Source organism: Pholcus phalangioides, unplaced genomic scaffold, assembly GCF_987345545.1.
Source record: "Pholcus phalangioides strain wild (caught in Gottingen) unplaced genomic scaffold, Ppha-v1.0 ptg000008l_1, whole genome shotgun sequence".
Lineage (NCBI taxonomy): Eukaryota > Metazoa > Arthropoda > Arachnida > Araneae > Pholcidae > Pholcus > Pholcus phalangioides.
In genome coordinates this window covers 763219-1051576 of record NW_028301601.1, presented here as the reverse complement: position 1 = coordinate 1051576, position 288358 = coordinate 763219, and the positions used below count along the sequence as shown (strand labels likewise).

Sequence of the window (288358 nt, the reverse complement as noted above, 5' to 3'; positions counted from 1 at the left end):
CACCTCCTGTGGTCCAGAGTGCCAGACCCACCTGCTCTCCCATCCAAGGGCCGTAACTAGGGGAAAGAAGGCGGGTCTTGTCCTCCTTACCAGAGAGGACGCAAACTTCCCCCTTTAACCTCTCCCCAGGGCCGCTACTAGAATCTTGGTCAGCCGGGGCAAGCACGCATTTTAGTGTCCTCTTATAATGCTGAATGAGGGTTTAAAAAGTGAAATTTGCTCGCCCTCTAGTCCAGCGCACCATACCCGCCTCACCCCCCTAGTGGCGGCCCCTGCCTCACCCTCAATATTACGAAGGGAAGGAACCTAAATGCGTGCTTTCCCCTGCTGACCAAGGATCTTGTTGTGGCCTTGATGATTGAATGCAACACATGAGAAATTGACCGGAAGTCAGAAGATTGATTTCCTACCCGAACAGAAAATGCATAGGGTATTCAGAACTGAAATATCAATGTCAGCACATAGATGGCGCCATTCGCTTCTCAGAGAGCGAGAGACTAGGGGGGTGGGGAAAAAGCATTATTTCAGCTCAATGCCATCGTCAATCGTGTTGCTTTGATGCGCCGGCGGGTGGTTCGCTCAATTAAATCGCCGCTGTGTTGTGTCTCTGCGTGTGTTGTGCGGTTTCGCTGAGACTGAACGGGCGGTTCTCCATTACTCAATTCGGAAAATAACAGATATCTCAAAGCGGTTCATTTCATATTATTTAACCACAAAGATGTGCGGACAAAACTCCGGCCATTTCGGCAACGTTCACGTGTTTCTCGTCATCGGCACTGCAATTTCTCTAGCGGCATAAAAAGCCTCTTCTGACTACGATGAGTCCTCGGCGGTGGCGTGTTTTCGCCAACAACGGCAGGAAAAGGACCAACGCTTTGGCCGCCTCCGATTTCGGGAAATACATCTAAATAATAATATTAAATAACATAACAAATATATTTTCTTTGCGATTACACTCGTTTCATCAATAGTTGATATGCGATGGTTAATCGCGGAGCTTTCGGATGCCCGGGAGGATCGTCGATTAGTTGTTGTGCGGCCGCCGCTATTTTGTTTGTGTTTTTCGCGGAATTCGCCGGAGCCGAAATTTATGGCGGTGAGTTTGTTATTATTATTATTATTATGATTGAAATTTGGCTTCGAATTTTGTGGAGTACGATAATGTTATCGTAAAATGGCCTAAAATATCTGTGTTGTATTAAAAACCGCTTGATTCTAGGTGGTGGTGAGAGAAAGCCATGATATTGAAAATATGACAAGAATTGCGATTTTGTATGTCGATGAAACATTAAAATGAGCGCGATTTCTGAATTTGTTACTCGATTGAAAATCAATGAACTGAATCCAATGATAACTTCTAGATCAATGCTCAAAGCAAGCAATGCTCAGAGTTACAGATATTGCTCTTTGAGAAGCCCTTTATCGAGTGATCAGAGCAACAAAAGTTTCTCAAGTAATGCTCTAATAATCAATGATGGGCTCTAACAGTGCTTGAATAGACAACGAGCCCTGGCAATGCTGCAATCAACTAGGGGTTCTGCACAATGTGCTCTGACAATGTTCAGATAAACAGTAGACTCCGACAATGCCTGAATAGGTAATGGGCCATGACAATGCTTAAATATGTAATGGGTTCTGGCAATGCTCAAATCAACAGTAAGCTCAGACAATGCTCAAATAAACAATATCTCTCACAATGTTTAAATACGCAATAAGCTCTGACCAAGTTCTAGTCAACAATAGGCTCTGACAATGCTAAAATCAACAGTAGGCTCGGACAATGCTTGAATAGACAACAAGCTCTGACAATGTTCCAATCGACAATGGGCTCTGACAATTCTTAAATAAGTAATGTGTTTTCACAAAGTCAACAGTAGGCTCTGACAATGCTCAGATCAACAATGGGCTCCAAAAATGCTTAAATGGATAACAATCTTTGGCATTGCTCAGATCAACAATGGGCTCTGACAATGCTTAAATAGATAACAAGCTTTTACTATGCTTAAATCAGGGCTCGATCCAGTTGCCATGACGACTAGAAAATCTGTATCAATACCTAGAATTTTCTGTATGTGCTTGTTAAATTAGAGTAAGGATGACATAAATTTTTTTTGTTTTAATGACAGTATGCTTTTAACATGAAAAGAAAATACATTAAATTCTAGAAAGTTATACACAACAAAACTACATAATATATGACTTTTTCTTGAGCAAAAGCCATGCTTGGCTATTAAGAACTTTTGCTGGCGCCTACGTTTTTTCCAATTTGTCAAGCCCTGGCTTTGCCGATGAACATTTATTTAAATAAACGGCTTCTCAAACAATGCTCATTTCAAAAGAGTGCTTCCCAAACAATTATCTTTTTTACAGAACTAGAAATACTGTATGAACTCTTTTACAGAACTATATGCTGCATTAATAATTGAAACAAAAAAATCATTTACTTATCCACGTTCACTGACCCTCTCTGAAGTTCTCCACAAGGACCCCTGGTTAAGAATCACTACTCTAAAATATGGGTTTTGAAAATTTTGCTGTAGTAGCTTTCTGGAACTTCTAAAGTTCATATATGTCTCTCAATAGCGTTGCATAGGAAAAACTTGTCGCTGAGTATGTTTGGAATAGTTTCTCGTGCCTTACCATATGAACTTTCACAGCTTCTCAAGGAGGTGCTCCTCAGTTTGAAAATCCCTGCTCTCTACATTCTACAACAATGAGCTTAACAAAACAATACTGTAGGTAACAATGGTTTCAAAAATGCTTCAGTTTATATAGTGGTTCTTAAACTATACTCATGCAAAAATACAACGATGTATAATACATGCTAGAGATGTGGGGTGAGAATATTCTCCTGTGTGTAAAAATTGAAGATATTCATTTTTCTTTTAAATAATTAAAATTTTTTATTAATTTTGTTTATATTATGAAATATAATTTAATTTCATTGCCAGAAACATTTAAAACAGAACACTTTGGTATAATCACCTCATAATAAAAACTTTTAGTTTGAGAATATTCTCAGAATTTCTGAGAATGTTCTCGGTCATGGTGGAAAGTTCCCAAAGTTTTTGTCATTAAGATTTTGAAAACCTTTAAAGATAAGAAAAATTTCTTTTTAAAATCAGATAAATTTTCAGAAATAAGTTCAAAGCAAAAAATAAAACCAAAGTTGATTGACAAAGGAAGCTATTCAAAAACAAAAATTCACCTTCATTTTAAGAAGATACAGAACTGTTGTTTTCTTCTATGTACATACACTCAAATTTCGTATTTCTTTGCCAGTTGTGCAATTCAGCCAAGTCTTCTTGACAGGTTTTACGTTACTAGAGAATATTCTTATCGAAGAATAATAAGAACTATTCTCAAGTTATATTTATAATAGTCCTTCCGGAGAATGTTCTCGACTATTAATCTTGATGAGAATATTCATCAGAATATAAGTAATTTGTAGATATTTTATTTATTGTAATACACATTATTAGAAATATTCTTGAAAATATTTTCTGGAAGTATTATTATAAACAACTGGAGAATATTCTGATCAAGAATAATGAAAATATTCCCAATTTATTTATAATTAGCTATAATACCCGGCGCTGCCCGAATTTCCTTTAATGAGGCTTTTTGGATCACGTGATATCACCCTCTTTCTTTGAGGGATATGCAAACTGTCTCTGAGTTAACCAATAAGCCGACTTCCTGCGCGACTCATGAAATAAACAAATCTAGATTTAAAGAAACGTAGAAATAAATATATATCATAGGCGGAGATTGACTTGGAAGTCTGGGGGGGGGGGCACGGTCATTATTGCTGGGGGGCACAATGATGATGTCAATTCATATAAACATTAGAGCAGTCGAATCCACCTTTGACACTGTGGGGGGGGGGGGCGTATCTCCGACCATGATTTATATATATATATATTTTTTCCCCTTTTTTAAGGAGCGCTAAGTATTTCGATTCCCCGCAACTTCAAGATCCAGCATGTTAAAATGCTTAATTAAAGCTGTGGAATTCTTTCGATGTACTTTTTACGGGCCCATAATTAATTTTAAAATATCCTAAACTATATGAATTTATGCAGTTGAATAAATCAAAAGACAATACGGAGCCATTAATTTTCATGCTTGAGAAGATGTGGATAAATAGGTGAAATCAATGTTATTGCATGGATATCCAACTCAAAAGTAGGTCCGGGGCTAATTACTTCATATTTAATTTTCTGGACTTCGCGTGTATTCGCGAGAATTCAATACAATTTCTAAAATTATTGGTGACAGAAAACCCCACTAAAAATTTCCGCATTTTTACAGTAAAATCGGCAATTTTAACACTTTCTATGGGATCATCCTTTGCCTTATCCTCAAAGTGGTGCTGATGATGATTATGACGTCTATTCAAAAAGCCTCATTACTGAGTGTATTGAAAATGTGGCAAAACATTATAAAGGCATAAAGTAAACTATTATACATATACTGGTACCGTTAAAGATGTGACAAAACATTGTAAAGGCATATTATATCGCGTGTATATGCATCTAGCTTCGAGCTTATATTATTGGAGGGAGCATGACGTCAGCGGTCTCTGCCTTGGCAATGCTGAGAACGTCCCCCCCCCCCCCCCCCAATCTCCGTCGGAAGATCACGTGACTCGTTGCAAACAAACACGATCCCCATAGAGATCAATGTTAAAACTGCCGATTTTAGCGTAGAAATGCGGAAATTTAGTGGGGTTTTCCGCCACATCAATAATTTTGACGAATTGAATTTTTAATTTTCGAAGTATTGAGTTCGCTTAGAAATACGAAGCCTAGAACATTAAATATAAAATAATGAGTCAGACTTACTTTTGAGGTGGATATTTATGCAATAACATTAATTTCAGCTTTTTATATCTTCTCAAGCACGAAAATGAGAATTAATGTCTCTGTATTGTCTTATATTATCCAATCGCATCAATCCATATAGTTTAGGATGCTTTGAAATTAATTATGGGTGCATATAAATTACATTGAAGAAATTCCGCAACTTTAATCAAGTATTCTTTGAAGCAAAAACAGGCAGATCGATTCATTTCTATGTTTCTTTAATTTATATTTGTTCCTTTCATGAGTCGCATGTGGCATTCCTTTCATGAGAGTAATTAAAGATAATTCCAGAATTAATGAAAGAGGTACTTTCAGCATTGGCGAAATTAATAATTTCAAAATTAATGAAAGTGATAATTCCGGAATTAATGAAAGATAATTCTAGCATTAATGAAAGATAATTCTAGCATTAATGAAAGATAATTCTAGCATTAATGAAAGATAATTCTAGCATTAATGAAAGATGATTCCAGAATAAATGAAAGAAAAATTCTAGTTTTAATGAAAGAAATAATTCGAGAATTAAGAAAAAGGGATAATTCCAAAACTAATGAAAGAAAAATTCTAGAATTCATTAAAGAGAGTTTTCCAAATTAATGAAATAAAAAATTATAGAATTAATGGAAGAGGTAATTCCAAAATCGATGAAAGAGGTAATTTCTGCATTAATGAAGTGATAATTTCAGCATTAATGAAGCGATAATTCCAAAATAATTGAGAGCGATAATTCCGATCCAGCATTAATGAAAGATAATTCCAAAATAATTGAAAGCGGTAATTCCGATCCAGCATTAATGAAAGATAATTCCAAAATAATTGAAAGCGATAATTCCAAAATAATTGAAAGCGATAATTCCGATCCAGCATTAATGAAAGATAATTTCAGATTGATGAAAGTGATAATTCCAAAATTAATGAAAGAAAAAATTCTAGAATTAATGAAAGAAAAAATTCTAGTATTAATGAAAGAAATAATTCCAGCATTAATGAAAGAAATAATTTCAGCATTAATGAAAGAAATAATTTCAGCATTAATGAAAGAAATAATTTCAGCATTAATGAAAGAAATAATAATAAAGGAAATAATTCCAGAATTAATGAGGAAAATTCAAGAATTGATGAAAGAAATTTTTCAGCATTAACGAAAAAATTATTCCAGCATTAATGAAATAAATAATTTAATCATTTTTCATGTTTAGATGAGTTCACAATCCTTTTTTTTTAATCTTTAAAACCCATTATTTAGAGACCGAACTGTACATTTCTATGGGCAAACGAACTTTGTTTTCACCGAGTCACGTGGTTTCCTTGCATTTGATGTAGACGCCGTCGCGGCGGCTGGATGCTCCCTCCGGTAATATAAGCTCCATGACGGTAACCAAAGTAAACGTTTGGAAAGTGATTGTTCAGGCCCAAAAACCATTGTTTCCCGACAGTTTTTTGCCCATTTGGGGCATTTGCCTTGCTTTGACGAAATTTGAAAGTAGCCTATCGTTCAAGTCGGGTTCCATTTGGTATATATGCAAAATTTGGTGACAATCGATCTAAAATTGTAGATTCGTATAGAGAACACACACACAAACATCAATTTTATAGATAGTAGTCCTTCTAGAGAATATTCTACTACTAAAGATTATGCTCGTGAATTTTACATCTCTATGAATATACTCATGCAAAATCACTAACATAACAGCGATTCACCTCAAAAGTCAGGGCTGGACAAATTACAAACATTTTTACCCAAACATAAAAGTCCAGAATAATGCTTATTTTGACTCTTTCAGGGCATAATCAACCTTTTGCATTTTGGCAGATATGCTGCTATAAATTCCAATCATTTTATGCTGCTCTCAACTTGCAATTAAGTAATTACACACAAAAAAAAATTTAGGTGCCCATACCAATTTTTTGGTCACCATGGCAACCTGGCGCATAGGATTTGTCCAGCCCTGCCTTAAGCAATCATATTTTTCACGACGATACATATTAAAAACTCTTTGAAAATTTTCAAACAAATGTATGTTAATATCCATAAAGCAGGATTTATGCCCCGATCCGTGTCCGGAAGCGCTGCTCACTGTTAATTCGAGGAATTTTTGAGTAGCCCACTGTTGCTTTGAATGCTCAGTAACAGAAGTGTATTCACAGGGTAGACTTAAGCGGGTTGTAGTCCAGGTTGGCAAATTTAAGGAATGAGTGGTCAAGAAAAATTGAAGTAGAGTATTAGAGGGGGCGGCAGGCAGCATTACCATAAATATACCTTTACCTAGAGAGCGAGAGATCAAGTCAATGGCGATCTAAAGAGTGACCTACAGAGTGTGCAAGCATGCGAGTGACCGAAAGATGGATCTAGAGTGTGAGGAATCAAGTCGGTGGTTGACCAAAAGAGTGATTTACAGAGTGTTAGCATAGGAATGACCAACAGAGTGATTTACAGAGTGTTAGCAGAGGAGTGACCAACAGAGTGATTTACAGAGTGTTAGCATAGGAATGACCAACAGAGTGATTTACAGAGTGTTAGCATAGGAATGACCAACAGAGTGATTTACAGAGTGTTAGCATAGGAATGACCAACAGAGTGTGTGTGAGCATGGGAGTGACCAACAGAGTGTGTGTAAGCATGGGAGTGGCAAAAAGACGGGCCCAGAGTGTAAGCATGGGAGTGGCAAAAAGACGGGCCCAGAGTGTAAGCATGACAATGGCCAAAAGAGTGATCTAGAGAACTAGTGTAAGCATGTGAGTGATCAAAAGAGTGACCTAGAAAGTGTAAGCATGTGAATGACCAAAAGAATGTGCAAGCATGTAAGTGACCAAAACAGTGACTTAGAGAGAGTGTAGGCATATGAGTGACGAACAGAGTGTCTAAGCATGACAGTGACCAAAATAGTTACCTAGAGGACGTAAAGGTTAGTGGCCAAAGCAGTGACTTGGAGACAGAGGCATGATTTCTGTGGGGCGGGGTATCTAGGTTGAACTATAACCCAGGATGGCAAATTTGAGAAATAAGCGGTTAAAAAATTGGAACAGAATCGATAGAGGGTGGCAAAATTTCGCAAAGGCCACAGTTTTCAAACCCCTAAATCCGACTGCGCTCAGCAACAGTGTCGTCTTAACGCAAGGGGCCCACCCGGACACCTCAAGAGAAGAGGGGGGGGGGGCCTCACAAAAATGAAATTTTCGAGAAAAAAAATTTACCAGGTTTAGTGCCTCGGAAAAATCACTGCCCGGGGGCCCATAATGCTCTTAGGACGGCCCTGGTCACAGCAATGCTCAAAACAACGATTGGCGTCTGTCTTTTGCCGGAAATCGGACAGACGTGACCAACCACCCATGCCCATCCACCACGGTAAAATTTCCAAGAGAGCAAAATATTTGTTTTCCAAAGAAGTGATTGCCACACTGAAAATGCATAGGGACAGGAAACGGAATGCGTCTTTCCACGAGAAGATGGCGTCCCTATCGAGAGACAGACTTTTAAAACAAGAGCTGCTTGTTTATGTCCGCTCATGTTTTTTTTAATACATTTCTGTGGTGGGCTTCAGTGTGTGTGTGTGTCTACTATCAGCAAACTGTTTCCACAGATCTTTTTTTTTCTTATATGATTCATAATCAGATGTGTGTTATCCTTTTCTCCACCACCCTCAGTTCTCATCGTCAATTGCGTCACTAGCGTTGATAGCTTACTAACTAGGGGAGAAGCCGGGGGCAAGTGCCCCCTTTTTTTCCACCATCATTCATTCAGTGTTTAACAACTAAAAAAAGGGTCATGGTGGCGACGAACGCTTCTTCTTATTTTTTTTTTTGGCTGGTGTGGACCGCTCTTTAATTGGTGACACTTGATTCCCCGTGCTGACTGAAATAAATAGCAACGATCTCTTCTCTGATGTCGGACATTTTCAGCTGGACCAGAAATGTGGCATTAAAAAATAATAAGGTCAAGCACAGGGGGAATGCTTTGCCACGAGGGCAGCGTGATGAAAACTCGAAATTTAGTGGTTGGTGGCTCTACCACCACCTTTTATGAGGGCGTCGCAATCTGAGCAGAGTTGGTCGTCTATGAAAGTATTTTTCAACCTGGAGCTACATGGCGTACTTGCGGTACTCTAAAGTAGTGGTTGTCAACCTTTTTGGAAGCACGCGGCCCGGTTGATTTCTTTTTTTGTGAGGGGAAGTTCCGGTCACATACACACGACTAATGGGGAATAAATGAGATTGAGTCATACACGGCCCAGTTTGACTGATGTCAGTCCCCTTGTAAATACGCCACTGGTCGCAGGCGCTCCCGAGATGGATCGTACAAATTTACTTTCGGCCAGTGATTCTTGAGCTATGGTCGCGACCCAAAATTTAGTCTTAGGGACCTCCTAGATCAGAGTTTCTTAATCGCCGGGCCGTGAGTGATGCATCATTTCAGTTTTTTCCACTTATTTCCCATTAGTCGTGACCGGGCTTTCCACTCAACAAAGGACCGGGCCACGGAATTCCAAAGATTGAGAACCACTGTCCTAGATGAGTCTTACAAATCCACGCACAGTCCTGTTGCACTTGTTGCGTCCGTGGTTTTACTAATTTTGAAAAAAAAACAACACGCCCATGGGTCGCGAAGCTTATCTTTTTTGTTGATTTTGGGTCGCGGATGGAAAAGATCGCAAGAACCTCCTGCATTATTTATTTGAATTATGTACATGTAGGGATTAACCTCTTTCATTCATTGATCCTTTTTATTGCACTGGGTCATTTTCTGCACCTATTCCTAGCGGCAGAGTTTGACAATTTGCCCTTTTTTTATGTTCATTGAGGGACTGGTGCACTAACCCCTCGGTGTGGGACTCCCTGCGGTAGTAATCTTTTTCTGTGGCGATGTTCTCGCGCATCAGTTTAACCTCCGCGTCAGGAAAGTTTCTGAATCGGGTATTGAACTCGCTACACTTCGGAACATCCTTTGGTACTTTAGGTGAGTATCTTATCGATCTTATATATACGTATATAAAGGGGTTCTAATCTCACCTATAGCTATTGGATATATCAGGCCGATGCATGCGCCACTTTTACCCTTTTTTGTAGTATATTTAATGGATAAATGGATATAGGTGAGATGTGACCTTTTTCAGTGAAGTCATTAGCTTCTATCTCGTGGAGGCTTTTTGCTATAGATGGTGTTGCCTGTGCTACTGCGCCCTCTTCCATTCATTTCGTCACGGGTTACCTTAGAGGAGGAGGGGGGTAGGTTGTTTTCCGACAAAAAAAAATCACATTGAGTATTAAGAGAAGAAAAATGACTAGTAATCCAATGCCGTGTTTATGAATTCACTCGCAATGACGTCCGGGGGGAGGGAGGAACGTGCGTTACTTGAAACCAAACTTCATTTCCGCGTGTGTGTGTATTATTATCTACTGAACCCCCCTTTAATTCTAGACGGATTTCATTAAAGATTGGCTGACGATTAGGGCTCGGCTGCATAGTTAGTTATTTCGGTTTTTATCTGCATAGTCATAGGTGCTAGTGCGGGGTGAAAATGCGTAACTTCAACACGGAAATGTTTTTATGTATGGGCTTCATTTCTTTCTTTTTTTTTCTCCGTTATTCCTTCGTCAGCCCAATTCACTAAAGGCCCCACGCGTCAAGTAATTTAGTAGTCAGCTGCTGTGTAGTATTTGCCGCTGTGGTGGTCGAGTGGTTATAGTGACGGACTTGCGATGCTAGGATCCGGGTTCGAACCCCACAGTGGTGGTCGGCTGAAGTTGGTTTTCTGTGGTTCCCAACTTCAAGGCGCAAAGGCGAGCCGATCTCCCCGTTAAAAAGTCTCGCCACAGAGAGCAACAGTCCTACAACGATAAATCATCCAATCATAACACTTCACTCATAGTTAGAAAAACTGGTGGCAGATGGCAGCACTACACATAACAAGCATTACAGAGAAACAAAAAAAACTTCGTCAGGTTTCACTACACGTACACGCACATTCCCGCATGAATGACGGTGAGCAACATGAATACGACAATATGAGTACGCACTTGTGTTGTGGACATGAAATGCATGAAGAACTTGAATTGAGGAAAAAGAAATACACATATCTGCCAGGACGAATCGTCTTGCACTAAACCTATTTTGGTGAGCAATGTGGGCTTAGTTTAAATGGGGGATTGTCTGAAGAGAGCCTCAGCTAAGGATCAACTTCGGTCTTGTTGTTTTGGTTTACATACCACCTGCAAGTTTGGTGAAGCTGATGATTGATTTGATCGATATCTTGATTTGTCATGACGAATCAAATTTATAAATTCCGTGTAAACATTTGTCTGTGTGCAGGAGCTTCTAATGTGTTTCGATTTTCGTTTGTGCAGGATCTGTTTTTCGTGATGCGTAATCTGTAATGTTTAGGAATGTGTATGTTCCGGCTTCTTATCATTGAAATTAGTGGCAGCATGTTTAATGGAAGTTTTTTGCATAGGCTTCATTGAAATTAGTGGCTTCTAACACTTTTGAAAAAAAAGAGACAATGTATTAGCAATATAACCATAAGACATTATAGGGCGTCCATTTCAAGAACTTCGAAATTTTTTTTTTTGTTTCATAGGGGAATGAAAACGATTCATCAATTACAGTAGTTAATGACTTATTTTTTTCGTCAGTTATCTTTAAAATGGTAATTAATTAGTTTTATAGCGAATTTATCGATTTTTTAAAGGTCGTCGTTTCTTATGCATTGGTCTCACTTTACCGTGTACGTAAAATTTTCGATTTCTTTTTCTTTCATTCTCCACCATAAACGTGTCATGAACGTATAAAAAAAATCAGTTTACTTTGAAAAAACATCTGAGATTCGTTGTGAATCGCATTCAACACTTTTATTTGATTAATTTTGTGAAAGGTTAATTTTGTTGAACAAAGAGGTGTGATCACTATTGTCGAAAAATTCAATTTTTTGTTTACATGAATAACAAACTTATAATCATTGACGTCGGAGGTGCTTGTGAGTGCTGAGCACCCACGATAATTTGTGGTACTGATCTGAGCACCTCCAGAATTGATTGAAAATCAATATTTCCTGCATGAAAGTCAAGACGAGCCCCATAGGTTAGAAACGCCATTGTTTATAAACTTCAGCCATTCTCTCATTCATCTTTTTTTTTTTTTCGAAAACGCAATTCGTCTTTGTGACCGAGAGGCGACTGACCTCTAATTTTACCTTCAACAATGACCCTAATTTAAATCCCAGTCGGTACAGCCGAAAAAACTGACTCCTTTATACAACATTGTGTCGTCACGAAAAGAGTTTATAACCAACCATACGTGAGAAAACCTATATATCACTGGCAAAGCCCAAAATTGGCCAATTCATGACGGAGCTGCAACTTCGTGAATTGGGCCAGTCCGAATTACCGAAATAATTCGGGCTATGGCCTGCCATTTTTCGCTAATTGGCCTGAGATCCCTGACCAAAGCTTGATGTGCTGATGTAAGACGGCCCAGTAGCAGTCAAGCTCCATGTGACGAGAAAGAAAAAATAGGGAAATTTGAGAAAAATCATAAAAATAATTATATAGAGTTTTTCTTCCAAATTTTAAAGAAAAATGTTTACCGCATCGTTATTGCGGTTTGATGGGTTGCCATAACTAACGCGGTTACGTAATTATCACGAAAAAATACGCAAACTTTGCATGATCCCAAATCACGTCTTTTGTTCATGGACGGAGATACGGGGGGGGGGGCGTGGGAAGGCATTGCTTTCCCCCCCCCCCCCCCCCCCCCCCCAGCGTCAAAGGTGGAGTCGACTGATCTAATGTATATATGGATTGACATCATCATCGTGCCCCCCCCCAGACTTCCAAGTCTATCGCCGCCTATGCTTTTGTTGTACAAAGATCACCGGTGGCTTCGCGAACTGGCCGGTCAATATTTAACTAAATTGATTAAGTGGCTGGCCCCGTTGCGAAGTAACATATATATAAACACACACACTTTTAGGGAAGGTAGAGAAAACAAAAACAAACCAGAATCGCATAGGAATGTGTGACAAACACCAACCGGATCAGCTGGAGGATCAACGAAGATACAGAAATGACAAGCCAATAATGGGTGGGAAAAACTCTTTATTTAGCGATACGTTACACGAGGACAGTACTTAAGTCCTTAAGTTACAGCACGTCAAGTTTCGCAACAAGTGCTCAAAGTTCTTACCATCCACAGATGCACGCTTCCCAACGGCGGCGCATTGATTGTCGAACCCTTTCAAAAATACGCGGCATTTCGCAGACGTTTGTAGCTGCGACGGACATTGTTGCGACGAGGTCCGTCTCGTAGACCATGGCTTTCAGGATCTCCACAAGAAGAAATTCAGGCTAGATAAATCGGGCGATCGTGGTCGGGTCCATCAGAATAACAGCGCCCTCAAGCGTGCATGCCTATGGATGGTAAGAACTTTGAGCACTTGTTGCGAAACTTAACGTGTACACGTGTTGCCTCCTGTAAAGCATCGGTGAATAAGAGTTTTTTCCCACCCATTACTGGCTTTGTCATTTCTGCATCTTTGTTTATCCCCCAGCTGATCAGGTTGGGGTTTCCTGTCTTACATTCCTGTGTGATTCTGTTTTGTTTTTGTGTTTTCCACCTCCTCTAAAAGTTTGTATGTTGAGTTTTGAATCACCCTGTAAGCCTATATGTTTTTTAATTTATTTGATGAATTGGATTTTCTGCCGAAACGAATCTTTGGAAAGAAAAGTGATTTGTCTCCTCCAAGAATCGAACCCGGGTCCCCCTTGCATGCTGGGCAACTGCGCGGACCAATGCACCAGAGAGACACTTTTCATTTCTTTACAACAACGCATCATCGGTGTGTTATAAGGAAATGATTATCATTTTCTTCCCAAAGATTTATTGCTGCATGGCGTCCAGGAAATCCTGTTTCTCTATATTTTCCAGGCCGAAAAAACGTTACTTAGTGTTTTTTATTTTTTTGTTGCCCTTTGTTATAGTGAATATGTGGGGCATAGGAAAATGTTTAATTTTTTGTCACGTAAAACAAAAAAAACTTTTTTTTTTTGTTTGAGGATGCCTATTGGCCAAAGGTGATCACGTGGTTTCAGGGAAATTCGATGAGGCGTCATAGCGAGACAATTATTGTTGTGTCGGCTGCTTCGCCAAGGAAAATGAAACGGTCTCTAGTATGTATTTGGAAACTTCATACTGCTTCTCTACCGAAGGTTGGCAGTGGAAGGGAGGAGGGGGGAATGTGTTCGATTCAATTGATTCATTTGAAAGGATTCAAAGAATATTTCTCACCGGCCATAGGCGGAGATAGGCATCAAGGTTTGGGGAAGGGGGACACGATGTGTCAATACATACCCGTACACATCTTTAGTGCTAGGGAGCATAAGCGGGGAAAGCGACTGTCAAGAAGTAGCCCAGCAGTTGGGCTGGCCAGGCAACATCGACGGGCTCATCAGAACCACTTAACCAAAAAGACTGTGAAAAAGTGACCCAGCACCTGGGCTGGCCACAGAACTGAGGCGCTCACGCGGCCCATCTGTACAAGGGCAGACTGACAAGAAATAGCTGTAATAAGAATATCGGCTCAGAATAATTCGATAGGGTACGTCCATAGTGCACCGCTTCCCGCTTTATCGCTTAAACGCGGCAGTTGTAGAAGGCGAGATGATCCCGCGCAATTCTAGCCGGTGGTGGTTATCCGCTCGCGGGAGCGTCTGCCTGCATGATCAGTTGGCATCATGGAGCTATCACGTGGGGATCTATTATGTTTTTTTGTTGACAACAAAAAATATTTATCATAAAATTAAACATGAAATAATGACGAATGTACATGAAATGAATAGCACTCGCCTTGAAGTTGTAATGGATTTAGTGTAAACGATAATTATAGTTAATTAATTGATGATAAATCATCGATTTCGCTTTTAGTGTCAAATAATTTTCGATTAGAAAAACGACAATCGCCATAAGGTTCCGTTGCATTTAGTTTTATCGTTATTTATCCAACGGTATTTTGATTAATTAACGATATCGCTTTTATTATATCGTAATTAATTAACGATTAGTATTAACAATTAACGATCACAAAAACTCCGTTGGATTCAGTATAATCATTAATCCTTAGAGCCGGAAGAACGTGATTTCTCAAAAAACGTGTCAAAAAGGCTTTTCTTAGCTTGTAATCCAATCGAAGTTTCTTAGTGCTTTCCGTAGCAAGAAATAAAATATTATCGTTAATTAATTATTGAATTAAGATTTCGCTTTTATTATGTCATAATTAATCAACGATTAGTAATAACGATAATTAAAACTCCGTCGATTTTCTATAAAACGAATACTTATAATGAATTAATTTTATAATACTTATAATAATTAATTTTTTAGAGGAAAGTATCCGTTTTAAAGTGCAAGCGGTGAGCCGGTATAATAATTCATTCCGGTTAAAGCGGGTAAAAGCAGGTAGGCGAGCTCGCTATGGCAGCCCCCAATGTTTTCACGACCTTTTTTCAGCCGCGATAAAGCGAGAAGCGGTTCGCTATGGACGCACCCATAGACATATAATTCAGACTAAAAAATTCGTACTTTCCATTACTAATATTGAACAATATTTTTAAAATACCGTGTCTGACGTCTTGTTGCTTATTTGTCATCTGTTTTTTCACTCTAATTCTGAGATGACACTATAACGACTGATATTATATTTTAGTGAAACTGACACTCCTGTTTGCCGCATAATGATACTAATATTCTACACCAAATTCATTTATGTATTTATCTATTTGTATTTCTTTTCAAAAATTGTCATCTTCATAAATCTAATAAATTATAACGGTGTTAATGAAAACCGTGTCATTCATACATGATGAATTGTATTTATATATATTTGTGAATATGTACATAAAACGAGTCGTACATTTTTATCTATGATCACTAGTATGGATCGTATGATCTCTTGGTGATTTTATTTGTTCTTCGAAATGTATATGATGTATGAATAAATAAATAAAAAACCTGTAAAGTGCACATACCCGAATTTCAAACAAAATGCACAAAGGCGCTGTCGCCCATGTTACATTTTATTTTTGGATTAAATAAAACAACCTGGGGACTTCTGGGACCGGGTTGTGGCTGAGGGGCCCCTCCTGGGATGGGGGATGCTGCTGCTACTGAGAGATTGCAACCTAAAAAACAAGGTGTCACGCTTGCAGCTAGGACTTGGAGTGTCGGGGAGGGAGCGCTTACTGGTAGTTCGGCGCCCCGGCGATGTTCTGATTTGACGGAGCATAAGCGAATACAATCGCTTCCAAAGGGGGGGGGGGGATCACGGATTCTCCGGCTCCACCCCCTTCCACCTATGTTGTAATACAAATTGGGGGGGGGCGGTCGCCTCCTCTCCTTGTACCCACCTATGCTGGGGAAGGCTCACCAAACTATATCCATCTCTATGAATTCATATTGCATGCTCAGTGGAGTAATAGTGCGCCCCACGCTGAGGTGGCTCTTGGGCCGTGCTATCGCACGGGGTGCCAAATCTGAGTTGAAAGGGCAAAAGAAAGCTTTGTCGACTAAAAAAAACCTAGTCAGAGCCGCCGAAAATAGATCCAGCACGGGTAAAGATTTTCTGTCGAGCCGCCGTGGGTATCATTTCAAAGCTTAAGGTAAAATAGACAGTCATCATTGTGGGGTGTTCATATTTGAGGGTTAGTTAATCTCAGAGTCTGGTGAACGCACCCGAGTTGTTTGAATCTTAATCGCAGTGAGCTAGTGTAGAGTCAGTCATTTTCATTGGTACCAAAGCTTGTTAAACAGCTAGCCAATTGGAAAATGATTTGTAGCTAGGGTTTTGATTATATTATAATCCTTCGTGCGATGCTAATAATACATACTCTGGCTTGGCGTTTCAAGTTGGTATTTAATCTTTCGTCCGAGGGTGGCATTACAAGAGTCAACGGGTCACATGACCTAAGCACGAAACAGCGGTGCACTTGAGGGTATTGAAAGTCCCCTTCCCCCATGTGTCTACCAGTTTCCTACGATTAGTTATGGCGTGACCGTTGGTAGATATCGCTGACCAACACTGCAGTATCTTTTATTAGGTAGCACGTTAAATCCTCATATTCGCTGTCGTCGGCGAGTTCAGTGGCGTCCGCGATAAATGTCAATGTAGTTCCGTTCCCCTACGAAATCTAATGGAAAATTAGGAGAATGGAATGTAGGAGGGAATAAAGGGACATCCGGGTATTTGATTCTCCTGCTTATTACATCCGACTTGCTCATAATAACCGGCAATATGTTTCGCGACGTTCATCGACTGGTGTCCTTTACTGCAATGGAAGCTGATTGCCTGTGTGTGTGTGTGTGTGTGTGTGGATGGCTTATCACAATGTCATTAAGAAGGTTGCTTCTCCTACCCCTCCCCCACCATTTTATTGCTCACGAATGTTGTTGTCACGCGCCATTTTGATTCCTGCCCTGCAGTGTTGTTGACGGCACTAGAAAAGAAATGAAAATGCATCCTCCTCCTCCTCTTTGAGATGCTGTTGTTGTAGTAGGTAGTGATGTAGATTCCTCCTTTCCAGACATTTACAAGTTGAGAGAGGGGAAAATATGCATCGATTAGACAGACTTGGGGTGGAGAACGCAAATGCACAAGCACTGGTGAAAACTAGCTTGTGTGTGCGGAGTGGAGGTACCGGAAGGAAGGTGTGTGCGCTCAAGTTTTGTGGTAATGGCCTGTTCAACCACGTGTTATGACTCCTTGCCGCGTCGAAGTTTGCGGGGGGAGAGATGAATTTTCAAACTCTGGGAAACATTGAAATGTTGTTCAGGAAGGGGGTGGAAGGATGCTTGCGAACAACCTCGAAATTTCTCGATCCATAAAGGGAGTCCTCACAAGCAGTTGGGCATAGTACATACCACGTCCCTGTTTCTCTGACAAGGCACGCGAATCCGCACACTCTCACCTGACTGACTCCTACCCTCTCAATTCTGAATTTTTCCTGCATTGGTAGTTTATATGATTTCCAATTGGACAAGATAGGAATAATTCTATTTAACAACAGGCACCGAGTTGGCGCCTTGAAATGCACCTGAACCCGTTCATCTTTTTCCTGTTCCTTCCCTGTACTTTCTGAAATCTTTGAAGCCCGTGGTATACCGAAAATGGAAGATGTGAAGCACCATATGATACACTTATATAGATCAGTGGTTTCCGAACTGTGCTCCGCCAAAGATGGGGAACTCCATAAAGATTTTGGTGCTTGAATGGCAGAACTTCAATAAGTTAGAATGAAGCACAAGGCAAAAATACGAAATAGATTTATTCCGTAAAACACTTGTTGGTGCTTTTCCAAGCATAGGCTACCTTCGATTTGTTCTCTTTCAATTTTTGTGTACGTATTCAGAGAAATTTCACCCTGCAAACATTTTGGAGCTCTTCAACTGATATGCTGTTTAAAATTTCATTTGGCCCATGGGCCGCTGCTTTTGCGTTTCCAATTCCCTTGCCATGAAGATCCCTCTTGATTTGGCAAAGAAAAGGAGTAAAGTGTAGGGAATGGAGAGGACTGCTCTTGTCACAATGCAAAAAAAACGTAAGCTTGCCTGGTGCGAGATCCCCCGTACATCATTTATAACTCATGAACGAGTTGCAAAATATCGAGTAATGATCGCACCTGATTTGGGTACACTAATTTTTTTCAATGTTTTCATATACAGGGTAGGAAAAAGTCTGTAAAAACGGACTAAAAAGTGTTGGTTTTTTAAACCACTACTTTTAAACAGTGGTTTAAAAGTAAAATTAACCACTTAATTTAAAAAAAAAAAGGGGTTTTTATTCATTCCTAAAAATTAATAAAAACCGGGAAATTAACCGAAATAAAAAACAGTTTGCAGTGTTAGCATCGCTAGGTCACGGGAATTTTTTTTTAAGACGAAAAAGAACTCGAAATGTGTTCCACATGACCACCACCACAGGGAATAACACATTACAGGCGAGTCACAAATCCAGCAACGGCAGAGTGCAGCAGGTCCACATACACGGTTTACAATGGTGAACTAACTGGTTATGGATTAGGAGCCGAGTTCTTATAACCGTCTCATTTGCATATTTCCACCGAAGTCGCTCGCACCAGCGCCACCTTTCTGGCTGTTCTTTGAGCTTCTCCTGTCTTAAAAAAATTCCCGTGACCTATCGATGCTAACCCTGCAAACCATTTTTCATTTCGGTTATTTTTCCGGTTTTTATTCATTTTTAAAGTTTCTACGGACTTTTTGCCCACCCTGTGCATTATTCATAACCAAGTATATGTTTGTCATTAACTAAATGCCTTTCTAAACCTTGTTGAAATTTTTTGTCTGTCTTGCTTATAGATTTCAAGATAATACAGGAAGTTCCTAAATTTTTCCCCAGGTGGCGTTCTAACCTTCCTTATATTTAGCGCGTACCTCTATTGCTATATCAATGCACTACTTTCATGATTCTATCTGCCATATTTCAGGAGTTAAAGATTGTGTGAAATTTCCAATGTTTTCTCAAGCATTTATCATTTTTTGCTCCCGGGCATCCCAAAATGATTCTTAAAGGCTGAAAATGATTGTAAGAGACTGCTCGTGTGTCACTATAAACGAGATCTTCAAGTGGTCATAACCTTTGAACGGATGAAGATAGCGATGCAAGAAGTGTTTAGGCGTACTAAATCAGACATGCACTACACCAGGCATCCTCAACCCAGAGTGCTCGCGAGCACTTGATCAACCGTTCCAATTAAACATCTTGTAAAAATTGCATTCAAGGATTGAATCATCCTGATTTCAAGCATTCATATGCTAAACTTCCCGTAAGGGTGCTCTTTATTTTATGATGGGTATAAGCAGTGCTCGCGACTGGAAAAAGGTTGAAGACCTCAGCATTACACGATATTAATAACCAAACCGCCACCTGATAGAAAATTCTTGAACTTTTTTACCTTGTCTTCACAAACCAACGGGCTTTAAATAAAATTACAGCTTAAATTTGTGGAATTCTATTTAATAAAATAGCATACGAGGCTTACTCAGAATGATTGCCATAAATTTTAACCCTTACAGTGGCAATCCCGAGATATTTCGTCAAACTTGTTCTGTTTTATTTCGGTCATCCCGAAGTATCTCTGGTTGTTAACACGTTTTTATTTCCAATGTGACAGTTATAATGCTGATCAGGAAAATTTTAAAAACAGCTTAAAAAGGGTTAATACCATCGACCATACTATATTACTACTTTCAACCATCCGTGTGTGTCTCGGAAAATTTTCTTCAAATGTTACTGATGAATTTTTTTCGATATAAAATTGAGTTGCAAATTTAACCAATTTACAGTAATTTACTGCAAATCGCATAAAATCTTCGATTTTCACGTTCTTTCAAATAATTTTAGAGGGTAAGACCATTACTGAGTAGGATCAAGCTAATAATTTTCCATATGTAACTCCAACTCTGAAATGGTTTGTCTATGGGCAGTTCTGCTGGAATTCGTTTGAAATCTCTACGTTTTTATTTTTTTCACAGCTCTTTCTGTGGCCCCCACAAGGGGTGGGCTGGCAAGGCTACAGCCCTGGGGCCCGGGACGATTTTCATTTTTTGTTTTTTCACTCTATAAATCCATCATGAAGGGGGCCCGTAAATGATTCCAGCCTAGGGGCCCTACTCCAGGATGTGGGGGGCCATGCCCCCAGCCACCTGTTATGTTTCCCCTTCTATTTTATTTTCACAAATGCCCCTCCAGAATATCCCAGGACCACTTAGTTGAGAACCACTGATCTAGATAACGTAAAGCCGACCCGATTTATTTTCGCTTCGGTCCCCTCGGTGTCTTATATGGATTGTTATCATCAACATCAGTAGCTGTCTGTCGTCGGTGCTTCCGATTTCACTTCGGCAAATTTTATCTGCGAGGGCCCTTTTCAAGGAAGCATTCCTCAGACTGTGTGGTTTACATTTCATTTTATGCATTCATTTCGGAGATAATTTTTCTTTTTTTTATTTGCACATGTTTTCTAAGCCGCTCCCTTCGATCTTTGATCTCGAGATCATTCCTCGAAGATAAAAAGATTCTCGACCATATTTTGCCTACTCCATGTAATCGATTGTAAACGATGAGAATCTAGAAAAAGGGCAAAAAAGAAATGTGCTAAAACAGCATTGACACACGAGATTGACCCGTCATCTTAATAAGGCTATTAATCCATGGTTAGGCTCGTGTGGTTTTGACCCCAAAAAATGTTTTAAAATGGTTGCGATTGATACTGATGTGATTGCCGACTTCTTTGCCGCCGAAGTTCTGGTGGGATCCCCAGTGATTTTTAGTGCTTGAAATCCAACCCGCTTGAGAGCAAAGTTCATTCTGAATAGTCTTTGATTAGTAGTATGTGTGAAGGTCAGGGTTGCTTAAAAGCTCTATGGAACCCCTGGGGATACCCCCATCTAGCTGAAAGGTATCCGTCTACCAATTTCATAATCTTCAAAATCATAGCGCCTAGTCTTAAGTTAAGACGACCCTGGTGAAGGTCCTGATGAATACTCGTGAACTCCTGCATCAATGTTACTTCATAATTAGAATTTTTTTTCCTATCTTGGCTAGATCTCAATATAGGATAAATAGTTCAACTATTTAACGCAAGAGACGTCGTGACCGTCGTCATTGCTTAGCGACTGTTCGAGGGGGAGAGTAAAAACAGAGACATCAATGACGATTGAGTAACAATTTATTCTTGGATGACACTACTTCACCAAACACCAACTCTGGCCATATCGCTATATTGCAATTTACTGCCATTAGTGAGATGGGCTGGAAGCGAAGGTGCTGTCTATCGGTGGTTGCCTCGAGTTCGTTAGAGAAAATATCTTATCGGTAACCTCCCTTGGGTTCGAACCCGGGACCCTGACAACAACCTTCACGATGGTAGACGAGCATCTTGCCACTCGGGCACTCTTGGATGACGCTGGCATTAACAATAGATGTTGAAATTTTCCCGCCCTCAACAATGGTTATCTCCAACAATGCTCAAGATGAAAGTAATGATGACTATTGAAAACTGCATTGAGAGAAAATCGGATTGTTGATGCTAAAAGGAAGGGGGAACTGTGGGCTAAAAGTTTGAATGAAGTCAAACGATCATGTCCCATCAGGAATGTTATTGTCAGCGCCCTCTAGCAGTGAATCGAGCAAATCTATAGCTTTTTTCTCCGAAGAAAATTTTCCAATCATCTGGGTAGGAAAAGATTCTTTTAATTTTTTGCAAATAATTTTTGTAAGCTTTCTTGATCTGATTTAATCCCGTGAATTCTCTGATCAGAATGAACCGGCGGTTTTTTTTTTCGTACTTAGGTCTCGAGAATAGGATAAATAGTTCATTCATTTCCGCCAGAGGCAGTGACCGTCGTCGTAATTGTTGTCCGTGTTCGTTGCTTTGCGACCGGGGTGGACAGACATGAACGACGATTGGAAAACAATTTTTTTTCGTGGATGACGTTGGCATTAACAATGGTTATTCAAATTTTCCCACGCTCAACAATGATTTTTTTGCCAACAATTATACTGATAACCTTAGACTAGATTGAGGAAAAAAACCTGACTGTTGACTCTTGAAGGAAGGTGGAACGGGGAGATAGAAGTTTATTTCAGGTCAAAAATGCTCGTGCGTCGTTACATAACTACTCCTCTGACTAACGGCAACTTCTTGTAAGCTCCCTCTAGTAGTGAATCGAGCAACTTTCAGGGATTTATTCTAGAAGAAAAAGTCTGTTCTCTCTCTTCCATTTCTGCTAGGGGTTGCTGCATTCGTGCTCTTGATATTGTTGGAATTGTTACTTATCGGCAGTGTTGGAGGGGGGAACCTGACAATAATGACTCTCAGAAAACAAATGTTTTTCGAATGACCTTGGAATCACAATGCCTTTTCTTATTTTCCTGTGCTCAGCAATAGCCTTCGTCCAAAATGATCTGGTTGAAAGTGATGATAACCAAGAATTAACAACTATCATAGACTTCATTGAGAAAAAACCTGATAGTTGACACTTAAATTAAGGTGGATCTGTGATATGAGGTCAAACGGTCATGTGTCATGTAATGTCCATGTCTGCGCTCTCTAGCGGTGAATCGAGCAATCGTATTGGTTCCTTTGAACATGTCAAATCCCACTAATATACAAATCAAGAAATCAATTTTTTTTTTGTCCATTTCACTTGGATCTAGTTCTTCTATTTCCCACTAAGGGCGCTGTGGTCGTTTTGTTATTGTCAGAATCGTTACTTATAGACGGTTGGGGCCGTTCAAGTATTACGTCAGCAACATTTTAACCACTTTTGACCCCCCTCCCCCCCTTGTCATCAAAAGTCAGCAAATCGGAAACCCCCTTCCCCCATCGATGCTAACGTAATACTTGAATGACCCCCTTAGGAGGAACTTGATAACAATGACTATCTGAATTTTTTTTTCTCGAATAACTTTGGAATCAACAATAGTTTTCTTCTTTCCCACTCTCAACGATAGTCTTCATTGACAATGCTCTGGATGAAAATGATAATGACTATCAAAGACTACTGACAAACCTCATTGTTGACTCCTGAAGGAAGGTGGATGTGTGAGGTAAAAAATTTGAGGTCAAACGAGCATGCTTCATCAGATAACTCTGATTTCAGCACCTTCTAGCGATGAATCGAGCAACTTTCAGGGCTTAATCCCCCAGAGAATTTCCAGTTACAGTATGGTAATTTTTTAGATACTTTCGATCTTTTCAATATTGTTGAATTTTCCGCTAGGGGCGCCGCGGTCGTTGTCTTGTTATTGCCGGAATCGTTACTCATCAACGGAAGTTACCTGACAACAATGAATTCCAGAAAAGATTTTTTTTTTTTCTAATGGCCTTGGAATTAACAATGGTATTTCTTATTTTCTCCACGCTCAGTGATGGCTTTTACCCACAATGCTTTGAATTGAAGCTGTAACGACTGTCCAAGACTGCATTTCAAGCAAATCATAGATTCCAGGTGGAACGAAGGTGGATCAACGAGTTAACACAGCTTGTTCAATCTAACTATGACGCTATTGTAAGCGCCCTCTTGCGGTAAATTTAACAATTTTCTGGTGCCTATTTCCAATGGATAATTTTGTATCGGTATTAGGCGTCTTGATTTGATTAGTGTCATGAGTGCAGGATATTCTACATACGATCAAGGACTAATATTCTTGGATCGGTTATTCAGAGACCTCATGAACTCTTATTTTTTTCCCAAGTCAAATATTATCATTGTACATTTTTGTGTGTGTGTGCGTGCGAGCGTAAACTGCTCGAATATTCAGAAGATTTTTTCTTCTACCCTGCCTAGATCTCAAGACAGTGTGTAATGTTTTTACCATTTCCCGCTAGGATCTCTGTGATAGTTTTTTTCTTAACGACCGTATTTAGAGAGCGAAAAAAAAAACTGGCAACAATGGCAGTCGGGAAACAACCTCCGCAACACTGAGCTGTAAGTAAAGTTTACTTATAGCTCAGTACTTAACGCTCCTTTCACACGCTACAGATTCGTCCGTATGGAAACATTTCATTGGTGGCGTGAGCAACTGGGTGGTGGATTTCTTATATGATACGGATGAATCGCCGTACGGTGAAGCCGCTGCCGTGTACTGCCACTACAACAGACTGCTGCCGTGCCGTTTCCAAGAACACAGTGGCTTACGTGACTAAATACATGCTTCCACATGCTACGGACATTCAGCCGTGCGGAGCTACTCTAGTAATTTTAATTTCGCTCCATATTTCACACACAAAACGGCAGACTGAGTGTGGTGACCGTCACGTCTCGTGTGAAAGAGAAAGCAACTATCTCCGTGCGGAGGATCGTCCGCATGGCAGATCCTTAGCGTGTGAAAGGAGCGTATGACAGTAGCTTTTCGTGTTTCCCCACGCTTAACGCGGGATCCGGAAATTTCACCTCCGACATTTCGCCTGCCCTGACAGCATGAGTGACCAAGTGAATAGGTGAGTGAGTGCGAGCAACTGTATGACCATATGAATGATCAAATGAGTGGCAGTCATTTGCTTACACATATGGTCACTCACACGGCCAGGGCAGGTGGAATGTACCAGAGTCGGAACGTGCCGAGGGCGAAATTTCCATAACCGGCCGTGCTGACCATCGAAAAGATTGCGTCGGTAACCCTTTTAAATACTTTTATCCATGGAATAAAGCTTTTGATAAAAGTTGTAAATAACATATGCTATCAGATAAAAGTTTTAAGTGCCCTCTGGCGGCGATTTGACTTTCCGATGTGTTTCCCGAAGAGAAATTTTTAATAGTAAAAATGTGTAGAATCTTTTTGTGTCTGTTCTATCGATATTGGTGGTCTTGATGGGAGAGACACACCCTCCGTCCCGATAATTAATTGCATTTTCATTCACGCTTTTCAAGGTAGGGGTATGGGAAGGGAGGGGTGTGATAAATACCTCTGCTCCATTTGTGAATGATAACCATCATCTCGTTAATGGACGCCAAATCTATTTACATTCGAGTTATTGGCTTTCCCTCCCCCCTTCATATCGATGGAGTCTCTCCTCTTTGTTTAAATCCGTTTGAAATACCTCGAGCGATTTTGAGCGACACCCACCAGTTTAATTGTTCCACCAATCCGGGGAGAGAACGTGAATTCAATGGAGTGTGTACGGATGCGATTCCCGGTATCGACGGATGGATCCATCTTGCGATACTTTCTCAAATTCGCCTGGAGGCCAATCGAAGTCTGAGGCAATTTTTCCTATTTAATGACGCGAATGCTCATTGGATAATAATTCTGTTTCTCGTGGCCACGAGTTGGCGTCTGAAATATATATATTAGCTTTTAATTCAAAGCTTTCAAACTGCTGGTTCGCGCAGATGTTGGAAGGTTGTCACGGGTATTAGGGTCGAGCAGTCGCTATGCGGTCGTGTGGGCATCGTCATGGACTCGCATCGCGAGGACCTAGGTTCGAACCTCAATGACTGCTATTGGTGATCGGCTGAAGTTGGTTTTTCTGTGGTTTTCAAACTTCGAGGCGCGAACTGATCACCCATTAGAGAGAGTTGATTCGCAGGGGCTTAAGTCGTACAAATTCAGTTACGGCCGGGAATTCTATGGGTCACGACCCAAACTCGGTTCGCAGGAGCTTTCGAGATGGGTCGTGCAAATATATTTAGTCCTGTTATAAAGGCACTTATTGTGTCACTGGTTTCACTAATTTCGAAAACAAACACTTTCATGGGTCGCGAAGTTGCTTTTGTTGCTGATTTTGGGTCGCGGCTGAAATAGGTTAAGAACCCCTGGTCTACCCTTACGGAACTTTCAAAACCGACACGTTTACCTCCTCATATCAATGGCTCTTGACGCTACTGTGTTTCCGCTTCAGTTATTTGCAGTGCTGGCTATTTGTCTGGTAACGATATCGTGTTTAGACAACACCTATAGCAGAAAGCCTCTGCGCGAAGCTTTGACGTCACTGAAGTCGTCCATTTTCACTGTAGCCATTGGTTATAGCAGTCCGACGTATGCGAAATCTTTACCTTTTTTTTGCAGTATATCCAATGACTAGGTGAAATGGACGGCTCGAGCGGAGGCTTTTTTGCTATAAAAGGTGTTGGTTTAGATCAGTGGCGTACGCATAGGGGCACTTAACTTGAAAGTCGATTAAAGGATGTTATGCACGATAAAATGTTCGTGCGCTGATTTGGTCAATTTCATTCAATTTAAAGTCCTATTTTTTCACATTTAAAAATTCTTTTAAAAAGGCTCTTCGAACTTCCGCCCTCGGAATCCCTCCAGTGCACCTCCCTCCCCTTCCAGGGTACTCCCTACGTACGCTTCTGATTCAGGTGTCCCTTCTTCCTCATGTCTCGCTTGCATTCTATATAATGGTGTACTTAAGTTCACATGGAGAAAAGATGTATGTAAGTATGCGCACGTCGATGGATCGATCGATCGCGATCCTTTTCTATCCGAGTGGTGGGAGGGTGAGGGGGGGGGGGTCGCTCGCCAGATCCGCATGACACTAATGCTTCTTGATCCTCCGCGGGATTACTTATGCTGTTGCTCGCGTGGTATTTGCTTCTAAAAACGTTTCTCGATGGCCGTCGGTGGCGGTGCTCGCTCGGAAAAGAATTAGGGTCGATGTATATTAGGCTTGTGCTTGCATTCTCTGCGTTTACTTTCAGGAAGGGGGGTGGGCTGGCTACTCACATCCTTCTCCTTTTGCCCTCTTTCCATTAAGCTGAATCCTTCCTGGGAATTGATCCCTCACAACAGGAGCACAAAAAAATAGGACCCTCCTCATACTTTCCGATCCACCACTCTAATGTCGAGAAGTCGAGGTGCCACCAGCACAAAAAAAAGTGTGTGTGCGGGAATTAAGTGTCTCGGTGCCCTTTCTTTGTTGTGGGTTTTTTTCGATTTTTTTTCTTGTTGGGGTATTTCCTATGCGTCCAATTAAAAAGAATTACCCGCTGGTAGATCGAGTCGGGCTGTGGATTGACTTTTTTTCCCGCCTGATGGATAAACTAACTCATTATTCTTAATAGTACCACTACCATTATTCTTCTCTTCGGATTTCTCAAACGTGGGGAGTTTGTCACGTGACCGATCTCCATGATGGAATTTTGCGAGAATTTTCCTTTCTCCCTTGGTATAATATGCAGGAGAAAAGCCCCCCTCCTTCCCCAAGAATTCCAAGTTTTCAACCCATTAATCTGTCTTTTGCTTCACGATGGGCGACGGATCCGTTCATTAAATATTCGTTTGCCTGGAGGAGAGAGAGATAGAATATAAGCGGGATTTTAATTGCTCGTATCGCCTTTCGGGCGTGGGGGGAGATGAGATTCCTATTCCGGGAATTCCGGATACCAACATTCTCTGGATGAAATGGGGCTCCACCCCGAATGCAAATGCTTTACCCCGTAATATTGCGTGTAAAACAAGAAAACGACGCCGACCCTCTTAAATTAGAAGAATTCATTCTTGGGAAAAGTGCTCCGAATGTTCTCTTATTTAGTTTTCGTCGTTTGGGTTTTACGGAGATTGTGTGTCTCCGTTTGAATAATTGCTCTTTGATTGTGCGCGCAATTCCGGTGGCTGCTTCTTCATCGCTGATTCAATCCGGCGCATATTACAGTGGTATGTCCAACATCTCTGTCCTTAATACGCACAACATTGTGCCCGACTTATTGTTGTTGCTTCGGGTTTTGGTGGGAAAATCTGGGGAATTTGTGGCTCCACGTGAATCGATTGAATAGTAAAGCTCGCAAATCAAACGACTCAAATCAGTTCGCATCAAGATTCAACATCGAATCTGTTTCGTGGAAGTGCTCCCGTTTCTTAACTCTGTATGTGAACTCTTTTCTATCACTCATCATTAAAAATGACACGCTCTTTGTGATTCGAGTTATTCAATAAATATTCGGCAATTCTTTTTTTGATTGGTGTTATTATTCCACCACTTCCTTCTGGATTTGAGTTATTATTGAAGAGTATAGTTATTCTTCTTGACTGAAGTTATTATTCGAGAGCTTTTCTTAGTTCAAGTTATCATTTGAGAATTATTCTTTGATTGCAGTTATCATTCGAGAATTATTCTTGATTCAAGCTGTTATTCCAGAATTCTGTGATTCGAGTTATTCGTTAGTTGATTCGGGTTATTATTCCAGAATTATTCTTGATTTTCGAGTTGATATTTGGAGGACTCAGAAGCTAATCAGTATAAGTCAATTTTCTGAAAATGACTTTCTTATTGCAGGATCCCCTTCATTGTTAAAACTTCCAGTTGCCAAAGCATCCAAGTCGTTGTTGCAACACGGATAGCGCCACTTATACCCTCCATGGAACAAAACGATCCTTCAGAAGAATCCTTTATCTCATTTTTAATGTCTATTGGTTTACACTGATTGGCTTCAGAGCCCTTTATTTGAGAGCTCTTCGTGACTCGAGCTATTCTTCAAGAATCGCTCTTTGAGTTGTTATTCAAGAGCTGCTCTTTATTCGATATCAGTAAATGATAACTCTTCTCTCTATAGTGGAGTTGTTATTAAATATTCCTTCTTTATTCGACCGGCTATTGAGTATAACTCAACGAGCATTTTGCATTTAAGTTGTTAAGTAGCTCTTCTTCGTAAGAGTAAAAAATAGTAATTTTTCTAACTATCGGAATAATTAATAATAAATCTGTACTTTCCCAAAATCGGGTTAGAACTCCACCTTTGCCACAGTAGATGTCGGCTGAAGTTGGTTTTCTGTAGTTCCCAACTTCGAGGCACGAATACAATTATTTAATCGTTACACTCACTCATAGTCTTAAAACTTAACGGCAGATGGCAGCACTATACATAACAAGCATCACACAGAAACACTTCGTTATGTTCAAAACACATACACGCACATTTCTACAGCATGGCCCAGGTCTGCTAAAAACTCTTCGTTGAGACTGCGGCGGGCCATGATCTGGTTAGGAGCAGGAGGACTTTACTAAATCATTGTTAAGTAATTTTCTATCCGAGTTATTATTAATAAACTCCTGTGTGTCCGTGTTTTTTTTTTTAGCCCCTGTAATTCAAAAATCTTCAATAAACTTTCTGCTATTCAAGTTATTAATGGGATCTACTTGGTCCAGAATATTTGAGGATTTTTCCTCTCTGATTTAATTGTTATTGATGGCAAAATGTTTTCTCCAAGTTGTTAAGTACTTCTTCACCAAACACCAACTCTGGCTATATCGCTATATTGCAATTTACTGCCAATAATGAGATGTATTGGAAATGAATGCGCTTTCTATCAGCGGTCGCCTCAAGCTCGTTACGGGGAAATATCTTATCTATATCCTCCCTCGGGTTTGAACCTGTGATCGTGACAGCAACTTTCACGGTGGTTGACCAGCATCTTGCCACTCGTGCTCCAAGTTATTAACTCTCTTCTATTAAAGTTATAATTGACAAAATTTCCTCTATTGGAGTTATGATAAACGAAATTTCTTCTTTCATAGAGTTTTTCCATAAATTCTTTATTTTAGTTATTATCACAATGAACTCTTCTCTGACTGAGTTGCTATCGTCGGAGAAAACTCTGATGTGGAACAGTCTTGGAGGGAGTTCTCTCATGCTATCTATCCCTCTTGACTACCAACTTTGGTATTACTGTATTTTTAAATAACAACGAATCGTCATTGATACGTTTTTTATTCTATCCAAATTGCAGTATTATTGATGAATTCTTTTTTATCGTGATTATTAAATAGAAATAAACTTCTCTGTTCTCGAGTTATTATTAAATGTACTCTTCTCTTATCAATCTACTTTTCTCTGGATGTTATTTATTAACTTTTTATCTATTTGAATTATTATTAGGAAAATTCTCTGTGAAACATAATTCATCATTTATTTCATCCAGTTCTGATGTCAGTTAATTCTACAATTATTTCTTTCTTCAAGTCCTTATAATCCTAGTTTTGGAAAAAAATTTCTTTCATTGAATCCTAATTTTCGTTAGATCTAGAATTCTTTCATTTAGCCCCTAATTTCTGTTAGTTCTAGAATTCTTTCATTGTCCTGGTTTCCGTTAGTTCTGGAATTCTTTCATTAAGTCCTGATTTCCGTTAGTTCTGGAATTCTTTCATTAAGTCCTGATTTCCGTTAGTTCTGAAATCATTTCCTTCGTTAACTCTTAACTACCCTTAGTTTTGGAATTATTTCTTTGATCAAGTCCTAATTACTGTTACTTCTGGAATCGTTTCTTTCATTGATTCCCGATTTCCCTTAATTCTGAAGTCACTTCCATCATCAAGTCTTAATTTTCAGTTAGTTTTGGAACTATTCCTTTCATCTAATTTCAGTTCTAGAATCATTTTTCATTAATTCATAATTTTGGTTAGATCTGGGATTGTTTCTTTCATCAAGTCCTAATTTTCGTGTAGGTTCTGGAGTCATTTCTTTTATTAAATCCTACTCTTTTCTATCCGAATTATTTCCTAGTGGTAATGACTCGGGTAGAGGAGAGTTTTGAATCGGACTATGTATCGAGCTTCAATTTTCGATGACGATATTTTGAAATAATTTTCCGATCGACATTGCCAGGAAGAGAGTGGGGGAGAATAAAAATTTCCAACGAAATATTTATTGCGTTTTTTCTGTTCCGCTTCGATAGAAATTTCCAATGTAATCCGATATTTTTGTTTTCCAACTGGAATTACTGTTATTAAGAAAAAAAAATTCTGAATAGAGTTGTTTCCACTCGAGCGACTCGTTTCATTAATTTTAATCGCTTTCTTTGGGGCGGGAGGAAAGTGAAAAGGGAATTTTTTCTCGATTCTCAGGAAAAATAATAATAATAATCTGGAGTTTTGTTTACTTTATCGATTGTTTCGGTCCATGGGAAAATGACTTCCGTTCTTTTGCTGTGGTAAAGGAATAAAGAAAAAAAAAATTGTTTGAGAGAGAAGCGATATATGTACAAAGCTCCCAGTGCCCTTATCTTTTTTGGCGTCAGTGACAGAAAAAAAAAATGCAATTAATTTTGCTTTTTGTATCCTCGCTCTCGGGCCCATTAATCTCAGTTTTCGTTGCAAGTGCCGCTGCGCTCTTTCGCGGATTATTATTATTTTTCCCTCTCTTTTTATGCTCCAGGCTTGATTCTGCCGCTTCTTTTTCGGGATAACGTGAACGATGATCCCGGATATATATATATATGTATTTTATTTTTTGGCCCTGGGAAAAAAAAGTAGCAAGTTTCTGCTTATCCTTCTCTCTGCCCTCGCAATCTCGATATTTTTTGGATGATGTGTGTGTACGCGAGAAATATGATCGGAGGGGGGGGGGGTGTGGTAGAAGAAATATATCTATACGTATAATATATGATAGTCTTGTCGCTAGGAATTCCGGGAGAAATTTCCAGGATATGCGTTTCTTGTTTCCTCTCAGCTGTTTTCTTTTTTTCTTTCGCAAAGTCCAAGAATGTCATAAATTTCCCGGAGGTGGTAGTGATGATGGTATTGGCGCTTTTCTGCTGAGTGTGTGTCTGTAATGCTTCTTTTTTGGTTATTTGGTACTTTCTTGGAGGGACTTTACTTTAACTGCATGTGAAGACTGAAGGGAACCAGGATCGTATCAGTCTTCCCTCATTCAGGGAAAATGTGCAATATGTTGATTTCAAACTGTGCATGTTTGTTGAAGGTCTGTATGAGTTAAAACATCTTCAACCTGTTGCGTGGTGCTTGCAAGCATGACATTAAAATGCTTTTGGAAGTTCACTAATTTTTACTTTTTGATAACATCAAATACAGTAATTTTTAACAACTTGGAATTTTTTTCTGGAAGAGATTCCCTGTGCCCTCTCCCTACTCTTAAATCCAGTGACCAGTGTTCGCTCTCCACTGAAGGAAAGTCTTGTGCACGCTAACGCCCCGATCTCCCCGTTAAAAAGTCTCGCCACAGAGAAAATCAGGCCTACAACAGTACAAATATTCAATCATTACACTTTACTCATAGTTCGAAAAATAGATGGCAGCACTATAACAAGCATAACACAAGCAAACTTTAGACAAGTTTTGTTAGCGAGGTTTCGCACTCGCGACACCTCTAAACATCCTTTGGTGCTTTAGGCGAGTATGTTATTGTTCTGCTCTACCGCGCCCATCACCACTTGGGTGCTTACAATGTCGCTCAATCACCCTCAATAGGCCAGTCACTCACTTAGGTCACGGACTTACTCGCTACGTCACTCATTCTGTATTCTCTCACTCACTAGATCACCCAGTCTATCACTACTTTACCGCACAACAACTCCGGTCATATATGGTCACACGGCAATTTCCCACCAGTGGAGCTGGGTGGGAAATGAAGGTGCCATCTACCCATCGGTGGTAGCCCAAGGCTCGGTAGGTAAAGAACTTCTTTCTAATGTTCTGTGCCCGGATTCGAATCCGTGGACCTTGACAGTAGCTAGCATATTGTTCATATATTGTACCATATAATGCATATTGGAAGACGAGCTTCTTATCACTGCGCCACTCGGGCATCAGTCTTATTACTCAGTCTCTCACCATGACACTCACGCACTAGGTCACTTATTCTATCTCTAGGTCACTCACTCACTGGTTTGCTCAATCACTAAACAGTAAACCAAAAACTAAACTCACTCACTAACTACTGTATCATTTACTGATTCGCTCGGTCTTTCTCGCTATCTTACTAGCTCACTGACTCGTGTGGAACCTTTGACGGTGAATTGTTAGTTGGTGAATTTTCCGTTGATTGGTTGGTGAACTTTCTTAGTGGTGAATTTCCGTAAACCCACCTTATTGGAGCGCTTAATCGATTCAAAAACGCGCAGTTTTCTAGACGCTCGGAAAATTCCCCCAGAGGAATGTTTTAGAGGTGCGTTCATAAGTATTAGTAAATGCTCGGGAAAATTCCAAGATGGAGGTTGATAGCAGTTCATGTCAGCGTTGTATAAGCGAGTCCACATTCAATATCATTACAAAGTGTTCGTGGCATTCAAAGAAAGGAAATCTCTTCAAAGCTTTTAAGGGGATTTGAATATCACTGCTGGAAAGTAAAATGTATTTATCGTGCCTGGGAGTGAGATGATAATGCATTTTGGAGTCTTTCAGCACTTCTTCACTGTTGCAGACACACAGAGATTCGCGAAGACGGTATTATTCTATTACGTTATCTAGGAATAATATGTCTCTCACTTCCTTATATGTATTTATATACGAATTTTGAAAATAAGGGGAGGGAGAAAAAAGCGATGGCGTAATCGGGTTCGAATGCATCAGATCTCTCTCTCTCTATCTATCTGTGGATGGCGACGGCATCATCTTACCGAAAATTCCCAGACGTTTTCGCAAAGAGGCGTTTTTCCGAACTCTCTCGCAAAATAGTAATCCAGATACATTATGTAGATTGCTTTTCATCCCCCCCCCCCCGAGTTCGAAAGAACGATGCAAATGTGCAGAATAAATAAATAAACAACCCGATCGAAAAAAATGTATAAAACTGGGAACGAGATTAAAGCAAATGCGAGTTGAAATGAAATAAACGAATGTCTTATACCTATATATGCGGGGTGTTAGGTGAGATATTTCAAAAAAGTTTCCACGCCCTCTTTTTCTTTGTAGGAATCCATTCGTTATCGCGATATACAGCTCTTAAAACCTATTATTTCGCTGACAGTAGCGTTTCCGTCTCGTAAACGACGTTAGGAATTTATTTCTCCTTCCAAAGACATGAAGGAATTGTCTTTTCTTTTTGTTCCTGGGAATCGCGTTCGAAAAATTAATGAGATCCTGAAATGCATGCGTGTTAATCTTTTTGTTTCAAATGTAATATTTAATTTGATCTTTTCGTGCTTGTGTTTTATGGAGGGGGGGGGGAAGAAATTCTTGAATAAGATCGAATTTCGTGTCGCAATTTTTTTTTTTGCTCTGGAAATTATTTTTACGTAAGAAGCTCCGAGGAAATCGATGAAATTTAATTGTGAAATTGCGTTTACGTCCCCAAAAAAGAGTGTGGGGAGGGAAAAGCCTTACAATTAGGATTTCAAATCTGATGTAATTTCCATGTATGGGTAACATTTGTACATACTAACTTGTAGAAATGTTTTTGTACAAAAACTAAACGAGAAAAAAAATGTTTTTGTGTATTAACTAGTACATATAATGAGTAATACAGTATTTCGTGTATGCTAACTTGTAAGAATGATATTTTGTGCATGCTCTTAAATTGTGACTAGTCACGTTTCCTCTATGATAACTTTCAGGAATGATATTTTGGTATGCTAACTTTTACGATCAGTATTTTGTGTATGCTGATTTCTAAGAATCGTATTTCTTGCATGTTAACTTTATGGGTGATATTTCGGCTTGCATACGTGTACGAGTTACAATTTAGTTTTCCGGCAGTATTTCTCTTACATGGTGGCATGCACTAAATATTACTCGTACAAGTTGGTGTACAAGCAATATTACTCGTGCAGGTTACCGTTCACGAAATATACTCTTCGAGTAATAATGCGTGTATAATGATAACTAGAGCCCGGAAGTTTAGTCAATAAAAATGCCTAAAATAGGCACTAAAAAAAGGCATAATTTTTTGAAGGAAGAAAAAAATAACTGTAGATAATACAAAAAACAACGCCACAACAGGCAAAATGCCCAATGAGGTGGCTGAGAAAAAGATGCCCATAATAAACAATGGATGTCATATTTCAAAAATACAGCAACCCAATTAAAAATTCAATTATACATTTATACAATGCCCATAAAGAGTATTATGGTTGTCTTATTCTAAGTATGGATAAGCTTCTCGATTTACCCCAACATGTTTATCGTATTTCATTTTAAACGTGTCAATTGTGTTACAATTTACTACTTCCGGGGTAAGCTATTCCATTTATTAACAACCCTATTAGAGAAAAATTCCCTGCTACACCATAACCTCGCATTGTCCCTTACCAACAGATACTACTACTACTATACCACACATGCACCTCGTCCATATTCCTCTGCGGAACTTGTAACGAATTGGTACATTGTGCGTGTACGTGTAGTGAAACCTGATATGAAGCTTGTTTCTGTGTAATGCTTGTTATGTGTAGTGCCGTCATCTTTTCTGACTATGAGTGATGTGTAATGATTGAATAATTTATCGTTGTGTAGGCCTGTTGCTCTCTGTGTCGAGACTTTTTAATGGGTAGATCGGCTCGAAGTTGGGAACCACAGGAAACCAACTTCAGCCGACCACCACTGTGGCGATGGTGGGGTTCGAACCAGGATCCTCGCAATGCGAGTCCGTCACTATGACCACTCGACCACCAATCGGTACTGGTGCCCCCTTGTAAAAGTAGTCAATTGACAGTGTAGTTATAATTCATGGTCCATCCCGTAAAAAATTTCGATCATATCTCCCAACACCTGCGTACAAAAAAGGGAAGCATTCAAAAAATAAAGTCTCTCTTCATAACTCAAGCCCCGTGCACCAACTTCTCTGCACCCCTTCAACCAAGTCTATGTCCCTCTGAAGGTATGATCTCCAAAACCTTACCGCATACTCCAGTCCAGGACGAACTAAGCCTCGAAAAAGCGAAATAATGACTTTAGGAAAACGCGAAGAGACCTTTTTGAAAATGAGACCAAGCATTCTATTCGATTTTTTGACCACCGCTGTACAATGTTCAGAAAACCTAAGCCGCTCGTCAATGAGAATTCCCAAATCGGTGACCCTAGTTGCATCAGGGATTGTGACACCATTCAACTCGTATGAAAACCGTGGGTTGTTCGAACCAAAATGAGCGACCATGCATTTATCAATGCTAAACGTCATGCTCCCCCGTCATGCTCCGGACGAGTGCTCTGGCCAGACTCGTCCGGCAATCGAGGGACCCGGGTTCGACTCCCGGTAGAGGCAGAGATGAGTTTTTTCCTTCCTTAAAAAATTAACATCTCAAATAATAAATATCTTCACAACATCCAGTCTTCTGTATATCTTGTATTATTATTCAAGTTAAAATCAAGTTCTCAATGCTCAAAATATCCAATTTTTACAGATTACGACCTCTGAAATTCACTAATAAACTTAAAACTATGTTAAAATAGGGACACCTTCATGCCACGAAAATTTCCAAAATGGCATTTTTACCAAAAAAAGTTTGAAAATAGGCAAAAAAAGGCATTTATGTCATTTTGCCTGAACTTCCGGGCTCTAATAGTAACTTGTACTAGTGATATTTTGTGTATGCCAACACGAGAAATTTTCCACACGCGTCACTCATTTTTTCTTATATTAGTGTAATTCACCAGACATTCCGTATTTTGAAGTAATCTTTCGTGTGCCTTCAAAATTTCAATTGATTTCAAGATTTGAAATCCACAAATTTTTTTTGCAATTGGGATTTCGCTTATGTGCGGTACGAAGCGTACCGGAATAGCGTATGAAAGCCTCGCTAGAAGATACGATACGTCCGTTGTGAATACAGGGTGCCCTGCAAGTCCTAATTCGGCCTTTATCTCATCAACCATTCGTCGTAGAGGTATGTTTCTAGTTAAAAAAAATGCCCAAAATGTGTTCAAAAATCACGCTGTACCTGTTTCAAGAGTGAAAATACAGTGTCATGAAATAAAAAAATCTAAATTTTTACACGCCCCCGATGTTCACTAACTACCAATCAATAAGTAAGTTGTTCCCCTATCTCTCTTGTGGCCAACGAAAAAGTTCCATGTTTTTAACTGAGTTATTTGAATTCAAAAAATGGAGTAAAGTTGGGATAGCACAGCGTAAACTAACGGTCAATGCTTCCTTCTCTCATTTACGTTGTTCTTTCCCAACTTTTCTCCGATTTTTGAATTCAAAAATATTTCAGAGAATATTGCACTTAGAAACTTGGAATTTTTTTTATTGGCCTTGGAAGAGGACTGGGCAATAATTTCCTCACTGATAATTAGAAGACAGGGGGAGGGGCGCGGGTAAAAATTTAAATTTTCTGTTTTTGCATTCACATTGTATTCCCCATCTCTCGAAAATAGTACGGAGTGATTTCTGAACACATTTTGAGCATTTTTTACATTAGAACCACGCCTCTACGACGAACGAACGGTTGATGAGATAAAGGCCGAATTATATACAGGTCTTGCAGATATGTAATTACAGGACACCCTGTAATAATGATTCTCAAATGCTGATAATCATTTCGTATCGTGATTCTCCTGTGCCGAAAAACACTTTTTAGATTGTTTTCCTTCCGTAATGCTCATTACTTAGCAAAACAAAGCGGGGAAAGCAAAGGCTTTGAATCACAGAACCAACGCCATCTCCTCGGTTTCTTCTCGTGTTTCTTCCTTGGCAAAATACGAAAATTTTAGGTTAGGGGAAAACGAATCTGTGAAAGAGCTCCATTCACAGATTGGAGTCGATCAGAAACGGAAAAGAATCTCTTTCTGTATTCGTTCCCAAGGTCTTTTCTTCTGTATCTAATGCTTTTCCCATCATCATCATGGGGTTTTTCCCCCTCCCACAGTGATGCCTCACACTTCTTTTCAAGCTTAATATGAAAGAGGCAGCGAAAGGAACTCTTCTCTTCCTGGGGTTTAGAGAAGGCTAGTTGTGCCCAGGAAATATTAAGAGAGAGCCTCACGTTATCTCATATGGATTCTTCGAATTCCCCCCGATCCGAGTAAAGATAGTGGAGGCGATACAAACGCTGTATACTGCTACCACGGTTCATGGATCGTTTTTGCTGGTGATGGTGGCCATGTGCTGATTTTTCTTTTCATTTTTGCTGCAAATCCCACTATGCCTTGGCTGACCATATTTCCTCGAGAGAAATGCGGAGTAAATAGGATTCTAAATACGTACGAGGAAATACGGGTCAATTTAATTTTTGTGCCGGTCCAGTGTGAACCCAGCCTAAGAGTGGCAAAACCAATTTTCTGTAGAAAGTGACGTCTAATTGGCAAAAAAAAAAAAAAAACGCATAGAGAACAGCTATTGGCTTTAGCGATGATATCGATGTCACACAGATGGCGGGTGAATAGCGATAATATTGACGTCAACCTTTATGCAAAGATGGTGGATAAGTGAACCTGAGGTTTCCAGTGGCTCTACACTGGGCTATAACAACGCCAGCCATAGTCTGCTACATAGGCGTACGAGAATTTTCTCAAGGGGGGGGGGAAGGGTTTATGTTTTTCCGGCAAAATAACACTAGGGGACCCCCCTACCCCTTTGCGTACGCCAATGGTCTGCTATTGCTGGTGGTGGCTATATCCACTGAATAAATCCAGGCCGACTCATCATCCGCTATTAATGTGCAGTGTGAAACCAGTGTTATCGCCACAGCCGCTAACTGCCCCCCATGCCGTTTTTTTTTAACGATTAGACTTCACATCGAACAGAAAACTGGTGTTTCCCACCCTGGATAAGCCCGCTGGGTATTTTTCAAGGCGTCTCTCGATTTCGCTCCAAGATAGTGAGTCTGTCTGAGGTTTCAAGGAGCTCCAACCATAAATATACCCTCCTTAATATAAGGCTAGTCAGACACTGCACATGTGCCGAAATCTTGAATGGCATCGGTTGATCATTCTCGGTGCCGATGTATGCCGAATCTGAGTATGCAGTTTCCCCGGAATATATATTGGACAAGATTTTAATGTAGGGAAGCGCACTTTACCATAGAAGGAGAGGGATATAGAAAGGGAGAGGCAAAGATGAGCGCGTGTTTAGCGAATACCCTCTTTACATTCGTGTGTGTGTGGGGGGGGGGGGGTGAAGGCAACCCCCATACTTCGTCCATTTGCGAGAATTTTCCTCGGAGCTTTACCGAGTACCGGGAAATTCCGGGAGTTTTAGCGACCGTGATATTGGCTGCTGCTCGCGATAGCGATAAATAACGCATTCGTGGGGGGACTCGCCTCCAGTATATTATGAACTACCACTATACTATAGCTAGGCTCCGCGTCGTTGTAATCGTCTCTCGGCGAATCCGGCGTTATCTCTTGCTTCGTCTATGTATGTACGTACTACCTATCGTTGGGCTGAACCGTGGGCTGGAAAAGTAAATGGTAATTTGTGCGCTCCGTTACCTCCACTGACCAACTCCCCCACGCCATTACTTTGGATATGGTGGATATTGAAAAACTCTGTCTCGTTCAGAGGGTTGGGAGAAAATCTCTTCTCTTGTTCTCGATAAGATTTTTTTTCTTTTCTCTCCCCTACGAGTCTTTTTACATCTCTCAATATCTGGTCACTTAATGGTTGCCGCTCGAAATTTCCGTACGTGACGTGCATCTGTTACTTCACCCGCTCAGTCCCGCGAAAGGGTCAGAAATGTTTATCTGGATATTCCAAATGACATCGTGCCTGAAATTTCGGTCATTTCACGCCTCGAAATCAATTAGTGTCGTCGGGAGTACAAACTAGAATTTACTATAAACTTCTGACTTATTATTGCATTTCATATTTATACTTTGCTGTAAGCGGGGTTACCAGATTCGAAAACTGAGAAAGGATGACGCCTGCGTGCGCACCCTTGATGACGTAATTTCCCCTAATTTTCGCAACAGATGGCGCCACTTCCAAAAAGGGTGAAAAACCCATTACTAATAATTTTTCCCAACTAAAACAAAACCACTATAATATAGTGGTATATATTATATGTTATATATATTATACCATAGGGCTGGTAATCGATTAAAATTTTTAACTGGCTAATCAAAAAACTTTAACCGATTAATCGAATATTTTCAAATGCTATTCATAGCAAATAGTGTTGGTAAACTATATAATATTAATAGATGCTGTAAAAACATATTTTTTTCATTTCACGCATCTATCCACTGAATGGATGTGAATAAATATAGAAATAGATTAACAAATAAAGGCCACCCGCTTGAAGTTATCGTCCCCTTCACCAGAAACATGAATGTGCAAATTTCTAGAACTTGGAAAACAACTTTTGAATGTTTACTCTCCCCATGTTACTCTATGGAAATTGGTCTAAAATGTTTTGTAAAATGTGTTTCAATAGGGGCTACACATTGCGTTTCTGACGAAACTTAGAAAGCAAAATAAGTGATCCAACCAGCCATGGCCCCCACAAGAGGAGGCTGACAGGGCCCGGGACGATTTTCATAAATTTTTTTTTTCACGCCATAAATTCACTATAAAGGGGCCCATGAAAAGGCTGGTCTGTGGGCCCGCCAAAAGTCCCTTCCTAGGGGCCCTGCTCCAGGATGTGGGGGCCATGCAACCAGCTGATAAACCCAAAAGTGAAAATTTGCACATTTGTGACTCTGGCATAAGGGAGACGATATACTGAACATGCTTTTCATATACAAGATTCATTTCTAAATGCATGCTTTTCATATCCTGGAATTTTTTAACTTTGATCTTGTCTTTTTTTTAAATCAGTGATTTTAGAAATCGTCATTAGTTTACGTTGAATCGACTTGTGTTTCCTCGTGTCGAAAAATTTGATCAAAATATTGATTGAAATACGGTCACTTGTTATGTATAAGAACATAATTTACGACATTTAATCGGTTCAGTCGAATAAATCGGGTAAAATAATGAACTGTTAATACAAATTTTGATCGAATTGATTAACTCAACTGAAATTTTTAACTGCTGCTAACAAGTGATCGATTAACCAGACTAGCCTTAATCATATGTTACGGAAATTTGATAAATCAAGTTGATATGCATAATCATAGTTGCCAATCATTTTTGCAAGTTGAATCATTTTTTTTTCACATTTACTGGTGATTGTGTAATCCCCAGATCGTATTGGTAAATATGGTGAATCGTGAATTAATTATTTAAATGTATCAAATTATGCTCAAATTTCAGTTTAGGATGATGGATTCGATCAGTGATGTTTCTTATGTTTAAAAAATGTTGATAAATGTGAAAATATTGAATTTTATGCATTTGTGTACATTAATACTAAAACAGGTCAAAATTTGTGCAAACGCATATGCACGAATGCATTTAATCCGGACTCTTAGTTATGAAAAAGGTTATTCGAACTCACCCGAGATAAGTTGTCAACAAAGAGGAACAAATATTAACGATACATTAGATGTTTGTGAAGTGGCTTGCAGGCAACTTGGATTCGTCTGCAAATTTCGAGGGCGTTGGTCAAAGTGTAGAAAAAAACACACACGTAAACACTCATGCCAATGAATGTATTTCCTGAAATGTAAGAGGACGCTTAAAATGACACTGAAAAAGAGGACGTGTCCTCCGAAAGGAGGGTGGTTGGTAACCCTAGCTGGAAGCGAAATCGCATTAATTTAGGACTTTGCTGCCACCTATTGAATAAAAAGAAAACTACGTGTTATAATTCTGTTATAATGCGTGGTTTTAAACCGATGTGGGTGAATAAAAATGAACGACTTATGATATGAAACTGTATATATTCTTAATTTTTATGCATCACCTGTGTAAATTGTAAGCGCCAAAATACTGGTTATAAAAATTTTTTAATGTGTGCAACAAAAAGTTATTTCGTGAAAATCGCCAAAACATGTTAACCGGTATTTTGGCGCATGAAATTCTTACCGGTATATGCAGAATAAAATGATTAATACGCGTATATGGCATAACACGGTTTGTTCCTTTTCATGATGCGTACCTGCATGTTCGAAATCAACAAGTAACTTTACTCAAGAAATTGTGTAGCAGATGCTTTAGTTTTATTTGATAGGTGGCAAGTAAGAGTCCTGTATTTTTGTGATGGATATTTTTTCCGATATTTGTGTGTAGAAGAGAAATGCCCATTTTCTACAATCTCAGAATCAATCCCTTTCATACGCTTTATATGCTATAAAATAGGGCCATATAATACATGTTTTCACATTTATATGCAAACTGGTAGGGTTTTTTCTTTTTCCATGAATACCACGAGGATATACTATTTCGCTGGAAGTGAGGCTTTCGTTTCCGGGAACAGCCCAGTTGCAGTATAGGAGAGCGCGTGACCGCATCTGGCTGCTAAATATTAAGACCGTGAAAATAGATCAAAATACGTTGATTACATATGTGCATCGTGACTTCGGAAAAAAAGAATTTCTGAGGAATTCCACACATGATTATGCGTAGGAACCATAGACTTAAGATATAAATAGACCGCGCGCGCTATTCATAAAACTTGTCGAACGTGAAGAAAAGATGAGCAGTATTGTCGGGAAAAGAACAGGTTCTGCGCTATTACATTTGGCGCGTTTTCGCAGAAGCTAGGATGTTGCTGTAACGAAATTTGACTCAATTCGATCAAGTTGATGAAAACTTTCCTTCATTTTTTCAATGAATTTCACTCATTTTTATGTGAAATATTTAGGGAGTATCAGATTTGAAAAAATAAATTCTATAAAATAAACAAATATTGGAAAACGGAATTTTTTTATTTTCCATTAAGGGATAATTCTTAATAATTTCTTAACGCATGAGTTTTTAAATTTTAATTGAATATATAATACTTGAAGGAAGTGAATATAAACAGTATAAATTTCATGAAATAAATTTTTTTGGCACAGTTTTTAATAGCTTTCTAAATATCTATACACACACAGGAAACAAAATATTGTATACAACAAATATATAATGTTTATGTTACTGTAAATTTGATAAATCCGTAGTGCGCGTTATCTTCAGAAATTATGCATAATAGTTGGTAAATATATGCATAATTACCAATATTTTTAGTAAGTTTGATGAATTTCGTAGCATTTATCACTTTTTACGAATGAATTGAATAATTCTCAAAATGAAGTTAGTAAGTTTAATGAATATGGAAAAAATCCATGCTGAAATATCACTTTATTTCAACAACTTAGTTCTGTCCGTATGAGATGCGTGCACTACACATATTTCGCCATAAAAATTAAATTAATAATAAATGCGAAGATAGAGAGAGATTTTTTTTCATCGGCTTAGTTCATGCTGGCTTTTGCTGTATTTCTCAGCATATGCAAACATAACCGTTACGAAGAGGGGTAAAAATACTATTATTTTTAGAGGTTGTTATGCATTTTTATGCAAAACTGCAATTGTCTAGAGGGGGGGGGGGGAGTTTTCCTCACATTCTATTTAAATAGAATATTTTTCATAAATTTCTCCTTCTGAAAAGCATATTTTCTTCCAAGTTGAGCAAAACTCGAATGAACTCACTAGCTCGCCAAATCTCGCCAAATCTTGCGGAGACGTATATTTCAGTTAAAACTTCATAAAACTCACAATTTCAATCATTTATTGCCAAAAATTCTATTAAAACATTTAATAATGATTCATGACATTTGAATTTTACCAAAACTTGGAACTTTAATTGAATTAAATCCAAAATGGAGTCGTTAAAAACTGAGATTACGTCAGAAATCCATTGCATCGTCAATTTAATATTCCAATTTTTTAATTTATAAGAAGGGGAATAAGCAAAAAAGTATTCCTTTGTGAAAGGATAATGTTCCTCCTTTCCTAAACCGTTCAGAACATCCGAAAGCTGCACACGTGGTGACCATTCTAATGAAAAATAAGACAGCACTTGGAGATCGTCATACGAACAGCCATAAGGAAAGCATTGCCAGCGAGATTCTCTGACCAGCCTTTCGACCGGAGTCACGTGACCCCGGATCTTTGCTTCACATTGTAACCCCTCGCGCGCACTCTATAGTATTATTACTCTGTGGTAGGAACATTAGTCGAAAAAATGTAAAAAACGAAAATGTTCAAGTTTTTTATCCCTGCGTCGGGCATGTGGTCGAAAAAAAAAAAAAATGCATGTCCGGTCAAAATTTTTACATGTCTCGGGCAATAGATTTGCCCAACTCTGTCAAAGTGTCTTTTTGATTCGAGACATGATGGTCTATGTGAGTCAAACTCCAGGTCGGAATTGGCGCTATAAGATGGTAAATGCGTGGTTTTTTTTTAAATATTATCTGATAGTTTGACGATCTGTGGAGTTTGCAAACTGTCTTTAACTTGCATGAGTAAACATTTGTGAAAACCAAATTTGCATGAGTAACATTTGTGAAGGCCAAATTTGCATGAGTAACATTTGTGAAGGCCAAATTTGCGCAAGTAAAAAAAATCAAAATCTTTATTTTTAGGCAAAAAGCCTCTGCAATAGGTGTCAACAACAAATACGGTGCAAGAATAAAACAATAACAAATTGAAAATAATCATTTTACAAAAAACACTCTAAAAAAAAATAATAAATAAATTAATTAACTATAAATGAACTCTTCTGTTTGCAATATAATTTAAATGATTATGGTTAGTGAAATATATATATTGCAACATGTTAGTAATTGAAAAAATATATAATGTTTATATCATGTAGAGAGATTCAGTCCTCAAAAGGATCCCTAAAGGATATTATATCAGACAGCAGATGGAAAGGTGGTTTTGATTTTGTTCACAATTTTTGAGGAAAGCAATGGAAGAGGTTGTATGTCTGGGGATGAGCCTAAATATTTTCATCTAAAGGGATTGTAAGCGGAGCATGTCATTAGTACATGAGGCCGGTCTCAAATTCGTTGCAGTTACAATATATACACGGATCCTGCGAATTTAATTCGAGGATTCTCCCGTTTATGAACAACCTATTTGCACCGAAACGAATTTGCACGAGAGTTCTTTTGAATTTAAGCGGAACATTGTAGTAAATTTGCGCAAGTAACATTTGTAAATACCGACTTGTACGAGAAACGTTTGTAAATTATTACTCACGCGAGTAACGTCTGTAAATTATTACTCACGCGAGTAACGTCTGTAAATTAAAACTCACATTAGTAACATTTGTAAATACCGACTCCGGCCATTTAAATTTGTGGATTGTAACTCGTATGAATAATATAATTGTAACTTGCAGGAGTAATATTGCGTACTTGTAAGGAGTAATATTGCTTACTTGTAAGGAGTAATATTGCTTACTTGTAAGGAGTAATATTGCTTACTTGTAAGGAGTAATATTGCTTATAATAAATGCTTACTTGTACAAGTAATATTTGTGACTACTCGTTCAATGAATATTTGTGAATTCTCCCTCCCACGAGTAATATTTGTGAATACTGATTCGTATACTAGTAATTTTTGTAAATACTGACTTGCATGAGTATTTGTAAATACATTTCACTTTCGGGAGTACAGATGTACACAATTGCTTCTTGTGTGTACGAGTTATTATATCAAATGGAAGCCTTGCTGATAATTCTCTAAATTTTTGATACTAAGCTTTGCTTTCGAACAAGGATCGGGCATGAAAGATGTGTACGACGACTTCATGTGAAAATACCTTGTCTTGAATCATTGCACGAAGACATACTCATAATTTTAGTCTTAACTCCGAATAATTGAACAAATACGGATGTGAAGCATTGATTCTTATATGATGTTTATACAGAATCCCTCTCTTGAATTTCGAGGACCCCTCTCAGAGCAGTTCCTGGAGGAAATCTTTTCCTTTGCCATTTTTTTTTAAGCTTTTATTGGAACTTTAATGTAATTTCCCAGCAGGGTATGTGTATATTTCTTTGCGTTTCCGTCGTTCTTAAAGCAATCACCTAATCGATACGCGATTCAACTCTATATTTATCTTCCGCTTCTAAAAGAAAAAAATTCGATAGTTTTGAGTTTAGGAAAGACAAACTAATTTTGGTCCCGAAGTAAGTTTTAGTCAATCTCTAATTGGATTTCAGTTGTAGCAAAAAAAGTATTTTTCTGTCTTGATCGGAGTGTCTTCGGTTTTTAATGGGATTAGTCTCGTACCGACGATGAATTCTGTCTCGAGAGGGCGTTAGTATTTTGTGAACGTTTTTTCAGTCATTAGCCGTAGAGGATTTCAACTTCATTAGTTGATGTATTTTTAATTTTTGTGCGCTGTCCGTTTGGTTGTAGGGATCGGTTTTAGACGATGTGACGCCATGTTTGTAACGTGTTTGCGCGAATGAGAGCCCATATACCATTTGAGTAAAGTCTCTCCCCATAGTACAAGCGGACCTTCAACATGAAAATTCACAATCATTTGTCTTCATTCCAAAATAGGGAAGGCAGATGTCAGCACCAGCAAGAAAAATTAAACAACTCTCTCTGACACCAAAAACACTGGGTGCCCGTAAATAGTTTAAAGATTCATAAAAGGCATTGAAAATTTGAATGTGGTTTGCGAAAAATTTATTCTCACACGAGGAGAGATTTTTTTTTTTGGTACAGAAAAAAAAAAAGTCCAAATATTTGTCTATAGAGGGCGCTGCACGAAAGCGAATCGTGCGAATCAGACTCCTATAAAATGCAGGATGTGCGGTCAACAGAATTTTTTTCATTTTCTTGCTCTACTGGTGGTGCTTCATACGGTTTTCATTGATGTATTCATTGGTTGATTATTCATGTTTTCATTGGTGGATAAATCACTATTGGTGCAGTTGTTTTACCTCAGCCACGAATAATCGGCGGAAGCTTCAAGAATGTTTCGTTCTCAGAAGAGAGTGGAAAAAAAAAGTTTAGATCCAATCGTCAATGATTTGCGTTCGTGCAGCGCCTTCTATCGACAAAAAAATGTAACTATTTTTTTTCTATACCAAAAAATCTCCCTTCGTGAGAACAACTTTTTCGTGAACCGCATTCAAATATATCGCTTCCTTCGATTTGTATGAATTTTCAAATTATTTACCAATTTATGAGACATCCATATGTGTACGTTAGGGCTAGTCAGATATACGCACACTACACGTTCCAGCATGCACCGATTTGTTAGAAATTCCGGAAAAGGAATATTAATTGGCCGTTCAAGTATTACGTAAGTCCATTTTTAGCCATGTTTGACCCCCCCCCCCCTTTCAGCAAAATTTCGTCATCAGCTCTGCCCCTCTGAATCCTAACTCATATGTTCATAAAGGGTGGATGATGACGTAAGCATTATCCAAACCCCCCTCCCTGTTGTCATCAAACTTTAGCAAATCGGAACCCCCCCCCCCCAACGATGATGACGTAATACTTGAACGGCCCCTAAGAGTTGCACACATGTCTGGTCAAGTAGTTAGTAGCAGTAGACCTCCAGCACGATTCTCACATAAATACAAATATGTCGGCATCTTCCATTTTCACTCCTGCCGTGGAAAACAGGTGGCGGCACTTTTCCCGAACACGAAACACGCTGAACCTCACAAATACTCGGAAAAGAAATAGATACAGTCAAGCGTTTACACGCATGTTAATCCAATCGAGTCCGTCTCATCATAACCAAGAAATTGATTTCGGGGGCGTAAAAATTGTTTTTTTGGCAAAACAAAAATTGCTAATGTGTATACACAGTGAGTAGGAGCAAGGTTGATTTATTTAGGCGGAGTGCTTTAGAGAAAATTGCTCTCTCTCTCTCCTCTCAGTAAACATTACGCTCTCGTTGCCGTGGACAAGGAAAAATCCCCCGGCTTTTGGCTGTTACTGCTGGAAGATTTAAGCACTTGGCGATTTGCCTCGTTTAGACGAAAACTTCCCCCCATACTACTGTACTGGAGGAAGTTTTGTTTTCCCCCTGCCCGTTTTATCTGGAGATTTTCTACCCATTTCTCCTAAGAAGCTGCTACACACCCTCTTTTTCTTTTTTGTACAGTATGTATGGTTGAAATCTCCTCTAGGTAGTTCCTCCCATTTAGCAGGCTTTGGTATAGGCTACTACCACTTGCTCCCAGAGGAGATGTCATGTCCCCCATTTAGGGGAAGCAGTGGAGTAGATTATCGCTGTGGTGGTAGTAGTGCTCTCCCCCAACACACACACAACTGCTTTATTGCTGCGGGGGAGGGGGGAGATACCGCAGAGATTAGTTAAGTAAGGACGGTATTTACCCTCTTTACGACACATGGGGGACAGACGGACTTTAATCACGTCGGTTCTAGTGTGGGCTGTAGTTTTGCCGGTGATGTTGTTGAAGGGTGCTTGGCTGACGATGACCGCAGCCATTTAATTCTGTTGTTTCCTCTTTTTGCGTCTCGTGCATTTCAAATTTCGACTGTGATGATGGTTCTGGCACGTCGGCCATCCTCCTACCTGAAATCGAAATGATATCGGAATTATCTCTTTGCCTATTCAATCACTGTACACACAGTGATGTTGGAACTCGTGGTAAATGCAATAGTTGATTCCGCTTATAACATGTTCCCCCTTAGAACGTTTTTCCGCTCAGTACGACTTAATTTCGTGGTCCCAACTCTAATTCTCATTAAGATTTCCCGTTTAAAGCGTTTTTCCGCTTTAAACGTATTTTTTTAGAACCGTTATAAGCGGGATCCATTGTATTTTGTTTCTATTTAATTTTATGCCATTTTATTCGCTGCGCGTGGGTTGAAAATCTCTTTCAACATGATACTTACATAACCTGAAAATTCAAGCATTTGTCATATTTACTTCAAAATATGGAAGACAGGTGGCAGCACCAGCAAAATGCGAAACATGCACAATTCTGACACAACAAGTTCCGGCATCTAGAAAATTCCGCTGAGGAGTGTGTACGAGGTGCGTGTTCGGTTAAGTAGTTGCAGTGCATAGGTGAACATAATACTTGGCATAATAATGGCAGTAGTTTTTGAACATTCGTTTCTCAACAATCATTTTGACGTTGAGTACGCAACACATGTACAGAACATTCCAGCATGCGCAAAATTCTTAAGAGCAAGTGCGTGCAATTGAAGTCGAGGTCCTAGAAACCAATTTTAGGTCCGCTGTTTTAACACCGCCCCAAAAAATAATAGTAATTCTTCATCTCCAGCATTCCATGAAAATTCGTCCCTTACAATGTTTTCACTAACGCAAAGGCAGAAACTGCCATTTTTATATAACGCTATAATTTCAGGTTGAGGGGGGTGGACCCCAACCTTCCCCCTTTTTGCGTACGCCAATGCATACAACACAACTATTTTGACATCATTATTCACTTACATGAGAAATGATAAAAGGGTTTGCCTGTTTCAACAACTTGAAAACATGAGCGATAAAATTAAAATTGAGACGACAACACCTCACGTTCTTTTTGCTTGTAAATTGAGTATTAGCTTCAAATGTAAAATTTTCCTGATTGCTCCAGCTGCGATGGGGACGAGTGGCAAAGGTGGCCGGATCCTAAGGATTGAGAATTCAGATCACTTGAGCCACCAAGAACTTTTGTGACGCGAGCCCCTTAATAATTCATGAACATACAAAGCAATGCACGTACGCCACCACCACCCCCCCCCCCCCGCGTTATAACGAATTTATTATTTTCGAGGTCCGTCATCCCTAGTAACCCTTCATTGTTTTACCTTTTACAACCCCCTGAATCGCACTAGGTAGTAAATTGCCCATGGCGATAGACCTGAGTTGTGCTCGGTTTGAAAACAAAGAAGAAACCCTGAATCGGTGGGATGGAGTCTTGTTCCTGGGTTGTCGTAGAGCATAACTTGCATTCCGAAATTTTAAAATAAATAATACGCAATATAAATTCGAAAACTAAACGATATTTTTTCACTAGGTTGGGGCTCCCGTGCCCTCAAGAAACCCATTATACGACAATATTTCGAGACAGGCAACCCTAGTTCTTATGACACTTGGTTTAACACCTTTGCGATCTTGGACGTAATATTACGTCCAAACGCCAGTGGAATAAATTCAAACAAGTTCTGTGCGTGCTTTCTTTCCCATCTATATACTCGTGTTAATTTTATTCCCCAACACATATAATGTGTCTTTGTACGGGGTGTTTCAAAATTCGCGCACATCATAGTTTAAAATTTTTTTTAAATGAGTATGAACTTTTTAACAGAAAACAACGGATTAAGACTTGTGTGTGAATTGAGTATTACCTTTAATAAAAGTTTAAAACCACTTTGAACTTACTGTAAATGTTGAAAACGTCGGCTTTTTTTTACGGACACCTGGGCACATTTTTTTACCCGATTGCTCGAGACTTTACGAAGTCTGCGAGAGTTAACGTGGATATTGCTTTAACGATGGTAGGCTTGAGTTCATCAATCTCGTAGATGGATTATATTGCAATGTGTCACATTTTTAAGATAGCCCCAAAGAAAGAAAGTCCCGGGTTTACGAGTCCGTTGAAAGACGACTCAAATTCGCCTGTTATGACACGATCAACAAAAAATTCAGTTAAAATATGAAAACTTTCTTTTGACGCGTGTGACACTATCCTCTTGAAACCAGGATTGCCGTCCATCGCTGTTCGTCAGTGACATGAATTGAGTAACATTCAACGTCTGTGCAGACGTTGACATCAACAGTGGAATCGGAAAAAATAGACGACGTGATGTAGGCCCTTAAAATATATTTTTTTCTTTAATCATCTAAGGCCTGTTCATGGACAATATTAGGGTTTGTCGTTGGACTAATGCCAAAATCTTAAAAATATGACAAACTGCAATAATCCGCATATGATTTATAAACTCAAGACTAACGTTATTAATGCAATATATCAGACATTGCTCGATACTTCGTGAAGTCGGTGAGAGTTCATCAAGCAAAAAAAAAATGTGCCTATGTGTCCGGGGAAGAACGTCAATGTTTTTAACATTTACAATAAATTCAAATTTGTTTTACACCTTTACTAAAGGTAACGGATTAGAGACTTATGAATTGAAACATTATTTTCTGTTAAAAAGTTCATCGCTGTTTATGTAACATGAATTTTGAAATTTAAAAAAAACATTTGTAGTGTACAAAACGTATCATTGAAAAAAACATGAACCATTTGTGAACTATGATTTGAGTCAATTTTGAAACACCCTGTATTATATGCATGTAAGAGAGAAAGAGAACGCGTAGGGTAACAGTGGAAAGAGGGACTCTAAAAAAGAAACTCTCATCTACCTTATCTATTATACTCTTTTTCTGAAGATGCCATTCTCCATTATTACTACGAAGGTTTCGACAGCTGTGGCTGATGCAAAGATAAATCTGGGAAAGAAAATTCAACGGGCCTTTCGGGGAATCGAACCCCCGTCCTCTCATATGCCGGGTGAGCGCAATAGACAACAAAGAAAACGAATTCTCTCGCCTCAGACCTTCGTTTGCGCTGAACGGGGCCGCACATGGACAGCCAGCTCTAAACTCAGCTCGCCACAGAGAGCAAGTCCTCTACAACGGAATAATTATTCATTCGTTACACTTTCACTATGAGTTGAGAAAAAAACTCCTAGTTTAAAAAAGTTGATTGCAGATGGCAGCACTACACATAACAAGCAGTACACAGAAACAAGCTTCAGTGAAGGTTCAAAATTCATACACACACACTCCAACATGTACCAATTCGTTAGAAGTTCCGCAGAGGAATGTGATGTGGACGAAGTGCATGTCTTGTTTAGTAGTAGTAGCCCTAACTCAGTTTGTGATGATTCTCACCCCATATAGGGGATGCATTTCTAAAGACTTCCCAGAATCCATGCGTGAGCCATTCTACCTCCCCCCCCCCCCCTTCAAACGAAATGAAAATTCCCGTCATTTTCAACACATTTTAAAATAAAATGCTAAAAGCCAGAGCCGCCATTTTTATGTCTGCTCCTATGGGTGGTGGTTGTGGAGAGTAAAAGGCTCCTCCGCTCTGGGATAGGGAGAGAGGGAATTCCATATTTTATCTCTTATAAAAATGCTCCATTTTTATATTCCCTTGTTTGAGGGGAAAAAAAGGAGATGCACAGAGAGAGAAAAAGTCAACGTTTTCGCCGCCGCATCTTCTTACTCTTCTATCTCCTTTTATTTTTTTATCTCATGGGAGATAAAATAGAGATTCGGAAAAGAAAGATGTCGGCACAGACATAATGTTGTTTCTGCGTGTTGTACAAGGGAAACAAAAAAAATGGAAACAGTTCTAGGAGAAATATAAGAAAGAAAAAAAAGGAGCGCCGCTGTAATATCTTTTTACCGTGAGAACTGTTTCATCTGACAGCATTACATGCTGTACAAGGGGGTAGGGATGGCGTTATTTTCTATATTTTTAAAGCTCCCTTGACGCCCCCGCTCTCCCCCCCGCGCCTTTTATTTATTTTTTAAAAAATGCTTGCTTTTTTTAGAAATTCATTCACCACAAAACCTTACTTTTTGTGTCTTTTTTTTGGCTGTAAACAACGGCGTCGGCGCCGCATTAAAAGAATAAAAGATGGAGGCCGTGATTTTTACTCCTGTTCTGTTTGTTGGTTGCAGTAAATTTATTGTGTGTTGCTGCCCCCCCCCTCCTTTTTTTTTTTATTTAGAGCTGTATTTTTGCTGCATGTGATGAGCTTTTGTAAATTGACAATCGATGATACTTTTTTTTCACTTTTATATATTGAATCATTTACCGTAACATGTACATGGATCGATCGCAAGTGGTTTTTTTTATGTATCACTGTATGTGTGGTTTTCTGCTTCTATTTTTGCGCATGCGCGTGAAATGATTCTTTTATTATTTCTATGGAATGAATACAATTCATTAGTGAGAAACATATTTGCTGAGAATAACAATCCCGTGGTGAATTGAGGCTTTTGTCGCGTGGGAAATAAGGGCCACAAATTTCAAATCAGTGCACAGGGTGTCCCATAAATTCGTAAATAGTTTAAAAATTCATAAAATTTGAAGAAATTGGTAATTGCATGAAAACTGTTTGCGAAAACGTTATTCTCAGGACGGGGGGGAAGGGGGTTTATTGGTTTAAAAAAATTTGGTGAAATTTTTGTCGATGGAGGGTGCTGCACGAAAGCAAATCACAGAATTTTGCATACTTGAACCTTTTTTAATCTCTTCTGTGTCCAAAACGTTCGTAAGGCATCAGCCGGCGATTCGTGGCTGAGATGGAACAACTTCACTAATAACGCTTTACTCACTAATGTCGACATCACAATGGAAAGCCTTAGGGGCCGTTCAAGTATTACGTAAGCAAATAAATTTTTAGCCATTTTTGACCCCCCCCCCCTTGTCAGTAAAATTTCGTCATCAGTTCCTCCCCTCTGAATGCAAAAAAAAAAATTTTTTAATTGAAATTTTGGAAGAAAATACCTTTATGTGTGTTATTATAATCAATTTCTGTTAATTTCAATGTTATTTGAAGGCTATGAACTCAAAATTTATCTTTAATAAATTGATTGCGACCCACCCTTTAAGCCATGTAATGATAAATCGCATAAACGCCCGTGGCCCAAATATGGCCCTGGGGGTCATCTGATGCGGCCTGCCCTCCTCAAACCTAATTTTACAAAAATGAACTCAGCAGCACATTTACAGATCGCTTAAATGATCCGGGATAGTTCCAGAGCATTTAAGCTGCCCGTGGTACATTTTCAGATCCCTTGAGTGACATATGACGTAGTTTTAGAGCACTTAAGTGGCCCTCCAGTGCGGTTCTATACACTCAAATTACCGGCGACCCATTCTCAGATTATTTAAGTGATCCGCGGCATATAATTACGGATCACTTGAGTGATGCGTGGCACAGTTTCAGAGCACTTAAACGACCCGGACACATTTCCAGATCACTTGGATCCGCGAAATATTTAGAGATCATTAAAGCGGCTCCGTAGGGCACTTATCAATGGGGGAGGGGATGTTACTTCAAGTGCCCACAAATTATCGAAAGGTTTTTCTCGTTTTCGGCGCACCGAGTAAGATGCCATTAAAAATATTTCATATTTTCATAAAGAGTGGTTGATGACGTAAGCATTATCCAAACCCCCCCCCCCCCCATTGTCATCAAAAGTCAGCAAATCGGAAACCCCCATCGATGCTGACATAATATCTGAATGGCCCCTTATGTAAGCGCCGGTAACAGGAAATTTCAGAAATTTCAGAACTCATTTTATTGTACTTCGATTTGCATATTTCCAGTGACTTGCTTTCGTACACAGCAACCCCTTTATCGTCAAAAATTTCAACTAATTTGCTCTTTACTGTGCCAAAAAAAAAAAATCCCCTTCGTGAAAATAACTCTTTTTTTGCGTGAATTGCATTCAAATATGCCAAAATTCGTTCGATTTTTATGAATTTTTAAACTACTTACGAATTTAAGGGACAAAACTCTGAGTATAATTACCCTTTGTGCGTCCGTCCATGCATCTTTGACGCTGGTCATGCGGACGTCATTTCCAAGTCCCCGTTCGTGCATTTGGTCGATCCTCGCCTTACGTCGGCCCTGGTCGTAAAATTGAAATGACAAAGTCCACTGATATAAAGAACTTTTTCTGCTTTCGTCAAAAAAAAAAAAGTTCGTAATTAAAACGCACTGTTTTTCAAAAGTCTGTCCTTTTCGGAGTTAGACATTTTCTCGAATTTCTAGAGAAAAAATAAATAAGAAAAAAAAGCTGCAAATGACTTAGAACTTTGAAAAAAAAAAAATTTCTACAAACTTTGGGCAATATTTCTATGCATTTTCGAAAGAATAGCGCGTATATTCACAAAAATATAAATGTTTTCTACATAAATTCCAATTTTTTTTTCATCGCAAAATTTTTGCTTATAACATGACGAGTTTTCAATCAGTTTGTACGAAATTGGTAGAAAAAGCATGATGCTATATCCTATACATGAGATTACCTATAGAAATTTCAAATGTGACAAATCATTTTTCAATGAGTTGTGAATATTTGTGGTAAATGATTATTAATTGCGCACGCGCAAGGAATGTAAATTTTATTTTTTTTCATGATTTGATTGCCAGATATATATACAGTATAGTGCAACTTATATGAAAATTCCAGCTGAATGTCGTTAAAATTCCGAAAGATATACGCGATATCGTGAGCGGTAATTTCGAAACGTGCTGAAAATAACTGAATAATGAGAGATTTTCCCCAAATTGTGGGAATACGACTATTTGTGCTGTTATTTCATCATTGACTTCATTTTGACATCATACACGCGTTATGCTGAAACACTTCTCTTGCATAGCATCAGACACGCGTCTTCGCTCATTCGCATAATGCTGTGGGCTTGTTCTCGAAATAATCAAATAACAGTGCCGTAATAATGTGTCCGTGCGGCGTCAGGGTAAGCTCATGCGTGAGACGGCCTTTAACACATGATCCATATGAAATATCCGGGAAAGGCACAGATCATGTTACTGTGCAACAAAAATTAAGATTCAAAAACGAATCGTACGTAGATTTTTATTTCTATCCAGCAATGCCCTGGGTAAAAGTCCCCCTCCCCTCACAATCAGCAGTTTCTCTAACTCTTTCTCTCTCACCACATCAGTTGTGAATCGCTTAAACCGTGGCTTTTCATCGGAACTATATCAATAACAAAGAATCGTAGTTTTAAGTCCCAAGCAGAGATCTGATTACTCCTTGGCGATTAAAATTTAGGAGTAAAATTACCGGGAAGTCGACACATCTTTTTATGGCCATCGTATGGAGGAAATTGGATTTCTTCGAGGTTCATTTTACCCGGGATCTTACATTTAAAGTCATTATTTTGGGGCCTTCCGGCGGTTCTCCTTTGATTTTCCAGGAACCAGATAATTCGAAACGTTTCGTGGGAAAAAGAGAATCAAAACAAATTAAGCGAAATCATTAAATTCTTAGAAACTGTTCTCCCAACCCACCTACTTTGCATCGATCCCTGGGACAATCCACCCTCCCGATTTTCTTGTGCGGAAAATTCATCGCCAACAATTCGCCGCAAAGCAATTCAACAAAAGGAAAGTTCATCGCAACGCCATGTATCGACATGACAGTTCACCGATAGGCAAATTCACCTATTCATCGGCAAAGTGGCATAACGATTTAGGTAGGTAAGCGAGTGAGTAATTGATCAATTGAGTCAGAGTGTTAGTGAGCGAGCAAATGAATGAGTGGGTTGCTCACTCTTCAATCGCTCACTTATTAGCTTATTCACTCTCTTGCTCAGTCCAATCGCTCACTGGTGACGAACAGTTGTCGGTGAATTTTCCCAGCTGTGATTTTTTCGTCGTTGAATTGGTTGTCGATGAATTTTCCTATCGGTAAAATTGCTTAGCGGTGAATTTTCCTTTCGGGAATTGTTAGCGGGGAATTTTTCGCTGGTGACTTGTTGGCGGGGAATTATCCTACTATGGATGAGTTGTTGGCGGTGAATTGATTGGCGGTAAATTTTTTTATCAGTGAATTGCGTGGTGGTGAAACGTTCCTATCGGCGAATTGTTGGCGGGAAATTTTCCGATCGGTGAAATGATTTGCGAAAAATTTTCTGTTTGGTGAATTGCGATGGCGGTAAATTTTCGTATCGGGGAATATCTGGCTGTGAATCATTTCTATCGGCGAACTGTTGGCAGGGAATTTTCCGGTAGGGACTTGTTGGCGGTGAGTTTTCCTATGGATGAGTTGTGGGCTGTGAATTTTCAGATCGGTGAACTGATTGACGGTAAATTTTTCTCTTGGTGAATTTCGTGGCGGTGAATTGCGCGGCGGAAAGTTTTCAGATCAGTGAATCATTCCTATCCAGCCCGTCATTTGGGGGGGGGGCTGTTGCCCCACCCCCTTGCTTTTGAAAATACACTAAAAATGGTATATATATATATATATATACACACAAATATATACATACATTGAGTACATGTGCTTTGCCAAAAAGTTGAAATGACGGCCCTGTTCCTATCGGCGTATTGTTGGCGGTGAAATTGCATAAAGGCAAGTATTCAGATCGGTGAATCGCGTGGCGGTGAATCATTCCTATCTGCGAAATGTTGGCTGGGAATTTTCCGGTCTAGACTTGTTGGCGATGAATTTTCTTATTGATGAATTGTTGGCGGTGAATTTTCCGATCGGTGAATTGCGTGGTGGTGAATCATTCCTATCAGCGAATTGTTGGCGAGAAATTTTTCGGGTGTCACTTGTTGATGGGGAATTTTCCGATCAGTGAATTGCGTGATGATGAATCTTTCCTATCGATGAATTGCTGGCGGTGAATTTTCCTATCGGTAACTTGCGTGGCGGTGATTTTTTCATAAATTCCCAATTTCTCTTTCGGGCACGTGGGTGGGAGCCGATCCTTTTGGCCATCAATTACGTGTATGAGAGTGAAACAGAAGATGGCGTCACATACAAAGTACCTCTTGTATATGAATATGCACATATTATGTTTGTAGGACGTCGCGCACGTACATGATCAGAAGTGGCCTATTGTCTCGGGAATGCGCGGGCGTTTCGTGTAGGGGGAAAAAAATAACGGGCCAAGTAGGTTTGTCGCCAAACTTGAAGAACTCACGAAAACAAAATAAATCGTAACATACATATGGGGCACAAAGCTCGCACGCCCAAATGAAGTGGCGCGTCTTTTTTTTTCCTTTGTTTGGCAATCATGTTAATTGGTTTTCGTTGCTGCTGAACACTAAAACATTCCACTTCACTGCATTCGGAACCGACAGACGCTGCTTCGTGTATGTTGTGCGGATTAATTGCAAGTTGTACGTACGACTGAACTCTGACTATTAACTTGATCCAATAACTTTTAAGGGTGGGTCTCGCCCATTTTTTTTACGTCTTTTTTACGGAAACGAATTTTTTTTTGGATCTCGTGACTGCTGTACCTTGATTTTGGATCGTTTCCGAAGGGTCCGTGGGTCTCACACGACATTATTATTTCAGTTAATTACTGTTATCACTTTTTGTGTGACTCGGTGGTTGTTTTTTTTTTGACGAATTATTGTTTTGCAGGTCCGGTGATAGTTTACGGCCCGTCGAACACGACGGTCATCGCTGGCTCGAGCGTCACCCTCCGCTGCGACGTGTCCGGCAACCCGGAACCGCACGTGTCCTGGCAGAAGAGCGGCCGGAGCCTGCAACACGGCGGACAGGCCACCTACAGGGTACTAGCCAACGGCTCACTGAGACTTGACCGGGTCGGTCCCGAGGACGACGGGCTCTACCACTGCATAGCTAGGAACTCTAAAGGAATGGCCTATTCCACCCAGGCTAGGCTAAAAGTCGAAGGTAATGTTTAGAGTGCATATTTTGTTTCTGTTCCGATCCATTTATTGTAGTGTTTATTAGTTTTTCTAGACGTTTTTGTGCCCTTGCCCTCCCCCTTTCGACCACATTTCTCTTCTCGGGGGTCCTTCTAAGTCTTTATAAATAAGATCGATCTCCATACTCCTGAATTTCATTTCGTACACCGCCCCATGTATAAATTACATATGCACACACTCAAAACAAAATAATTGTACAATTACCAAAAAAAACTTACAATTGCAATAAATTTACAAAATTTACACGGCAGCTCTCAAACATCGCCGCCACTTGAACTGGTGCCTGGTAATATACTCTTAGACTAGAATTCAGTGGACTTCCCTCTTGTGGACGTTCTGTGTAGGGCCGTGTCAGCATCATGGATCCCCATGCAAACTGTTCTTCTATTGGCTCTGTAATAAGCTGGAAATAACAGCTACCATATTTCACGAAAAAGTTTTATTTCTTCACATCCAAAAAAATTTTTTAGAAGGTCTCTCGTGGGGGGCCCCCTTTAGCCAGCTACCATGGCTCCACCTTCATTTTCACCTGTGCCCCCAGAATACCAAAGAGCACAGGTTGAGAACCACTGGTAAGTTATATACGCAGGGCCGCGAGTAGTCAGCCGAGACAAGCACGCATTTTGATCCCCCCCCCCTTCCGCGTAATGGGAAAAGAGCAGTTGAAAGGTGAATTTGTCGCTTCCTCCTAGTTCAGCGCCCTGAACACCTAATCCGCCTGCCCTCCCTCCAGTCGCGGCCCTGTATATATGCGTATTGTACTGTCTTTTTCCTTTTCAACCATACACAGGTCCTATCGATAAGTCAATTTTAACCGTTGCCCCCGTTGAGAGACAGGTACTCCCTAGCACTGGGAGGTTGTAAAAGACGCCACTAACTTTTTTCATTTGGATAGAAACTGATTGCCACTCCCTTATTCCCACCGAACTCGGATGAGAATTCGTGTCCTAATCATCCCCAACACGATTCTCACTGTCTCCAGTCCGTGTCCTCGGAGACATTTGGTGAGAACATCGGGAGACGTGATGAGAGTTCCGCGAGTAAGCTCAGCCGTAACGAAAATTGCTTGATGGTCTTCGGTCATTTTATGTTTGGAAGAAGCTCGGCTCCTTTCTACTACTCTATGCTGGAGCCCCCCCCCCCACCCTCTTTTTTTCCGCTTCTGGCTGCACTTTATATCATTTTAGCGTGTCATTGCACTTTTAAACGAGAGCTCTCTCTCTGGCAATTAAGTAAAGAGCATCATCAGCGCTTATTTGCTTCGCAGTTCGGGTTCCCCGCCTGCATCAATATTTCACCTCCGGGGGAGCGCCTATCTCTCTACCCTATGAAAGTGTCGTTGTTGGTGCTGTGCTCCTTTTCCCTCTTAGAAAAAAAAAATTATGTACTTATACGATGACACGGTGAGTGCAGCAATGTCCTGTTCGCACTCACCGCTGCGTTAACACAAAAGTGATGGAGGATCCAGCGGAGAATAATAATAATATTGGCCGATGTTTTTTGATGATTTGTTTAATGAAGGGAATGGGAATTGCCTTTTTTTCTCTCTCTCTCTCTCCGATTCTGAATAGATGCGTTTTTTCGTGTGAAATTGGATTTTTTTATTCTCTGATGTGTTTATCGTCATAATTGTGTTCGCACCGTCCTCTCACGACTCCACCAGTTGGTAATTCCAAGAGTAAAGCCCTAAAATTCCAATTACCTGTTTGTTTTGGTTGAACTTCTGCATCGAATGCGACTTTCTCATTGAAAAGGATCATAGGGAAAAATTGTATTATTTGTTGGTATTAGTCAAAAATGTCAGTATTTAACTAAAAGTTGTTCATCACGATATGCAAAAGTTAGTTAACATTAGAAAGTTCAATAATTCACGGCGTAATGTACGTAGAAGGATAAAAATCGACACACGTGCTGGAAATGACATGGTAGGGGATATATGGAAGAGTTAATTGAAACGTAAAAAATTTACAAAAAAAAAAAAACCAACAGATGGCACTAGATAGTAAAACATGTTGCTTATTTATTTCTTAAGAATACCGTTTTTGGTAATAGATGTTGAAAATTCTAGATTTCGTGATCGGATGAAGCGCTATCTGTTGGTTGTTTTTGTAATTATTTTTAAGGTTTCAATAAAATTTCGCGTGCCGTTTTCGGTATGTGTGGGAATTCTTATCCGTCTACGTACATTATTCCGTGAATTACTGAACTTTCAAAATGTTAACTGACTTTTAACCCTGTATTTGTAGTCTAAGTCGCATTTTTGTCACATGACATGTCTTCTCTATCCGAGGACGATGTCACTCTCCGCTATCCATACGAAGGTTTTAACAGCTGGCTGATGCGACGATGCATTTAGGTAAGATAGAAAATTCAACTGTCCTCTTGCGGTGAATCGAACCTACATCCTCTTATTTGCCGGGCGTGTGCCCTAGACCACTAGACTAAAAAAGAAACGGATATCTCAATCTTTCCTTAGAGCTCATGTGCACTGAACGGGACCCCGTATATGGACCTAATTCAGGCCAAAGCTCACAATTGCGATACCCCGCAAGGGCAGTTGAATTTTCTATCTTACCTAAATATATCTTCGCATTAGCCAGCTGTTAAATACCTTCGTACGTCTGCCCTTTATAGCTCCACGTTTCCACTTTATGCAAAAAATGAAGTTTTGCTTATAGGATACATATTGTTCACTATATTTACAGCCTGGGTCACGATAACGTTTGTGGAAAGTGTCGGTATTTTACTCGAAATACATATTCTGCTTGAGATACTACTGTTCATTTGCTCTATATAGCTCCAGCCCTGGTCACTTAGGCATTATTTCAAAAGTGGAATTTTACTTGAGACACATCCTGTTCGCGATACTTGCAGCCCGAGTCGCAGTTCCGTTTGTCGCAAGTGAATGTATTTCATAGTATGCATCTGCTCATAGTTTATCTGCTCACAGTCTGGATCGCCGTTTTATTTCTCTTATATTCTGTGTTTTATTTGGGTCTTAGGAATATATCCGATAACGATATTTACAGCCTTGGTCGCAGCTTTATTGCTCAAGTGTGTGGGTATTTTTCTTATTTCATATCTGCTTCAAATATCTCCAGCTTTAGTCTCCTTTGAACCAGTCAAAAAGAAAATTTTACTTGGGATGCATCCTGCTCGCGATATTTATAGTCTGGGTCACAGTAGTTTGTGCACTCTTTACTTGAAATGCGTCTGCTGGAAATAGTATTTTTGAAACCTGTGTCGCAGTACTGTTTTTCGCAAGTGCATGTAATGCACACTCAAAACACGTTCCTGCATGTACCGATTCGTTAGAAATTTCGCACAAATGTGTAGGAGGTGCATGTACGATTAAGTATGTAGTACCAAACACCAACTCTGGCCATTTCTCTTATATTGCAATTTACTGCCTATAATGTGATGGGTTGGAAATTAAGGTGCTGTCTATCGGTGGTCGCCTCAAGCTCGTTAGGGAAAATATCTTATCTATGTCCTCCTTGAGGTTTAAACCTGGGACTCCGTGACAGCAATTTTCACGGTGGCAGACGAGCATCTTGCCACCACGCCACTCGGGCGCTGTATGTAGTACTAGTTCTTTTTGTCGCAAGTGAATGTATTGCTTAGGATGCACTTGCTTCCTTTATCTGCACACGATCTGGAGGGGAGTCACCGTTTTATTTCTCTTATATTATTCCGTTTTTATTTGGGTTTTAGACTGCAAATACCGCTATCGGATGTAATCCTAGGTCAGTTTTATTACTCGAGTGTGTCATCGTGTTTCTTATAAATATCTGCTTGAAATATCTACAGCCTTGATCACCTCTGAATCAATCAAAAGTGGAATTTTACCTAGGATACATCTTGCTCGCTATATTTGCAGCCTGGGTCGCAGTAGTGTTTGTGGAACGTGTCGGTATTTTACTTGAATTGTATCTGCTCCAGCTAGTTTTCACAACCTGGGTCGCCGTTGCATTATTTGAAAGTGCCGGTGTTCTACTTGCTGCATCTTAAATAAAACCGGATGTAGTTTCTCGAGATATTTGCAGTCTGGGTCGCGGCTCTGTTTGTCGCAAGTGCATATACATAGCGCTTAGGATATATCCGTTTTCGGTGTTTAGAGTCTGGGTTACCATTTCTCGTAAATTCCAATATTTTTCTGTTTGAGCTTCAGGATATATCCGATAGCAATAGTTGGTCTGGGTTGCTGTTGTGATAGTTGCTAACCATACACAGCCCTTGTGCTCGCAAATTTCAGTAGTTTATTCAGAATATTCCTTCTCATCCCAAAATATTAGTCGGTACTACCGGCGTTTTTTTTTTCTTTCTCTTTTCTACTGGTCTTTAATAACCGCTATTTCAATTGACATCCATGAATTGGTCTGAAATATTTTAAGACTGATATGAGTGTGTGAAAAATAAATAAAAAAATCGCTCGTATCCTTCCTTGTCTGCATCCACTTCTTTATAACACACCCCACTTTTCGTATAATAGACACCGAACTGACTGACACCCCTGAAAACCTTTCTTATCTCTCTTGTTTCGAATAGCGGAAGATTTTCAAGAAATGTCATTTTGAACGATTTCTTGTTCAGAACCAGGGACAAAAATTCCCGATTCCGCCAAAAATATTACGTGAGAGCATATATACTATAAATCCGGTGCTTTTTCCTGTTTTTTGTGAAGTATGAATTGAATTTCCTAGCATGAGAATGTGACTCGAAAAGATATTTTTCCGGTCTGGTGAAGAGAACTACATCTAGTACAGAGAGTCGTATCGCGATCGATTCCTGGAGAACTCGTGGCCTTTACACTTGCACATATGCATGCGTATAATGCTTTTTCACAAAAAAAAAAAAAATGTCGACTATGCGTGAAACGAAAATTTCAAGAAGGGGAGGAGTTTTCAGAGAGTGTATTGCTTTGCTTTTTGCTTTGGATCTACTTTTTTCTCCTGTCGAATAGGAAAGGTTTGAGTAGCAGTGAATTTTATCGCGATTGTATGCAGTTCTGGTCGACATTTATAGCACTGGAAACGTCTACATCGTCATTCTCCGCTCCTGTGAGAAAATGATAGCACACTGTTAATTGCCTCGTAAGAGTATGCCGGGGCTGTAGTTGGAGACAAATATCGATATTATACATAGTATGCCTCTACTCGAAATTTTTACATCCTTTATAAGTCAGTGATTCCCAACGTGGGCGTTAACGCCCCCTGGGAGCGATGGAATGTTCCAGGGGGGCGGTATGACATAGGATTCTATGGATTAGATTGCGTTGGGGGGCGATGGGACAAAAAAGTTTCTGAAGAAGGGGGTGATGGAACAAAAAAGGTTGGGAAACTATGCTCTAGGTCATCTTTATATTAATCAAAAATTCCGGTATATCATTTTTGATACATATGCCCGAAATGTTTACGCAACCTATGTCGCACTACGATATTAAAATATCGATATTTTACTTGGTGGGGACAACTGCCCCGTTCGGCAAAAATTAGGAGGGGAGGGGGGGGTGGCAGTTTTAAGTGTGAACAAAATACCGTTATAAAATTAACGAATTTCAAAATTGTGGGGGCGGTAAGAATCCTAGTTACGACCCTGGGTATATGCTTGAAATTTTTACTCGGCCTGGGTCACTGTCACACTGAAAATGTCGGTATTTTGATTGGGATGCATCTGCTCGAAATGCTCACACAGCCTGGGTCGTTATCGCATTACTGGAAATGTCGGAATTTTAATCGGGATGTATCAGCTTGAAAAATCTTCTCACAGCTGGGCCATCGTTATATTACTTAAAATATTCTGCATATCACTCAGCGTGTATCTGCTTGGAACTTTTTTAAGAAGCCTGGATGACACCACATGACATATTTTCTTGTCTATAAACAAAATATCGAAAAGTTTCCGGTCCTTTAATTGCTTCTGCAAACGTTACAACTGGCGTTGACTGTGGTTATCATCTACAAACTTAAGAGTTTTTATTTCTTACTTTAAACTTAGAGCTTTTCTTTTTTAACTTGCTCTGAGACACTATGACTCGAACCGTGCTCGGCAAAATCTAACGCTTTTACTTCCGAATTTTAAAAGATCATGAAAGCATCGTATTGGCTATTCTGAGAAGAATCTAATTCCAAGAAGTATATTTGGGAAATCCGATTTTCCTTATCTGAAAAGGCGCTTTTTTAAATGGTACTTGATGCTGGCTTCTGAAAATCTGTCAAGTTGTGTATGTTTGTGTCAATGTCACTCTTTTGCGGCTTGATTTTGTATCAATAGATTCGGAAGTGGATGAGAAAGACCGCCATGTTTATTCCTTTGTTATATGAAACAGTCTATAACACCAATATGAGAAGATTCATTTTTTGAAATCGATCTAATGCGACGAATTTGAATGAGACCGCAATGGGAAAAAAGTAGCCTCTTATGAGAACTTTTTCTATTTTTTATCTAATAGTCTTGCTATTCAGAGACACAACTTCCATTAACCATGTGTATTTGAACAGTGGTGAGGGCATGAAGAGATACTGAGAAATTGAATTTTCTGGATGTTTTGCCGAAACTGATATTTGGAAATAATCAAACAGAAATCGGATTTAGACCATAGACTTAAGATATAAATAGACCGCGCACGCTATTCATAAAACTTGTCGAACGTGAAGAAAAGATGAGCAGTATTGTCGGGGAAAGAACAGGTTCTGCGCTATTACATTTGGCGCGTTTTCGCAGAAGCTAGGATGTTGCTGTAACGAAATTTGACTCAATTCGATCAAGTTGATGAAAACTTTCCTTCATTTTTTCAATGAATTTCACTCATTTTTATGTGAAATATTTAGGGAGTATCAGATTTGAAAAAATAAATTCTATAAAATAAACAAATATTGGGAAACGGAACAACGTATATGTTGTAAAGCCTAATTCATTTATATTTTTAAATATTCTCTTCATTCACTTTGTCGCTTTTAATTTCGAAAATTTATTTATACTAGGGGTTATTAAAACAAAAATATATCTTTCCAGAACATTACAATTACTCTATATACTCATAATTAATGTATAATTAATTATAATGCATCATATTATGTTATGTAATGTAACACATTCACACTCATACCATATTCAGTCATGAAATAATATTCAAACAATAAGAAAAAGTTTCATTTCTAACATTCCTGAAAAACCTTTTATAACCTCATCACACAAAACTGTAAACACTTACATAATATTTCAGGATTAAAATATATTTTACTCAAGAAAATTACAGAATCTCATCATCAATTTCTCTAAATTATAAGAATTAAAATTCCATGTAGAGTATATATGTAATAATTTAAAGTGTGTATATATATATATATATAATATTTTAGGATATAATATTTCATATATATAACATAATATTTACACATGTCACATATATATATATATATGTGACATATGCATACTTTTGGAGCGAAGAGATTACATATGTTAATCTTAATTTAAGGTATTAAATCGTTTTTAGAATGATTCTTTTTCAAGATAACATCTGAGGTACACAATATATGACTTCAGGTCTTAGTACAAATATTGACTCAAAAAATCAATTGAATAATTAATTTTCTTGTTTGAAGCGGCAATTTCACATACAACAAACATAAATTAATGAATAAAAAAAATTCTTTTCTGTAATAGTTTTATGTCAGGTGTGAAGAGGGGTAAAAATACTATTATTTTTAGAGGTTGTTATGCATTTTTATGCAAAACTGCAATTGTCTAGGGGGGGGGGAAGTTTTCCTCACATTCTATTTAAATAGAATATTTTTCATAAATTTCTCCTTCTGAAAAGCATATTTTCTTCCAAGTTGAGCAAAACTCGAATGAACTCACTAGCTCGCCAAATCTTGCGGAGACGTATATTTCAGTTAAAACTTCATAAAACTCACAATTTCAATCATTTATTGCCAAAAATTCTATTAAAACATTTAATAATGATTCATGACATTTGAATTTTACCAAAACTTGGAACTTTAATTGAATTAAATCAAAAATGGAGTCGTTAAAAACTGAGATTACGTCAGAAATCCATTGCATCGTCAATTTAATATTCCAATTTTTAATTTATAAGAAGAGGAATAAGCAAAAAAGTATTCCCTTGTGAAAGGACACTGGTCCCCCTTTCCTAAACCGCTCAGAACATCCGAAAGCTGCGCAAGTGTTGGCCATTCTAATCAAAAATAAGACAGCGCGTGTAGATCGTCATACGAGTAGCCATAAGGAAAGCATTGCCAGCGAGATTCCCTGACCAGCCTTTCGACCGGAGTCACGTGACTCCGGATCTTTGCTTCACATTGTAACCCCTCGCGCGCACTCTATAGTATTATTACTCTGTGATTTAGACAAATCACTTTTCTTTCCAAATATCAGTTTCGGCATAACATCCAGAAAATTCAATTTCTCAGTATATTTCGGGTCGAAAAAATACCATCTCTTCATACAAAAACGCCAACTGGGTGGAAAATTGCTGTAGTTAAGGGAGGCTGCTATGTCCCCCCTCAGCGCTTCACGCTACTAATGCGTGTTATAAGGAATTGAAAAGTGTCTCTCTAGTGTATTGGTTAGCGCATTCTTGCCCGGTATGCAAGGGGAATCTGGGTTCGATTCCCGGAGGAGACAAATCCCTTTTCTTTCCAAATATCATTTTTGGCATAACATCCAGAAAATTTAATTTCTCAGTTGTAAGGGAAATTATGCTCTGCATACTATTGTTGGACAAAGTGAGAAAACAAGAAAAAAAAAATTTCAATGCTAGCGCGCGCGCACACACACACACACAATCACCATTTTCGTTTTTTTATATGAAAAAAATGTGAAAAAAGTACGCTGATTTAAAGGGAGAAAAAAGCCCCATGTGAATTTTCCGAACGTTTTAAGCGGAAATAACAAAAAATTTTAATGTTGTATCCGGGAAAATTTAACATTATCAATTTAAGAAAAAAGTTAAATTTACGAAAATTAGTCATACTAAGCGGGAACGTTATAAACGGAGTCGACCGTGTATGCATATATATGTATGAACTGACATCATCTATGCGTCTAATTTTGGAGTATATCGTCTATCTCCGCCTATGCTCATAATGTTCGACATACCTCTCGGAATGTATCTGCTTGGAATTATTACACAGCCTTGGTCACGGTTGTGCTAAAACATTAGTAAAACATCTTGTGCTTTCCAAGCTGACTCGGATAACTCGAGAGTTCAAATTCGCATGATAAGAATGTCAATTTTCTTTGATTCAATGATATGGCTGCATTGTGCATCAGAGAATTCGTTTATTTGTCTCTTGGAGTTTTTTTCTTTTCCTGGTGATTCGAATACTTCCAAAATCTCATCCTTTTATTTTCCTTCTTTTTTTTATCTCCTCACGAAGAAAGGAACTCCATTTTGGTCTCGAATCTCCCAATAATCCTTTTGTTCGGGAAGAGGAGACGGGATCCAGATTCGTTGTCCTGATCCCTGGAGACTTAAGAAAGGAAGCGACTCTCTCGTAACCCGTTGTCTTCTAGGCGAGTCAATTCCGGCTTCCTCTCTTTCAAATCCTTTTAAATCTTCCAATTATTTTCTCAGAATGCGTTCCGTTATACCAGCGCCTCCTCGTTTTCCCGCGGCGCGGCGACGCCTTATGGTTATATATGCAAGTCGCCTCTCATCTACTTTTCTTTCTCATCCTAGAAATTAGATTTTCTCCCCTACCCTTTCGGACGTCCATTATTAAAATTTTGTCATCCTTCATTTTTCTATCTCAAAATTCTAGGCTCCACCTTAGTCTTGATTAGGTTCCCCAATACCCTGGTGATACCGAATACTGAGATTTGGAGCGGAACCATCATCATAGTGGTGAATCGAATGACATCGCGGTTGAAAGAGAATTCCTCGTATGTGCCGACCGCTTCCAATGTTGTGTGTGGCTGTGGATTTGCTATAGGCGAGTAGTGTTCGTAGTGTTTGGTCAGAACATGATATCTCCAAAAAACGGCTTTTTGATCTAAATTCAAGTCTTGCTCATTATAACTAATTAGAAGTGGGATAAATGCACAAATACAAATGAAAATATACATCGACATGTTGTTTAGCCGTACGGCACGTATTTGTGCCGTACGGCTAAACAACATGCCAATGTATATTTTCATTTATATTTGTGTGGGTGTGTATGCTTTATTTTTAATTTTTAAATGACAATGAAAATGCTTATATCTAAAAACTGTGATTTTGGAGTTATCATGTTCTGACTAAACACCACAGAATTTACCGTCACGCGATTCACCGCGTGAAAGGAAAATTTACCGCTTGGAAAATTCGCCGACAAACAATTCATCGACAAAGTGACAGTGAGTGGATGAACAGATGAGTGAGTGAGTCTCGGAGTTAATGAGTGAGCGAGTAAGTCACTCATACATTCATACTGTCAATCACACGTTCACAATCGCTCTCTAACTCGGTCACTCATCCATTCATCGGTTCACTCATACAGTTACTCAATCGCTCACTTACCCCTTACTTGGTCACTCATACGGTTACGCCTTCAATCGCTCACTCTGTAACTCACCCACCTGATTGATTATTAATAACACTTACTCGGTCAGTCATACGATCACTCTTTTTTCGCTAGCTCATTTACCAGCTTTTTCGGTCACTCTAATAAGTGGCCTACTTACAACTTCACCACCATAGGTGGTTACAGGGGGAAGGGGCGGGACCCCCCCCCTCCTCCCGTTCATCAAAAAAAAACTGTATTATTGACATGGGCGTGTGGAGGTGGCCATCATCCTAATCGAACGGTGGCCTAGTTAGCCACTAGAATAAGTTGAACTTGATAAATAGTTATCAAATCGCCTTAGCCTAGAGTCTAGGCCCTAGACCATGTTCCAAGGAATTCCTAACTGAAAGGTTGCCGCCGGATTATGAGCTCATCTTTCCCTACGGGGCCGCAAGCGCGGCCACACAGGCAAACAAAGGGCTGGACTCCTGCCCTCCGCCGAACACGAACTCTCACCACGAGCACTCACCAACAAGAGGATCATATATTGAACTAGACCTAGAGAAACTGGGTGGAGGGGGACAATCACCACGCCCCCCATAATCGAAGAGCCTGTATCTGCTTATGCTGGGTGAATTTTCGATGAATTTTTACAGCGTGAATTATCCTACCGGTGAAATGCGTGGGGGGGGGGGAATTTTTATTGGAGAATTTCCGGCGGTATTTTTGGTAGCGGTGAATTTTCTGTGAATCGCGATTTGCGTGATCGGAACCCGTCATTGATTTGCGAGAATTGCGAGAGATCCATCTTTATTACTAGAGCTTCACATGTCTACACGAGGATGCGTGTCTCCATTTTGTGTGTCATTCCAATCGGGCTCTGGTATTTCTGAACATTCTGTGTAGACAGACACTGCGCAGTTCTCCATATAAGTCTCCCCCCCCCACCTCTTATTCTACTTTCATAGACTCTTCAATCATCTGTCCAAGTACCTCTTGATAAAGTAGCTGCAGCAGCAGCTGATGGAGAGGGAGATTCCTGTCGATGTCGTAATTCTGAGCTGTGGTCTCTAAGCCTCTCTGGCTGTGTTTTAGTTGATGAAAAGCTTTCTCTGCTTGTGTGTGCGTGTATACAATCGACGAGCGTGATACGATTCCTCCCGGAGAGTTTGAGGGGATTTCCAGCCAACTGCGAGTTCCCACGTAACAATTTCCCCATTTTATAATGTTTCTGAGATTTTACTCCGGCATTTACTCCTAGCAACAAATTACTTCAAGGTGTGTGTCCAAATTTTTTCAGGTAGTGAGCACCGTCCATACCCATAATTAGTAAAAGAGAACTTAACACATACTACACCCTAAGAAATAAACTCGAACCCGCGTGTAATTCGATGATGCAATTTGTGTTACGGGATAGTGAATTTGGAAATCATCAATATCTCAAAAGTATAATTGCGGGTAATTAGCATCGTACACTTTTGGGTGCTTTGGTGCGCTGCTTATTGCCGCAGACCCACATCACCAATTCACCAGGGCTGTAACTAGGACTTTTGCCTCCCTGAGCAAACATTATTGCGCCCCCACAACTTTAAAATTCGATAATTTTGTAACATAGTGTTCTTTGTTCCTACCTAAAACTGCCGCCCGGGGCAGTTGCACACCCCCCCCCCCATAGTTCCGGTCTTGATATCCCACAGAAAAAATAAATAAAACTCATTTGCTTATTTTTCACTTCCGGTTTGGGATATGTTCAATGAACATGTAACAAAACTCGGGACTAGAACTTGGCGTACATCTTTGCTGTCAAGGATCCATCCTGGCCCTGGGCCACAACTAGATGCTTAGACAAGCATGCATTTTGGCTCCCCTTGTAATGTTGAAGCAGAGGTTAAAGCGGAAACTCGCGCCGTCCCCCACGTCTGGTGCATGGTGCAGCGCCTGGATTACCAGACCCACTTGTTCCTCATTAGTTGCGGCCCTGAACTTGCCCCATTATTCGTTTGAAGCAGTAGTTCTTGAACTATTGTCACCCGCGGCTCCCGAGAATAGTTCAATAGATATTTTCACTTTTAAAAGAACCAATTCAAAGTACAAATTAATATCTCCAGCTTGCCGCGATGCGCATTTTGAGAAACACTGGTTTAAAGTTTCCTCAAGCCATGACCACATTCGTGTCAAGGCTGGCTCAATACGTTTTATGGGCAAGTAGTGTGGCCGCTCCACCATTAGCAATGATCGCCAAATGCTGGAGGCTGGAAGAGTACCTACCTCTTCCAGCTCCCGATCCAAGTCAAAGGTTCCGCTTTCCTTCCCGATCTTCCAATCCGTCTGGCCACACACATTGGTCGAAGAACGCCAATAGTCACAACACGAGGAGTGTTCTGGAAAAACCGGTTCTGTTCTTTGCAAATATTCGCCAAGGAATATTGGGCCAAGTTGGGCCAGTGTGTAGCCAGTCTATGCCGCTGCTGCTTCTTCCTATCAGGGAAAAGCAAATAGTGGAAACAAATATTTGGGAATCCAGGCTTTATAAGAGTATTGTCCTGGCTTTAGGAAAATGTTTACAAAGCGCATATCTGTGTATCATTATGACATTTAGTTGCATTGGGTACAGTAGTGCTCTTGAGCAGCGGGTTGGGACAGTAGTGTATTTGCAGGGGGTTAAGCGGGCTATAGCCCATTGCGGCAAATTCAGAGGGGCGACGAATTTCGGAGTATAAAAAGAGGGGAGAGAAAAAAAAACTTTTTTTTTAATTCACGTTTCGTAAACGTGTGGAAGCGCCTTGTCATTTCTATCGTAAATAATATATAACTATTAAACCATATTGTTTATTTTAGTTTGTTTTTTCCACACAGACTGCCGTTGAAGTAAAATATATATAATTGTTAGAGCCCGGAAGTTTTAGGCACTAAAATTGGTCGAAATAGGCAGGCAAAACGACAATAAAAATGCCTTAAATAGGCACTAAAAAAAGCATTCATCTACACTGCTCAAAACAATTAGGGGAGCACATGGTTATAACAAAATTACGCAAAGATGTATACCGATAAGTAACATAAAATGAATCATCCATAATTTAAAGCCTAGCAGGAAACGGAAGAAGAAAACTTCATATGCAAATCAAAGTTCATGACGTCAAAAACCAGAAAAAGGAGATAAGGGCAGAAATCGGGATGTTGCAGAAACGTCTGTTTTACTGTGAAATTCGATTGCGCAGTACTTGGGGATGTCTCAACAACGTGATTTACCAGAATCCATGGCATGGCGTGTTATAGGCAGACTGGAATCCGGGCAAACACAACGTAGTGTCGCGGACGCTGTTGGAGTCGCCAGAAGTGTTGTTGCAAGGCTGTGGAATCGATTCCAAGAAACAGGAAATGTTAGACGTCGTCCAGGGCAAGGTCGGCCACGCGCCACTACAGCAACTGATGACCGGTATACACGGTTAACAGCCCGTCGAAACAGAACAGGGAATGCTACGCAGCTGCAAAGACGGTTGCTCTTGGCAACAGGACGAAGGGTGTCCAGCCAAACAGTACGTAATCGGCTTCATGAGGGAGGGCACGTAGGCCAATGGTCTGCATTCCGTTGACCCCACGCCACCGTGCGGCCCGAAGAAGATGGGCTGCTGAACATCGAGATTGGGAGCAACATGATTGGAGCCAAGTGCTGTTTGCAGACGAGTCCCGATTCAGTCTGGAGTGTGACACCCGACGTGTTCTGGTATGGAGGGACAGGGGGCACTCGAAATAACCCCGCATTCGATCGTGAAAGGTCACAATACAGACGAGCTGGTTGGATGGTATGGGGTGGAATCAGCATAGGCGGACGTACGGACCTGCATATCATTCGGAATGGCACTTTGACGGCCCGAAGGTATGCAGACGAGATACTGCGACCTCATGTCATCCCTTACGCTGGAGCCATTGGAGATTCCTTTGTTTTCTAGGATGATAATGCCCGACCGCATAGAGCTCGTCTGGTGGAGAACATGCTTGAAGCTGAAACAATACAGCGTATGGAATGGCCAGCGTGGCCATTCTCCTGGACGACGCATTGCTGCGCGACCAAAGCCGCCTGTTACTGTCCGAGACTTGCAGATTGCACTTCTCGAGGAGTGGAACAGTATTCCCCAAAGTCTGATCGATAACCTCATCGCATCCATGGCAAACAGATGTGCAGCAGTCTTAGCTGTTCGAGGAGACCACACGCCCTATTGGAAGTTGAGTACACTCCCGCGAAGGTTTCTGACATAGTTGTGTAGCGGGTGTTAGACAACGGCGATTTATATGTTAAAATTAATTAATGGCGATTAATATTAAAAACCATTTTTTTAATATATTAAACATATTGATTTATTAAAAAAAAAGAAATATTTAAAATAACAAAAATCCGGTGTGGCATATCCACTGCAACTGGTGTTTCCATTCCAACTAGCGATAAGGTAAAAATTTTTTGGAAGCGCTTGATCGTACACAGCAAGATTTGAGGGGAAATTGACAGCCCTTCAGTGGAGCACTCATTTTATTGCCTGGTGATTTTCGACAAACTCTGCCAGTTATACCACGTTCAACACCCGCCGATGAACTTAATGCATGTCTCAAATCATCAGTTCTATGGCGACATGTAAAGAAATTGACTTTGAAAACCAATATGCGTGTTCAACTACAAACTGATGCATCCGCCGAACGTTTCGCAAAACAATTGCTGGATATCGAGAATGGGAAGAGGACAATCGACAGATCTACACAATGTATCACATTTCCAACAAACTTTTGTAAGATGACATCAGCCAAAGACGAATTGATTCAGAGGGTTTTTCCCAAATATCGCGCAGAATTACAAAAATCATCAGTGGCTCAGTGCACGTGCTATATTAGCAGCTACGAACGACGATGTCAATGCCATCAATTTCAGCATTCAAAACGGAATACCAGGCTAAGTGACAACGTATAAGTCCATCGATACTGTGATGAATCAAGATGAAGTTGTCCCAACGGAATTCTTGAATTCACTCGACTTGCCACCGCACATTTTAACATTAAAAATTGGCGTGCCTATCATTCTTCTCCGAAACATCAATCCACCACGACTATGCAACGGTACAAGATTTTCGATGAAAAAGATGAACAATGTCATCGAAGCTACAATTTTGAATGGGAAATTCAAGGGGGAAGATGTATAATGTTGCCACGTATTATAATGATCCCAACAGATATGCCATTTGAATTCAAACGTTTACAGTTTCCGGTGCGACTCGCTTTTGCAATGACCATCAACAAAGCACAAGGACAATCGCTGCAAGTGTGTGGGCTGGATTTGGAGAATCCGTGCTTCTCACATGGACAACTGTATGTGGTCAGCTCACGCGTCGGAAAACCTTCCGATTTATTCGTGTACGCACCAGACAGAAAAACAAAAAATATCGTGTATCCACAAGCACTCTAATAAATACATAGAACTAAAACGACGCTTTGAAATGTTTTCCATATGAAAATGAATAAGTTTGTGTCATTTTTATTGAATGTAAATTGAATGTTATCATAACGAGTTTCCTTGAATTTCCTTTCTTCTGAGATCGCAGCAACGCGCGACGGGTCAGCTAGTACTTCATAAAAAAAGGAAAAAATAACGAACTATTAAGGGTTTAAAAACTAGCTGAAAAATTGGTTGCATTTATCCTCTACTACTTTAATTATGGTTTATAATAACTGCATTATAATACAAGTTAAACTAGTTTTAAACCGGAAATAAAATGTTAGTAAACCCTCATTAATCGGTCATTTCAGGACTAAAATTACCAGATGCGGAGCCCGTAAAGAGAATGGCCTGCGGGGCTCCTTCGAGTTGCGAATAATTCTCGTTTATTTGTTGTACAGGGTGTTTCAAAAAGAATCACCCGATTTGGATTTATATCACGAAAAATATTGCACATAAGCACTTAAGATTAATTTTATATTATACGGCTAATCAAAGTTTTTTTACAAACCAAATTAAAGGTGCTCAATATGTACACCTTGGGATACACGGCATATGCCTATACGGTAGTCAAATTCATACCAAACTATTGCGAGCATGTTTGCATCCACGACTTCTGTTATGCGTATCTTCAGTTCGGCTAATGTAACTGGAAGGGAAGACATATAAACAGTCTTTTATAAATCGCCACAAGAAGAAATCACAGACTGTGAGGTCCGGCGATCTTGGAGGCCTAACAGAATCATCAGGTCCGGTACGGCCGATTCATCGTTTCGGAATGCGATTGTTCAAAAATTCTATAACGTCCAAGCTCCAGTGTGGTGGTGCCCCGTCCTGCTGAAAAATGAAGCCATCCGAGTAAAAAAAATTAGTGCCTAAAAATTTGTTTAATGGGATTGTTGGAGTCCGCCGGGACAACACAAAATTTTTAGAATTCATGTCAGCGTAGCTACGAATGTGGAAAACTGGGGGGGGGGGGGTGTCACCATGCCCTGCAAAAGTTGAAAGAAACATCATTTTTGGACCTGTTTTTCTCTGAAATTGTAAAAAAAAAATTGTTTTTGGCTCCGGAAAATTTTTTTGGATGCCAGATTTTTTTCGGAGTTTATATAGTTCTGATATATATGTATGTACCTTTTCTCAAGACAACAGACGTATGAAAGAGACATGGACCATTCTCTTCTTTGGAAAGGCTCGAGTCTTACTGGGTATCTGATTTCACCCTGCCGGTGATACTCGCTATCTCCGGTAATTAATTATGCCAGCTGGAGTGTTGTTTATGACCAATTTCGTACTCTCTCTCTCGGTATTTTTTTATGGACATCCCGCAATCAAAAATCCTATTCTAGTCTCATTCGCAGGGTAAGTATTATGCTGATTCGAATTTGAATGTTCATCAGGATTGGGATTCTTCTGAAGATACGCATAGACCAGGTGAGCCCCTTGAAAAAGGGTGCATGATTTTGAATCAAGGATGAGCTTAGATTAAGAATGTCCAGAATTTCCAAGATTTTGAATTAAGGATGACCAGAACGTCCATGATTTTGAATTAATGTTGGCTATGAGCTTTGGTTAAGGATGACCAGGACGTCCGAATGTCCATGAGATTGGATAAAGGATGCCCAGAATGTTTGAGCTTGAAATTTAGGATATCCGTGATCTTGGATTAAGGATAATCAGAATGTCCATGAGCTTGAATTAAGGGTGTCCAGGACCGTTTAAGGATGACCATGATGTGTAAATGCCCATTCGACTGGATAAAGTATGGCCAGAATTGGATAAAGTATGGCTTTAATTTAGAATGTTTATGAGCTTGAAGTAAGGATTTCCAGGAACTTGGATTAAGGATGTCCATGAGATTAGATAAAGGATCCTCAGAGAATGTCCATGAGCTCGATTAAGGATATCCAGGATTTCAATGATCTTGGATTAAAAAAACTCCTATTCGTTATATGTATTTTAAAAGGGGTTCTTATCTTATTGACTCAAGAGATCCGTAAAACACAAGGTCTCGAGACTGAAAAGGTGGAAAACCCTTATTTTTTTGGATTTGGCCAATGGGGCACAACCTTTGGTCAGCGAATGTGTTCCTAAAAACAATATCAATGCTCACAACACAATATAAGTACATCAGTTTTTGTGGCCCGCGAACGGTTGCTGTCTCTCATATCCGCCCCCCTCCCCCACTAAAAAAAAGTTGTGCACCCCCGGTTTTAGTCCCAGTAGTAACGTTTTGCACAAAACGAAATGGGACGTTGATTCTCGCAGTGATTTGTTCCGCACTTTTCCTACTATATTTGATAGTAGAACGTGATTTAAAGTCCATCCAATGCCCCTAAAAATTGACTTTAGGAGCCGCTTCCGTTGATAAAAATCGCTTTTTTTCCTCCCTTCAGATTCCTATAAGATAGTTTTTTCCCATCCTTTTATTTCCAAACGGAAATAATATTTTTGTGGGGAAGAAAGTTTTCAGGAGAAGGGACTTTTTATTATATAAGAATGAAACTTGTTTTTCAGTTTGTAGAAGAAACGCATTTCTCCTCCAACTCATCCATTGATATATAGGTGCCTATAATATCGACGTTTCGAGAAATGGTCTCGAGGAGAAGAGAAATTGGAAAAGGTAAAAAATTGGGACTTTTTTTCTCGGTTCCGAATCATCAGTCCTCTTTCCTCCCAATGATATAATGCAGCCGCGACCTCTGAATTATCTTTTTCTCCGTGGAACTTCTTTTGGAATTTCTTGATTCTATTGGGGGGTGAGGAGCAAAAGTTTATCTCTTCTGTCATTGGACGTGACCAAGATGAAAAGGATTGGCTTCTTGGAATGGTGGAGCCCTGCCGATTTATTAGATTTTAAAAACGCTTATAAATCCCCCGAAAAATCATCGAATTTACTTTCCGTCTAAATCATACGGGTTCAACCCATAGCCGGCGGGCCAAATATAGCCCTAGGAGTCATGTCATGACCCGCGACTTCAAATCTAATTTAGTAAAAATTAACTGAATCATTTTTTTCGTACATATAGGCCTATTGTTTGGTTAAACAGTGGTTGTCCCACAAGCCGATCTCCCCGTTAAAAGTCTCGCCGCAGAGAGCAGCAGACCTACAACAGCAAGAACAACTGACAACTTCAATCATTACACTGATAGCTAGAAAAATTGATATCAGAGGACAGCACAAGAACAAGCATTACACAGAAACAAACTTCACGTTAGGTTCACAACACACACGCACACATTTTCCAGCATGGCGCAGGTCTTCTTTGACCACCTGCTTATATCTCTCTTGAGGCAGAGCGAAAAGCCATGATCTGGTTAGGAGGAGTGGTTGTCCCACGTCTCCAAAAAAATCGGAGGAACGTTTCTTAATCTTCTGATTTATTATATTTCGCATTTTTATATTTTGCTATTATAATTACGAAGAAACCGCTTTAAGCTAGGACTTGTGCTGCCACCTATTGAATAAAAACAAAACTACCTATTATAATTCTCAAAATAAATTTGTTTTTGGTTGTAAACCAATGTCTAGAATAAAAATGAACAACATGTTGTATAAAACTATAATTGTATTTTTATTCTACATGCTGGTGGAAATATTGTGCTCCAAAACACCGGCTTCATATATGTATGTACTGTATATAGAGCCTGTATATGTACTTATACTATTCCGCTGAAAGTGAGGTTTTCCGTTTTCTAAACAGCTCAGTTGCAGTAGAATGATTTCATTTTGAGCCCAGTTACAGTTCATAAGAGCCCATGACCGCACCGGGCTGCTAAATATTAGGACCGTACAAAATAGATTAAAGTACGTTGAGACCATATTTACATCATGGCTGCGAAAGAAAGCATTTCTGAGGAAATTCGCAGCGAATTTTGCTCGAAGTTCGAATTGCAGAAATGATTCGGACTTTGGCCGGCCACTTCTGGCGAATCGGCCAATATCGGGCTTTGGCAGTAACATGTATTTATACGAAGGTTTTTTAACAACTGGCTGTCGCGAAGATGAATTTTGGAAAGAGAAAATCCCAACCGCCTTTGCGGGGAATCGAACCCACGTCCTTTCACTTTCCGGGTGAACGCCCTAGACCAATAGACTCCAAGGAAAGACTAAGAGAGCCTTAGTCTAGAGCCTTTGTAGTCTAGGGCGTTCACCCGGAAAGTGAAAAGACGTGGGTTCGATTCCCCGCAAAGGCGGTTGGGATTTTCTCTTTCCAAAATTCATCTTCGCGACAGCCAGTTGTTAAAAACCTCCGTATGCATAGCGGAGAGTGACGTCGTACTTTCATTTTACATGTATTTATGCCTGCGTCAAGCATGTGGTCGAAAAAAATACATGCCTCGGACAATATGTTTGTCCAACCCTGCTGTATATTCTATCTTAATTTCTCTTCATTTAAAATGCTTTTTTTAAAGTTGATAACAGAAAATTCTCTGAAAGATATTCGTTGTGCTCTTCCAACACCCGGTTTGCCCCCTCCAAAGATTGACCCTGTGTACGCCCCTGATTCGGATATATACTTTGTTTTGGTCTGATCAGCCAAAATAAAAAACAAAAGCCTGGGAGTTTCCAAATTGTGTCGCGTCACTCTAGTGACATAAAAGCTCCGTTCCATATCGTCGTATACGAGTTATTATTTAGTCACTAGGAAGGGATTATTTATAGATGTATTGATTATATGCCATGCTTACACTATGCTTTTCCGTTTCGCAATGTGCGCTGTGATGATTGGATTTCATTTTTCCACACGGAAGCGGAATGAATGCGTTGAGTCATGTTAGACGAACGATGTTAAATAATTCATCTAATGTTTGAATAGTGTACGGTTGTTTTTCTGTTTTACTCATTTCAATTGTTTGCCTTTCCTAATTATCATTCTTCGTGCAGAAGCCGCACGTCTCGAGGGAGGCCGCACTGTGTACAACGTGACCGAGGGCGACCTCGTCTCGCTGGAATGCAGCGCCCTCGGCGAACCGCCGCCCCTCATCACGTGGCTCAAGGATGGCGAACCTTACGTAAGTAATGTATAATGTATGTTATATGTGTGTGTGTGTATTGCTTGTTTTTAATTTCAACCTACCAAGAAATATGTAACATGTCATGTAATATTTATTTTTTAATTTACCCCCCCCCCCCAAAATGCTAGAAGTCACGTGACTAGCATCTTAGACGTATCGACTTGTTTTCGTGGTAGTTTCTTCATTTCCTTTATTATTTTTAAATTATGTTTTCTACGTGAGGTCGAATCTATTCTACTTTATATTGATCCATGTTGCCCAGATTTCGGGCTTAAATGGGCTCATTGAAGTTTCTGAAGTAGTGTGCGCTAGCATGAAAAAAAAAAACAGGGTCGAGTAGAACTCGGTGAAGCAACTGACGTGATTATATCGTGTCAAATACAATGAAACCTCGCTACAACGATACTTTATATAACGATAAATCCCTCTACAACGATATTTTTTCAGATATTGTTTAGAATTGCCTATCGTCTTATGTTAAACTCCTTCGATATAACGATATATTTACTACGATAAGTCCCTCTATAACAGTGGTTCGCAACCTTTGGAAGCCCGCGGCCCTGTGTTACATGTATTTTTGTAAGTGTAAGGCCCGGTCGAACACAGGAATAAAGGAAAATGAATGGGGAAAGAAAGGAAACGCATGGCTCCCACTCGTCCTACTTTTCCTACTTTTTGGTAAAATGTCCTAGTTGCTCGATTTTGTCCTACTTTCTAGTTTTTGCTCTACTTTTTTACCAAATTCTATCTACAAACTTCGTGTAATTGGTTCTAATTGAGCAGGGCATCATCGATAAATTACCAAATAGTACAAATGTTGTAGATTGCAATTAATGATTCTGCCAAAGCAGAAATTGTACCGTTTTTGTTTTCAAGGTTATATGGGGGGGGGGAGAGAGAGAGACATATGTAGACCATTCGGTGGTTCAGTAATTTTTCATTTTCTTAGTTTGAGGGTTCAAAATTATGGTACACATTTTGCGTATAAATGAAACGTTTTGCATTACAAAGCAGTTGGGCACATAGGCCTGTTCCTAGGTTTGGAGATTCTGATGCTACCCAATAGCATTCCGTTGTCTTCTGTATTTTTAGGGCATGCAGAGGCATAAACAATGTATACACTACTCGGCAAAGAGGTAGAAATGAAAGTGCTTCATTTTTCAAAAACGATTGCACTGGTATTGAACAGTAAAATGTAAATAAATCCTCTCTTAAAAAAAAGGGATGGCAACGCAGTAAAACCATCCGGTTCACCTTGACTTGTAATTTGTAATTCAACTTCACCTAGGAACTTGTAATTTACGCATTTTGCACTGTGTTTTTGAAAGTGGTCTCGAAGGAGCGTCATTCTTAAAAATCTTACATACCTTCATAATTTGCTTCATAATTTGAGAGTTGACAGATTGGAATGTGGAAAACTCCAAAAAAAATGTAATTTATATTGCGAGAACAACAGAAAAGAATTTTCTGTGGTTGTGCTAATGCACTGTTTTGGCAAAAAAATTGTTTTGTAACCGTCATTTCTGTCATTTTGCTTTGACTTTAGTCAATCTTATAGGATACTGAAATAGTGGTAATGAAAAAAAACTATTTTTTGGAATTTTTTTTATGCTATGTTTATGTTGTCTAGGGGGGGGGGAAGGTACCCTCCCCCATCCTACTTTTTTCAGTCCGGCTTTTTCCTACTTTTTCTAAGTTTTTGAGCGGGAGCCTTGGAAACGGCCACACACTCGCGGCCCGGTATGAATGATGCCAGGACCCGGCGGTTGAGTAAACACTTCTCGATAACGATATATTTTTTAGGAGATTTCGAAACTCTGCTACAACGATGTTTTTTATATTTCACTCAAAATCACCGTGAATATATTTTTTTAAATTCACTCGCCAGTTTTTCTTCCGAGTTGTGTCTAATAACACCGGTAATTTACGCCATATACAGTTCTCTGTGTTGATGAAGTTGCCGTATAGCTACTTTCTGTGTAGTACGCAAAAGTATTTTGCGGTAAACTACTTTACAGGGTCAGACAAAACTGATTGAATTTTGTTCAAAAGCAAATAAATTAGAATTTCTTGCTGTCATAAATAATAATGCATTTTGTCGTGGTACTAACAACGCCAATTCATAAGAGACGCCAACAATAGCATGAATTTGTTGGTGGCTGGTGATAATGCCACCTCTCGATAATCCCTCTTCAACGATATTTTTTTCTTGGTCCGCAAAGTATCGTTATATCGAAGTTTCCCTGTATCCGATATTCCAAAAAACAACTCTTGAAAACAAAATGTTAATTCACGCATTCTACACAATGCATTTTTACTCGGTAAGGGACCTAGGCAAGTGAACAGGAGTAATCTGTAACGGAAGTCTTTCGTTTGCACGTCGCTGCTCTGAATTTATCAACTAAAGAAATACTCAGTTGCAGTGCATGAGGGCCCGTGACCCATCGGGCCGCTGAATTTTAGGACAGTAAAAATAGATCAAAATTGCTTTTACTACACCTTTGCTGTGGACTGATAAAGATAGCATTTCGGTGAGATTTTACGTAGGAACACTAGCATAATCGTCTATGAAAAGAAAAACGGAAGCATTTAACGTTTTTTTATTTATGCCCACGTCAGGCATTTGGTCGAAAAAAATACATGGCCGGTAGAAGTTTTTACATGCCTCGGGCAATAGATTTCTCCAGCCCTGATGGTCTGATATGAGCTGACGCGGTCGAGCAGATAGGCAGCTCGTGCGGCCGAATCGGGTCGAGCATAATTACTAGAGCCCGGAAGTTTAGGCACCGAAAAATAGTCCAAATAGATAGGCACTAAAAAAAGACAATTTATTTAAGGAAGGAAAAATAATTAAAAACCAAGGTATTAAGGGGTCAAAAACTAGCTGAAAAATTGGTTGCACTCCATCTACTTTTTAATTACAGTTTACAATAACTGCATTATTATCCAAGTTATAAATTTATTTCAAGCCCAAAATAAGTAATTAGTAGACCCCTCAGGATTAGGTCAATTCCAGGGCCACCATTACCAGATGCGAAGTCCCTAGATCTGTTGGTCTCCTTCCAGTCGTGGATAATTCTCGTTTATTTGTTATATTGTTTGGCATAATCATTATCATTCCTATAGTTGAAACATAGCTACCAGGTTCTATTGTTATAAAAAAAATTAAATTTCTTTACATTGTCACATATGCGGGACCGCTTCCAGCGTGGGGTCCCTGTGTGGCCGCACTGTGTTGAACACCCACGAGGGTGACTCTGGTCAATTCAAACTAGTTTCCCAAAGTGGGCAATATCGCTCCCTGGTGAGCGATGGAATGATCCGGGGGGCGATAGAAGCTAGGTATAACATAAGATCCTATGGGTTCGTTTCAGTTGGCGGGCGATGAGAGAAAAATAAATTTTGTCGGAGGAGACGATGGAACAGAAAGTTTGGGAAACTGGTTCAAACGAATACTTGATGTATCTTATATATAAATGTGAAAGTATGTGTGTTTGTTCTTCATACAAATCTACAATTTTAGACTGATCATTGCCAAACTTTGCACATATGCCAAACAGGACCGGGATTGAACCGTAGGATACTTTAAAAGTTCGTCAGTGCTGGACAAGTGCCCGAAAATGGGTGGAAAGCCGACGGGCAACAATGGTTTCATATATGGACGTACATACATGCCTTCACAATGGTTTGCCTTTTCTTTAATGCTGCCAGTATTATAGTTTATTCCTTTATAATGGTTTGTCACTTTTTCAATCCTCTCGCCGGGTATTTTTGCTAGTGTAAAAATAAATAGAGGCATAGTTGAGAAATTGAATTTTTCGGATGTTAATGCATAAACTGATATTTAGAAAGAAAAGTGATTTGCCTCCTCCGGGAATCAAACCCGGGTCCCCTTGCATACCGGGCAAGTGCGTTAACCAATACACCAGGCACACACTTTTCTATTCCTCAGGATGGTTGTTTGCAGTGCATTTATGGTGTAAAAAAAATCAAAACAACATGTGAGCCGGTCTGCTCTTGCCCGGCTTTGTGTGAGCCATGACGTCAACTGATGACCTCTTTTGACAATCATCGGTCAACTATACACATACAATGCAGTCCAATGCCTGAGCGAGACATAATGTGAAGTATGTGGAGAAGCAAAATTTTCTAATTTTCCTCTGCTTTCCTAACATTGGCTGCGTTCATCTAAAACAAAATCATTCGCGTCTAAAACACCATCCGGCCAAAGCAAAGTTAATGCACTGCAACTCCAAGTTCTCTATCTCTCGGATCACTTATTCGTGTTTAAATGGGGCTGGAAGGGGTCGAGCTTCCAGATGATAATTAGTACCGGGAGCGTTGGAAAATTTTAAAAAATGCAATTCTTTTGTTCTCAATGCTCAAAATATCCAAGTTTCACAGACTATGGCCTGTCAAATTCACTAATAAACTTTCGGGCTCTATTAATTACGTGGGCAGCGTGCGCTTGTGTAAGAACGGGAGCTGCATTGGTTCATAGTTTTCAGGGCTCGAAAATTCATTTCGTAAACGGTTGAGCCATAGTTCATTTAAATCCCATTTATCTCTGCACTGGAACCCCATTATGGCTCAAATAATTCTCGACATCAAAGCCGCTGAACTTAGATTATGATTCTCAAACGGCGATCAGAAATATTCAATTTCGTGCCGAGTATGCAACAACGCGCGTTAAAATGAGAATGTGTCGCGGCATGTGTCGTTCGGAATGTCTTGGAAAGGGAGGCGCAATGGCTTGGTGATTTCCTTTTCCCTTCTGTCTCTCCTGCCGGAATATATATTAAAGTAAATTCGCTGTGTGATGATTTATGGTGACTAGTCCTTTTTCTCCCTATTGCTAATGATTTTTTAGGGGAAAATGGGGAAAAAATTACATTTAGTTTTTAGTGAATGCAAAAACCTTTTTTTTAATATTGTGTATTTCATTCGTGCTATGACTGGCCAATGGCGTAAAAAAAAATGCAGAGAGTGAGGAAGTATGAACAAAAATCGATCATTTTTGGCGCAGAAAAGGTGTGTGTGGAGCGGAATTTTTCCACGTTTTCATTTTTCAACGGGAACGGGAAATCTGTTTTTGATGCCTTTGCTTCTTTTTATTGCCTTGGCACCCTTTTCTGTCTCACCTCTTTTACGCCACTGCCTTTTTCTGAAAGACATTTGCGTAGGAGTGAAACTCTCATTGTCTTTTTACTTTCCAGCACCTTTTCCACCCCTCATTTTAATGTTTTCTCCCCGTATTATTGGTGTGCTATTTTTGCTTTCTCCCACCTCCTAGGTCTTACGGAGGGCAGCTGAAAATGGCGCTGACAGGTTATGTAATTCGATGGCTTATTTTCCCACCAGCACGCCACACACGCGCTGTTAATGTGAGTACAGTGCTCAGCCAGCCGTAGGTTGCTTCCTTGCTTCTGGGAGATTTGGCATTGGTGGCTGAATATTCCATGACCCCGCTCCATTACCGTACAGCCTAAGAACGGAACCACCCTTTTATCCATATTTTTCTTTTTTACGTTTTTCTTGTTGTCAGCGGCAGCTGAAGGCGGATTCAGGCTTCCCCATAATTCCATTTTTGCCATTCTTTTGGGCTCGTATGGAGTTTGAATATATGTTTTTCTCTCTCTCTCCAGCTGATCATTAGGTTCAGTGGGTTGGGAGTTACTGTTCTTATGAGTCCATTCGCCGAAGCCGGTCTACACTGCTCAGAGCGACACCGAATGTCCGTTCAACCAAGTGTTGACACCAGTGAGTGAATGAAGTTTGTCAGAATTGAAAATGATACGGGGGGGGGAGACCAAAAGTCGGTGATACATTTTTAAATTTCAAATTAATATAAAACCGACTACTACTACTACTGAACCACACATATACCTCGTCCACGTTCCTCTGCGGAACTTGTAACGGTACATGTTGGAATGTATGCGTATGTATAGCGAACCTGATGTGAAGTTTGTTTCTGTGTAATGCTTTTCCATTGATGGCAGATGGAAGAACCCCCTCCCAGATACACAACAAGCATTACACAGAAGAAAATATAAAACCGACTGTGATTAGTAGGGCCAGGATTTCTATGACTTTACATATTTTTTACGCATTTTGCAGTTTTGCGTAATGCGGCATTTTTTCATGACTCAGTAATTTTAAGGTATTTTTTATGATCTTCAGAATTGAAGGCATATTTTCATGTTTTAGAGCTATATTTTGCATATTTCAGCATAACAGTGAAGATTGATTCTCCCCCCCCGGCTGTTTTTTTCCCAAGATTCATTTCTCGCAAGTGGCGATTTTAACAATAACTGGCAATTTTGGTTACAATTGACATCGTTTTTGGAAATGATTGGCTATTAATCGGCAAAATCAGCAACTATATTTACTTACCTTTGACAATGATCGGTGGTTTCCTATAATTTCCCGAGGAAATATGATCAGCCTATTTATAAAAGAATATTTTTAGTTTTCTATGGCATATTTCTAGTTTTTTTTAAAGCATAAATGCATTTTTTTATGGAACATATTCTGCCGGTTTTTTGGACATAAAAATCCTAGCCCTAGTGATTAATATATCCCAGGGCCATCTTAAGAGCCCCCAGAGAGAAATCAAGTTTAATGGGACCCATGACAGGTGGATAAAGGGAGGGGATCCCAACAAAGAGCTGTTAAAAAAAAATTAGAAGCAAAGAAATGGAAGCTAATAAATGTTAAAAGCTAATAGTTGTGGAAAACAAGTCTTTCAGAATGAAAACTGTGCATAGAACCAGGGCCATCTTTACGTAGACAGAGATCCTATGTTGTGAGTGCGTAGGAGGCCCGCTCCCACGATGAGATACGATACCACAGTATCACGTCTAGTATCTATAGGTACTCCCATCAGATAGCTCCCCGCGATGTTGCTAAAATGCCCCTGCATAAGACACCAGGGGCCCATCCAGGCATAGTCCTGGGCCTGATATCAATGGGAGGGGTAGGGCTAAATGATAAGATCTGGTACCGTGATTTGCGAGAGTAAGTAAATAGATAAGCTTCTAGCTAAGTGCAGAGCCCCAGACAATTTTTCCTGACAGCCAGTGGTGTACGTCCTACACCCCCCTCCCACCAAGAACTCTCACTGAATCACTGGTCGACCTTACTCATGAGCTTTTGTTCGTTGTCAATTTACTCAAAGGAAAAAATCTTAAATAAGTAGGGAGGGTCTCGATTCTTGATGGAGGTGCTGGGCCCCTAGAGATGAAACAAAGGGACCACTAGAAAAAATATGGTTCAAAGGGGGGGACTCAAGCAAAATGATTAAGAAACACTGTGCTAGGGAACTCAGGGCTGTCATCATAAGAGTATAGCATCAGAGTCCCCCTCCCCACCCAAGGATTTTTTTTAATGTCCTTTTCTTGGCTGGAAATACCCATCTAATAATTTGTGTACTTACTCTGGAAACTTTTAACCAGATCTCATTCTCATGAGGTTCCCAGGCTGGCCTTAAAGTGCAGAAGTGTGTTAAGAAGGCACTGGGGTGACTAATATGTACTGTGACCGTTTTGGGAAATTTTTTATGCTGCTGCCTTTTTTACGTTTTGTAGTGCAGTGCTATAAAATTAATAAATAAAAATACCTTGACCACACATGATAACCATTTTACTACAAATAACACTATTATCAGGGCTTGCGCTTATCTTACTTTTTGGTAAAATGTCCTACTTTCTAGGTTTTGTCCTATTCTTTTTACTTTTTTTACCAAATCTTGTCAGCAAAATTTGGACAACTTTCTTTTTCAAATGAAAAAAGAATCATTGAAATATTTGCCTAAAATAACACAAATGAAGTATCCGATGATGTCACTCTCCGCTATTCATGCAAAGGTTTCCAACAGCTGGCTGAGGTGAAGATATATTTTGTAAAGAGAGAAAATCCAACTGCCCCTGTGCGGAAACCTACTTCCTTTCACTTTCTGGGTGAATGCCCTAGATCACTAGACTGTTGAATTTTTTCTCTTTCCAAAATGTATCTTCACCTCAGCCAGCTGTTAAAAACCTTTGTATGGATAGCAAAGAACATCGTCGGATAAGTCGCAATCTGGTGGCATTGTCAGTAATTGTGAGCTTTGGCCTTAGTTAGGTCTGACTGTCCGTGTACGGTCCCGTTCAGTGCACACGAGCTCCAAGGAAAGATTGAGATATTCGTTGCCTCTGTAGTCTAGTGGTCTAGGGCGTTCACCCAGAAAGTGAGAGGATATGGGTTCGATTTCCCGCAGGGGCAGTTGAATTTTCTCTTTCCAAAATATGTCTTCGCATCAGCTAGCTGTTAAAAACCTTTGTACAAATGAAGTAGATTGCAATTAATGATTTCGCCAAAGCAGGAATTGTATCATTTTTTTAGCTTATTCTGAGCTATATGTGGGCCATGTGGTTTATTAATTTTTCTTTTGCTTGGTTTGATGGTTCAAAAACCCATTTTGTGTCAGTGTTTTAGTAGCCATTAAAACTTCTACCTGGATAGGAAATTTTTTTTTCTATTTATTTCATGGTCTTGAGCTGTTCATTATATAGTAACTAATATTCATCATTCAAAATTATGGTGTACATTCTGTGTATAGGTGTAAAAAAGAGAACATTTTGCATAACAAAGCAGTTGGATACATAGGTCTTAGCTAGGTTTTGTGTATTCTGATGCTACCCAATAGCATTCAATTGTATCTTGTATTTTTAGGACATTCAGAGGTATAAACAATGTTTACAAAGCTCTGTAAAGAGCTAGAAAGGAAAATGCTTCATTTGTCAAAAACGATCTAATTGGCATTGAACAGTAAAATGTGAACAAATTCCTTTAAGAAAGAATGGACGCTCAGTAAAACCACCTTGACTTATTTACATTGAGTCTTGCAACTTACACATTTTTCACTGTACAAAATATAAGCACTTTTGCAAGTAATCTCCAAGGAGTACCATTCCTAAAAAACTTACGTCTTCATATATAATTTGCTGTTCACCAAGAGTTGACAGACTAGCCTTTTGAAGGCTTCTCAAAAAAATAATACAATTTATATTGTAAGGAGAGATAGACCCCTGAGCCAAAACCGGACTATTAAAAAAAAAATTATTCATTTGTGCTTTTTTTTTATGTCAAAATGTCCTTTAAAAAAATTATTTTTGGGTGGATATCTTTATTAAGATTATGCAAGTTATAGGTGTCCTTATGCATAATTCAAATCTTAACTTGGAAAAAAGCATTAAAAACCATTTAAAAGTTTGTTGAAAAGGAGATGCACATAAGTGTACCTCTGTAGCAAAGAGGGTACAGCCATGAATAATTTTGATGCCATGGCAAATTTGAAATTTGTCGTGAGTATGACCTTCTGTTGAAGAATTTATTACTCTGAAATGTCCAAGTCAGTTGGTGTAGTGGTTCCCTACTTGTAATATAATGGGTATCCACACACTTCTCTTCCACCCAGATATACATACTGAACCATTCTGGGGTCTGCAAAGAATATAAATCCTTAAATGCACGAATTTTTTTTTTTTTGAGCTGAAAATTTTTTTCATAGTTATTTGACACATTTAGAAAACCAGGAAAAAACATTTTAAAAAATATATTTCGAATTGTACTGCTTATGCAGGGCTTGTTGAAGACGTGCAATACCTCAAAATCGCATATAAAATAAATGTACATACACTTGAACCTCATTAACCTGAACCCATGCTTAATGTGAAACTCTGGTTAAATGTTGTAATTGTTTAAAATCTGCTGCCTTGTGCTATGGATTGTTAGATGCTTGTCCATTCTGCATGAGTAGCAAGCAGCCGTCAGTTCCTCTTGAGGCAAAAAAAATTTTGAATAAAATTAACGACGATGCATAAAACAGTATTTTAAAAGAGAACTTGATGAATTTAGTGTATTGGCATTAAATTTTAGACTAATGGAAATAGAATGTCAAATTCTTTTTTTGGCATGCTTATCGGTCAATGTGAAAAATTTCAGTGGAACCTTGATTTTCACTTTAGTTACAAAGGTTAGATTGTATTGAAGTAATATTACTGTTCAAATATATAACCACCTTTTTTTGATTTAATCTATAGTGAGAAAAAAAATTTGGATTGTAAATTTCAAGGTAAAAAAAAGGAAATGCAAACAAATTTCAACAAATTAGCAAAATCACAGCCACACACATACTCTGCAGCAAGTGAAGAGGTGTTGTTTGTTAAGTTGGGGGCATCTACCAACAAATTAAAAATATAAAATGCAAAGAATATGACCTCACCTTATGTGTAAAGTCAATTTTGAATTTTATCTTCAATCTGACTGCAATAATGAACATTTGAAGGACCCTTTACACATGTGCAAAGCTATGCATGTAAGAGTTAAGCCATGGTGGAAAAATGTGTAAAGTAATAAAAATGCAATGCATTAGTCGTTGGAGGAGAGAGAGGGTATGCAAACTTTCTTGTGTCTTTTTGAGTAGTGCCTTAGCCTTGCTCACACTTTTTTTGCATTTTTAAGTATTTGCACACTCTTGACAAATTCAACCCTTTTACGTACTGGCGTTCAGCAACAAATTTGGATGCTGAAGTACCAGAGATAAATATCAGAAACTGGTATCTGTGTTAACATTTAGGAAATAGGCAGAAAAAAGATGTGAGAATTTTTTTAACCTGCCCTGCTATTCCAATGCCCAATATCAATTCAATACGATGTACTCTGTGTATCCATGGCACATTCAGTAGAGACAAATCACTGTAGTCTACTTTAAAGATAAGGCTTGTGTGCCTGGGATATATTAGACAGTGCTATTGCCCAGATTGCAAGAAGACCACGGTGCAATTCCTAATGGAAACAGCTGACTTCTCTTTTTTTCTTTCCAAGTTCATGTCATTAATAACCAAAGTCTCTCTCTGCTATGTATGTAGTCAATTTGCAATAAGTTAAACTCTGATAACTCAAATATTGGTTTTAGTCAAAGTTTTCATTCAGCCCATAACTTTTTCTGTATTTTAGTGTTAAAAATTTCCCTTAAGTTGAAGCTTTTGGGAGTAAGAGAAATTTAAAAAATAGAGCATTTAGTAATAAAATTTAACATTTAGCAATACAGAAAAATTCTATTTAGCAACAGAATTTAGCATTTAGCAATGGAATTTAGCATTTAGCAATGGAATTTATCATTTAACAAAAAGAATTTAGCATTTAGTAAAAGAGAATTCAGCAGATTCATTTGTCTGCTTGCAAGAAAGTGAATGACTTCCTCACGGAAGGAGGACAAAAAAAGAAAGTCAAAGATCACTATATTTTTTGACAGAAAATAATCTTGTATACACTTTATTTATAATTTGTTTCCTTTATACGAGTATCGTGTATGCATCCATTTCCATAATACAGTGTGTACATCTAATTTTTTTTTCATTCAATAATTATGAGTAAATTAGAATAACTCATATTTTCAACTTTCTTCATCTCCAGTAGTTTGACATGTTTTACTAATACAATATTCATATAATTAGCGCATGTACGGTGTTAAATCATTGTCCATGAAACTCAGAAGTGAGAGTATTCACCTGACTCATTGGAGAAATTTCTGTGGAAGCCACTTTTTTCATGTGTTTTATTTGAAGCTATGTTCGCAGTCTTGTGAATGCATAAATACTTGTTTATCTTGTTTATTCTGCATTGCTCAATGGCAAAATTCTGAGGTTTTATAAAGAAAAATATTGATGAGAGACTTAGGGGCAGAAGTCGCTCAATGGAATTTTTAAGTCGTTTTCTTTTATTTTTATAATTATAACTTATCCGTAAAGTGAAAGGTGGCTGAAAATTATGCAAGTATTAATTTTGTTGCTTAAATTTTAATTTCCAGTTCGATGAAGACGAAATCATCTATTCCCACTCGATTTTGGTCCTGAATGCCACTGAGACCATGACCCTTACATGCATTGCGAGCAACGTTGTGGTCGGATCAAACGGTACTTCATCTGATGCCAAAACTTTCCATATCTATGTCAACAGCAAAAATCAAGAATATGATGGTGAGGATGATGGTAATGGTTATGATGATAGGAATGACTTCGATGAGGATGGTGATCTCGAACATGGTAATTGGGATTTAATTTATTTGACTCATTATAATAATGGGCTTGAAATTAAACAAATAAGTTGTTTAATTTCTCCCACATAGGTTGTATTCTATGTTTATTTTTTCTGTAAACGAGTATGATCAGGGAAAAATACAATAGCACTGCAGCTGCAGATGCACAAGCATCCCCAATATTTAGTAGCATGGCCAGAGCACACCTAGAATTTATTCAGGAATTTAAATTTCCTATTTAAAGCTAAAGACGAGCACCCACAAGTCACTCACTTCCAATGTCCCTGTACGTTTTTTAAAATGATTTGATTCTTATGAAATCGTATCATAAGCAGATAAAAGCTCTTCAAAGGGGGGCAGGGATCACTAATTGTGTGCATAGTGAAGGGGGGGGAAGGTATTTGTCCAATTCTGCCCATGCCTTTACTACAGTTTTGTTACTGATCCACCTCTCTATGTAACTCATCTGTGAACCCCTGCGATTCTTCCAGGCTGTTATACAATTTATTTCCTCCTTTTGTTGCAGTTCACTATTGTGGCCTAAATTTTGATGTCCCAACTCGCCCATAAATCTCTGCAACAGTATAAGTTTAATGGCAGAGTTATGGCATTCATGTTCATGGCCCAAATCTTCTGGTGCATGTGATTTAGTGGGAGAAACATGCGTCTAGATTCGGATTCTGTCATCACCTTGTCTGCTGCACTGAAGATCTCGCCACAGTAGTTGTTGAGACATCTGTGGCAAAAGCGGCTAGCATAAGCCGAGCACCCAAGTGAGACAGTGGTAAGATGCTTGTCTTCCACTATGAAGGTTACCGTCAAGGTCCATGAGTTTTGGAAGAACTGTTCCATCAGAACAATTTCTTTACCTACTGAGCCTGGGGCAACCACCGATAGATTCATTTCCTACCCAAGTTCACTCAATGGAAATTGCAGTGTGGCGATATATGACCAGAGTTGATGTGCGGTAAAATAGCATAATTACTTAAAATACTTTTTATGGTCTTGCCAATTCTAATGGTCAAAGCCCATGCTCTCTTACTTTTTTATAATTAATGCAGTGCAGAAAGTCTAACATATTGGGTTAGTCTGAGTGGGTTTTTCTCACCGATTTCAAAGTTACACACTATTTTGTCATTCACTCTAGGTGTAAATGGAGCAGAAATGGAAGATCAGCTTTCAACTTCAGTTAAGACAATACTTGGTGAAATAATTGAAGAATCAAGGACAGAGAATGAAGCGACCATCAAAACCAGCAGCCATTATCCAAATCCAGGTAAGTTGGCATTACATATGACATGTTTGTAGTTTTTGGTTTTTTTTTCTGGAAAATTATTGATCAATTATATTTATTGCAATAGGCATCTGCTTTCACCGCTGGTGTCCAGTGAGAAACAAGAGCTTACTACTTTGTTTAGCTGTGGTCTTTCTTTTCCTTCTTAAGTTTTACCTATTTACTTCTGATACCTACCATATTAGTGGATGAAAATAGACTTCAGAGGCTGAGGGGAAGGGGGCAGTACGATAATGTCAATTCATATATAGGCATATATGTACATTAGATCAGTTGGCTCAGTCATTGATTCTGGGGAGTACCATCCTGTATCTCCGCTCATGAACCACGGCCACAAACAGCTCAGTAAGTTCTTGCTTTTCAGTTGTATTTAGACAGAATGGTGGTGTCAACTTTGTTTCAATATATGATTCAGACCTAATCACAATACAATTTTGCATCATAACATTTATGCAATCGGTTCAGTAAAACAATTATTTGTCTCGTATTCCAGTGACCTTCCACTATGAAGGCTACCGTCAGAGTCTACTGTAGTGCATTCATGCTACTGTCCCGTGATTCTTAGATCCATGTTAAATAATCAGAAAATAATAACAGAGCTATACAGCAAGTTTCAAGCCAAAACATTTATTTCACACAACAATATTAACGAAGTTATATTTTAAGTTTCAATTTTTAGCATTTAACTTGACTCTGATTTTGACATCAGACTACTCAGTTCCTAAATCAAACAATTAATGGGTGGTCTCACCCAATTCAGCTAGACATCTATATGTCCATAATGGCGTCGATAACAATCAGGCTTCACACACTCAAGTGAGAAGAAAGTTCTCAATGGAAGTTCATCTCAGGAATCACGGACAAAAGAACACATTTCCGATCTTGAAATACTAGTAGAGCATACAGGATCGTATCCAATTATTCATCACGATGACAACGATGAACATGAATATATCACACCAAGCTTTGAGTATTACGGTCGACCTCCTTCCAAGAGGAGATTTTGCATGGTTCTTCCTTTTGCATGGTTCTAGACTTCTGGAACACCCTGTTGATCACCCGTTACCTTCAGGAAGCACTTTGAGTTGATTACAACATATAGCAAAGTAAAACTAAACTGAATAGGAAAAACATGACTTATTGACTACCTGGATCAGCTGGAGTAATAAAACTATGCTTATAGCACCAAGAAGTTACTTTACGACATTAGTAGAGGAAAAAACAACAAGTTGTTAGTGGAAGTTATCAACCTATCAGATAAGTTGAGTCAACTCAAGACAAAGTCGAGAAGAAGAATGAATGCACTGCTTCCAGTTTGTCCAGGCCTATTTATACTAGCCATGAACTGGTTTGTTCTCGGCATACTTGATGAACTCCGGCACAGCGGGAAAAACTCAAATGTCAATCCGTTGATTTGCATATTGCGACGTAATTACAATTATTTTGGGTACTCTGTATTTTTGGTTGGCAACTGTTCGATAATAATGAAGGAAGCCGGCCAGACTTTCCCCCTCAATATTTGTAAGGCTATTGTGGGTGAGACCAAGACAATGGATTATACGGAACCACGGGAAGTCTGTGGCTAATTGGACAAGGTATTTAAATATAATTACTCTCATACATATATTATTCAATATAAAATAGTGAATCAATAGATAGTGATATCAATCAAAAATAGTGATATCAATCAAAAATAGTGATATCAATCCATAATGACACAACTGGGTCTTCACCCTGGGGAAAGACCTAGCGTTAGTTGGTTAACTAGAGGGTTATCGCGGGTAACAAGACATCTGTGAACCATAACGTGGGCCCCAAGTGGTGATACATTACACTACAAATTTGATCCTGGGGCAGAATATAGAAAAAAAGTTCTTTACTTACCAAGCCTGTGGCAACCAATGATAGATGGTGCCTTCATTTCCCCCCCAACTCCATCGATTGGAAATTGCTGTATGGCAATATGACTGGAATTGGTGTGCTGTAAAGTAGTGATCTACTACTAAACCACAAATGCATCTCATCCATTTTCCTCTGCGGAACTTCTAATGAATTGATACATGTTGGAGCATACGTGTCTGCATTGTGAACCTAACATGGTTTGTGTTTTTGTGTAATGCTTGTTGCCATCTGCCACCAATTTTTTGAACTATGAGTGAAGTGTAATGATTGAATAGTTGTATCATTGTTGGCCTGTTGCTCTCTTTGGGGAGACTTCTTAATGAGAATATTGGCTCGCATTTGCACCTCGAAGTTACTTTGAGTATTAGGAGGGAATAGGAGGGAACTGCAAAATACCAACTTTTCGGCTGACCAAGCCTATGGCAACGGTGGGGTTGGAACACCTCGGGTGTGTGGGAGTCCATCACTTTGACCACTTGACCACCACAGCGACAATGATCTTCTATTGCAGTGTTCTCAATCAGCCGTTCACAAGCATCTTGGGAGGGATGGTTTCTTGATGATGAGTACAAAAAATAATAATCAGCAATGGCAAAAAAAATGGTAAAGTGATTGAAAGGCAGAAAAAACTCTGCCTTTCAGAAGATTTTCATTTCTGACACATTGGACAAGAGGGAGTGCAGATTTCTCTAGGGATGCAGAAGGCTATGCATGTGTTTTATGCATGTTTAAGGGTAAGCAATTCTTGTATACATTTCTAAATACAAAAAAGACTTCTAAACATCTTGATGGGTATAACATCTAGGCGTAAGCAAGCCTCCCATGTATTTGTAGGGATATGCTGGCCTCTCAAACATTTCGATAGGTATGATGCCTTGCATTTCTGAGAGTAAGCAAACCTTTCAAAAATTTTGATATGTACTTCGCCTAGAGAAAAACTATCTCATTCTCCGCTATTCATACGAAATACAAAAAACCGGATACCAAGTGAAGATGGAAGAAGTTAAAAAAGAAAATTCACACGCCTCTGCTGGGAATCAAACCACTGATCTCTCACATCCGGGCAAGTGCTCTAAGTTACAGAGGACGTTATTTCCTTCATTTAGAATATCTATGTGCACTGAATGGGATAGAGCATGGGCAGCCTCCTGACTCACCTAGTAGCTCTCTAGCAACAATAGCTCCCAGATGGCAACATATAGAGAGAAATGATGTCACTCTCCGCCGTTCAGTGCCACCTAGGCATTTCTAGAAATAAGCAAGCTTCTTAAACATCTCGATAGATATGACAAGCTAATCTTTTCTGCAGTAAGCAAGCTTTGTACACATTTAAAGAAGCATATTTGTCTTGAACACATTTCTATTAATAAGCAACACATGCCTGTTATGCATATCTAGGGATGAAAAAGTCTACACATTTCAAAGTGTGAGAGCCATTGCTGTACCACAATTATTCACTTTTGGTGATGTTGACAATCTATGCAATGTGATAGTCCTATCTCTTGTCTTTGTGTAACAAGTCAAATGAAATTTAACTCAAATACAGTATTTATCACAAGTCTCCTTTTTTCTTCGTGATCTAACTTTTAATCTCCGTACAGGTGTTGAAGAGAACTCTATTGACATTAAAGAAGAAAACAAGATCAAAACTGAGCACAAAGAAGTAGGGATGGCCATCGAGAGCAATGGCTACTGTGCCCCTTATACTGGTCGAGTGTGTCGTGAACATCTAGAATCTGCTGGGCTCGTGTACTACAACCTCACTCGAGATTCTAATGTGCCTCTTAATGAACGGATCACGGAGGGATTGTGGGAAGAGCTTATTTCTTCGCTATTGGAACCATGCAGGAGTGCCGCAGAAGTAATCCTTTGCCTCTATGCATTTCCGAAATGTGAATGGGATAAAGGACACGCCGTCTACAAACCACTTTGCAGGTAATCACAATTGCATTCATTAGACTAATAATGAAGTTTTTAGTGATGCATGTTATTGGAACCCTTTTATTGGTTAAACTTACCTGTATTAAGAGTATGAAAACATTTTTGCTGTGGTTCTTTATCGATGGGCCAAAAGACTTTGTCCATAAAAGAGGGAGGTGATCATAAATAGGGGAGGCAGGTTGTTCTTGAAGAAATTTAAGAAAAGAGGTAATTATATGTATTATTTGGCCATACAAGAGGTTAAGAAGGGTTTTACTGTATAATTGAATTATCAATTTAATTGTAAATGTAAGTGGTGAATCTTCAAGAATCAAATCAGTGGTGAAGCATATCCTTAACATGACCATTTTGATACATGTGTTCACCAAGTAATGTCCCTAGAGCACTTGCCAAAATTTCCAGAAGCCTGCCAAAATCTTGTTGCATTGCCAGAGCTACCTTAACCGCATTATGGACCTTGGGGTATAGCAAATAAATGCACTAAAGCCCTGGCAAAGCCAGTCAAAATTAATCTTGAAAGCAGGGCCACATCAACATGCTTGATCAGCTGGTGTAAGCACAAACTTTAGAGCCCCTGTGTGATGTTTGAAGGAGCAGTTGAAGGGTGGATTAGCCACTTCTTCCTCTGGTCCTTCACCCAGGGCACCAGACTGTTCTTCCCCCTTCCCCAGTTGCAGCCTTGCTTAGCAGTAATGGAGAGTTACCCATGTGAGCTCTTCCTACACAAAGAAACTCTGACCATTACTGAAAAGATCAGACAGGATATTCTCAGATTGTTAGAGCCATCATACAAAAAAGAAAAATGTGTCACTCTGGGCAGAGCAATGAATGAACTGCCAAGTCATTGCTGCATTCATTGTATTGCCCATAATACCCTTTAAAATAAACCTGGCAATGTAACAAGAATCAGTAAGTACCATGATATTTTTAGATCTGACATTGACTGTCCATCCCTTCCTAACAATTTTTCTGGGTGATAATTTTCCTGCGTGTCTGCCGTGGGAGGCAGGAGCAAGATGTGTGAGTTAATTTATGAACACCACCCTATGATGGAACTTGTTCCTGTTTGTTCCAAAGGCGGGGGGGGGGAGAGTAATGGGAAAGAAGTTTTGGGTGTGGTATTGTCATTAGGACCATCCCGAGGACTGAGATAAACAGTCCCACAAGAAACATTAAAAAAAATTTCTTATCTCAGTGGTGCATATGCATGAAGCTTACAGAGATGTGTGATAATTATCTTTTTAGTATTTTAAGAATATAAAATCAGAAACCACAACAGGCAAATTTCCCAACAAGGTGGTTGGAAAAAGAAGAAAAATATGTATAAATTAATAGTATTACAAAAAGGCCATAAAATTATGGTTGCCGTAGTCTAAATACAGCTACTTAAAAGTAATAAGCCAGAAAAAGTAACTGGACTAAAATATCTGCCCATGGGAATATGGTTCAGTTTTTAAATATGAGTAGCTCCTCTATCAGGCCCACCCAACTTATATTTCCTCTCAAAGGTGTTTATTGCACAATATCGGAAGATAAGCTATTCCATGCATTTGCAGCGCTGTTGACGAAAGACTCTCTACGACACAATAATCTGGAATTATCCCTAACTAATCGAAACTGGTGTCCCGAGTCAAAACATTTGAAAGATGGTGCAACAATATTTCATGATCCCTCATATCGATCCCCTTGAAAATCTTGAATACTTTAATCATATTTCCATGACACCTATGTTGTTTCAAAGAAAATGTATTCAATGAATCAAATCTGTATTCATAGCTCCAGCTTTGCATACCCCCAAGTGCTGTTGTGGCTCTTCCTTGTATCTATTCAACCAAGTCTATATCCTTCTTGAGATTAGGTCTCCAAAACCATATGGCATACTCTAGGCCAGAACAAACTAAGCCTCAAAAAAGCGGAAGGATTACTCTAATACTGTATGAAGAGACCTTTTCAAGAATCAAACTGAGTATTTTATTTGATTTTTGACCATCACAGAACAACATTCAGAAAATCTAAGCTGCTCATCAATAAGAATTCCCAAATTGGTGAACGTAGTTGCATTTGGTATAGATTTTCCATTTAGCTCGTAAGTAAAACATAGGTTGTTCAAACCAAAATGAGTAGTCATGCACTTTTCAATACTGAAGATCATGCTTCATTCATTTGCCCATGCTGCAATCCTATTTATGATGGCCACATCTCTTTGATTCCGGGCTACACCTATTAATTTAATGTCATTCTTGAATTTGCTAATGATCCCATGAATTCCCTGATCGAGTTTATTGATAAAAAGTGGCAAGTGACAAGAGTATGTGACTAAGGACACTTGTCTGAGGGACTCTAAGGGACTTGTCACACCTGTCCAATCCATAGGTGGAGGTAGACTGGAAAGTCAGGGAGCATGATGATGTCATTTCATATATGTGCATATATATTAGATCAGTTGGCTCCACCTGTGATGCTGCCCCTCCCCCTTCTCCACCCAGAGTCCAAGCAGAAAATCCCCGACCATAACTTGCTGTGACCTACCCTGCAATCGTGGTTCTACCACTTCAACTAGTTTATATAAGTAAAGTTTCACCCTGTGCTAACCTGTTGTTGATTGCTTCATTTATTTTAATGATTTGTTAGTTTTTTTTCAATAATTGTTTTTAAACTTAATTAATGGCCAAATATTTTTGTTTCTATCAAAAAATAAAGAGAGGACTGCACAGCGATAAAAGAGGTTTTCTGCTATACGGAATGGGCTCTTGTGGAGGACAACAAGCAACGAGGGATATTCTTCAAGTCCAGGGGTCATTTCAGGCTGCCTGAATGTGACAGGCTCCCCACCAGGGGTAATTCATCCAAAGAGTCGTGCTCTCATGCTCATTTGACCGACATGCAGCATGATAAAGTTACAAGTGAGTGAAGCAAAATTATTGAATTTGCTTATATGAATACCCATACTGCTTTTGATATTTGAATATACCACAAATGTGCTGATGCTACATTTTCTCTCTTTCCATAGCTGATTGTATATTGGATCGCGGACGATTCTACCAGGGCAAAGTGAATGTCACTAAGACTGGTATACCGTGTCAAAGGTGGGATGTGCAGGTAAGCTATAGTGTTATACTGAATTTTCTCTCTGTGGGCAAGGGGGGCCTATCTTTTAGAATCAAAGCTCAAGCTTTTTTTGTGGGGGGGGGGAGCTCTTTTCTATTATTTTAATGAAAGACCAAACCAAAAAATATATTGTATATGTATCTCATTCTCAAATTTAAGGTTCCTTGTTTGATTTGGGCCCATATGTCACTGAATATGGGAGTGCCATTCATAGCACAAGCCCATGAAAGACTATCGCCCACTTATAAAGAATCGTAGCTGGCATTTGAGGAAGAACAATTGCAAAACGAATCATTTGAGTTTCCATTATTTCCTGCAGTGAAGTTTGATTCAATATATGAGTGTTTCAGATTACGAGCATGTTCATGAAACAAATTATGCTCATAAACCAAAGTTTCACTGTATTGCCATATTTTGTTACGGCTGAAGAAATGTTTCAAAGAAGTTTCACATCAATGTTATACAAGAGACAGAAACATTTAATGCATTGATAGGAAATTATCTGTAAGAAAGTTAACATTTGTCACTATATATTGCATGAAATGCAGCATAATCTGATTCATTTCTCTCTCTCTCACCTTTTGCAGGAACCCCATCATCACAATCGCCCACCAAAAGTTTTCCCTGAAGTGCACAATTCTGAAAATTACTGCAGAAATGCTGGTGGGGAAGAGCCTGTGCCTTGGTGTTATACTATGGACCCAAAAGTTAGATGGCAACATTGTGATATTCCTCCTTGTGGTAAAAAAACACTTATTATAAGATAACAGTTTAAGATACATTTGATTGTGTCAATTTCATTCAGTAGACATATTTGAAATCATCAGATTGAGACATTTTAAATTATTTTCCTATAGAGAACAGCAGTCAACCTCTTCCTGCTGACAATGAGCTAATGGATGTTTTCGAGCCACCTACAGAACCTTTGTTCACCCCAACGTTCATTCTGATGACATGTTCGCTGAGCTTGGCTGCAGTTGTTATTCTCTTGGCTATGGGACTTGTATTCAGGAGAATCCGCAGGAAGGGATTCAGCCGCACACCTGTGCCGACCGCAAGGCCACAGTGTGGACCACACAATGGGTCTAATATTCCTCCTAGAAGCCAGCACCCACAACATCAACAGCTGTTACCAAGTCAGCCATCTGATGTGGAGATAGATCTCGACAAACTCCCATCGAATGTATCGTATCATCGCACTCAAGCAAAACTTCATCCTAAATTGGAACAGTTGGAATATCCTCGAAACGATATTATATATATCAGGGATATTGGACAGGGTGCCTTTGGACGAGTCTTTCAAGCAAAGGTATTTCATATGTTTATCACAGTTATGTAAAATTGAACTGATACTGTGGTTTCATGAATCTTTTTATTCATGTTTCCTAGAGGCGACTTGAGCTCACCTGCTTATTAGGCAGGCGCAAATCTGTGGGGGGAGGGCCCCCGCCAAGAGGAATGCGAATATGACAATATTTCACAAGAAAATTTTGACCAAAAAAATATAAAAAACATTGGAACAAAGAAAAAACCGGTGACTGTCTCGGAAAATACGGGACGTATGGTTACCTTATTCACAGTGAAAAAAAAAAAATCTCCTCCCAGCAGTGAGCACTAGATCCGCCCCATATCTCATGTGCCACTCTTAAAGACAACCCTGGTGGGAGGTCAGAAGGGCTTTACCCTAGAGCAGCGGTTCTCAACTTTTTCTGATTCGTGGAGCCCTTTTCAGTGTATAATTTCTGTGGCGGAGCCCTGTTTAACTCGAGAAGCCCTTCATAGTATATTATTTATATGGTGGTACCATTTCGGTCTCTTTGTTTTGTTTATCAAATTTATTGGCTTATTTTATTATTCTCGAGTGGCCGTGGAACACTGGTTGAGAACCGCTGACCTAGAGGATTTTTATATAAATCTGATTTTCTTATCCATCCAAAGCTGGGCACAACTGTTTACCTGAGAAAATGAACTTGACCATACGTCCCTTTTTTCAATAGGAGACAGTTATTTCACCAATCTTAATTATGTCAGATAACTTACTCTACATCACAACTCTCATTGATGAGCCATCATGTTCTCTTTTGGAGGTTAAATTTTTTAATTAATTGTGCGAATCTCCTACATAGGATTGAACTTCATTAATACCAAAATACCCACTGCAAGGTTCCCAGGCCAAAAACTAGGGGAGTGAGAGGGGGTTTCTGACAAGGCCATCTTAAGAGCATCATGGGCTCCTGGGTGAAGTGATTTTTCTGAGGCTCTCTACCTGGTTAGAAATGCCTGCCTCATCTGATTTTTACGACCTGATTTCATTTTTATGAGGCCCCTCTGACCCATATGTTAAGACCACACTTGATTCTGGTGCTTCAGTCCCTAGACAAATGAGAACCTGAGTTCTTTCTATTTCACCGTTTCTGAAAAAGCTTATTAAGTGGGGCACCAAAATGCTCACTTGCTCCTTGTGATAGTCCATTCTTGTTTCTGGTGTTATGGCTCCAGGCCCTCTGTTCCCTGAAGTTTTTTCTACATCATTGTTGCCAAAATGTCGCAAAAGAGTGACAGCACTGGTGTCTTGTAAATTTTTATTATTCAAACTTTTGAAATTTATGTGTCTAAACAAATGTCTAGGCCCCTTAGAATGTGCTGTTCTGGTGCACCGCACCCCACATCCTGGAGCGGGGCCCCTAGGCTGGGTTTTTTTGTGGGGCCCCCTAGTTCAGACTTCTCACGGGCCCCTTCTGTAGTTAATTTATAGCGTGAAAAAACATAAAAATGATGAGAACTATCCCGGGCCCTGACTGCACCCCTTGCACCTGTGATTATGCTGCCCCTGGTGTTTTCTATTCTTATGTAGACAATTTTTTTTTCTTTCAGGCTCCAGGTTTGGTGAAGGGTGAAGACTTTACTATGATAGCCGTAAAGATGTTGAAAGAAGAAGCTTCAGACGACTTGCAGAGTGATTTTGAGCGTGAAGCTTGTTTGATGGCTGAATTTGACCATCCTAATATCGTCAAGCTTCTTGGAGTCTGTGCACTGGGCAAGCCCATGTGCTTGCTGTTCGAGTTCATGGGAAAAGGTGACCTCAATGAGTTCTTGCGCTCATGTTCTCCAACGAATTACATAGTTAGGACACAGGGTGATATCTTCAGTGAGGCCCAGAGACTAACGCACATCGATCTAGCAAATATCGCCAGGCAGGTTGCTGCCGGCATGGTATATCTTTCGGAGAGGAAATTTGTCCATAGGGATCTGGCTACGAGAAACTGCCTCGTCGGAGATGACATGCAAGTAAAAATCTCTGACTTTGGCCTTTCGCAGAAGATCTATGCGGCAAATTATTACAAGGTAAATGAATTACTCTCTCCAAAGTTCTGTGTTATGCATTCAAACTGGAAGCATAAACTGTTTGTTTGGTACTATTGTGGGTGCCATATCAACAGAACAGCATGGGTGGAGTTTCCTTAGGCCGAACACATACTGGGGAGACGACAAAGAGAGCGATTTCAAAAGAGAAAATACATCGATGCTTATATCGATGTCCCCTCACATACTGACGAGGCGGAGAGAGCGAAAATGACCGCAGGCGTTCCGAAGGGTAAAGAAGAGAAGCCTTTGAGCGGGAAAAGTGACATCTCGCCAACTAGTAACCCTACCAGCCTGTTCATGCCAAATCAATCAGTTTGGCAATATTGGAGGATTCCAATAAACCAGCGGTTCTCAACCAGTGCTCCGTGGAGCCCTTATGGCCTCGTGTGAACTCCCAGGGGCTCCGTGGCCACTCGAGGAAAATAAATATAAAAAAAACAGTAAATTTGAAAAAAATTAATATTTTTGAATAATAAAAATAAGTCAGAAACTTTGATGAATAAATACAAAAAATAGGCATCTGGGGCTCCGCCATAGAAATTACATACCGGAAAAGGGCTCCGTGGGTCAAAAAAGGTTGAGAAGCGCTGCAATAAACCCATTAATCCTCAAAAGACTACAAGTCCTGTTTATATATGTTTTTAATGACTTGTATCAAACCGTTGTTTCGAATAATATTATTGCATAATGTTATTATATTATAATATTATTGCATAACGATTTAAATAATTACACTTCAATCAAGATAGAGACTAATAAAAATACATGCCTATAATCCGCAGACGATAATTTCGATACTTTCTAAACAAAATATCACCGTTAATGAGATGAAGTGAGAAGTTATCCATACACCCCTCGATGATGAAACCGTAATTTTTTTATGGCCACCGTATCATTATGAAAATGATTGTTATTAGCGATAAATGTATAGGTGGTCGTTAAGCACAAATTATCAGTGTGGATCCATTATTTATGAAATCCCAGAATTACAGATTCCTCCTATATGCAGGGCCGTCTTAAGAGCATCATGGGCCCAAGGGCCAAATGATTTTTCTGAGGCCCTACCAGGCAAATTCCCGAAAATCTCAACCACATCTCACTTTTGTGAAGCCTTTTTTATCTTTAGGTCCCACGGTCCTTGCCCTGGTGGGCTCATGCCTTACGACGGCACTGCTTATAACCGCCATGTTCTGTGCATAACAAATTTCAATGAACGCACGGATGCAGCAATCAACTGGTTTCGATTTTTTAAGAAATACAGAAATATGTATTGCGTGTGAGATGTTCATTATTTGCATCAGAAAAAATCTTGTGCCTCTTTCATAACACACGACATTCCAATTCAAATCCACGGAAATAACAGATATTCAGTACAATAAAATAAAAGAGAAAAAAACAGAAACCGTGTTTCGACAATGTTAGTAAGCGATGAGCAATGATCACGGTGTTTATCCGTTTTCCTAAAAAACGGGTTCTCAATCTCAAACATTTTCCACCCGCGCCGCCCATTTCTCTTATGAAGAGCCATTGGCGTACGCAAAGGGGGGATTTGGGGTTCTAATACTGCCCCCCCTTAAGCCAAGATTATAGTGTTATTTTGCCGGAAAAAACGTAAACCCCCCCCCCCCAGAAGGAAAAACAAATCTGAACCCCCACCCCCCGAGAAAATTCTGCCGTACGTACGCCTATGTGAAGAACAGTTGTAAGCAAAGCATTTCTTTGAAAAACCTTTGTCAGGACCACTGCGAAGCTGCACCCCTGACGAAGGTTGGCGTGCACAGTTTGAGAACCCCTGCTAATCCATCAACGTGTTGACAAATACGGGGCAGTCATTCGAGGGAGGGGGGGGGGGCTTTGGAAAATACACTAAAAATGGTATATATACATACAAATATATATATATATATATACTAGGGGGCTCTGCCCCCCCCCTGTCGCCTTTGGCAACCAACCCCCACCCCCCTTTTCTCATCACAACATATCTTGTTTATTTCGTCCCACTTCATCAGCGTACTATGGAAAGGGACATGTGAAAGCACCAGCTTACTGAAGAAGCGAATTTTATAATAAGAAAACAACAAAAAACAAATGTGATTCATCAAGTACCCCCAGAAAACTTGCTCATGGGGGGTCCCCAGACTCCAATTCGCTGAATTTTAGTGGGGCCCAGACTGGATTTATCTCGGGCTACCGATGTGCTGCAAATTTTACATTGTGAAACAACAAAAATCAATGAGATTCATCAAGGGACACCCAAAATGAAACCTGCCAACATTTCCATGGGGCCCCGACCTGGAGACTTGTCGGACATCTCCCCGGTGAGGAGCTACGAAAATTTTAAATTTTTATCAATTTTACAACGAATGAAATCCAGGGCCCCCATTCAGCAGCAGGGATCCAATATCCGACATCCCCCCTGTGAGTGCCACGGCAAATGTTCATTTGTATTCATTTTACCAACGAATAAATTCCAGCCCCCCCCCCCCCTCAATTACCCGTGACCGAATTCGCAAATTTTATGGGGTCCCCAGACTGGATATAGCTTGAGCTTCCGCTATCGCAAATTTTTCAATGTTAAAGCAGCAAGAAAACAACGAGATCCGTCAAGGGCCCTGGAAATCAAACCTTTTAACTTCCCCATTAAGGTATATGTGCAATCCCCCCGGGTACCCCGACCCTGTGTGTTGGGAGCACTGGTGTTATATGTATATGATACATATACATACCTCTCAGCATGACCCCCCCTTCCCCCACAAGGGCAGGGCTGACAGGGGCCGGAACGATTCTTATCACTTTTTGATTTTTCACACTATAAATTAACCACAGAGGGCTCCCGAAAAGCTGGTTTGGGGGCTCGCCATCTACATTCCAGAAAAAGGGCCCTGCTGTAGGATGTGGGAGCCTCTCAGTACATGCACGTAACTCGGTCCCGATGGGTTAAATGGGTCCCGAATATGCTAGAGTTAAATGAATACTTGACCTAAAATCGTAACCGATTTCCATCACTCACTTCCGTAACATAAAATCGTCACTAATTTCGGTTGCTTAGAAACAGGCCCTTTTCGAGTTTGTGATTTTATATTATAGAGTAGATATACATAAATTGAGTTCATGTTCTTTGCCTGCCCCCTCCCCTGGAAAACGTTGAAATGACGTTCCTGGAAAAATCTCTACAAATTTTTGTTGAAATTCTAAGAACATGTTCAGTATTGAGTAGAAAATTAATGTCGACCAGCAATTCTCAACCTTTTTTCTGCGTCACGGAGCCCTTTTTAGAATATAATTCCTACGACGGAGCCCTGTACGCCACGTTTTTTTTTTTTCATTTGGTCATAAAATTTACTGATTCACTTTACTTCAATTGAGTGAACGTGGAGCATCCTCAACCAGTGCACGTGGAGCACTGGTTGAGAACCGCTGGTGTAGACAGTACATAGATAAAGTTTTCTTTCTAAAAGATTTTTGATGTGTTTGTGGGGAGGACAGGTTTTTTCCGCCCCAGCGACTGCATAATGATGTATAGTGATATATAACTTATGATTTTATAGTGGTTTTCCAGTTTCCGACAGAAATTTGCCACCCTTTACATTTTGCAGCCCAGAGCAAAGGCGTGGGCATGAAAAAACATTGAGAGGGCTGAAAGTCTCCAGTCGTCCCGTGACGAGCCTCGAGCCCGTATGTAGAAGGATGCAGTGCCCCGCTTTATTTATTCATCAATTGGGGAAGGGGGTTCTCAGCCCCCCAACACAAAATTTATTGGGGGGGGGGGTTGAAATAGACCCCCCCCGCCATGTTTTGGTGCCTACGTCCCATGGCAGTACGGCAGTACGTTTCTTATTAAAAGCTATTCAGAGACAATTGAAAAGATGAAATTTGAAGGATGGAATTTGCGCCCCTCCTGATACTACGCCCAGGAAACCAGACCAACCCCACCCCCTAGTTGCAGCACTGTCCGTTCATCAGAAGGAAGTTAGTTCTCTTGCACATAGTGTAGTTTTCCATGGGATGGGCGGAAATTTGAGAAATATCTATCTCGTTAGTCCCAGTAAAATTTTGAAAAATATTCACGTCTAAAAAAATGACGGGTGGAATTAATCCGTAAAATGCTACCACAACAATCGTCAAACTTTTAAATTAGGATACAAAATTAAGGATCAAAATTAAGAGCAAAATTAATTAGGATTTAAATTAAGCACAAAAAATGGGAATCGAAAAGAAGAGAGAGCGCCAAAAGTGAAAAAAAATCCGAAGCACTCCCCCCAAACCAAATGGTGTGATGATGATGATCCCCCCTCAGAAGTTCTCTTTTTTTTCCAAGAGAGTGAGGAAAAAAAAAAGGGGGAGAAAACTGACCAATCCCCAAATAGCGTCTGATTTTACCTCGCGATGAAAACAAACCGGCTTGAAAGAATCGCGTACCTCTTGAGCCGCCTCTTTCTCCTCCTCGTCTCGCTGCCCGAGTATGTGAGGCGCAGAACAAAACAGTACATTTGTTTTCGCCGCTATTTCGTACCTCTCCGCTCACATCCCCAGTATGTGTTCGGCCTTAGGAAAGCTCATGGCTCCCACATCCTGTTGTAGGTCCCTTAGGCTGCAATCTTTTGTGGGCCCCTAGCTAGATTTTTCATGTCTTCCTCCTATATTAATTTACTTTATCGAAAACAAAAGACAAGAATTATCTTGGGGGGGGGGGGTCCAGGATGGAGTCCTGTCAGCCCACCCCTGTGGGTGCCGTGGGAAAGCCATAAATGTATTGCAGTGGAATGGGGGCTTGGACAATTCCTAAAAATATGAAAGTACATCCAAACCCCTGATTTGGTGACCACCAAGCTAATGCCAGAAATTTTCAGTGAACAAATCTTCCTTGTAAAAAGATTTCGACCTGTCTGTGATTTGATGAAATTCCAAATATTCTATAGTACTGAAATTTCCATGAGACAGATTCAATGTGTGTTAAATCAAGGTTTGACTGTATTTTGTATTGCTCTCCAAAACCGTCCATCCCTTTGGGAAAGATTGCAAACCATCCCAAGATGGTCTCTCTGGGCAGTGGGTGGTCATGTCTGTCTGTCTCTGCATTTTGTATTAATTCTCATCACATTGCCAGGATCATTATGGATCCATGGCAAAGCAATGAAGGCACTGAAGTCAGTCACAGATAATCTTAATTGCAAGGTAAAATTGTCTTAAGGGCCATTCATACACCAGTCATCCTGTGTATATCAAACTCAAGTTCGTATGCCCTCATTGAATTCATTGGGGGCGAGAACTCAAATAGCTTCAGCCTCTGGGTTTTGGCAACTATGACTCATCTTCAGTTGAAGGAGAGGTTCTAGGGTCATCAGTTATTTTTCTTTAAGTTTCCCCAACAGTAGTGGTTGCATCATCAAGTGTCATCCAATGAACTTATGTTTTTCTCCAATTGTTGCTTTGTTCTGATCAGTCGTTTTGCATTTTAATTGATATCCTGTGAGTATTATCCATATACAAGGATGTGGCTGGAAAAGAAGTGCAAAGAAAGAGCAAAAAATTACAACAAATTTTAGACAACATATAAATATGAGATTATGGACATATTTTTCAGCTCTCATGGGTGCCGTTTTTAAGGCAAACTTTTTTAGCATTCCATGGCATGATATTAATTTTTTTTGTCATCACTTGTTGTAATTCAAACTGCACAACAAACCAGAAATGATAGATGTGCTGCCTAATAGACTGTCTTGCATCAGCACATCAAATTTTGGCCAGGGGTCTCCAGCCACTTCTCAAAATCGCCAACCAAAGTTGAAAAAACACTATTCATTTCTAATAATCACACTTGGGCCTCCACCTTTTGGCCAGTATGTGAATGGCCAGGCTATGGCCATAACATACATACAGTTTAGCCTGCTTATAAGAAAATTGGATGTTACAAAGTAACCACCAAAATGAAATAATCACAGGTTAGTTTAAGTCAGCATTTTTCAGTCTTTGTGAATGTCAAAATCATTAAAATGTGTCTAACAGTTTGATGGACCACTTACTGCAGTGGTTCTTGGAGTTTTGCCGCCTGCAGCACCCTTGAACACTCTAATAAACACCACTCCAAAGCACTGAAGAGGCACACACCAATATTGACAGCTTGTGTCTGACATAGGTTAAAGATGCCCCCCCCCCCTAGAAGCCACGACACACACTTTGAGAACTGATATACTGAGTTCAGTATATAGGTCTAATATTTTATTTAAATCCCAGGAATATCTATTATTTTGTGTCATACATGAATAATTTTCATTTCGAGTCTGTGTAAGTACTGCTTGTTGTATCTCAGCAGATAGGTTAAGAAATTCTGCTGTAAGTAGATTCCTTTCATCAAACTCGAGTATTTGTCGTGTATCAGTTATAGTGAATATCAGATACCGCTAATGTTTTTCACATTCTCATCCCACTTGATTATATCCGGGCTTGACTGTATTGCCTAAAATATGTTGTAAGTTTTTGCTGTTTCTCTCCTAGACTCAGGCAAGTTATTGATTTCAATTATGAGATGCAAAGCAATCAATGATGCTTTTGCTGATTTTGTTGTTGGCTTGTACCAATGATGAGTTTTTGTTCACAGACCCTTCCTCTCTCAATTGTGTTTTGTTCTTTAATTGCAACCATCATCAACAATGGTCACAATAACCTTATCAACCCGCTTTCATCTTAAAAATAATAGTAACTGAATTCTTTTCGTAACCAATCTTATAACCACAACAGCCATTGATTTGCATGAGGAAGAGGAATTCTACTGGTTTTTTTTCTGACATCATTCATTGAAAAGGTGTCTCTGATTCTCTTATTAAAATTTAGTTATTGTTTTCTTATTGTAAATTTATTTATCTTTATTTAACTATTTAATTTGAATTTTTAGGGAAGTGAGCATGATGCGATACCAATAAGATGGATGCCGCTAGAGTCCATACTATACAACAAGTTCACAGTGGAGTCAGATGTATGGGCATTTGGCGTTGTTCTGTGGGAGATTTTCACTTTTGCCCTTCAGCCGTATTACGGTATGACCCACGAAGAAGTGGTCAGGTACATACAGGAAGGGAACGTCTTACGTTGTCCGGACAGCTGCCCGCCCACCATGTACAACCTTATGAAGTCCTGCTGGAACAGGAAGCCGTCATCTAGGCCGAGTTTCAAGACACTCCACAAGAGCCTCGGTCACATACATTGTGAACTCGTGAAGAGACAATCGAAAGACCGCAAACTGATGCCACGTCATGTCTGAAACCGAGAATAAAGATTTGTTTTCAGAGGCTCAAGTCGATGTGGACTTGGGAAAAGTGTTCCACTGATTGAAAGATAATGTTTCTTTATTTCCCCCTATGTTTTCATGTGCATTCCAGATGAACATGTGCGCTGCATATTTTTAGCCAAAAGAGATTATTGTCATATTTTTAATGTATTTTAGACATTTATTTGATTTTTTAGATGTTTTTTTAATACTTATACTACATCTCAAAATCTGAGTTATTCATTTATACATATTATATTGTATCGTTATTACTTTACGATATTTTATTTTTGTAGTTATTATTGTATAGCACTTGTGTCTATCACTTTTTGCTTTTGTTTCTTTCAGTGCTTTGTGATACACATTACACTATCTACCAATGTCTGTATTATATTAATGTATAGCAGTGGGTAGTTTGGTTCTCGGTGTTTCCTTCTAGTACAGTGTCTTGCTACTGTTTGTTCCTATTACCATGATATAGAGGGGTAGGGGAGAGCAAGTACATCAAAGTTTTAGACAATTATATCGGTGCAATATTACAATGTGGCTGTACTAGGAAGCTGATGATTGTCTTCAACACGATGATAATGCAACATGTCACAGAAGTGCAGTACAGTGGTGTGAAAAATCAGGTGTGAAATGATTATTGTGTGTGTGGACTGCTTTAGTCTTGATTAGAATCGAGGTCAAAACCAATATGTTGAAGTTTGTCTGCTCAACTTGTATCAGTTTTGCAAGAGTGATGAGTAGAAAATAATATTTGTTATAGAGAAATTTGTTGATAGTCTTCTTTCCTAATTGCTCTCCATTATTCATTCCAAAATCACTTGAAAATTTCTAAGGGAGATCAATTTCTGGATTATGCAAAATCCAGATTTTCTCTATGCAAATTGATCTGCTGAGCTCCTCGAACATTTTGGTCTGGATCTTGATTCTTGCTCTAATTTGTCCCACAAATGTATGACTGTATTAAGACAAAGGCTGCAAGAGCAGTCCTCCACAACAACCATTTGACACCAAAATTGACCTCTTGACCATTGACCTCTTTAAAATAGCAGCAGCACTTTTGTGTTCCGTAGTATTGTCATCCTTTGGAAGACTATCATCTTTTTTAATTCCAAACAGAAGCAATAACATGCCAAAGTACTTTGCCTATATTGTGGGGATAGGATCCAAGACGTTGGCGATCGTACAATTGTGAAATTCCTTGAACTTAAAACTCTCCAGTGCTGATAATGCACAGGCATTAGGACACCAATTGGTGGATAGTGTATATGCATAACAGGTCAAAATATACATATTCAATATTTCTGTAATATCTAGTCAAAGTCATGCTCTTCTAATCAAGTCTTAGTAATGGCTACTTCGACACAGAATATTGTAACAAGAGTTATTATAGGAGTCTAATTTTCGATGCATATCATCTATTACTGTGATGGTCTTTGCCTTGGGGTTGAAAAACTGCATTAAGGGCTGTCGATTAAGCTATTTTGTGTCATTTTTCGACTTTCCTCTTGTCTGGCATTGCTGTAGACCTTTCGGGTGCGAGTTAGGCTTACTGCTAGTGGACGATTGGCGATATTTTCTGCACATCTTTTTACTTCGATGAATGAAATTAAAGTTTTTTATGCTATTCTTAGACGCTAAGTAGCAGGCGAATTTCTTTTTCATTCGTGAAGTCCTTTTCTGTTGATCATAGAGAAGTACTCGTCAACCCATATCTCATATTAAATAATGATATTGAGATGATATGCCATTTATCTGCTCATGTTTTACCATTTTATAGATTGGTATGGCATAACAATAACAGTAATGTTTGATAAGTTACATTACATCCATGCATTGTGTTTTGTGTTTAGCATTTCTTTTATTCCAATTTTTTTTATCATATATTTTTAGTTGACTATGACTGAGAACTGGCCTTTTTTTGATTTTATCCATTATAATGAGCGTTTTAATAATATTTTGCTTTTCAAATCAAAACCATTAATTCATTAAAATAAAAAAATTTGTGAATTTTTTAATGTGTATTGATAATTATCGAATATCACCGTATCGGGTAACTGAGCCATAAATTTAAAGAGCTCTGATTCAAGGCCATTATAGGTAAAAATGATCATTGCAAGTTTGTGCCAGCCAGATTGTGATACACTGAGGAAATTTAAAGTGGGGGGAGGGATTTTCGGAATTTCTATGAAAATATATTGGAAATGGCATGTGTGTTATATATACATCTATGCACACATCATGAAGTGCAGTATCTATGAGGAATTGTCACTTTCTATAGTATTGTCATCTTGAGTTTGATTTTCTTATAAATTTGTGTGGGAATCATACAGCTTTTTTTTTCATGCAACTCAATGCGAATGTCAGACACATATCTACTTACAGGCCAGAGGTGAGGGGGATCCTCAATATTTTGGTGAACAAATTGAAACATCGAAAGAAAATATCCTTTATGTGCTATATTTACCAATTTCTGTTAATTAAAATGTTTTTTAAAGGGTGATTTCTTGGAGGAAAAAACTTATGTTCCCCCTTCCGATGGTTGATCCTGTGTATTTTTCCCTGCTTATAGCATGATATTCATATAAATCAAAAGAATCCAGACAAGGATTGGCAATGCTCATTTAGAATGTGAATATCTATCTCCAAAGACACACATTGTTATGCCAAGCATATCTTTTTGCAAAGTTAAATTTTAAATGTCTAATCGGAAGCTAAATAATTGGACGTTGTTCCAGAACAATGTGTAATATTTAGAACCCAAATTTTGAACATAGTTGAAACATAGCTGACTTTTTCTAAGTCTCTGTATATTCAGCTTATAATTGTCATTTTTTTATATGCTGGTAGCAATATCATGTACCACTGAATGAAATCAGTTGCCAGCGTTTTACTTACAAAAATAATTAAGGTCTGGATAGTAAAATTCTGGAGCAAATCACTCAAAATATTCAATCTACAGTCTTCCAAGCTTGAGATGAAACGTGGCTATGTTATGCCACGTTAGATGATTTTATTCTGTTTAAGTAAAAGAAGCCATACAAATTCAATTGCTGACGAGCCATTCTTGATTCCCAATCATGTCACCTAAAAGCAAAGAATATAATTATCCATCGTGAAGTGGCATATTCAAGTCTCATTTTGTGCTTGAAGGACTTAACATAATGTTTTTTGAGCAATAGGAAATGGTTTATCAGCTGTCCATACATGACTGAGCTCTGCAAAGCCGTCTCTGGACAGCTGAGGAGATAATTTTGTTTCTTTTCCGATCACCATTGAAGATGCCTACCCATTTGCAATAGACATCCAGAGATTTCATTCTTCAACGATTGAAAAAATCTAATGTTAATTTATTTCTTATCTGATAAATTTTAATATCAGTAGATTGTTTGGAATCAAAAAATTATATTGTCTTGCAGTGTTTTACTACATTTCTCAAAATTTATATTCGCAAATAAAATCTCAAGATTGAGCTGATGGTCAATTCATGTATTCATTAATGTCATCATCTGTTTTGCTGATTTTTGAACAGAAATTTATATCATCTTGTAGGAAAGTATTTCAATATCATATCCATATCTTGAGGGAGAGAAGACCCCCCCCCCAATATCAATGCAATTTGCATCAAATTAAGAACAATTTCAGCAAAAATATATCAGCAATGTGTAATCAAACTACTGCAAGTGTCTTTTTCTAATATGTATTTCGTTACACTGCCGTTGAAGCTTGTTTGTTTTTGTGTTTTAATTCTTGTGGGTATTTATATGAATTTTTATGTCAAGCCAAAGAAACCAGTCAACTCATGTTTTTCATGAGACTCATCAATCATAATTATTAGGGCTCGGATTTTTGTGCCCTAAAGATGAAACATCGTTGCTGATAGGTTAAAAAACCTGACTGATCAGCAATGACGTTTTATCTTTAGGGGCATAAAAATTTGCGCCCTAATAATTATTATTTTTTTAGTTGTATTAGTTAGTTTGTATTGGCATTATGTATTTTAAGCTTTTTTCAATGCAGTCAACATGAGCTGTTACACATCTCATGTTGAGTGCTAATCATATCTGAGAGTTCAAATATGATTAGACTATGAATGGTACCAATGAAGACAAGCAATGAGTTTCTTTGACAGAACTTTCTATATGAAGCTTTAAATTTTAATTTATCACTTTTATTTGTATCGTTTGAGTTTTGTGGTTTGAAACCTCAAGCAGAACTTATAGGTAACTATCATTAGTAGCACAGGGTTAATTAATCCATTAGTATGTCATTCAAAGTTGAGAAATTCTGCTGTATTGAGGAAGTCCTTATCAAGATTGATACAAAAAACAATGTCTAGAAATTGCCTTTCATATTAAATATATGAAATGAATGATTCACATTAAATCATATTCTATAATGATAATCTCTTGGACCATTATGCCTGTGTATTTTCCAAAGGTACACCTTGAACTAGAGCCGAAGTTGTGTTGCACTACTTAGTACGGTAAAAGTTATTTAATTACATGGATTACACAGTGCTAAGTGGAAAACTGGAAACATTGACATATATTCAAGAACCCCAATCACACATATCCCTGATATTTGCTTTCATAACTGCACAAGCAATGTCTTCATATTTATCGTATGAGCTTTGTCTATTTATGGCGAACTTCTACCCAAATAAGTATAGAAAATATTTGATTGGCATGAAGTCATCCTTTTCCATGCACAATATCATTATATTAATCAACAAAATTATGTGATAAAAATAATACTGGTACACATCGAATGTAATTGGAAGAAGCTTATCCCAGAGTGCATTAATACTTTTTTTTGTACGAATATTGACTACTATTTAGTTGAAGCAACCATTTTTTATTCTCTCTCCATTAAGAAAAAGCAATAACATATCATTTTAAATGTCAGTTTGTCTATTTTTGTGTGAAGATCTGATTTTGTTGATAGTTTTATTCATTTTGTTTTTCCCTGCCACTTTGAAATTAAGAAATTAAAAAAAAAGTTGTGTATAAAAAAGAAAAATTATTCTACACAAACGCGCATGTTCGTGAGAAAACTGAGTCAAACGAAATTTTGAACATTTTGTGTCTTCTGATGAAATTCATTCGCGTAAATTTTAATTGATTTTATTTGTGTGTGTGTGTGTGTGTAAAGATAAGAATGAAATGCACTTTTTTTCCTCCCGTTATTTTTCTATTGAATAACATTGTAAAAAAAAGAATGAAATTCTGATGAAATGGTTCGTGTCTTTTCTGCACTGTGGTGTACGTGTGTATGTATATATCATGAAATACATTATATTGTGGAATTTTGTGAATCGCACATTCGAATGATCTATTTATGTGTAATGTGTGCGTGTGTGATACGTTTTTTTGCCTTTTTTTTCAAGGAATAAAAAATTTTCTTTGATGAAAGGAGTTTTGTTTTTTATTATTATTGGGTCTTCAAGATTTTTAATAGACTTTTGTTTTTGTTGAAATAAACTCTAATATGGCAGATATCTTCTGATTTAAGAAAACTGCATATTGGTTTCGGTTGAAAGAACCATAATTTATCAAATGTCTTCCTGATGGCAATAACTGCATAGGTAGTTTTGTGGAATGTGCATATTCCATTGAGATAACTATGATTTATCACGTCCTTTATTCCAGTTAGTAGATTAAAATAAGCACATATATCAGTTAACTGTTAGAGTTACAAAGCTGAATATCAGTTTTGGAGTGCAGCATTCGGTTATAAAACTATGATTTATCAGATGTCTTCTAATGGTAATGACTACACAATTTTTGGTTAAGATTTCTATAATTTATCAGATGTCTTTTGATTGGCAATAACTGCATGATCAGTTTTGGAAGCTACTGTGTGTCTTTTGATTGGCAATAACTATATAATTAGTTTTGGGATGCATTCGGTTGAGATAAATATAATTTTTACCAGATTTCTTCTAATGGTAATAACTGCATAGTTTGTTTTAAAATGTATATGATTGAGATAATGGCAGTAACTGCATTCTAGTTAGTTTCGAAAATGTTCCAGTTAGAAAAATAATAATATACTAGAGAAAGAGGAATCTCTTCTCGTATTAGAAAACGTTGGTATAAGTTTAGAAAATGCTCATGCTACAGTGACTAAAATTTATATGAAGCCTTTTGATAGCATGAAAACAATATACTGGGTGTCCTGTAAGTACTAACTTGGTTTATCTCATTAACCACCCGTTGTAGAGGTACCAGTTTGAAAGTGAAAATGCACTGTCACAAAATATAACAAAATCTAAATTTTTATACGGCCCTCCTGTTCTCTAACTTCTAATTAGGAAGTTGTTGCCCTGTCTCTCCGGACCTGACACCAAAAAATCCAAGTTTCTAAGTGCAATATTCGCTGAGATACAGAGTATTCGAATTCAAAAATTGGGAAAGGAGCTTTGTTAGTTAGTTTTTGCTGTTCTTTCATAACTTTTCTCCAATTTTTGAATTCAAATATCTTGCGAATATTGCACTTATAAACATGGAAGTTTTTCTGTTGGCCTAAGGAAAAAGACATGGCAACAACTTTCGAATTGTAAGTTAGAGCAGTGGTTCTCAACATTTTTTTGTCCATGGCCTCCTTTCAACCATTTCTCATTCCTGTGGGCCCCCTCTTGCGAACTTTTTTTTTTCCATAAAAACATAAATAAAACACAAGATTCATCGAAAGACTGGTTATTTGTGGAGATGAAGATTACAAGGAAGAAAACTCATCACTGCCCCCACGGGGACCCGAACCCCAGTCTCTCGCTTGCCGGACGAGTGCTCTACCATCTAAGAGCACTCGTGCAAGTGCTCTAGCACCACTAAGCAAGTGCTTAGATGGTAGAGCACTCGTCCGGCAAGCGAGAGACTGGGGTTCGGGTCCCCGTGGGGGCAGTGATGAATTTTCTTCCTTGTAATCTTCATCTCCACAAATAACCAGTCTTTCGATGAATCTTGTATTGACAAGTGGAGAGGACGTTTCTATATGCATAAATAAAACATTCCATAAAACATAATTTTCTACTCTCTCCCCCCCCCCCCCGTTTTCCCATTAGAAGGTAGCTATTAAAAAATTGTCTGAAGTATATAAATATGTTTGAATTTATTTTGATTAGTTTTTAATTTATGAAAATAACGAAAGAGCAAAATAAACGTAATAGAATACAGTAAAAAAAAAATAGAATAAATTATTTTCAGTCAATGTAAATTCCGCGCTTGAAGACGACACAATGTCATCAAGTTACTGTACGGGATGAAAAATTTGTATTATTTCAAATTAGTTTATTTTTGTGTAAAAGATTATGGTTTCATTGAGAAAATGTCAGTTGTAGCTTCCAAAATACGCATTCTTATAGTGATAAAAATCACAAAAAGTGGTGGCAAGCAGTTTTATTATTCTCTTCATGCGGATAAAAGTAGTAATGAGGGAGTACATACACACACACAAATGAATCACAATTGAAAAGTTCAACCTTTCACATCGTTTTCAACGATTATACATGTATCAAGGATATAGGTTTATGTTGTAGCCCTACTATGAATTTTAAAAAATGAACTGAAATACGTGTGAAAAATTTTTAATTAATTTTTTGAAACATTCATATTCCAGAGAAATGATGCACGCAGTCAGGGCCGGTTTAACCATTAAGCAAAATAAGCACGTGCTTAGGGCATCAGTACTATAGGGGCACCACAAAAATATATCGTATGGTATTTTTTTTTAATGAACTTTTTTTCAACATCCATCATCCGATAGAAGATCCTAAAATTTAAAGAACACTTGATTGTATAGTTGAAGATCATTATCACAAGAATGGCACGAAAGATGAGAATCTAATAATATTGCAAACTAGACTTCACACACATTATTGCTCAGTTTTTCGATTAGCTTTTTACAATTTTCATAAAGTACGCCCAGGGTTGTCTTAACATTGTCATACGCCCACATACAAAGCTATTTTTCTGAGAGAGGCACTACTACATAGCTAAAAATTCCTACCTACCTATTTGCATATTTACTCTTGAAAATCGGAACCAGATCTAATTGTCACTTGGTTGCCAGAAGTTGCTCAGGTGGGCCAACGCAGTAAACCAAGTTCTACAGAATAAGGACATGATTTTTGTGGGTCGTTAGTGGATCAACTGTGTAGTTTGATCTATAGAAGTAAAAGAAATGCTACCAGGTGTAAATTACAAACTTGAGAATGTATCTAAGGGGCCGTTCAAGTATTACGTCATCATCGATGGGGGGGGGGGGGGGGTTCCCGATTTGCTGACTTTTGATGACAAGGGAGGAGAGGGGGGGGGTTGGATAATGCTTACGTCATCAACCACCCTTTATGAAAATATGAGTTAGGATTCAAAGGGGCAGAGCTGATGACGAAATTTTACTGACAAGGGGGAGGGGGGTAGGGGTTCAAAAATGGCTAAAAATTTGCTTACGTAATACTTGAACGGCCCCTAAAAAGAAAAAATACCCAATATATAACGGTGATTCGTCAGAAATAAGATACCTACTGGCAGGGCAACTGGATACTTGGTTAGCCGGGGGCATCTGTCGCGTGGCCGGCTAAAAGTATCATGCACATAGATAACTTTGTATATACTAATATTCATGTAATAAAAATCCAGGGGGTTTTTGGGGTCGGGCTTGTGGGCCCCTCCCGGTGGCTGGATGGCTGCCTGGGGGGGGGGTGCTGCTGTAGATCGCAGAACACCCTGAAGACCAGCCCTTGCAGCTGTGGTCTTAGTCAGAGGGTTGGGGGTGCCGGGGGGGGGGAGGGCGCGTCCCGGACACTCTCCGGGGGGCCGCCCCTGATTCTCGCCCAGCACGACCCAACCCGCATGGGTAAAAGGCTTATATCCCGGGAGGGACAGAGCCTGGGTCGTGTCTGGTCTGTCGAGGCAACTACTCATTTAGGCACCCCCCCCCCCCCGTAATGCTGAAGGATAGGTTGAATGGTTAAATTTGCGCCCCCTTTTGTGATGCGTCTGGGGTACCAGACCAGCCTGCTCTCCCCCCCCCCCCCCATTACTTGCAGCCCTGCCTGTTGATAATATTATGGCCATTCTAAGATTCAATGGTTTCTCCTTGGAGTGTTGGTACAGCCTTTATTAATCAACCGTTCGTCGTAGTGGTATGGTTCTAATTTTAAAAATTCTCAAAATGTGACCAGAAGTTACCCTGTACGAGTTCTGAGGATGAAAATACAGTGTACACAAAATGAAAAATGAAGATTTTTATACGATATCCACATCCCCTTCCCCCCCCCCCCCCGTCCTCCAACGGGGGGTCCTCCGTCCCTAACTTCCAATTAGAGAGTTGCTGCTTTTTCTCTTCTGAGCCCAACAACATGTTTTTAACTGCATTATTCCCTGAGACATTTAAATTCAAAAATGGAAGACAGGTCCGGGCTTAGGAGAATTTTGCGGCCCAATGCAAAAACAATTTTTGGGGCTCCGTATGAAACTTTTTTTGTAGTTGCTCCCCGACTTACAAACTTTTCGAGTTACGGAAGTAAATCTTGAAGGGGAATTTTTTTTTTTTCTATTACTCTCATTTTTTCATTATTTCAGGAACGCGTTGATAGTCTGGATCGTAATCAAACCCGATCCATTGAGAGGGAATGACATTTAAATTAATTTTACAAAATTCATAAATTATTAATAATAATTAGCGTGGGGTCCACCTGTCGTATTATGGCTCGAAACGTATTGAACAGGCATAAATTTTGTCGTACTTTTAAAGCGCTTCATCATCTCTTTATCAAATATACGTTGCAATTCGATAACTTTGATCATTTTTCGAATTTTTTATTGCTGTTTTTGTTTAATTAACGTAAATTAATAGAAGTAAAGGAATCAAGTACTGGAATTCCATGACCCCCACAAGAGTGGGGCTGACAGGCAGAATCGTCTTAAGAGTATCATGGGCTCCCGAGCCAAGGGATTTTTTTGAGGCCCTACCTGAAAAATTCTCGAAAAATTCAACTACGTCTCGTTTTTCTGAGGCACCTCTTCTCTCGAGGACCTTCGGGCATTGCCCAGGGTGGGGGAAGCATGCGTTAAGACGGCACTGCCTAAGGTTCGCACCAGGCGTTCTCTTTCTTTCAGTTTTGAATCTGGTAACCCTATTTGAAGACCACATAATCCGTATTTTCATTTGTTTGTTCGATCATCCATATTGTCCGAATGTTTTTGTGGAAAGAAATAATTATTTTTTCAACGTAAAATCGATGATTGCAAATGTACGAATTTTGTTACCAAAATTTTCGTCTCATAAAAAAATTTTATGCCAAAAAATATAACAAAGAGCTTTCCCTATCTGTCTTTCATCATCGCATGAGTTGCCTGAAATTTCGAGGTTAAGTGGCAGCACCAATAGTATATAAATCAACCCTCCGGAGAGAGTATGACGTCAGCGGTCTCCGCCTTGGCAGTATTGTGAGAACGGTGTCCCCAAACATCTTTCGTCGGAACATCACGTGACTCGGTGAAAACAAACACGATCCTCCGTCAGTGCCGTCTTAACGCATGGGCTCACCATGCCTTTTCTCTTGAGGCCCGGGGGCCTCACAAAAACGAGATCTGGTAAAAATTTTCTAGAATTTACCATGTAGGGCCTCAGAAAAACCGCATGGCCCGTGGGCCCATGATGCTCTTAAGACGGTCCTGTCCCCCGTTATTTTTTTATGGCATAAATAGGAGTTTAAACCAATAACAATAAATTAAAAAATAATTTCAGCATGGACGAGATAATTCCAAAATTAATTAAAGTTATAATTTCAGCATTAAAGAAAGATAATTTCAACATCAATCGAAGAAAATATTCTAGAATTAATGTAAGAGATAATTACAGCATTGATAAAAGTGATAATTCCACAATTAATGAACGAGATAATTCCAAAATTAATGGAAGAGATAATAAAGTTAATGAAAGAGATAATTCCAGCATTAATAAAAGAAATAATTTCAGCATTAATGAAAGAAATAATTCCAGAATTGATGAAACAAATAATAATTAATAAAGGAAATAATTCCAGAATTGATGAAGGAAAATTCAAGCAATTATGAAAGAAATTATTCCACATTAATGAAAGAAATGATTCTCCAGTATTAATGAAATAAATAACTTAATCTTTTTTCACCTTTAGATCAGTTCTCTATCCTTTTTTTTATATCTTTAAACCCCAATATTTAGAGACCGAACTGTACATTTCTATGGAAAAATTGCCAGGTGGGAAGTTTGTTTTGACCGGGGCACGTAATTTCCTTGCATTTGATGTCGCTGCAGTCGCGGTGGTTGGATGCTGCTCCCTCCAGTAATATAATCTCTGTCGTCTGCTTCTCTCCAGGTTACTTGTTTTGGGCGTCTCCTTGTGTCCTGAAAAAATAACTGAACTGGCAGTTCGAACTTCCAGTTCTGTTTGTGAGCTTAGCTTGTAGGGAACCGACTTGTCTGTCGTCTGCTCATTACGAGGCTCTTTGTTTTAGACGTCTCCTTATGCTCTAATAAAATAGCCGAACTTATAGTTTAAATTTCCAGTTCAGTTTATCAGCTTTGTTTATAAGGAACTGAGCCGAATAAAGAATATAGTTTTCACTTTAAATTTCATCATCCTCACAAGAGTCAATTTTAAATTTAACATTAGATGGCAGCACATTACTATAAAGTGGAGTGTGAAAAAATTCACTTTTTACGATCTTCCCTGTCGTCGTCTGCTTGTGTGTAGGTCCTTTGTTTTGGATGTCTCTTTGGGTCTTGAAAAAATAACTGAACTGGAAGTTTGATCTTTCAGGTCAGTTTATAAGGAGCAAAGCTGAATGAAGGATTTAGTTTTTTATACCTGAGATTCGCCATCACCACATAAGGCACTTCTAATTTCGAAAGTAGGTAGCAGCACCAACAATATTTTTAAAAATGAATATCTTAAGTATTCTAGAGTATTAAATTAATTTTAATTCCCTTAAAACTGTGTTAGTGCCATTGTGAATTCGCTGCAAATGCTACAAGGCAAAAAAATAAACTGCTTTAGCGGACGGCGTAAAATTTCGAGTCAGCCGGTATATACGGGTGTTGTCATTGCGTAACGCAGTGACAAAACTGTTCATGTGAACATAATAATGATTCATTATCAGGATTTCAAGCCCCTCGGATAATATAAATAAAATCAGATTTTCAAATAAGAAAATTATCAGTTTGTTGACTTCAATTCTGTGGTGTTTGGTCAGAACATGATAACTCCAAAATCACAGTTTTGAGATATAAGCATTTTTCATTGTCATTTAAAAATCAAAAATAAAGCATACACACTAATACAAATTTTTATATCATACATCAGCATGTTTTTTAGCCGTACGCACGTATTTGTGCATTTATCTCACTTCTAATTAGTTATAATTAGCGAGACTTACTTTTAGATCAAAATGCCATTTTTTGTAGATATCATGTTCTGACCAAACACCACAGAATTTCGATACGGTGAAAATCTGATATTTCGTTGGATGACAAGCTGCCTTCAAGTGGCTTTTTGGTGCATAATGTGCCGCTCTCTCGCAGGCGAACGAAGCAACGTGCGTGTTGGCTTAAACACAACACAATATTTCACATAATAGTCTGTACTATGTATATTTAATGTATAGGGCGCATAGGTAACGGGGATATGACATTTTACACCCTCCCAAGTAGTCGCCTGACGTCAAATTTGACTTGAAAATTTGGTCATTTTCTCTGAATGACGTCAGTCAAAAAAAAAAATCACGTCATTTCAAAGTCATTTAATGACCACGAACAATAAAGGTCAGGAAATAACGTGATTCTTGATGACCTTAATGAAATATCAGGTCATTTCATGACCTTATTAGCCATGAAGGTCATGAAATGACGTGATTTTTTATGGCGTAAACGATTTTGCGTCATAAAAATCACGAATTTCTTTCCAACTGAAAAATTCTGTTCCGGATGAAAATATCAAAATTATCCAAAATGTTTGTTAATGAACCTTCAGAGGGTGTTTCAAAATTACCCTAGGCCTATTCGTTACTGGTTTTCACAAGATAAATGAAGTACTTTTAATTGCGATTTTGTTTTGAATGGAAATGCAAAATTTTTCAATGAGTAATTGTTCATATAAATTTATCAACGTACGTTATACAAATTATAATTGCATCCATATAATGTTTTTTACGGACGATCAGAAGATCTGTGAAATCTGTCAAAAATTCAAAAAGATGCAACGAATTCATTGATCTAAAAAAAATGAATTTTTTAAAAACTTTTTTAATTGATAATTGTAAATAACGCAAATAATTATATTTATAATTATATTACTATATTTTTCATGGATAAAAAAATAAAATAAAACGAAAAAATAACTACCATCAGCTAAACTCAGCAAGAGATTAAACGGTAATTGTAATATAACTAATCAATACTTTTAAAGTCTTCATTAAATAACACCAGATGGTTCATGCTACGATAGCACGATCGGTTAAGGCATGGCGTGAGATACATAGGAACTATCCGGTGATAAACTAGGTTCGATTCCGACCTGCGCCAGAAAGTGATACTTTTTTTTCCCCCCCCCCGCCTCTTCAAATAGCGCCATCTATCTTCTGAAAGTCGAACTATTTGCAAATGGTCATTTTTTGACGTCATTTTTGACGTTTCCAAAATGGACATAATGACCATATTATCACGTCATGTTTGAGGCATTTTATGACTTCCAAAAAACGTTTTTATTGACGTCAGGCGACAACTTGGGCTGTGCCCCAAAACCCAATCGGAAAGTTGTTTCTCGGTCTCCAACAAAAACATTCATCGTTTCTAAGTGCAATATTCACTGAGATATTCGAAGAAAGTTGGAAAAAAAAATCATTAAATGCGAGGAAACCATTCTACCCGCATTTAATGTTGTTTTTTCCCCAAATTTCCTCATTTTTTCGATTCGCAGGTGAATATTGCTCTTAGAAACGTGAGATTATTTTATTTGACATCGGAAAAGACAGAGAAACAACTTCTTAACTGGGTTCTTTGGCACACGGGGATGGTATAAAAAGTTGTTTTTTATTTTATTTTATAACTATACAACCCTTTACAACATGAATGATTTATCTGAGTTGGACACGTGATTTTGATACTTTTTCTGGTTTGGATACTTTTTCTGGTTTGGATACTTTTTCTGGTTTGGATACTTTTTCTGGTATGTCTTTAAGACTAACGGCTCGCCAGTAAAGTGCCATACGCCCTGTTACCCATGCAGTCTGCATATACACGTAAAAAAATAGTTTGAGGCGAAATACAGTCGACTCTCGTTTTAACGAATACCGTTATAACGCAAAAAAATATCGTTTTAACTTAAAACTTTTCTAATCCCCCGGATAAGTTTACATAGGAACAGTATAAAAATCTGAAATTCCTTTGTAACGAAATTTCTTTATTACTCCGGTCTCTTGGAGTTCATTATAATGGGGTTTGACTGCATTCCCACCAAAAAAATCTGATATTTCTCCACTAAAGTAATTGAACTTTTGCTATTTGATCTGAAAACAGTCCTTTTTATAATGATTATGTCATTTTACTTTTATAAATTTAGGAAGGAAACAAAAGGAAGAAAGGGTGGGGAGAGAAAAAGGAAAAATGGTCAAGAGGACTTCGGTTAATCTCTGTATATATATATATAGTTTTCAATATCAAATTATTTCATTTATACGAAGCACAATTTCAATTATTTGACATTTTCATTTTGACTCGAACCCCAAATCTTTGACATTTACGGGTGTGGGTCATAATCCCGACAGACGAAATCCCGACAAGTCACAATCCCGACAGACGAAATCCCGACAGGTCAAAATCCCGACAGGGTCGAAATCCCGACAAGTCAAAATCCCGACACGGTCAGAATCCCAACAGGGTCGATATCCCGACAGGTCAAAATCCCGACAAGTCGAAATCCCGACAGGGTCAAATTCCCGACACGGTCAAAATCCCGACACGGTCGAATTTAAAAATTCAATTTCGCCGTATAAGCCGCACTTCGTGATTTCTGTCGGGATTTGAATTTCTCGCGGCGAGGGGCGTTGGGGCGCCGATGAGAATGATAAATTGGGATGAAATAAATTTTTCAAATTTTAATTTCGCCGCATAAGCCGCACTTCGCGATATGTATAAAATTACATGTCTTGACAGCTTAATTCACTGATTCATCGCCGAGCCGCAACCACTGAAGGTCAGACCCGTATCTAGAAATTCCATTCGGGGGGGGGGGGGGACAAGGTGGTCAAATAATATATTTGGCCATGTTTTAACTTATTTCAATCATTTTCTCTCATTTCGAAGGGACCGGATCCCCAATGCCCCCCTTCTCACTACGAAGCTATAAACATAAAATTCTGTCAATAGTTTTATTTTATACTGTTGAGACTCCCAAAAAAATTTCTTAAAATTCTATCTCTAAGTTGGTCTTAAGGCTTTGAAGAGAGTATGCAAATTGTGTGGTAGTGTAGTTGCATACAGGGTGTCCTTTAAGAGTTAGTACGGCCATTGTCTTCTCAACCATCCGTGGTAGTGATGATTTCAGTTTGAAAAAATGCTCAAAAGGCGTTCAAAAATTACCCTGTACCAGTTTTGAGAGTGAAAACACAGTGTGTAACAAAATAAAAAAATATAAATTTTTAAAACTTCTAATTATAAAGTGACTGCACCGTATCTCCTGAGACCAACAAAAAAAAAATCTAAGTTGACAAGTACAATGTTCGCCGAGATATTTGAATTCAAAATTCGAAGGAAAGGTGGAAAGGACAGCATAAATTTGGGGAAGGAGCGTTGTCGATTAGTTTTTGCTGTCTTTTCATAACTTTTCTCCAGTTTTCGAATTCAAATATCTTAGCGAATATTGCACTGAGAAACATGCAATTTTTCTGTTGGCATCAGGAGAGACAATGCAACAACTTTCAAATTGGAAGTTAAAGGACGGGAAATCAAAGAAAAATTTAGATTTTTTTGTTTTGAGCCACACACACTGTATTTCCCGAGGATGATATCACTTTCCGCTATCTATACGAAGGTTTCAACGGTTGGCTGATGCGAGATGAAGTTAGGAAGGAAAAATTCACCTGTGCTCTTGCTAGGAATCAAACCCACGTTCTCGAGCTTTCTGGGTGAGACCACTAGACTACAAAGGCAAAGAATATCAATTTTTCCTTGGAACTTGTATGCGATGAACGGTCGGACCTAACTCAGGCCTCTGGAATCACGAAGTGCGGCTTATACGGCGAAATTAAAATTTGAAAATTTATTTGATCGCAATTTATCATTCTCATCGGCGCCCCCACGCCCCTTGCCGCAAGAAATTCAAATCCCGACAGAAATCGCGAAGTGCGGCTTATACGGCGAAATTAAAATTTAAAAAATTTATTTGATCGCAATTTATCATTCTCATAGTCACCCCAACGCCCCTTGCTGCAAGAAATTCAAATCCCGACAGAAATCGCGAAGTGCGGCTTATACGGCGAAATTAAAATTTGAAAAATTTATTTCATCCCAATTTATCATTCTCATCGGCGCCCCAACGCCCCTCGCCGCGAGAAATTCAAATCCCGACAGAAATCGCGAAGTGCGGCTTATACGGCGAAATTAAAATTTGAAAAATTTATTTCATCCCAATTTATCATTCTCATCGGCGCCCCAACGCCCCTCGCCGCGAGAAATTCAAATCCCGACAGAAATCACGAAGTGCGGCTTATACGGCGAAATTGAAATTTGAAAATTTATTTGATAGCAATTTATCATTCTCATCGTCACCCCAACGGCCTTCATCGCGAGAAATTCAAATCCCGACAGAAATCGCGAAGTGCGGCTTATACGGCGAAATTGAAATTTTAAAATTTATTTGATAGCAATTTATCATTCTCATCGTCACCCCAACGCCCTTCATCGCGAGAAATTCAAATCCCGACAGAAATCGCGAAGTGCGGCTTATACGGCGAAATTAAAATTTGAAAAATTTATTTCATCGCAATTTATCATTCTCATCGTCACCCCAACGCCCCTTGCCGCAAGAAATTCAAATCCCGACAGAAATCGCGAAGTGCGGCTTATACGGCGAAATTGAAATTTGAAAATTTATTTGATAGCAATTTATCATTCTCATCGTCACCCCAACGCCCCTTACCGCAAGAAATTCAAATCCCGACAGAAATCGCGAAGTGCGGCTTATACGGCGAAATTAAAATTTGAAAATTTATTTGATAGCAATTTATCATTCTCATCGTCACCCCAACGGCCTTCATCGCGAGAAATTCAAATCCCGACAGAAATCGCGAAGTGCGGCTTATACGGCGAAATTGAAATTTTAAAATTTATTTGATAGCAATTTATCATTCTCATCGTCACCCCAACGCCCTTCATCGCGAGAAATTCAAATCCCGACAGAAATCGCGAAGTGCGGCTTATACGGCGAAATTAAAATTTGAAAATTTATTTGATAGCAATTTATCATTCTCATCGTCACCCCAACGGCCTTCATCGCGAGAAATTCAAATCCCGACAGAAATCGCGAAGTGCGGCTTATGCGGCGAAATTAAAATTTGAAAAATTTATTTCATCCCAATTTATCATTCTCATCGGCGCCCCAACGGCCTTCATCGCGAGAAATTCAAATCCCGACAGAAATCGCGAAGTGCGGCTTATACGGCGAAATTGAAATTTTAAAATTTATTTGATAGCAATTTATCATTCTCATCGTCACCCCAACGCCCTTCATCGCGAGAAATTCAAATCCCGACAGAAATCGCGAAGTGCGGCTTATACGGCGAAATTAAAATTTAAAAAATTTATTTGATCGCAATTTATCATTCTCATCGTCACCCCAAGGCCCCTTGCCGCAAGAAATTCAAATCCCGACAGAAATCGCGAAGTGCGGCTTATGCGGCGAAATTAAAATTTGAAAAATTTATTTCATCCCAATTTATCATTCTCATCGGCGCCCCAACGCCCCTCGCCGCGAGAAATTCAAATCCCGACAGAAATCGCGAAGTGCGGCTTATACGGCGAAATTAAAATTTAAAAAATTTATTTCATCCCAATTTATCATTCTCATCGGCGCCCCAACGCCCCTCGCCGCGAGAAATTCAAATCCCGACAGAAATCGCGAAGTGCGGCTTATACGGCGAAATTAAAATTTGAAAAATTTATTTGATCGCAATTTATCATTCTCATCGGCGCCCGCACGCCCCTCACCGCGAGAAATTCAAATCCCGACAGAAATCGCGAAGTGCGGCTTATACGGCGAAATTGAAATTTTAAAATTTATTTGATAGCAATTTATCATTCTCATCGTCACCCCAACGCCCTTCATCGCGAGAAATTCAAATCCCGACAGAAATCGCGAAGTGCGGCTTATACGGCGAAATTAAAATTTGAAAAATTTATTTCATCGCAATTTATCATTCTCATCGTCACCCCAACGCCCCTTGCCGCAAGAAATTCAAATCCCGACAGAAATCGCGAAGTGCGGCTTATACGGCGAAATTGAAATTTGAAAATTTATTTGATAGCAATTTATCATTCTCATCGTCACCCCAACGCCCCTTACCGCAAGAAATTCAAATCCCGACAGAAATCGCGAAGTGCGGCTTATACGGCGAAATTAAAATTTGAAAATTTATTTGATAGCAATTTATCATTCTCATCGTCACCCCAACGGCCTTCATCGCGAGAAATTCAAATCCCGACAGAAATCGCGAAGTGCGGCTTATACGGCGAAATTGAAATTTTAAAATTTATTTGATAGCAATTTATCATTCTCATCGTCACCCCAACGCCCTTCATCGCGAGAAATTCAAATCCCGACAGAAATCGCGAAGTGCGGCTTATACGGCGAAATTAAAATTTGAAAATTTATTTGATAGCAATTTATCATTCTCATCGTCACCCCAACGGCCTTCATCGCGAGAAATTCAAATCCCGACAGAAATCGCGAAGTGCGGCTTATACGGCGAAATTGAAATTTAAAAAATTTATTTGATCGCAATTTATCATTCTCATCGTCACCCCAAGGCCCCTTGCCGCAAGAAATTCAAATCCCGACAGAAATCGCGAAGTGCGGCTTATGCGGCGAAATTAAAATTTGAAAAATTTATTTCATCCCAATTTATCATTCTCATCGGCGCCCCAACGCCCCTCGCCGCGAGAAATTCAAATCCCGACAGAAATCGCGAAGTGCGGCTTATACGGCGAAATTAAAATTTAAAAAATTTATTTGATCGCAATTTATCATTCTCATCGTCACCCCAAGGCCCCTTGCCGCAAGAAATTCAAATCCCGACAGAAATCGCGAAGTGCGGCTTATGCGGCGAAATTAAAATTTGAAAAATTTATTTCATCCCAATTTATCATTCTCATCGGCGCCCCAACGCCCTTCATCGCGAGAAATTCAAATCCCGACAGAAATCGCGAAGTGCGGCTTATACGGCGAAATTAAAATTTGAAAAATTTATTTGATCGCAATTTATCATTCTCATCGGCGCCCGCACGCCCCTCACCGCGAGAAATTCAAATCCCGACAGAAATCACGAAGTCCGGCTTATACGGCGAAATTGAATTTTTAAATTGGACAGTGTCGGGATTTTGACCGTGTCGGGATTTCGACCCTGTCGGGATTCTGACCTGTCGGGATTTCGACCCTGTCGGGATTTTGACCTGTCGGGATTGTGACTTGTCGGGATTTCGTCTGTCGGGATTGTGAACGGAACCCGACATTTACACATCATTTTCAACTATCAAATCCACGATGTTTTTGCAGATTGTGAAAAATGCTTTGCTGAATTGGTTTTGCATGCTTATTATTATTTGCATTATTATCAACACTAAAAACCGTTACACCTGACAGATACAAAGAGACGCATTGAGCGGGTTACGGACATTTCAAAATGAAGACTTAAGTGAGAATTTATTACACTTTTCTGAGAAACCAGCAGATGCAGTGAGTCTCAAGTAAACGGATTTAGTGGTCATATACGCCATTTTAGAATTTTTTTTTCTTATGTCCACAACATTGTTCTTGCAGGATTACTACTACTTCACCAACTCTGGCCACATCGCTATATTGCAATTTACTGCCATTAGTGAGATGGGTAGGAAGTGAAGGCGCTGTCGATCGGGGGTCGCCTCGAGTTCATTAGGGAAAACATTTTATCTATATTCTCCCTTGGATTCGAACCCGGGACCCTAACACCAACCTTCACGATGGTAGACGAGCATCTTACCACCATCCTACTCGGGCACTTCTTGCAGGATAGGAAAATTGCATTGAAATTATTTGGGATGTTGCAGGCCAGCAGCAGGCTTACGTAGTAGGGAAGTTAATAGGAAGCATTACAGTATAGATAAAAAAAACTTTAAAGATGTGGTGTCATTCTTAGAAGAAGTCCCAATACATTTTCTGCTTGGATTGCACATAGAAACCAATCAGCAAACCAAATGACGTTAAGACCACCTTAAATATGTTCAAAATCACGTTTTTCCTGTTAAATTGAAAGGAATGACATATGAACACTTGCGATTGAAACAACAGTAATTTTATGCAATTGCAGTTTCTTAAGTTATATAGCAAGGTAGTTTTAAAAAAATTAATTTCGCGGGTATTTTTCCTCATGTATGATTTGGTCTCTTGTAATTCATTATAACTGAATTCGACTTTATTTCTTTTTAGTGGAGGCAATGGGTGTTGGCACAACCCTCCCCAAAAATTCATTGAAAAAATGCCCCAGAGCAATCATTCTTTTTATTCGATTTTTATAAATATATTCCCCATCAGACCACTCAGTGCCGGTTGAAGAAGATAGCTTTGTGCTAAACTAGATAGCTATCCGTCTGTAATTGCATGAAAACGATGGGTTTTTTACAAGCTTTCATTTGTCACCCATCTACTTCTTGGATTGCATTTGCTACCAGCACTCAAAAAAATGTCAATGAATGGTCAACAAATCTCATTCTGCTTTCTTCATGGCAGCCCTCTTTAAATGAAAAGTCTGAACACACACAATTTTCTGTGTCTTTACAGTTATTCCATTTTGCTTTAAACCTCTTCTATAGTTTGTGTCAGGGCCTACTGTCACCCCCCCCCCCCCCGAGATTACATGCAACGATTTTTTTATTTCCTTCCTCATGTTAATGTTACTTGAAAAATTTCGAAAAATATATTCCATGCATTTTGTTTGAAATTAATTTTTTTTTAGTCAGAGTGACTAAAAAAAATTTCATTCCACAAACTTCTTCGTGGCCCCCGTATCAGTAGCCGTGGCTCCCCTTTTGCCAGATTTTCACCCGTGGCCCCCCCCCGGATTATCCTAGGGCCCCCCCCCCCGAGGCCATATGGCCCCCGGTTGAGAACCACTGAGTTAGAGGACAAGAAAAGCGTATAAAAATTGAGATTTTTTTATTTTGTGATACACTGTCTTTTTTTTTTCACTCTCAAAACTGGTACAGGGTAATTTTTTTAATGCCTTTTGAGCATTTTATAAATTGGAATCGTATCTCTACGACGGACGGTTGATGAGCTGAAGGCCGCTTTAGCACTTAGGATAGATATTATGTGATCATTAGTTAAGTCGGATGACTCCGCAATGTATATGAAGACAACATTCATTTTAATTCAATGGAATGATTAAGTTGTTAATAAGTTATAAATTACCAAATATTTTCTTTCGAAATATCTGGTACACATTTATATCGACACATCGGAATATCAATTATCATATCGATATCGGAATGACTTCTTGTGAGGGTAACTTTTCTTCTTCCGTTTCCTGCTAGGCTTTAAATTATGGATGATTAATTTTATGTTACTTATCGGTATACATCTCTGCGTAATTTTGTTAAAACCATGTGCTCCGCTAATTGTTTTGAGCAGTGTATTTCGATCGGGGTAATTATAATCTATCAGAAGAGTCTTCCGATGACAAAAAAACAGCAAAAATATATTCGAAATTGCTTTCGATAGCGATAGGCTAAATATAATTTGCCAGATGTTTTTTCTGATGACAGAAACACCGTAATTAGTTTAGGAATATATTCTACGGGGCAATTACAATTTATTGGATGTGTTCTGATGATAGGAAACGCAATAACCAGTTTCGCATTGCATCCGATCAAGATATTTATACTAGTTTAATTTTTTAGTAGAAGAGGGAGTACTCAGATATATAAAACGGGAAACGGCGAAATTAGTTTTGTTACTGACACAAACGGAGGATTCCATCAGACTCTGTGATCGTATCGTACCTATAAACCAAGGCCGTAACTAGGCTGGGCAACCGGGACCCCGAGCCGAATGGGGACCTCACAAAAAGTGCACACTTATTTTGCATAATTTTTTTCCTTTTTATGGGGCGGGGGGGGGGGCCCTAAGATAAGAAAATGTCTGCCCCGAGAAGGTACGCTATAAACACGCATATTGTCCGACGATGATTGTCATCTACTTAATTATTATTTAGACTACGATCACGGAAAAAAAAACTCAAATTCAGTGTTGCTCTTTATTTGAAAGGAAACATTTCATTTTCAAATCGGACGATTATATATATTTTAAGAAATAAATGAAGAGACATATAAATTCTATTGCACACAAATGGAGCTGTAATTATCGGTACCTACATATTAATTATCACGTGCATCACTCAAGTCCGTAATAGATGTCAATCTTTTATTAATGTGTGAATGATAAGGACTGAGGCTGGTCGGAGTTGTATATTTCAACATTTTCGGATGAAACCACGTAGACTCGAGTCACCTTGAAACACTTATCAAAAATATAAAAAAGGTATTTATATCCTATATTTTCTTTCATTATAGTTATCAATAAGTCACGCGTCAATGTGTGTGTGTGTGTGTGATAACTTCGATTATCAAATCAAAATTGGTTAACGCGTGTGATCCACCTCGTGTTTCTCGATAAACGTTTCAGAAAAATGAGAGAATTTTCTGATATTCTTCCTCTGCTATAGTAAATCCGGGTTTTCTTAGGACGTTAAAAAGGTTCCATAGGAATAGTAACGTGTGAGTGTGTCTGGTTTTTCAGGGTTTTCTTAGGAGTAGGATCGGTTTTATAAAAACCTGAAATTCATTTTTTTTAACTAATCAGTTTTCACGTTGCATGCGGTGCAGATAACCTGCTCCTAGGAAAATTAATGTTGTAGCCCGTTGGCGGCAATTCTTGTTACCAATTGGTTCCGCTTTAAAAAAATTGGGGAATTCTAAATTCAAATGATAACATTGTAAAATATCTGTCGCATATTAGGTATTATCAGGGATTCGGAGAGGGTTTCACGTTTGTGTCACCCTCACAGGATGAGATGAGAATATCAAATATATCATTGTCCTCTCTCTCCCCTAAGATGTGACACACACACATGTTGGGAATCATTAGCCGGTGGGTATCCTAATTTTATGTACGCAGGTACCTACTATATGATTGTTCATGATAACAACGCTATTTATGTCTTGGATCGTTGATCATCCCGTCGCGACGACTTGCCTGTTGTCGTCGAATATTTGGAGTCCGGTTTCGTCATTGGCAGCGGAACAAGTTTGTGGCGGTGGCGACACGTTGCCGTTGGTGTTTCTGCCGTTGCAATCTTCGGCATCGCCGTTCTTCAGCGTTGACGATGACGATCCCAAAGAGATTTCGGTGAGGCCGTTGCCGACGATGCCCGTTTCGTGGCTCTGTTCCTCGATGTGCCGCATAGCGGCGTGGATCCGGTAATGTAGGAACGACTCCAGGTGGTAATCCGTGTGTGAGTTGCTAAAGGGAGGAAATTGCAAACAAGAGATGCACATCAAAGTAGGTCTCGTTATGTGCAATAGAATTAGACTGTCTGCACGCGTCATGCTTTCCAATGATAATTTTAATTTTCAACATAATTGACACTTACCAGGCCTGATGCAGCCATTTCAGAGCCGCTACGTAGTCTCCTTTCTCAAGAGCCAAATAACCAAGCTCGGCCATAGCATATGTCGCCAGGTATACGTCGTCTCTCAGGTACGTTTCCCTGCAATAATAGAAAAATAACGACTCCCATCACATTACATGAAACACAGTCTATTGAAAGAGCAGGATTTATGTATCTGACGGATGATGCGCCCTGTATAATTTATGCGAGGTATTTTTTACGCGGTCGAGATCAAATCCCCCCACCCGTAAAAATTTTGTGTGCTTGGGACTTATTTTCTAAGTAGAATTTTCAAGATCATCGTGAACGAAATACCCGTCGACGCTGAAATCGATCTCGTAACAAAAAAAACACCATCACCGCCGCTGATTTCGGCACACAAGTGAAAATTTCTGAAAACATGGCAATCAATCCTCGCTGCCGTGATGGATGCATCATTGCACCTCCAATATCATGCGTGCATCACTTTGCCTCAGGTATTATGCATGCATTGCTGCTCTTTCAGTGTCACGTATCATTACATTTTCGATATCATGTATGATTTTGGCGAAGTGGAGATGTTTGTCATGTGCGATCGGTGATGCAGTGATGCGTTACTAAATCGCCGATGCTTTGTTGCATCTCCAGTTCCACGCATAACTATGTTATTACATCGCCAACGTCATGCGTAACACTGGAGGGGCAACGATGAATGCGATACATCGGCGATGTAGTGATGCTTGACACTGGAGAGGCGTAATGATGCATGTGTGACTTCAGTGATGTAGTGATGCGTCGCTATACCTCTGGTGTTACGCATGCATCACTGCTGCTCAGATATTAAGCATACATCCCTGCATATCTGGTGCCACGTATCACAGCATACATCCCTGCATATCTGGTGCCACGTATCACAGCATCGTAGGTGTCACACATGCATCACTGCACCTTAGGTATCACTCATGCATCATCAAATCGTCAGTGGCTTCACATGCATCTCTTCTAATAGTGATGATTGTGGTTCTTACTAAGAGGTTTTATTGGCAACGAACGTTTCCACCAACTGACACAGGCGAACACCTGGTCATGCCTTCTCTGGGTGACATTTTCAGTCATGCTTTCCTATCAGAATATTGTTAATAAATTAAAGGGGCTAGAGTCAGATTGCCGGAGATGCGCGGGTTCCACCCCCTTCCCGACGTTACTTGTGCTTCCATTCCTTCTAACTGCAGATCCTGGACATCTCACGGTTTCCTCTATCCTAGCTGATATGGTTCAATTTAATGTTATATACATGAGGTTTTGAACTACACTACGTACACTAGCGGATTGCTTTTAACCCTCAGCGTTCTCCCATCATCCAAGGATGATCAGCGTAGTAGCGTGCTCTATCATCCAGGGATGATTGCAATTTTTTCTTCTGAGATGAAGTTCTTTAAAGGATGTATATAGATGGCGCGTACGCGTATATATATATATATCCATCCTTTTTTTTACAATTATTATTTCTCGCTTTTCTGACAGGTTTGCTTGTATTGCTTTGGATGGGTACTGTACATTGTTGAGTAGTGGTAAAGTGCTTGTCTCTATCTCCCATTGTTATTTTATCGGTGATTGTGTGGATTTGGATCCAGATTCTGTATTTGAGTCACACCATATTAAATTCAATTAGCAAATTTGAGTTTCATATCCATTTGCCATTTATCTTTCACAAAAGACAACTGAAAATTTTTTATTTTTTTTTTACTCAGCGCCGCACTGAGAGCAGCCTAAGGGTTAAATAAGAAGACGTACAGGGTGAGAACTTCTCTGAATTGGGCATCGGCTTCGTTGAATCGACCCATTGTCTTGAGGCAGGCTGCCTTCAGCAACTTGGCCAGGCAGTAATCTTCTGCTTGTTCTGTGGTGATTTCTGCTACAAAAGGGGGAAAAAAGTGTTAATTCAGAGGTAGAAGTTGTGCTCCAATAAAAGTGTGAGAAAGGAATAAAAAATAAAATTCTAAAAATTAAATTGAAACATGGAAACTATATCAATAAGAAGAGGGAAAATAATTAAATCCACTCCCGTAAGATAAAAATGAAAGAAAATGTAAAAAAAAAAGACGTTTTATACACGTCTTAAATCGAGAAAATGCCGTTTTCTAAAAATTGCAGCTTTCTTCATTATACTGAAAGATATTCACCCTAGAACAGGAGTTCTCAAACTGTGTGCCGTGGTGCCCTGGTGCACCTCCAACCTTTGTCAAGGGCGCCGCGGAGTAGCGGGCTTGACAAAGGTTTTTCCGAAAATTTTTTTTGTTTAACTGCTCTGGGGGAGCCGCGAATAATGTTAGGGAAAGGGGCACCGCGGGTGAAAAAAGTTTGAGAACTCCCTCTCATGCAAAATTAATAGCTTGTGGATATTTCCAATAGAAAATGATTCAAACTTTTTAATCCGTTTCTTCTGAGTCTCCAAGCTCATCGTAATCCATCAGATCATCACAGGGGGTGCGGCATCTTCGTTTTTATCCTCATCGTCATTGTCACTTTCAAATAGGACATCATCTTCACTTCCGTCCATCGTATTGCTAATGCAACACTTTTTGAAGGATCGGATGATAATTTCGGAGGAAACCGAATTCCACGCCTCCTGTACCCTTTGGCACACTAGGCCAATGTCAGGTTTTTTCAAGGCACCACTTTTTGTAGTTTCTTTATAATCGGAACTCATCCATTCGATCCACAAATAGTCTTTCAAAGACTTGTTATGCTCACATCTAAAGGCTGTACAATCGACGTTAGCCCACCTGATATCAAAGCCAATGATGTTTTCAATTTCTTTGCCTCGGTTCTGTGGGATTTGAACATATACCATACCGATAATGCCGGTTTCCCGAACTCTCCTACAAAAATGACTACTGATTTCGGGGGGTCAATATTTTTTCATTAAAAACGAACCCGAGTATAAGCCGATCCCCCTACTCGAGGAACGAATTTTTCCACAAAAAAACTCGGCTTATACACGAGTATATACGGTAGTTGCAATTTCCGAGAGTAAGCAAGCAAATTGGTAAGCAGACATTTTTAGGGGGGGGGGGGAGAAGAGGGGGAATTCAGAAAAATAATTTTGCTCAGGTCCTATGATGCCACGGCTCGGGAGCCTGAAGTGCTGGAGAGGCCTCGTGGCAATTTGATCAGATTGAAATTTTGAAGAGGGAGAGTGGAAGTGAAAATTTGTAGACAGATATATTGACAGCTAGGCAGGGGCGGTCTCAGAAAAGTTTTGTTTTCCCCGGAGGGGGGGGGGGGGAAGGAACGCTATGGTATTGATCAGACGGCTCCGGGCTTACTTTATGAAAATTGAATGAACTTTCAATTCAAAAACTGAGTATTAACTTGGTTTAATTGCTTTCATTAAGTTCTTGGTAGCAATTAGATTGTTTCTCTGCGTTTGTGTCACCCTCAAGACCGCAACTAGAAACGAAAATTTATTTAGTCGCTTGAGGGTCTGCATCCATTTTGGCGTCCTCTCCCCTGTCATTTTTAATGAAAAAAAGAGTAAACTCAGCGTTTCTTCAGGTCCGGGGCCCGGGGCATCAGACAACCCCCCATGCCCTCCTTCAGGTTGCGGCCTTGGTCAAACTTTCGATAAAGACCTTCAACTGCACAATCAAGTGTTCTTAAGTGTGCTTTTCACAGGCAACCGCATTTGAATATACCAACTCCTTCAATTTTTATGAATTTTTAAACTGTTTACGAATGTATGGGACATCCTGTACTTTTAGGGGTCGATCGTAGAATTTCATTGTTTCGGACATTCTCCGTGCAATACAATATTCGATCATAATGACATGTGCGAAGTCATTATTCAGGATTTTATTTATAGAATCTGAAAACATTTCGTGGTCGTAAGTTTTTGTTTTTCCTAGGACAGAATTTTTGAAAAGGTTTCCGTGTCATCCGCCTTTTTATCGACGCTCGCCGTTCGTATGTCGTAGCGACAGTAACGAAAATGTCATGCTAGGCAAGAAACATGCCGATTTCATGAAATACGACAGACACACGGACAGCATTTCATCTTGAAAATTCTGGTGATCATAGACTTCTCATATAGACAGAAATCTATTATCTCTTAGCTATAATGCATCGGGAATTTCTCACTTAACAATCGGATTCACGTCTTTCATGACACTGAAGTAGTCGGAGATGATTAAAGTCACAGGAAATTGTACAACAATCGTTATTGTTACCTTCGTCGCCCTCTGGTTTCGCCGGTGTCTTGGCTTCGACGTCATCAAGGATATTCTGCATTATGTCAGGCCTCTCCCTCAGCACTGGGAATATGCTGAATACGTACATCATCTCCTGAAGAAAAAAAACCACGATCGTAAGAGACCAGTTATTAATAAGTAAATAGATATTATAACGTCATTTCCGACATTGTTTACTTGATAATCGTGAGAGTTGAGTCACTCGGGTACCACTCGACACACGAACCTCTTCCATACAATAACAACAAAAGAATCTTCACGAGGCATTAACTCGTCCGGCGCATGTTGCTTTTGTGGCGATTTGTGACCCCCGTCCAAATAATTCGTCACCACAGTAAGTCGCACGTATGAATACATCCCGAGCATGAGTCGAGAGTCATTCCGTTCAATGCCCTTATACACACGAGAAACAGAGAACCTCTAGGCATATACAGTAGAACTTATCAGAAAGGCCACGGAAAGGTCCCTACGAAAAGGGCAACAACTCGTGAAGCATGATCATCAGACATTCATTACTGCATCGCCGGTGACAGTCATGGATCAACGAAACTCCAGTGCTACGCATGCATCACTAATTAACTATTTTGTCAAACGGGGCAACCTGTCCCATATTCAGGGAGAATTTATAATCAATAGATTGCCGTCGGGGTACGCATGCATCACTGCATAACGTTGTCAGACATGCAACACTGCATAATCGTGTCAGATATGCATCACTGCATAACGTTGTCAGGTATGCATCACTGCATAATCGTGTCAGATATGCATCACTGCATAACGTTGTCAGAAATGTATCACTGCTTAATCGTGTCAGACATGCATCACTACATAACGTTGTCAGACATGTATCACTGCTTAATCGTGTCAGACAGGCATCACTGCATAACGTTGTCAGATATGTATCACTGCATAATCGTCAGACATGCATAACTGCATAACGTTGTCAGATATGTATCACTGCATAATCGTCAGACATGCGTAACTGCATAACGTTGTCAGATATGTATAATTGCATAACGTTGTCAGACATGCATAACTGCATAACGTTGTGAGACATGTATCACTGCTTAATCGTGTCAGACATGCAAGTTTGTTTCTGTGAAATGCTTGTTATGTGTTGCTTGTCAAGAGCTGCAAACCTGGCTTCCGAATTTAGAAGCAAACAAATTGGCTTGTTTTTTTCTTGTGTCATGCGTGAATTTTTTAAATGACATGTATCACTGCATAGCGATGTCAGAAATGCATCACTGCAACTACAGTGTCACGCATGCATCACTGCAACTACAGTGTCACGCATGCATCACTTCAACTACAGTGTCACGCATGCATCACTGCAACTACAGTGTCACGCATGCATCACTGCAACTACAATGTCACGCATGCATCACTGCATTACTAGCACACATCACTGCATTACCGGCATGCATCATTGCAGCTCCAGCATGTATTACTGTATCTTTCATGCGTAAGCACAATTGACAGTTCCGACATGCATCACTGCATATTTGATGAGAATCATTAAAGCTCCGACATGCATCATTGCATCTGGAGTCATTCTTGCATGACCCAGGTGCAATGATGCATGACCGTTGGCCACCAAAGCCTGTATAAAAGAGGACCACTCATGGCGGATTTCACCATTAACAAGTGGGACATCTGCTTAAGAACCCACCATAACTCCAGGGGCCCAAAATTATGAAAATATATATTGTTTACTGACTAACCAGAGATATATGGTTAGTCCAAAGTTTTCTGCTTAGTCTATGTAGAGATATTCTGGTTGTAGGGGGCTTTTAATTCATGCTTTGCCCAGGGTCCCCTCATATCAAAGGCCTTAGGATCACTTCTCAATAAAACCATTTTTTTCTGTCCCGAAATTTTTTCCCGTTACATTAATCGATCCCCTCTTCGAAGAGTCTGTTCTCTGAGGTCGTAGATGTCCGTCTTTTCGAGAGATGTTATTATGTACTGTACATACAGGGTGTCCTCTAAGTCATAATTCGGCCTTACCTCTTTAAGTTAGAAAATATGAGGCCCATATAAAAAATTTTTTCATTTTATGGCACAGTGTATTTTCACTCCCGAAACTGATACAGAGTGATATCTGAACACATTTTGAGCATTTTGTAAACTTGAATCTACGTCGAACGGTTGATGAGGTAAAGGCCGAATTATGACTTACAGGACACGCTGTATAAATCGAACAACGTTTAACTGGAATCAAAAACATACAAAAAGAGGCAGACACACTTATACTGTATATATAAATAGAGTAACAGTATATCGATTCACGTGAGACTTACGGTGTAAGGCAAGAGCAACCTGTTGTTTTGTGTTGTGAATTTCTTCGCCTTGGCGACGACAAACTTCTCGAGGGGAAACGATTTTCCTGCCAACTTCTGCTTCAGTCCCGGGACTTTCCTAACGGAAAAAACAAAAAAAAACATCAAAGAATGGTATACGACCCTTTCAAATGATATCAGCACACGGAATGAACACACCTCTATCATTTCAAAAACGTGAAGGTGGTTTATTGCGTCTAATTTGTTTGCGAGTAAAGTAAGCACGTAAAGGTTACTAAGTTAACGTCCATGTGTCCACCTCCCCCCACCTGTAAAAGAGGGAGACTAACAGTGCTCAGTTAGCTAAGGCAGTGGTTCCCATACTTTTGAAGCGCGACCCCTTTTGACCAAAAAATTTAGAAGCGACTAAAACCGGGACATTCCGATTTTTCTCTAGTAAATGTGCTGTCCCGAAAGCACATTTCGTAACGCTTGTTTTTAATCAAATAATATTGACTTTTAACGATATTCTATAATTTGGATGTTTTTATTTTGGAGAGAATCTCTCGCGCCCCCCCCCCCATTCATTGACGCGAGCCACAGTTTGCGCACCACTGAGCTAAGGAATCTTCAGAATGTGAAACAATTCCGGTGACGTCAATGAAATTATGGGAATAAATCGGAATTATGGGCTTTTAGTGCTTTTCATTTCAATTTCAATCTATTCCCTTCAAGGTCATCCCCATTTAACGCATGCATATAAAGGTACGTCCGCACTCAGCAACAAGTTGAGCAACAACTCGCGCAACACGTGATATGGGACTTTTTATATTTAAAAAAAAAAGTGGACGTGTTCTGCGACTTGTTGCTCAACTTTTCAAAGTTGCAGAACACGTCCACACTCATATACAAAGTCTGTTTCTCAACTTGTTGCTGAGTGTAGACATATACCCTAATGGCATCTTTTTTGACGTATATCACTGCATCGCTGGTGTCAGAAATGCATCACTGCATCGTCGCGGTCAGAAATGCATCAATGCAACTCAAATGTCATGCATGCATCAGACATATTGCATTACCAGTCTGCGTAATTGCAGCTACAATATGCTGAAATTATTTTATCATTCTCATTTTTTTCACATATTTGTAACATATTCATAACTATTATGAGTATATGTTTCCCCCCCCGCATCACGTTGTAACTCATATTCTCAAATTCAGAAATATGACGTGCATATTTCCCGCTGGTAGATAATTTAGACAATATGCATCGCATGAAAAAAATTATTCTAATCCCTTATCGTGATCTGCAACGAGTAAACTTTCCACTTGTAGGAGCTCTGTGGGCTGTTGCTACTTTTCTGGTGGTTGCCTGTCAGAAATTTCTTAGAGATATGGACTGAGTCGTCATTCGGTTGGTCAGCTCCGATCTGCATTATTGCACTACCGGCATACATCCCCGGAGAAAACGTATCACTGTCATATCCAGTGCAACGCATGTTTCAGTACGTTTCTAGTATGCTAAGGGTCTTATGGAAGTGAAGCAATCCGGTAATCACCGAATTATGGGAATAAATCGCTATTTTGTCGGTCTGATTCTAATAAACTCACTTCATGAGGTCCTCGATTTCTTCCAAGAGCTTTGGATCCCCGAACCTGTCGTCCTGTTTGCTGGCGTACCTCTGGTAGAGAGCCAGAGCGTAGGCGTAGTTGTAGATCGCGGGTGACCATCGGCTCTCACTCCTCAAAAAGTCGAGGTACTTGCAGGCGGAACGCCATTCGAACTTGAAGCTGCATGAAATTGAAAATACGTTATTACAAGAATCTCCAGAATAATCAGTGAAAATGACAACTTTGCACGACGCCATACAAACCTATAGCACCACATGATCTCCCAGGACCCAAGGTTCCTCATTTGCTTCCATTTGTCTTGGACAGTCAGGGAGTCTTGGAGGGCATTTATCGCCTTGGTGGAAAAGTATAAAGACAATAACAGACGCATATGATACTTCGTTCAGAGTAACAGTTCAGAATTGTGCAATAATTAAAGATATTGGCGTGTTCTCACCTGATCTATGTTTCCTTTAACGACGAGCAACCTGCCGTGAAGGAAAAGGTACAGAGCACCCTGTGACGGACAACAAGAGGGGAAACGTAAAACAAAAGAAAATGGTCTTTTTTACAACAAAGCAAGAAAGCTATTTATACTTATTGTTTGCTTACCCTCGGATATTGTTGAAGCATTCTCTTGACTATGTATTCCGAAGAGTCTAAATCACCATCCGATAGACCTTGAAGATGAACAAGAGCAGATACATGTTTAGGTCATTTATAATCAATGTAATTATCGTGTGCAAAAAGTAATTGAAATAGAGGAACCTTCAAGGCCAATGAAAAATTTTACAGCTTTCGATACCGACGGATCCCCGAGGGGCTCTTGTAAAACCCCACAGTTTCATGAAACAGCAGTTGCAAACCTATACTCTAGGCCAGCGTTTTGCCCTTGTGGAACCTTTAAAATAATATCCATGTTTTAGGGAACCCTTGAAGTAACATGCATGTTTTATTGAGCCCATCAAGCAATATCTATGAGTGTTCTTAGGCAGCGTTTCTCAATCGTTCCCACATTTAATGGAGCCCTCCATAATCATATTAATGGTTTAAAGAACACTCGTAGCAATCTCCATGCTCTGTCTGAAGAGTTCTTGAAATGATATCCATGATCTAGGAATCATCTGGAAAATATCCATGGTCGACAGTGGTCTCCAAACTTTTTACGCCATGGAGTACTTTTTAAAGAAAACTTTCATCACGGAGCACTAATTTTGAAAACGCTTAAATGACCTTGATACACCAAAGTTTCACAAAATTAGGGACAGACAACAATATGTATATCTTGTAACACTACTCACCGGCAAAATGTAAATATGCCAACCTCTTTGAATATTGGCTTTTCTAATAAATTTGAACGATGTATTTGGAGTATTAGTGATAAATCACTGAAACCGCGGTGTCTTTGTTAACATGTAGGGAATCAGGGGAAAAACGATGAAAAGATCATGTTTTCTATTTCCTCCCCACAGCCACCGTTCATCTATATATGTTATATTACATGTATATACATTTTTGTTTGCTCAAACCGTAGCGAGGAAGGAAGCAAGAATGCAAAGGTAAAGTAAAAAATGAATTCTTCTCCCGTTTATGGGATTACGAATGTATCATATCGTTGAGGGGAAAGGATAGAGAGAGAGAGCTCGAATGTGTTTCTAGCATCCACTCTTTTCTGAGATATCTCGCCTTGTACGGAAAGAAATTTAGAAAGTGTCCAAAAGTAATAAAATTCTCCGCAGAGTATTTCAGAGTTAGTATTACATATGGAAAATTATCATCTTTAAATCAGTTACAATAGTCTTACCTCTTTAAAATTATAATTTGAAGAAACTTGAAAAAATCAAAGATTTTATGCGATTTACAGTCAAAAAATGCAAACTGGTTAAACAACTCTCGATTTTATACCGAAAGAAATTTACCGCAAATCATTTGAAGAAAATTGTCCGAGACATCGATGGTTGAAAGAAGCAGTAGTAGATGGTAGCAAATGTTTGTAATTTCGGTAGTCAGTGTACACATTCTGAGCAAGCTTTACATATTTTCATCTCATTAAATAGAATTTCACAAATTTGAGCTGTTCAAAGCCCAATAATTTGTCACGACAAAGTAGAAAGTTCAAGAATTTCCCACCAGGTGGTGTTTTGGCTGATACTATTGTGTGGCACATGTACAATTTAGTACACCTCTAGATACTTCTTTCATAGCTCTATCTTCATCCATTCAAAAGTTATGATCACTTAAAGATCTCGTATACACTGGGACACATGCGCAGCCTCTTGCAATCATTTTCTGGCTCTAAAAATCATTGTGGGATTCCCGGGAGCAAAAAAGGTTAAATATCTAAGAGAAATAGATAACATAGGAAATTTCACATGATCTTCAATAATTCCTGTAATATGGCAGATGTAATCATGAAAGTAGCGCACTGATGTAGCAATACGAGTACGTGCCAAATGATAAGGAAGGTTAGAACGCCACCTGGTGGAACATTTATGAACTTTTTGTGTTATTTTGAAATCTAAGCAATTGGGAAAAAAAATTCCAACAACCAGGTTGTAAAAAATGATTTCGTAAATGACCAACATGCTCTGTTATGAATAATTAGTATAAAGACATTGAAAAAAATTAGTGTACCAAAGTTGGGCGCGATAAATACTCGGTATTTTGCTGCTTATTCATAGGAGTTAAGTCTTTGTAAGTTATTCTATGTATTTTTATAAGTTATAAGTTATTCTATTTTTATAAGTTATTATTAAATAATTTTTGTAAGTTTAGTGCATTATATTGTAGGCTTGCTTGCGCTCTATTGATTTCAATGGACCCCCTCTCTCTACAATTTCCTAGCAAAAAAAACCTTTCAGAGACGCTACCCCAAGTCTATTAAATACGTGGTCGGTTTTTTACTCAAGGCCGTGATCCACTTGGCTATCCGACAATTGGTGGATAAAGTGGTGGGTAAAGAGAGGGTGACAAATTATTGTTTTACATTTTTACTCGTGTTCCAATACACATGTTCATCCCCGAACCGATTTTCAAATACAAATATACAAATACAATGCCACAACAGACAAAATGCCCAACGAGGTGGCTGATAAAAAGATGCCCATAAATTCAAATCGTTGTGAGATGCTACTATTCCCAATAAAAAGCACGTGAGAAATAGAAATTGGGGTGAGTTACGGTAAAAATCAATATCTTAGAGATATTGCTGCCATCATAGCAATTCTTTTGATACCGAAAACGGGTGGTACTTTGGTTCCGAGACCCTCTTTTTTGGCCTAAAACGATAAAATAATAAAACGTTCTCCAATTATTGTAGAAAAAAAAATTTGGAACTAGTTTTAGTAGTTTTTTCTAAGTAGCGATACTAAGTAAGGCAACTGAGTGCATCGGGTAGTTCACGAATGGCCAACTAGGCAGCAACAACGATGGTTTTGTATGCAGTGAACTCTGCACAGGGTTTTTTCATCCCTCAAACTTTCAACCGTAAGGTTTGTAGTTTATAATCCAGCTCTGTGTCAAGTTAGGTAAGTGCCTAATTAGATACACAATTTAATGATACCGTAATATGATTGAAATTCCGTTTAAGCTTTCCTCTTTCCCGAAAACATTAATTGAAAACTTAAAGCTCTGGCAAAACTTCAAAAATACTCCCTACTTTAGCCTAACATTTTGATGGGCCAAAATATGGAATATTTTTGCAACCCTCGTTAATTTGTTTGTGAGTACACTTACAAACGTAATTATACATTCAATTATTATGTTTATTTTTTAAATGTCTGCCCTATTTTAGGTTTTTGTTTCCAAACTAGAAAGATGGCGTATAATTACAAGCGTTAGACAGGAAGTCGAAGTTATGAAGACTGCAGCAACGACCATTTTCAAAATTGTTTAAATGCAATTAGATCTGTTGAAATAAATCAAAGGCAAGTTGCAGAATACTATGAATCACCGTTAAGGAGGTAAGCAAGCTTCTAAAAGGAAACATATTTTCTGGATATTATGCTGAGGTGAACTCGGCAAGAAAAGTCATCTTGTCCCCACCGGGACTTGAACCCAGGTCCTCTTGCATACCAGGCAAACACGCTTACCATCTACACCACTGCAGACACGATTCTTAATTCTTTATTTCACGCGCTGTGCCGTGAGGCACTGAAGTAGAGGCATTTTAATAGCCTCTCTTAACTTCAGGAAATGGCTCCCAAGTGGGACGGTAGAGAGAGATGACTTTTCTTTCCGAGTTTATATGCATCGGGATAATATCCAGAAAATATCTGTTTCTTTGATATCTAGGGCTGAGAAAAAGCCGTCTGTATATATCTTCAAACTTTTAAAAATTCATTTTCTAGCAAACCAGGTCATCCCAAGGTTTTTAGTGTCGAGGAAAAATTAGCATGTGCTAGTCACGTTGACAAAATGTGTGATTATGGGTTTCCCAATAATTAAGCCTCCAACGCCGGTTAAAAGTATTTTTTTAGTCGATTTGTCACAACATTGTTAATTAAAAATTTTCAAAAATCATGCAAATATTGATATTTTATGATCATTATAAGTTGAAAATATATGTTTTCTCTCAAAAGTTGAAGTTTTATTACGAGCCCAGGTTCAGAAATATACCCTAGCTCTTCATTTAAGGGGTCTCACGACTCTTTCAGTACGAAAAAAGGAGAAAAATGTTCCCTTACTTTGAGTGGTTTTCTTAAATAGTAAATATCACTCAATCAATTCAAAAACTTTATATGTTGTTAAGAACATTTCATATATTCATAAACATTTTTTATTTGTCACTCTTGTTTGTATACTTTTTTTAAAAAAAAATTAAATTAAACAAATATTCCAGATTTTTTAAACCGCAGTATCCCACCATCCGTAAGATTGTCAATGAAAAAAATCAGATAAATTAAATTTTGTGGCACGAAATTAAACTATGTGAATGCCCAAATTGAATAGACCTCTATTGTGGCAATTGACAAAAAGGAACTATTTAAAAAAAAATTTTAAACACAAATTTTCAAAATTTACTATTTTTTTGAAAATGTATAAATTTATAAAAATTGAAAAAATTGTCGGATATCTACAACTGAGGTCTATTCTACTAGTATATGTTATATAAACATTCTTGCAAAGTTTCAGCAAATTTAGTCCAATAGTTTTCCTTTTATCTTACGGATAAACTCCAAAAACTACATTCTGAGTAAATCGCGTTCAAAGTTTTTTTAAAGTGTAATTTGCATACTTTTTGTTTTCACTCAATCAAAAGTGCCCCTTTTGATACACCAAACCTTCTTGGTCAAGGATATGTTTATTTGCTTCACTTTCATGCATTCGTCTTGCTCTCCTGGCCTCTAATGTGGTCAAGTCAGCACGTCTTTCAGCAACTCGCACACGCTGCTGATCTGCTTTCGTAGCTGCTGTATGAAAAAAACAACCAGGCTCCATTCCTAGTGCACTCAGAACCTTTGCCCTAGCAGTTGCTCCCTCATTAAAACTTATTACAGCTTCATTGACTGCAATTTCTGCTATTTTTCGCCCACATCCTGACACTTTAGGGCAAAATTTCCAAATTAAGTTGTTTAGCGACTCATTGTTGTTTTGAGTTTTAGCTCCTAAACATCTCTTTAGAAGCTCAGGCTCTGATAAATGTATAAAAACCTTTTTGATGTGTTTTGCAATCGCTGGAGGAATAGGGTTCCTATGATGATACTGATGTACTTGACCTTTGGGTGACTGTTTATATTTTTGGTACTTACACCAGGAGTCTGAATCTTGGGGACAAAAGAAGTGCATCGGTTCAGCATCAGTTGAACAAGTATGGCAGTAAATTGCCCAGACAGCTTTCCGCATATCTTCTAACGAGTCACTGTTATTTCTTATTGCATTTCCATAATAACATGATAACTTATCGATAAGTTTGTCAGTTAGACGTCCTTTTCCACTGAGCGGTTTCCCATCTTCAAGTTTCACTCCTTTCATTTCGGTTTTTAATTTGCGAAGTCTAGTCCCCATGCGCTTTTGAACATGTCCCACACATTCTATTTTGGCGATTGGCACATCTTTTCCATAGGGGTTACATCGACTCACTTCCAGAAATGTCTTTGCATCACCATCACCAATGTGGCGTTTAAAGGGCCATTTAAAAGGACCTTTAAATTTCTTTGTTTACAATTCTTTTTTCTTAAATAGCAGAAGAAAGAAATGGCCGATCGACAAGCGGTTTTTTGCATTCGATTCCTCATGAAATGAAGAATTTTTTAAAATTATTTTTGAAAAATCGATTTTTTGAAGCGTCAAAGAGTAGTGAGACCCCTTAATGCTTTAAGATAGGAAAAAGTGAAGTAGCCAAAGTTGATCGCATAATACAAGGGTAGCGACATTGGCCATAACACATTGGCCCACAAAATGTTTTTTTTTTCAATCAGCTTAAGTCGAAAAGAATATATTTTTTTTATATTTATATATACATAATGTAAGATAGCCTTATCGGTGTATAAAAAAGGTTACCAGAACTTGAAAGTAGTAAAAATAGTTGGGTTTATTGCCGGGGCGACTTGAGCCTACCTACCGCTCGGGTGCAAAGGCTCGTGTGCCGCCCCTAAAGATGAGTCTTGCGGGAAGATGGCAGGGCTTTTAGCTAGGGAAGCCCGGAACAAACCTGATTTTTTTATTCAGTAAAAAGCCACACACCATTGTTTACTAGGCAAAGTGTGCATGACCATATATCCCGCTTTTAAAGTATTTGTGACGTTCTTTATAGTCCTGGATTATTTTGCCGTTCTTAATTATGCCACGTAATTTAATCCACAACACCAACACCGTTTTTATAGATTGATAAGCCATCATAACTTACACTTATCCGCACTTATCGAGTATAACAAAGTGATTTTTATTAAGAAATTTATTTGAAAGGTGCTTTTTTGGTGCTCCAAGAACGTAACAAGTGAGAAGCCGGATTTTTCCATTGTCTTTATTTGACAGTTCTGGGAAAATTACTGGGTGGGATCGACAAAATGCACATTTGCCCCTTTGTGATAGCGTATATTCTTATTTCTGATACAAAGGTTTCAGGCTCTGTCTATTCCTTCAAGTTGTCTCAACATCTTCGTGAAAGTGTGGATGAAAACCGTGATGTCATGTGAATTTTTACTAATGGAAATTTTTTGAATTTTTGATGTCTATCCAAGGCCTAACCTGCCGCCCGGGTGCATCGCACCCGTTGCACCCCTGCTTAAGCTGTCCCTGGTTTATTGGAAAGTGAATTTGAAATTTAAAAAAAAAAGTTCCAAACGCGCGAGATCGAGTTTGTGGTATTTCAATAATTCCTTCTTCTACTCAAACAATGAACAAGGTCGTCGTGGAAATATTCTGTGTGATTAGTGAGACACATTGTCATTGTGATATTGGCACACACACACACACAAGTTTCTCGACGGGTCATAACATGGCGTAAGCTACATGTACGAAATATTTATGATTGTGTCCTTTAATGTCTTTATTTCCTTTGGCAAGTGTTTCCGCGAAACCTTGAGATGAAAGAGATCTTGAATCAACAAAAGTGAGTATTTTGCCGAGTGAGTCCTTCACGTAAGCCTTCACTTCCGCAAGTGTGTTTGGTTCAAGTTAGAACGAGTTTTTCGAGTCTCCTCCATCTGTTTCCATCGGAAAGAGATTTAAAATCCAGCGAGAGAGAGGCTGGATTGAATGGCTGTGCAATTTATGTCAATCTCCAGCAGAGAAAGAGAGAAGTCTCGCAACCTCTAGAAAAAGCATTAGTTCCACTTTGATTGAAGCGTTAATTATGATGGAGACGAAAAGATAAACAAAATGACGGATGCAACGATGACGGCTGAAAAACTGTACAATGTTTTAGTACAGTGAAACATCGATAAAACGATATTTTACGATCCAAAAAAATATTATCGTAGAGGAATTGCCGTTATATCAAGAGACAACATTGTCATCACGTGCCACAAAATTTATGCTGTTGTTGGCATCTTTCCTAAATTTGCACGCGCGTTGTTACTACCACCAGGAAACACGCTTTAAAGTATTTATTCGTTGCGAAAAGCTATAACTAATTAGTTGATTAATGAAATAATTCATACAGATGCATTGCCTTTGTAAAGATGTTTACGATATTGCACCTTTATAGAGAAAATACCAACAGCTTTATCAACATTTTCGATGATCACGTGGTGAAAAATGTGGATGTTTTTAGATGCTCTTGGAAGAATGAAAACAAGTGACGAGGTTAAAATTAAATTCAAGACGATTTAAAGTGAAATGTAAAAAAAAAGCGTTGTAGCGATTCCAAAATCTCTTAAAAAATATCGCTAGAGGGATTTATCGTAGTAAAAGCTATTGTTGTATAGAGATTTGTTTAACATTAAACTATAGGCAATTCCAAACAAGATTTGAAAAATTATTGTTGTAGAGGGATTTATATCGTATACATCGATTATCGTTGTAGCGAGGTTTCACTGTATATGCACGGAAGGATCGTATTATTGTTGCAATTATACAGATGGCGCCCACGAGGAGAGACGACACCCACTTACACTCCTATCCACCCCTTCCTGGGTATGCCTCTGGACCATAGGCGTAAGCAGAATTTTCTCAACGGGGGTTTTTCACATTTTTCTTCTTCTCGGGGGGGGGGGGGGTGTTTACTTTTTTTCCTGCAAAATAACACTATAATCTCGGCTTGGGGCGGGGGGGGGGGGGTTAGAACCACAAAAACGCCCGTTTGCGTACGCCAATGCTCTGGACACCGGTATTTTTTTTAAGTTGTAGTTTCTGGTCCATATTCCCGGCATGCCGGGAAAAGCGTGGTTTGAGAAGAATCACAGAATACATTAAAAAGACCGACATTCGTGCGATATTCATTTTCAAGTAGGTATTGAAAAGTGAATCAGAATAAATGAAATGGGGTTTCACTTTTTTTTGCACAGGAAAACTGGCAATGGCAATGAGAGATTATTCACATTCACTTATTGCTGTAATTTAATTACGGTCAACCCGATAATATACGAGATAAAGATACGTTCATTCTCTGCATTTTTCTGCGTTTTTCGAGATCGAAGGAATAGGCTGTCGCCTTTTATAATTTAGAACATTGTTTTGCTTTGTAATTCTTCAAGTTTTTTAGCTCTGAATTAGGACAAAGCATAGGCGGGGATAGACTTGGAAGTCTGGGGCATCCACTGTCGAGCATCCACAGCACCCCCCGGGCTCCGATGCCACTGGATTAAGTAATTATTAACAGTAATTTATATGACTATTAGTTTAAACAAGTTACTCTGCGCATTAATTTTCATCGATATATAGAGGCTAGTTGTATTCACCTGGTTTTTACCATGTTATTTACCAGGTTCTCACTGTTTTTACCATGGTAAATTGGGTTGCTTTATTCTTGAAATATATGACATCCATATTTTTTATGGGCATCTTTTTCTCAGCCACCTCGTTGGGCATTTTGCCTGTTGTGGCGTTGTATTTGTATTTGCCACAGGTTTTTACTAATTTCATCATGGTATTACCAGGTATTTGCTGTTTTACTATGGTATTTACCATGTTATTTATAGTTTTTACCATGGTATTTCGCTGGAGAAAACCTTGTTTTTGCTGTTTCCCGGAAAAAGACCATCCTTATCTATCTCATAACTGATTATCTCACCGTTTTTCCATTTCATGTGAGAGTATGTGATGTAGTATGAATAACTAACCTGCGAAAAGCATTTAAATTAACAGAAATATAAAATGTCGTATAGGAGGCCTTTCAAGTATTACGTAAGCACATTTTTAGCCATTTTCGACCCCCCCCCCCCCGTCAGCAAAATTTAGTCATCACTGCCTCCTAACACATATTGGCGGGATCAGAAACGTACGCGGGAGGGGGCGTAGGGGACTCGCGCGCCTCCCCCCCCCCCCGACGAAAAAAAAAATTAAAATTTCGAAAAAAAATACCTTTATATGTTATTATAATCAATTTCTGTAAATTTCAATGCTATTTGAAGGGTAAGAACTCAAAATTTATCTTTAAGGAATTCATTGCGACCCACCCTTTAAGCCATATATGGTAAACCCATGGCCCGCAGAACAAATGTGGCCCTGAAGGTTATCTGATGTGGCTTGCCCCCTCAAGCCTAATTTTGTAAAAATGAATTGAGCGGCGCATTTATAAATCGCTTGAATGACCCGTGGCACAATTCCAGAGCATTTAACTGGCTCGTGGCACATTTTCAGATCACTGAAGTAGGCCTCAAAGATCACTTTCACATTCAAAGATCACTTAAGTAACCCGCGACACAGTTCCAGAACACTTGAACGATCCGTGGCACATTTAGATCCCTTGAGAGATCCCCCACCCATCACTCAAGTGATCCGTGGCATAATTACGGATCACTTGAGTGATAGGTGGCACAGTTTTAGAACACTTGAGTGATAGGTGGCACAGTTTTAGAACACTTGAGTGATAGGTGGCACAGTTTTAGAACACTTAAGCGGCCGGAAACATTTCCAGAGCACTTGAAAGTTCCATGAAACATTTAAAGGTAATTAATGTGGGTTCTGTATGGTGGTATCAATAGGTAGAATGTTAGTTCAGGTGCCCAATAACTATGGAAAGGTTTTTTTCCGTTTCTGGTGCACCGAATAAGATGACATCAAGAATATTTCATATCTTCATAAAGGGTGGTTGATGACGTAAGCATCATCCAAACCCCCCTCCCCTCCCCCTTGTCATCAAAAATCATCAAATCGGATCCCCCCCCCCCCATCGATGCTGACGTAATACTTGAATAACCCCATAAAAGGTATTTTCTTTCGATACTTTAATTAATTTTTATTACGAAAATACTTGCATTTTTTTAAATTTTTAGTTGGTTTGGGATAGTGGGGGGGGGGGAATAATGTGCTGTGAATACCTCCAGATTCGCCGGTAAATAATGTGATACAGGGTGGGAAAAAAGTCCGTAGGAACTTTAAATATTCATAAAAACCGGAAAAATAACTGAAATAAAAACAATTTGCAGGGTTAGTTAGCATCCCTATCTTCTCTTGAGGCCCCCGGGTCGTGCCCGGTTGGAACTCATGCGTTAAGTACTGGTTATTTTACTTCTGGTTATTGGAATATTTGAAATCCCGGGTGTATCGATCCGATTTCTGTCAGAAATGAAAGATGCGATCCACCAAGAGGTGCCATGTATACATCCGGACCTGCTGCACTCTGCCGTTGCTGGATTTGTGACTCGCCTGTAATGTGTTATACCCTATGGTGGTGGTCATGTGGATCACATACTGCTGTAATAAACGCTTTGGAGGCATTCTGTTCGTTATTTGCGTATCTTTTCTTTGACTTGGGTACGTTAGCGCCACCTATCGGCTTTTTTAGTTATCCCCCCCCCCCCCGTCTTGAAAAAATTCCCGTGACCTAGCGATGCCAACCCTGCAAACCGTTTTTTATTTCGGTTATTTTTCCGGTTTTTGAGTTTTTAAAGTTTGTACGAACTTTTTGCCCCACCCTGTATTTGAGCCAGCCTCTGGATGGCAACGGAGAATAAACTTTCTAGAATATGATAGAAGAAAGATTCTCTTACCAAAGATATAAGTGATGATCGTGGTGTAGCAGACAAGGAACAGTGCCGTTAGGGGTGCCCTGAGGGATCCTTCCAATTCCACCGATTTGTACATTTGCTCAAGACCTTCAGCCTGAAATATGATTATGCATGGTATGGTTATGACGCGTCAGTGATGTATGTATGTATCACCACTTTAAATTAGTTTTTATGCAAAGGATTCGACAGCCTCACCTTGTCACCGCAGAACCCAATCATCTCGAGCACTCTGATGACCCGGGCTGGCAAATGGGCCACGACCTGTCGGAATGAAAGGAAGTTTTATTTTACTTGCTTTTTTTGGGGGAGGGGGTGAGAATAATTGTATTATCATTATTGATGGTTGATGAAGATGTTTTTACCAGGTAGAAAATGCCAAGGCCCATGCGCACGCCACTCTCGAAGTGTCTCTTCTCCTCTTCGTCGTGCCACGTCCTCTGCTCGAGAATCTGTGCGGCTTCTCTGCAATAGAAAACAGTGGAAAGCTTACTCAATTGACGACAATGTTTCGTGTAAAACAGGGGTACTCAATCTTTAGTAGAGAGTGGGCACTTTAACTCATGATCCTCTTGGTCCAGATCTTTGATCCCCTTGGTCCGCAACTTTGACTCATGACCCACAACTTTTATTCATGACCCTTCCCTCGGGTCGACTTACAACAATTAGCGCCCATTTGGGGTTCGCCAGATGAGCCAGTACGGCTTTGATAGCAATAGACAATTTTTTATGTCAGTGAAACTTACTTGTAAGCCCTGTAGCAGGCCCTGATCCTAAGACCACCCTTTATGAAGTTGACGAAAGAGTTATCGGCAACGAACGTGGTCAGCGCAGTCAACAAAAGGCATTCCGCATAGCACAGCTCGGCGTGCACCTCCTCTGCCAAGTACAGAAACACAGTAATTGATTCATAACAAATTTAATCGAGATTATAAGAGCGGATAAATTGAATGTGCCTCTTTGAATTTGTGATGTAATTATCGCATAGGCGTATTGTTACTTGCCTGTCGTGTAGAGGTTATAGTCAACTCCCCTGAGCAACCTGCTGATGTAGATGAGAGTTCCCCTCTTCCTTTGGCGGTTGCATACCGCTACGCTGGTCTTCAGCACCTCCATGGTTCTGGCGAAATCCTCCTGTTCACAATGTACGAGTTTTCGTGCATCATAAATACAGGGTGGTTATAAATAAACTGACACTACTCAGATGTATGCAGTGCTTATTTGAGGAAACTTGGCATATAGGATATATGGCCCATGGGGGGGGGGGGGGGAGAGAAGAAATTAAATAAAAAAAATTTACTTTTTGACCACCAGTTGAGAAATTGACACTTTTTATCGCTGTTATCTTTTTCCCATGGTCCAAATAACGCATATACCAAGTTTCAATAAAATATGTCTACCACAACGGGCGCTACGTAGGTCGGAGATTATTGTCCGTGTTGTTTCTGCTGATGCTGCCATATTCCCTCCATATTTTGAAGTTAAGATGATAAATGTTTGAATTTTTCATGTTGCGTAAGTACCATTTTGTAGATCTGCCTGCTCTCAAAATTTTTCAAATGGGAGACCGGCTCGCATTCGAAGTTGGAAAACCGCAGAGAAATGATGAATATATGTACTATGTGTTATGACAGTGGTTCTCAACGTTTGTAAGACCACGGCACGGTTAATTTCTGTTTAGAGGTGGGTGGTTTGCCTGATCATTATACGTGGCTAAAATATGTATTCACGGATTGGAATGGACAATCATGGATCAGAATGGAATTTAGAATCCCAAGTGAACCACTCGCGTCCCAGTTCACCTAGTGCCAGGGCCCAGTGGTTGAGAAACATTGTAATACGGTACAATCTGACTAAATGTGATGTGATAACGACTTAGGCCGGTCGTCCACTGCTGGAAGCTACAATGAGCGAAAACAAATCGTGGAACAACCGGCACATATGTGCATGACTACTATAGCGGTCTTGCGCATACACGTGACTTGTTTTCGCTCGTTGTAGCTTCCAGTGGACGACCGGTCTAAGCGCCAAAACAAATTGCGGAAAAAGTCTTACATATGCGCAATAAGATTACCATAGCAGTCTTGCGCTTAGACGTCACTTGTTTTCGCTCGTAGTAGCTTTCAATGAATGGCCAGCCTTATAAGTCTTATAAACGTAAATTTCGAACACTGGTCCATTCTTCTAACTTTAATCCCCCCGATGTCTGTGTCGACCTATTTAATGTTTTAAGCCCTTTGTGTTTCAAACTCGATGCAAGTTGGAAAATTCTACGACTTCACGAGAAGACGAGGGATTTTGATGCGTCCAATCGCCGAAATAATATTGAGAACCGAAGATGACCGATTCTGTCGTGAACAGGGACGTGAACTTTCTCATCTTTGTGCATTAAAACCTAACTTAATGATGAGTAAGTATTGCTTTGTTTTTCCTTCCAAATGGTTGTTCAAGCTACGGGAAGTCACGGTACTCATGAGCGGTCGTGGAAAAAATTTACCTATCTTTTTTTTTTTTTTTGTTCCACACAAAACCGTGTCCTTTACTTTTATTATTTTAAGGGCAGAGCCTCGTTGACCGATCGAACAGGCACAACTTTTTTTTATGAAACGAAGACAAAAGATCTCATCCTGGAATTGGACATGTAGAGGCCATTGACCTATTTGACATCGACTCGCGTCACGTGATCCGGAACTGACGAGAGTGAATGCGATGCAGGGGAATAGCACGAACGGGAATGTGGGAACTTCGATTTCGAGCATCGTACTGCTTAGTCATTGTAAAAACGTGATATTACGCAGGGAGTGTCAAGTGCTAATAACTATTCAATATCTCTCAACAAAATGCGCATCATGATTATTTACAGTGTAATGACCATGATTATGTGATAAAGCCTCCACTCTTCAAAGACCAAAAACAGATTTAAGTGAGGGCGAGTACGTGGATAAGTCTGAGCGACATAGCAGTGTTTGCGGGTTAGATTTGGAGCTGAATATCCCGGAGGGAGATCATTGAAGCTTCATATCTGGCGTGAGCTCGTTGAAACAACATGGTCAGCGTGTGCTCGCATAAGATGACAAAGAGTGGTGTTAAATCAAACTACTTCGACAGTTTGTGCTTGCGCATGAAATGAAGGAGAGAGAGAGAGGCTCAAATTACAGCCACGCAGGCAGTTTAAGCTTATGCATGAAAAAGAAGAAGAGGGCTTCAATCAAAACTACGTAGGCAGCTTGGACATATGTATGAAACGAGCGAGAGCATTGTTAAATTAGAACATGCCGACAGCTTGGGCTTTCGTATGAAATGAGGGAGAAAGCAGAGTTGAATTAGAACTACACACACACATTAGCAGCTTGTGCTTGCGTAAGAAATGAGAACGAACGTGGTTAAGTCAGAGCTTCGCCGGCAGTTTGGACTTGCGTATGAAAAAGCGGAATTAAATCAGAGCTATGTAGGCAGCTTGGGCATCTGTATAAAATGAGAGAGCGTAGTTAAATTAGAGCTACGCAGACAGCATGGGTCTTGCGCATGAAATGACTGACAGCAGAATTAAAATACAGCTACGTAAGCAGCCTGTGCCTGTGGATAAAATTTACAGAAGCATTTAGAGAAAACGGAATTATATAAGGGATTAGTAATAAATAATTCATAAGTATTCCTCTCATTATTTGCTAATTTGCCGCATTTTAGAACAACAACGTAATCTGAATGTTCGTGCACGTCCTCCAAAATTACTAGGTGGGTTATCTAGGTGGTCTTTCGGTTATCTAGGTGGACGTGGTTCGTGAGGACGTTCGGGTGATGGATGCATCACCACTTGTGCAGAGTACCGTGACACTCTTCGTAAAATAAATAGTAACGATTGCTTGAGGCGATACACGTCCATTGTTCTCGGCACACAATACGGATGAACTATATTCCATTAATGGATTAATGTGCGGTCCATGTAGCCTATCTAAAGAATGAAGCATCACGGGGCAATGTTTTATTTTTAGATCAAAGCTATCCGCAGATTGTGTAGCGTAAAATGGGACGACGCAGGGCCCACGCTTATTGCGACATTCCATTGCAATAATGACGTCGTTATCGCTGAGTGCTTTTGCGGCCTTATCATTTACAATGAATATGCACCATTTAGTTAGAACAAGATACGAAAGATGGATTTCTTTTCTTTCTGATAATGGAAGCCGAAATAAGTCACGTGAGTGACATTTCTCCACCCTCTCTCCAAGATTGATGCACTCGGCATGGTGTAGGCCTTTTCCAATCAATGTGTTTAATCAATTGCGAAATCTTACTTAAAGGAAAACAAAATAACCAGAAGAGGTCTCGATTGTCCCACTAGCCAATTAAATTGACGAGACCGAGACAATTGTAACACGTTTCAAGGTTTGTCGGATTCAATGCCAAGTCTGCCTTGTCCTTGTCTGCAATGTTTTTCAATATATGGTCCGCAAGAAGTTAATAAGTATAGAAAAATGTATGTTTTTGTGTATCTTACCGGATCGAAGGATAAAATGGACTGGATGAAATGAACGGTGGCCTTGCCCAAGGCGTGGTACGAGCTGCAGTGCGCCCTATTGTGAATGATAATAACAATAATGATAACAGGATATAATTTTTTTTTTTAATCACGTGAGGAATATACAGTTATGACTTGGTCTTACCATGGCTCCATCAGGTCGATGGCCTCCTGGAACTTGTTGTTCATGAACAGGTCGAGGGTCTGCATCGTCTCCTGGATGCTCTGGTGGACGCTCGGTTTTTCCTCTGGGTCCTCACCACTGGAAATTTAAGAAAATAATGACAAATATTTTACTCAAATATTCTTAAAAGATTGATAAGTGTTATCATGTCTATATATAATAATCATTAGAGCTCGGAAGTTTAGACACTGAAAACGGTCAAAATAGGCATTAAGATAAGGCATCTATAATTAATGGGAAAAAGGGAAAATAACTAAAATCCGTGATGTTGAGGGCCCGTAAACCTTCTAAAAACTGACTGCACCCACTGAATCTGCTGTTTCAATGATAGATTATAATAATTGTCGTGAAAATAGAAAACACAAAAAGTATAGCAATTAAAAGTATACCCAATTAGAATGTTGTTGCCCTGTCTTTCCTGATGCCAACTAAAAAAAATTCCAAATTTTCTAAGTGCAATATTCACTAAGATATCCGAATTTGAAAAACGGGGGAAAATTGGGAAAAAACAGCATTGAATGCGGGAAAAACGTTTTGCCCCCCCCCCCCCCATATATATTTAATGCTGTTATTTTCCCAAATTTCCACCGTTTTTCGTATTCGAATATCTCAGTGAATATTGCACTTCGAAAAGCGGAATTTTTTTTAGTTGGCATCAGGAGAGACGGGGCAGAAAGTTTCTAGTTGTGTTTTGGGGTTACACAGGGACTGTATAAAAAGTTGTTTTTTTTTAATTTTAACCTCTTCACTCCAGAGGTAGCCTACACATATGTGCACCTTCATTTTTAAATGATGTTAATGATTTTTTTCAAGTTAAGACTTAAGGTATGCGTAAGGGTACCCAACTCAAATGGTAATAGTAAAGATATCGACCCAAATTAATTAATTATCTAATTAATTTTTTTCAAAAAAAATTTTTAAAGGGTATTTTGACATATAATATACAGAAATCATTCGAAAAAAAATTTTAATGGCTGGTTTTGTCTCAGGTTTGAAGAGGTTAACAACTGTACAACCCCTTGCAATATGAATGCGATATCTGAGTGCTACACGTTATTTGGATACTTTTTCTAATTGGAAGTATGCCTCAAGGACCAGCGGTTCGTCAGTGAAAAGCCATACGCACTGTTGCCTATGCACCCCGTATATAGAAAAATAATACACACGAATAGGAAGTCCATGCCAATGAAAATGGTACAAGACATTTATAATTGGAATTAGTTCACAGTCACGAGCCAGAAGATAATCTCAACACAAATAATACAGTCGATCTGGTTTGCAATGTTTTTCAAAAAATAATCACGAAGAAACGTTGTAAGTGGGAAAACGTTTTAAACGGGAAATTTCGATGAGTATTAGTGAAAGTTGAGAATACGTAAAAATAAGTCGTACTAAGCGGGAAAACATAGTGAGAACTTTATAAACGGGATCCACACACTGTGTTCAATGATGCCAAAAGTAAAGCGGTGGGAAATCTTTGTGGAAAATCATCACTACCTCTCGTCAGGGCCGCAACTAGGGGGGGGGGGAGCAGGCGGGTCTCGTGCCTCGGGCGCTGGACCCGAGGGGAACGCAAATTTCATTCCTCTCCTTCAACATTACAAAGCGGCGTCAAAATGTGACCAAGCGTCTAGTTGCGGCCCTGCCTTTCGTCATCCGTATTAATTAAAGATTGGGAATAATGTACAGTATATACGGTGTTTTTGGAAAATTTATACACCGAACGAAACGAATGTGTACGCATATAAAAAAAATGTGCACCCGATCGAAATTTTTACGTGCCCAGGGCATGTTGCGCAATTTGTCCAGCCCCGTTTTCTGCATTCAAAACATAAAACTAGAAATAAATACGTACACATTCTAATATGGACATCGTTTCTTAACGTTATTTTAATGGTACGGGCTTATGAAAGCAGAAGAAACATCGCGTTAACCGATATTTCACTGTATCCGATTATTTTATAAGTGGGCACAACTTATCTAAATAATTAATCATTTTGGAAATTATTGATAAATTGATTATTCGGATTAAAAAAAACCGATAGAATAGAAAAAAAATAGGACCAAAATTTATACGTGTAAAACTAGGAAGTAACATTCAATGAGTCAAAGATAGATGACGCTAAAAGCAAAACTAATTTATTCAGGCACGCACAAAATCGAAACTTGAACAGACTCGAAGTGAAACAAATTCCACCGACCAAAATAAAAAGTAAAAATTATGTTAACCGATATTTTAATGCATCAAATTTCAAGTTCAAATTTTCAAATTCAATTTTCAAAGCTCAACTGTAATAAATTTTATTTAGAAAATAACTTGAAACATAAATTTTCTCAAAAGGAGAGACAAACGTATTCTTAGATTCTTAGAATATTCTTCAATTCAAAAATTAATATTTTAAGTCGACGGCAGAGGACGCTATTGAAAACCATTTTTTGTTTTCTCTGGCAGGCGAATCAACACATTTTTGTGACAACGGTTTCAATTTCTTAACCAAATTGCACATAATTTTTCCACATGATCACTGGTTATTTAAATAACATGTTTGAGAAGTTTCAAAATCTTTCCCCCCCTCCCTATTCCATCACCTACAGCAGTGTTTCCCAAAGTGGACAATATCGCTCCCGGTGGGAGATGGAATGGTCCGGGGGGGGGGGGGGAAGCTAAAGAGTGTAACATAGGATCCTATGGGTTTGTTTGAGTCTGGGGGCCATGAGAGAAAATAATTTCTGAAGAAGGGGGTGATGGAACAAAAAGAATCGGAAACGATGTTTGAAGAATATCAGGCTGGAGGCGATCGACTTGTTGCAGAAACATGTTTAAAATTCAAACCCTTCCATCTGGAGGGCAATCGCCCCTTGATAAATACTAAGGGTTGAGCATTTTAAAAAAATGTTTTGAAGTTCTCAATGCTAAAAACATGTAAGTTGTACAAAATATGGCTCTAAAATTAACGAATAAACATATAAGAATATCAAAATAAGAATTTACGGCAGGGAAAAAAAATCAAAAAGGGCATTTCTACAAAAAAGTTTGAAAATAGGTAAAAAAAGGCATTTATGGCATTTTGCCTGAACTTCGGGCTCTAATAAATATTATAAAAATTCTTGGTGTCTCTTCTCACCCTTGAGTTACGTCGACTTCCCAGTCATCATCTTCGTCGACCTGCAAATTATATTCAAAGTTTATTAGCAATTGAAAAGAACCAAACTTTATAACAATGAATAAATAATTAAAATATGTTGTTTTTCCAACTTCAGAGGAAGACACAATAAAAGTCATCGATCAATTAGGGAAACACCTTTTTAGCATGGATTGCAGCTGTGTAAAGGTGCATAGCAACTGTACGAGCAACTGAAGCTGTACGGAACGCCATTAGGTCGAAAAACCGATTTCGCAAAAATGTAACACAGACCGTTATTCTGCTGAAGCTCCAATTATCATTCCAAGAAATTATGATTCATTCATAATAATGTGCATGGGCCCCCAGCAGGAGGGTGGTTGGCAGGGTTTCAGCCCGTTTGCCCGAGACAATTCCTATCTTCTTTTTTTTTCACATTATATATTCACTATGGTGGGGAACCCATGCGAAACCTGGCAAAGATCCCAGCCCAAGAACGCTGCTGCAAAAAACGTTGGGGACCATAGTGGTAGTGGAATGGTCTTGCAACCATCGAGGGTTCCAGACGAACCGAAACTTGGAAAAATCTGAGTTAGACTGGATTTGTTTAAATTTGTGGCCTCAAACACACAATCAACGACCCAAGCAAAATCCCCATTCACCCACACAGAAATCTGGCCCATATTGGGCGAATCAGACGGCCATCCGAGGGTCACATTTGGCCAGCGGGCCAAGAGGGTTGAGCATGTATGCTTTACATACACGCAAAATAAGGGGTCACTCAGCCATCAGAGATCGTATGCGCATTTTAAACCCAATTACGTATTTCTTATGACTCTCGTTACGCAGAAGAGAAATACAAATACATCCCCATCATCATCAGCATCACCACGTGGTCACGGTCCGCTTATAGAGAGACAGTCTGTGGTACGTTCACTGTATGTGGGTCACTCTCACCATGTGACGTGCAGTGCTCGCTCGAATGATCGGTAATATTGTGTTTTAAAAAAGGGACTTTGAAGTAACTGGGTTAACTGCTGTGTGACCGACCATTTCTCTTCCTCATATTCTTTATGCCATCAATTGATGGCACAAAAAAAAAGACCAGCCGCACACTCTAATATTTACATATTTTGATTCCCCTCGAAGCCTGCATCAAACTGTCAGAAGCTAAAAAGCCTGCAATTCATGCTTACGTACGCGCATAAACTTGACGTTTATTGCGGTTGGTGCGTTAGAATAATAACACTCTCGTCTTGTTTATATTTTTTCTCTCCCCCCACGGCGCCGTTTGCAAAAATGGGTGTTATTCTTAGATCTAAGTTCTATGTAAATATGAGCTTTATTTTGGACGATGGATGGAGCCACCCGCTGAGAGAATGGTGGGCACCTGAATGGTGCTTGTCTTTTGAGGCGATAGAATGGCTTTTCTGAGGAGCACTTGGAAAATGGGGACAATGGAAAACGGTGTTGGAGGGGGCTCCATTTTGGAATTTGGGTTTCCAAAGTGGAGATTCATTTCAGTAAAATTTTCTCGTAGGAAAAATATGTGTAATGTCGGTTATTGAGCATGGGTTTCAGTCAGTGGCACCTCTTCTGCTGTTCTAGACTAATTTTCTTGACCTACTCATTCCTCAAATTTGCCCCACCTACAAATGGGCCACCCTGGACCCGCTTCGTGTCCGGAAACTTCACCGCCAGCAATTCACCGAATGGAAAATTCATCGCTGGGAACATTTCCCGACAAAAAATTCTCCGACAACAGTTCGGCATCGCCTTAGCATCGCTTTGGCCGCCAAACAATCGGCGATCCCAACAAAATCCCCACTCGCTCATCCATACAGAAATTGGGCCCAGATTAGCGATCGTACGTCTCATACTGTAGAAAACATCAACGAATATTAAGTTGCATGCACGCAAAATGAAGTCACTCTCTAATTCCTTACGTATTTGTGTTTTGATCCCTATAACGCTTGCTCACTCTCTAGGTCAAAGGTTTCAGCTCACGCAAAGCCCTTGTTGGGCTATAGGCTGTTCCACGAAACCCTTAGAGGTTATGGGACTGTTCTACGGACCCCGAATAAACCTGAATATCTCTCCAATACAGCTATTTTCATTGTAAAAGGAGGGAAAAACTGTACCGCAGAACTCCCTGAAAGGCTCCCGCAAAACAACAATTAGAATCCTATGCTCTAGGTCAGCGGTTCTCAACCGGTGCTCCGCGGAGCTCTTGGGGTTCCGTGTGCACTTCCCAGGGGCTCCCCATCAACTCAAGGAAAATAAAATAAATAAGTAAATTTGATAGATAAATGAAAAAAGAGGCCTACAGGGTTCCACCATAACAATTATGTACAAAAAGGGCTCCTAGAGTCAAAAAAGGTTGAGAACCGCTGCTCTAGGTCAATCTTTTTAGGGCGGCATTCATCGACAGATGGTTTAAACTATAGTCACAATTTTTTTGATAACAGATCGACACGGATTGGCTAAATTCAGGTTTTTAACCAATCTATGTTGATCTCTTATTAAAAAATTGTGACTACAGTTTAAACCATGTCGGTGAATACGGCCCTGGAAAGACTAAGAAAAGGAGATTTTAAATTCGACATTGAACCAGTAACCTCTGCATCGAGGGCCGTTGGTAGAGGGTGCCATTGTCATTTCCTTTGCAAATGAATACAATGAGCTGATGCACACACACACACACACACAGCTCGTGGCGTCACTGAAATAGAAACCAATAGTAGGAGACTAGGTGAGAGGAATAATAATCAAGTTATTAATTCTCATTAGTGGATTCGTTTATCAGTCGTGTTACACACCAGGATGACAAGCACTCGTAGAGACATCTACACATGACCGTGACCGTGAACAAGAGATACAGAGCGCCAGATCAAATAATATTTAAATTTTAGATCTACATCTCCTTCATCATGGGTTTTCACTACTAACGTGAAAAATTTTAATAAGACCTTATGTTATATTCTTATTCAATTTTACCCATCCACCCCCCCCCTTCTTTTTTTTCCCCAGAACACACACATTGTAGGCATGTGTAGTGCTTTCAATGACTTTTTCGCGTCGGTTTTTAATGGAGATAATGATATTCGATATACGGGTGTTGCATGGGGTAATAAAACCCTCAACGATACTCAAGTAGAAGACGTGGAGGTCCTAAATCTTCTAAGAAATGTAGGTGCAAGCAAAGCACCAGGACCAGATGATATCTATCCCAGGGTTCTCAGGGAAGGTGCTAATGAATTGTTGGGGCCAGTCGCACAGATATTCAGGAGTAGTGTTGCTGAGGGTATCGTCCCGAGAGATTGGAAACTGGCTAACGTTGTTCCGATATTTAAGAAGGGTAGTAGAGAAGCGGTGTCCAATTATCGTCCAGTGAGTTTGACGAAAATTTTGGAAATTATCATCAAAAGGCAGTTTGTGAAGTGGATAGACGAGAATAATGTATTATACAAATACAAATACAAATACAAATACAACGCCACAACAGGCAAAATGCCCAACGAGGTGGCTGATAAAAAGATGCCCATAAAAATATGGTTGTCATATGTTTCAAAAATACAGCAACCCAATTAAAAATGCAATTAACACAAATTACAAACAATATATACACATGATAAAATATTATACAATGCCCATAAAGAATACTTATGGTTGTCTTATTCTAAGAATGGATAGCTTCTCGATTTACCCCAACATGTTTATCGTATTTCTTTTTAAACGTGTCAATTGTGTTACAATTTACTACCTCCGGGGGTAAGCTATTCCATTTATTAACAACCCTATTGGAGAAAAATTCCCTGCGACACCATAACCTTGCATTGTCCCTCACCAATCGATACTGGTGTCCCCTTGTAAAAGCAGTCGATTGGCGGTGTACTAAAAGTTCATGGTCCATCCTATCCATCCCATTGAAAATTTTGAACACTTCGATCATATCTCCTCGACACCTGCGTTCATCCAATGTAAACATATTCAAAAAATGAAGTCTTTCTTCATAACTCAAGCCCCGTGTGCCAATAAGGACACGCGTAGCTCTTCTCTGCACCCCTTCAACCAAGTCTATGTCCCTCTGTAGGTATGGTCTCCAAAACCTTACAGCATACTCCAGTCCAGGACGAACTAAGCCTCGAAAAAGCGGAAGAATGACTTTAGGAGAACGCGAAGAGACCTTTTTGAAAATGAGACCAAGCATTCTATTCGATTTTTTGACAACCGCTGAACAATGTTCAGAGAACTTAAGTCGCTCGTCAATGAGAATTCCCAAATCGGTGACTCTAGTTGCATCCGGGATAGTGACACCATTCAACTCGTAAGAGAACCGTGGGTTGTTCGAACCAAAATGAGCGACCATGCACTTATCTACGCTAAACGTCATGCTCCATTCATTTGCCCATGCTGCAATCTTGTTTAAGTTGGTCTGGAGCAACTCCCTATCGCTTTCATTTCCGATTACCCCCATTAGCTTCACATCATCTGCGAATTTGCTAGTAATTCCATCGATACCCTGATCGAGTTTGTCGATAAAAAGTGAAAAAAGTATGGGGCCAAGGACACTTCCCTGAGGAACTCCACTTGTGACGTCTGTCCAACCAGAGAATTCCCCGTTCACCATAACTCGTTGCGACCTATCTCTTAACCACGATTCTATCCAATTCAGCAAGTTGCCCCCTATTCCAATCTCGTGTAAACGCTTCAAGAGTTTGCCATGTTGGACCCGATCGAATGCCTTCTGGAAATCAAGGTAAACAACGTCTACATTTTTGCTCTTACCCAAAGCCTTAGTCACGTAATCATAGAAGCAAAGGAGGTTAGTTACACATGACTTCCCCTTCCTGAACCCATGCTGATTATCCGACAATACATTATTCTCGTCTATCCACTTCACAAACTGCCTTTTGATGATAATTTCCAAAATTTTCGAGAGGGAGCTCGTCAAACTCACTGGACGATAATTAGACACCACTTCTCTACTACCCTTCTTAAATATCGGAACAACGTTGGCCAGTTTCCAATCTCTCGGGACGATACCCTCAGCAACACTACTCCTGTATATCTGTGCGACTGGCCCCAACAATTCATTAGCACCTTCCCTGAGAACCCTGGGATAGATATCATCTGGTCCTGGTGCTTTGCTTGCACATACATTTCTTAGAAGATTTAGGACCTCCACGTCTTCCACATGAATATCGTTGAGCGTTTTATTACCCCATGCAACACCCGTATATCGAATATCATTATCTCCATTAAAAACCGACGCGAAAAAGTCATCGAAAGCACTACACATGCCTACATTGCTCTCTACTTTTGAGCCTCCTATCGAGAGGGGGCCAACTGTCCCCTTACATCCATTATTGACGTATCGAAAAAATGATTTTGGGTCAGAGCCAATGTTATCTGCCAACCTAGATTCAACTTGCTTTTTACTATCCCTTATCGCTTTCTTCAACAGTCTTCTTTTATCAGTAAACAATGATAGGTCACCTCGTCCACTTTTATACTCTCTGAATGCTCTTTTCTTTTCAAGATAAAGGTTCCGCACGCTATCCGTGAACCATAGAGGGTGTGATGTACAAACACGCTTTTTTCGAACAAAGGGTATGACGTCGTGCAAAACAGAGGACAGCTTCGTACTAAATTCTTCCCATTGACTTACCACCCCTACTGATTCCAACCGGTCTTTGAAAACTTCCGCTAACCTTCTTCGCAAAACATCAAAGTTAGTTCTCCGAAAACAAGGAACCAGTCTTTTGTTATCAACCTTACCCGAGGAAAAGTTACAGTGAAATCTGACGATACGATGATCACTGGAAGAAAACTCTTCCCCCACCGAAACATGTTCAACTAGATCCTCAGAACTAGTAAGAACTAAATCCAAAATAGCAGTACCCCTAGTGGCTTCTGATACATGCTGATACAAAAAATTTTCGAGCACCAACTTAAGAAAGTCTCTTTCATACTGCTTTCCAGATGAAAGGTCGGATAATCAGCATGGGTTCAGGAAGGGGAAGTCATGTGTAACTAACCTCCTTTGCTTCTATGATTACGTGACTAAGGCTTTGGGTAAGAGCAAAAATGTAGACGTTGTTTACCTTGATTTCCAGAAGGCATTCGATCGGGTCCAACATGGCAAACTCTTGAAGCGTTTACACGAGATTGGAATAGGGGGCAACTTGCTGAATTGGATAGAATCGTGGTTAAGAGATAGGTCGCAACGAGTTATGGTGAACGGGGAATTCTCTGGTTGGACAGACGTCACAAGTGGAGTTCCTCAGGGAAGTGTCCTTGGCCCCATACTTTTTTCACTTTTTATCGACAAACTCGATCAGGGTATCGATGGAATTACTAGCAAATTCGCAGATGATGTGGGTAATCGGGAATGAAAGCGATAGGGAGTTGCTCCAGACCAACTTAAACAAGATTGCAGCATGGGCAAATGAATGGGGCATGACGTTTAGCGTAGATAAGTGCATGGTCGCTCATTTTGGTTCGAACAACCCATGGTTATCTTACGAGTTGAATGGTGTCACTATCCCGGATGCAACTAGAGTCACCGATTTGGGAATTCTCATTGACGAGCGACTTAGGTTTTCTGAACATTGTTCAGCGGTTGTCAAAAAAGCGAATAGAATGCTTGGTCTCATTTTCAAAAAGGTCTCTTCGCGTTCTCCTAAAGTCACTCTTCCGCTTTTTCGAGGCTTAGTTCGTCCTGGACTGGAGTATGCTGTAAGGTTTTGGAGACCATACCTACAGAGGGACATAGACTTGATTGAAGGGGTGCAGAGAAGAGCTACGCGTGTCCTTATTGGCACACAGGGCTTGAGTTATGAAGAGAGACTTCATTTTTTGAATATGTTTACATTGGATGAACGCAGGTGTCGAGGAGATATGATCGAAGTGTTCAAAATTTTCAATGGGATGGATGGGATGGACCATGAACTTTTAGTACACCGCCAATCAACTGCTTTTACAAGGGGACACCAGTATCGATTGGTGAGGGACAATGCAAGGTTATGGTGTCGCAGGGAACTTTTCTCTAATAGGGTTGTTAATAAATGGAATAGCTTACCCCCGGAGTTAGTAAATTGTAACACAATTGACACGTTTAAAAAGAAATACGATAAACATGTTGGGGTAAATCGAGGAGCTATCCATTCTTAGAATAAGACAACCATAAGTATTCTTTATGGGCATTGTATAATATTTTATTATGTGTATATATTGTTTATAATTTGTGTTAATTGCATTTTTAATGGGGTTGCTGTATTTTTGAAACATGACATCCATATTTTTATGGGCATCTTTTTATCAGCCACCTCGTTGGGCATTTTGCCTGTTGTGGCGTTGTATTTGTATTTGTATTTGTATATTTGTATTTTTTTCTACACATGCATGGTAATGAAGTCTTCCAACGACAGGGAAAGCTCTAAAAGCAGCGCCCGGGCATGGGCGGGGACAGACTTTTAAGCTATTACTTTGCCAAGAAGTTAAAAGTCAAAATTTGATCAAAGTATTTATCGTTTTTCGACCTTAGTATTTAGTGGCCTGGTGCAACCGCTCCTTGCGTAAGTTCAGCCCTGGCTATTGAGCACGGACAAGTTAGAGCGCTCGAGCCTTAACTGCCAAAAGAATGATTGCAAGAAGAAAAAGCCTTACAGGTAAATGCTAATGTGAGAATAATGTGCTGGATGACTGATCTTAACTCCTCCCGGTGACTAGAGCTAGAATTTTCCATCTTTCCCCGAGGTTCAATGAAGGTTGTCTGGAAAATGTCCAACCACAAAAGCTTCAAGGGTGACATCCAATGCCTCTTGACGCCTGAGTCTACTCGATCACAGCCCAGGAGCCTCAAGGACAGAGGAGGCCTCATAATATTGAGATTCGGTTAAGATTTTCGAGATTAAGCATGTAAGTTGGTGAGCAGAGAAGCATAAATAAATGAATGAATAAATTTCTAAATAGGTAGGGGGGCCTCAGAAAAATCTCTTTGCCCGAGGGCTCATGATGCACTTAAGACGGCCCTAGTGACATCTAATTAGTATAAAAAGTCGTACGTGATAGATTGCTAGATATGACGCATTCTTATCACCGATTTTTCTAATAAATCCATCGGTGCCTTTTAACGTATGGGTCTTTATCTGGGCTTGTTCCAGAGCCCACGAAAATGAGATCTGGTTCTATGATTTTGGAAAGCATGTAGGAAATTTGTACTTTCCGCCTAGTACGGAATTCTCAAATTTCACAATCACGGCTCCCCAGAGTACTTTGGTAGATATTATCCCATGTAAAAGAACCACTTCAAAGCATAAATTAGGCACACAAATCAATGTCTCCAGCTCGCCGCGACGCCCCTGACAAAGGTTGGTGACGCCCGTAGAAGCCGCGACAAACTTTGAGGAAGCACTGCTCTAAAGCAATGATTCTGAATGGATGTCAAACGTTTCAATTCACGCGGAATCCTCGGTGATTACGAGGGAACCCGAGTAAACACGAATATTTCTCTGACATAGATTATAGACAAATATTAGACAATGTTTTTATTGCGCTCCCAAATGAAAAATTTTACAACTTTTGATATTGCAGAATCCCAAATGCTCTCACGGAACTCCAGATTTCCGTTGAAAAAGGTTGAAAACCTAAACTCTTGTTCGCTGTGAGATCGGCCAAAAGTTCCACAAGGTTTTTGGGTGTATCAGTTTACTTTGAACGTTCTTCTAGGGCTGTAGTTCTCAATGAATCAGTCAGAGACACTAAAGGCCGGGCTTGGTCATTTAAAGGCCCGGTGAGAGAACAGTTTTGCAGTCCTCTCTAATACTTTATCCATATGCATGCAGCTTCTCCCACGAGAAATATAATAAGGATTAAGTGCAGACACGAAAATGAATTTATGGGCCTCCCCTAAAAGACTCGGAATTCGGTCCGTCAGAGAACTTTTCCCAGGAGGATCCGGAGTGCTACGCATGAGCATAGGCCCACTGGGTAGTTCAGGTGGATGTAAGCGAGACATATACCAAACCAAAATAATAGATACGGCCAACATTACACTATAAAAGTTTGATAAAAGTTATTTTATGAAAGTTTAAAAAGCAACCAATAAACGTAATGTTTACATTCGAGCGAATGCAACCAACGGACTTATTGGTTGTTTCTCAAATGCCACTGCGTCCCACAGTTTACGAGACAGACCCATTTTTCCTCCATGTTGTCCCGCTCTTAAAGTGGGGAGGGCCACCTTCCCTGTCTCCTCTTTGGATCCACTCCTGGGGAAGGGGGGGGGGCATAATGCTTTTGAGAGCCTTCCTTCCCAACAAATACAAAAGAATATCAAATTAGGGATCACGTGGTTCTATCTGACGCCGTCAAAATGCAATGGCCCCACTTTCTTAACAGTGATAATGATGGCAGCTTCTGTTTCCAAAATCTGCTCTATCGATGATGATGATGATGATGATGATGACCAAGAAAAGAATCATCACTATCATCATCATCATCATCATCTCGTGGCACTCTTTACTCGGCGGCCACTTCCTCAAACACTTCTTCAACAACGATTACAAGAAGGTCACCAAGCAGCAAGTTAATTGCGTAACCGACGCTAACAAGGTCATGGTCAGTTTTACAACGTTCTCTTTCTTCTTTTATTTGTATTCAGGCCTGGGCTCGATATATATCCATCCGATATATTATCCAGCTGTGTGTTGGTCACGTGACAAAGACATGTATACGGTACACCTATGCTTGGCATCAAGGGTGGAGGAAGGGAAGATCACACTCACGTAATTTTAGGGGGAAACACACACAAAAACCTCTTTTTGAACTAGATTTTATTTTAAAGATGTCGAAGGAGGAAAAAGAAGTTCAGTCAACCCTGCAGCTAATTCAACTGTGGCCGTGATAGAAATAGGGATGTGCTAACATATACCAGCAGAACCATTTCTCTGTCTGGGTCGTACTCCATAAGTTGATACCGAAACCAAAACTAAATACAGTACTAGAGCAGGGGTTATTAACTTTTGTGTTCCCCGGACCATTTCAACCAGCAAAAGAAAAATCACGGGCCCCCTTTCACCAATTAAATAAGGGGCTTCAGATACCCCCAGACAATGCAATAAATGACACGAACTCCCCTGTGACGATAAAATGGGGATCACCGACCCCTGGTGCCAATTTAATGGAAGTCACGAACACCTTGTATCAATTAAAATGAATGTCTCGGGTCCCTTGTACATGGGTGGAGATACCCCTCCCCCAGCGTCAAAGGCGGACGACTGATTTAAATGTATATGCGTATGTACAGTATAAAATGACATAATCATCATCCCCCCCCCCCAGACTTTCAAGTCTATCTCTGCCTATGCCCTTGTGTCGTGGTACCAATAACATGAATGCCAATGATCCCTTGTGACAAAAAAAGTGAAGCACTTAAAACGGCATTTCTGTTGAAATTTATCGGGAGAAAAAAAACACCGTGCATGCAAATGTAACCTGGGGAAGAAGAAGAAGAAACCGTATGCAAATCTGCGTCACAGTGAATAAAAGGCGTGGACGCCAGCCCTGTGAAGTTATTCCAGCGTGCAACCGTTCTAAAAGTTGTAACGTACGAGAAAATGGCACACTTTAGTGATACTGAAAAAACAGACATGCATTTAATATAAATTAAATGCATGTCTGCTTTTTCAGCTGCAAAGGGAAGTACCACAGTGGCAGCATGAATGTACGGTGAGCCTTTTCCCACAGGTGGTTGCCCGATCCGAAAACATTTACGCGCTTGCATCGGCAGCTGTGAGAGACGGGATCCTTTCTGGGCAACCGCCTGTAGGGTAGGCTCACTGTACATTCGTGCTGCCTCTGTGGTACTTCCTTTGCACAGCTCCGTAAATTAAATGCGTGTTTGCTTTTTCAGTATTACTAAAATGCGCTATTTTAACGTACGTTAAAACTGTTAGAATGGTTGCACGCTGGAATAACTTTAGCATCCGCGCCTTTTATTCACCGAGACGCAGATTTGCGTATGGTTTCTTCTTCTTTTTCTCCAGGTTACATTTCCGTGCATGGTGTTTTTTTTTTCTCCCGATAAATTTCAACCAGAATGCCGTTTTAACGTTTGCAGAGTGGCCGTTTCATGTTAGATTATGCATTCGTTGATGGCAATTGTTTGTATTGGTGAGTACTTATCACCTCTTGAAGTTTTTCCCATCTTTTCTGAGTCGCCCTGTATAATATTCGGCATATATTCGTAGTATTGTAAAAACAATGAGTCGATTCTTTTCTCATCCAAGTTTACGGATTCCCCCCTCGGAACCTCTTCAAGGGGTCCATAAACCCTGAACTAGAACAAGGGTTCACAAACAGGAGCACAGAACCCTTGAGGGTCCTTGAGAAACCTTCACGTGAGCTTGGGGTCCGGAGATGAGAAAACACAATTATCTCATTATTTCCATTGTATATTACAGTAGACTCTCGGTAACTCGACAGCCCAAAAGTACCGACAAACATGTCGACTTAAGCGAATGTCGAGTTAACGGGGTTTCAGTCTAAATTTTTGCCCGATCGTTTGTGTACGTAATTATATATATTCTAACAATTGTATTAAATAAAATGCTAATTCTCATTAATTTTAATTCGGGTTATTTCAAAATAGAATCAAAACGTATAAAAAAATTTACCTCCTGAAAAATAATCAAGTATATTTGCTTGTTTTTCTTTCCGAAGAGAAAACAAAACATTTTCTACACTATTCAGTTTATACCGCGATTGTTCGGCTTTTTCCTGACTGTGTAGGAAGTGACGTATCACATCTAGAGTTTTTAGTGCATCATGGAGAGATGGTGCAGATAATTTTTCATCTGAACATTCTGTGTGTGATTCTATTTCTTCGAAACATGAAGCACTTGCTTTGGGTAATTGATTCTAGAATAACGTCGTTTGCTAAAAGTCCTGAAGTTACAAGATCAGAGTCAATATTCGAAAATTCATCGTCGATACAATCACCTATAGTGCTATTTATGCTTTCTTCACACTTAATCTGGGAGGAATCTTCACAGGAGAAATAATCTTTTATTTTAATTAATTAATTTTATTTGGAGAAATAATCGTTCTCCAGACTCAGAACAAAAACCAACATGACGGAAGCAGTTCCTAATCGTGGCACTCGTGGCACTCGTGCCTGAGTCCACGAAGAATCACAATCATTTCAACTGCATTTAAAATAGAAATTTTTGCATCTGTTCTAACATCCACAAATTCACAAATTTTTTGTCTGTGATTTTCTGTAAAAAGTTTTCATGCTTAGGATAATTTCTAATTTCCCTGATTGAGATTTTTTGCGAAATCTTCCGCTTTCCTTGAATTGTTGGTCCTGATAATAAGATTGAGTGAGATTGAGGGATTTGAACCACAAAAGAGTTGCTTCCTCTACATCGCCGAATTCTGATTTCTTCTGCGTTTTCTGCTTGGTTTTTAAGAAGATTCTAATGCTGAAAAAGATTCCCTCATTTTTAGCAAATGTTGAAATAGGTTCCGTGCAACTTAATATTCTTCGGCGATCCATCTTCTGCGAGTCCATCAGACTCCCGTCGTGAAAGTCATCTGTGTAATGAGCATGACCCGGGGGCACCAGTCGAGGCGGCTCTTGGGCCGTACCCGTTTAGTCATATGGGATGCTGCTGAAGGTGGTGGTGGGGGGATTGCAAATTCGAGTTTAACGTTAAAAAATGCTTTCTCGTTAGAAGAGACGTGGTCAGGGCAAAAGTAGGTTCCGTTCGGTTAGAGATTTTTTTTCTCCAGGGGTGCCAAAAATAGAGCCCGCAGAGGTACAAATTTTTTTGGAGGGAGCCCTCATGTTAATACCGTAAATAAAAAAGATCTTTTAAATTGTAAAAGCTTAAGACTATACGTGGAGGGGGGCGCTCGAGTGGCGTGGTGGTAAGATGCTCGTCTCCTACAGTGAAGGTTGCCATCACGGTCTCAGGTTCAAACCCGGTGAAGTTTAGATAAGGTATTTTCCCTAACGAATTTGAGGAGACCACCGATTAATGACGACTTCATTTCTAACCCTACTCATAAAGGACTGTAAATTGCGATATGGCCGGAGTTGGTGTTTGGTCAAGTAGTCTGGGGGGCTGGAAACCCCGGAGCATTTCTTCGCGTAGGGAAGACACGATGCTTTTTTTAGACGGTTATGAGAGGAGGGGGAAGCTGTTTCTAATAAGTGCAGGCCCTGGGTAAGTATGAATCGTTGTAGGCTGCTTATATGTAGTCTTCCTTGAAGAAGAGGCGTACGTAGGAGAAAGGGGGGGGCATGATGGCTGTGCCCCCTTGTGGTCACTCACTACACAAGGCAGCCAATTTCGGGGACCTGATAATTAGAAGGCCCCAGGCACGTGTTCTGTTTGCCCATTGGAGAAATATACCATGAGGATGACTGGGGAGTGCCTTCAAGTAGCCAATACTGCTTTTAAAAATATAGCACATCCCCCTTTTATGTACCAAAACATTACTTCAATTTGACAATAATTCCGACTCACCTGTTGTCGTCCTCCATCCTGAACATCCATTATTATTCTTATTATGAAGTATTATTTATTATTGAAAGACAAGCACTAAAATATGAAGAAGCTGTATTTGGTCTTTTACGGTCGTTTCAACGAGATCGAGGAGGACACGGTGTCTTCGTGCAGCATTCCCAGAGTCCCGAAACGACACGACTACACCAAGGTTCAAGAAACAAGAAGCTAAAAATACGCAAATTACTACATTCACACACACACACTACACGCAATGCTGTAAGTACTATAGTAATCCATCAAAAATAGTCCCGTTATTTGCCGTAGCGACCTCTGGTGTCGAAAAGCAACAACAACCTGTTGCTGGTTGACCTGCCTGATGTTGAGAACTGGTTTCGGTGTTCGACTCTCTCTCTCTCTCTCTCTCCCGATGCTAAATAAGATGCCTTGAGTTGACCCAATACGAGATGAATGGAAGTTCAAATGTGCAAAAATAAAAACCCTTGACTGATTAACCTCGAGCTTAAAAAAACTCTCCTCGTATGTGACTATCAAATGCCCGGGATTATGTAACTGCTGCTAGTCGCTTTTCATGCTCATGGGTTGCGTAACTGCTTACTTATTACGTAACGGGACGGTGTCGAAACCGAATCTAGATATGTTAATGTCTGAAGGGTCGTCCACGTGAAGTTCGAGTTCTCATTGATATTATGTAAAAAAAATGGGCAAGAAAAATTTTGTCGATGTCTCGTGAAAGTCTCACAGAAAACCCACGGAATATGTTGTCGGTAGGGCCGTCTTAAGAGCATCATAGGCCACCGGCCAAATGATTTTTTTTTGAGACCCTACTAGGAAAACTTCGTGTGCGGAAAATTCATCGCCAACAATTCACCGACATGACAATTAACCGTTAGGAAAATTCCCCAATAAGCAAGTCATTGACAAAGTGACATAGTGAGTGAGTGGATGAGCAGGTGAGTGAGCGATTGCCAAGGTAGTCAGGGGTTAGTGAGTGGATGAGTAAATAAGTGAGTGAGTGAAGGAGTTATAGTGACTGAGCAGGTGAGGAAATGAGCGAGTGAGCAGAGATAGACGAATGATCGAGTGCGTGAGTAAGTGAGCAAGTGGGAGATCCACTCATATGGTCATTCACTCATTCATTCGGTCACTCATTCGTTTGTTCAACCACATGGTCACTCACTCACTGGTGACCTATTGTTTCGGTGAATATTGTTTGTAGGTGAATTTTCCCCCAGTGGTGATTTTTCCGTGAGCAAATTTTCCTAGCGGTGTAATTTCTTATCGATAAAATGTTGTCGGTGAATTTTCTCAGCGGTGTTTTTTCCTATCGGTATATTTTTGTTGGTGAATTTTCTGTAAATCGGCAAATTTACATGCATACTTTCAAAAATTTCATCAGATCTCATTTTTGCGAGGCCCCGGTCCGATTGAGCCCGTGCGATAAGACGGCACTGGTGGTCGGTGTTCTACGGCAGGTTCCTGTACATACCTTCTCATTGCAGCTTTTTAGCGGACCATCGAAATGTCTTGAAAGTAATAGGGTTGCAGAGTCGTATTTACGGGTGGGGGGGGGGGGGGTAATCGAGCTATTTCCCAGGACGGCAAATTTGAGAAATTATTAGTCAAGAAATATTAGAGTAGAATGTTTGAAGGACAGTAAAATCATAAATCCGCCTCTGCCTATAGAGCTAAGGACAGGTCAGTGATCCACCAAAAGAGTTCTCAAGCATGTGAGCGATCAGAAGATTGACCCGGAGAGTGTGCAAGCATGTGAGTGATCTAGAGCAGGGCCGTAACTAGAGGGAGAACAGGGAAGGGCAACTGCCCCGGGTGGAAAAATTTAGGGGTGGCAGTTTTAGGTGGGAACAAAGAACACCATTTCAAAATTATCGAATTTTAAAGTTGTCGGGGCAGCAAAATAATGTTTTCCCTGGGTGGAAAAAATCCTAGTTGGGGCCCTGATCTAGAGACAGTGCCGTCTTAACGCATGGTGCATCCACCGAGGTCTTCACGTGCAGAAGGGGCCTCGTGAAAATGAGATCTGGTTAAAATTTTCGAGATCAAACATGCAAATTGGTAGGCAAGTATTTTTAGCCAGGTGGAGGGGCCTCTGTAAAATCACTTTTCCCGGGGGCTTGATGCTCTTAAGATGACCTTGTCTAAAGAGTGAGGTGCCAGGTCAGTGAGTCACTAAAAGAGTGACCTAGGAAGTGAGGAGCTAGGTTGATGAGTGACTAAAAGAATGTAAGTGGATTAACGTAGTGTGGGATAGACGTAGAGAGCGTGTAAATATGGGAGTGACACGTAGAAGTATGCAAGAGTGTGAGTGATTAAAAGAGTTGCATAGAAAGTTTGAAAGCATAAATGAATGACATAAAGAGAGAGAAGCCAAGTAAGGGAGTGACTTAAAGAGTGACTAGGAGTATGTAAGTTTTAAAGTGACGTAGAGAGTTTTTAAGTTTTAAGTATGTGGGTTCCTAGACCTAGAGAACAAAGAACCCATCAAAGAGCGATAAAAAGAGCAGCCTAGTTAGTGAGGGACGAAAAGAGTGACCTAGAGAGCGTGAAAGCATGTGAGTGATCAAAACAGTGACTTAGGGGACAGAAATATATTTACGATGGGGGGGGGGGGATTGAGCGTGCTGTATCTCAGGACGGAAAATTTGAGAAATAAGTGGTCAAGAAAATTAAAGCGGAAATAGTAAAGGGCAGCAAAATTTGTGTAGCCCACAGGCGGCAAAACCATAAATCCGTCTCTGTAGGGTTAGACAGGATAATCAAGATTGATAGGCCTTACAGGTTCCTAAACCAATATATCATGCCCCACTGATAAGCCACAAAAACGGTCATACTTTCGCCTGTGCCACACTGGACCTAACACTCGTGTTAATAGAAATGAAAAGAAATATCTTGACAAGAAAAAGTTAGTGTAAAACACGCACAAGAGTTAAAACACGAGATGGGACTACACTTTTTAAATATGGCAATATAAACGCTATAATACAGTGGTTTCTGATATTTTTCTCACCCGCACAGCCCTGCTTGTAATCAGTTTCTATGGACCTGGGCTCTGCGACCCGTGCGGCCACACGGAGCGCTGCCTAGGAGGAGCACCAAACCCGAGTTCAAAGAAGTAAAAAGAAAGGCTTCATTGACAAAAAAAAAAAAAAAAAAAATGCGGTTGAGGGCACTACAAAAATATGTCCTGCACGAGTAGAGATTTTTTCTCGAGCCGCCCTTGCCCGCATCAACTCATGGGCATATACGGTGGCACAATCATGAGTTCCACCTCCCCCCCAGCAAGTTACGGCCCTGCCATCACGAACCAAGTAATCCTCGAAAATTCATTGAACATTTCGAAAGTTCATAAGCAATTCACTGTTGAAATTCAGCCACCTGCTTTTTTTTATGTCATTGGTGCCCCCCTCCCTCCGAAAGCACTGCCTCTCACATACTACTGAACCACACATGCACCTCGTCCATATTCCTCTACGGAATTTCTAACAAATTTGTACACGTTGGAATGTGTGTGCATGTGTTGTGAACCTGACGTGAAGTTTGTTTCTGTGTAATGCTTGTTGTTTGTAGTGCTTCCATCAGCCATCAATTTTTCTAACTATGAGTGAGGTGTAATTATTGAATAATTTTACCATTGTAGTCCAGCTGCTCTCTGCAGCGAGACTTTTTCACGGGGAGATCAACTCGCATTCACGCCTTGAAGTTGGGAACCACAGAAAACCAACTTCAGCCGACCATCACTGTAGCGACTGTGGCCTCTCACATATACTGCAGCAAGTTCCTAGTCCAAGATCAGATTTTCATGGGCCCTGATATAGTGGAATTTATATAGTGAAAAACAAAACAGAAAAAAAGACGAGAATCGTCGTGAACAGCCAGGCTGAAGTTCTGTTAGGCCTCACCCTTGAGGGAGCCGTACCTGAAAGCCATGGGAAAATGGCTCGTTTTATTTCTATATACAGGGGAGGGGGTGAGCAATGCCCCCTCCCCCTGCCCCGTGGAGTTGACAAGATGGAAACGAAGGATTAAATGTATATGCGTATATATGAATTGACATTATCAGGCCCGTAGCCAGAAATTTCGTTCCGGGGGGGGGGGGGACCAAAGTGATAGAACAATAGATTTGGCCATTTGGCCATCTTTTTCCTTTTTTTCGGTCATTTTCTCATTTCGGGGAGGGCAGACCCCCCCCCCCCCTCGCTACGGACTTGGGCATTATGATCACCATGCCCCCCTCTCCAGCAATCGATCATCGTGACCCCTAGACTTTTCAAGTTTATCTCTGAATATGCTGAAAGCGTTGGGCCCCCAGTGCTGCCGCACACTCGTTAAGGGCGGCTCTTATTCCACCTTAAAAACACGAAAAAAAGAAAATTTTCAAACACCGCATGTTAGAAATTTTTTTTCAAATTAACGTCATTTAAATAGCAATAAGCGACGGCCGTGACTGCCGGATGACCTAGATAGAAAAAAAAATAAATTGAAAACGAAACTATAAGCGCTTTATTTTGTCAATGGTGGGGGCAGAATGAAAACATTTTAGAAACAGCATTTTTTTATACAGTGCATAATATTTTTTAATAGTGACAATTAGGTAATTATTGCGTAATTAATTATTTTATAATAAAGTTAAGTAGATGTAGAGAAGGAACTGGCAGCACATGAGTTTCAACCTCGATTCATGATGATGACGTCATCGTCTGTTTTCACAGGCTCGTTGCAATAATAAAGCCGCGAGCCGGCCACTTTCACTTCGACGCTGATCATCCAAAGGTGAGGTCGACGCTCGTTGCAATTTCATTCACCCACAGGTAAGGGTTCCCCCCATTTTTTATTGATCATTGTTAATTCATTTCTATGTTATTGTAATTGAAATTATACAAGCTGATCATAGTTTGTTGACAAATAAGTATAAATGGAGTCGATGCTTTTTGGCGGGTAAACGTTACCTCGTAACAAGATCTCGGCTCAATTGCTGTTCTAAGGACTTCAAAAAAAAGACTCGTTTTATTTCCCTAGAAGGTGTGAAATCGCTAATGACATGAGCATGAATCGACTGAGTCAGTGGCGTAACCAACAGAGGCGGATATGGTTTTGCTGCCCTTCTCCCATTGTAGCCTAATTTTCTTGACCACCCATTCTTTGAATTTGGCTCCCCACGCCCCTGAAAATACGCCTGTCTCCCCAAGTCACAATCCCGCGCTTGAACACCATCGTGGTCGCTCCCGTGCTTAGACGCTTTCTTGGTTCACTGACCTGGTTTCTCACTTTTTAGGTAACTGCAGTGCCTACAAACTCACTCCACTGAGGTCACTCCTGTGCTTGAACACTTTGTCATTTTTTGGTCACTCTTTTTGTGCGGGCACGAATATCTGGTGCACTGAATCAAGAAGGGCCTTGAGTTTACCTTTTTCTGTTCAGAATTACATGAAATCGAGGTACCGAAATGATCACGGTCAAGAGAGTAAATTCTTATTTCTAGTTACAGCCCTGCCCACTGATCTGATTGATCATATTCAAGTCAGGGTTTCTCAACCTGTGGGCTGTGACAATGTCATAAGTCATACTTACTCAATTCCATGGTCCCACAAAGGTGGGTCGGGCAGGGCAATTTTCATTTTTTACTTTTTTCACGCTATAAATTAATTGTAAGAGGGTCTGTGAAAAGTGTGACCGGGGGCCAGCAACAGATCCCAGCCACTGTGGTGGTCATAGTGACAGACTTGCATCGCGGGGACCGTGGTTCGAGCCCCACCGTCACCCCAGTGGTGGTCGGCTGAAGTTGGTTTTCTGTGGTTCCCAACTTCAAGGCGCAAATGCGAGCCGATCTCCCCGTTAAAAAGTTTCGCCACAGAGAGCAACAGTCCTACAAACAGTACAAATATTCAGTCACTACACATTACTCGCTTCACTTCTGAGATATAGATGGCAGCACTGAAAAATCATACACAACACTAGATACGCACTCAGACTGTTAGGTACACGCACTTACACTTCCGGCACAACTCACTAGGTAGTAAATTGCCTATGGCAATAGACCTGAGTTGTGCTCGGTTTGAAAAAAAAAAAAAAAAACAGATCCCAGCCTAGGAGCCTTGCTCTAGGTTGTGGTGGCCATGCTCAACTCATGGGTCAAGTTTGATCCTCTGAGTCATTTGATTCAGCCTGCGACCTCAAATCTAATTTTGTAAAAATGAGCTAAAACCCTGTTTACATTAAAAATGGGTAATAGGGATTAAATTTGAAACCCATTTACATGGACTATCACTTTAACTCCACATTTCAGATGTTGTCACATGGGTTGGCCCGTTCAATTCACAGCACAAATAGAAGTTACATTCCCTAGCAAAGAAGGGGTAATTTCTGCTCTTCATTTTTTTCCTTTGAGCAAGAAAAGTTTTGAAGTGGGTGCTAGAACTTTCAATACTACTGCAATATTGCACGTGTAAATGGGGCTTAAGTAGCACATTTTTTCAGTTCACTTAAGTGACCCACATTGCAGTTCCACATAATTTTAGTAGTTTGTGACACATTCCCTCATTACAAATGGCCCAGTCAATTTGTAATTCACTCAAGAGGTCTGCAACATGTTCATTTCCAGATCACCACGACATAATTCCAGATCACTTAAATGATTCGACAGTTACAGATCACTCAAGTGACCTGCAGTGCATTTAGAGATCAACGTCTCAGTTCCAGATCTTTTGAGTAACCCGCAACATATTTGCATATTGAGTGAATCGCAGCACATCTATAGATCAATTAAGTAACCTGCGGCACTGTTCTAGATCACTTAGTTAAGTAGCCTATGATGTTTTTTGTAATAATTTCTATAATATAATTTATAAGTTGTGATTATCTTTGCTCACAATTTTAATAAATATTGCAAATTCAAATGGGCATCATGGGAAGAAATGGGACAAATAAAGAAAAATTTAAAAAGTCGAAAATACAGGGATGTCCCTTAACGTGGGACATAATTGGTCCATCAAATTATTTTACATTTTACTGGTCCTTTTGTTCAGAAAGGTTAAAAAAAAGGTTGAGATTATTCAAATACTTGCATGCGCTCTAGGTCACTCATTGACCTGATCCCGCGCCCTCAAGAGGGATAAAGGTCAATCGCTTAAAAGTCAATCTTTAGGCCATTCGTGTTCTCTCATACTATTTTAAGCAGGGCTGTAGCCTGTCTTCTCAGAGCTCTGGGACAGGTTTTTCCCCATGGGTCCCCTCCTTTATGCTCAGAAAAGGAAGGGTTTGCCTTCCTTCTCATTTTTCCTAATGATTCATTTTGGAAAAGAGTCTCTTACAGATTATTTCAAACAAGAAACAAAATTTTCAAGAAATAAGCAAAGCAATTGTGTGTGTGTGTGTGTGTGTTTTTTTTTGTGTATCCTTCCAATTCGTTTAGAGCCCTAGGCATCGTCCCGGTTGCTTTGGTGTGGTTATCAGCCAGGTTTTAATCAATCGCTTGCGTGTTGTTTTGGGCACTTGCATGTACATTCTTGGTAACTCTCCTTATCACTCACGTGCATATTTTTCTTGGTCACTCACTCTCTAGGCAGAGGCGTATTTAGAGGAAGTTGGATTTTGAGGTGGGGACAGAAGAATTGTAAGCAACTTCCTTTCAGTCCAGATAAGAAGACTGAGGAGCGTTTCTTTTTTTAGAAATCTTTTCTTGTATGAGACAGGGAATGCTTTAAAAATAATGAGTTTATATGTATGCCAAGTAATGGCACATGTATTTTGCTTTTCCTTGTTTGTTTAGAACAGGTTCTTAACCTGTGCTCCGTGGATCTCTCGGGCAGGGTGCATACTGACACTATGCAGCATGCAACATGACGTGGATTGGTTAAATACCTGAATTACACTTTTTTTACTCAAGTTATTTGATATCAAGTTGCATGCTGCATCGCTTGCAGTATTGCTCCAGTGTGTACCTTGCCTTAGGGTTTCGTGTGTAATGCGCAGGTACTTGGCAGCCAGTTCAGGACAATAAAATTTTTTAGTAAATTTGTTGATAACAAAAAAAACCAGGTTTTTATGGGGGGGGGGGGAGGTTATTATAGTGCCCCTAGGTTGGAATCTTTTGCAGGCCTCCAGGTCAGACTTTTTTCATGGGTCCTTCTAAAGTTCATTTTTAGTGTGAAAAAGCAAAAACATTAGAATTGTCCCGAACCCCAAGGCTAGACCCCTGTCAGCCCTGCCCTTGAAAGGCATGGGCTCTGCCATAGGAAATTATAGCATAGCTGTTGAGTCTCCCAGATTTTCCGTTAGTCTCTTGAATTTTTTTCTCCATTTCCCAGACTCCTGAAAAGCCGCTGTGGTGTTCATAGTGATGGACTCGCTTCGCGGGGCTCCAGGTTCAAGCCCCACCATCGCTACAGTGGTGGTGGGCTGAAGTTGATTTTCTGTGGTTCCCAGCTTGGAGGCGCAAACGCGAACCAATATCCCATTAAAAAGTCTCGCCATGGAAAGCAACAGGCCTACAGATGGTACAAATATTCAATCAGTACACTTCAATTCTGAGATATATATGGCAGCACGAAAGAATCAGACATGACACTCAACACTAGATATGCACTCAGACTATTAGGTACACACCCTTACATTTCTGGCACAACTCACTAGGTAGTAAATTGCCCACGGTGATAGACCCGAGTTGTGCTCGTATTGAAAAAAAAGTCTCCTGAAAAGTTATCTCCAAAATTTTAACCGTGATTGTAAAAGTCCTTTAGGGAAAAATTTATTCCCCAAAACATGCTCAAAATTTTGTGAAGTGTAAATTGCCGCCATTTCATTAAATTGCAAAATGTTTTATTTTATTTCCCCCAAATATTGTTTGATGTGCCAAAAATGAGTGAAGTTGCCAATTATTTGTGAAATCGACAATGGTGGGAAATGAAGAGTTATCGCTAATCAGTGATTTTAATGAATTATATTATGAAATATTCATATTTATTGCCTAATATTGACAGGCTGGTTCGAAATGGCATAATTGTTTTGAGATATGTGTTTTGTAAAGATTCACGTTTTATTTTCGCTTTAATGCGAGTCATTAAATTGCAGTGAGGGGGGGGGGGCATATGAGCAGAGTTTGAAGTTGTGGTGACTGGGAGTATTTAGAGATATTTTCCCACTGTTCTCGTGGTGTGATAATTTCATAACTCAAATATATTTTTTTGAATTGGTACCGTCTTAAACCAGACCCGTCGATATAATTTATAAGTTGCAAAACAATTTTAATCCTTGATTAAGTGTCAAAGAATAAAAATTCAAGTGGGTTTCATTGAAAATGCTGGAAAAAACAAAGCATCTTAAAAAAAGCATAATTAAGGAAAATATTGCCCGGGAAAACAAGTTATGCGGTCGCATTATGCAATCCCTAAAAAATCTCCCAGCTTTCCCTTTTATGTGTATGCCATTCTTTTTGGCAGCAAAATATTTCATCACATAACAAACTACAGCTTTTTCGTCTGGGAAGTGGCATGTCATTTGAAAACGTGTCGCAGGTCACTTATGTGATCTGTAAATGTACTGCTGATCACTTAAATGATCTGGAAATATGCCACTGGTTCTTCAAAGTGATCTGGAACTGCACCACAAGTTACTCGAGTGAGTGATCTGGAAATCTTAATTTCCCACAAATGCCAAGAAATTTCCCATGTGGATAAATTTTAGGTAATTTTTTCATGAGTTACCATCACTGGTCGTAGGCCACATCAAATGAGTACAAGGATCAAATTTGGCTTGTGGTCATGGGTTGAGCATGTATGGTTTAGAAATATTTATCGGTAAACAATAAGTTTGATCTCACTCTTACGATAAATCATTCGGAAATTGAATACCGAACAAAGGTTTTTCCTTCGCTCACATTTTCATTTCCAATAACCAGTCTGATTTTGTGTGTATTTTAAGATTTTTAGAATAAAAACTTTGTATTGTATTAGTCTTGAAGCAAGATGGACGTACTGGCCGAAGCAACTCTCGTCAAGAAGGATGGCGAAAAAGTCAGTGCAAATGATGTTCTTGGAGACAAGGAGGTCATAGCTTTTTATTTCTCCGCTCACTGGTGCCCTCCATGCAGAGCCTTCACTCCGGTTTTGGCAGACTTCTACGAGGAGCTGTCTGAAGCTGGTAAGCCTTTCGAGATTGTCTTTGTTTCATCGGACAGATCTCCGGAAGCTATGCTGGATTACATGAAGGAGTGCCACGGCGACTGGTTGGCTGTTGAACACGGGTCGTCCGAATCCGAGTGAGTAAAGTTTTTCAAACTTGTTTTGTGTTTGGGTTCTTTATCCTAGTGTTCATTCACCAACTGTTCCCTCGCTGTTTTTATTTTCTCTCAGCTCACCTCTGTGGCATTTACTTACAGCTTCTTAATACTAATGATAATTTATCTGAAGTCCCCATTCATTGGCTGTTAAATCGATCATTAAAAAAAATGAGGGATTTAAAAATTGTCAAATCCCTCCAGTGGAGGGGGGGGGGGGGCTTGTCATGCGTGTCCGCCCAAGGAGAAAATGAGTGTCTACGTAATGATTGGTAGAAATTATTTTTTTACGTTACATGCACGGAAATTACTGCGAGCATTGTGGATATGACTGTTAGAGTGAAGAGGCAGAAGGATTGTAGTAATTTATCTATAACTATATCCAGATAAAGAAAGAGAAACTCAGATATTGAGCACCACTGAAGTTGATGACAATTTCACAACGAGGTCATGCAATCGGCATTCGAGCCACTCTTTCCATTTATTGAAATAAACTCTAACAGGATCTCTGGAGTAATATTTAATATACATGTCCCGGTCCAGTTGGAATCAAACAAGCGAGTGTCTATAGACACAGATTAAAAATTATATTTACATATTAAAAGAAGTTAGGAATTCATGCCAACGGCAAAACAAACTGTATTAGTCAGTAAGAGGGTGGTACTAAACTCAGAACAGAGAAACACGATTGTGTTTCTCTTAGTCAGTACAGGGTTGTTTTCGTCCCAATCATACCACACGTCTTCTATCGCAAAACGGGAAAAACTATGTCATCATTTCTAATTTTTAAACATAATCATATTCAACATTGAATTATCGACTATCCGTATTTTGAAATGGCAACAAAAAAACACTGGCCAAATTTCCCCAATATGTGAACAAGGCTTATTGTGATATAGGCTACATCTGCACCATTGGAAGTGTCTGCAGCCCTCTGCTATAGCAAAACAGTATTTAAATTCTTATTTCAGACATATATAATTAAATACCGATATTATCAATCACATGACCGATTGACGGGTAAATTTATCTTGCAATAATTGTGAATTATCGCTGGCTAGCATGATGCCATGTTTTCCCAAAGGGATGAAAAATCCTTGCTTTGTTTTTCAAAAGTCCCTTTTATATTTGTGTACAGTTTTCCAATTTGGTTCCACATAAAAATCTCCCTAATTCTTATTTGCATAGATTAGCAGATGGCTGTAGTTGATTTATCCAGGGCACCATCGCTCTATTGTAGGGCTTGACAAATTGAATTCAAATTTAGGTGCCAGCCTAATTTCTTAGGAACCAAGCATGGTATTTTATTCAAGAAAACTGTTCTAAATGTTTTCTTTTACTTTTCCCATGGTAAAAGATGTAGCGTAATGAAATCAGAAAATTTTATGTCGCCTTGAGACTCCAATTTAACAACCACATTTAAAAATTGACAATACCAATTTTTCTAGTAGGTCGTGCATGGGAACTGTCCAGTCTTGCTTGGTTCACTCTCCTGGAGATCGCTCTACGTTAGTCTCTTGCCCTGGTAATCAATTTGTTAAGGCTTCCCGTACTTTAACAGCAATATTTCTATGAGGCTTTTGTGGAAATAAGTTTTGAAAATTACGTTGAGTAAAAGTAAAATTCTTGCCAAACGCTCTGTCAGACATCAGTATTCTCTGTTCAATCATTTAATTCATTCAATCTACATTTGGGGAAAGCCATGATTTTCTTTGTATCACACACAAACTCCAGTCATATCGTCATACAGCAATTTGCTGCTGATCGAATTGGGTGGGAAAATCTTTCAAGAGAAATAAAGAAAGTTGTGTTATATTTCCATCCTCATCTCAAGTCGAGAGGGACTTTTGGCATGGGTGTATTGCAGCGTTATTGCATTTAGGTTCTTATGTGTGCCACTGTGAATAGCACATTGAGGGTAGACACTACAGTAGCACTAGCAGACAGTTGAACAAAAGTTTTAATAAATTTCCTAGACAATCCAAAATACTGAACAGAAAACTCTTTGCCTTTCTCATTATCGTCTTCGCCGTCGTTGGGAACGGACGTGCTATTATCGCGCTCCGCTCACCGACACGCCAGTGCGCCATTTTGTGTCTTTCTTTGTGTTTTTCTTCGTTCTCGTGAGTTTTACTTAGCGTGTTGTTTATTGTTGGGTCATATTCTGCGGTGATTTTCTTTTTTTTTAGCGCACGTTGGATTGTGAGATAAGTGGTTTTTTTTTTTTTTTTATATTGCTCTCATTTTTTTTTTTAAATTTTCGTTGTGTATTTTCGATCGACTTATATTTATTTTTCTCGTTCGCATTTCATTTTCGTTGTTGTTTCGCCAGGTTCGCTCGCTTCTTTGATATAAGTTCGTAGGTTTTTGGACGTTAGTGTTAGCAAACAGTGTATACTTTTTCCCGGGTACTCTCAATAACGTTGTTTTCCTTCCATTTGGGCCTATTGTTGTAGTGTTAGTGTTTTGAGATAGTTAGCTAATTCTAATAAGTATAAATTGTACTTCGTAGCTTAATACTTTTTTTTAGAGGGTGTTGTATTCTTTATATACATATTTATTTTATTCTTCGTGATTTAGTGCTGAGCATTCTACTTTACGTAATTTTTTCGTATAGTCTCTTACGTATATTTTGCATAGTAATGTATTTTACATTATTTTAATTTCCAGTTAACGTTTCTCATTTTCGTATTGTTAAGTATTATTATTATTATCTAGCTTTAGCAATAGTGTTAGTATGCCTCGACCTCGACTAGTGTTGTGTAGAGCTTGCGACGGGAGGTTTCCCTGGTCTAGGGGTATAGTAGCTGATAGTTTCAATTGTAAAGGGTGCTTGGATAGAAAAAGGCTGGAACTCGAGGTCGAAGCTTTACGGGAAAAAGTTAGGGTGCTAGAGGGCCCGGTTATAACGGACCCTCTGGTCGTCGAGCCACCTGTTGATGAAGAAGCAATCTCCACGAACAACGACATTTTAGAGGGCGAATGGGTGGTCGTGGATGAGGTAGAGGGGGATAGTGATAGGGGTTTAATCATCGGCGATTCTATGGTTAGGGAACTTGGGAACCGAGTGTGTAGGGATTTTCGGGGTTTCGAGCGCTGTTGTCTTCCTGGGGGGAAGATTGGCAACGTTCGAGACGTTTTTCATCGTCGAAAGTTGCCCTTGCGGGTGATTCTGTGGGTGGGAACAAATCAGGTAGGAGCGAATATTAGTGAGTCTCTGTCAGAATACCGGGATTTACTATTATCCGCTAGGGAGGGGGGTTCAGATGTGGCAGTGATTCCAGTGCTGCCAAGGGGTAGTAGGGGATATAGGAGTAGGATCCACCAATTCAATATAGGCCTGAAGGACATTTGCTCCTCACTTGGGGTCACGTTCTTGGAGCTTCCCGCATTTACCGATAGGTGGCTTCGTTCGGATGGGATCCATCTAAATAAGAGAGGGGTCTGGGAGGTTTACGATAGTCTTAGGTCAGGTTTTTTACTCCCAGACCACGTAGTCGGGAATGCGGGTTAGTTAATGATAATCACAACAGTACTGACGGGGAATTACCCACCTCTGACTTGGATGGCTTCTCGATTGACAACAAACCACCGGGCAAATTAAAATGTGTGTTAATAAATGCCAGGAGCTTGGGTAACAAGAAAGATTTTTTAGAAACTATGATAGTTGTGGAGGACTTGGATCTTATAGCCATTACAGAATCTTGGGCAAACGATGGGGATGAATCTTTCTTACACATCTCCGGATACGATACTTTTTTGAGAAATAGATCTGATAGGAAAGGGGGTGGAGTGTTGATATACGTGAAATCATGTTTGAAGGCTAGAGAGTGTAACGTGCAGAGAAGTGATATTGAAACCATATGGGTTGAACTTGAGAACAAAAGACGTCATAAGCTTATTGTTGGGGTTTGTTACAATCCACCGAATAGGGATCAAAACTATATCGCCAAAATGCAAGATGAAATTTCCTACATGTGTAAGCGAAAGAGGGTTCTCATACTAGGGGATTTCAATTACCCGGGTATTGATTGGGAGAACCTTTCATCTGGAAATCAGTATGAAAGAGACTTTCTTAAGTTGGTGCTCGAAAATTTTTTGTATCAGCATGTATCAGAAGCCACTAGGGGTACTGCTATTTTGGATTTAGTTCTTACTAGTTCTGAGGATCTAGTTGAACATGTTTCAGTGGGGGAAGAGTTTTCTTCCAGTGATCATCGTATCGTCAGATTTCACTGTAACTTTTCCTCGGGTAAGGTTGATAACAAAAGACTGGTTCCTTGTTTTCGGAGAACTAACTTTGATGTTTTGCGAAGAAGGTTAGCGGAAGTTTTCAAAGACCGGTTGGAATCAGTAGGGGTGGTAAGTCAATGGGAAGAATTTAGTACGAAGCTGTCCTCTGTTTTGCACGACGTCATACCCTTTGTTCGAAAAAAGCGTGTTTGTACATCACACCCTCTATGGTTCACGGATAGCGTGCGGAACCTTTATCTTGAAAAGAAAAGAGCATTCAGAGAGTATAAAAGTGGACGAGGTGACCTATCATTGTTTACTGATAAAAGAAGACTGTTGAAGAAAGCGATAAGGGATAGTAAAAAGCAAGTTGAATCTAGGTTGGCAGATAACATTGGCTCTGACCCAAAATCATTTTTTCGATACGTCAATAATGGATGTAAGGGGACAGTTGGCCCCCTCTCGATAGGAGGCTCAAAAGTAGAGAGCAATGTAGGCATGTGTAGTGCTTTCAATGACTTTTTCGCGTCGGTTTTTAATGGAGATAATGATATTCGATATATGGGTGTTGCATGGGGTAATAAAACGCTCAACGATATTCAAGTGGAAGACGTGGAGGTCCTAAATCTTCTAAGAAATGTATGTGCAAGCAAAGCACCAGGACCAGATGATATCTATCCCAGGGTTCTCAGGGAAGGTGCTAATGAATTGTTGGGGCCAGTCGCACAGATATTCAGGAGTAGTGTTGCTGAGGGTATCGTCCCGAGAGATTGGAAACTGGCTAACGTTGTTCCGATATTTAAGAAGGGTAGTAGAGAAGTGGTGTCTAATTATCGTCCAGTGAGTTTGACGAGCTCCCTCTCGAAAATTTTGGAAATTATCATCAAAAGGCAGTTTGTGAAGTGGATAGACGAGAATAATGTATTGTCGGATAATCAGCATGGGTTCAGGAAGGGGAAGTCATGTGTAACTAACCTCCTTTGCTTCTATGATTACGTGACTAAGGCTTTGGGTAAGAGCAAAAATGTCGACGTTGTTTACCTTGATTTCCAGAAGGCATTCGATCGGGTCCAACATGGCAAACTCTTGAAGCGTTTACACGAGATTGGAATAGGGGGCAACTTGCTGAATTGGATAGAATCGTGGTTAAGAGATAGGTCGCAACGAGTTATGGTGAACGGGGAATTCTCTGGTTGGACAGACGTCACAAGTGGAGTTCCTCAGGGAAGTGTCCTTGGCCCCATACTTTTTTCACTTTTTATCGACAAACTCGATCAGGGTATCGATGGAATTACTAGCAAATTCGCAGATGATGTGAAGCTAATGGGGGTAATCGGAAATGAAAGCGATAGGGAGTTGCTCCAGACCAACTTAAACAAGATTGCAGCATGGGCAAATGAATGGAGCATGACGTTTAGCGTAGATAAGTGCATGGTCGCTCATTTTGGTTCGAACAACCCACGGTTCTCTTACGAGTTGAATGGTGTCACTATCCCGGATGCAACTAGAGTCACCGATTTGGGAATTCTCATTGACGAGCGACTTAAGTTCTCTGAACATTGTTCAGCGGTTGTCAAAAAATCGAATAGAATGCTTGGTCTCATTTTCAAAAAGGTCTCTTCGCGTTCTCCTAAAGTCATTCTTCCGCTTTTTCGAGGCTTAGTTCGTCCTGGACTGGAGTATGCTGTAAGGTTTTGGAGACCATACCTACAGAGGGACATAGACTTGGTTGAAGGGGTGCAGAGAAGAGCTACGCGTGTCCTTATTGGCACACGGGGCTTGAGTTATGAAGAAAGACTTCATTTTTTGAATATGTTTACATTGGATGAACGCAGGTGTCGAGGAGATATGATCGAAGTGTTCAAAATTTTCAATGGGATGGATAGGATGGACCATGAACTTTTAGTACACCGCCAATCGACTGCTTTTACAAGGGGACACCAGTATCGATTGGTGAGGGACAATGCAAGGTTATGGTGTCGCAGGGAATTTTTCTCCAATAGGGTTGTTAATAAATGGAATAGCTTACCCCCGGAGGTAGTAAATTGTAACACAATTGACACGTTTAAAAAGAAATACGATAAACATGTTGGGGTAAATCGAGAAGCTATCCATTCTTAGAATAAGACAACCATAAGTATTCTTTATGGGCATTGTATAATATTTTATCATGTGTATATATTGTTTGTAATTTGTGTTAATTGCATTTTTAATTGGGTTGCTGTATTTTTGAAACATATGACAACCATATTTTTATGGGCATCTTTTTATCAGCCACCTCGTTGGGCATTTTGCCTGTTGTGGCGTTGTATTTGTATTTGTATTTGTATACAAGATGAGCATCAGACCATACGAAGAGGGTGAGTCTCGTGAAGCAGCAAGTCCTTTTAATAACGTTGTTTGACACATCAATCTGATCCAGCTGAAAGCAGTGAGTTTAACTGTCTTGGCAAGTCAGTACGGTGAATCTATTTGCTGGTAGCTGTATGTGCAACTCTTGGTGGAGGCAGTCCTCAGAGAATAGAAATTCAATCCACTTGTAATCCGAGACCTCAGCAATGACCTGGCAGGTTGCTTTCCGAGCCGGAGAAGTTCAAGCACACTGATGGCAGCATAGCAGGGAGGAACTATGCCATCTATTCTAATTTGCATACTAGGAGTTCTCTCCCAACATCAGCACTAGCATAATAATGAAGCTGGGAGTTGCACTCGCTGAAGTAAAGAAAAATGGTGTTGTCATGATATTTCTCGGAAGATGTGTGATCTAATATTAATAAGGCACTATATCTGTGGTCGTCTTTTTAGGTCCAGGATCAAAATCTGGGTGGTAGATGAGCATCTTATCACTGTGCCATTTGTGTCTCGAGAGTCATAGTAAGCCATAAAAAAACCAATTATGATGGGCAATAAGACTCCTAGTCATGAAGAAAACTGTTTTGTCTAAAATTGTCAATAAGTTGGGTTCTGTATTATATTTTGGTTTTCATTTATCCCGAAATGTGTACATTTTCATCTGGCTTGTATTTAGTCATTAAAAAAACCTATCAAACATGTTAATTTTTTATTTCTTTCCTGAACAGAAAACTCACAGCAAAGTTTGGGGTCCAGGGCATTCCGATGCTCATTGTGATCAAGAAGGACGGCCAAGTCATATCCGAGAATGGAAGGGGTGATGTCCAATCCAAAGGAGCTCGAGCGTTTGAAGAATGGTCTCGTAAATAAGAAACCGAAAGCTGCTCTCTTGTTCTCAGAATTCCATATATAATATATACACATGTTAAACTATCAAAAAGTTGATGACACGCAATAGTTGTTTTGTTGCAAAAGACATCTATGGGCGGCTTCTCATGGTGGCAGTTTCAATGTGCCTTGTTTTTGGGCTAACTTTATAGAAGAAATCTGTGTATTGATGCGGCAGTTTTGTAGATTAGATCTGATTTTTAACAAAAAAATAAGCATTGATCATTGTAATAATGATTACTCAAGTACAATCTATGAATTTCAAAAATGTTCTCGGTGTTTTCTGAAGATTCCTGTTTTTTTTTTTAAAAGAAATGTGTTTAGTTTTTCCTTCTCTCATTTTTAGCTTGTGTCTTCTATGGAGTCAAAGTTATTTTACTTATTTGAAATGAAGCGATTATTTCATTTTGTCAAGCCATCTTTTGCCTTTTTTTAAAAAACAATGTTTACAGCTAAGAGACCAATAAATACATGTTACTGCAATCTTCGTGTCGATGCAGCTTTTTTTACAGTACTTTAATTGTGTAGTGTTGATATGCCCTTGCTTTCTTCGAAAGCTAGGGCAAATTAGAATTCCATCTTCTAGAGGGGGGGGGGGGTCGTGTGTGGATCTATACTGTACACATGTGCAAAGAAATTCAATTTTAGGACTAGTTTAAAAACTGTTGTTTTCTTTTCCCAACTGGAAATGGTCTCGCGGTGGAAGTGTTTGCTCTGCCGATCGCCATTGCACCGAATCATCAGTGAATAATTGAATTTCTTCCACTAGATAAACCAATATGATCACGCATGAAATGAGACCTAGCTATGTCATGTTGGATGATTCTTTTCGGTAAGGCGATTGGTAGAGGGAAATTTAAAATTGCTTGTGTGCAACTAAGCTTTCATGTTTGGCTTCTAGTAAAGAATGGAAATCATCTGACATGACATAGCCAATTCTGCACAATGTGGTGAGGTTTTCCCTCTTGTAGTTATGGCAATTTTTCCCTGACCAACTGGTTAGAAAATTTGGTGGCCAAAAGAAGGGTCTTCCCCCAACATCAAAGATGTGTGCGGGTGACCTATACATTTTTAAAGATATCCTTATTTTTTTTCTAACAGCACGATTCTAGTCCTATTGCTATACATAGGTACACCCCACTCTATAGTAAATTAAGTCCATATCTAAGGTGTTTTTCAGTGCTGCCATCTATATTTCAAATTGTGAGTGAAGTGTAATAATTGAATAATTGTACTGTTGTAAGTCTGTGACAAGACTTTTTAACAGGGGAGATTGGCTCACATTTGTGTGTCCAAGTTGGAAATCATGGAAAACTAACCAAGTCGCCACCCACAGCACATCTACTGTGCTGTGGGTGAAGTTTGAACCTGGGTCCTCGCGACATAAGTCTGTCACGATGGCCACATCGGCTGTACTAACAGCATGCTTTCTCCCAGACCCATTTCCACCTTCCATCCATTTTCGTGATTACTGTCATAATTTTAGTTCTGTTTATCCTATGACATTGTTGGCAGTGTTTTTCCATATTTAATATACAGAATTCCCATATTTATCCTAAAAAATATAGTCAGTATAATACTAATGTAATTTGAAATCTGTCTGAAAATACGATTGCTTTTGCTGCCATCTATCCAGAAACTTGAACTTCATTAATGAACCACAAACAGAAAATAGGGCCCCATGCTTCTACTACTTAACCAGACATGCATCTCGTCCATATTCCTCTACATAACTTCTAACAAATTGTATGTGTTGTGAACCTAACCTTAAAGTTTGTGTCCATGCTACTATCTGTTATTCAGACAGTAAATGAAAAACTATCGACCTCAGTACTATATTTCTAAGCAATAGATGACAGCAAATTAATGGTTTTACTGCTGGTCAAAGCCAACCAAAATTAATAACATATGGTTATTAACATATGGTTATGGTTATTACATATGGTCTACGTGTTGAATTTGCAGCCCGGTCCTGATGAAATGTTTGTGACGATATTGTTGAGATGGGCTACCATCTGTGGACATTTTTTTAGAGAGAGTTGTTACAGATAACCGACAAATATACAAAATAATGTTTAAATCCGTTACTGAGATGTAAATATGGTCGGGCTTGACTTACTGTAGTTCTCCAGAAAGCTCTGTGCGGCTTTGACCTATATAATTTCACAGTGTGAAAAATATTTCCTGGATGAAGGGTTTGCCGTCATCTATTTTTTGAGGATGATACCAGATGTGTTTTTATTTTTTTAATATCAGACGGCAGCAAATGTTTCATAATCATGTTTGATTTTTGGATGAGGTTTCAAGTTTGCCAACAGATGACACTAGAGGAAAATGTCTTGAAATTCAAATATTAAAATAATATTCAAGAACTGAGCAAAAAAAGAAAGTGCAGGGACCCCCACACATAATTTAGCTACCTCAAATTTAAACATCATATATTCAAGGGTGACTAACCAAACATCTTGAACCCTATAGTAGTGATGTGATATATGAAGCTCTTCATCCTCAAAACAATGAATAAGCCTTTGAGGCAGGGTACCTACAACCTGGAAAGTCGGGGAAATTTTTAACACTGGAATATTTTTTCAAAGAGATTGTATAATTTTTTCACACACACGAACACAGTGTCAGTTTTTAGTTTCCTTTTTTTTAGTTAAATTCAAGTTTCCTTCCCATATTTACAGTACCATGTCCCTTTCTCATCATCCATTTTCAACCCATTGCTGGATGAAAGTCTTTAAATTTTTCCATCTTACTCTGTCTGATGCTTTAGCCTTCTAGTTGACTCCAGCCACTTTTCTGATCTCGTTGATCCATCTTGCGTTGGGAATCCCTTCTCGGATGTTTAACACCACAGAAATACCACCCAGCTGAATACTTGTGGTCCATCTGTTGTCTTGCAATGTCCAGCTCATTTCCATTTTAAACTTGTAATTTTTTTCCATGATATACCTTTGTATGGCTTCTTATCCAAATGATTTGTTTTCTGTCTCTCTCTTTGTGATGCCTAACATACATCTTTCCATGTTCTTTTGTGCTGTATGTAGCCTTTGTATCGTCTTGCTTATGTGTGTCCATGTTTTAGCTCCATAAGTCAGTGCTGGTAGCACACAATAGTTAAACACTTTTCTTTTCAGGCGTGTGGCTCTTCAGAGAATTAGTTTTTGCCAAAGGTGCTCCATCCTGGTCCTTCTGTTTATTTCATTAATGACTGTTGCCCATGGTAATTTCTTGTCCTGGGTATACATAGCTTTCTACTTCTATCTGTGTTGATCAGGATCGTCTTCAAAAGTAAAGGAGTTGAACATAACTTTAGCCTTTTGCAGATTCATTTTAAAATCCACCTGAATACTTGCCTTCGCCAGTTCTTATATTATTTCTTCTAGTTCGTCTGGATTGCTGCTGATAATAACAATGTTGTCGGCAAATGCAAATGGTTGAAAAATTCTCCATTTATTTTAATTCCATTCTCATCCCAATCCAGTTTTCTGAATACTACTTCTGAAACAGCGATAAAGAGTTTCAGTGAGATAAAAGCATCACCCTAGCTGACTCGTTTCCCAAGTTTAATCTTTGCTTTTCCTTTATCCAAACCAGAGTTGGGTTTTTGACATGACAAGCGTCAGAAACTGGTTTAAATGGTCAAAAACCTAGGAATGAATGTTTTTTAATAATATTTTGAACACAATAGGTTGATAACATGAGAAACGTTTTTTATATATTAAGTTTTATTTTTAAACACTAATTTATTATAAAATAATTAAAACTAAATATTTATTAGAATTTGAAATTTTGAATTTTTCGACATACAAATGAGTCTAGAACAAATTAAATGTAATATTTTGTGGTCCATTATATCTGAACTACTGATTACCTGTGTTCAATTTACTAAGTGAAATAGAGCTGTTTATTCAAAATATGTGTGATAGGGCATTAGGTTTTGGTTTCAGAAACCAACAAAAACTTATTTATGTATAAAAACAGTCAAAAATTTATTGTCAATGTTGTCAAATAGTTTTTTTTTTTAACTTGATAGATATGTTAAATAACAAAAAATGACTTACTTTTATGCAGATTGAAGTGTTTTATATTTTTAATTACCGTATAGTTACTGAATAATAAAATATCTATTTTGATATTCTAAAATTTCTGATCTCAAAATTTTATTCCATATTGAAAGTTCTCGAGCAGCGTCTGTTAATGCACTAATTAAACTCATTTATTACTACCTAAAATTTTTATTAGCTTAGGTTATATAAATACAGAGTTTTTTGGAGAGTATTTTCAATCAAAGCAGAGCTGGCTGCACTTGATAGGTTCACAGCACGCGCACACACATTCCAACATGCACCAATTCGTTAGAAGTTATGCAGGGGAATATGGATGAAGTGCATATGTAGTTTAGTAGTATTCCAGATATTTAAGAATTGCTCTGAATATATATGTAACTCTTATTTTCCAACATACTGGCTAAAAATTACAGAAATAAAAAGATTTTCATTAAAGTATTTCATCAAGTATATTATATAACATGTCACTTTTGAGAGGGATGATACTGTATCAATTTGATGTTTTAGAAAATATTTGGTTATTTGATGATCTGGGAAATAGTGTCGGAAATTTTTCAGTCAAAAGTTGTAGGAATCCTGAAAAGGACATTCAAGTCAGATTTGGCATCAAAATCATTCAAAGAATCTTTCAGTAAAATTTTCGGATAAATTTCTATGCCTTTTGACATGGGCTAAGATCAGGACCGTTGCCAAAAAAAAATTTCAGGGGGGAACCAAAATGATTGAACAATAGATTTAATCATGGCATCTTATAACATTTGGGGGGGGGGGTGGGATGGAATTAGAGGTGCCTAACATGATGAATGTCATAATTGTCCTTTGTCCCAAAAGAATGCACCATTTTCATGCTTTGCTGATACTGAATCATCACACACTTCTCCACTGACAAACTTCCAAATGCATATCTACTGCATGGATTCATTGACTTCCACGCGGGCAGCAACATGCTGCTGCAGTGTCACCTATTGGTAAAATTTTTTAATTACCCAAAGAAAGCAAACTAAATGAAAATTCCTGACTTTGCATGTTTACATTCTGCATGAATGATTATCAAGAATTTCCATCATTGATATCTCAGCGAATTTTTCTAATATCAAGGGAAAAATTCGCGAGAACTTTATGAAAAATAATGTCAAGAGACCACAATAATATTCTGTTCTGTAAAGGTTTACATCAAAGCACTAATCATCAATGGGACTATCTTTTGATTATATTCAGGACAAATTTCTGCCTCATATACACATGGACAGGTTTAACTGTATATTTTGCTGTCCACATCCCATATTGTTGTCCACTCCACTCCTTCCTCTCATGTCAGAGTGTGTCGTGTTCTCTCATGTAGACCCTCTTAGTATGTGTTCAGCATATATATAATTCCATTTCCTCACCGCAGCATTTCTTAGTGTATATTTCTTATCAGATATTTCCAGTTTTCCTTCTGACTTCTTCACTGGTGGTGATTTTTGTCAGTTCATAATTCATTGCTATTCTGTGATGGGGAGAATTTGCAATTTTAAATAGCCCAATTTAATGAATCCTGTGGGACTGACATTTTTATTCAGTAAATCAAGAAAAATCATTAAATCCGAGACAATACTTAAGCCTACACAGGGACAAAATTCATTGAATAAGATTCCTTGCATTGGGTTTCGACTGTACGGTCACAAAAGTGTAGCTATTTTGTATCGGGTAAATGCAATAAACATCAAAAATTAACATGCAACTTTTTTATTTTCATAAATACACATGATAATAGTATATAGTAGCTCTAATTCCACAATTAACGTCTAGAACAAGTTATAAACTCACGTATAAACAAAGTTTTCTTTTTCTTAAAACAAAATTTGGGCAATGGTTACTTTTTTCTCCATCATCCAAACAATTTTAAAACAAATTCGCAGAAAATTTCTCAACAATTTTTTTTATATATATTAAAAACAAAAAAGCGGGAGAGAATTTTGATGAATTCTCCAATGCATGAAACACGATACTGATTGTCCACCATTTCTGTTGATATGCAACAAAGAAAACTCATATACAGTATGCAATACTTTTTTTACTCTGTGTAGTTATTCTAGATATGTCTTGGAGCAGCTGGTTAACACAATATTGTTTTCTCGATATATATAAGTAGTCCCAATCATTAGAATTTCTCAAACCGGTCAAATGCATTTTTACAAAAGCTACATACAAAGCATGGGGGAAAAACAAAAAGTAACAATAATTTTGCTCGATAACTCAAGCTAATCTCTTGAGAGCCATTTCGGAAATGATGGACACCGAGATCTTAGATTGATTTAGATAAGCTATTCTCGTTAAAATCAGCTAAGAAGCTATCTTTAAGTCTAGCACGTGGTTTATCTGTAAAACTAAAAATGCTTAAAATATCGGAACGAATGCTACTGTGTGGTTTCTAGTTCGCTTCAGCTTCACAACTAAAGATAGCATAGCTGCCACCTTGGTAGAATGACAATTGGGGAGATTTTTTGCAAGGATTCAAATCCCATAAAAAAATAAAATATACAAGGGTTTTTTCTTAAAAACAATGAAGGGATTTTTCCTATCTTTGAAAAAACATGACATCATGCTAGGCATCGCCAATAGGCTCAAGTCACTAATCGTTGCCAAAGAGTAGGTTGAATTACACCAGGGGTCCACAACCTCTGCCCCACAGACGAAATACGGCCTATGAAAGGTGTCAATACACATAATATGCCTAAGCAGACCATATTGGCTTTATAAAAATACGGGAGATCACAATCAATACGAGTTATCCCCAATGATCGTTGTATCGTCAAAAAATTCTCAAAGGCAAGTAAAGTTGCCAATCATAGCCAAAATAATTGTCAAAGGTGAGCAAAGTTGCCACCTATCACTAAAATTTCTGAAAAATCACCAATCGTGAAAAATGATGGGTACTGCTAGTCAATAAGTAATTTGCCAAAAAAACTGTATATGTGTTTGGCAAACATGTGAGATGAATAAATAGTTGGAGCTTGCTATAGTGACCCTCATCATTCCATTGAAAACACGCTATATCAGGTGGTTGTTATATCAAAAGTGAAAACCATATAGGATATTTGTTATATGGCTGATTCTCATCAAATCGGCCTAAATTACTTGTATGTCCCCGGTAGTTTACATCAAATATATTTGACATGAAACTTTTTTTTTTCCGTCAGTTTCTGTTTTTATTTCAGTTTCTGAGAAGTTGCCACTTCACTTTCAATTTTTTCAACAGATTCTTTTAACTTACTGGAACAAATTTTCATTCGCTAAGGAAATATTCTCCTGGCTGATCCCTGATCTATTTTTCAAATTTTAAAACAATTTTCTACCTTAAATTAATATATAATTTAATCTAATTTTCTGTCTTAATCTTTTCTGTCAGGATACGATACTTTTGAGAAATAGATCTGATGGGAAATGGGGTGGAGTCTTGATATACATGAAATCATGTTTGAAGGCTAAAGAGTAACGTGCAGAGAAGTGTATGAAACTATATGGGTTGAGCTTGGAAACAAAAGGCATCATAAACTTATTGTAAGGGGTTTGTTATAATCCACTGATTAAGGATCCAAACTACATCGCCAAACTTCATGATGAAATTTCCTACATGTGTAAGCATAAGAGGATTGTCATATTAGGGGATTTCAATTAGCCAGGTATCGATTGGGAGAACTCTATGTCAGAGAATATGCTAATGAATTGTTGGGGCAAGTTGCACAGATTACAGATTTGCTGAGGGTATCGTCCCAGGAAATTGGAAGCTTGCTAATGTTGTTCAGATATTTAAAAAGGGTAGTAGAGAAGCTGTGTTCAATTATTGTCCAGCGAGTTTGACAAGCTCCATCTCGAAAATTTTGTAAATTATTATCAAAAGGCAATTGGTGAAGTGGATAGATGAGAATAATGTATTGTCCGATAATCAACACGGGTTTCAGAAAGGGGAAATCATGTGTAATGAGCCTCATTTGCTTCTATGATCACGTGACTAAAGCTTTGGGTAAGGGCAGAAATGTATATGTTGTTTACCTGGATTTCCAGAAGGCATTTGATTGAGTCCAGCATGGTAAACTCTTGAAGCGTTTACATGAGATTGGGGGCAACTAACTGAAAAAAATTGTGTACATTGTAACTCGCCAAAAAGTCTGCTGAAGAGCAGAAAATTTGTTCATTTTTGAGCTAAACATTTTTCAGTATATTCACGATAGATGCTTATGTTAAATTTTGTAACTTGATGAATTTCAAAACTTTGATCACGATTTTTCTACTCTAAAACAAACTTTTCTCTATTTTTTAACAACAATTTAGATTTGTGAACCTATCACACTGGAAAAGAAATCAAAACAAAAACTCTTGCAACGTAATTCACTGCGTTTTTGCAAAGAAAACAGTATTCGAGTTATCACCAGTAGTCATGTGCACCTTGATGACCGATTCAAAACACACTATTTTCTGTATATGGCGGGTGCTTCACTGATTAGTCGCTGACATTTGCCATGCATCTGTAAAATACGAGAACACATACTAAATTGTTATAAAAAGACTGCTAGAGGTTTTTACCACTGGCCATAAATAACTGGTTCAATGGTTGAAGGTGGTTTTCTATTGCCCGGAAATTCCTAATCACTCACAATTATTCCCCTTTGAAGTTATGCAGCTTGGTCACTGGCAATTAGCACAGATGTTTTCTAGTCTCCAAGGAACGTGGGGTACCAAGCTTTCTCATGGCATTATTGTCTTCAGGACATTTTCTGTGGTGCCGACAATGGCAAACCGTGAACACGCAAACAACAGGGTAATCTGGTTGTCAACAGAGAACCCTGAAGCAGTAGGATATTTTCGGGGAAAAGGCACGGAGGGTATGGAAAAACATTCCCCACCCCTGCTGTATTGTTTGGGTCTTATGAAGACTGAGATACTCAAAAATACAATTAAAAATAGTTTCGAGAGGAAGGGGAGGACCAGAAACATGTTTCCCTTCCTTTGGGCCTGCAACAAAACCAAGGATTTTCAGTGCGATAAGGAGAAGAGGGATCCTCCAAATTTTTATAATTTACAATTGCGACTAGAAGGCTTTGTTCTGGAACTCTAGGGGGATTTTTCATCTTTCCCCTTGTATGATTTTTAGACTGAAAAATTAAAATAAAATGTACCATAATAGAGTGAAATAAACCTAAACCAATTAGCTATTCGTGGAAATGATTTGAAAAATGAAAGGGTAATGAATATATTCTCACGGCCCGGTATGATTGATGTCACAGCCCGACGGTTGAGAAACACTGCCCTAGATTATCCAGATAGTGAGCACTCATCACCACAAACTTAAAAAGGAATTTATTAATAAAAACATTAGAATAAGAACGTACACTTGAGACAACGATCCTACTCTATCGTTTTCACACACCATTTTCCCCACCTTTTTAAATTTTAGAATGTCCACTTCAGTTCTTGCAATCTCTGGTCTCCTGAGGTTTATTCTTTCTTCTTGTGCTCTGGAGCCTTATACCGTATTGTTACTGCAAGGTTTTAACTGGGAGACGTGCATACAGAACACTACAAGTTTTTTGTTAAAAGGTTAACAGGAATGTAGCCCTCACTTGAACTCCTTTTAAATCAATTAGAATTGTAAATTAATTCACAAATTAGAATTATTCAGGAAAAAAAAGACGAACGTTTTTATTGAACGTCCTTCTCCCATAGCTTTTTTTTTTTTTGTGAGAAATATAAAATTTAAAACTGTTTTCACTTTACCACGTGTTTCAGTTCAGAAACATCTATTATTTCTGGAAAAGTGCATGTTTTAAGCATCCCTAGTTTTTTAAGTGTTCCAAAATGTGTAAAAATGTCTTTCTCCTGACATTGGGTAACCAGAAGGAAAGTTTGATCTTAAGAGTGAAATAAAAGTGAACAAAATCCAAATTTCTTGGTTGCAACATCAAGCTGTAGTAATGTTTCATCTAAAGATTTTGCTCTAAGAAAGTAAATCATGCTCTAGCAAAACAAAGACAAATTAGAAATCTGTTGTTCCCATAAAATCAGTGGGAAGAAAGAGCAAGAAACAACACAAAAAAAAATATATATAATTGATGAAAAATTATGCAGAGTAACAGTGTATATCGAACGTGTTGCCAGCGTCAAGGATAAATATCAAGTTCTGAAATAGGAAAAATGCCTCGTCATATTTGCCTATCTCTTAACATGGTTAAATTTAATTTTTCTTATCATGAATTTTTAACAAACTTCATTCCTGACTATATTTGTCATCAGGTAAAGAAGCGTTCTGTTTTTTTTTTGTGGTTGACTTTTTTTTGTGATAACTTTTTCCCCATTTTTCTTATATTTCCTGAGAATCACCCATATAAAAACATTTGAGCTTTGTCTTACTAGTTGTTATAATGGAATGATCACTATAACACGGGATCATTGTAACAAATGTCGACTGTATTCATGTGACTATAATCAATTACAGTAGAATCATAATTATAATGTAATTTATAAGTTATGAAAATCTTGATTTCAAAAATTCAGCTAAGCCTTGTTTTAAATGGGGGGGGGGGGGGGAGGGGACATGTTACAAAAGAAAAGTGTGACCGGCAAAATTACTGGAATATCCCATAAAATACGGGTCATAAGGTCACTCTTTATATACATTTCTAGCCCAGGAGTGGCAGAAATACTGCATATTTAGTCGGCGGTCGTAACAGGCTGTCCTGTATTAAGATGCACTAAAACTCTTCAACAGAAACGGTTTATCTGATGAATCTTGCGAGTCCTTTTACTCATACAAATTGGGGGGAACAACAGTTTGTCATGTTAAGCGAAGATTTTCATCAAGTTTTAAATTGGGGGATATTTAGCATGTCATGGGCGATTCAATTCATTAAACAACAACCGTTGCCATTCCACAAACTTGAACAACATTAAAAGCATGCAATCTACATGGAAACGTTAGAGTAATACTCGCAGAAAACAAATAATAACGAAGCATCATATACATATATATTATGTACCCACAAGATGAGGACAACTGAAAACGATTACACAGAATCAAGTGGAAGAAATGCAACATTTGATTTGTACTTGTATTCCATGTGATGACACGTTTACATAAAAAATCCGACACATTAATACATTAAAAGATTTCCGAAGAATAAATTTAAGAATAAAAAGAGCATTTAAATTAGTTCTAAAAATTTTAAAACATCAAGAAATGTACATCATGCAGATACGATATACGATAATGGCACCGATCATTATTTCTCTTTCTCTGAACACGGTCAGTTCCCAGAATCTGTGAAGTTCTCTTATGAAGAAAAGGCGAAATACAGTGAACACCTCGCTATAACGATAAATATCTCTTCAATGATGTTTTATCAATTTTTGTTTGGAATAGGGCAGTCTAATGTTAAACTCCTTTCGATATAACAATATTCTCCACTACAGTAAATCCCTCTGTAACAGGGATGTACAACCCCTGCCCGCGGTCAAATGCAGCCAGTCAAGAGGTTCCATCCAGCCTGTGAAAGATGTTCTGGTAGAAAAGTATCAATACACACACAACGACGAATGTCTAAGCTGGCCATATTTCCTTCAAATACAGGAAATCGGGATCCATACAAGATATCACTGTTTATCGCAAAAAAATTGTGAAAGGCAAGTAAGGTTGTCAATTTAAGCTAAAAAATTTGAAAAAAAGGCAATCGGAGGGCTCAAAAGCCAATCAGTGCGAGTCAATAAGCATTAAAAACTGGTCTTTTTATTCCAAGGTCAGCATAAACAACGTTATCTACTACTGTAATAAAGATAGCCACTTGAGTGCTTTGGCAACTGGAAGTTTCAAAAATGAAGAAGCACTTGCAATGCAAAAGTTATTGGCTTATGAGTCCTGATTAAAGATGCCAATTACGGCAAAAAAATTTGTCAAATGCATTAATTTATAAATCATGAAAATAATACTAATTCTTGATTTTAAAAATTAGGGGTTAAGCCTCTGAAAATAAACGAATTTTATGAAAAGGTTAGGATGACCAAAATAACGGGAACATTCCGTAAAATACGGGTCATAGGGTCACCCTATATATACAAGTTTCTGGTCTATGTGGCAGAATATCTGGCCCACGGACTGAAAGGTTTTGAACTTCCTCCTATGTAATGATATTTGTTAAGCATATTTCATAAAACCCCACAATGATATTTTTTATCTTTCGCTCAAAATTACTTTCAATATATATATATTTAACTTCCTCAGCAGTTTTTGTTCTCTTGAGGGTATATAATAACATCAGTATTTTGCATTATCTACCCTCTAAAAGTGTTGGGGGAAGTTGCTGTGAAGTTACTTTCTGTGTGGCACACAAAAGTGTCGTGCGGTAAACTATTTCACAGGGTGAAACAACTAAGTCAGCGGTTCTCAACCGGTGCTCTGCAGAGCCCTTGGGGCGCGTGCACTCTCGAGGAAAATAAAGAAAACAGTAAAATTTTAAAAAAATAATTATAAATATTTTTAAATAGTAAAAATAAATCAGTAACTTTGATGAATAATTAAGAAATGGGCCTATGGGGCTCCGCCATAGAATTTTCTTACTAAAAAGGGCTCCGCAAGTCAAAAAAGGTTGAGAACAGCTGAACTAAGTTAATTTTATTCACCAACTAATCAATTAGAATTTTTTATCGCGAATAAATATTTATTAATGCATTTTATGGTGGTAATAACAATGCCTCTTGTATAATAATAAACCTCCCTCGATAACAATATTTTTTCCTTGGTCCGTAGAGTATCGTTATTTCAAGGTTTCACTGTACATCCAGAAAATTTGGTGGAAGTAGCGGTACACAACAACTAATTGGACTGAGATCTATACATCCATGAAGGCGATTCTAAAAAATGCCAATGCGTTATTCATGTCCTCTCACTTACATTTATATAAACTGGAGTCAAAACTAATTTCTTCAATCACGAACTATACTAACTGATCATGAGTATCCGACACCCCTTGAAATTTAGTGGCTTGATCAGTGCTTATGCAGCTGTTTCTTTTGGCATCAACTCTACCCTTCGATTTCTGTGCTTTATGGAAATATGTAGCTGACCTACGCATCATTTTATGTGTGAGGTCATTATCACTATAACCAAACACTGTTCCTTATTCTGCTTTTCTTAAATGATTTCCAAGCCATCACTTGAAGCAAAAGACTGTTATTAAATAAAAAAGGGGATGACAAGGCAGGCACCTTAGCATCAAAACATCATTTTATGAAATTATGGACCGCCCGCATGCACTGCTATTGTCATGCGAAACTGATTTCTTGAAATTGGTATCCACAAATTTGATTGGCCTACTTAAAGCCTCAATCTAAATCCCACTGAGCACCTTTGAGACCAATTGGAGCTTGCTCCTAAACTAAACCAAGCTGGCCAAAAATTAGTACCAGAACTGGATCTCAACTATTTTTTGAGAGAATAGCATATTATTCTAATCCAAGCATTCCAAAACAGCTATTTGTTGTCATCGTAAAAAAAAAAAAGCAGTTCGTTATCAGAGCCATAACTAGGAGGGGGGTCGTGCCCTAAGCACTGGAACAGGAGGAAGGGCGCTAAGTTTACATTTGCTCATTCAAAATTATGAAGATGGAAGTGCCAAAATAGATATTTACTCTAGGCGACAGTGTAAATTTTTGTTTTTAGTAGCAGCCATGCCCATTAAGCCCTGTTGGTGCCACAGTGGTTATTAACTGAAGTTTGTTTTTCATGGTTCCCAACTTTGAGGCATGAATGGGAGCTGATCTCCCCAATAAAAAATCTTGCCACAGAAAGAAATGGGCTTACAACAATACAAATATTCAATCATTTCACTTCACTTCTGAAATATAGATGGCAGCATTGAAAAATCAGACAACACTCAAACAGTTTGGTACACACATTCCAGCCTCTGCCATAAAGCTAGGCTGGAAGAGATCTTGGCAATGGGTTAAGTCTGTCAGCTGAGTTCTGGTGTTTAATGCATTCATTCAGCCATGCCCATTATCAATAAATTTCTGTTGCATGGGTCAGTAACTCGAAGTATCTGGATACTCATGATCAGAGGGTATAAATTTAGCATCTACTAAGATGCTTGCACTGGTCTTTTGGGAGGAAAATAATAGAACTGATTTGTTAAATTCCAAATTTCTAAGCAATATTAATATAACATCCAATAAAACACACATGCATATATATATAGTGTTCACTTCTAGAAAACCAATACCTCCCAGATGATGGGATCTGTCAAAAGCCGAGAGAAAAAGAGAATTTTTTGATGACAGACCATTGATAGCTATACAAAGGTTACATGTTCTGGTAATCAATAAAAAAAAAATAGAAGAACAAGCCGACACCAATTGCATTAAAAAAAGAGGATCCACACTCTTGTGCTCATTGGGGAACTCTTACACTCATTGCTTCAGTAATCCACCAGGTTTTAGCTCAAGAGGATGCAGAAAATCAAGGCTCTGCCACATTCGCATGACTTGAGCAACTCAATTCAAACCTTTTTATTGCACAGACAAAACAATGAAAACATAAATTCGCACAAGCAGTGTGGACCCGCCAGTAGACAACCAATTCAAATACTGAGTAAAAAATTTGTAAGATACAAGAGTAAAAAAATTATGTAACGATCATAATCACAAGATTCAACATACTGAGTTGCCTTGTCGGTAAATTATTGAAAAGTTAATATACATAAATTTTCTTTCTTTCTGAATAGGTGGGATTGATAAATGTACTCTGTTAACAATTATAACGTGGAACCATGTCAATTTCGCTATTGCACGTTCTTTTTTACAAGTTACTTTTGGAAATGGAAGAGTGGTGATTTGAATGGTTATCTCCATATAACAGGGTGGACAAAGAGTTTCTTGGCATATCTGAATGGTTATGCGGGAGATAGATGTAAAATATGGGAAATGTGTTCATTCTTTTTAAGATCGGCTCAAGGTATGAAACGCAATATTTTGCACTATGAAAAAAAAAAAAACCACACAGAGCGTTGGAACTTTGCTGAAAGTTTAAAAGGGTCTGCATCATACTGGAGTAATAAAGTGCGGAAGACAAGATTTTCACACAGCAATGTCCCTCTGTTACTCAGTCCTTGTCCGTCACATGCATAAAATTATTGGAAATACTGGGAGAGCTCAAACATATTTCTATAGGTATTAAGGAGATAGTATAAAATATTGAAATCACACTTTTTCCCCTTTTCCACCGCTCACCAACTTACTGTCACATGGCAATTTACAAATTAAGTTGGGTCAGAATTCTCTCTCTAGACTCTAAAGCAGTGATTCCCAATGTGGGGCCCATGCCCCACAAGGGAAGCGATTAGAAATTTTCTATGAAGGCTTGGAACTTCCCAAACACCCTTCATTTCCTTATGTCAGAGTTCAATTTTTTAAACAATTTATTTTTTTATGACTTGTTTCTTTTCCTTCTTTCCTCAGTGTAAGAGGTTTCATTAAGGGTTCTTAATGTTCTGTGTTCCACAGAAAATTTGTGCCAATGAGAAAGTCCCCTATGCCCATAAAATGAAGGCCATGAAATCCTTTACAAAGTAATATTCTGTATATAGAAATGTACAAACAATGAATTAACTGAGAATAAGGATTTATATATTGGGCTATTAGGCCTTGGTCTGCAATTTTTTCCCAGATGCTTCTGTGCAGCTGTGGTGGACATCTTATCTTCAGAGGCAAGTTTGGCACTGCAGAGTGCTGACGAGATGCCCTTCTTATCAACTTCTCCGGCTCTACTTATTAGATTGTTATCGTCGCCACTCTGTGGTACCAGACTCACCTCTGAAGATGCTTGCCACAGCTGCTGGCAAAACGTTTGAAAGAAATAGCAGCCAATGACCTAACAGCCTAAGTTCTTATTCTCAATTAGATGTAATGAGTTGTTTTCTCTCATCCAAGCTTATGGACCCGCCTAAGTCTTCCCCAAGACCTCCAACTAAGAATCGCTGCTTTTGACTATGAAAAAGGAGACAGAAATGAAAGGGGAGGGTCAAATAACTTGTGTTTTAATGCCTGGCGGGAACAAAGTTGGTACATACGTTTAGAGCCGTAAGTAGGATTTTTGCCACCCGGGTAAACATTATTTTTCTGCCCTCACAACTTCCAAATTCAATAATTTTGTAACAGTGTTCTTTGTTCCCACCTAAAACTGCTGCCCCCCCCCTAAATTTTGCCACACTCTAGTTCCGGCCCTGCTTACATCTTCTCCCTGCTCCACTTGTGAGATCAGCTCCCATTCATACCTGAAGTTGAAAAATGTCTGAATGACCTGAAACTCCCATATAGATGGTAGCTGAGGTCCATCAAACCCATTCCCTTCCCCCCCCCCCACCCCAACATCTAGGAGCCATGTCCCTAGACTGGAATCATTGATGTGAGTGCCCCCCCCCCCCCGTATAATAGATTTTTATGAAGCAAAGAAAATGACTAAGCCTGGACCCTAAGGATAGAACTGTGGTTCAACTAGGCTATTGGTAACAATTCAAGTGTGAGGACCCTGGACCTTGAAAAACCCCACGAAATATCTCTCGAATCAATCCCGCACATTCCAAGAAACTTTTGTCCAACCTGTATATCATATGTACAATCAACCATGTTATAAATTATCAATATTAGTAACACAATTTTGTCTTTTTTTAACAAATGTACCGATAGCAACATAATATATATATTTTTTACACATTTAAAGTTCATACATATATATATTTCATTATAACCAGTGTTCTTTCGGAAATCTAGCAAAAAATAAAATAAAATGGCACATCAAAGTGAATAACAACAACACTACTAAAACATCTACAAAGGTTGTCGGCTCTGCCGTCCCTTTCGATACTGTAGCCTAGTAACTGGGGCGATCGACTGGAAGTCCAGAATCGGAGGATACCCGAGGTTTCGAAGTAACTTAGCGCAGCGGGCGGTGACATTTATGGTTTTACTACTGCACCAGAAACACTTCGCACCAGATATTTTCTGCATGGTGGAGGAGGCCTCACTTTTCCCCACGGGACCTCTTGGTGGACACGCATAGTGATGCAGATCTGTGAAAGGTGACGGAACAAAGGATGCGACACGTGTGTCGGGGTACAGCGGCAGGCTGCTGAACCTGCTCCTGCCGGAGGCTCTCTGATGTCCACTGACTTTGCCCACAGAGTAAGCTCTGTGCTGCGCTGACCTCAATTTCCTCTGATCTGCACCACTAAGTGAAGCCTTCTGTCATCTGGGAATTGGAGACTTACTCTGCCTTTGTGATCCATTCTTTTGGTTTCTGGAAACAAACAGAACCGTCATGAAAGTAATAAAAAAAGGAATAAACAAATTTTATTCATCAGTGATACAGCTTAGAAAAGATTTTAACCATCTATCTGAAGCAATATGAATCCTGACAACCCTTATTACACAATCTACTTATGATCATGAAACTAAATTAAGAATTTGCGGTTACATTCAACCCGAAAAATTTCAACAACCTGATTTCCTAATTAGCACAGGAATACCATTTAAAGTTTTTTTTGAGACCAAGACGACCATACTTCAAGTGGAATTCAAACCTCATATAAGCACAGTTGAACAATGAAGCACTAAACTTGTGACAGCCACACAAAAGACGAGAATTTTTCATGATTCATCTTTGATTATAATTGATTACGATTCTCTTCCTGTTAGCGTTAACAATGAAAACTTACACATCAAAACATAGATTACCCAATACAAAATACAGGGGAATCCCCTTCTATAATGAGGTTGTATGCTAGAGGCTGACTCCTTGTGTGTGGAAGGGGAAAACAGGTTATTACTTGTCCAGGGCCAACTTTAATATTAAAGGGCCCTGGGCAAAGCAGAAATTGTGGAGCCTACACAACTTCAGTCAAAGGTGCGTTGTTAATAAATGAATAGGCATTGTTTAAATTTTGGGACCCCTGAAAATCATGGAGGCTTTTGGGAAAATGTCTCACTTGCCCATATAGAAATCTGGCTCCATGAGTCTCTCTTCACAGAAGTTTACATTATTTAAATGGGTTTTTTTCAACTGCTATCCAGTAATCGGCCATAACCCTGGTCTAGATATGTGATGGATTAGTGAGAGTCTCTCTACTACATTTCTAAGTTATTTGCAATGACTGTCATCAGAATATAAAAAGTTTATACAATTTTCAAGTACTCCCAATCAGAATTCATGCATGCAAGTAATACTGCGCGAGTACATGTTAATTTTTATCTTTTTTTAATTGAATAAGAAATTTGCTTCTCCAGATCAAAAACAAAAACCTATCAGATTTGTAATAAATCGTATTTTGAAGAAATGTCTCTTGGGTCATTTATAAAGTCTTGATTTATGGATGACAGAGACAATTCACCATTTACACTAAGGCTGGTCTTATTTTGTCTATTAATTGATCAATTGTTAATCATAGTTAAAAAATTTTAGTTGACTTGATCAATACAATTAAAAAAATTAAAATTTTCATGAAAAGGTTGTAAATTAACTTGATTTATTTGACAAAACTGATTAAATGTCTTAATATATGTTCCTATGCATATACATTTTGGCATGCACAAGTTGATTTAATGAAAACTGGTGAGGGGATTTCAGTTTTAAATTAACCCCCACCTGACCCCCCAGTATCATTTTGGAGCAAAATGCCCTCTTAGATATTTCCAAGTTTCTAAGGAAAAACAATCAACAATACAAAGATCAAAAGTAGTTTCGAAATCAGTGATTCGCCTAAAATAACAGATTTTACATTTTTTAAAAACGACAAGACCCACTTTAAGAAATTCCAGGATAGGGGATAGGACAATAGGATATGTTCAGCACATTAAATTGCTTCATGCGGGTAGCCAAAATTTCTTAATTTATTCCATATTTGTTCATATCTAGAAAATAGGTGAGGGAAATGAATAAAATACTATATCGACAGCCCAGTTCAAAAAGGCAACAGCTCAGAAAATTGCATTTGTGAGTTGTGCACACCATGAGAACAGTGTGAAAAATGCCTCTACATATCATATTGCAAAACAACAAGCACTCCCAACTCTGCTTATACATTCCCTACTGTAACTAAATCTGAGTTGATTCCCACTCAGTTCTATAAAAAGTGAATCCTTAGAATGCAAAAATTTTGAGTTGTTGCATTTTTGAACGGGCCGCAGATATTTTTATTGCATCAATTGATATTACATAGTTAGGAATACTGTGTTTGTTATAAATGGTTAGCATTCAAAAATATTAGATTAAAATTTGATTAATTAATTAAAAAAATTTTGATTAAAACCAGTTAAAAATTTTAATTGATTCCAAAAGCTCTAATTTATACTTTTATGAATACAGATGACCCTTGAAATATATGACATCCATATTTTTATGGGCATCTTTTTTTCAGCCACCTCATTGGGCATTTTGCCTGTTGTGGCATTGTATTGGTATTTGACTTTTGCATATAATTGGTTCTTGAAAATGTGTACGAATGTTGAATGTTCAAAAGTATAGGGATGTAAAAAACATCAAAAATGGTACATATATGTATTTTAAAATACTTATTGCACAATATACTTAATTAAGTTAATGAGGCATGTTTAATTGCTTTTAGGTGTTTTCTTTATAAAGTTGTCAAGAGTTAGTTGAATACCACCCTTTTTTTCTTGATAAAGTGTTCTATAACATGCTGTATATTTCTCAATCGCCCTACGTACTTGGGTATATATTCTTCATTGGGATCACATTCTTCAGTGATAGTCAAACATTTGTAAAGATGTATGAAGGCTTCATTCATATTTTTGATTGTCAAAGTCTTGAAAATTTTATCAGTTTTTTCTTCCTCACTTTCATTGTGTATTTCATTTAACTCTTGTTGCTCAATTAAGTATTCATTTGACAGAGGTACTGAGTGAGATTCAATCAATTCATTAACATCTTTGTTGTGGATGTCTAAGTTTAGTTCATTCATTAGGCTAACTATTTCATCTGTGACAGTTTCTGGAATTTCTTCAGAATTTATAAAATCACTCATCATTTGTGGGCATAATTGTTTCCAGGAATCTTTCCTTGTTGACTCTTTTATTTCAGTTCATGAGTTTCATATGATAGGACTGCCCTCACTGGGAGCAGTCCCTGTGAGGGCAGAGATGAAAGAGAATTTTCCTTCCCTGAAATACTGATTTCTCTTCATTCAGCCAGTTTTCTGAATTTGTTGTATTAACAGAGGAAAGTGAAATTTTTCTACATACATCCATTACTTGCTTGAAACACTGTGTTAGAAATTTAATTTAGTCTTACAATCTTCATGCAAACTAAGAGCCTTAGATTGAATAATTGAAAAACTCAGAGGGACATTGTTTTGATATTAATCATCAATCCATGATGACAAAGATCTTTCCCTGCATCCATCACTATGCCGTGTCTTTTAGAAACAATCTTTGAAGATATATTTCCATAATTTTGAACATTTTCCTTAATTTTATTCTTGTTTTTTCAAAATTGAACTCATCGTTTGTCATACAAATGACCGATTGAAGAAAAAGATTTACCGTTTCCAGTACGTCTAATTATTTCTATCTTTGTCTCAATCATATGAAGTTTATGTCTTTAATTTCTTTTTGTTCATATAAACACTGCAGTTTCTTCGTTTCTCACTCATGTTTATAAATTTATAAGAGCGAAATATTTAAACATTAACAAATAAATTGGCAAAACAAACAACGCATTGACACATGCTCTAATGCAAGACTAAACCTGTTAAACATTCAGCCCTGCCACTGTGGCTTGGAACCCTAGTGATGTCACAACAATTCGAGAGGTCAGCTACTCTAGGAGGCAATCTATGAGTGAGAGCAAGCGACTGCATCCAAGCAATACATTTTTGCATTATTGACAAAAATATTTAAAAAATTACATTTTTAAAATGTGCAAAATAGCAAATTGCGCAAAAGTCGAGGGCCGCCTGTGCAATAAAACCTGTTTATAAAAGCAGAATTAGATACAGTGAAATCTGTGTATAATGATACTGTCTATAACGATAAACCTGCCTGTAACAATATTTTTTTCAGTCCCGGTAGAATTCCTATTCAATAGTAATAGCACAAATGCTCAAACTGTCTACATATATAACCTGTCTATAACAATATTTTTTCTAGGTCCCTATAGTACTATAGTATTGTTATAGACGGGTTTCACTGTGTGTGTGTATATATATATATGCATGATCATTTCCCTGAACAAAACTCTGGAAGAAAGAAATATAACTCAAAACTCACGCTTCCAAACTTTGAATTTGTTTTCTGAGTTTCTGTTTTTCCCCCCTTCACAGAATTTTTCCTTAACTTTTATCAAACATTTGCATATTTCCCAGACTTTTGCTATATATTATAGATTCCCCCCCCCCAACTTTCCAGGTCACTGGGAATCCAGCTATAGCATGCATGACCTTGTTCCCCTGTCAAATTAAAGCCTTAAGCCAAATGTTACCCTTTTCCTCCATGACTATCCTGAATTCAATGTAAGTAACTCTTGCAAATTTAGCTAGCTGACCCAACTGGCTGCATTTTCGAAAGGGTGATGTAACAAAATACTTTTAACAAATACTGCTACGCTCCAGTGCCTCGAGAAGTATAAGAAACATGTGAAAGTTTTTGATGCGTATTGGATAGGTCTTATTGAGACAAATCCAAAACTGCCTCGGTAATGTGATGTTGCCAGGTTTGGACCTATGACATGCTTTCACAAAAAAATCATTTTACACTCTATCTAAGGAAATACGAGATGTAGAGCAAAGCCAACGTTGTCAAGATCTCGTAGAAACAAAAACAACTACAACCCATTGGTGTGAATATGTCTCCGGGATCAGGAATGAAACCGCTAGGACTGTACTGTAACTGAATGATTTTATAGAAAGAAATCTTGAAAAGTAAAAGATCTGCATAGAATCTAGACACAGGTGTTGTTCAGATAAATCCAATGATACTTTGTGAAATCAACATGAAAACGTTACAGAGGTACAAAGTTATGCTTCTACTACTACTTACAAATGTGGAGCACTGTAATGACGCAATATGTCATCCCTATGTATGCCAGAGGGTCGGGAACGAAGAGTCATGGAAGTAGTAGCAGCAGAGAGGGGAAGCGCATTGAGGTTTGTGCGATGGTTAGGAGTTGTTGATGGGGAGGAGCAAGCTGCTGCTGATGATGATGATGACAAGTGCCGTGGTATGGGGAGGTTATTAAGGGTAGAATCTAAGATGTTAGAATCCCACCTGGAAGGTGAAGAATGTAACGGCGAGCCCTCTGGGGAAGATGATGCTAACTGGCGCAGACTTCGCCTGATTGATAGGATCAAGAAGAGAACAAAAAAAAGTAATGTTAGTCAACACAGAAAACCACAGCCTAATGAGTAGAATTTCAATTAGTAAATAAAAGGTACAAGTAAGTACAATGAGGGTAAATAATTCTGCAGAAGCAATAGTAAAGTTGAAAATAAAGTTAATTATTTAGTATTTTTTTTAGATAAGCAGAGAAAAGAATAAAAAAAAATCACTACTATCAAACAATTCAATCTTCAGTTTGGCCAACCCAGATGGACAGACTGAATATCCAGAGCCGGAACTGGAGGGGGCGGGGACAACTGTTCTAGGTGGCAAAATTTAGGGGGTGGCAATTTTTTTTAGGTCAGAACAAAGAATACTGTTATAAAATTGTCAAATTTTTAAGTTGTGGGGGAGGCAAAATAATGTTTTCCTGGGTCACAAAATCCTAGTTACGGCCCTGTGAACATCCATCTCTAGATGCACCTTTTTCTAAGCTGCAGCGGATAAAGTATAATACTTTACCATAATAATACTGTATTATTATGGTGCGACTCACACTTTTTCTTTTGTGTAAAATAGCAATATAAAGGGTTGTGCACATTCCACATACAGACATACACTTCAGCCTCAGTATTTTTGAGTATCTAAATATACTGTATATAGCGGTTATACACTGAAGAGCCAAAAAAACTGGTATACCTGCCTAATATCATGTAGGGCCCCCGCGAGCCCGCAGAAGTGCCACAACATGACATGGCACGGACTCGACTAATGTCTGAAGTAGTGCTGGAGGTAATTGACACCATGAATCCTGCATGGCTGTCCATAAATCCATAGGAGTAAGAGGGGGTGGAGATCTCTTTTGAACAGCACGTTGCAAGGCATCCCAGATACGTTCAATAATGTTCACGTCTGGGGATTTAGGTGGCCAGCGGAAGTGTCTAAAGTTAGAAGAGTGTTCCTGGAGCCACTTTGTAACAATTCTGGACGTGTGGGGTGTTGCATTGTCCTGCTGAAATTGTCCAAGCCCGTGTCGGAATGCACAATGGACATGAATGGGTGCAGGTGATCAGACAGGATGCTTACGTACCTGGCACCTGTCAGAGTCAGGGGCGTAGCCAGAAATTTCGTTCGGGGGACCACTTTCATTTCGGGGGGGGGGGGACCAGACCCCCAAGTCCCCCCCTCCCCTCGCTACGCCCTTGGTCAGAGTCATATCTAGACGTATCAGGGGTCACATATCACGCCAACTGCACACGCCCCATACCATCACAGAGCCTCCACCAGCTTGAACAGTCCCCTGTTGACATGTAGGGTCCATGGATTCATGAGGTTGTCTCCATACCCGTACACGTCCATCAGCTTGAAGCAATTGGAACCGAGGCTCGTCAGACCAGGCAACGTGTTTCCAGTCCTCAACAGTCTAATGTCGGTGTTGTCGGCACAGGCGAGGCTTAAAGCTTTGTGTCATGTAGTCATCAAGGGTACACAAGTGGGCCTTCGACTCCGAAAGCCCATATCGATGATGTTTCGTTGAATGGTTCGCACACTGACACTTGATGGCCCAGCATTGAAATCTGCAGCAATTTGCGGAAGGGTTGCACGTTTGTCACGTTTAATGATTCTCGTCAGTCAGCATTGGTCCCGTTCTTGCATGATATTTTTCCGGCCGCAGCGTTGTCGCAGATTTAATTTTTTACCAGATTCCCGATATTCCCGGTACATTCATGAAATGGTCGTACATGAAAATCTCTCCATCGGCCATCTCTCGTGCGCCGACTATAACACTATGTTCAAACTCACTTAAATCTCGATAACCTGCCATTGTAGCAGCAGTAACAGATCTAACAACTATGCCAGACACTTGTTGTGTTATATAGGCGTTGCCGACCGCAGTGCCGTACTCTGATTGGTTCCATATCTCTTTATTTGCATACGCATGCCTGTACCAGTTTTTTTGGCTCTTCAGTTTAGTACTACAACACGGGAGACTTGGCTACATTACATCACATGATTCCATTCTTTTTTTTTCAGGTAAAGCAATTGTGCATCAATACTTTCCCATCAGTGGCTCAGCTTCCATGTCCAACTTCTCTGGCTAGAAAAAGAATAGAATCGTCGGACATGACTTAGCCTCATCTCATGCATGGAGGGATTATATACTTTTATATAGAATGGAGCCCACTGTTTTTATGATATGTATATAAAACCTTCTCTTAGGCAAAAACCAAAGCATTGCCTGAAAATCAGAATACATCCACTTATATGCATAGGTGCCGATTTCCCACACTCGGAAAATCTGTAGATTGTCGCGTGATGACACACTTTCTTGGCAAAAAAACATGTCATACAAACAAAAGGGGAAAATCAGGGATTTTTTTGGGAGAGATTGCACAAGGTGACCATATGATCAGTTTTTCTGAGACATTCCTGTATTTTCCTATGATTTTGAACATCCAGACGTTTCTTTATAAATATGTTCTGCTTTCCTTCCTGATTTTCAAAGAAGTATACTTAAATTTATATTTTTCACTGAAATCAAGCATTAAAATTATTTAGCCAACTTATAAATTATATTACGATTATTATGACTATAAATATTGAGTGCATCTGCACTTATTTTGTGGAATTCATTTCAATCCACTTTGATTCACAGTATCATTCCATTTCTTGCCTTTGGCAAATTGTTTGGAGATTTCAATAAAAGCATTTAGCAATTCGCCGTATTTGGAATCCTAATTTCCTATACTTTTCTCAAGGAAACATGGTCAACCTAGGAATGCAAGGACTGAGAGATTTTTTATTTTGTGAAGCACAATTTGAGAATTTTTCAAAAGGATACGAAAAATTAGAAGAGACTCGTTTCTGACCAGAAGCATTTCTATAAAGGTAAAAAAAAGGCTTCCAGATAAATCTGATACATCAGCACCTATGGATATGGCAACAGAGAGGGGTTAAAGTAAATATAAGAAGCAATGCAGAGATGGTATTTTTTCGGCCTGAAATATACTGAGACACATATAAAAACCTGAAATATACTAGAATTTTCTGGATGTTAATGCTGAAACTGATATTTGGAAAGAAAAGTGATTTTCCTCCTCCGGGAATCGAACCTTGGTCCTCTTGCATACTGGGAAAGTGCGCTGACCAATACACCAGTGCGCTGACCAATACACCAGAGACACACTTTTCAATTTCTTTTTGCATTAGTAGCGTGAAGCATTGAATGAAGTCATAGTAGCCTCCCTTAACTACAAAATTTAACTGGTGAAAATTGCTGTAGTCAAGGGAGGCTGTTAAGACTCCACTCAGCACTTCACGCTACTAATGCGTGTTAAAAAGGAATTGAAAAGTGTGTCTCTCGTGTATTGGTCAGCGCACTTTCCTGGTACGCAAGAGGATCCAGGTTTGATTCCCGGAGGAGGCAAATCACTTTTCTTTCCAAATATCAGTTTCGGCATTGACATCCAGAAAATTCAATTTCTTAGTATAAGAAGCAATACTCAAATCGACGTTGAGTAATCCGGAGACCAAGAGACTGGAAGATCAAACAACTCAAGATGTCCATTTTTTCTCACATGGTACTATTAAAAACAGAAAAACCCAGGAGACAGGAAAAAGACGACATTTTTAGTGTGTGAATACTTTTTTCAATACTTCATAGTGGGAAGATATATTAGACGTTAAAAACATGACCATTTATTAGTGTATATAAATAAAGACACAAGGAGACATCCAGAGACAAGCAACACGTAAATAACCAAAAAACAGCAGTTGCATACATAAAGAAGTGTGAGAGTGTTCACATCTACAGCAGCGCTCAAAAGTCTTTTGACACCAATAAATTTGTCTAAGAATTTCGCATTTCCATTTTTTAATGAAATCTACTCTATGAGACACAAACACTGAATCACATTACAAACTAGTACGAGTATGACCAAAAAATTACTTACCTACACTTTGTAAAATAAGAACAAAAAATTAATCACTTATGTGATGGGTCAAAAGTCTTGACACAAACAAGAATGCAAACAACTAACAGTCAAATCTGTCTACAGGCATTATATTAAAGTAGAACGAATCAGTTCTTCATTGGAAAACCTTTGGATTGTAAAACTACTTGGCATGTCTTTGGTATGGACTCAATAAACTTGTCCCATGATCTCAGTGGGTATTTTTCCCGTTCTTTTTTCACACAACTGAAAAAACATTGAATTTACATAATTTCTGACTCTAATTCGTCTATCAAACTCAATCCATAAATGTTTGATGGTATTCAAGTTATAGCTCTGACTTCACCACCCATAAAAACTCTCATTTTGTTGCCTTTCAGGTAATGTATAACATCTTTGTAACTATATTTACGGTCATTGTCGTGATGGAATATTGATAATAGCGGCATGTTTCGCATCATTGAAAAATGGCATGTGGCTATGAAATACATTTTTATAATGAAAACAAGTGCTACACTCACATTAAGTCTGTGTTTTGAATTATTCACCTAGTGGACATTTTGAGGATCTCTTTGCTTACATTTTGATTGTTTTATTTATAATATCTGTTATCTTCTTTGGTCATATTGAAAGAAAATTACTTTTTACAAGTTTCCGAAATTATCAAACATGGTTCTAAAACTTATGAAACACCAAAATTATTTGCCACTTAGCTTGACTTCATCCCTTGCTTAAAGTCATAATTGCAATTTCCCGAAAAAAAATCCACAGAATATTTTTTATGTTTTAGAGTTTTCATTATGAGTTCTGCATGATTATACTATAAATTCATATTAAATAAAAATTAATTTGTCAAAACAATTTTGATCCATTCAAAAACAAAAATTTGACAATAAAATCTCACTAGCCCCAAATAAACAAATTTCAGATACAGGTGTTGATAAATATCTTCCTTCTGCTTTACATATGTCAAGGTCAGAACAGTGCATGCAAATGAGTTGGCACTACAAACATTATTGCATTTGGCAAATGACTTTTGAGTGCTACTGTATATGTGAAAAGTATATTATTTCACACTAAAAATATGAAGAAATTTCAGAATCACGATACTGGAGTAGCAAGAAAACTAGTACCCCCCAAGTCAACAGGTAGAGCAGGTTCTCTAAACACCAATACTCCAATGTTCTCATCTGAGTCGTTCATAAGAACACACTTGTTAGATCGCCTGGATAGTCTTCTGGTATTTCCCAAATCATTTCAAAGAAGGTAGGCTGCTCCTTTTATTGAAGAAAGGAAGAAGTCTGAATGACCCAAAAGCTTACCATCCTATCTCTTTACTCTCTAGTTTTGGGAAGGTACTGGAAAAGATTTTGGTACAACGAATTATGTTTTACACGGAGAGGCAAGGATTCTGGCATGCCAACCAGTATGGATTCCGTCAAGGTCGTTTAGCGGAAATGGCGCTTGCAGACATGATGGAAGAGGTCAAGACGCAAAGAAATCGAAGTAATGATGTAGCCATCATATCCCTGGACATAGAAGGAGCGTTTGATGACCTCATCAAACGCGTTAGATACTCGTCTATACACCATCGTCTAGCAACAGCGCCCATACCACAAGAGCTTGAGGTTATCTTTTGAACCACCGCTGTGCAGTGTTGATCACGGATGCAGGTAAAGCAGAGAAAGAACTTTAGAAGGGTGCTCCTCAGGGCTCATGTTCTGGCCCTTTGTTATGGAATCTTGTTCTTCATGAGCTATTGAAAATTAAGTGGCCCTCAAATGTCAAAGTTCAGACTTATGTGGACGACCTTTTGGATATTGCGTCCGCCCCTACTGTCAAGGGATCAGGCGATCTAGCAGAGGAAGCCCTCAGAACAGTGTCAAATTGGCTGCACATGCATAAGCTCATTCTCTCTATGGCTAAGACAAAATTCTTGTGGATATCAAAGAAGAGGCCTCCCACTATCTGGTTCCAAGGAAAAACCATCAAGAAAACGGACATGCTATGTTATTTAGGTATCTTTATCGATAAGCAACTTAACTGGGAAGATCACATCAAAGAACAGAAGAGAAAGGCATCAGGTGTTCTTCAGAAGATGCGCTTGATGGCCGGACCACAGTGGGGATTGACATGGGCTCTGAGGAGATCACTCTACTTGACTGTGGTTGAGCCTATGATAGCTTATAGAGCTTCAATGTGGCATTCTACCCCAAGGTCCAGATATTCAGACGGCTCAATTCAATATAAAGACCCTTTCTCTTATATATCTCTGGTGCGTACAGAACCACACCTACAAATGCTCTAGAGGTATTCTGGGGGATCCGCCATTATCCCTGAAGATAGAATTCCTGGCCAGAGTCACGCGTCTTCTAAAGCTTCACAAGTCATATTCATTGCTTGAGGGAACATTAATCCCTGATGCCTTCGAGCAGAAGACTATAGGCTGGTTCTCGCATCCTGCAGAATCTCTGCAGGTCAATCAAGTACTTCTAGATTCTTTGGAGAACGATATACCTAAGGAGAAATCTGTCGTATATTACACTGATGGCTCTAAACTGGAATCAGGTACAGGAGCTGCCTCTATAAAAACCGTGGGAACAGAGATCATGGATAAATGGGCTGCTAAACGAAAAGAAAATAATTCAGTACATCAAGCTCAGATTCTCACTATATTTACAGCAGCTCTGGATGCAGCTGCAAAAAGGGCGCAGACTGTAATAAGATCAGATAGCCATTCGAGTATCCAGGCCATTCTAAATCCGCTCTCTGAAGACACAATGGCCAGAAGGATCAGGAGTATACTTGTATCTCACCCTTCAATACGCATCTCCTGGGTAAAAGCTCACAACGGCCAGTGAGGAAACGAGCTAGCGGATGCGGTGGCTAAAGAAGCAACCGATACCGGAGGCTTTAGCGATGAACTCTTATATATATCCAGCTTCGTACGCCAAGTCTTTCCTCTGGCGGGACATGATAGCAAAGTGGCAACTGGATTGGGATATGCCTGAGGCATCAGGAAGATCAACTCATGAAGTTATAAAGAAAGTAAATACTAGGAGCAGGGGCTAGTCACGCGAGCTCATCTCATTTGTTACTGGTCATGGGCCTTTCCCGGCAAACTATTTAAAATTACATTGCTTTAAAGCGATTGCCAGTGACAAATGTTCTTGTCTCGGGCCTAGCATGCCCCTGCACTACACCACACGCTGTTCAGAAACGATTCCCTTTCACTTCCGTTCGCCAGCTGTCCATCTACACAGACTATGGATGCTTGGCATACTACATCGAGAGGAATCAAGAGAAAAGATAAGAAAAATAGTGAAATTCCTTGAGGAACATCCTGGGAAGATAAGGGACCCGTCTCCTCCAGCTCCTGTAACTCCGGTACCAGCGCCTCCGTTAAGGAGATCACTGCGTCTTCACCCTGACAGTGCGCTGGCGGCACTGTTTGAAGGCGAGGAGCAGGACGAATCATAAATCTAATCAAGTATCCCAGAGATATTTTAAAGACCTTCAACTGTGATCAAAAGCGAATTGGATTGAGTGAATTGAACTGCCCAAGTGCAATGGGGTGTTCTGCCTTTCTGTCATACAATCCTTGATCAATCAAATTTATTTATTTATTTAATTTCAATTTATGAATTTATTTTATTTAATTAAATTTCTGATTGCGCTTTTTGCGATACGATTTTATACAACTTTCTATGATTATTTATTATCCGTGCCCGTTGCACTTTGACTTTAACTTGATTAATCTGATTCTTCGTTTTACATAATTTTTCATTTCCTTTCACTATATGTAATCTTTGACGTATCAATAAATATTGGTTTTGCCGAAGATGCCCTGGAGGCGAAGAGCTTATGTTGCTTCTTGCAACAGAGCCTGGGTGTCTCACGGTTTCTCCAGTGTTCTGGTATCCAGGCAACATTAGTATCTTAGTATGAAGGGGGCCTGGTGCCATCCCAGTCACTTTAATCATGACTCGTCAAAGTCAAGTAATGTGTGTAGCGATTCAGTTTCAACTACGTCCCATGATTCTTACATCCATTATATAAGTCACAGGCAAACTCAAAGAAACATTGGCAATTTCCAGATTAAGTTGTTTATTAACGTATAAATCACAATTAAATAACGTTACAATTCGTTAATTAAATTTTTATCATTAAGCACAAATAACCATGATCTCAATGTATAAGATATGAATAGATCTCACCTATTTATGTTGACGACAATCCACACAAACTAAGCAGATCAAGATGACTTCTCTGGGTAATCAGACAATTAGCGGTGGACAATTCAATCTGAACAACAGTTCATGAATCTGAACATCGATGATGAAGCACACGCTATTAGTGGTAAGATCACGATTCCCGAGTCAGCACCACGATGACGTGCCACACACTATTAGTGGGAAGATCACGATTCCAAAATCTGCACATTGAAGACGTAGTTCACCAAGAGATCGAAAGTTAGTAGATGGGAAGACATCATGCGAGGAAGATGATGGCCATCATCTTTCATTGCAAGCTCCTTTGAGGATTCTGGAAAGCTGTACTGCAGACATGCGGATGTAAATCACATTACAATGATCATAGCTCACATTGGATACTTTGTCAGATTAGAAATATAAAAACTCCTCGAAGAACTAGATGAGAAAAATCATCATTAGAAGACAACTACTATCCGGACCAGCCAGAGTAGTTTTAAGCACAGTAGGATTAGTCACACACATATTAATGATTAACACAACATCGTAAGATGTTAGTAAATTATCGTGAAGAGCCTCCCTGGTCAACACTCGAAGCTGCTCCTAGCACAGATGGATGAACAAAGAGGAAATGTGATGATGTGATGTCTAGCCGGATTATTTATAGTGGAGGTGAACAGGTTTATTCTCTGACCAATCGTTGTATGGCAGGCACTCGCTGTAGGATGAAATTGATGACGTCATTTTTGCGATTTGCATATAGACATGTGCCGTTGAGTTATGTTCAACATTCTTACGTTTTGGTAGCAACAGTCTCAACAAGATGAAGTTGATCAGACTCTCCCCACATTCTTTACATAGCTATTTTATTATGAGATTATGAAACTATTAAGACAAACGGAAGCCACGGGTACCTCTGCCTGTGAGATAAGGTACTTAATAATGCTACATATTTTCACTATATATATTTATATATATCAACACAATAAAATATCATGACATTATGCATAAACAAAACATATAAGAAAACAAATCTTGTGACTTGACCGGATCCTCTCCCGGGGACCACTTAGTGTTAATGGAACATGTGAGCCCCTAGGGTGATATATTACATGTGGACCTACTTTACTTCATCACATAATAAATGCACATGACTTTGAAAAAATAAGAGGATTTCACATGTACAGTTGATGCTTGATATATCGACTGCCTTTGTCTCACTGAAAATGGACATTATATTGGGAAGGTCATTTCATCGAAAGTAAAACATATATGATAGTTGTGCTATGAAAAAATTTGGGATTTATCCTACTGGTCATTGTAATGGAATGGTCACAATAATGTGGGGTCGTTATAAGGAGCATTGACTGTATTTTGTAAATGTTGTTCAGTTATTTTCATTGTAACAATTATTGGACATTGCTTGTCTCTATTGCTTTCTTACATACCTACCTCTTTGTAGGAGAACTGTTTGGAGTGTTTCGTTTCGCCTGATGAGTGTTTCTGGTAGATGGTAAAACAAATGATCTCAGGAATGTTTCTCGAGGTGTCTGCAGAGGGCTGTTTACAGGACTCTGATGCGCGTTGGCTGTCCTCAAAGGCTTCATAGGAGAGATGCATGCAGTGTGAAGCGAAGGTGTCCTGGATGACTGTGGTTTAAAAGGTTGAGAAGATGACCTCTGGTAAGGCTTGAGATGGTCAAGACTGGAAAATTCAAAAATAAAAAATTGTTTACAATTGTTTCTTAAATAAATATTCAGTTGACTTTGTCTCTTGATTAAAGAATTAAAAATTCTCAGCAAAACTTTCCCTCAGTAATGAAAAATTACAAATTTTTTACTGCTCATTGTCTTATAATCTCTCCCCCCCCCCCCCAGCTCAAGCACACTCAGACCTCTGTATTACATCTTCCCTAGAGGCCAAATAAAAATGACTTCATAACAAGTAAAATCACCCAGCTATATATGCTGATAGGGAAATTCAAAAATTAACATAACAGACAGGGGGTGACGTTAAAAGTGGTTGATGTGAGTCTTACTATGTAATATCACTCTTGGAACCAAAATAAAAAAATAAAAAAAGGCAAGCACGAATGAATAACATACAAAGTAAGCCCATACAAAGGTCTGACTTTACATCTGGTTCTGGATATTTTGTTTCTAAGCTAAAGAACTGTTCTCTTTAGTGAAATTATCACCAAATCTAGGAAATAGGCATTTTTTCTGGTTATTATGCCAAGGTGAACTCTGGAAAAATAAGTCATCTTCTGGTCTCCACCAGAAAATGAACCTGATTCCTCTTGCAAATTGAGCAAGCATGCTACTGATTTTTTCCCCCGAGATAAACTCGAAATAATATCCAGAAAATGTCTATTTCCTTGATATATTGGGCTGAGAGAAAGCCTCCTCACTCTATTACATCCCAATTTTTTATTCACATCTGCTGAAAATATCTCAAGTAGGGATGGGAACGAAGTTGATGTGATCTCAGCTGCCAGAGATGGCACACAGAAACAGGATTTAAGCCAATATCTGAAAGAATTAAGACAACATCTGACTCAATTTACAAGCTCGATGCAGTTGAACCCACAAATTTCCAGCACATCTGGATGTCTACTGCTGATGCCAATTCAAACACACTGTCTTACTTATGCCATAATCACATTCATATAAATGTCATAAATGTGTTCATACTGATGCACATTCTGAGGTAGTAGAAATGATCTGAAATATTACAAAGCCTCAAGGTTTCAGTGCGTCAAACAGAGTTTTTTCACCTCCAATGAAAATCATTATGTAACTGGGCACAAGTAACAGGATGAAAATGGCAAGTGGGTGTGATATGGATGTGTCTCTGCATTCAAATTTCTTCCTCCAAATGTTCTGTTTGCTTTAAAAAATATTTTCTTAGAAAGCTCCAAGAAAATCATCCTGTAACATTTTATAATTGAACAAATGCAACACATCAAATGTAGCTGATCCAGTTTTTGCAGCCATGGTAAATAAAATAAGAGTTTTTTGAGCTTAAAGTCTATATGAGTTGGTGCTCAATGCAGAAGATCTACAATCTACATACTGTTACTTTAATCACACACGAATTCACTCTGGTCACATATAATCATACATTTTAACCCATCTATTGGTTTTCACTCCAGGATCGGTAGGTAAACTTGTTTTTGAATACAAACCCATGGACCCTGACAGTAACCTTCATAATGGAAGATGAACATCGTACCACTGCATCACTCAGGCACAATCTATATACTGATGATGCCAACTATTATTGCCGGGGAAACATTGAGGGCAAACTCATACAGATAACAGCCTTATAACCTGAGAAATCTTCTATTGACCAACTTATAATGAGGAGTTGGATTTCAGCAAAAATGCTCATTAAATCTGGTCATTCATTATATCTGTTTTCAAGTGAAAAAAAAATGAATTTTCGGAAATTAGGGGTTTATAGAGAGAGAATATATAAGATGAAATTCATATTTCACATACAATTTTTTCCCCACTTCAGCATGGCTGTCACATTCAGGAGCAAGGCCTCCAGGTTAGGACCCTTGCAGAGTCCTCAGATCAAACTTTTCACACACCCCTCCCCATAGTTAATTTATAGTGTCAAAAAACAGAATATGATGAGAATCGTCTCCAGCCCTGTCATTCCTACTGTTGTGGGGGCCATGCATCTTGGCTAGCAATTTGATAATTTTTATCTTGAACAATTATAACTTTGTTTTTGGACACACTTAGCCTTATTGGGCAGTTTCTAATCTTCATTTCCCACGCTCATTCAACATCTTCTTTTATAGATACTATATACCTAGGAAGTGATGACTCATTCCTCTTTTCTAAAAGAAATGTTGCTGTTCCTGAAAATTGAGAAACCTTAGGATGATTGATAAGCCTTTTGTTGAATTATTTGATGGACAGTCATTCCCTCCTCAATTGTATTATCCAAATCCAAGAGCATTATCTTCATTTTATGAGAGAGGTGAAAGAAAAAAAAAGGTTTGTGGTTATCTTTACATATTTAATCTTTTTTTTCTTTATATTAATTTTTTTTTAAATTTCACTTTTAAATCTCTTGTTAAATAAAAGCAACCCTGAAAAAATTGCTCGTTAACAAAACTCTATTCAACTGACCGAATCGCTATACAATTAGCATTGCACCAAACCAAATGCATTCATTTGCTTGTTAAATCCAGGCTCTTACTAAAAGCGAGCTCATTATAAGCAGGTCTGATTTTATTAACTGGGATGAGCTCAGTTCATGGAGCGGGTGCATCAAGACAAACTAGCAAACTAACTTCAATCCTCCAGTAGTATGGGAACGAGGCTGTCGGCGGAGAGCCTTGATTCTGTTCAACTCGTCACCTTGTGTAACATCTTCTGTATTGTTGTTATTACCATTGTTGTTGTTTTTGTCATCGTCGTCATCGCTACTGCACATCATATTGTTATTCACACGAAGGACCTTTGTTTGAATAGCCTGAGAAAAAGAAAAATATTGTAATAAGAGATGCATGAACTAAATGGTTTGGTGAAATAAAATAGAATAAAACTTAGGACTCGCAAGGCAGTTAGAACAAAACAACCAAATATAAAAGTGGATAGATGTTGTGTAACAGATCTAGATGACATCCTTCTCCATTACGTTTTTTGTGTCGTGTGGAAAATAATCATATGTTTAGGCCCCAGGAACCGCTCAGCTATTGGAAACCATGGCATGCCACCACGAGCCAGAAGTCTGCTTAGTCTTACAGCTGCAGGGGAAGATTTTGCGGTCGTTTGATGAGGCCAGGACCAAGGTCGGGTGGCTGATGTCCCCCAAAATTTATTTACAAATGCAAATCAATCTTTTTTAAAATGTCCTCTCCAACCTTTTTTTTTAGTTGTGAGCAACGCCTATGTTCACAAATACAAATACAAGGGCACAACAGGCAAAATGCCCAAACGAGGTGGCTGAGAAAAAGATGCCCATATGGTTGTCTTATTCTAAGTATGGATAGCTTCTCGATTTACCCCAACATGTTTATCATATTTCTTTTTACATGTCAATAGCATTACAATTTACTACCTCCTAGGGTAAGCTATTCCATTTATTAACAACCCTATTAGAGAAAAATTCCCTGCGACACCATAACCTAGAATTGTCCTTTATCAATCAATACTGGTGTCCCCTTGTTAAAGCAGTCAATTGACAGCGCATTAATAAATCATGATCTACCCTATCCATCCCATTGAAAATTTTGAACACTTTGATCATATCTCCCAGACACCTGCATTCATCCAATGTAAACATATTCAAAAAATGAAATCTCCTTTCATAACTCAAGCCCTGTGTGCCAATAAGGACACTAGTGGGCTCTTCTCTGCACCCCTTCAACCAAGTCTATGTCCCTCTGAGGTATGGTCTCCAAAACCTTACAGCATACTCCAGTCCAGGATGAACCAAGCCTTGGAAAAGCGGGAGAATAACTTTTGGAGAACGCAAAGAGACCTTTTTGAAAATGAAACCAAGATTCTATTTGCTTTTCTGACCACCACTGAACAGTGTTCAGAAAACCTAAGCCGCTTGTCAATGAGAATTCCAAATCAGTCACCCTAGTTGCATGCGAATAGTGACACGATTCAACTCGTAAGAGAAACGTGGGTTGTTTGAAACAAAATGAGCTACCACACACTTGTCAAACTTCATGCTCCATTCATTTACCTATGTTCCAATCCTGTTCAATTGGGTCTGGAGCAACTCCCTATCGCTTTGATTCCCAACTACCCCCATTAGCTTCCAGTCATCTGCAAATTTGCTAACAATCCCATTGATACCCTGATCAAGTTTATCAATAAAAAGTGAAAAAGTATGGGGCCCAGGACACCTCCTTGAGAACTCCACTAGTGACACCTGTCTAATCAGAGAATTCCCTGTCCACCATAACCTGTTGTGATCTATCTATCAACCACGATTCTATCCAATTCAGCAAGTTGCCCCCAATCCCAATTTCATGTAAACGCTTCAAGAGTTTACCATGTTGGACCCTATCGAATGCCTTCTGGAAATCAAGATAAACAACATCTACATTTTTGCCCTTACCCAAAGCCTTCATCACAAGATCATAGAAGCAAAGGAGGTTCGTCACATATGACTTCCCCTTCCTGAACCCATGCTAATTATCTGACAATACATTATTCTCGTCTATCCACTTTGTCAACTGCCTTTTGATAATAATTTCCAAAATTTTCAAAAGGGAGCACATCAAAATCACTGGACGATAACTAGACAGCCTCTCTACTACCCTTTTTAAATATCGGAACAACATTAGCAAGTTTTCAATCCCTTGGGACGATGCCCTCGACAGCACTACTCCTGAAAATCTGTGCGACTGGCCCCAATAGTTCATTAGCACATTCCCTGAGGACCCTAGGATAGATATCATCTGGTCCTGGTGCTTTGCTCGCACATACATTTTTTAAAAGATTTAGAGCCCCCACATCTTCCACTTGAATATCATTGACCATTGAGGATTTTATTACTCCATGCAACACCCGTACATTTAATATTGTATTCTTTATTTAAAACCAATGCAAAAAAGTCAGTGAAAGCACTACACATACCTACATTGCTCTCTACCTTAGACCCTCCTATCGAGGGGGCCTACTGTCCCCTTACATCCATTATTGGTGTATCTAAAAAATGATTTTGGGTTGGAGTCAATGTTGTCTGCCAACCTAGACTCAACTTCCTTTTTACTATCCTTTATCACTTTCTTCAACGCCTTTCTTTTATCAGTAAACAATGACAGATCACCTTGTCCACTTTTATACTCTCTGAATGCTCTTTTCTTTTCAAGATAAAGGTTACACATGCTATCTGTGAACCATAGGGGGGTCACAAACACACTTTTTTCGAACAAAGGGAATAACGTCGTGCAAAACAGAAGATAGCATATTCTTGACAAAGCTTCTAACTTGGTGCTAATAGAGACATCCAGTATTTCCTTCATCTTCCGACGTTGACTTGGCTAAACTCTGATGGACTTTCATATATGATCGTGTGGAGAGATCTTCTACCTGAAATTGGCTGCTGGTGACTTGTCGTGAAACATAAAACTCTATTCTTCGGTTGGTTCTAATGGAGTGAATGGACATGCACCGTGATCGTGACTGAAAAACACCAACCTAGTCGGCTAGCAGAAAGGTGATATTCATCTAAATGAACATGGTGAGACCCATTCACTTCTATTGATACAAACTTTGGAATAGATGACTTTAGCATAAAAAAACTGTTGAATGAATTGAACTTAATGTAAAATACTCATTATTTAAATGTAATAACGCAATTGAAGTGATACAAAACAAACTTGTTTTTAGATGTGCCAACTTTTGAAATCCGGAGATTCGCCCGAAGGGGGTACCCCTCCCCCCCAGCACTCATAGACTCGATCAAAAAAAATTGAATTTTTTTAAAAATCTATTAAGAAAAAGTTCCATTCCCCCCAAGGCAGGTTCTGCACTGCCCCCCCCCCCCAAGCAGAATATAATTCCATGCAGTCTTTCCATGCAGAATAGAGAAATTATATCTACATACTGCTCATAAAAAATGTTTCCTTTCGTGGGTGCTATCAGTGATTGATAATCTTGGGTATATGAACTTTTCAAAGCTTTATATTTAGCTTTACATAGCTTAAAGTTTTATATTTTCTTTCTGAAGACATAAAAGAAAGAAATCTTTCCTTGAAAATACAAAACTGCTGACGAAAAAACTTGTGTTTACCGCACCGCTGTTAATGGAATACAATAACGATTATACAGGAATTTCGGCAACCAAGGTCATGCTCCTGATAAATGATTGCCAGTAAACGCTATTTAAACAAAGTCACGTCTTTGCCAGTTGCTTAAATGCGGTCACCAAGACTTTTTTACAGCTGTGCTATAGAAATGATCACGGTTGTCCTCTACGGGTGTTTTCCCTAACGATGACAGCACTCATTGATGTCACGACAACGTGAAAGCTCGAGTAAAATCTAATTTTCTGCGAAGAGCAGGAGGAAGGGTGAAAAATTTGGAGTCTCCCGCCTAAATTCGGAAAGCTGGCAGGTCTGTGTTTTTTATTTCCCGCTTGTTGTTTGCCTTAACTCAGGATAATTCGAACTGGCATGTAACCCTTCAAATGGACATTACACACACAGTTGGTACAGACAATTCAGAACCACGTGATGGTTCCTAGATCAAGATGTAAAAAGATCAAATGACTCTAATGGGAAAGAATATGTTCTTTAAATACGAACCTTTCCCTTTCTGCTACGATTAGATGACGTATCCACTTCAATTGCTTTCTCGCTGACATGTATCTGGTCAACTTTGGATACAATTGCTGATACGCTTGCATCAGTCTTGTCCTTTTTTGTGCCGCTTGAATTATTGGATCTCTTTTTCAGCACGTTTGTAGTTTCATTGTTATTGTTCTTGGCATTTGCATTCTCTGATTCAAACACGTTACTCTGGAAGCACAGCTGCCCCTGTTTCCTGTGAAAGCAAAAGATTATTTTTACCAGCAAAGAGGCAATTAAATTATAAAGTGATATAGAACATGGTGTAACCAAAAAAACTGTTCAGTGTGCAGCAGGAAATGAGTCATGCCAGTGTCCATTCCAGTGATGCCCCACAAGAGGGCAATTTGATTTCCCACCAAACTGATATTATATTTTTACAGAAGTTTATTTTTGGTAGCAACAGTATTGTTTTAAATGTGTACAAATACTCATGCTGCAACCTCATGATTGATTTTTGCTTTTTTTTTTTTGTCATACCTGCAATATCTTATCTAGTTGGTCGCGCTGCCTGCAGCGCTACATCATGTCAATAATATTAATTTTTGTTTTTAATTGAATAATTCGTTACATGATTTTAACCACGTAATAAATGTTAAGCTTGCGTGAATTTTGAATATACCTTCAATTTTTTTAAGCAGGCCAATTCATATTTTATCAAGCTCAGTTAAAGTATCAGTTATGCAAATAAAAAATACCTTCTGATTTTACAAAAAATATTTGGGAACAATATGCCAGTTGGAGTCTCTCAAATAAGTGGTTACTCCCACTTAAGGGGCAATAGGAGAATGAGTTGTTTTTCTTTTGTTAAGAGATTCGAAACGTTGCAGAACCCCAACCATTTTTATCAATTGAAATTTTTACTTTTAAACAATTTCTTGATGACTTCTTATTTTTTAATTTTTCTCTCAGGGTTTTCTTTGGAATAGTCTTTAACCAAGGTGCTTAACGTTTCATGTTCCAAAGACCATTTGTGCAGTGAGATGAAATTCATGGACCCCCTCTCCCCACTTTTATCTAACAATTTTTTTAACCATTGCTTTTAACTAAGTAAATAACTTTTTAGGTCCCTCAATGTGAATTGGGGGGGGGGGGGGGGCAATCCACGGATTGCAAAAATTAAGGATGTAAAGCAAAATGTTTTTATATAACAGAAAAAAAGAACTGTCATATATGGAACTATGAATTTTCATGGGGAGAGGAGGGGGAGGGAACCCATCCTGACAAAATTTTTAGTTATGCTAGTTCTGTCCCCCTGTCGGGGAGACATCCGGATTTCAGATAGGCTTTGGTGAGGCATGGCCTAAAAAAGGTTGGGAACCACTGGTCTGTTCACATACATTGTTCACTACCTCATTCTAATCCTCTTTATAATGTCTCTTTTTCATCACTCATTACATCACACGATAAAAAAAATCATCACGCTTTATCGCTTCTAGCATCTTAAAGCAGAAAACGAGAGAGAGAGAGATACACTATGGTTCTGATAGAACCAGCCTTATGAGTTTGCTAGTACAGTAAAGCCTAAGTTGTACACCCATGGTTCCATTAAAATCTATCAAAATAATAGAGGTGTCCAGGATATAAAGGAACAGTATTGTGGCCAGTCTGTGTTATAGGATTATGGACAGTACCATTAATAACCTTCCAATGTAGGGAGGTATCCAAGTTCATAAGTTTACTGTAATTCTGCAGGATTTGCATACAACCCGTAACGATCTCAACATAATAATATTTGGGGCATGCTGCACTGAATGGTATGTTAATGTCTCACAGATGGTAGTAATTATGGTGAAAGCTTCAAAGACACATAGAAGTGTACACATGTAAACAGGGAGCATTTCTCTTGGATATATACTGGTGAAAGTATTGCTATTGCTTACATTCCAACAAAAATTGTAACGATCTATTCAAGATTGATGGTTACCTTGAGTTTTTTTTGTTTTGTTTTTTCCCTAAAAAAATGCGAATGATGAGTGGACTTTGAATGGAATATTCATTTTCACATTCATTGTTATTCACTGTCACATTAAAGTGAGCTCTGGTATACTTTTGAAAAATATTGTATTTACATGTCAAAAGAACCAGTACACATTATTTGCATGCATGACTAAATCAGATTCACAATTTTCTTCTACCATTTTGTCTTTCTAATGCAGAATCAACTCTTTTCTCTGATCAGGATCTATTTCTCACATGGGCGAACAGGCACATGACAGGGCCCATTCAAAGTAGAATAAGAAGGGAGATGTCAAAATTGGCATCTCCTTCCGATATTTTAACTTTTTTACAAAAATATTAACAAATACAGTCAATGTCACTTATTAAAATGACAAATAATGTTATCATTCAGGTATTGTTATCACTTTTGCAAAGAATAGAATGCACCAATATCATTACATGGGAAAATTTTTTTTTCATTTGTTAATAGTTATCTGTACTTCAGATAATGTTATATTTTTTTTCATCAAAAGTTTTTTATACATTCTGAAGCTAAGGTCCCATCAAACTTATCAACTGAACTTACTTTTTCCCCTGTAAGTTATCGTTATCAGGCTGCAAGACTATGTAGGAGGCAAAAAAGAGTTTCCCCTTTGTTGACACACATTTCGTACTTAATGTTGTAATTGGTCTGTAGTATTCACTGCAATCCATGTACGCTTGGAGCTGCTTTTGAAATGGCCTTTCTATTGTTGTTGTTAGGAACCATTTTTGATTCCAACTCCTGGTGACTCTATAGATTATGGCTCTCCAAGCTGGTCTGTCATTCGCAGCATGTCTCAGTTGTGCTAGCTTCATTCTTGTGATTCGCAACACCTTCTCTACCCATCTGGCGCTTGGTCTGCCTCTTCCTCTCTTTCCTGCCATTCTTCCAAGCATTATCATTTTTTCTAGTGAGCCTTCTGTACACATTATATGACTAAAGTACGATAGTTTCTGTTTAGTGACTGTTGTTTCTAGAGAATAGTCAGCCTTGACTTCTTCGATAACCGATTTATTACTCCTTTTAGCTGCCCATGGAATTCTAAGCATGCTCCTCCAGCACCAAAGTTCAAAGGAATCAATTATTTTTTTTATCTGCTTTCTCTAGTGTCTAGCTCTCACATCCATACATTAAGACAGGAAAGACCAACACATTTATAATCCTAATAACAGAAATGACTTGGTTACAAAAACAATTTTTTGGCCAAAATAGGGTACTAGTAAATGCACATAATCCTTTTTCTGTCTCTCTTCACAATATACATTCTCTTTTGGAGTCTTTCGCAGTCCAGTCTGTCAACTCTCTTTGACAATGCACAACAAATTATGAAGACATGCAAGTTTGAATTATGAATGACGCTCTTTCGAGGCCACTTTCAAAAGCACAGTGCAAAATGTGTAAATAAGTCAAAGTGAACCGGAGGGGTTTACTACGTTATCCATCTTTTTTTTTTAAAGGGATCTGTTTATATTTTACTGTTCAATGCCAGTGTGATTATTTTTGACAAATAAAACATTTTCATTTCTAGCTTTGTGCTGATTATTGTAAATATTGTTTATGCGTCTGCATACCCTAAAAATTCAGAAGACAATTGAATGCTACAAACCTAGAATAGGCCTACGTATCCAACTGCTTTGTAATGCAAACTATTGATTTACCTATACACAAAATGTGCTCCATAATTTTGAATGATGAATGTTAGTTACTGTCCAAGCCCACGAAGTAGTAAATACAAAATTATTTTTCCATTTGACTGAAGTTTTTAATGACTATTCTACTTTTTAAACCATCAAACTAAGCAAATGAAAAATTAATAAGCCAAATGGTCCACATATCTCCCCAAAATAACCTCAAAAACCATACACTTTCTGCTTTGGCACAATCATTAATTGCAATTTACAGTATTTGTAATATTTGGCAATATATTATGATTCTCTCCACAAGTAAAATCAATTACACAAATTTTGTTTATAGGATTTGGTAAAAAGTAGGAAAAGACAAAAACTAGAAAGTAGGGAAACCAAGAAAGTAGAACATTTTACCAAAAAGTAGGAAAAGTAAGACAAGTGAGAGCCCTGATGAAATGTATTGTGTGTTTAAAAAAAATCACAATTTGTGATATACATTAAACAGTTCCATTCTAATGCCATTCCATTCTCACAATGGCTGAATAAAAAAAATGTAGGATTTGAGCTTAAAGGAATAAAAAGTTCAGTTTTAGAATAAAATTTTTAAGAATGGAACGATTGAACATTTTGCAACCAATAACAGGGGAAAGTAAAACAGAGTTGTCCCGTTTTACCAATAATTGTTTACCACATGTCTTGTTTGACCAAACAGGACTTTCTTCGGATGTAGTGATCATTTGGTTATTGTTCTCAGATATATTGAGTCCCGATGTGATCGCATAAAGTGCCATGGACTCTATTTTTAATTTTTGATCATCCTGGAGGTAAGGCCCTCTATCCCCCATATAAGTCTCGGCATCAAAAAGAATGCTATATATAAAAAGCCCAAAAAAGTTGTTTTGCAAGTGCTCGAACTTGTGAGGAACAGGCACTGTCTCCGACACGAAAATCCAGGCATCAGCCACTTTTATTTCTGATGTGAAAGACAGATTGCAACACTTCTTGAACACAAAACAAGCATAACTCTGCAATCATAAATATGTTCGGGCCAAACACAACTCTTTCCAACATGCATCAATTTATTAGAAATTTCTTAGAGTAATGTTAAAGATTTGTATGCGCAGTTAAGTGGCAATTCTTTTCTACAGATGGGCAGTCATTATTTTGGCAACTTTCCATATAAATGTACCTCGCATACACACAGACAAAAACCCTAACAAGCTTGTTAGATGGAAATAAAATCAGATTCCACAGCCACCATGAGTAGATTCTGGTACAGTGGAATCTCATTTATATGGCACTCAGTCATACAACTTTCACATTTATCAATGTTTGGTTTGATCGTTATTGATTCCTATACATTTTGATGTTAAAATAGTTCACTTATTCAACGCAAAACCTTAGTTATTCAACGCAAAACCTTAGTTATTCAACGTTTTCACTTCAACTCTAACTCTAAATCTTTTGAAAAAATGTCATTTATATCCATTAAATGTACACAATTTTTGTATGCAGTGAAAAACATGCTGCTGCAACAGTTCTTCTTGCATATTGTCACTGCAAAAGCCATAAATTTTAGGGCGATTGCTGACATATATGAAAATAGGTTTAAATTGTATTGACAGCTGTATGTTCTTTCCAAATTTTTCAGCTTTATTCCCAGAGGGTACTAAAAGTTCATACATTGCAAGCATTTGGAGGATACAGGTGCTTTCAATCATTTCCTATAGAATTTTCCTTCTTTGTGGTGCTTTGCTTGCTGGCTGTGTCAAATCTGGCATTCGGCACTTCCTCTAAAAAACTAGAAATTTGGAAGAGTTCAACAAGAATTTTAAATTAATGATGAAAGTTGATCTTGTAAAACCGTTGAACATCTCTCTCTCAACTTTAAAGACGATTATAAAGCAGGGAAATGGAATCAAAGACAAAGCTGCTGGTTGCAAATCATCTACTGGTAAAAAAAATGAGAGTCCAAGAGAGGAAATTTTTAAGAAAAAAATTAAGATATTGTTGCAATTTTTTACCCAATGTCGTGTCCCTCAAAGGTAATGTTCTGATAAATTTAATTTCTTTTTAAGTGATTCTGAAATGCGCAATCTAATTTTACTCCCCTCAAGTATGATTGAAATTATATTTTTCTTATAATTGAATTGGAGATGTAATCAAACACAATGGATTTTATAATATGTTGTATGTCTGTGTGTGTGTGTGTGGGGGGGGGGGGGGGCTTTTTTTTCCTTTTAGGTCTCAGTTATTTGATGTACACATTTATCTAGCATTTTGACTCTGCCTTTTAAATGTCATGTAAACGAGGTTTCACTGTGGTTTACTGGGTGAAAAAAATAAATAAATAACCAGCAATATCACATTGATTCTATTGAACATATTTTTGTCAGCTTTGAGTGGAACCATAGATGCCAATCGCCAGACTTGCAAAATCTGCAGTTTGCCACGTGACAAAATATTTTGCTGACAAAGAAAACATACTATACAAAAATTAAAAAAAAATTGGTGATTGTACAGGATGACTACATGAGACCCATTTTCCAAGGACATTCCTGTCCAGCCATCTCTACTTTTTGAAATAAAAATGTCCCAAATTTTCGACAAAGCTTTTTGAATTTTCATTCTCCACTTATAAATTATGTTACGATGATTTGATTATGAACATGAATATTTTTCTCGCATATTAGTCATTTCAAACAATTTTTTTTTTGTCAAATTCATTTTAATCCTCTGTAATTTGCAGTAGTGCTTCTCATTTCCCACCATTAGAGATTTTTAATGAATTTAGTATTAAACTTTGCAACTTTGTTATTTTGGCAACAATCTGCAATTTTCAGTATTTGGAATTCCCAATTTCCCACATTTCTCTCATGGAAACTTGATCAACCTAGCATTGCAAAGTATGAGGGATTCTTCATTTATGTAAAGCCACAATCTGAAGATTTTAGTGATTTTTCCACAAATATATACAAAAAATCAGAAGAATCTGTTTTCTGACTGGAAGATCTTAATAAGGTTGAAAAATTGGAAAACTTCTGGAAGAACTGACACTTATGTTAGAACTTTTGGAAGAGGAATTTCTTTCAAACATAGATTCTAGGGCCAGTAATCCAGCGGTTCTCAACCAATGCTCTGTGTGCACTTCCCAGGGGCTCCACAGCAACTTGAGGAAAAATAAATAAATCAGTACATTTGATAGATAATTAAAAATAAGGCCTACAGATTCTGCCATAAAAATTTTACACAAAAATTGCTTTTCGAGTCAAACAGGGCTCTGCCATAGAAATTATATACTGAAGAGTGCAAGTAAAAAAAGGTTGAACTGGAGAACCGCTGCAGTAATTTATTCACAATAGGCTACTAAAAAAAATATTGTCATATCATTTCAATTCCACATTAGATTAAACCAGCGGTTCTCAACCTTTTCTGACTCGCTGAGCCCTTTTCAGTATATAATTTCTATTGGGGGGGGGGGGGGTGGCTGTTTGACTAGCCCTTTATAATATATAATTTACATTATAATTTACGGCAGAAGCCTTTAGGCCTCCTTTTTATATTTATTTATCAAATTTACTGATTTATTTTTTTCCCCCTTGAGTCGTTGCCCGGGAAGTGCACAATGGAGTACAGTTTAAGAACTGCTGCATTAAACCAACAAAAATGTCACACTCACACCTGCAATGGAAAAACAAATATTTGTAATACAAACAAAAAACTTTTTTCAGAATTGATCACTCACTCTTCAAGCCAATGCTGTTGGTGACCGATCACAGAACCAGGTCTACAAATTCGGATCCAAGCAATCGCCTCAGCTGCAGTGAAACGATAATGCTTCATGATATAGCATGCTATTAAAGATCCTGTGCGACCCAAACCAGCTGAAAAATTAAGCAATACAACACATCAGTAAAACTGAATGGAAGAAACAGCATACTAAATTTTTTTAGAGCAGTCAAACAAAGTAACCGTAAATCGAAACCACTAATGAGCTTATTAGATTATTGCAAATGAAAATCTCTAAAAGTTCTAAGGGATCTCAGTGAAACGTCATTGGTAATTAAATCAATGAAAATCTGCTATAGAAATAATCAAATATTGAAAAAAAACCATAAAAACTTGCCTTTGCAGTGAACAGCGATCACACCTTTGGAATTTTCAGATATCTCAAGGAATCGCTCCATAATGGAGTCACTGGGTATAGTCCCATCCATAAAGAACAAGTCATAATGCTCAAAGCCATTATTTTTAAATCTATTGGCATCATATATTTTTTTATTCAGCCGAATTATTGTTGTCACATTTTTCTTGCGAAAATAGGAAATATATGACTCTGGTGCATGAAGATGGTATCCTGCAAAATACACAATATAAATATACAGATTAAATAAAACAATGAAATTATAACTTAAATTAACCTTAATGAATATCAACAACTCCTGATTCAATTAAGCAGGGTATTTATTCAAGTGCATGAATTGTCACGCTGCATCATTGATAGATTAACGCAGGATCTATAATAATAAAAAATAACTTCTTTGAAAAGATAATCTTCTGGGATAAATACAATACCAAATGGTTTTAACCTGATGAACAGAAATATCACCATGAAAATGTTTTATTGTCTCGTTTTTGAGATACTCTGTTAACAATTGAGAAAAGTTTTACAAGTGTTATTGTAGGGTGAAAAAGTAATAAGGGATCATAGAACAACATTACCAATGAAAATGGTCGATCTCGATGCTGGCTGACTGCTGTTGGACAATGGTTAAAGATGCTTCTTAGCCCAGTACAAGAGTAATGCGAAACAAAAAATGTGTCAGATGCTAATAAATGAGCTATTGTGCTATAAAACATTTGCATTTCTAGGCATTTTTGTTGTGTTTTTATATATAGGTGAAGTTTCAACATAATTGTTGTTTTTCTGTATATTATTAAGTTTTCTACATACTTGTTTCAATGTTTGTGTTATGATATGTGTATTAAATGTGCAATTTAAGAGAAAATCCACAGCCAATTCAGCTTATTTATGGTGAAATTTGTATTTAGCACACCAAATTACATAAGAAATTACTACTTTTGTTTTGGAAGTAGGAACTTCATCAAAAATTATTTAATAAAATTATAATTTTGTTTGATGATAAATTATAATTTTGTTTGATGATAAATTATAATTTTGTTTGATGATAAATTATAATTTTGTTTGATGATAAATTATAATTTTGTTTGATGATAAATTATAATTTTGTTTGATGATAAATTATAATTTTGTTTGATGATAAATTATAATTTTGTTGTTAAACACATAAAAACAACTGTTTTCTATTCTGTTTCTTCATTTCAATATTGGATTTTGTCAGTCAGCAATTTTCGAAAATGATTTTTGTCATCCAATAATAAACATGTAAATTTATTTTGCTTTGATCATAAGAGTCATATAGCATGAACGCTTCTGGATAAACTTGCTGTAAAAATGTAACACACTCACCATGTTCAAATTTTGTCTCCAGGTGAGGGCCACAGAATGCAATGAATTTATCTGGCACAATCCAATTCAGATCACCATTCTCTACTCTCTGGGGAGAAAAAACATGTAAATGAAAAACCTGTTCTATCAACAAAACATACTAGCAAATGTTCATCTTATGAAGACATTTAGAATAATTATGAGTCACAATATCATTGAATGGAATACTCAACACATTAATCAGGAAAAAAAATTGTAACAACTTTGTCAAAAAACTGATTTTTATGAGAATTATACAAATACAAATACAAAAACAACGCCACAACAGGCAAAATGCCCAACGAGGTGGCTGATAAAAAGATGCCCATAAAAATATGGTTGTCATATGTTTCAAAAATACAGCAACCCAATTAAAAATGCAATTAACACAAATTACAAACAATATATACACCTGATAAAATATTATACAATGCCCATAAAGAATACTTATGGTTGTCTTATTCTAAGAATGGATAGCTTCTCGTACTATTTGTTCGTACTATAATTCTCAGTACTATTTGTACAATTAGAGTACATAGAATTTTATGATTCAAAAATTATACCTTGGCTAATGAACACCTCTGCTTACAAATTTTGTGGCCGACAAAGATTTTTTTCGACATCCTTCTGCTTTGGTTAACAAATATTTTAGTTGATGTGGATGCTAACATAAAACAGGTTTATTGTTAGCTAAATTTTCATGCCAATCAACATGAATTCAATGACTATCCCAACAATCTTCCTTACCAGATCATGGCTTATTGCTGTCTCAATGAAGAGATAATCCCTCTAGTCTGATTTATTGATGTCAAATACTCGGAATCCACTTTCCACACACAGATACACACCTCTTTTTTTTCTTTCTCAAATATTTTGACTCATTTCATGTGAAATGAATGATTAAGCTCAGAGAAAAAAAGCCTCGACTCTAATGGTTTAAGTGCATATGGTATGATATTTTAATACCAAACTGAACAGTCTGGACATTCTAGGAACTTATCTTTCCCATCTGCATGTGTATGAAAGAGAAATGAGCTGACTATATATAAAACATAGTACACTACCTCTCATAACCTTTTTATGACTATTGAATAGCTAATCAAAAAATCATCAATGAATAAGACAAATACCAGGCCTTATACCTTTGCCTAATAATATTTTTTGATTACTATTAGGCAAAGTCATCTACTCTTCTGTATTGCATAGCTGCCAACTTTGGAGAATAAGAATTAGGGAGGTTTTGCATGAATCCAAATTTCCACACAAAAATACAAAAGGGATTTTTGAAAAACAATATAGAGATTTTTATGAAAAGCAACTTTGTAAAAACATGACATCAGGCAAGTCATTGCCAATTGGCACCAAGTTACCAATCATCGCCAACCAGTAAGTTAATTTACCTGTCATTACTACTACTCCCAAATCAAATCTTGCCCATAAAAAAAAAATTACCATCAGGCCCGAAACGTGATGTACAGGATCAATGGAACACATAGTCAAAGCACATACAAGTCATCTCTTCAATTTGTGAAGTGAGGTAGGTTGAATTGGTAGGTTTTCTTCAGGTGTTGAGAGGCAGAATTGACGCTGGCGGTTCGGTGAATTTCATTATTTCCCTTTGAAAATGAAATATTTTTTTGTGATTTGACGCAATGGTCGCAATTTACTTTAAAGTTGTGATGTCATTTTGGTGATAAATAATGAAAGCGACAGTATTTTTTTTACAGGTTAATTTTTAGGGAATAATTTTTTTTTACAATAATAAATAAAATTCAGGAGACTTTAGTTAAAATTTACTAAAATTCAGAAACTTTTCATACGATATTGCTCACGAGCATGACCGCATAGCTTACTGTAGTGGAAAATAAAAAGATTTTCAGTTTTTTATCTCCCTTTAAATTCTTCATCCTACTGTGAAGTTGTTTATTATGATCTTTGGTCAGTTTATTATAATTTTTTTTTGAAGTGCTTCAGTGTTTTAAGAAAGTTGCTCTGAAACTTTGGGTGGTTCCTAGAAAGAATTTTCTATAGGAAAAATCTGTAAAACAATTTATCTGCATTTAATGCTGGTTTTTCCCACAATCCTCTGATTTTCAAATTCAAATATCTCAGTGAATATTGCACTTAGAAAAAACTAAATTCTTTTAGTCAGTAGCAGGAGAGGCAGGGTAACAACTTTCTAATTGGGGTTTTGAGCACACACAGAGGGACTGTATAAAAGGAAATTTTTTATTTTAATAACTATACAACCCCTTACAAAATAAATGATGTATCTGAGAACTATACAGTATTTGGATACTTTTTCTATCTGGAAGTATGCCTCTAGGATCAGCTGTTTATCAATAAAATGTCATATACCCTGCTACCTATATACCCTGTATGAGATGATTGGGATCATTGACAATAAAATGTGTAGTCCTTAACAACGACCCTTGTAAAGTGACTTGCTTGGTCTTTCTTAAAAAATTAATTCTTTTTGCTGGCTCCTTCTTCTGAACTAATTATACAAACAATTATGAACTTTTCACAGAAACTCAGATAAACTCCTTTGTTGGTGAAAGCTACTTTCCTTCTTTTTCATTAACTGTGGTTAGCAAAGTACCACAATAGCAATGTCACATTAACAAATTAATGATTGGGAAGACATTAAATGAAATTTAAACAAATATTACGCAATGAAAAATTAATTTATCCTGATATCAAATTTTCTATATCAAATAATAAATAATTCCGACAGGTAAATTTAAGTGAAACAATAATTTGATTTGGTTATATGGATCGTTAACATCAAGTGTAGATGCTATTTATTTTAATTGTTATTTTTGTCTAGCTTTTTCTCTGTATTATTAAAAATTTGCCATTGAATTAAAGTGAAAAAAAAAACCGCGTAGAATGAAATTCTCTTATATTAGCTTTGGGTTGCCATAATTCATTTTTTATTTAATAAATAAATATATTTGCACCTATTTGTCCGATATACTTCGTTCTTTTTATCTTTCTTTCAGGTCAAAAGAAATAAGAAGATTTACGTGTATCGCAAGAGCAAAGATGTCATAGGGTCGAGAGCATTTTACTAGCTTTTAGCTATTGCTCTCTTCCCTGTCCCAGCTTTCTTCACCATATTATGAATTAACTATTTTCTACCGTGTCCTTTCAAACATTTTTTTTTTCTTTCTCTTTGCATTTTCTGTCAAATATTGTAAATATGTAATTTAATTGTAAACTCTAATTTGTATAGTATTATTGAAATTGACTGGGGACAAATAAATTATGTTATGTTAGTCAGACAACCATATAAAAAGAGGCCCAGTCTTTTTATATTTTTTTTTTTAGTATAAACAAATCTCAGATTAGTATAATATAGAACTAGTTTAACCTGTCAGTATAATACGGCAAGTGATAAGGAGTATGTGTTAGTATAAGGAGCATTGTTTACTGTAAGACCTCTACAATATTATGGTCACAGTGTACCATAACATTCATTAAGTGTTTGGAGAGGAAATAGTTTATGACAGCAGATGTTGCTTATGGCTTTAGAAATTATGGGTGGCGACAGAAACTGCAAAAAATTGTGTAGACTCAAATCTCTAATGTATATTTTTCTTTCTTAGTTCAATTGATTCCTTGCTTCTTTTCTTATAGCTAGAAGGAAATCCGACAGAGTTGAATAAATCGATTTTCTTTTCTTATCTCAAGTACTTATATTACTAGTATAATTATAAGTGCTTAACTATTAGATGCTGCTACCTATTTTATAATTTGGCCTTGAGAAACTGGAAGGAATAAAAAATGTGTGTTGAGTGTATCTTTGTATCGCTCTGTTAGCCTCTCACTGTGTTGATACTCTTTGACTAATTGTAATTGGAAACTACTGAAGACCAACTTTCAGTAAATCTCGCAAAATAGTCACTGGGATCTCCCCCAGAGCTCTCACATATAACAGCAACATAAAAAATAAACTTACCTCGTAATACTCGTACTCATTGACATCAAATTTCTCGAAATCAAGGAAACCATTTTTGACAGCCTAAAAAAAGAAAAATAATCAGGATGAGAACAAGAGTATGCAGAAAACTGCATTAATATTAACCAATCATACAGTAATTTGGTTTATTTAGACACTCTAACTACAGTCTTCCAAACTTATTTGAGCGTATCCCCTTTTCCCAGCAACATCATATTTTTTTAATTTTTATCTTATCTACCAGAACCACTGAAACTCAACCCAATGAAACTGTGGGTAACTTCTAGCCTGGAAATTGATAATGCAATCAATCTGTTTTGCTTATCTACAAAGTGTTAAGCAAGACGAATTGATCCGGAGGGCATTTCGTATGATATATGGGGGTAATTTCTAGTGTATTCTATGTATAATATGGCATGTGTAAGATAACAGACATGATAGGGCCCTTTAACTGCTTTTGTTACAATAGTGAATTTTTTCATTTTGATGAAAAACCCTGAGCTTTTCCTCTAATGACTCCCAACACATTTTTGTCAGTAATCATCACACAATATGTTGACCACAACCACACCTAATTGTCTGGAGAAATATATTCTCATACTGGTATGTGAAAGAAAAAAATATATATTCTTTAATTTTATTAAATCATGATACATTATATATAATGATGAAGGAGGAAAAGATCACAATGGATCTGTATTGATGGATGAAAAATGACATTGGTGAAATATTATTACGAATTATTGGGAAGGGAACGAAAAGGGTTAGCCTCTAGTTGACAAATACATACAGTGATAAAAAAATTGGGGTAAGCCATCCTCTTGGCCACATGTTTTGACGTGAATACGCTCTTTGGACCTACCTATGCACAGTAGTTATTAACATTAACATAATGAAATTGATATCAGATTTGTCCATGGAATAAATAATATAATTATATATTATATGCCATAATTTGCTAACAGACAATACCAATATTGTCTCTGTGCGTTGCGAACTTCTCAAGATATAGCATAAAACAATTCCATTATGAATGCGGATTGCAAGCTTGGTTCTCAGATGGATTTTTTTTAAAAATGCCTATCAGACAACACCATTGGCTTCTATTTGCACTGCGAATCTCTTGAGATATAGCATAAAACAATTTTTTTACAAAAGCCACCTGTAAGCCTGGTGCCCAAACCAGAGGAGGTACTAGATACCTCTAGTATACTAGAATTGTATCATTGGATTTGTCTCAATGAGATCTATTTGTAGACATACAAAACACAGATATATTCTAAATATACGGGTACGTCCTGAGATATCAACGTTTAAAGAATTTCATTGCACAACTTTTTGTGAATGCACCAAGTATCGTCAGACGATTTAAAAGACGTATTCACATCAAAAAGTATCAATACAATGTGTAAATAATAATTAATCAATTGGACCAGTCCAGACTCTGGCACAAAACTGGGCTGGGAAGGATCAAGGACGGGGGATAAGTCTGGTGACAGAGTTCTGGCGTCAGCTTTCCAAACTTATTCATTCTACACTACCCCTTTCACTTCTCGGGGGGGGGGGGGGGAGGGGAGGGGAGAAGAGAATCGTCCCAGACACCCACATTTCCTCTAAACTAACCCAAATTGTTTTGACCATTGTTCTAACCATGCTGACCCTTATGCTGAATAGGTAGGTAGCTTGGACTGTCCACTAATCCTACATAAGATGATATCCACTTTAGGAAACATTAATGCACAGATTATGTATTGAAGGAGTGGGCTAACAAATAAAATTTGTCACTGAAAGCATAAAAACCTTTGAAACCAAAAGCATCATGAAAATTTAGCTAATACAAAATTGTTAATAGAGGGTGGAAAAACTTTCTGGAGGAATTCAACATAAAAGGCATTTACTGTATGAAGGGTTATGTTTCCTGTGATTTTTTTTAACAAACTACAATGAGACGTTTCTTCTGCTTCAGGAAAGAGGTTGAAAATAATCATTTGAATAAAAAATATTTGTATTCATAAATAAGTTCTCACCTTTGCTACAGCATGAAGGCAGTCTGATAGTGTCAAGTCATAAGTGCATTGGCTGAAAGCTGCATCACTGCAACAAAGAATCAAAATGCAAAGTCAAAAAGTTTCAAAATTACTTAACTATAATTTTCATAATATTGAGTCCAAACCAATAATAAATTAAGCAATTTCTATAAAAGTATAATAACAGAAAACTACCACCAACTAGAATTTCATTTTAGAAACTGAGTATGATTCAATTCCATGCAAAATATGTCACTTAAGTGAAGCTCTGAATTATGTATGTAGAACATGAACGAAAAATATATACATACAGTCAGCCCATCTTAATTTCTAATTAATTAATTCTTGGATTTCTTTGCTCATATCATCGATCCCTTTCTTATCGACTAAACGGGACAATGTGTTTTATCATCTTTCCGACTGGTTTCATAGACATGGAAGTGTCTTTGGCACTTCAAAGAGGAGGCCCCTAAAAAGGTGTCTGAAAAATTAGACGAAATAAAATTGGTCTTGCTGGTAGTTCATACTTAAGGGAGGTTTCTTTGCATTTCTTTTAGCGATCCCAGAAGATAACTTTTACTGAGCAGTGAATAAGTTCAATAATATACTCTTTACCCCCCCCCCCAGCATTGATCGTTAAACCAAAACTACAGTGGCAGAATGTCTCAACTTCCAATTTTTATACAGCAAAATAGATTTTGGCCAACTTTGATTAACACGAACTATATTACTCAACCTAATCTCACAAGAAAACTTTGAGTGAATCTCGAAAGAAGTTCTTACCGAAAGGGTATGAACATCGGACTGTTATTCCCAACAAGAGGACGATATGCTTCTTCAGGAGTTCTTTTCAAATAGATTATCTGAAAAAGGAGGAAAAAACAATAATTTCATCCCATTCAATCAATAAGAGGGGGAAACATTGGATCATTTTAATACACCCATCATTTTATACACACACGAGCTAATTAAATGGGGCCCCACAGTTTTATAGCCAACTTTGAATGGCTTATTTCTGTGAATTATTTTTCTACTGCTCTCCAAGAGACCGGCTAATCCCTTGGTGGTGGGGGGATGCTGCAGTAGCAATGTACTTTTGCAATCATTTTCATCGACATTTCTACTATATCTCTGAGTCATGAAATATTCCACAAAGAGTTGCGTGGAGTGGATATTGAATTCAAGACACCTCTAAATATACTTTGGTACTATCAACAAGTATCTTATCAATCTGGGCTACAGCGAACCCAGAGAAATGGTTAAATTTACTGTGGGGAACATATATTAAATATATGGCATCAACAAGCATAACAGAGTAATGCTATGCTGTTTGAAACATATCAAAACATTGATAAAATTCAAATAAGATGCTGCATGAAATAAAATTATCTATGACACCATTTAACATCACAAAAAGGCATGAAGAAAAACTTTAACGAAAAGATGAGCGAGAAACAGTTAAGACACATACAGCATAAGAACCGATAAGAAATGCAGCATTCACTCGTTTCTTCGGGTCCTGTGTTGTGTAATGGACAATCCTCTTCTTTGCCAGTGAAAATGACTGAAAAATAGAAAAACAATCATCAAACATTAAATAATACATTTTCAACAGTAGTTCCAAAAAATCAGTGAAGTGACAAAATCAAAAACTTACTTTCAGCTTTTTATTCAGCTTGCAGCAGTAGCGATAGAGCATAGCCAAGTTCAATGGTCCAAAATCTGAATAGAAGCTGAATAGAAGAAAAAAAAGATGGCAGTATAACTCATATCAACCATAGATTCATTTGCACGCATAAATTTTTTTGATCATTTTTGTCGCACCACATTCATTTTGCTTCATGATTTACAGAGTACCAAACTCTTTAATTGGCTTTCAAAGACAGGCTATGATATAGCCTGTGAGGAGGTCTCAGTAGCCTAGGTTGATAAGATGCTCACCTGAAGTGCCAAAGGATGTTTAGAAGTGTTGCAAGTTTGATACCCGATTCGTCCTTGTCAGAAACTTTCCAGATTCTGAGGTACAATAGAAATCGCAACAACAGTCCTACACCGAGGCATTACTGCACCCATCTCTTGGTAATTTTTAAAAAAAGCAAAATGTAGAACACTGCCATTTGAAATTGGCAACTGTCTGTAGAGCCTGGGCAGTGTAGTCAAAAAATAAAAAGGCTAAATTACATAGACCATGACCTTGTCACGGTTTAATTGAACACATACAGAAATTCTCTCTCGCATTTTTAATGAGCCGTCAACTGACATACTGATAACATCAGATTTGTTATCTGCCAAATAAATCTGATTTTTTAAAAAAAAATTTGAGAAGAGTAGCGATTTTTCACAGGCATCTTTCACACCTGAATGCAAGAATTGTTTCACCTATAGAATTCTATGATAAGAAATTTACAGGGGTAACAGGAATCACGTCGAAACATTGCCAGATAATTTGTCATCTATTTCAATTTTTTTCAATCTGTTTTTAATTGGGTTGCTATATTTTTGAAATATATGACATCCATATTTTTATGGGCATCTTTTTCTCAGCCACCTCACCTCGTTGGGCATTTTGCCTGTTGTGGCATTGTATTTGTATTTGATATGTCCAGAATTTTTCCATTTTGCAATGTTTTGACAAGTGATGTTTTTATGGCATAGCTGCCGATGTTGGCAAATGAGATGGCAGCCTAGGATTACAAGAGCTGAAAGACTTTTTGTTTTAGCAAGGCACAACTTGAGGATTTTTCTCTACAGATACAAAAAATCTGAAGAATTTGGTTTCCGATCGACGATTTTGATAAGGCTACAAAATCAGAAGGCTTCCGGATAAAACAGAATCATTGGCACTTATGAGTGTGAAATCATTGGCACAATTCGACTATGGAAAGGTCGAACTGACGCTGGCTACTTGGCGAATTCTGTATATTTTCTGTGCTGAAATGAAACATTTCTCTACCATTTGAGGGGATGTGGATGCTATTTTAGGAAAGCAACACAGATAACAGACTTTTTGCGGGCAGATTCTTTAGAAATGATTTATTTCCCCCAAAAATAGGAATTGTTTTCAACCACAGTAGGCATTCGTGAGACAAGAATTTCCCAGGAGTTTGGGGAAATGCAGTAAAAATTTGATACCCATGTGATGGTGATATTTGTTAGCAATGTTTTAACACTAGAAAGACGGATCACAAGAGTATATCCAGAAAGACGGGATGGGGTCAAAATGTCGCCGCCCCCCCCAATAGTTTTTTTAATAGATACCTTAATGCTTCAAATCACGGAATATTATTTTTAAAACATAGAGTTATAACACAAAAAACAAAGGGTGAAACCACTGGCCTGTTGATATATTTTGTTTTTATCTAACACTCAAAGCATTCTGTGCAAATCATCTCTCTCGATGCACATTTGCCGCACACTGGCTTTTTGCATTGCGTATGAGATTGAAGTGTTTTATTGAGGGTGCAGTTCCTTCTCACTTGGCCTTTCTGTCGTTTTTTCTCTCCATCAATAGGTGTTTTGCATCTTATCACATTTTGAATTGCAGTTTTCAAGTTGAAATACTCAGCACAGAGTTCTTCACATAACTGCAACATGTAAGTTCTCAGAGTGATTTTTTTCTTGTGACTTGTGTGTTTGTACAAAATCCAAGCATTTATCGCTGACATATCCAAAATGTTAGAAAATACAGGCACTAGCCAGCGACGACTTCCAGTCTTGGTCGTGTATAATCGTACCGTTTGATCCACGATGTCGACTCAATATTTAGTTTCGGTATTATAGGCAACAGTTTCTGGGGTCTCTTTTTCGACAAGGTATCATTTCTCACGATTTTACGTTTCTTATTTCTCAATGGAATTCTATTTTGTACCAACGGATGCACCATTGGAGAAATAATTTTATTTTGATTTAAATCTTCATCATCAGAACCGCTACTTGCTTCTCCACAGTTAGGCATAGAGTAGATCTCATGCTGTTTTGCACTTTCATCATCACTGCTTCTAGATTTTCTCTTATATAAATCTTTGCAACTCCTGGAGTATTTCTTCTTCAGTAGATATACGTTTTCTCACCATTTCTAAACTGGTTGAAATGGTCACTGCCAAATTTTCTGCATCCCAGGACTAACAATTTATCGGATAATATGGAAAGAATGCTTGACAAAAACCAAAAATTACACACCTGCTGATGGACACTTGCAAATAAGAATGGGAAAAAAGAAAGGTCACACGGAAGGTCAAATGCAAAAAAAGACTTTCAGAAGAATTATAATCTACTTAGACATTAATTGTAACGATGACAGTAGTATTTACCGCATAATGTGCTAGGATATAAGGATGGGTCAAAATGACCCCTTTCAGTCTTTCTAGGTATATCTGCTCGTATTTTCGTTGCTAAAAAAGATAACGAAAAAAACTTTGGTATAGGCCTACAATAAGAACATGTTAATTTAGGAAAAGTCGAGAAATTTCAGATGGTTCGGTTTATTCTTAGCAGAGATATGCAAGCTTAAACAGCATGCAGGGTCATAATGACCCCTGTCCGTCTTTCTAGTGTTAATGTGATACCAATAACCAAAATTAATACTGATGTAGTTTTTATTACCAAGCTGCCAGCTGAGCTAGAGGACTCGTCACTATTATTGTCTTTTATTTATAATGTAATTTTTATACTTTAATTCCAGGATGAAGTATCAAATAATAAATTCATAACAAAAAATAATCACAATCAGATATTTCTCCTTCAACACCTGTTATACAAATTTAATGAACTGTTACACAAATCTTTTGATTCGCATGAATCACGTATGCACTATTTTTCTTCAATTATGTTGGAATGAAATGGTATTCTGTTAATAATTCCCTGTAATGATATTGGTAATATAAATACTATGAATATTACCTCTCGTATAGAAGCTCTGCATCAATGCTGAAAAAGTGGGTATGCGTTGTTGATCTCGGTTTCACAGGTGAGCGCAACGTCATGAAATAAAGACGATCTGAAATAAAATAAATATTCAAACTAATATAAATATGCAAACTATAATATAATAAATATTCAAATAAAAACAAGTCTGATAAACATAGTGGGATAAATTAAGAAGCTGTCCATACTTAGATTAAGACAAGGACTAAACTATTATACATAATACTGGCAGCATTAAAGAAATGACAAACCATTGCAAAGCCATACCCATGTCTGAAACACATTGTTTAAGAACCATGGTAACGAAAATAAACGTTCTGAAAATGATTGTCGAGGCCCAGAAATCTTTGTTGCTCAATGGTTTTTTACCCGTTTCGGGCATTTGCCTAGCTCTGGCAAACTTTTATAGTATCCCATCGTTCAAGTCAGGTCCCATTTGGTATATATGCAAAAATTTGACGACAATCAATCTAAAATTGTAGATTTGTATAGAGAACAAACACACAGACAGAAAATCTTATACATATATAAATAAATTTTTTCTTTCGTGATTTATACGCTTTCAAATACAAATAAAAATATAATGCCACAACAGGCAAAATACCCAACGAGGTGGCTGAGAAAAAGATGCCCATAAAAAAATATGGATGTCATATATTTAAAAAATATAGCAACCCAATTAAAAATACAATTAACAAAAATTATAAACAATATATACACATGATAAAATAATATACAATGCCCATAAAAAATACTTATGGTTGTCTTATTCTAAGTATGGATAGCTTCTCGATTTACCCCAACATGTTTATCGTATTTCTTTTTAAACGTGTCAATTGTGTTACAATTTACTATCTCCGGGGGTAAACTATTCCATTTATTAACAACCCTATTAGAGAAAAATTCTCTGCGACACCATAACCTTGCATTGTCCCTCACCAATCGATACTGGTGTCCTCTTGTATTTTCATATTGGGTTGTATTTTTTTTTTTTCAATTCACATCATTATATTATAATTCCGTATTTTGGTTATATTTGACAGCTATATTTTTTATCGGCGTCTTTTTCAGCAATCTCACTGGGCATTTGCCTGCTGTGGCCTTTGAGTTTGTACAGTCGAATCCCATTATAACTCCAAGGGACCGGAGAAATCACTTACGCTGTAACGAAACTTTATTATAAAGGAATTCAAGGTTTTCCCATTGTTCCTATGCAAACTTATGTGAGGGAATTATAAAAGTTCATTAAAAAAGATTTTCGCTATAACGTATTCGACTGTATTAACAGTACATGCACCTCATATACATTCCTCTATAGCAGCGGTTCTCAACCTTTTTTGACTCACGGAGCTCTTTTAAGTTAAAAAAATTCTATGGCGGATCCCATTTTTAATTATTCACCAGTCAATTATTTATTTTTACTATTTAAAAATTTTTATAATTATTTTTTAAATTTTACTGGTTTTTTTTTTTACTTTCTTCAAGCGGCCGCGAAGCCCCTGGAGAGTGCACAAGGAGCCCCAAGGGCTCCGCGGAGCACCAGTTGAGAACCGCTACTCTATAGAATTTCTAACGAATCTATATGTCGGAATATGTTGTGTGTGTATATGTTACAGAGTTATCCAAAAAAATAATTTTGAAGAATAATTTCACCTTCCAATATTTTAAGGTTTTCTTAATGATTAACAGAAAAATATCTCTATTAAAAGAATTACCTGAAATTTGAAGTATTTTCACTTTTCTACGAAATTTTTAGAGGTAAAATTGAATTTTGATGCATGAATCACACACCTAGATGTGTATTGACTAACCCTAGTCCCCAAAGCAGAATGTTTTGCAATGTTCTGCAACGAGCCCTCAACTGACTGAAAATTTTCTGCGGTAAAAATTCGCATATACATAATAGCGTTTTTCTACACTATTCTTAAAATTCTTCCAGATTGTTCTGCAACAGCACTGGTTGTTTTGCGACGTATGTCGCACATTTTGGCACATTCTGCTTTGGGGACCCTAGTTACGTCCAATGCCCAAAATCGGCCAGTTGACCAGGACAATGTTGGAAATTTCACAGAATTTTGGACATTAGGCAAAAGTGACTGGTGATCCGATCCTTATAATACTGACATCAATCCCCCTAAGATATTGCTACTGCAATTCCTTTGATCGTTAGGGTTGCCACAGCTGACCACAATTATAAATGGCCTTAAACCATCTCTCAAAAAATATGCCAACTTGGCTATAACTCCTGGATCGTGTCGTTTTTGTGGCCAGGGATCTCCAAACAGGCAGATTTTGGAGGCTTTGACCACAACATATTTATGTTGTCAGAGTTGTGATTGTTTTACGTTCTAGCTGTTTATGCCATCTGTGTTCCATACTTTGAAGTGAACATGATTAATGCTGGAATTTTCATGTGATGCAAGTATGATGTTGAAGGTCTGCCTGCTCTCTGCAGAGGGACTTTTTCAAATGGAAGACCAGATTATATCCACACCTCAAAGATAGAAAACTGCAGAAAACCAACTTCAGCCAACCTACTGTGCTGTCAACAGGGCCAACCTCGATTCTCACAATGAGAATCCAGATAAAATGTCTCCATGACCGCATAGAAGCACTTGAGCAGGCCACCACTAGATACTTTTTCAGGCAGGAAAAACACGCATTTGAGCCCCCAATTTTAATGTGGGAGTAGTTGAAAGGTAAATCGAGCACACCCTCCAGCAATTAGAGCACCAGACCCACCTACATCCACCCTATTTGCAACCCTGCACTTGAGTAACCTGCAGCACTGCTTCAGATAACTAAGTGACCTGCAACATTTTCAAATCAGTTGAGTGGCACCGAACTCTCCTAAAGATTGAGCACCTTTGGTCTAAACCAAGGGTGCTCAACCTTTTCGGAAAGTGTGGGCCACTTCACTGATATGAAAACGTGTCTCTCACAGGCCACATAAGTGATCCGTAAATATACCATGGATCACACAAGTGATCTGTCAATGTGCTGCAGGCAACTTGAATGATGTAGAACTGTGCCACAGGCTGTTTAATTGATCTGGTACCATGCTGTGTACCCCTTAGTTAATTTTTACAAAATTAGGTTTGAGGTCACAGGCCACATCAGATGACTCCGCAGGCCATAGGTTGAGCGTATGTGGTTTAGAAGGCCCCACGAATGCAACTTACCTTTTACATAGGTTGCAACATGTATAGCCGAGGGACAACCAAGATCTTCCATTGTAGACGTTTACAGTGTTTTGCTTACGTCTTTTCCCAGTTTTTAAGATGGCTGATTATTATTGAAAAAACATTTAAAAAATTACATTATAATCGATTTTTCAATCCCGATACAGTACCAGATCTTCGAGGGACGTAAATAGAGGGATCGGCGAAAAATGTCGATCTGATTTTGTGCGACCGGGATCGGATCCCGACATCATCGTCGCACTCGATCCGAAAATGAAGTCGATCGTTAATCTTTATATTTAATTTTTTTTCCCCTTATGTACCTCTAAATATTAACCGCGCCATATAACCTCCGCCTCAAGCGTCCATTTCATTTTTTTAAATGACACTTTTAAACTTTGAAGTTGACCACGTCTTGTGAAAGATCCGAACGTCTCTCCAAAATTAAAAATATTAGGATCCGCATGACCATATACTAGCGATAGAAATACGGGAGTTTTGGCCAGTTGACATGAAAATATACGGGATAATTAGAAGCCAGAGGGTTTCCTCTTTCAAATCGGGCACAACACAGGTCTGTCATAATGGGCAATTTACTACTCAGTAAGTTGTGCCAGAAGTGCGTGTTCCTAACAGTCTGAGCGCGTATCTAGTACTGCCATCTACATTTCAAAAGTGAAGTGTAGTGATTGAATATTTGTACCGTTTTTAAGCCTCTTGCTTTCTGTGACGAGACTTTTTAACGGCGACATCAGCTCGCATTCGCGCTTCGAACTTGGGAACCACATAAAACTGGCTACAGGCCAGGGCGACCTTTTTGGGGGTAAAAAAGAGCGCAGCGAATGACCTAGAGTAGCGGTTCTCAACCAGTGCTCCGCGCAGCACTTAGGGCTCCTTGTACACTCTCTAGGGGCCCCGCGGCCACTTGAGGAAAATGAAAAAAATACAGTAAAATGTATAAATATTTTTAAATAATAAAATTAAATCGGTAACTTTGATGAATAATTAAAAAATTGGTCTACGGGGCTCCGCCATATAATATTTTTACTAAAAAGGGCTCAGCGAGTCAAAAAAGGTTGAGAGCCGCTGACCTAGAGTGCGAGGAACTAGGTCAGAAGTGACCAAAATAACACATGAATGACGAAAAGAGTGACCCAGAGAGTGAGACCATGTCGTTGAGTGACCAAAATAGTGATCAAGATATTGTGTAAGCATAGGGAGTGACCAAAATATCCACCTGGAAAACAAGGGTACAAGTGAGAGAAAGAGTGAATGACAAAAATAATTTGCATGTGAGAGGCCATAATATTGTCCAAGCATATAAATTATGAGAAGGGTGACCTTTCCGGTTTGTAATGCATTCAAGTGACCAAAAGAGTGTGCAAGCACAAGTCATAAAGAGTGACCTTAACAGCAAGGGAATGGTTCAGAGAGTTAGCAAACATCTGAGCGACAAAAACAGTGTGCAAGACCAGAAAATGTCCTGAGAGTGTGTATGATCAAAAGAGCGATCCAGAGTAGTTAAGCATGGTTTTGACCTAGAGCAAGGGGTTCTCAAATTGTGCGTTGTGGCGCCCCCTGAAAAAGGTTTTTCAAAAATATTTGTTAAACAGCTCTGGGGAGCTGGCGGAGCCCATGGATAAGCATGGAATAAGGAAAACGGGTGGAAAAAGTTTGAGAACTCCTGACCTAGAGTGTGTGACAAAAAGAGTGAAGGACCAACACCATCTATAGCAGAAAGCCTCAGTGCGGAGCTTGTGACATCACTGAAGTCTATTTCACCTATAATCATTAGATATACTGCAAAAAAAGATAAAGATATCGCATGCATCCTACTTGTATATCCATTGGCTACAGGCGAAATGGACTTCAGTGAATGGATGAGTGACTTAGAGGCTTATTTACAGGGTGACAAATTTGAGAAACAAGCGGTCAAGAAAATATGACTAGAAGAGCAGATTTTGTATAGTCCACAGGTGGCAAAACCATAAATGCACCTCAGGGTACAATGCCAATTGTCACCAAAATAATCAACTGAAAAGAAGACAGCCAAATGATAACGCTCCTGTATTTTTAAGTAAATAATAGATCCTTTCTTCTATGAAAGAAACAGTGCAAAACTGGAAAAACTTTCACTACCATCTATTAAATAAAAACGGAATTATGTGATAATTTTCTGAGAGGAAAAACATTTTTAATTGGTTTTTTCCACCTGTGTGTCATGAACATTCACAGAGTATGCCGGGGGAAAAAAAGATTGCCATTGATATTTTCAGTTGTGCATGGGCAGATACAGGAAAGGGTCAAAGACGGAGCTGACTTACCTAATGAATATAGGTATAAATGAACTGACATCATCATCGTGCCCCCACGCTTTCAAAGTCTATCTCTGCCTATGAAGGCGAAACAAGGAATCTCTTCCAGAGAAATTTTGAGTTGCTAACCTTCAAAAAGCATTTAAATTACCAGAAAAATGATTGTAATAGCAAAAACTGAATTTTTTTTTTTAACAAAAAATTTTTTGATCAGCTTGTGTGGGGGGGGGGGGGGGACTACGAGCCTCTATGCCCTCTTTTCCCCCGGAGGTGCATTAACAGGTGAGTTAAGCGGCTCACATTCTGGTGCCTCTACCATCCCATTTCTTCTAATCTCCTCCGTTATATTCTTTGCGTGAAAAACCAGATTCCTATCATTTAACAAAAAAACCTCAGCTATAATATACTATTACTTAACCATACAACACACACATTTATTTGGGGAATTCATAACAAATTGGTGCATGCTGGAAAGTGTTGTGTTTGTGCATGTGTAGCCCTAACCCTAACTTATCTATGCTGTCAAATGCTATGCAAGGTTTCCAGAGGCACCTGGGTGAGCCTATGTGGCAAGATGGCTCAGAAGGTCCCAGTTTCTTTCACATCTCACTCATTTCTATTACATTTATCTGCTAGCAATGCTGATATTTTATCCAATCATCATTCTGTGTAGTCTTACAAGGATACAAGAGGCATGACCAATTCAACGGGAAAATAAAACTGAAAAGAGTTAATTTAACATCAATTATTTATTTTAAATAACAGGAAGGAGAATAATACACAATATATATTTTTACATACTCAAAATGTGAGCAAGAAAAAAAATTACAAACCAATGCTTGAGATGACAAAAGCTTGTCGAATAGAATGATCAAAGCAATAACATTTTTAAATAAATTCAAATGTAGCACCTTTATTTTTTTTCCTTCAAAAATTATCTCCCCATAGCCTAAACTTCCAGGCAAGTAAGAAAGAGACATATATATAAAAATATTGCATACAAAAATTGCGAATACTGAAAATATGAAATTACAAAAATAAATTTTCTAATAAGAGCTGCAGTTATGGGCATATTTGCGCAACACATGGCAATCACTTATGAAAAATCCCTTTGAATCTCGTCAGTTCATGTCTAATGCAAGAAATAAGTTTTTTCTCTCTGACACGAACAGCAACAAAGATGTAAAAACTGACCTAAAAACCTTTGACAGTAGGTCATCACAAGGAAATTGAAGTCACGACTACAGATTCTAAAGGTGAAATGAATGAAACATCTAAATGGCAGTCATGGCACAAGATACATCTACGTGTAGTGAATCGGACATTCAATTCCAAAATGCATAAATAGCTACCAAATGAATCGATTATATATTGTGTCATTCGAACATTTCATCATTGTCATTTACTGCACTTCGAGGGCCAATTGAACCAGAAACTGATTTCCCAATATTATTAGACAAAGAGACAGATCTTGAGAAGTATCTACAGTCCAACACCTCTGAGCTGCGACTAAATTTCAGGTGAATGTAACTGTAAATGTGATAAATTTTTTGGTTAAAATGCATTACTGCACAGACAATCATTTCAAAAGTGATAAATTTATCAAACTTTCTATTAGTGATAATGCATAATACCCAAGCCGTATTGGTAAATTTGATAAATACTAAAAAAATTATCAGTTTAATTGGTGATTATGCACAATACCCCAGCTCAGCGGTTCTCAACCTTTTTGACTCACGGAGCCCCTTTTTGGTGTATAATATCTATGGCGGAGCTCCATAGGCCTATTTTTTATTTATACATCAAAGTAACTGATTTATTTTTATTATTTAGAAATATTTATAATTTTTTCTCAAATTTACTGGTTTTTTTTTATTTTCCTTGAGCAGTCGCAGAGCCCCTGAGGAATACACACAAACCCCCAAGGGCTCAGTGAAGCACCGGTTGAGAACCGCTGCCCTAGCTTGGTGAATTTGATGAATATAGTTGACCCCGATATAACAAACTCTGTTACAGGAAATTCATGATTTAACAATTACAATAGTGATTTGACGATTAAAAAATTTGTTAAATCGAAGAATTTTACAAATGCAAATTCATTATAAAGGGGTACGATCTTAAAAAATTTTAAATGAGAGTTCATTATATCAAATTAGGATCATAAAATATGCTGAATAGGAGTTTGGAATATAAGGTCTGATTTCGGAATTCATCAGACAGTAGTTAATAATAGGAGTTATTTTGGGATGTTTGGAAAAATTCTTCAAATCTAAGTTCATTATATCCAGTTCGGACTCTGGCTCACAAGTATGATAATCTAAATAATAAATTTTAAAACAAACAAATGGAATGGATTTTTCATATTCACCAATGTGAAATGGCAATTATGCATAATAACTAGCAAATGTGATGAATTTAGTATGATTTATGGCGCTTACCAAAGACACTTGGGTAGTGTCAAACCCAAGGGTACGGTAGTGTATACCTATTCACAGGTAGAAGTGATAAATTTAGTGGAAATTTATCAAATTTATCAAAATGGTTGGCAATTATGCAAAATAACCTGCGATTACACATAATAATCAGATTTTATCACATTTACCATAACAAATACAAGATGCATATACTATTGCAAATGAATTACCCCAGATTCTCTCACCTTGAACGGCCCCTAATCTGTAATTGGTCAAGTATTACATCAGCAAATTTTTAGCCATTTTTGAACCCCCACCCCAGTAAAATTTAATCAGCACTGCCCCCTATCTCCTAACACATATTGGTGGGATCAGAAATGTACGTGGGAGGGAGCATAAGGGGCTCGCGTACCTCCTCCAGACAAAAAAAAATTTCTAACGCAAAAAAACATTTTTAAAACAAATTAAAATTTCAAAAGAAAAAACCTTTATATGTTATTATAATTGATTTCTGTTAATTTCAATGCTATTTGAAGGGTAAGAACTCAAAATTTCTTTAAGAAATTAATTGCGACCCACCCTTTAAGCCATATATGTCAAACTCTTGACCCGCAGACCAAATGTGGCCATGAAGGTTATCTGATGTGGCTAGCCCCCTGAAACCTAATTTTGTAAAAATGTACTAAGCTGCATATTTACAAATCATTTAAATGACCTGTGGCACAATTCCAGAGCATTTAAGTGGCTTGTGGCACATTTTCAGATCACTGAAGTAGGCCTCAAAGATCACTTGAGTAACCTGCGACACAGTTCCAGAACACTTAAACGATCTGTGGCACATTTAGACATCCCTTGAGTGACATGTGTCAGTTTTAAAGCAGTTAAGTGGTCCCCAGTGCAGTTCTACATCACTCGAGAGTTACCCGCAGAACATTCCCAGATTACTTAAGTGATGAGTGACACAGGTCCAGAGCACTTGAAGGATCCGTGAAACATTTAGAGATCACTAAAGTGGCTCTGTAGGGGACTTATTATGAGGGAGAATATTAGTTCAGGCGTTCAATAACTATCGAAAGGTTTTTCCGTTTTTGGTGCATCAAATAAGATGCCATTAAGAATATTTCATATCTTCATAAAGGGTGGTTGATGACGTAAGCATGATCCAAAATTCCCCCTCTCCCCTTGTCATCAAAAGTCAGCATATCGACCCCCCCCCCCCTTCGATGCTGACGTAATACTTGAATGGCCCCGTACAAACAATAAATACAAACGTCTAGCTGGAGGTCACAAGCAAGATAACAAACTGTCCCATCATTCCTTAAAATATCATTGACAAAAAAAAATGTAGCTCCACAAATAAATTCTACGTATGAATTCACACCAATAAGATTCAACGGATGTCGTAAATTATGTGCAAGATATTACTACTGAATCACATCAACACTTTTGCATCACAGAGATCTATATATATTTCATATTACATGTATATATCTTCGCAAACTACTCAGTATATATATCGTGAATGTACAATATTATCAAAGTAGCTCTATTGTGGAAACAGTTTATCAATTAGTGGTATGGAAAGACTTGTAACTACAGTAAAACCTTGATGTAAAACCTCATTTGGGTATATAGGATTTTATGGTGACTTTTAAGCATATGGCAATGCTGTTAACAAGCTCTTTTTTTTTTTAATGGGAGCCATAAAAATAGTCTGTTCCTCTTTCGCAAAATTTTTTTATAGTGATGACTTAACCGAAATTAGCGGCGAGTAAACGAGGGTTTGATAACATTGTGGTCTATGAGAGCTGGAAGGGTCTGAAAAAAAATGACGACTTAACCGGAGTGCCGACTTCACTGGGTTTTACTGTAGTTAAGTCTAACTGGCTTGCAATAAGAACATATTAAAAGCAAGAAAACTCTATGCACAGAAAATTTTTCAATACGAGAGGGAAGGGAAAAATCAGGATTTGGAAAATATAAGACTTCTTATAAACAGGAAAACATCTTAAGTGGATACTTCATGAACGGGATCCACTGTACTTAGGTTGGTCATTTTCATTCTCCCAATCTACCAACAGGATAACCCATTAAGTCAGTTCTGCCTTAACTGGTGCTTTAGTTTAGAGATTTTGCATTAAAAAATAGCCCACGGCTTCAAAAATCTAAAAAAATTTAGGCTCCAGTGAAATTTTTTAGGAGCAAAGCATGGTTTTGTTGTTTTAAAAAAAAACAGTCTCTCTCCTTAAATAGTAATTTTTTTCTACTTTCCGGGATTTATATACCTTCCTATGTTAAAACATGTTTACAATGACATGAAAACAAAAAAGTTTGTATCATTTAGTCTTCAATTTAGCAATTAGAAAAAATTTTAGGCACCAATACCAATTTTCCAGTCAACAAGACAACCTGGTGCCTGGGATTCATTAAGCCCTGCCATAGCCAAAAACAAAACCATATTTATACCTTATTGGCAGATGGAAACCTTTGGCACCTATAACATTAATTGAAGCTCTGACAAAGTTAACTAATGGCATTCGATTACGATATAGTGGTATAGTACCTACAAGACAAGTACCTCCACTGGAACTCGTGGATGATCACCTAACACGAATCAGTCATCTTCTCTGGCTGTGAATAGGGTATACAAAAGTCATATGAAGGACGGTTGTTTATTCGTAAATAGAGTGTAAATTGATGAGAATAAAAACTCACTACAAAGAGAACTAAATTTGATAAAACCAACCACTAAATTGCAGAGTTATAAATAAAAGAAAATGGCACTATTAATAGAGGACGTTTCTTTTGGACTTTGTTTTAGCTCGATTTGCATTAGAGCAAATTTAGTATTTCTCTCGATTAATAACAATTTTATTACTATTATAATGCTAAATTTATAATTAAATAAATTTTTCTTCACAGGCTCCAAATTCAAATTTATACTAAGTTGTATGTTGCATGTTACTCAAAAGAGAAATTATGTCTCAGCGATACTCTTTTATGACTACCACATGTATCAAATACTAATTTATATGCAATTAAAATATAAATATTTACTATTATAAGAACAATCAGTGAAAAAAGTCACTGGCAGATAAAATATTATAGAGTTAAAAAATCTCAACATTTCACGTTTAAAATTTTTCCCTTCTTTTCAAATAAAAATGCTCATGTAATTTTCATGTTTAACAAGCAATAACTCTTACAAATTCAATCATACTCGAGCATATAGATGGAATATTATACAGCTACATAACAATGTTCTTACACACAATGTTTTCACAAAGCTACATACGATAGATGTTTCTGTTTATATAGATAACTATTCCTATGATTATATTTGCACAGATTTGGTTCTCAATGCCTCACTGAAATAAATTTAACCACGATAACAGACAGTCGCACAAATTTCAATAAAGCGAGTCAAGGAGAACACAATCAGATGGCTAGTAATTTGCCACTCACAATTTGACTTTTTGTGCTAGCCTTGCACAATACTAAGAAGCAGGTAGGTCACCTTCGACTACTTATCAATATTATTGGAGGAAGGGGCGTTGAACGGTATTACCCTTCCCGACCAAGTTAATTGCTATATTCAGATGGTTTTGGTTACGAAGGCATGCTTCTTTGCAACTAGTTTTTGGTATAAAAAAAACAGATGGCAATTAAACATGATTAATCAAACAGGCCTTTTCCAGATATACTATTTTATCACATTAACATCAGACGACTGATTTTTTGAAAGAAAAAAAACACTGTGGGAACCACTCCCACCATTTATTGGCAAAGAAAAAAAATTGATATTTCGGATGGCAAATTTTCTTATCAACCAGCGTTAATGCCATTACATTTATATTACTTATTTGCCTGACAATTTCGTTATTTCACTCGAAATTGTGAAAAGGAAAAGATAAAGCAATTGAAAGTTTTTTTAATTATCTTTCGGGCATTCAGTGTAAAGCAGGTTCATGATCCAATGACTAAGGCAGGTCTTTTAATAAGAAAATTATACACTTAGTACACTTAGCACATCAGATTTTGATAACCATTTAAAATACTGCTTGATATTGTATGAAAATTTCATTAAATATCTCGAATTATATGAATTGAAAATTTTATCACTGAGAAATGAAACTAATACATCAAGCTTGATGAGGGAAAAACAATTAAGGATTACTTCTATCAAAAGAAACAAAATACAGTGATACCTTGGCTAACAAACGGCTCATCTTATGAACATTTTCGCGAATGATTTTTTAGTGATTTTTTTCCACCTCAGCTAATGAACATTTTTCTTGACACTGATGCACATGTTTACATAAAACAGCACTGTGAGCTGAATTTAAAGAGCTGTTCATCAAGATTAGTCACTCGAGCTGATTAACTCATGTCCACCTTGAATTTTTTTTCAGCACTGCTCTTTCTGACTCTTTTTTTTAATCATTTCATGTAAAATGTGAAAGATTCAGCTAATAAAAAATACATAAAAAAAAAAAAACAATGGGAGCATGTTTTCAGAGCCCACATTTCTTTCAGTGCTAACATCAAACTAAACAGTCTGGAAATTCTAGGAGCTTTATTTTTTTAACGTGCATAAATATGAGACACAGTAATGAACTGACCAAAACACAAATGGATGGGGGACACCTATGAACTTGACTGGGTTGTGTCAACCACAGCTTTTAGTCAACCAAAACTGGTGTTGGTTGTGTACGCAACGTAAAATAGAAAGAGCTTCAGTATTTCATCTTTCTAAATTCTCATTTATCCAATTTTGAAGCTGTTCATTTTAGCCTTCAGTTAGCTTGTCTTTTTTATAGCGCTCCTTGGCATTTTAAAAATTTATCTTTAAAGTTTAGGCATTACCTGGGATGAATTAAACAATTTTCTATAGAAACCTATGGAAAATAATTTTTCGGCTAACGAGCGTGACTCAGGAAAGAATTATTGTAAGCCAAGGTATTACTGTAATTGGATTATCGTGCCACTTACTGGTAGAAAAATATAGGTACATACTTTGGCAGATCAATAACTACTTATCCATTATACATAATTTCTCTTTTTTTTTAAATCTAGGTTTTACACCATAAAATATTAAGATTTTGTTTCTAATAAGATATTAAGAAGTTTTATTTTATTTATTTTATTTCATAAAACATGTTCTAAATAAAAAGTTAATTACAATGTTCAAAGAATATATATATATATACTTTCCTAGCTCCATTAAAAGTAGAGTAAAGAAGCTATTGTTCACAGATAAATGATATTGCCATCAAAGATCCATACACTGGAATCTAATTATATCTACACTTTGAACTTAAAATTTGTTACAAGTCAAATATAGTCCATAGAATTCCTATAGACAAAACTTTAAAAAATATTTCTATATATGTTTCGCAATTCATGAATCTAGCAAATGGCCAACTCTGAATAAAGGCTCAAATGCAAGAGAAAACGTATCACAGAATCTACAACCATCCAAAATACTCTCAGGAAAATTATTTTCACAGGCTAATATTGGAAGATCTTTGATCACATGACACAAGATGCCTTATAAATTTCATTTTAAGAACACTATTCTTATTACAAATATATCTTCGATTCAAAGCATTCAAGAGAATTGTTATCTTCCTTTAACATTCATCATGTAATGAAGATAATTAGATGATCAACAACTTTCATAGAATTAGATGCTATAGTTATAGAACAAGCCTTACCTCTCTTAAATTCATATCTACTCTCTTTAGAATCAATGATATTAAACTTCACAAATATAGCATATACATCAATACATGGCATTTTCATCACCGATTAATGTGCAGAGTGATCCAAACTAAAAAAAACTAAAATAAACTACAGTAATAAAGTTTACTGAGCAAATATTAAATTTAAAAAAATAAATATAAAAGTCAAATTTTTGGCTCGTATATACTTTGAGTATTTAGTATTATATATATTTCCCTGAATAAAAAAAGTTACATCCCAACTGGTAAGAAAAAAAAATAGTGCTATATAGTGCAGGTAGTTTTTACATTGCAAACTTATCTAATGTGCACATGTTCTCTGCTTATATAGAAATTCTTGAAATTGTATTCTTTATTGGGTGAGAAATACTCTTGATGTATTTTCCCACCCAATAAAAAGACTACTAACCCTCATACAAATCCACCTCTTGTAAGCATTCTTCTGAGAAATTTTTAACGAATAGGTACATGCCAGAAAGTTTTGCACGCATTTATTACATATGGCCCATGGCCCTAAAGTATTAATGATTTCGTAGTAGTGTTTGAGAAGTGTTGCTGTCTTCCACATTGAAAGTGAAAGGTGCCTGAATTTTAATTGCTATAAAAACATTGTTTTGAAGGTTTAACTGCTCTCTCAGACCCTACTAGCTGCCACAAAACCAGATCGAAAATTATTTGTTAAGCTATGTTATAAAAAATAAATAAAAGATTTTGGCAAGTGAATTTAAAAGGTGTGTAAGAAAAGCTTTCAGATCAAATCTTTGAAAAATAATGTAGTGTTTTAAAAAGGTAGGAAGCTGCAAAACCTTAATGTTAAAACTGCAATAATTGTTGAATATATTCAAGTCTGGGGAATACGGTAAAGGGGGAATAATGTAACGAGATGTGCTGCACCTATAAATAAAATTCTGGTGGTATATGATCTGCAGAAAAACCATTTTGCTTTGATATTCATGACTTAGCTTCCAGATAAGTTTAGCAGCACAACACAAACTACCTACACTGTAACAACAGTCTATCCTAACAGTGAAAACGTGAATGATTTTCTTCTTTGCCAATCAAAACTGCATGCTTAAGGAAATATTTGTAAGAAATTTAATTGAGATTTACTTATTAGTTTTTCCTCTATGAAACATAAAAAAAGCACCTTTATAATTTGGATCATCCTGCATGAACATGAAATCTTATTGCACATAAAATGTGATATTCAACATGAGAAATTACACATGAAAACACTGGTGATAATACATATTGTGATGTGAAACTGAACAATGATACAATTTAAATATATTTTCATAGTTTCCATTCACATTAAGAGCAAAATATGTATTTTTTAAATAAGTCTTTTCGGAGAAAAAAAAAATTGATAGACAACATACATATATCTACATGGGATATTGTTTCACATATTACACACATTTTATATATATATATGAGAAAAATTTTACAAAATTATAATACATAATGCACTAAATCACAATAATTAGTCTATGAAAATCTCAAGAGGTAGAACTAATACTCGATGCACAAGGGAATAAGTTAAAATAATTCATATATCAAAAATCACTATCTCCTCAAGATAAGCCCAGATAAAGTTTCAGCTTCCCCAGCTAATATGAAGGTTCAGGTGCAACATATTATACCGAATACGCAGCTAATCAACAAGAAAGATAAGAGCTTCAATTTCGGAACTGCTTGATGAATTACTTCAAAATTTTTGAGATTGTTTACTTTCGTTTAAATACCCTGCATTATCTCCAAGACCACATAAAAAGAAAAATTTCTAATAGAAAAATAAATTTTCAGAAAGTGTAATAGCTTAGACAGATACCTCAGCCTGATCATGATCATATTTAGGCATATGCATCATGTGCAGCTACCTAGGGAAATAAATTTTTGAGAGAATTCAAATGAATAAGGCTGTTGCTTGATCGAATTAACTTTTTAATTACTTCATATTGACCCACGGGAAGGACTTTGTCTCTTGGGTCAGTCACAGTGTCTATATGTTATTGTCATGTATGTCATTTTCAGTTTTTCTCATTTGTTTTGAATGTATATTTTATGTGTTGTGTTCAGTTCAATAAAAAAAAAATAAATAAATAAATATTCACTTTGGCATAATATCCAGAAAATCCCTTTCCTTCATGTATTAGGCTGAGAATAACTCTGCTCTCACTATTGGGGGGGGGGGGGGACATTTGGCTGCACAGGAACATAAGGATAAATATGGATTTGGGGTTAAGAGACTGAAGGACATGGTTTCACATGTTTGAAAATTGCCATGTATGTTCTTGAATGTCTTTTGCAGCACAGATACAATTTCTACTTGAGAAAAAAAGATTATATTAAGATGGCCACACAAGACTATATGACTACCATAATACAGTAAAACCTGTCTAAGTTTGATACAGTTCCATTAAAATCTGTCCAAGTTATAGCAATACAGTATTGTGGACATCCTGTATTACAAAATCATGGCCAGTTTCATTTATAGCCATTCAATGTATGGAGACATCCAAGTTGACAGGTTTTACAACGCTACTGCACACATATCTCATTTCAAAAAGAAATTTCAAATAAATTGATGCTTGCAAAAAGTTTTATGTATATGCACATCCTTAATGTATTTATGATATCTGAGACGTGTATTTCCCAAAAGTTCAAAACAGGTGAATCCATGTGTCTAAACTAAAACATGTAAACATAGCATTTGTGCAATTTTCACTGTCAGACTCCATATTTGAGCATTATTCAACAAAGTTTGACAACAAATTACTTTTATAGAAAAAAAAAAATCACATCAAGAACAAGTATTTCCATTAACCAAGTTTTTTTGCTAATCAGAGTGTACAAGACACTAATTTTTTCTGATGCCATTCTATCCTCTAATTACATGTGTCAATACAAACTTGAAGATTCCCTCATATTTTTTTTTAATGGCACAAGAAACAAACAACTGACATAAAATGCATCATTACAAATACCATGTTTTACAGCAGTAGTCCTTTGACCGATATAAGTTATCAAATTTCAACAATGAGAACTTGGAAAAAAACACTTTCTAAGGTGAAGCAACTTGTTCACCATGTCAATAAGTTTAAAAATTCCTGATGCTGTAAATTCGTAACCAAAAATGAAAAAACGATAAAAAGTGTAATGTACGTTAAAAAAAAATCAATTTTGGCTGCAGAAAAACTTGACACAGAAACAGTATCTCATATACTCATTCTTCATATTCATTCATATACTTCATATTTCATTGACGTTCTATATAAATAAGAAATTCATCAAATCACCACAGTCGAGCTTTTAAATATAACTAATTCATATACATGAGATAAACCATTGATGACTGCTTTCATCGGCTGGTACCATCCAAATCACATATCCTCTTCGTCATGTCATACTAAGGGAGAAAAAACAGACAAGTTAAAATCATTGATTTTTTAGCTATGGTTATTATTACAATAATAGTACCACTAAACTTATGCTGTTGCATCTTTTCCAGCTATTGGTATCCTCTGGAAAATTTCAGTGTATTTTTACTAGAAAAACTAATTTTATGCACAGAAAGCTAAAATAAAAAGACCAAGGTCTGGGATAGTGATTCTCAAAATTGTGTTTTTTAGGAATCACTGTTGTGTGTTTTCCATGCAGATCTAAATTCTATATAAAAATATATATAAAAGTGATTTTTTTTTTTTAAAAAACAGTTTTTTGGGATTTTTCATTTATGAAAGTAAAATTATAGGGATTTTTCTCCTTTGCAAAAATGTGACATTGTGCAAGCTACCGCCAACCAGTAGGCAACTCCTAAACCATACATATACCGCATCCATATTCCTCTGCAAAACTTCTAACGAATTGGCACATGTTGGAATGTGTGTGTATATATATTGCGAATCTAACATGAAATTCATTTCTATGCAAGCGCCTCTCATTCATTTTGGAGCAACAAACATTCATTTTTGGAAAAGATATTCTAAAAATGCAGCAGGACTTATAAAAATAACTATATCTGCAGTATAAACAGTAATTTTTCTGCGAAATGCCAAAAGTTTTGCTAAAAACGGTTGGAACGGATAGTTTTAAATAAATTTCCTTCACAAATTGAAGTCCTTTTAAAGTTTTTTTAAGTATCTTCTGTCATTGCTAAAGCAAGCATCACTGAAATGACGAATAAAAATTATTAGACTTTTTCAAATTATACACCATGCATACTGAAAGCCTCGGAAGCAAGAATTTCTGTTGCTTGAACACCAAAATCTTATTCATCCTGTTATACCAAAAAAAAGTGCAGAATATAATAAGGGCTTCCGTGAAAAAAAATTAGCTTCCCACAGAATTTGTAGAAATGATTAAATTTAAAAACAAAAATGCAAAAAAGAGAAAAATATAAATACCTTATTTACTTTCTCAACATAATAGCATGTTAAAATAGATTGAAGGAGTTTGTTTTCCTCTGGGTTTTCTCAGCCTGAAGCTTGTTACAACATTTTCTATACAAATCACGAGTAGCTTTCAGAAGTTCAGCATCTCAATGACAACTTTTTTTACATTTTTCATACTTTTCAACATAAGATTTTGCATGTCTTATTCCATTAATGCATTGGATGGACAGATTTTTCACTGTTCAAGACTTTCTGCAGACTTTCGTTAACAATGAATTCCCTTTCACTGTCTGTGTTACTACGTGTTAAAGATAAAAGAGCATTCACCAAAACTGGCAAAATTTTGAACTTTGGGCTGCTTTCAAGGTTACAAAGTTCAAATATGTCTGCCCAATATCTATCTATTCTCTAAACTGATGTCACTACTTGCAATTTTTTTCATCGTAGTACAACCCATTCATCACCTAGAGTTGATACTTCTTTGGGGATACAATATTAAGCAACATCTCACCAATAATTTTAATTGCAGATAGAGAACAATTCTCTGCACGAGAGGGAGTGCAAGTGACGAGAAGAAAGGGTGCAAACATTTCCTTCTCTCCAACACGTTCTGGATAAGTACTACATTTATATACAATCCATATACACAATATAGATATCTCACAGAAGTTATGTAAAATAAGCATGCAAACAATGCAAATGAGCATTTCTAGTGCAAACTTCTTCCTTTGACTATTGTTAAAAACAGATAGTAACATGCTCCCTCCACCAATGCAAGGGTGGCCTGCAGACCATGTGGCCATATGAGGTGGCGCTCTAGGAGGGACAACAAAGAGTTGAAAAGGCAAAAAAAACCGTGGTCAGTAGTGTAAAAAAAAAGCCGCTGTGGTGGTCGAGTAGTCATAGTGACAGACTCTCATTGCTGGGACCCGGGTCCGAGCCCCACCGTCACCACAGTGGTGGTCGGCTGAAGTTGGTTTTCTGTGGTTTCCAATTTCAAGGTGCGAATGCGAGCCAATCTCCCCGTTAAAAAAGTCTCGCCACAGACCTACAAACAGCACAAATGTAATTCAATCATAACACATCACTCACTTCACTTCTGAAATGTAGATGGCGGCACTGAAAAATCAAACACAACACTACAAGCGCATTCAGACTGTTAGGTACACACACAGTTACACCTCCGGCACAACTCGCTAGGTAGTAAATCACCCATAAATGGTGATAGACCTGAGTTGTGCTCGATTTGAAAAAAAGAAGAGAAAGAAAGTGTCAAAAACAGGTTGCGCATGAGCAGAGATTTTTTTTCTTGTTAGATTGCTAATTGATCTTGTTAATTTCACATCAAAAAACAATTTGATCTTGCCTTTAACTATATTCAAGTAATATTCATTTTCAGCAAATAATAAAAGGCCATCAACATTGCTCGAGCCGCCTCTGTTCACCAAATTCAAATTTTTGTGTTGTGAAATTGTCACAATCGGCAACCCTAACCACACGACGGAACCGGGTCAACACTGGATATTTTAGCTAAAGCTAGTTAAAAGAACCCGTTTTTCCCCAACGATCTCTGAAATTTTTGTTATAATTTAAATGAGTGAACCACACAATCCCCTTTTTGATTCTTCGCAAAGACATGCACAATCTTGTTGGAAATAAAGCGAATTTACACCATAGATATGCTGTCTTTGAAAGCAGGTAGACAGCCGCAAATTTTTTATTATTATTTTCAGTATATTTACAATATATATATATTGTAAAAGTTTTATATTTTAAATGAGAAGTTGGCCACTTTGCAAGTGACCAGCCCAGTTGACCTGGCCAATGTCCAAAATTTGAGCTTTTGCCCGGCTTTGGCTGGTCCTTATTTGTCAATCCATATATATATATATCACTAAGATATTGATATTCAGATTCCTTTGATTGTTAGGATTGCCATAATTAATCATAATAATTATGGTTAACTATGGCTAATTATAAATGGCTATAATTATCACAAAAAATATGGCAGTGACCTCGAATCATAGGAATTGATATACAGGGGCTGGCGAAAGAACAAATTTTGGATATTGGCCGGGTCAACTGGGCTAGCCACAATTCGCAAAGTGGCCAACTTCAGGCTTTGGCAGTAACATAATATACATGACCCGCAGGAGGAAAAAACTCTTCCAAATCAGGAAATTTGACATACAGCCCTTCATTTAGAGACTTTGATAGTCTGCGGGTTATACCAATAACAGTACAGGACTTTGCACTACAAAGTAGTATAGAACTACTTTCCAAGGTCATGAGATAGCACAATTATGGTATATGGTGGAAAGTAAAAAAAGAAAAATTGTATGGAAGTTACCCCTGTACCTTTTTCTTTGTCTCGGAAAGAATGTGTCCTGTTAAAAATATTTTCATGTTTCCTTTTTCCTAAATTCCAGGTATTTGACACACTACAGTGCGTCAGCGGCACCCCTGTGTATGCGTGTATGCAAGATTTTGCGCCTTGGTAGCAAGAGAACTGATTTGGCTCAGTTTGGCACAGCTCTTGCATCCCTGTTCTATGTAATGCTCGTTATGTGTAGTGTGCTACCATCAATTTCTCTAGCTTTGAGTGAAGTGTAATGATACTCTGTGGCAAAACTCTTTAAAGGGAAGATCGGCTTGCATTTGTGGGTTCAAGTTGAGAACCAACCAGTAGGAGGCTGGTAACCTGTCATTACTACTCTTAAAGTCAAATCTCATCAACAAAAAAAAATTTTCATCAAGCCCGAGAGCAGCACGAAAAACCACTTAAACATGTTGAGATTTACCAGGCATGCCCCCTGCAAAATATTTCATATTCTTATCTTTATCCTAGGAGTGCAGCAAAGATCAACAGTTTCTGGATCTTTGATTTAGGATGTAAGGCTTATTCTGAATATTTATGCTTTTCATGCCCTTGTTGTAATTCAAAAAACACCTGTCAAACGGAGATTAATGAGCTAACCGCTTGGCTGTTATGTGGTCTACATAGAATTACAATAGCATTTCATGTATTGTTATCAGACAAATTGAAATATTTCACATCTTTCATAATTTTTCATAAGATAGCTTAGGATTTAATATTAAAATCGAGACAACGTCTTTAATTAAATTGATGTTTCTGCAGACCACACTATTTTTCTTTGTCACCAGACACAAATATAAAGATGGGTTACTGTAAAATAATTTTAATTAAACGAAAATAACAAAGCAGGTTAAACTGCCAGAATTTCAAAGGATGAGAAATAAGTCTACAGCGAATTGAATTGTTAATTTTCTCAACTTATTTTATTTACTACTTTATTCAAATTTCCATGTTGTGTGGGTAAAATTCCGTGCTTGGATTTTTTTCCTAATCTAAAATTTATTTTGTACGTCTATTCTGGACTCGTATCATCAAGAGGTAAATGATGAAATGTGACTTACAAGGGGCTCGAATTCTCTTGAGCTGACCAGATCAAACTCTTTTACAAAAAAATAGAATTGCTTGTAACACGTGTTGACGTGAGGTTCCTGAAAAAAAAATAATAATACAGCACAAAATTAAAACATATAATCTTATGAAAACTTAAAACTGATGAACTAAACAGACATCCATTTTCTTTTAAATACCGTAAAATGGGATATTAATGAGCCACTTCAACTTTGTAGCTTTCCATCCTGCTTCTAGCTTCACATCCTGTAGGCCAAGATGTAAAACTAGAAACCCCATTGAGTGCTCACCAAGTAGCGCTTATGTTGAGGAATGCCAGAATGGGAGATTATAGTTGAAAAAGGTTTTGTGTTCACATACAAATTTTTTAATTTAAACTACCTATTGTTAAAAGTGTGCAAAACTCAGGCAAATCTTCTGTGACTAAACCTATATAATATTGGAGGACAAGTGCAGTCAAACCTCTCTATCTTGAAACTGATGGGACAAAAAAAGATTTTGAGACAAAGTTTGAGAAAGAGTTTTCTGCAAGAAAGGAAAAACATGCCAAAAATGGCAAAAAAATTGATTGATTATAAACTAAAAATACCATACTATATTTTAGAACATACTGCTGAAATGTATTGGTTAAGTTAATCAATGTCCAATCACACTATATGAAAATACACTAAAATACATTGTGAAAAAAAATTTCACATGTTTTTTTAATAATGCCCCAATATTCTAAAATTCCATTTTCATTATTCTTCTGAGATTCGTTGAAATTCGAGTGGTTTGCTAGATGCGATTCCTTAATCACCGAGATGATTGGTTTGAAATCCGTTGTTTTCTTTAAGCAAGTTTGAATTATCTGTTGGCTGACTTTTTGCCATGTTGAATAAGCCATCCACCTCTCTGTCAATCACAGCATACACCTATGATCACCAAGATCGATCAACACAATGGGCTGTAATATACGAATAATCCTTTATCAGTTTCTTTCATCTCTGGAGAAAAGCAAGAAAAGGAATTTTTACAGGAAAGAAAAAGGAGAATTTGTGTTTTCGTTTTACTATCATTAGGCTTGACCTTCGACAGATAGACACAGAGGTAAAAATTCAATGATTTAGTAGATTGCAATGATTTTTTCATTTTTCAAGATATAGTTTTCGAGAAAGAAGTTTGACTGTATATTATCTGTCTGACACTCTCCAGGATGAATAATGCCGAAGAGCATTATTTCTGTGGTGTTGTATTTACAATCTATGCCTGGTAATTCAAATAAAGAGTGCTTTGGGAGGGAAGGAATTAATGTGATTAATGTTAATCACAGATTTTTGAAAGTGTAATTGTTTTTTTGTTTTTGTTTTTTTATTGTTCTTCAAATACTGCATTCTATATATTTTTTGTGTTAACCACTAAAGTTCCTTTTAGTGTATAAAGGGTATAATAAAATATTAAAATAAAATGTCTTGTTTTTTCTTCATTTATTTTCAGCAACTTTTAAATGACTAAAATTTATTTTTTTCCATGCAAGCAAAACATGCTGTATTTGACCAGGGGTCGCTCCGAGCGTGTATTGGATAATAAAAGCTAGATGGCACATTGCTACCCTACCTTAGTGGAAAAAATTTGCAAAAAAAATTTCCCCCCTCCCTTATGTTATAAAAATTTTCTTTAATTATGAATTGAAAGGTAAGGTGTGTTGCAACATTGCCTAAAAACTTCAGCTTGATACGTTAGTTTTTAAAGAGGTTATAGCAAAAAGTGGCAAATTATCCTATTTTACGGTATATATTATCAGTTGGTTCCCATACCATTACAAAATGGCATATTCAAAAAAACCCAGATAGATTGGGTTTTTGCTAGCCATGACATACAGAGAAAAACTAATTTCACTGACTTAAACCTTTTCTTATCTTCTTTGTGTTATTCATTGGACAACTATATCTCTCTCCTCATACTCAACACTTAAGATAAATTAAGAGAAAATGTAGATATAAATGGGATAAGCCAACACAGAGGACTTAGCACAACCACCTCTTGGTGAGAGACACATGGGGAAAAAAACCATGCAGATTCAAACTCACTCAAAATCTAATTAGTCACTGCATTTGTAAAATAATTAATCTTGATCACTGTCATACCATCATACATTTATTTCCTCCCTCAGTTAAAAAACACGAAAAACTAGGCTATTTGGTTACAGATGCATTATTAGCTTCATATTGCTGAAAATGAGTCCTATAAAAAAGCATGGTAAGAATCTTCTGGATTAGAGGAAGAAATTCACAATGGGTAAAAACATGTAGAGAAAAACTTCTTGACTAAACTCTGATGAATAATAAACAAACAAAAAGTAGAAATTGTCTGCATAACTATGGCAACTTATGGATGGATAACTTAACTAAAAAACTTTTCTAACACATGTAGACCTCAATTATTTTTAGAAATGATATAACAAATACCTGAACAAAAACCCTATAACGAATGTTTGATAAAACAAAAATTTTTCAAACAGAACATGTTAATTTTGTTACATCAAAACTATCTTAAGTTATGTTAGAACACATATATTCACTGAAGTATGCAAACATGTACAAATACAAACAGACAACGCGTAAGTATTATAAAATTAAGCATGAAAAATTTTACTATATTTAATCTCATCTCATCCGCTGTTCATATGGTGTTAAACTCTTGTCTTCAGCATAATACTGTCTTCTTCATAAATTTCACCACTGCCATTTGTCAATTTTGTTTCAGTATTTTTACAAAAATAGCTTTGGCATGATTTGAAGTCCACTACCTTCTAGCACTAAACATATGCGGATAATTTGAAAAGAGTAAATTTTAAATAAGTTTCATAATTTTGTGACAGAACTCAGAAAGGAAAGTCAACTAAACTCGTACAGTATGTCACAAGCTATAATTCAAGTGATCAGCGAAATCATACATTTCCCGTTTAAAAGGGATAAATTATAAAAATTTCATGGAAAAGAGGCAAAACTCAAATTTTAACATTTATTCAACAAAAATAACTAATTTCATATTGATCATATCTATTTGTAAATACAAAAATTATGTATCCCTAATGATTACTCGTATAACTGCAACTTTAAGAGATTAAATTTTTTGCAACAGAAAATAAACTACTCACCGCTCCAATAGAAAGCAGACGGTCAAAATGATGTATATACACATGAACAAACACTCGAAAAAGTCTCGTTAAAATCTTCTTGCAAGTTGGTATAAAATTTTTTGGGAAAGGAACATCTGTCAAAAAATAAAATTGAAGATATTACAAAGATTAATTCAAATCCAACACATAACATTTCAAATATCATTACATTGAATTAAAACTGTCTGGAACAATTGGACGACTATATCTCACTGTTATCTTCAACCTTGGAATGCTCACAAACCAGAAAGTTGCACCAAAATAAACAGGTAATACTACTTGATGAATGTTGTGTTCAATAGAGAATTTAATTTATGTTTTACTGTCCAACCCACCTGCAGACATCTCAAATTTTATGTATGTGCAAAACTTTCAACACAGTGAAGCCTCATGAAATGAGTAAAAAACCAATTAAAACCTTTCATATTCACTGAATTTTGTATTATACGATAAAACAGCAATTTAATTATATCAGACATGACAATTATCCAATTTGTATTAAACAAGTTAATCTTAACCCTTAACTGGCGTTGTGAAAGTTCTGGACATAACTGGCGTCGTGGTGCCATTTTGACCCCAGCAAGTATTAATGCATTTTAAAAATCAACAAAAAGAGTCTTCATAAAAGCAATGGGTTTTTTACATGACTTTATTCATCTATCAATTAATTCACTAAATAATTTTTCAAATTTCTTTAATTATTTTCTCAAAAATGGTCTTTTATTAAGACATGCATTCAAAAGAAATGGAGGGATACGTGACTTTTAACATTTTTTTAAAATTACATTAAATTTTTTGAACATTATTTTCATGAATAAAAAATGAACAGATATGATTAAAATATACTCTGAAAATACAATTTACAAATTAAGATAATATTTACTACATTTTCAATAGCACCAAAATTAGTCTTATTCTAAGTCGGAAACAAAGTACTTGAAAACACCATCACGACATGTTGATCACACAGATCTTACATACAATTCACTAACAACACTATCTTCATGCCACCTCGGATATCCGATGTTCCACCATTAATTTTAACCCATTACTGAGGAAAACTCTGGTGCTCTTCCGATATGCTATTTCGATCTGAACACTCCGGCTGTAAGACAAAAAAAACTTACACAAGATGTGTGGTGGGGTCAATGATCCCACAGAAACTTTGATCAATATTATAGAGAGAAGAAAAAATGGAATATCATGAATTTGTCAAACACGTGTAAACAACTGGCTTGAAAGGTACGGAAAACAAGATGGTCCAGGTGCATTTCTTTCTCAAGATGAAGAATGTGCAGGGTCAAAATTACCACCATGCCAGTTAAGGGTTGATGCCATTTGACTGTTTTAAAAAGATAAGAACAAAGGTTTAAAGTAACAAATATTCTGTTTTCATCTTACCAACTCTGCTAGGAAATATTTCTTCGTTGTTTATCTGTAATTCAACCCAGTCCATGAGCAAAGAAATATATTTTGGTGCCGGTAACTGAGTTGGCTTCTTATATTCTACACCATCAGCCCATAAATATTCAAACCTGTTAGGAAGTAAAAGAACATTATTATACTACAAGTAGAAGACAGAATATAAGAAAATACATAGTATTCTGGTGGTAAAAATTGAAAGGAAAAAAAAAGATGAATTCTGAGTACAAAATCGAAAATCAAATTCCGACTTGAAGACAAACTTTAATTCGCTGAACTGCCATAGAAGGGTATATTCAAGCATGATCATGTGAGAAAAAAAAATGGAAATAAACTAGTTAATGGAATTTCAATTAAAGTTATATCAACTCTCTACACTGAAGGTTTTATTATTTTTTTACACAAATTTGGACATTTCATATTTGCCTTTGACACGTAACAGAGGATTTTTTAATATTTGATGAAGTATAAAAAAAAATGTGTACAAAAATGAATTCGTCCAATACACAGATAAGCATGGTAGTTAATTGTGCCTATATCCTATTAATTTGTAATTCAATTCCATATTATTTATCAATCATTCAAATATTCTAGAAACACACACACACACACACATTTACCCTCCCAGAAATAGTTTTCCTAATGAAAAACAAATTGAAACTCACTTTGAACCTCCAGACATTGTGGGACAGCTTTCTTTCGTACAAAAATCAGTGACTGTTCCATATATCAAATTGATTCTATTGAAGAAGTCTACAACTGCAATGTAAGAAAAATTTAAAAAAAAGTCAAACAGTAACACTTTAAATGAAAACATAGGGAAAAAATTCTCCCTAAAAACTAGGTTCAAAATTATTTGTATTCGATTAAAAATCCAAAGGAAAAAAAATGTTTCTTACACTTCTAGAATAAGCTACTTCTTTCAAAAAACTTCTTAAACAATACTTATTTCAAATAGTCAATATTGAAAACTACTTTTGATTTCGTCCTCAAATTCGCACTCCTTTTTTTGCTACAGATTGACTTCCCGCTCCAACTGGTTAATTTCTCATTTAAAATTCCTTTTTGTTGTCAGCTCTGCTGTACTATTTCAAATCATATTATATAAACTCATGTTGATTTATTTATCGATTTTTTTTATATAAGTAATAATGCACCCCCTGCCCATTGCATCATTATATTGTATTTTATATGTAACTTATGTATTATATGTGTGCGAGTATATTTTGATTTTTTTTTTTTTTTCATTTTATCTTTTTTTTCTCCTCCAAAATTACTAAACACTGTAATTATTATTTTTTATATTGTCAATTGTTAATGTTTATAAATTAACTTCAGTTTTATAATTAACAGCCAGTATGGGACCTAGGTGTCTCCTTGGTGGTTTTCATTAATCAAATGTAATACTTTTATTAACCTTATATTAATTAATAAATTGATTTAATTTGAAAAAAATAATAATTTGAAGCACACCAGTAATTTATGCAGCGGAAAAAAAGACTTACAATGAAATTATATCAGAAGGTATACACATGGTACTTTTAATGAAGGGAATCACTCAGATAGGCTATGGCTCCTTGAAAACCCACGCTGGTTTATAAATGTATGAATTGTGAGGTCAGTATTATTGCTACAGCTAATTGATGTTCCTTATTGTTTTTCCTTTAATGGTTAGATGTCACTTTTAAAAAAATAATGGTTTTCCTGCTCTAAGATGGAGGATGACGAGTCCGGTCATTTATACAGGTACCTCAGGATAAGTTATTTTGCCAGAGATGCATTTCGATAATGTAAATGAAGTTCGGAGAGTACAAAGATTAAGTTAAAAGCAACTATAAAGTAAAGAAACAAAAAACAAAAACATAGTTAAGATTCAACTACAGAAACCTTGTTACAAAAAAAATATCCCTATACTGGGAATTGCCTATAGTCCAATGTTAAACTCCTCTCAATACAATGACATCTTTTACAACAGTTAACCCCTCTATAACAATATTCTTGAGATTTTGAAACTGCTAGAAAATGATATTTTTTATATTCTGCTCAAAATACCCTTCAATATATTTTTAAACTTACCACTTATTTTAGTTCTTCTGAGGACGCTTAATATTGGTATTTGCTACCGCATGATCACAGAAAGCATTGAAGTTTTTGACATTACTACTTTTTGTGTGATAACAGAATTTATTGCGACACAACTTTCTCCAGGGGCAATAAATCTGAATTTTGTTCATAAACTAATCATTTAAAAGGAAACATGTTTCCTGGATATATTATGTTGAGGTGAACTTGGATAGAAAAGTTATCCGGTCACTGCTGGGACTCAAACCCAGGCCTTTTTGCACACCTGGGCAAGCATACTACCATTTACACTACTGGAGACAGCCCTGCCTTTGAGAAAAAGCAGTCTTTCTCTTTCTCTCTAATCAGTTGAAATTTTTTGTCGAATAAATACTCACGAGAGAATTTTTTTATAGTAACTAACAATGCTGATTTAGAAAAGATGCCAAAAGCAACATCATTTTGATGGCAAGGAATAATGTATGTTGCTTCTCGATATAAAATGATAATCCCTCAGCAACAATTTTTTCTTGGTTCACAGAATATTGTTACATCAATTTTTTACTGTATTAGCATTGCATTATCAGGTGCATCTTTAATTAGAAACTCCCGCTTTTAACTGAGTGAAACATGTAATCAGCAGATAAGATTATGATTTGGAATAATCACGTTCATAATCTGGTGCATTTTAAAACAGGCTCGTAAGTATTTTCGGTGTTTTTGTTTCATTTTTAGTGCAATACTTCAATAGACTTATGCTGGGCACACAGCAATTAATCAAGACAGCTTAGTTATTGTTGTTCGCGTTGATTTTTATAGAGCAACTTGTATGACTACTGGTGTGCATTGCATCATACAAATAAATGTGAACAACAATGACTAAGCTTGTATAAAGCTGTCTTGTCTTGTATAACCAGTGTGCACCCAGCTTTAGTGTATAGTGCTCAATTCAGAGGACCCGTGCCTATACCCAAATCCTACCTTCAGCATAGTCCTTTCCCTAATTTTCTGTTTCATTGATTATAAAAAAACTAGAAAAAAGTAAAATTAGAAAAACTAGAAAAGTAAAAATTTAATGCTCACCATGTACTGCAATCCAGTCTTCTAGTGTTTCATTGTGTGGACGTTTCACTGCCACTCTTAAATCTTCACCAGAGATCAAAGATGCTTGAGCTTGTTTATGGAGGGAATATCGTAATGTGCCCTGATTAAATTTCTTCTTTGGTCGAAATGTCTGAAAGAGAATGTGATCTGAAAAGTTTCTTTACGACATAATTTGGCAACACAAATACACATACTACAAATAAACTGATTTAATGATTATATGTATGTTACACAATTACAGTGGAACATTGTTTATCAGAACATCAGTTTTCCAAACTCAGTCAACCGAACACCTTTTCAACCTAACTCATTTTCAATTTTCTATAGTCAATGATGCTCAACAGTTGGTATTTTCTTGGAACTTGAATTGTCTTTCCTCCGAACTCGATAGCTTCACTCTATTGTACATTAATGCACTTCCAACAATTGTACACACCGTATCTGTGAGCTATAGATATGTAAGTAGGGAGCAGATCTGGGTACAGTGTATATAATTATAAACGATTGACAAGCAAACAAACATATAGGAGCAAATTTTTTTTTTTTTTCGTCTGACAAATTGATCTTTTAAATTAATTTATTCCTTTGCTTCATCAAATTAGTTTCGAAATAGATTTCCTAAACTTTTCACTTTTCTGAACACCCTTTGGTCCCGATGTGTTCGGATAATCGAGATTCCACTGTAGTTACATCAAAAACTTTGTAATTACTCAAACTCTACAGCAGTGGATATCAAACTTTCACTATCCGTGGTTTTCTTACTTGCCATGGTACATTTGTTTAATACTAATGAAATATTTCGCACCAAAGAAAAAATGTTGTACAGATAAAAGAAAAAACTGTAGATTAAAATGTTTGGTGAGCTGATGAAGAAATGTCGTTCTTGAGACCCATAAATCATGGGTCTCTCTGGGCAAGACCTCCCACCAGCCAGTACGGAAATCAGATATAGATTCTGCTTCCATCCCACTCATTCCAAGGTGTCCAATGAAAATGCTTAAAATACTGGCCTACAGTCATACTTTGACTTAAGGGAGGGCCATCTTAAGAACATTATGGGGGAGGGGCCCGGTTCAAGTGATTTTTCTGATGCCCTACCAGGCAAATTAACAAGCTCACTCTCGAAAATTTCAACCAGATTTAATTTTTGTGACAACTTTTTTTCTCCTGAGGGCCCCGCGGCATGCTGGGTGGGCCCATGCATTAAGACAGCACTGGGAAGTGTCTTAGGAAAAGCCAGTATTTGGGAATTTGAATGGCTATAACAGGATGTTTTGCTAGCCAGCATTCAATTGTGTTTGAATAATGGGTGGGTATCCCTTGAAATTAAACTCATCTGGGACTACACTAATAGAGAAAACACACACATGCTCATGGACGGAGATATGGGGGGGGGGGCATTGCCCCCCTCAGAGTCAAACGTGGAGTCGACTGATCTAATATATATATGTATAGATGAACTGACATCATCATCATCGTGCCCCCCAGCAAAAATGACCTTGCCCCCCCCCCAGACTTCCAAGTCAATCTCCGCCTATGCACATGCTCAAAAGAAAAGCATGGGCTCTTACCTGGCCAGAAATACTCTTACAAATTTAGATGCTTACTTTCAAAAACCTCAGCCAGATCTTTTTTTTAGGTCCCCTATGCTCTTGAAGCCCCTGGGGAGTGGCTGGGTGCCCTAGTGCATTAAGATGGCGCTCCCCACAAACAGAGCGGTCTCAAGAACATCCTGGGCCCCGGGGCAAAGTGATTTTTCTGAGGCCTCCTACATGGCGAGACATATTCACTTTCAAAAGTTTGAACCAGATCTCAATTTCACGAGGACGCCCGGGTGGGCCCAAAGCTGCATTAAGACGGCACTGCCCACAAATGAACCCGCAAGAACTTGATCTCACGGCACTGGACGATTCAGAATGTTTTTATGAAATAGATGGAAAATGAATAAGCAATTATATAAAATAAAACGTCATAAAAATTAATTATGCGTCAATTCCCCACTCACCTTAGTTTTCCCAAAGAATTCGGCTAAACTCGACATTTTAATTCACATTATACTCTTTTCAGTGACGAGGGATGGTGGTGATGCGATGGTGAAACATCGGACGAAGAACGACCTTTGAACGGCTTTGGCTCTAGTTTTTATCAAGTGGGGTCACGGGGAAAAGCTAATTCGAAAATTTACGATTGTGGAGAATAGCATTTGATCAAACTCAAATAACAAATGACATTTCACTCATTTTCCACTCAATTTAAAATTCCACCCGAGTGGCGGAAATCGTATAAAATGATGGACAATGCGATGACTCGTTGGTGAATCATTCCCGCTGTCATTGTGTGTAAAACTGATGACGTCACAGTCACGCCCTCGTCAACAACGAAACCTTTCAACCCCGCCCCTCCATGTGTTTACAGTGCCGTCTTTATTCTAGAAACCTTGGGCGAGTGCACCCGGGTGGGGTGGGATGGGGGTTCTATATAGGGGCCGTTCAAGTATTACGTCATCATCGATGGAGGGGCTTTCCGATTTGCTGACTTTTGATGGGGGGGGGGGGGTTGGATTATACTTACGTTATCAACCAACCTTTATGAAAATTAGAAATTAGAACTCCTTAATACACGGAAGTGAAGTTAATACACGGTATATGAAGGCGTCATAATCAAAATATGAGTTGGATTCAGAGGGACAGAGCTGATGACGAAATTTTGCTGACAAGGGGGGGAGGAGGGGGGGGTAAGCGTTTTGCTGACTTTTGCTGACGGGGGGGGGGGTCAAAAATGGCTAAAAGCTAAAAATTTTCTTAATACTTGAACGGCCCCATGTAGATAATAAGATCTAATTAAAATTTTTGATAATGAACATGCTAATTCGTAGGCAAGCCAGGTTGGGGGCCTATGATGCTCTTGTAAGACGGCCCTGCATATTCACCAATGTGAAACTTATGATTTTCAAGTTTTCCCCAGCTTTGCAGTGTTAAAAATGACAAAAAAACAGCGATTCATAGTGATTTATGAATCCAAGATAATGGGGTTCTGAGGGACATACAGACCGCGCGCGCGCGTATTCAAGGCAACCAACATGGCAACTTCCTTGATGTTTATAGAGGAAATGGGATCACCCGAGCACCTCAAGCGAAGAAGGGCCTCACAAAAATCAGAACTGGTTGAAATTTTCGAGAATTTTCCAGGTAGGGCCTAGAAAAAACGTTTGGCCCTGGAAATGGGTACATAAATCAGGCCAGCCGTACACGTGTACCATCTTGGGTGATCCAAGCCAAGATTTTTGCGATACTCAATGCTGTTAAACGTGCGGAAGAGATGCTTTGTCCAGTAACAATCTTGACAGATAGCGCATCTGGCCTTCTAGCCGTACCAGATCCTCGTTCACCTAACCCTGACGTACGAACTATTCATCTTATCCTACGCGCTCACGACAACATAAGGTCAGTCTGGGTCAAAGCGCACGTAGGTATTGCTGGAAATGAAAAAGCGGATCAACTTGCCAAGGAAGCGACAACATTGAAAGACTTGGTTGTTCTACCTTGGCCGAGGAGTCATGCCCGCAATATGTTGAAAAACAGAATGCTTCATCTTTGGAAAGTTGAATGGAACAAGAACTTAACGAAAGACGCCTACAAGATACAACGTCGAGTGGCTTTGCGCAAGTGTGTATGGCCGCGAACAAAAACAATTCTTTTAACTGAGCATGGTCCATTTCCGACATACTTGCAGCGCTTTGGACGATCATCTCACAATGCTTGTAAGTGTGGTGCTACGGGCTCGCTATGGCATTACATCTGCCAATGTCCACACACATCAGCGTTTCATTTTGGTCAGATGTCACAAAGTCAGATGACGGCATTCAAAAGAAGAATACTAAAAAGTCCGATGAACTTCTCGCGCATTCAAAATTTGATTCAATTTTTAGACCGTAACTCATATTTGCTGCACGACAAGAAGGGTGGACTACAGAAGAAGCAGGATGAATTTCAGCCTTCCAGACCAGTAAAGCTGATACCTGGGAGAGTCTACAACTTGCGGCCACGTAGGGGTAATCGAAATTCACGAAACTGATACCTTGTTGAACGGCGAACTTTATTGCAGAAACTATAAACACTTAACATGTCGACGTGGTGAATCAATGCCACCCATAATCCAGCTAGCCAGCCGATGTAGCTTCGGGAATGATGAAAATCTCCTAATTGCCCAGGAGAATTAAGACGTAGGATGCTTATGGAACAGGAATGTCTGCCTAGAATGAGCTAAAACATCTGGGTGTCCGAACATTGGCTGACTTGGACACTTGGGCCAGGACATGTGACGCAAACATGACATCGATTCGTCGTTGTACGGCCTACACGACTTGTAACATCCAACGAACGCGGACGGACCGCCAGCAACGGAATTTGATTGTCAAGTCCGGAAGTTCCAAGGGCTATAATATCAATTTAGATTTAGATTCTTAGATCATGATTTATCATAATTATTCCGTTGATTTATACTCCTGTAATTGGACTTGTTATTCTGTTATACAAATTTATATATATATATATATATGCATATACATATTTAATGAAATTCCGGATGCACCCATCTTTCGGGAACGCTTTGATATCTCCTTGAGATGGGAAGCGGGGTGTGTCCGGTCCTTCAATGTTCAATGTACCATCTCGGGTCTCGGCAGTGCCGGGTTAATACCCCTAACGCAGGGCCTAGCTAGGATTTTTGCCGCCACCCCCCCCCCAAACTTTAAAATTCGGTAAGTCTGTAACGGTGCTCTTCTTTGTTCCCACTTAAAACTGCCACCCCAAATTTTGCCACCCGGAGCAGATGCTCCTCCCTGCCCCCTCTAGTTCCGGCCCTGCACTGAACGCATATAGGTTCACCATGGGCCGAGATACGGTGGAGGGACCATGGGAGGCAATGCCCCGTGTCTCCTCCTCACAAGGGGGGGGCGACTGACAGGGTTCTAGCCCCGGAGCTCGAAACAACTTTCATCATTTTTTGCATTCACAATATACGGGGTGATTATAAAAAAACTATCCCGACATATGGGCCCCTAACTATCATACCATTCACAGAAACTGAATGAAATTTTGGCATAAGGTATTTTAAGGTATGCGCTCAAGAATGATATGGAAAACAACAGCGTCACTCTAACAGTTACGGTTACAGTGAGAAAATTTCGAAAATATCAAATGGCAACACCAAGTTTTTTGTATTGGAATGCGATCTCCATACTGAAAAACACTAAATAGCGTTGGAATGGCACCTGTAGCACGAAAATCCCCGGAGCTAGGCAAGTAAAAAGGACTTTGCCGTGCACCAGAGCATTAAAGTTTGTTTCATTAGTCACACCGTTTCTTCGGCTGAGATCCCACAAGGCCTGATTAGTCCTCCACAAGGTCATGGGGAAAACACAATAAAATGCTTTATTTTATGCTGCTTCTCTGTCCTTATTGGTTGTCCTCACTTTTAGCCTATCTACCGCCGGTGATTTTCATGCTACAGTTGCCGTTCGAACGCTATTTAAGGTTTTTCACAATGGAGATCACATTCCAATACAAAAAACTTGGTGTTGCCATTTGATATTTTCGAAATTTTCTCACTGTAACCGTAACTGTTAAAGTGACACTGTTGTTTTCCATATCATTCTTGAGCGCATACATCAACATACCTTATGCCAAAATTTCATTCAGTTTCTGTGAATGGTATGATAGTTAGGGGCCCATATGTCGGGATAGTTTTTTTATAATCACCCTGTATATATAGATGGGCCCCGGGAAAAGTCTGTCCTGAGGCCCGACTAAAGATTCCAGCCTAGCAGTCCTGCTTCAGGATGTAGGGTCATGCCCCCTCCCAGACTTTCAAGTGTATCTCCACCTATGGGGTTCACCTGGGCAAGGCCCGGAGGGGGACTTCATGGTATATAAGTGGATCTAAATACAGCTATGGTGGTCGAGTGGTCATAATGACGAACTCGCATCGCGTGGACCCGGATTCAAACCCCACCGTCGCCATATTGGTGGTCGGCTGAAGTTGGTTTTCTGTGGTTCCCAACTTCAAGGTGCGAATGCGAGCCGATCTCCCCGTTAAAAAGTCTCGCTACAGAGAGCAACAGACCTACAAACAGCACAAATTCAATCATAACACATCACTCACTTCACTTCTGAAATATAGATGGCAGTGCTGAAAAATCAAACACAACGCGACACATGCACTCACTTGTTAGGTACACACACAGTTACACCTCCGGCACAATTCACTAGGTAGTAAATTGTCCATAAATGGTGATAGAGACCTGAGTTGTGCTCGGGTTAAACAAAGAAAGGATCTAAATACAATTTTCGAGAGTATAATTATGTGAATTAGCAGGTGAGTATTTATAGTCTGGTAGGGGGCCTCATAAAAATAATTTTGACTGAGGTCCCATGCTGTTCTGAAGACAGTCACCAGGAGGCAAATTTTCTCCCCCCCCCCCTCCGCTCCCGGAAAGAGTTATGCTAAGCAAAAAGGAGGGTTTGAAGCCTCCATTCGGCTTGGGGCCTCCCCCATGCATTGGTTCGGTTGCCCCACCCTAGTTACGAGCCTGGTATAGCTGAAATAAATGTAGAAATGAACAGATTTATTAAGTCTGTGAAGAGTAATAGATATTTTGAGAAGAATTTAAAGAGTTTTCTATTGACTTATTTGTTTTATAATGAGAAAAAATTGCTTCAATTAAAGCTGCAGAACTTCCCACTTCCATGTAATTTATGGGTCATTGGAATTTTTTTTTTTAATTGAACGGTAATAATTGGTGAAGTTGTATCAAGTGGAAGATGTGGAGGTCCTAAATCTTCTAAAAAATATATGTGCGAGCAAAGCACCAGGACCAGATGATATATATCCCAGGGCCCTCAGGGAATGTGCTAATGAATTGTTAGGGCCAGTCGCACAGATATACAGGAGTAGTGTTGCTGAGGGTGTCGAGGGTTCCAATCCCAAGGGATTGGAAACTTGCTAATGTTGTTCCGATATTTAAGAAGGGT

At 38.2% G+C, this 288358-nt stretch overlaps 5 protein-coding genes across 11 annotated transcripts; 2 read left to right on the top strand and 3 right to left on the bottom strand.

The window, feature by feature from the left end:
* The first annotated feature begins 545 nt into the window (after positions 1–545).
* LOC149083475 (tyrosine-protein kinase transmembrane receptor Ror2-like) lies at positions 546–115721 on the top strand. Of its 2 annotated transcripts, none has more exons than XM_089233993.1 (12): positions 546–1096; positions 58031–58306; positions 79217–79344; positions 91199–91433; positions 92574–92702; positions 96224–96557; positions 99264–99466; positions 99574–99662; positions 100259–100412; positions 100529–100980; positions 102546–103016; positions 109930–115721. In XM_089233993.1, exons 1-12 carry the CDS (start codon positions 982–984, stop codon positions 110293–110295), a joined length of 2952 nt encoding a protein of 983 aa, XP_089090119.1. In that variant the 5' UTR covers positions 546–981; the 3' UTR covers positions 110296–115721. The 2 variants fall into 2 exon arrangements, with proteins under 2 accessions (XP_089090119.1, XP_089090120.1); XM_089233994.1 differs by lacking the exon at positions 546–1096 and adding an exon at positions 57728–57780.
* A 17119-nt stretch (positions 115722–132840) lies between these two features.
* LOC149083474 (tetratricopeptide repeat protein 39B-like) lies at positions 132841–175628 on the bottom strand. 2 transcript variants are annotated; one of them, XM_089233992.1, is made up of 18 exons: positions 175365–175628; positions 161827–161867; positions 158663–158779; positions 158497–158572; positions 155003–155132; positions 154745–154877; positions 154364–154463; positions 154197–154262; positions 153984–154095; positions 143002–143069; positions 142847–142906; positions 142653–142744; positions 142390–142569; positions 140800–140917; positions 138476–138590; positions 136041–136158; positions 134250–134366; positions 132841–134119 (listed from the first exon to the last, which is right to left on the bottom strand). In XM_089233992.1, the coding sequence occupies exons 1-18, from the start codon at positions 175392–175394 to the stop codon at positions 133831–133833; spliced, it is 1962 nt and encodes a 653-aa protein (XP_089090118.1). In that variant the 5' UTR covers positions 175395–175628; the 3' UTR covers positions 132841–133830. The 2 variants fall into 2 exon arrangements, with proteins under 2 accessions (XP_089090118.1, XP_089090117.1); XM_089233991.1 differs by having other exon boundaries at positions 136041–136161; positions 175365–175619.
* Positions 175629–180051: 4423 nt separating this feature from the next.
* LOC149083473 (nucleoredoxin-like protein 2) lies at positions 180052–193611 on the top strand. The gene is made up of 3 exons (XM_089233990.1): positions 180052–180193; positions 185333–185637; positions 192969–193611. The coding sequence occupies exons 2-3, from the start codon at positions 185345–185347 to the stop codon at positions 193108–193110; spliced, it is 435 nt and encodes a 144-aa protein (XP_089090116.1). The 5' UTR covers positions 180052–180193; positions 185333–185344; the 3' UTR covers positions 193111–193611.
* Positions 193612–209623: 16012 nt separating this feature from the next.
* LOC149083472 (dual specificity protein phosphatase CDC14C-like) lies at positions 209624–255661 on the bottom strand. 5 transcript variants are annotated; one of them, XM_089233987.1, is made up of 15 exons: positions 255269–255642; positions 252063–252159; positions 248821–248896; positions 248635–248727; positions 247947–248026; positions 247164–247230; positions 245137–245199; positions 241155–241242; positions 239790–240020; positions 239409–239547; positions 232010–232247; positions 228032–228213; positions 225172–225423; positions 215277–215570; positions 209624–210522 (listed from the first exon to the last, which is right to left on the bottom strand). In XM_089233987.1, the coding sequence occupies exons 1-15, from the start codon at positions 255318–255320 to the stop codon at positions 210471–210473; spliced, it is 2004 nt and encodes a 667-aa protein (XP_089090113.1). In that variant the 5' UTR covers positions 255321–255642; the 3' UTR covers positions 209624–210470. The 5 variants fall into 5 exon arrangements, 3 of the variants coding, with proteins under 3 accessions (XP_089090113.1, XP_089090114.1, XP_089090115.1); XR_016192899.1 differs by lacking the exon at positions 215277–215570 and adding an exon at positions 223726–224157 and having other exon boundaries at positions 210463–210522; XR_016192900.1 differs by lacking the exon at positions 209624–210522 and adding an exon at positions 223726–224157 and having other exon boundaries at positions 215537–215570.
* Positions 255662–267917: 12256 nt separating this feature from the next.
* LOC149083471 (MOB kinase activator-like 3) lies at positions 267918–283481 on the bottom strand. Its single transcript, XM_089233986.1, has 7 exons — positions 283333–283481; positions 281307–281457; positions 278828–278921; positions 278142–278275; positions 276720–276835; positions 273574–273660; positions 267918–269150 (listed from the first exon to the last, which is right to left on the bottom strand). Exons 1-7 carry the CDS (start codon positions 283366–283368, stop codon positions 269103–269105), a joined length of 666 nt encoding a protein of 221 aa, XP_089090112.1. The 5' UTR covers positions 283369–283481; the 3' UTR covers positions 267918–269102.
* Positions 283482–288358: the final 4877 nt, after the last annotated feature.

Bases quoted from the DNA above. Each gene is read 5' to 3' on its own strand.
- LOC149083475 (XM_089233993.1), top strand. From the start codon at position 982: ATGGTTAATCGCGGAGCTTTCGGATGCCCGGGAGGATCGTCGATTAGT. The intron at 1,097-58,030 runs GTGAGTTTGTTA...ATTGTTTTGCAG, and splicing joins CGGAGCCGAAATTTATGGCG to GTCCGGTGATAGTTTACGGC. The intron at 96,558-99,263 runs GTAATCACAATT...CAAAAAATAAAG, and splicing joins GTCTACAAACCACTTTGCAG to AGAGGACTGCACAGCGATAA.
- LOC149083474 (XM_089233991.1), bottom strand. From the start codon at position 175,394: ATGGATGTTCAGGATGGAGGACGACAACAG. The intron at 158,573-158,662 runs GTAAGACCAAGT...CATTCACAATAG, and splicing joins ATCGACCTGATGGAGCCATG to GGCGCACTGCAGCTCGTACC. The intron at 134,120-134,249 runs GTAAGTGTCAAT...TCCTCCCTTTAG, and splicing joins AAATGGCTGCATCAGGCCTG to CAACTCACACACGGATTACC.
- LOC149083473 (XM_089233990.1), top strand. From the start codon at position 185,345: ATGGACGTACTGGCCGAAGCAACTCTCGTCAAGAAGGATGGCGAAAAA. The intron at 185,638-192,968 runs GTGAGTAAAGTT...TTTCCTGAACAG, and splicing joins CACGGGTCGTCCGAATCCGA to AAAACTCACAGCAAAGTTTG.
- LOC149083472 (XM_089233987.1), bottom strand. From the start codon at position 255,320: ATGGAAGATCTTGGTTGTCCCTCGGCTATACATGTTGCAACCTATGTA. The intron at 248,728-248,820 runs GTAAGTTTTTGA...TCTATTTTTCAG, and splicing joins AGCTGAATAAAAAGCTGAAA to TCATTTTCACTGGCAAAGAA. The intron at 247,231-247,946 runs GTAAGAACTTCT...TCTTTGTTGCAG, and splicing joins CCGATGTTCATACCCTTTCG to TGATGCAGCTTTCAGCCAAT.
- LOC149083471 (XM_089233986.1), bottom strand. From the start codon at position 283,368: ATGTCGAGTTTAGCCGAATTCTTTGGGAAAACTAAG. The intron at 278,276-278,827 runs GTGAGTTTCAAT...ACTTCCTAACAG, and splicing joins ACAATGTCTGGAGGTTCAAA to GTTTGAATATTTATGGGCTG. The intron at 276,836-278,141 runs GTAAGATGAAAA...ATTTTTTGACAG, and splicing joins AATATTTCCTAGCAGAGTTG to ATGTTCCTTTCCCAAAAAAT.